We start from the raw sequence: 288,358 nt of genomic DNA on the forward strand, positions 1-288,358 counted from the left end.
TCCTTTTTCTCTTTGGCTGAAAGAAGGTCTCGTGTAGAATTCATTCAGGCAGGACCCTTGTCCTGTCCGTATTTTGGGGTCCCGAGCACCCCTAAACCTCAACACTTGGTTAATATGCATCCTTAGATTCCAATAGAGTTGCAAACAGCCAAGAGCAAAAGCTGAGGGAAAAATGTTACAGATTTTATTTTTCACTCTGTCTCAATTTGTTTTTACCCTCCAATTTCCCAGTGAGAAAATGAGGAGCGGGGAGAACAATGTATTGTAATTTTTTAAAAGGGGTGATTTTTCACTTAATAGATCAACTGAATGATTAAAAAGAGCCAAGCTTCATAACAACCTGGAAAAACCTACACGACATAATGCTGAGTGAGTGGAGCAGAGCCAGGAGAACATTATACACAACCACAGATATGTGGATTCTGTGAGGACCAACCCTCCTGACAGACATCACTCTTCTCAGCAACACAAGGTGCAAGGACAACTCCAAAGGACTCACGATGGAGAATGCTATCTACATCCAGAGAAAGAACTATGAAGTTTGAATGCAGATTGAGGCATACTTTATGCTCCCATTTTTTTCTTTTTTGTTTTTGTTTTTGGGTTTCGTTTTTTTTTTTTTTTTTTTTGGTTCTGTTTCATCTTTCTCATGATTCATTCCATTGGTCATAATGCTTCTGCACAACTTGACTAGTGTATAAATTAATTCAATGCGAAGTTATACGTGGTAGTTATATGAGATTCCATGCCGTCTTGGGGAGGGAGGGGGGAGGGAGGGGAGAAAATCTGGAACTCAAAATTATGTAGAACAGTGTGTTGTAAACTAAAACTAAAAATGGAAAAAAAAGAACAGCAACAAAAAAAAACAAAAACAAAAACAAAACAAAAAAAAAGAGCCAAGCTTAAGAAATAATTTTAAAAAGGGAGCCCTTTAATAATTTCTGCAGCATTCATTTAAATCCCTGGGCACCATTTTTATTTGGAAAGGGTCCAAACTGTATATTTCTTTTTTATCCTGGATCTCTATAGGGGATCCTCAAAGGATTGTTTAGATATACTCAGAAGTCCCTTTCAGCTCTAGATCTTAATGGTTCCTGTGGAACAGGTGAGACGCTTATAAAAGGTGAGCAGCTTCCTGGGCAGGTGGACGAATGGGAGACATTGGGGCGGGGCCAGGAATTTGTAAAGGAAGAACTTGAGTTACTCGCTCTGGAACGTTCTTGCAGTTTCAAGGATTGCTGGCTCCAGTGTAAGCAGCACTTTGGCGACTCAAATAGACCGGATCCTTCGCCCTCCCTTGGCTGGCTGCTATTTCCGAAAAAAGAGAGAAAGGTAGAAACTGGGAAAGAGTGGTGGGGAACCCTGCCCTGTAGCAGTGGAGGACGAAAGTGAACTTGAAAGCTGTAGCCTGGAAGCAGGCGTGACAACTGCGGTAGCTGTATACAGCTGCTGCAGAAGGAGTTCAGAGCCAAAGTTAGGCTGCTGCAGCGTCTGGCTCCAGGAGCTTCCTGCACTCTCCCAAAGAAGAAGAAAAGAGGGAGGGAGGGATTGTACAGATAAGGCAGGGAATACGGAGGGTCTGACTCGAAGTAGGAGTCAGGGGTCCGGTCCTTATATGTAGTAGTACGCGTTATGAGATAAACAGTCTTCATAGCTGGCAAGAAAATTAAGGAAGTCTCAGCCTGTAACGAGTCGGAAAGGGCAGCATGTAGCGAGAGACTAGGGTAGGGACGCAGCAGAGAAGAAACAAGGAAAGGAGAGCAAATCCAAACGGGAGTAAGATGAGCGCGGAAGGCAGCAGTAACTTCAGACGGATGGCATTTCGGCGGAAGTCCAACCAGTCCTGCCTCCTGGCCGGGACTCCCCGCCCCTGGAGCCCCCCTAGTGCCCAGTCAAGGCAGCCTGACTCGGTTGCCTGCGAAAACGTGCCCGAGGACGCAACAGGTAAGCTTAGCGTGTGTGTGTGTGTGTGTGTGTGTGTGTGTGTGTGTGTGTGTGTCTGTGTCTGTGTGCGTGCGTGCGTGTGTGTGTGTTAAGCCTTTCCCATGCTTTCTTCGCTCTGAGGGTGTCCTCGCCTCCATACCTGTTCCAGGCTTTTTGACCTTTTCCGCAGAGGGCCTTGAGTAGAACACTGCCCCAGCGCCTCCCTGGGAAGGTCATTTACAAATTCCGGCCCGGAAGTATACCGTATAACTTGAGGTAAAAAAAAATTTATAGTGAAAAACATAATGTAATGGAGGAGAATATTGTCTGTTTCTAGGCCTGGTCCTTCTCTGAAGGCGTTAGATTGCGGTGGGCAAGGTGTTTCTGGTTATTCTCGATTTTTTGATCCCCGTCCGGCATGCTTAATGGTTAGCATATGTGGAAAACTGAGTCCTTCAAAAGGATTACAGGATTTAAAACTTAAAGGGACCCACAGGACTGTTTAGTTCAACACCCTTATTTTACAGGATGGGAAGACTGAGAATCTGAGAGATGAAATGATTTACCCAAGGTCATAACAGGTAGAGTAATTTCCAGATCCAGGATTTGCCCCGATTTGAAAAAAAAATTCTGATAATTTAATATTACAGTTTTTCTGATTTACCATATCACTTTGGACTTCTTATTCCCATTAGAGCCTACTTTTTCAGTGCTGGTCTTGATGATTAATGCTTTGATGCAATTGCATGGTATTTTTTCTTAAAAATCATTGTTAACATTAGGCCTTTTGGTTTTTAAAAAAACTGGTAGTAGTAAAGGTGAGGTATTCTTGTAGAACAACTTTATAGGGCCATCTCTTGTTTCAGGAGAAGAACATTCATAAATTTAGCAAATCTGTTGTAACATGATAGAATAAATGTTGGAGCCTTTTTAATCTTCCTCTTTGTTTTCATATTCTAGTCTTTGTCCTAAATTTAGGGCACAGAGAAGACAGAAAGTAGGACTTACCTTATTCACAGTAGCAGAAGAGTTTAGGGTGTGAAAATACAAGAAAAAGATTAAGGAGGTGTAATTTCCGTTTCTGGTTTCTGTAAAATGTAGGGGTTGGAGGTGATTTTTTAATTTTTAATTGTTTTTAATTTAATATTTTTAGTTTTCAACATTGATTTCCAAAAGATTTAAATTTTCTCCCCATTTCTACCCTCCTCCCCATCCCAAGATGGCATATAATTCTGATCGCCCCTTTTCCCCAGTCTGCCTTCCTTTGTATCACCAGACTTCCCGCCCCTTCCCCCGCCCCATCCCTTTTCCCTTTACTTTCTTGTGGTGCAAGACAGATTTCTATACCCTGTATATCTTATTTCCCACTTGCATGTAAAAGCAACTTCTTTTTTAAACATTTGTTTTTAGAACTTTGAGTTCCAAATTCTCTCCCTTTTTCACTCCCCACCCACTCTCCCTAAGAAGTCAAGCAATTCGACATAGGCCACATGTGTATCTTTATGCAAAACACTTCCATAATAGTCATGTTGTGAAAGACTAACTATATTTCCCTCCATTCTATCATATCCCCCTTTATTCACTTTTTTCCCTTGACCCTGCCCCTTTTCAAAGTGTTTGCTTTTGACTACCACCTCCCTCAAACTGCCCTCCCTGCTATCATCCCCCACTCTTATCCCCTTCACTCCTACTTTCCTGTAGGGTAAGATACCCAGTGGAGTGTGTTTGTTTTTCACTCATTCCCTTTCACCTACCCCCTCTTCCCTTCCATTACAATAGTTTTTTCTTGCCACATTTATGTGATATAATTTACCTCATTCTATCTTTCCCTTTCTCCTTCTCCCAATATATTCCTCTCTCACACCTTAATTTTATTTATTTTTTAGATATCATCCCTTCATATTCAACTCACCCTGTGCCCTCTGTCTCTATATCTATATCTATATATCTATATATATCTATATCTATCTATCTATCTATGTATATATATATATATATATTCCTTTCAACTACCCTAATCCCGAGAAAGGTCTCATGAGTTACAAATATCATCTTTCCATGTAGGAATGTAAACAAAACAGTTCAACTTTAGTAAGTTTCTTATGATTTCTCTGTCTTGTTCACCTTCGCATGCTTCTCTTGATTCCTGCATTTGAAAGTAAAATTTTCTATTCAGCTCTGGTCTTTTCATTGAGAATGCTTGAAAGTCCTCTATTTTATTCAAAGTCCATATTTTGCCCTGGAGTATTATACTCTGTTTTGCTGGGTAGGTGATTCTTGGTTAAAATCCTAGCTTCTCTAACCTCCGGAATATCATATTCCAAGCCCTTCGATCCCTTAGTGTAGAAGCTGCTAGATTAGTATGTTGATTTAAAATTATTTTTGACTATATAGTTATCCAGTTTTCCTGTTTTTATGGCATTCTACTCCCCGGTGTGTTTTTTGGAGAAGGAAGTTTGGAAGAGGGATGGGTTTAGGGGGAAAAGGTGAATATAAAAGCCACTTGCCACAATATTATAAAATGTGCAAGCATTTATTTTTCGCTAGTAACACCAGATGTGTACGTTGATTCCTTCACGAAACCCACATCATCGACAATGATATACAAACATATTGATGAGAAAACAAATTACATCATATTCTTGCACAGCTAGATTTTTCTTCCCCTTTTTCACTAGAGTGATATTTTCTTGCGATAGAACCAGTATCTACCAGGGCTAACAACACACACAGACACAGACACACACACACACATACAGTTCCCAATACAGATTAGAAAAATGTGACAAAGCTGAGCTTGACTAGGAATGGAGTAATTCTGTTTTTGCCCTATTTTTAGGATATTGCTGGGATATTTGTTTGAAATAGCTAATAGATGGTGGGTTCTGGAAATTGGGAGAACTATGGGGGATGGAAATATGCATTTAGGAGTCTTTAGCATTGAGATGATAAACCCATGAGAACTGATGGGGGTGGGTGAGAGTGTAGAGCGGCAGTTCTTAAAGTTTTTGGTCTCAGGACCCTCTCAATACTCTAAAAATTTGTTATTGAGGACCCCAGAGGGCTTTTGCTTATGTGGGCTATATCTGTTGATATTTACCATATCAGAAATTAAAACTGATAAGTTTTAAAAATACATACTCATTAAAATAACAAAACCATTATAGGTTAACATAACTAACATTTTTTCATGAAAAAACTATTTTCTAAAACAAAAATTAGTAAGAAAATTGCATTCGTTTTACATTTTTGCAAATTTCTTTAATGCCTGGCTTAATAGAAGGCATTTAGAATTAATTAGTGTATGGAGAGCCCCGTTAGGAATTGATCGTATTAGTCCAGAGAGAAGATAGCAAACTAAACTAGAGTTGTAGTAGCAGTGATTAAAAGGAGGTCAGACACAAGAGTTATATAGGCAGAATCAACAGGGCTTAGTGATTTTAGGACATATTGAAGAGAAAAGGATTGGGAGTTAAAGTCAAAGGTGATAGTAGCTTACATTTATGTCACTTTAAAGCTAATCACTTTTCCTCACAACCACAATTATATAGATAGGGCTGGTATCATTATGGAGATTTTACAGATAAAGCAACTGTTGATTCTGTTGCTTGTCTGTAGGCTCAGAAGTAATATTTGAATCCAGGTCTCTCCTTGAACACCTTTTCCACAATACCATATTGCCCATTGCCTTCGAAGTTTTGGGTGTAGTTCTAGGAAGGATGATGGTATCATCAACAGAATTAGTGAAGCTGGGAAGAGGAGCAGGTTGTGGGAAAAAGATAATTTGTTCAGTGTTTGAAATACTAGGTTTGAGGTGTCAATTGTATATATTGATACATAGGTATCCAGTAGGTAGGAATTGGAGATGGAGATTTAGGAGTCATTGCCAAGAATGGGAAATGGAGATTTAGGAGTCATTGCCAAGAAGTGAGTTGTTTTTTTTTTTTTTTTTTTTTACTGTGGAAGTAGATGAGTGCTCCAAGAAAGAAAGTTTAAGAAGTATCAAAGGAAGTGCTTATTTGAAATCCCATTCATTATTCTCTTTAGAGTACCATTGCCTGTCAGAGTGTCTCAATTGTTTCTCTCCTTTCTGTTATGTCTCTCTGTATGTGTGTATAAACTGTATTTGTATAGTTTGAGAGTATATGTATATTTATATTTTACCCCCTCTGGGGCTATTCAGAATCAGATTGGGTCTCCAGAGGGTGGCTGCCATTCTCAGGTTCTAGGGGTAACCATTATGAATCTTAGTATCATTTCTGTTAATAATCAGCCAGTAGGCTTAATTAGTTTTTGGTAATGGCATTTACTAAGATGGTATAGCAAGAACAGTTGCCACAAAACATGAGCCCCAGAAGCCTGTGTGTACTCTGCCATTGTACACGCAAGCATGGAAAGAGTAGCTTCGAACAGTAGTGATGGTACAGTACAGTAAGGCACATGTGTAGGGAGATGACTAGATGGGGCAGTGAGTAGAATGTTGGGCTTGGAGTAAGGGAGACCCTAATTCTAATCTTACCACAGACACTTCTTGACTTTGTGATCCCTCACAGGTCACAACCTCTCTGTGCCTCTGTTTTCTCTTACTCAGAATGAGAGGGTTGGTCTTAATGACCTCTAAGGTTCATTCTAACTTTATATAGATGATCCTTTGATTCTGGAAGGTGTGGCCAAAAGGTAACACAATTCTTGGTACTGGAAGTGTATTCTTGAGACTCCAGCTCAATGAAGGGTTACACCAGGGGTGGGAACCTGTGGCCTTCTAGGTCCTTGGGTGCAGCCTTTTGACTGAATCCCAAGTTTTACCAAACAAATCCTTTCATTAAGGGAATTTTTTCCATGAAGTTTGGATTCAGTTAAAGGGTCACACTTGAGGACCTAGAGGGTCCCATGTGGTCACAGGTTCCCCACCCTTGGGTTATAGTCTCTAAAATTGCCGCCTCTCTTGGGTAACTTTCTCTGTAATAGCACCTATTCTCCACATGTCTCCTTCCAAAAGGGGTCTTATATCTGTCTATTTTCTATGTGTCTGCTTATTGCTGGATGTATTATCTCCTGGTCAAGTCTCTACAATGATATGTATGGTGAATAGGAGGGAGAAGGAGAAAAATCTCTTGATTGAAACACGTTGTGTACGTTCTGGGTTGTGGGTGATTACATCAATGAGATGGGCCATGTGGTGGTGGTGGTGGACGTGGTGGAACAGGAACATCTATATTTATGGGACATAGGAGAGTAACATAAAGGAAATATTAGCAGACTATCAAAGAATTACCTTTGACTCAAGCTTTTAGGTTTTTAATTAAAAATGAAGTGTCTATAAATATTTAATTTTTTTGACTTAGAACAGGGATTCTTAATTTTTTTGTGTCATGGACTCCCTTGGCAATCTCTTCAGAATCATGTTTTTAAATGCATAAAATGAAATAGGTAGAATTACAGAGGATACCAGTTATATTGAAATAATAATTTTCCAAAAGTTAAAAAAGGAAGTTCAAAGACCATCTGGAATCTATGTGTGGGCTCTTAAGAACCCTTGATCTTGAATATCTTCTAGTTTTTTTTTGATATTATTTTGAAATAGGGAGTTGTACTTTTTATTCCTGAAAAATTTTTGTCCCTTTAAGAAACAATCTTATGGATCTATTTTCTTAAAGTGTTAGGTATCAGTGAGTTGAACTTACTATCAGTGGTGAATGATTTCAAAGATACTTATATTCTAATGTGATACTTTTTTCCTAAGGTCTTAGAAATATTCAGGGAGTGTTGGGGTAAACTTGACACCAGCATCCTGTTTAGGTTTGATGTTGGAATGAAATGAAACACTTATATGTCAATTGACCAAAAAAGGTTCACCTAGTCTTAATATAGACAACAAGGATACAGTGACCCCAGGGTTTCCACGTGGAAATGTGTCTGGTCAGCAAGTATGGTGACTCTCATGGTTTTCAGGCATTGTCATGTCAGAGGAGCCCTGACCCCACATTGGTGGTGTGTGGGACAACAGACCACTGACTCAAATAAAAAAACAGAGGTGTCTTGGTTTTCTCAAGGTAGAAACAAAACAGAAGCTTTATTTGATGAAGTCTCGTGAGAATTGGGCATCTCCCACTACCAGGGCGGAGAGGGTAGTGAAGAGAGGCAAGGGGATATATAACCTTGTACAAACAATTCTAAGAAATCCCACCCCCAGAGGCTGGACCCCTGTCCCTATTTGCGGGGACAGGTGGCCTCACAATCTAACCCAGAATAAGTTTACCCAATACCAGCACAAAAACTACAGAATTACCTTATAGGGAAATTTTAATGTTAAGATGACAGTTTGTGAGTAGGCTAGGGGAGGGGGAGAGGGGGATACCACCTGATTTCCCCGAAATCATATGATTTACAGGAAAACGAAACTTAGGCCTAGTGAGGTCCACATCCTAACTAAATTTGTACTATTTGAGTATCATCTTGCCTGAGTTATTCATAGGGAAGCTTTCACAATCTTGTATTCCATTCACAGCTGAGGTGACATCTACAAATCTAAAGAAGAAGGGGGAGAAAGACATTCCTAAAGGCTAAATAATCAGATTCCCACAGACTCAAATTTATCCCATTTCCCTTTTCTCTAAATATTGATTCTTAAACATTAATAATACATACATACATATATATGTGTATATATATATATGTGTGTGTATATACACACACACACACACACACACACACCCTGTGAAGTCTTCACACTTTATTCTCTCACTACCTCACACAGTGGGACTTTTGTATCTCTAGGTAAAGTCAAGTCAGCAAATATTTATTAACTACCCACTATATGCCAGGCACTGTGCTAAGCCCTATTTCACCTAAGGTGACCAGGAAGCCACATCAATATGGCCAGAGGCCACTAAAAAGCTGTATCTGGAGAGGCACAGCTTGAACCTTACCCCATTCCTAGTCAAGTTCAGCTTTGTCACATTTTTCTAATCTGTATTGGGAACTGTATGTGTGTGTGTCTGTGGATGTCTGTGGGTATGTGTTGTTAGCCCTGGTAGATACTGGTTCTGTCGCAAGAAAATATCACTCTAGTGAAAAAGGGGAAGAAAAATCTAGCTGTGTAAGAATATGATGTAATTTGTTTTCTCATCAATATGTTTGTATATCATTGTCAATGATGTGGATTTCATGAAGGAATCAATGTACACATCTGGTGTTACTAGGGAAAAATAAATGCTTGCACATTTTATAATATTGTGGCAAGTGAGGATTTCGAGTAGCTAGCTATAACATTCACATTCAGTGCTTTTATATTTTAAATTATGTCATAGTAAAAGGAAAATAGATTTGAATTATTTAGTCTTATTGTCTAATTGAGCAAGAGGGTAATCAGTGCATTTAAATGACTCATTTCATTCAAGGTCACACTGAAGGCCATTGAGAGACCTAATTAATGGGGCCAAATTATGATCCACTGCTTGTTCTAAAGCTATTCTACTATATTAAAAAAAAACAATTTTATTTTTAGTTTATGAGCTAAAACAAGCATTTCTATAAAATAGCATAATGAAAAACGATTGTACATAAAACCGCAAATCTATTATGTAAAACTTGCTATTCGGTTACATAACAAAGTTATGTAAATTTTTTTCCTTTTTTTTCCTTTCCCTCCACCCCCTACTCTAGAGATGGCTACCGTTAGACACAAGTAAGTGTGTATATGCAAAATCATACATATACTTCTATTTATCAGTCCTTTCTGTGTATGCAGATAGTGTCTTCCTTCATATGTCTTTTGTAATTAATTTGGGTATTTATAATAGTCAAAATGACTTAGTCACTCAGAGTTGTTCTTAAAACAATATGTTACTGTATACAATATTCTCTTAGTTCTACTCATTTTGCTCTTCATTATTTGGTGCAAATCTGTCCATGTTTTTTTCTAAGACCGTTGAGCTCATTTCTTTTAGTATATTAATATACTATCACAAACATATACCACGATTTGTTTAACCATCCCCGACTGATGGGCATCCCTGCAGTTTCTAGTTCTTTGCCACTTACAAAGAGAGCTGTTATAAATATTTTGGAACGTATAGATTCTTTTACTTTTTCCCTAATCGTCTTTGGATAGACCTAGTAGTGGTATTGCTAGGTCAAAGCGCATAGGCAGTTTAATTAACTCTTTGGGCATAATTCCAGATTGCTCTCCCAAATGCTTGGATCAGTTCACAATTCCACCAACAGTGAATTAGTGTCCCAGTTTTCCCACATCCCCTCCCATGTTTGTCACTTTCCCCTTCAATCATTTTAGCCAGTCTAATAAGTGTAAAATGATATCTCAAGGTTTTAATTTGCATTTCTCTAATCAGTAATGATTTAGAGTATTTTTTTCCGCATGACTAAATTGTTTTGATTTCTTTAAAAATTGCCTATTTATCAAAATTGCCTTTGATCATTTATTAATTGGGAAATGACTCGCCTTCTTATAGATTTTACAAAGTTCTCTATATATTCTAAATAGGAAAACTGTCTATAAAATTTCCAAATTTTCTGATTTCTTTCTGATCTTAACTGCATTTATTTTATTTGTATAATTGAAATTATCCATTTCAGACCTTGCTCTGCTCTCTAGTTCTTGTTTATTCATAAATTGTTCACCTATCCATAAGTCTGATAAGCAATATGTTCCAAGTTCTTCCAGTTTTCTTACTTTCAGTAGTATTCTGCTTTATTTTTAAAGGGCACAGGAAAACAATTTTTTCTTTCAAATTCCAATTTCATAATTCCATATAGAAATTTCCCCTTGGAAAAGCAAATGAAGTAACCATTCTGTCTTTCAGAAGAATATATACTTTGAAAATCAAACAATATTTTCTCAATTAGAAAAACTTAAAAACAGCAAAGAATTCATATTGGGCTACCATCTATGTAATGCCTTTTCGTAATTACCAGCTTACCTATAGCTCTATTCAAAATGTGCTTTCTTGTTAGTCATCAGATGGCCCAATTCTTTGTATTTGACAAAGTCTCTTCTGCTATTCTTATAGAAAGATGGAGAGGTATGGGCTAGACTGGCCTAGGGTGTGGCCTTTTGACTTGAGAACAAGTTTTACAGAACAAATCCTTTTAAGGGGATTTGTTCCATGAAGTTTGGATTCAGTCAAAGGGCCGAATTTGACCTAAAGAGCCCCAGGTTCCCCTGGGCTAGGCAATAATATAGTTTGTTTCAGAACTTAATTGAATGAGTGGACTGAATGAATGGACCCAAAGGTTAATACATTAATAATCCCATGTCAACTCCCAAGAATGTCTCCTCTCACAGATCCAGGGCTTGGCTCTGTCAATCAACAAGCCTTTATTAAATGTTTACTGTATGCCTGTGACTACTTAGGATTAGGGATACAGAGAGAGGCAAAAACACAATTCTTGCCCTCAAAGAGTTGAAATTCTAATGGAGGAGACGAGATGTAAATAAATAACTAAGGTACATACAACATATATATAGAATAGATTGGCAACTGGGGAGACTAGGAAAAACTTCCTGTAGAAGGTGGACTTTGAACTGAGTCTTAAAGGAATCCAAAGGAATCCAGGGCAGGGGTGAGGAGGGAGAGTAAACTACCAAAAATTATTTTATAGAACATTTTTTTTTGAGGGGGAAGGCAGGGTAATTGGGGTTAAGTGACTTGTCCAAGGTCACACAGTAAGTGGCAAGTGTCTGAGGCCGGATTTGAACTCAGGTCCTCCTGACTCCAGGGCCAGTGCTCTACTCACTGTGCCACCTAGCTGCCCCTGCCACTTTATTTATTAGTACCAAATAGCTTTGATGATTGCTGCTTTAGGTCTGGTATAACTAGACCACCTTCCCTTGCATTTCTTTTCTTTAATTCTCTTGGTATTCTTTACCTTTTGTTCTTCCAGATGAATTTTGCTATTCTAGTTCTATAAAATAATTTTTGGTAGTTTGATTGGTATGGCCCTGAATAAGTAAATTAATTTAGGTAGAATTGTCATTTTTATTGTATTAGGTTGGCCTAGCCATGAACTACTGATATTTTTCTGATTGTTTAGATCTGACTTTATTTGTGGCAGGTAGATTCCCAAATATTTTATATTGTCCACAGTTATTTTAAATGCAATTTCTCTTTCTATCTCTTGCTACTGGGCTTTGTTAGTAATATATAAAAATGCTGATGATTCATATGGGTTTAATTCATATCCTGCAACTTTGGTAAAGCTGTTAATTCAAGTAGTTTTTTTGTTGATTCTCTAGGATCCTGTAAGTATAGTATCATATCTGAAAAGAGTGATAGCTTTGTTTCTTCTTTGCCTCTTCTAATTCCTTTAATTCTTTTTATTTTATTGCTAAAGCTAATATTTCTAGTATAATATTGAATAACAGTGGGGATAATAGGCATCCTTGTTTCATCCCTGATTTTTCTGGGAATGCTTCATCCTTATTCTCATTACATATAATGCTTGCTGATGGTTTTAGATAGATGGCACTGGTCATTTTTTTTTTTTGCAGGGGCCAAGGCAGGGCAGCTAGTAAATGTATCAAGTGTCTGAGGCCAAATTTGAACTCAGGTCCTCCTGACTCCAGGGCCAGTGCTGTACTCATTGCACCACCTAGCTGCCCTGGCACTTATCATTTTAAGGAAAACTCCATTTACTCTTATGTTCTCTAAGTGTTTTTAATAGGAATGGGTGTTTTGTCAGAAGTTTTTTCTACATCTATTAAGATGCAGAATCATAACGATTAACATTATTTAATTCTGGAAACCAGTTGTTGCGGGGTGGAAGGGAGACCCTGCACCCAAGTCAGCCCCAGGGGCTGCACCTCATCTTTGTTGGTTATTAATCGTAATGATTTCTGTTAGTTTTGTTACTGTTATGTTCAATTATGCTGATAGTTTTCCTAATATTGAACAGAGAATATACATGGATATATAGACCTGGGAATCAGCTGCATAGAGATGATAGCTGAATCCATGAGAGCTGATAGAAAAAACTGTGGAGATATAATATGGGCACCTACTGTTAGTATTAGTGACCTGGATGAAGATCCAGCAAAGGAGTCTGAGAAGAAGCAGTCCAACAGGTAGGAGGAGAACCAGAATAGAGTAGAAGGTAGAGAAGAGAATAAATATTTAGGTGGAGGGATCAACAGTGTGCGAGCCTGCGGAGAGGCTGAGAAGAATGAGGCTGTTAGATTTACTTTAGAGAGCAGTTTCATTTGAAAGGTGAGGAAGTGAGGTGAAAGGATAGGAAATACAGGCACATAGGAGTTTGGCCAAGAAGAGGAGAGATGTATAGGATAAGACTGGGAATGATTGGATCAAGTGAAGACTTTTTAAGGATGGGGGAACATGTGTGGTTGCAGGCATCAAGGGAGGAACCAGTTGATAGGGAAAGATTGAAGATTAGATAAAGTAGGAATGATAGTGGGGGTACTGGAAAAGACAGCTAGTGGTAAGATGAAATGTATATGTATTGCAGTTTATCTTAGTAATGAGAAAGAGATAGTAGGGAAAAAAGATGAGTAATTAAAAAAAAAAGGAGTGGAAAAGAGGGAGGTCTTTGTGAATGGCCTCAATTTTTTAAAGCTGAAATATGAGATGAAGATTGAGTTGGGGGGGAGGGAAAGAGGGATGTCATGATATTAAGGGTAGGCCTGATTCAGGCCAGTTTCCTGGAAGTAAAAGGTTTTTTGTTGGGAATGAAATGAGATACTAGTAGGTCATTCAACAGTTATCAGCAGGAGGCATTCCTAGCCCTAATATAGAAAATTTACTTATGACTCCGTGTCTTCATATGGAAAAAAATCTGGTCAGCCAGTGGGTTGTGATGTTTCATTGGTCTTGGGACATCCACCAATTCTGAAGGGCCTGATTCAACATGGATGGGCCTTTTTATGTCCTACATGACTGGGATTACAGTGGTGGGAGTCAGCTGGTTCCCACAAAACCAGTACCTAATTTTAGGTTTAATTCCAGAAACTGGTTGTTGGGGGCCTGCCCCCAAGTCAGCCTCAGGGGTTGTGCCTCATCTTGGTCGTTTGTTAATTCATTTGAGTCTCACCACTGATTAGGAAGTTATGTTAATAGGTCCAAAGAAGCTACATTAAGGTAGCTGACATTTGAACCTTAGCACCCTGGGTCAGTGAAGTCCTGGAGATAGTTTTGTTGACTTGTGGATTGGGGGGAGGGGGGAAGAATATTGCATTCTCCATCGCGAGTCCTTTGGAGTTGTCTTTGCACGTTGTGTTGATGAGAAGAGCAAACTCTGTCAGGGTTGGTCCTCACAGAATCCATATATTTGTGGTTGTGTATAATGTACTCCTGGCCCTGCTCTGCTCGCTCAGCATTATGTCATGTACGTTTTTCCAGGTTGTTGTGAAGTCCGTATCATCTCCATTTCTTATAGCACAATAGTATTCCATTACCTTCATATACCACAGCTTGTTCAGCCATTCCCCAATTGATTTCCAATTCTTAGCCACCACAAAAAGAGCCGCTATAAGTATTTTTTGTACATATGGGTCCTTTTCCCACTTGTGTGATCTCTTTGGGATACAACCCTAGAAGTGGTATTACTGGGTCAAAGGGTATGAACATTTTTATAGCCTTTTGGGCATACTTCCAAATTGCTCTCAAATGGCTGGATCATTTCACAACTCCACCAGCAATGTAACAATGTTCCAATTTTCCCACATCCTCTCCAGCATTTATCATTTTCCTGTTTTGTTATTTTAGCCAATCTGACAGGAGAGATGTGGTATCTAAGAGTTGTTTTGATTTGCATTTCTCTAATCAGTAGTGATTTCAAGCATTTTTTCATATGCCTATAGATATCTTTAATTTCTTCCTCTGAAAACAGTCTGTTCATATCCTTTGACCATTTCTCAATTGGGGAATGACTTGTATTCCTATATATTTGGCTCAGTTCCCTGTATATTTTAGAAATGAGGCCTTTATCAGAGACACTAGTTGTAAAGATTTTCTCCCAATTTTCTGCTTCCCTCCTAATCTTTGTTGCATTGGCTTTTTTTTGTACAAAAACATTTCAATTTAACATAATCAAAATTATCCATTTTGCATTTTGTAATGCTCTCTATCTCTTGTTGTGAATTCTTTTCTTTTCCACAAATCTGGTAGGTAAACTATTCTTTGCTCTCCAAAATTGCTTCTAGTTTCAGCCTTTATTCCTAAATCATGAGCCCATTTTGACTTTATTTTGGTATATGGTGTAAGATATTGGTCTATGCCCAGTTTCTGCCCTACCATTTTCCAATTTTCCCAGCAGTTTTTGTGAAATAGTGAATTCTTAGCCCAGAAGCTGAATTCTTTGGGTTTATCAAAGAGTAGATTGCTATAGTTGTTGACTTCTCCATCTTGTGTACCTATCCTATTCCACTCATCCACAACTCTGTTTCTTAGCCAGTACCAGGTAGTTTTGATAGTACAGTATGGTATCTGGTATGGCTAGGCATTTCTTTTCATTAATACCCTAGATATTCTAGACCTCTTGTTCTTCCAGATGAATTTTGTTTGTATTTTATACCGCTCTGTAAAATAATTTTTTGGTACTTCAGTTGGTATGGCACTGAATAGATAGATTAATTTAGATAAAATTGTCATTTTTATTATATTAGCTCGGCCTCTAACCATGAGCAACTGATATTTTTCCATTTATTTAGACCTGACTTTATTTGCATTAAAAGTGTTTCATAATTGTGTTCATATAGGCCCTAGGTTTGTTTTGGCAGATAGACTCCCAAATATTTTATAGTGTCTACTGTAACTTTGAATGGAATCTCTCTTTCTATCTCTTGCTCTTGGGCTTTGTTAGTAATGTATAGGAATGCTGAGGATTTATGTGGGTTTATTTTATATCCTGCAACTTTGCTAAAGTTTATTATTTCAAGTAGTTTTTTACTTGATTCTCTAGGATTCTCTAAGTAAATCATCGTATCATCTGCAAAAAGTGATAGTTTAGCTTCTTCTTTGCCTATTCTAATTCCTTCAATTTCTTTTTCTTCTTTTATTGCTACAGCTAACATTTCTAGTACCAAATTGAATAGTAGGGGTGATAATGGACATCCTTGTTTCACCCCTGATCTTATTGGGAATGCATCTAGCTTATCCCCATTACAAATAATGCTTGTTGATGGTTTTAGGTAGATGCTATTTATAATTTTAAGGGAGGTTCCATTTATTCCTATGCCTTCTAGTGTTTTTAATAGGAATGGATGTTGTATTTTGTCAAAGGCTTTTTCTGCATCTATTGAGATGATCATATGGTTTCTGCTAGTTTAGTTGTTGATATGGTCAGTTATGCTAATTATTTTGCTAATATTGAACCAGCCTTGCATTCCTGGAATAAATCCTACCTGGTCATAGTGTACTATTCTCATGATAAGTTGCTGCAATCTTTTTGCTAATATTTTATTTAAAGTTTTTGCATCAATATTCATTAGGGAAATTGGCCTATAATTTTCTTTCTCTGTTTTGACTCTACCTCGTTTGGGTATTAGTACCATATTTGTGTCATAAAAAGAATTTAGTAGGACTCCTTCTTCACCTATTTTCCCAAATAGTCTACAAAGTATAGGAATTAATTGTTCTTTAAATGTTTGATAGAATTCATGTGTAAAACCATCTGGCCCTGGAGATTTTTTTCTGTCCATTGATGGCTTGCTCAGTTTCTTTTTCTGAGATGGAGTTATTTAGAAATTTTACTTCCTTTTCTGTTACCCTGGGCAATTTATGTTTTTGTAGATATTCATTCATATCTCTAAGGTTGTCAAATTTATGGGCATACAATTGGGCAAAATAATTCCTAATTATTGTTTTGATTTCCTCTTCATTAGAGGTGAACTCACCCTTTTCATTTTTGATACTGGTAATTTGATTTTCTTCTTTTTTTTAATCAAATTGACCAAAGGTTTATCAATTTTATTGTTTTTTTTCATAAAACCAGCTCTTTGTTTTATTTATTAATTCAATAGTTTTCTTGGTTTCAATTTTATTAATCTCTCCTTTGATTTTCAGTATTTTTAATTTGGTATTTAATTGGGATTTTCAGTTTGTTCTATTTCTAGCTTTTTCAGCTGTGTGCCCAGATCATTGATCTCCTTTTTTCCATATTTTATTCATGTAAGCATTTAGGGATATAAAACTTCCCCAAAGAACTGCTTTTGCTGCATCCCATAAGTTTTGGTATGTTGTCTCTCGTTATTGTCATTCTCTTGAATGAAGTTATTAATTGTTTCTCTGATTTGTTCTTTGGCCCACTCATTCTTTAGAATTAGATTATTTAGTTTCCAATTAATTTTTAGCTTATTTTACCATGGTTCTTTGTTACAAATAATTCTTATTGCATCATGATCTGAAAAGTATGTTTTGACTACTTCTGCCTTTCTGCACCGGATTGTGAGGTTTTTATGCCCTAGTACATGGTCAGTTTTTGAGTATGTGCCATGTACTGCTGAGAAGAAAGTATATTCCTTTTTATCCCCATTCAGTTTTCGTCTATCATATCTGCCTTTTCTAAAATTCTGTTCACTTCCTTAACTTCTTTTTTATTTATTTTGAGATTAGATTTATCAAGTTCAGAAAGGGGAAGGTTGAGGTCTCCCAGTATTATAGTTTTGCTATCTATTTCTTCCTGTAACTCCCTTAACCTCTCCTCCAAGAATTTGTATGTCATACCACTTGGTGCATATATGTTAAACAATGATATTGTTTCATTGTTTATGGTGCCTTTTAGCAGGAAGTAGTGTCCTTCCTTATCTCTTTAAATCTATCTTTACTTTTTCTTTGTCTGAGATTAGGATTACTACACCTGCTTTTTTTACTTTAGCTGAGGTGCAATATATTTTACTCCAGCCTTTTACCTTTACCCTGTGTGTATCCCCCTGTTTCAAATGTGTTTCTTGTAAACAGCATATTGTAGGATTATGGTTTCTAATCCATTCTGCTATCTGCTTCCGTTTTATGGGAGAGTTCATCCCATTCACATTCACAGTTATGATTTCTATGTGTCTGTGTCTTTTTCTCCATCTTATTTCCCCCTGTTTATGCTTTTATTTCTCCCTTTCCCCTTCTCCTCCTCAACAAAGTTTTGCTTTTGACCGCCGCTTTCCTCAGTTAACCCTCCCTCTTTATTCCCCTCCCTTGTCGTACCGTTTCCCACTTGCTACTTCTCTCCTCCCTTCTGACCACCCCCCTCCCTTTTTTCCCCCTTTCCCCTCCTACTTCCTGTAGGACAAGTTAGATTTCTATACTTATCAGGGTATGTTATTCTCTTCTTGAACCAGATCAGCTGACAGTAAAGATCAAATACTGCTCTTCTCCCTCCCTTCTTTCCCTCTACTAAAATGTGTTTTTGTGCCTTTTCATTTGGTGTAATTTACCCTTTTCTGCTACCTCCTTACCTCTTCTCTCAAAGTCCTCTCTTTGTATCTCTTAATTATGTTTTTTATCCTTATATCAGTTATTTTATACATACATTCAACAGTCTATGTGTATCCCTTTCAATTGTCATAATAGCTGTACTATTCTCAAGATTGACATATATATGTATATATATATATATATATATATAAAGCATACACAAGATGATATAATTCTATATAAAGATGCAAATAATTTGCCATTATTGATTAATAAGGTTTGTGGGGTTTTTTCCCCCTGTTTACCTTTTCATGTCTCTCTTGAGTTTTGTATTTGGAGATCAAATTTTCCATTGAGTTGTGGCTTTTTCATCAGGAAAGTCTGGAATTCCCTTATTTAGTTGAATGTCCATCTCCTTGCCTGAAAAATTATGCTTAATTTTACTGGGTAGTTGATCCTTGATTGTAGTCCCAGCTCCTTTGCCCTTCGGAATATCATATTCCAATTTCTCCTGGCTTTTAATGTAGCAGCTGAGAGATCCTGTGTGATCCTGACTGTAGTTCCACGATATTTGAATTGTTTCTTTTTGGCTGCTTGCAGTATTTTCTCCTTGACTTTGTAATAATGAAATTTGGCTATAATATTTCTTGGTGTTTTCAGTTTGGGATCTCTTTCGGGGGGTGATTGGTGGATTCTTTCAATGACTATTTTGCCCTCTGGTTCTAGGACCTACGGGCAGTTATCTTTGATAATTTCTTTGAAGATACTGTCAGGGTTTTTTTTTTTCATCGTGGATTTCCGGTAGACCAATAACTCCTAAATTGTCTCTCCTGGATCTATTTTCTAGGTCAGTTGTTTTCCCAATCAGATATTTCACATTTTTTTCTATTTTTTTCATTCTTTACATTTTGTTTTACTACTTCTTGGTGCCTCATAGATCCATTAACTTCCACTTGCTCAACTCTAATTTTTAATGAGTTACTGTGTTCATTTTGCTTTTGAGACTCTTTTTCCAATTGGTTGATTTTACCTCTCAGGGTGTCATTTTCTCTATTTAGATTCTGAATCTCCATAGCCATTTCGCCAGTCTTATTCTTTAGGGACTTGATTTTGTCAGTGGATTTTTTTTTCCATTTTTTCCATTTTTTTTTCCATTTTTTCTTTTACCTCCCTAATTTGGTTTTTCAAATCCTCCTTTAGCTCTTCCAGTAATGCTTTTTGGGCTTGAGATCAGTTCATACTACCTTTTGAGGTATCAGATGTGGGTATAGTGTCATTGCTATCCTCTTCCAAATTGGTATTTTGATCATGCCTGTCTCCATAAAAAGAATCAATGGTTCTCGGTTTTTTTGTGTTCTTCATGTTGGTTAGCCTTTTCCTGGCTTAAAATAAACTTGTGCTTTTGGGGCTCAGGGCTCTCTGTCCCAGCTTTCTTATTATGGGGATTGTCAGTCTAGTTGTTGGCTTTTTGAATTATAGCCTTCAGTTTCCTGAGGTGTGGGGGAGGGGTCTGGCAGCCTGAGGTCTCTTCCCCTAGGGTTTCTCTCCAGCACTGTTGCTCTTCAGCAAAGGTCTCAGCTTTTTTGTTTGAGCTGGTGTCTGGCACTTCCCCTGGGGGAGCAAGATTACATCTGGGCTCCTGGTGTTGACCCCTGCTGGCTCCGCTCCTCTGGGACTCAGGAACTCCCACTACTCGGCCACCGAAGCCCCACTTCTGTCTTCTCTATTCCAGCGTTTTTTTCTGAGGAATTCTCTGGGTGGGGAGGGGAGGGATTCGAGCCATTTACCTGGCCATTATGTCTCCCAGGAGTTCAAGAAGCTGAGTTTCATACCTTTGGGCTGCAAGTTTCAGGAGTTAATGTCTCATGGCTGGTGGCATTGCACTGCCTCTTGTCGCTTCCACAGACTGCTGTCCTGTGTTGGGAGGCCTGGGGATCTCCACTGGTTTCGGGCACGGAGCTTTCTCCCAGCCTGTCTCCCACGTGGGTTTTCCTGGCCGCTTCCGCTTTGGTGCTGTCTGGAACAGCTCCGCACACCGAGCGCTCTCCAAGCCTACAGATTTGTTCCTTCAGCTTTTCAGACTCTCCTGGCTTGGAAATTTGCCCCACTCAGATTGCTCGCGGTTTCTAACTCTCTCAAATCTGCTGAAATTCACTTTTTTGTAGGAATCTGACAGAATGTGTGAGAGAGCTGTGGTAAGATGCTGTTTTAATGTGGCCATCTTGGCTCCACCCCAATCTTTTTCTTTTTTTTAAGAGATCACATACTAAACTTAAGGCTTTACCAATCTTAAAGACATATGTCTGTCTAGAAATGCTTTGGAAATGTTGGTTGGTTGATTGTTTTCCTTTGTGCTCAAAGAAGGCCAAAATGACATCACTGTGTCAGACCAATATCAGCTCAAAAGGCTATACCTCAAGATTGGTAACAAATAGTTCATATGAACATTTGGAGTGGAGATGTCTCTAAATTTGCACCTCTCTTGTATTTTTTTAGCTATTGCAATTCTGCTTTGCTCAGAGCACAGCACCATCTTTGATGCAGGCATGCCGTCCTGGGTGGTCTTGTGCCAGTGTCTCCCATGTCTCACAATTGATTCCAAAGTTCTGAGAGACCTTGAGAGTGTCCTTATATTGCTTCTTCTGACCTCCATGTGAGTGCTTGCCTTGTGTGAGTTCCCTGTAAAATAGTCTTTTAGATAAACATACATTTGGCATTTGAACAGTGTGGTACCCATGAGAATTGTGCTCTCTGCAGTAGTTTGAATGTTTGGCAGCTCAGCTTGAGAAAGGACCTCAGTGTTCTGGTACCTTTCTTTCAAAAGGAAAACGATTCAGTTTCCTGGCATGGAGCTCTCTCATATGCTCTCTAGGCTTCACTGGCATATAACAATGAGGTCAGCAGAGAGTTAGGATTCATGAGTGATCTTCTTATAGGAGGGCCCTAGCATTGAGTGGAAGCACAAGTATGGCTTGGTTTCCTCCTATAATATTTGTTTAATCTCCTTGTTACTATAGTGAGGTGAGCTTATCGGTTTTGGAATATTATTGCCACAGTATAAAATTGAGGATATTGTCCTTGAGTCAGAGCCTTTGGAGTCTAAATAAATGTTATACTTTCTCTGTCTTGTACCTAGAGAATTCCTTATACTTTGAGGTTCTGCATGCCCAGGGTCCTCTCAGAGGTCATGAATTTTGCCTTACTGACATAGTGTATCAAGAACTCTTCATGTCCCTGACCCTTTTTGTACTCGGGCAAGAAGCACCAGCTTTAGTTCCTTAGCCCATTAAATCTTGGGGACAGTTCCAGTGCCTTTTAAGGGAAAACTAGCCTAGTCTTTGACCTGTGTGTCACAGCAGGCCTTACAATTCTTAAGGATCTTCCTTTTTGGCTAATCCTTCTCAGGCTCCTTTACTAGGATATCTATCATCCCATCTCTCTCAGTGACCTTCCCTCCCTCCTTACAATGGATGTATACTAAAACTTTATCTAGTACCATTATCTTCCCTCTCTACCATCTAGGCTGCCTCAACAACTCCCTTGGATTCTTCCAGAGTTATATCCAGCCTTAGTTTTTCTCCTGAATGCTTAATCAACAAGTGGTTCTTGGGTATCTTCAATATGATATCTTATAGTTTCTCACATTCAACACATTCAAAGCAGAATTCATTTCTTTTTCTCCATGACTGAAGGTGACTCCATTATCCTTCCAGTCATCCAGGTTTAAAATCTCAGGGTCCTCTTTAAAATCAGTTGCCAAATCTTTTTGATCATATTTCCATAGCATCATCTTTTTTCTCCACTCATATGGCCATCCTTCGTAGATTATGTTGACCTGAAAGTTTGGTTAAAGGAGGCAAACAGAGTTACGTGATATAAAAATTTGTATAGTTTATTCCCTTTTAGCTAGCAGATACGTACATGTATGGAGCCAGACAAAATCTGACTGCCTGGACAAAGAAATGAGAAGGTTTAAATACATTTTTTAGTCCCAACTCAGCATGCCTGTGTTACTCAATTTTATGGTCCCCATGTATGTTTACAAGAATTGAAACTACAACCCAGTGTTTCTGTGTTTAATTTACCATTAACATTCCATAACATAGTATATGCCCATAAAATATTAAGCAAGATAGTTTCTTGGGTTAAGGATCTCATTCTTAATGGCTGATAGAGGAAAGAATGTTCTTAAGTCAGCCTGAGCTGGCCTTGTTGACATAGGAAGAGGCATTCTCTAAGTTTACTCAGAGAACAAAGAAGCTTAGGTCCAGGCTCTTCTTCTAACTGATCATTAGTTCAGGCTCTGGCCCTTACTGAAGTTACAAAAATGATATTAAATGATTATCAATTAGGTCCTTATCACATTTTACCTGAGCTTTGGAATAGCCTCATAATTGTCATCCCTACCTCCATTCTTCCCCCTCTCAAATTCATTTTCTTTGAAGTTTCTACTTTGATATTCCTAAAGCACAGGTCTGATTATGTCTTTCCCTTGCTCAGAAAACTCCAGTGGTTTTCCATGCCTCTGGGATAAGCCACAGACCATTCTGTCTAGCATTTAAAGTTCTTCTCAGTCTGGCTCCAGCATACCTTTCCAGGCTTATTACACATTAATCCTATTCATGCACTATATATTCCAACAAAATTGACCTACTTGCTGTTGTTTTCTCTATGCAGCATTCCATCTCTGTCTTTCTTTGCACATTCTTCCCCCTTTCATGCCTTGAATACTGTCCTTCCTCACCTTTGTCTTTTGAAATTTTTATCCCTTTAAGCCTCAATGCAAGAGTTGCCTACTTTAAGGGCTCATCTTCCATTTTATTTTGTATGTTTTGTTTTAGCATGTTTTGCCCCTTCATCATCCCTCAATATGTCCTTGAGGGAAAAGGCTCTTCTGTTTTTGTGTACAGTGCTTGGCACAGTGCCTTGCATATAGTAAACACTTAAAAGCTTTTTGAATTAAGTCATCTACTAAGGAGTAGCAATGTATGTGGTTGTAAGGGGTGTGCCCACACTGAAATAATGGATTTGGGTGCTGAAGTCACCTGTAGCATTTGAACTTAAGCATGCAGTTTAAAAGAATTATTACTGCTATGTTTTTTCCTCTCTGAACTGGTTACTTATGATTGAAAAAGAAAAGTTATTAGTTTTCACCAGCATTAATGTTATTTAATTGGTAGTGAAACCTATAATCTCTGTTTAGATTGTCTTTTTAACAGATTGGTCTTTTTTTCTCCATTTTTTCTTTTGGTATTTTATATGAAAACTGTTCACATAGAAATGAGAATGACTCCTTTAACTGTTATTTGTGACCATAGTTAAGACCTGAAACCAGATAAGGTAATTCACAGGAAAGGTCAAAGTGCCTTAATCTATTTTTAGACGCTAGGAGGCGGCATGTTCCTGATTATAAAATAATGAAAGCTAAGTCAGAAAAATGTATATTTGATACTCAGTCTTTGTCAAGAAATGCACAGGAAAGTTGGGTTTATTACTGGAGAAGTGAACATGCATGTGGAATGCAAAGAGTTCACAATCCATATAGAAGTTTACATTTTTATAAGGAGAAAGGAAGGAGGAAGAAACAAAATCTCCATCTAAAGGGGTGTGGCATGGGAGGGAGGAAGAAAGGTGCTGTATAGGTGGGAAAAGCACAACCCCAACCCCACCCCCAAGGGCAGGAGGGAAGACTAAGGCAAAGCTTTATGCTTTTTCCTTGGGAACTAGTCTATGAAGATTGGTTGGCCAGGTCCCTGCTGTACAAGCAGTTCCTCAGCCTAGCACAGAGTGACTGACGCCTATCTTGGACTCCCAAGGACACACAGAGAGTTCAGTTTGGTATGCAAACAACAAATTATATCAGCTGCTGGGAGGGGAGGTTGTCCTTGACACATTTAGGGCCTACTACATGCTCTGGGTTCAGTGTTTCTGGAAAATATAGCAACTCTAAAAGTCGAGTTTACTCTTGGTAAAATGGAGATACTTGTCTCTTTCTGTATAGACCCAAGGGAACTTAATAAGGTGTTTTACAAGTGTCTTAAGATCTTGGAATAAAAATGTTTTATACAGAATTCACCAGAAATATTTATAGATGACAAGGAATTGTCAGCCTGCTACCAAAGTAGCAAAAACTAGGATCTTCAACGGGAGCAAAGGAATTGCAATTAGGGGTCATCACATAGCACCAGGGTACAGGAATGCCTAAGAGGGGCAGAGGGAGGCAAGGGTAAATATATTTCAGTAGGGAGAGAGTCTCATGGGAAGCACATCCTGGAGAAGCTTTTAGATAAGTTGTTTTGCGTACCAACTGAAAGTCCACTGAGAGGGCTAGGGAGGATTGGTGTAGTGTGCTGGATGGTGTGGCATATGGTCAGAACAGCAGGCTTGGGCTCCAGGTGCAGCAGCAGGGCAACTGGTTTGGACCTTCCCTATTATATATTATATATATTATATTCCCTATTGTAGAGTCAGTTGAGATCAAAATCAGGTAACCTCTTCTAATGTCTGCATTCAACAGTCTTTTTCTAAAAACTCTTTTTAATAGGCCTCTTTTAACTGGTTTTGATCAACTTCAGGCAATTTGTAGCTTCATTCAACTGAATTAATATTGTGACAAATAGTACTTATTTAATATTCAGTAAGAGTTCTAATATCTGCATATTGCATGTTGTAAGGTCTAGCTCATCTCCCCAGGCTGGAAAGGCTTTGAGTATGGGCATAGTTCTTAGCACATAATGAGCACTAAAATGCTTGCTGTTGACTGAGTGATTGGACTGAGTAACAAACTGCATTTGTGTTGTCATCTCTTCACTAGAGCCTAGCCAAGTTTGGAGAGGCTTAACCAGGTGGTCATAATTGTCTTCCTGTGTCTGAAAAGTATTTGGCAAAGGAATTGTATTAGATTTGTTCTTCTTGTGTGGGGTGAGACCACCCGCCAGCAATTAATTTAAAAATCAGAGGTCTCTCAAATTTAGAAACAGAAAAAACTTTATTATGGTCCCACGAGAAAGAGTGCTTTCCAAACCGTTAGACAATTAGTAGGGAGAGACGTGGCCCAGAGACCTTTTACTCTGATTGGTGGAGTCCAGGCTCACAATTTTGTGAGAAATCTAACCCAGGTGCAAGGGACAAGGAAACACTAATTGAGTCAATAACAATTCTTAAGAACACTTTTATCCTTATTTGGCAAGGACACGGTTCAGGTGATTTTTGTAACTCGAAACTTAGGCCTAGCTGTCAATCAGAAGCCCTGAGCCATGCTGAAAGGTCCCCACCCCCATTCATCCCACTTAACTCACAGTAAGACCGAGATCCAGATTCCATGAGAGGGCTTCACCATCCCACTCATTCTTGACCTTAGAGAGTAGAACTAGTCATGAGTAGGAGTTACAGATAAGTGGATTTCTGTTTGCTATAAGGAAAAACTTCCCAAAATAGAATGGGCTGCCTCAGGAAATAGGGAATTCCCTCATCATCACTGGCGCTCTTTAAGGAAAGGTTGGATGACCACTTTGTAGTTCTGTTGGAGAGCCTGGTATTTAAATCTATTCATTTTTCTGAATATGTCTTTTTTAGTGAGGATAGAATTCTATTTAGTCTCCCCAAATTCAATTCCTTCTGGCTGCTTTGGATGTAAACTGAGTTCTAATGAGAATTTAAAGTAGTCTTGAATACCAAGGTATTTACCAAAGCTGGAGGATTTTTAAAAACTCTTTACCATAATAATGTTCAAAGTACAATTCCTAAGGACACAGGATGCTCACAGTTTTCTCCTTGCTGAATGGCCATAGGCAGATAAGTAACCACAGTCTTTACAGCCATTAACCAAAAGCTCCACCATTAGGGCTCACCCTCCTTTGCACTGCAAACTTCAAAGAGCTTAATATGTTTCCATCCTGCAACACTTCACCAGTTATACTGTTCTGGGCCTACTTCAAGTCATTGCCCTGGTAGTTTTAAGTTCAGTACTAGAACAAAAATGAGACACTTACAGGTGATTCAACCGTTAAAAAGGAGATTTACTTAGCCATAGTAGGAATAGGATATTCAGCAAGGATAGTCAATAAACAAATCAATAAAGCATTTATGAACTGCTTGCTAATGCCAAGTACTGTGCTAAGTGCTGGAAATATAAATACAAGCAAAAAGAAAGACGGCCCCTGTCCTCAAGGACGCTGCATTCTAGTGGGGAAAGATTAACACTGAAGAGTTATTGAAAAAGGGTAGAGGGAAGGCATAGTGGGCATGGGGAATTCTGGAAAGTCCTTGAGCTGGGAGAGGTGTGAAGGAGTGAGTATGGCTCTCCTGGGCACTTCTTTCAAAGTGAAGGTTCTGGAAGGAATAGGCCTTCAGCTCAGAGGGATGTTCCATCATGAAAAGACAAGGAAATAGAGATACTTTCCAGGGGGAAAAGACTTAGGAAACATGTCATGTAGAGGAGGTTCTCATTTATAGGCTAGAATAATTGGTGGCTCAACTTTCAGGTTTCCTGTAATGGTTCAAAAAACATTTCAGAGTCCTCCTTAAATTCCATGTCACATGAACTGTTTGATTTCTCCATGCTTTGAGTTACTGCCTATCATAATTACTGGTGTCTCCTTTAAAAGTTTTCTTCTTAAAATAAGTGTTTATTGATGTCTTCTATTTCTTACATCATAATTGTTTCCAGTATCATCCCTGGACCAAGCCATCCTGTATAACAAATAATATTTTTTAAGGAGGAAAAAAAATTGGCATAGTGTATTGATACATTGAAAAAGTCCAAAAATGTTCAATGTGTAACATCTATAGACCTCCGCATTCATTAAGGGATGTGTTGGTGATGTCTTTTAATGTCTCTTCATTTGAGTCATGCTTGATCCTTATAATCTTGTTACATTTTTTTGTGTGTGTGTGTGAGAATCTGCTTTCCATTAACATTGTAGTTATCATTGACTCTGCTTACTTCATGCTGAGGCAATTCATAGCTTTTTCCTTGTTTCTCTGCATTTATCACACGTTATTTATGTAGTATAGTAATATTCTATTGCATTCATGTACCACAGTTTGTTCAGCCATTCCCAATCAATTGGTTTCTACTTCTTTGTGATAACAAAAGGTGCCATTTAAATATTTTGGTGTATGTGGGGATTTTGTTCTCATTAGTAGCTTCTTTGGGGTATTACTGTAGTAGTGGAGTCTCTAGTTAAAAGGGTATGTATTTTTTTTCTCGGGAATTCCAAATTGCTTTCTAAAGTGGTTGTACTATCTCACAGTATTAGTGTGCCTGTCATTCTACAAATCCTTCCACATTGACTATTGCCATATTTTTTCCAATTTGTGGAGTGTGAGGTGGAACATCAGAGTTATTTTAATTTGCATTTTTCTTGTTATTAGTAATTTGTAGCATTCTTTCATGTGGTTGTGAATACTTCGTGATTCTTCTATTGAGAAATGTTTATTCATATCAATTAGCCACTTTTCTATTGGAGGGTTTCTATTAGTCATATATTTAATAATTGGTTGTTTATATTGGGTATCAAACTATTATTGGGGAACTTGGATACAAAAATTTTTTTTCCTATTCACCTTCTTATCTTGGTGCATTTATATTATGTATACAGACGCTTTTCAGTTCCATGTAATCAAAGTTACCTATTTTATCTTTTATAATTATCTCTAGCTCTTGTTTGTCTAAGAATACATTGATTGCTTATAACTGTGAGGACAGAGGAAAATAAATAGAAAGCTCTCATGTAGAAGGTTGTGCGAGAGCGGAAGTAGGGCATTATAAGGGGTGACGAGGAAGAGAATTCTAGGTATAAGGGACTGACAGACAGCCTATGCAAAGGTGACAGGTGTTTTGTAGGTAAAATGAAGAAGATATGGCAAATAATTGTAGGTAGTAGGCTAGAGAGAGAAGAGTAGAGGATGAGTCTAGGGTTTTAAATCTGGGTGACTAGTAGGATGTTGATAACCTTGTATTTTGTTAGAGACTACTACTGATATAGCCACTTTCACTACTTGGAGCTCACTGGCCTTATTTTGGCCACTGGAAGGAGTTACCTGGTTCAGACCCCAGCCCTGGTGAGGACAAGACTTGTCCCTGAAGGTAGAGCAGCTGGAGGTCCTAGTTTTAAAGCCTTAGTCAACATTCATATAGCTGCGGGGAAAAAAGAGTCTCTTTTTGTTAAAAGTGTGAAGTTGAGAACCCCAGCCCTTGAGATGGAGTCCTGAGTCAGACCTTTCTCATCAGGATTTTGGGGGAGCTGTGAAGGGTCCCAGTCTCAGCCTGCGTCAGTAATTTATGGATCTAAGAGGAGACCATTGAGTGACAAAATTCTTCAGCCATGCCCTTGAATTTGAGTTATTTGAATCCTGAATGACAGTACTGTGCTCTTTGGGATATGGTGATTACTTGGCTAAATGATCCCTGTTTGGAACAATGGTGTGTGGGACAGTTGACAAATTAAAAATCAGAGACCTCTCAAGGTAGGAAGTAGAAAGGATTTTAGTACGATTGCATGGGAAAGGGCCACTCACACTGAAAGGTCTCTCAAGTTCTCGCAGTGTTAGAGGGCGCCAAATACAGAAAATGTAGGTTTTTTATAGGCCCTAACTCCGATTCCCCCTCCCAACCTTCCTTTCCTCTTGGCTCAGAATCAAAAACCTTGAGGGTACAATCTGGAACGTGGTAAATCTACCCCAATGACAGTGACAAAGAACAAAGAGTTTGGTTAACTTGACAAGCGAAAACCAGTTGGCTTGTCACCTCGTCCCCCAAAATTCTCACACTTGTGACAAACTGTCTTTCCCACCATTCTGCAAGGGATGTCTCCACCATTCTCACATCTTAGCGCCCCTCTGACTAGGTTTACATAACAAAGTTCAGACCTGGCTTTCTGGCTTTTATCCTTTCTTTATGCTGATGTGAGCATCCTGTGCCCTATTCTTATTTCCAGGGGATCTCAAGGTCACTAATTTGTCTTCCCAAGGTTACCAACCTGACTTGCAGAAAAACTGAGATTTAGATTCCATAAGAGATTTTACTATCCCACTTACTTTATTTGTCTCTTTTATGAGAAGTCTTCACTTATTCCACTCAGTGGTCCATGAGCTATGGGGAGGGGATATAGAGGTCCCTACCACTAGAGCACAAGGTTCAGTGGCCTGACTCTTGCTCTCTCTAGGAAGTACGGGAAGTAGGGTGAGGCTGCCTTTTCTTCTCCTTGGAGGTGTGGTGATCAGGGCACTTAGTCACAGCTCTGGTCAGTGATTCATGAATTGAAGGGCCGAGGTTTGACCCCATTGCCAATCCCGCTGGTTCATTTGAATTTTGGAAAAAAAAAAAAAGGAATGATTCCAAGGGTCACTTTAGGAGGCTTTATTTGCAGTGTATTGACTTCTCAATGGAGGCAGTTGGTGGGTAGACAGCAGTGGCTCCAGGAAGTTGGTGTGTGGCGTAGCACTGGTGAAACTAATTGGGGAACAGGGAGTGAAACAAGGGCAGAGCTTAGGGCAGCTCTCTGCAGGGGTTTAGGTGATTCCTAAGGGACAGGGATGGAGGTTTCTGGGCATTAGCCAAGAATATGACAAAATCAAGCATTCCAGGGAATGTCTGCTGGCTGGTGTTTCAGTGTAGGGTTTATTTCTGGGATGTTTCCCCTTTTGACTATATGGATGGGAAGTGGGGCATTCCTCCTTGCTTCCAGGTGAGGAGAGGGGCATTTCTCCTCAAAGTAAGGATGAGACATTTTCCTCCTGAACATCTGAGTGACTATCAACCTTATTTCCAGACTCAAGGTAGTGAAAGGCTGCCTAATATCCCAGGGTGGGTAGCCTATCAGAGTACACAAGAGAGGCCAAGGCATGGGGGATGTCAACAAGCCTGCTGGTAAATTTTCACAGCAAGGTTTTTAAAACTGTATCACAAGCCAGAGTTACAATGCAGGTCCCAAATTGTGATATAAGGTTTAGGGGACATTGGAAAACCAGCTAGTTTAAAAGCATCAAGGGATCATATAGGGAAACATCTGTACTGCACCTTGGCAGAGTAAGGAGCGAAGAGGAAAGCCAGGTTTAGGGGGAAAAAGATGAGTCCCATTTTTGACATACTATTTTGATGTCTATAGATCTACATACTGGTAGAGATAGATGTCTAGTAGGAAGTTTTTCTTTTAGCCGCTCACATGTCTATTGCTGTATGGCTCTTAATCTTACATATTTATATGAATTCCCTTTAGATTTTTAGATCATCAGACTTTTTATCGATAATTTTTTTCTTGAGTTCCTGTAGCAACAATCTTGCTAGCAGCTTCTGTGGGGGTGTAAGATCCACCAACAACCAGCACCCAGAAAGCTGCCAACACAGGTTCTTTGATCTGCTTAACTAAGGAAAGTAACTTTAAGGGGTTAACAATCCCAGTTTAATCAAACATACAAATATCATTCACAGTTCAGGGGGAAAGATCAGCCCCCTGAACTTCAAGGCAAATACAAACATAACAGACAGACCTTGTCTGGTTCAAATCACAATACATAGTTACCAGTGCCAACTTCTGGGTTGCAAAGCTGGAGGGCAGTTTGCAGCTTGCCCAGAGTCTCAACACTCCTTCCATGAGTGTGCCCCAAAAGTCAAATGCCAAACTCTCCTCAATTGTATCCTGTTCAGAGCCCTGAGGGCTCTGACCTCACCTAGGTTGACTGTGGGAAAGTTCCCCATCTCCAGTATCACATCATATACAAATCAATGACTCCCAGTTGTCTCAGTGCTGAGAAATACTCCAAGACAAAAAGATCCCACTTTATCTGTCCCATTTAAACAAAGGCCAAAATCATTAAAGGTACTTAAGAGAACAGCAAAAAGTCCCACCTTAATTACTATTACAGTTCCAAATTTTCTCTGGTCCCTACCCCACCCACTGAGAAGTCAAGCAATATGATACCCTTTATGCATGTGATGTCATGTAAAACACATCAGACTTTTATCAGAGCTATTTAATGGGAAGATTTACCTTGATTTTTTTTTTCCCTATTACAATGTTTTTATTTGTGGTGGAAAAAACTTTTTATATTGTCAAGATTTCTCCCCCTTTTTTCTCTGTAATAATCTCCTTAATTTCATGTTTGTTTATTCAGTTTTCTTTTAACCATAATAATGAATGATATATAGTATAAACTTTCAGTGTTCTAAGATGCCCACTTCTTTACAGCTTATTTTTTCCTGAATAAAACAGTCTCTTCTCCAGTGGTTTGTGTTCTTGCATTTATCAGATATTAGACTGTTGGGCACATCCGCTTCTAGGTCTTGCTTATCTAATAGTTCCACTAAAGTATTTGTCAATTTTTTTCATTTATAAATTATTTTAGTAATAAAGGTTCTGTAGTATAGTTTATGCTCTAGTAACACTGAACACCTTTTTCCTTCTATTTTTTTTTTTATGGTAGTACCTCTTTATGTTCTTAATCTTCTCCAAGTTAATGTTGTTATTCTTGAATTTTTAAGTGCATTCTCTTTAGTAATTTGCCAGATAGAACCTAATATCTAAAGCAATTTAGGTATAGGTAATAATGTCTATTGGATAGAGAGACTTGGGTCAGGAACATATGGGTTCAGATGTTGCCTCCGATGCATACTCATTGTGTGACCGTGGGCAAGTCCCAAATGTTGTGAAGCCTCATGGCAATTTATTTTACTACTACTACTGTTAGAAAGGGATAAAATTTGGCCTCCACAAAAAGAAAAGTTCTGGGAGTCACGTGATTAGAAGGGAGTGTTGAGAAAAGAAACAATTCTCAGAAGTAGGTCTGTAATCAAAAGTAGGGCAAAGGGTAAGCTAGACCTGTAGCACACATACTTAATAGCTTCATGCATAGTAGCCAACACACCCCTCATAAAATTAGAGCCTCATTATCTATACATGCCTCACATAATTGGGAGGGAGATCATGTCAAGGAGCAATACATAATGGCAATATATAGGAGATTGTGACCCGGAAGAGCTGGGACCAATTCCAGCTCTGAAGGGATGGACCAGGAATGATTAACCTTATAAAAGCCTTCTTTGTTTCTGTATCTGGGCCCCTGGTGCATTCTAGCCCAGGTGGCTTGCTGATCCAGAATCTCATTAAATCTTTCTTTCACTCAGGCCTGTGTAAAAATTTTATATATGGACATTTCCAACAATACTGATCTGTTAGATTTCTTTATAAAACTACCACAATGATAACTTTTGTCCCCGAAAGCTCCAAATTAAAATTTACATTATATAATTAGAAAATATAAATTTATATTATGTCTATAGTTATAGAAACTCCAAATTTAAAATTATAAAATTCTAATTCGAAATTGTTACAGATATTTTATGGGGGACATTCTGTAAGAGTTTAAAAAAGTAATCTAGTAAGATTAAGTATACTTATAGTATACTTATAAGTATACTATACAGAGTAAGTAAGATACGCTTACCTATCAGTAAGACTTCATATTAAATTTCTTTATTTTTCAGACTTTCAGACTTTGTTGAATATAAATAACATTTTAAATGAAGTATGTTGCACCTTGTCCCAGGCAGTTAAGACTGTACAACTTGAAGTGCAAGTGTTGATCTGCCTTGATGGGGTACAGTTTACCCCCTATGAAATCACAAGTTTGGGGGTCTTACCTCCCCATCTCCCCAAAAGAGCATAGTACTGATAGTTTTGCATGTACATTGAACCCCTCTCTAGTGATTTAGGTCTTTTATTTCTGTAAAAAGTATTTTGTAGCTGCTATTATATAAGCTGCAGGCATCTTAGTAGTTTAGTGTCAGTCTATAATTTATTGATTTCTGATCTGTTTTCAATATTAGCCTTTGTGACTTCTGTGAGTTAGCCTTTGTGACTTCTGTGACACTCATTTTATGTGCAGTGCAGTAACGAAGGGTTTTCAAGTAATTTTTCTAGGATAATACAGCTTACATCTTGAAAAATGTGGCAAGTTCAAGAAGTTTTTACCTGATAAGCTTAGTAGCAGTATTTTTAATCCTTTGTCTGTTTCCCTGTATCCTCCCGTCATTATCTAGTGACCTGATTTCTAGTTTGGGGTAGTTACAGGATGTGGAACTTTGATCCTGTTATTCCAACGAGCTCTGAGCTCTTTTAGCTAACAGGGAAAATTTACATTGTTAGAATATTATATTATCTTCAAACTGAGGTGTCTCTGCTGTTTTGTCTTTCCATTAAGGATTTATTATTCTTTCCTGTCATTTCATTTCTTCTCATATTTAGATTATGAATTGATTAGATATGTATTTTGTCGATTTTCTTCATGTTAATTGACATGGTACTATAGAGAAGGGTTAGAGCTCTTCCATTATATGGATATGGTGGTTATATTTCCTTGCTGAAAATAGCACTTCAGGAATATTTTAACTAGGATTCTATACATCTTTTTTACTCTTGCTATTGCCTAACACCCTTTTCTGCTTTAAGGAGAGTAATTTACTTAAAGTGATTGCCAACATTTTCTTCCTCAAGTGTTGCCTTCAACTAGCTTTTCTTATGTCTGGATAAGCAGTTGTCAGAAAGCTACTGCACAATTCATTTAAAAATTCAGCCCTGTTTTGTTCAGATGTGTTTTTAGATGTTCAGAAAAAGACTGCTCCCTTTGAGACTGATGCAGAGGTTTCCGTTAACTTGAAAAAACTGTTTAATCATGGAAAATTGTTTTAAATGACAAAAAAAACTATACATGTGGTTGCCAGAGTAACCTTTTTCTGATTGGGAGAAAAAAAAAAAGCAGTCCTGGGGAAAGGAAGCAAAGTATATGACACTTCCTGGCCACCAAACACATGAGAAGAGAACACCGGGATTTTTTTCTTTTGAGACAGAAGCATAGTTGTTGTTAGAAGTTGTTTTCTGAACAAGTAAATAATTTTTCAAAGGAATTTATTTAGTCCAGCTTTTCATATTCTTTATACTCCATGCTGTGCCTGTTATTTAGACTTGTCTAAAGAGGTTTTAGAATGAGGAGTTGAGTGGATATAGCCCAGATAAACTCCTGTGTGGGATATTTGACCCTCACCAAATAATGCTAATAAGAAGTCATCTCAGGGTGGGAACAGAAATAAATTTTATTCAGTTCTCACGAGAATAGGGCATCCTCTGCCAGCACAGAACAGAACCAGCAAGGGAGGCAGAGTATAAGGGGCAAAGCACCAACAATTATACCTAAGGGAAGAGAATTCCCACCCACCTCTGACCTTTCTCACCATTGGCTGGGAGGCAGGCTTACAATCTGAGCACGAAAAATTAGACAAAGAACTGGGAAATCAAGGCACAGAAACTCCAGTTCCCATTCCCTTAGTTAATTACAACTGCGGTGACATCTGTAAATCTGAAGAAGGAGAATAGGATAAGGGGAGGGGGAGACCCTCTCCATTCTTCTACAGTACTTTTACAGTAAAGGAAAGCAGGTTACAGTGATCTATTCTTACTGAGCAAATCTTTAAACCAGAACCATAAGAAAGAACAAAAAGTTTCAGGGTAAACTTTCCCAGAGGCTGAGCAATCAGACTCTCACAGCCTCAGCAGAATTTTTCCACTTCCCTATTTCTTGATTTTTAAATGTTTCTAAGTATAGATATGAATAGATATAGATATACATTTATACATATCTTTCCTGTGAAGTCTTCACATTTTATTTACCTCACACACTTCCCCTTAGGTTACAGAGGCAGTTTAGGGAATAAGATTAATATCCTTTAAAAATCAATATATATGATACCTTGACTTAAAAATTATTGTCCACAGTGATACCATAATTAACAAGTCTTCTAGAATCAAAGCTCTCTTGAGAGGAACATTATGTAGTTGTAGAATATAAATTTGTAACCTACTTATAATTATTGAAAGTCTAAATTTAAAATGATAAAATTCATTCTAGAATATTTATAAATATTTTGTGCTTACATTCTGTAACAATGAAAAGAAAGTCCAGCAAAACCTCATGTATTTAATTGTTACCTGCAAGACTTCACATTGTTTCTTTATTTTGCACACTTGAACATAAATAATATTTTAAGTATATTATAACTTGGAAGATGTTTAACCTAATATAATAATCATATATAAACTTAAAAATTTTGGAATTTTTAAAGTTTGTAATATTTGACTCCACACCATGTGTACCACCTTAAATCTGGTTCCACATGGATTTATTTAGATATTTTAATTTAAAATAAGAAAAAAAGTGAAAATGTCCACACAAATATGTAGTGGAGAAATGGCAGAATTTTACAAGTTATTTATTTATTTTTAACCACCTAATCACTTGACAAAAAAAGTGAATAGTTTAAGATATTAAATATTTACTTTTCTATTAGTGACAAGTGCCATATTAAATTATAAATGTTCTTAATGTTCAATTGCATAGATTACTTTTTAAATAAAATTTGTATGTAAACTAGCTTTTATAAGGAGAAATTGTCTTCAAATAAGATTTTCTTTTCTACCCTTTCACGCTATCCACATTTTCCCAGAAGCTTTACTGAGCAGCTGACCAGTGTTACCATTCATTTCATCTGAATATCCACTGGAGTGTTAAGTTTAAATTGGAAAACACTTTAATGAGAATAAAGTTTCTTTTTGCACAACATTTGTATTTGTAATGCCCATGCCTGATTATCATAATTTTCAAACAACCAGGCATTTGTGAGCAAGAACCCAAATGTTCATTGCCTCTTGATCATGTGATCACACAGTTGGTGAGGTACAACTACAGGGCAACCAAGGGAAATGAAGAAGCTACTCTGGTGCAATGTTCAGATTGCAAAGAGGAAATGTGTATGCATATGGTGATCAACTGGGGATTGGTTGAAATTTGAAAATTTAAAATTTTCTTTATTGTTGCTATATGTAAATAAATGAATGAATAAATATTATGAAGTAGTGCGTAGAGAGCTTGTCTACAGTAAGGCAGACCCTTTGTTCAAATCCTCCCAACAACATATCCTGGCTGTATGATCCTTAACTTCTCAGTTGTGTCAGGAAACTGACTTTGAGCTGCAGAATAGGGTGCTGTTCTGCAGAAAACTACTCACTGATTACTCTTTATAATGATGAGATCACAAATCTGCACCAAAAAACCAAAGCTTATTTTGTTTGTTTTTTTAGTGAGAGTAGTTTAATGGAATATGGTTCATTCATGAAAATCTTGATTTTCTATTTTGAGATACAGCAATTTGAAGGTCTGGTTCTAAGTTTAGCATATCAATATTTGTAGCTGAAAAAGATACCTTGCAAAGATTTATAGGTCTAGATAGGAGAAGAATACTACTGGCTGTGCTTATTATATCATGATCCTTAATTTCAAAACTAATCACCTGTTAGGCAAAGGTTTCTGTTGAAATTCAGCTAATAAATTTCCATCTTCCTTGATGTCATTCAGTTGTTTCTGTTAACTAATAGGAAAATTTGTGTTTTATGCTTTTAACAAATTGGTTCCAAATTCACTGAAATCTTCATTTGTAAAATATTTACCAAGTTAGAAATTTTTTAAAATGTATTTTAAAGTGTACAGATGAGAATTTGTTTGACACTTTTTGGCAGGAAGAACTAAGTTTTCAAATCATAATGGCTTCATAGCATTATTGGCTAACCTTTTCAGGCTAACATTTAGGACAAGGTGCATCATTAACACTAGTGGATATAAATCCATATTTTCAGTAATTCTTTTGATAATTTCATTGGGTAGAGGGTGGCAACTTGTCAAATGTGATTATATTGTTGTTACTTTTAGCTTGTAATTTGGCTTTGAAAAACTTATCCTAGTAAAAATGTCAGCTCTGCCATTTTCTTACTATTTCTCTGTTTCTTGCATTATTAGTTATATCTTCAATCTGTGGCTTCTTTGACAGAATCTTTTAAAGCTATTTTTTTACATTTTGTGAGAGTTACTTCTACAAATCCAATTAACCAGCACACACAAACTTCAACAGGATGCATTGTGCTGAAAGTGAATGAATGAGAATTCTACTGTCAAGCTGTGTTGTGGAATTTCCACATTTAGGAAGAATGTAATACTAAATATTAGTAAAGCTTATTTCCTTTTTTTGTTTAGATCTTGGTGTTTTTTTCTTTTGGACTTTATGGAGTACATGTTTAGTATCTCTCTGTGTGGGACAGTAATCCCCCCAAATGATATAACAATCAAAGGTTTCTCAAGGTAAAGACAGAGGCTTTATTTGCAAGTCTCCCGCGAGAATTGGGCATTGCCCACTCCAGAATGGTCTGGGGTGGGGAGCCAAGTTTCAGAAGGCAGACAGTCAGTTTATATACCCCTTAAAGGGTCCCCCAAAACCCCCTTACAAAAACAATTCTAAGAAGCCCCCAAGCCCCCTTACAAAAACAATTCTAAGAAGCCCCAAACCCCCTTACAAAAACAATTCTAAGAAGCCCCAACCCCCCTTACAAAAACAATTCTAACAAGCCCCCAAAACCCCCTGGACCTCTATCCCCATCCGTGGGGGGGTAGTTGGCCTCACATTCTTGAAACAAGGAAAGATTCTTAATCTAATACCTTAACCTCAAACTAGCAGACGACCGTTACAAGCATGCTCACCCTATGTGTATGCAGAGTGTGAATATATGTGGTGTATGTGCAAGTTTAAGCCAGGGAAAGGGGGGGTTTAATTCTTAAACTTAAAGATATAGTTCAGGCGTTGTGGAAGCTAAAATATTAAGTATCCTTTTCCTTAAATGAGAGACTTTCATTCATCCCACTCATCTTGAAACCAAGCCTTGATTTGGTTTCAATGACAAAATATTGGGAGAGGGTACAAGGTAGGTTCTTCAGTCCACAAAGAGAAAGCTAGAGATTTTTTCCCCCTTATATAAGAAAATACGTAGACCGTCTCAATCAACCCTATAAATCTATTTTCCTAACTCTTTAAATTATCACTGTACCAAATACTTTTCATTTAAAGAGATTTTTATGTTTCAAAAAAGTTTCATAGAATATATTGATTCATTGATGTTCTCAAGTTCTTAAAAAATTGATGAGAATAGACATCATTGCTTCACCCTATCTTATTGGAAAGGTTGTAATATTTGCCCATTATATAGAATGCTGACTCTTGGTTTTAGGTAGGTTTTAATTATATTAAGGAAAAACCAATTTTTTCCCTATGCTTTCTAGTAATTTTTAACAGGAATACATAGTGTGTCTTCTCAAGCCTTTTCTGTATCTTCATATTATAATATCATTTGTGTTGTTGGAGCAGCATCTATTTTACATAATCAGGGTTATTCCTTTAAGATGAAAGGGAGGCTGGGGCAGCTAGGTGGCACAGTGAGTAGAGCACCGGCCCTGGAGTCAGGAGGACCTGAGTTTAAATCCAGCCTCAAACACTTGACACACTTACTAGCTGTGTGACATTGGTCAAGTTACTTAACCCCAACTGCCCTGCCTCCCCCCTCCCAAAAAAAAAAAAATGAAAGGGAGGCCATTTTGTTGATGCATGAAGTATAAAAAGCTAACCCCAGGGTAATTGGTATTAAAAGCTTCACCTTGTTCTCTGGGTTATATTTATGTGGTTATACTGATTCTACATCAGGATGTCACACATATCCCCTTAAATCTTTGTCTAATGTGTTTTTAATTGCAATTTTTATCATCCTGGAAAACTCATTAACCAGCTTCAGTAATATCTCCTTAAACAATGGATGTTTTTAATGTAACTTTTGAGAGTGAATGAGATTTTATGGAGTTACAACTTCTCATCAGAGTAAGGCAACCACTATGGAGTGAGTCAGGATGGAAGTGAAAACATTTGATTCTAAGTATAATCAAAGATTTTGTCAGAAATTGGGTAGTAAAAGTATTGCCAAGGTTCAAGTAAGGTGGTGTACTAGATTAATTTTTTTTCCTGTTACATTTGTCCATTTAAAAATTTTTTCGTTCCCAAATTCTCTCTTCCTGCCCCTTTCCCCCTCCCATTGAGAAGAGAAGAAAAACAGTATATTACAAATGTGTATAGTCAGGCAAAGCAAATCTCTGCACTATTCATTTCCAAAAAACAAAAAATAAAGAGAGAAGGAAAAAGAGAATATGTTTCAATCTGTACTCTTATTTGTTCTCTTAACTGGAGATAGGTACCATGATTTATCATAAATCATCAGGAACCGTTGTTGGTCACTGTGTTAATCAGTTACTATTTTCTCAAAGTTAATTATCTTGAAAATATTGCTGTTATTGTATGAATTGTTTTACTAGTTCTAGTCTATTTGCTTTTTATCAGTTCATGTACACTTTCCCAGGTATTTCTGAAACTATCTTCATAATTTCTTAGAGAACAATAGTGTTCTGTTGCTTTCATATACCATCACTTGTTTAGCCATTCCTCAGTTGATGGATTTCTCCTCAGTTTCCAATTCTTTACCACTACAAGAAAAGTTGCTATAAAATTTTTTGTATATATGTGTACATTCTTTTTTCTTTGATTTCTGTGGGGGTACAGACCTAGTACAGTATCAAGTGGTCAAAGGGTATGCTAGTACAGACCTAGTACAGTATCAAATGGTCAAAGGGTATGCAAGTATAGACCTAGTACAGTATCAAGTGGTCAAAGGGTATGCACAGTTTAATAGCCTTTTGGGCATAGTTCCAAATTGCTTTTCAGAATTGTTGAACTAGTTCACAGCTCTACCAACAGAGTATTAATAAACCTGTTGTCCCATGTCCCCTCTAGTATTTGTCATTTTCTTTTTTGACATCTTAACTAATCTGATGGATGTGAGGTGGTTCAGAGTTGTTACAATTTGCTTTTGTCTAATTATTAGTGGTTTAGAGCATTTTTTTTTCCATATGGCTCTTGATTACTTGTATTTCTTCCTCTGAAAATATCACTTGACCATCTCTCAATTGGGGAATTATTCTTATCACTGTTAACTTCTTCTTACAAATTTTACTCAATTCTTGTTTCTTCGAAATGAGAGCTTGCTCAGAGAAATTTGCTGGAAAGAGTTATTCCCAGTGTCCTGATTTCTTCTGATTTTAGCTGTGTTGGTTTTGTTGGTGCAGAATTTTTAAATTGCAGTCAGAATTTTCCATTTACCTCCTATGAAATTCTCTTCCCCTGTGTATCCCAGAGCACAAGGGGTCGAGTGTAACCGGAGTGGCCTTTGTTTTCCTTGAGTGACTCAGCTTACCTCATTGAGCCTCTGGACGCTGTGGCTTGCTCTCCTGGGGCAGGAAGTCCAGCGACCATACCAGGAATCAATTTCCTGTGTGATGAGTCATGGGGCTGGCTGAGGGGAGGTGTTAGCTCCAGAACCCGGTCTACACTAGGGGGAGGGGCCAAGTCAAGAACCAATCGGCCCTGGTCATTCAGGCGGCGCTTGATGATGTCAAAAAACTCTATAAGAGGGGAGAGGACAGCTTGAAGCGCTCTCTTTCCTCTTCCGGTTGGTGTGGGAAGCAGCAGCAAGCAAGCGTGACTCTGGGCCAGCCCTTGCTCTCGGACCGAGCCCAGATGTTGGTAACTATGAATTGTACTGGGTCTGTCTGTTGATATTTGTAATTTGTTTGTATTTTGGTTTTGAGGTTCGAGGTCCTGGTTTGTTTTTTCCCCCCAACTAAATGAATGTTTTGAACCTCAGGGTGCTGGTTTTTCCCCTGAAGTAAGTCAATGAATCTGTATTTGGTCTGTCTCTTGATGCTTGTCTGTATGCTCCCCTGAACTAACTGAATGCTGGCGTTTTCCCCTGAACTAAATGAATGTTGTCTGTATGCTAAGTGAATGCTGGATTAAAGTAAGCTGGTCAACCCCTTCACCGTGCTTTCCTTGTTTAAGCAGATAAAAAGAACCTGTGCTTTCCCGGCAGCCCCTTGGGTGCCGGCTGTGGGGGAGGGATCTTACAGCCCCACTGAAGCTGCTAGCTGGGTTGTTAAGACACCCTGTGCCAGTTTCTGGTAAGCTACTTTACTATTATCACAGCAGTGAGTTCTTACCCCAGTAGCTGATATCTTTGGATTTATTAAACACTAGATTACTATGCTCATTTGCTATTTAATCTGTTGCACTGATCAGACTCTATGAGCCAGATCATATTTTTTTTTTGACAATTACAGCTTTGTGTTTTATTTTGACATCTGGTATTATTAGGCCCCCCCTCCTCTACATTTTTCTTTCTGTTGATTCCCATTGATTCTGACCTTTTGTATGGCCTGATGAATTTCATTGTTTTCCCTAGCCCTGTTAAGTAGTTCGTTGGTAGTTTTATTGGGACAACACTGAATAAATTAATTAAGTAACATTGTAATTTTTATTATATTGGCTTAAACTACCTAAAAGCAATTACTATTTTTCCAGATATAGATCTGTTTTCATTTGTGTGAAGAATGTTTTGTAATTGTGTTCATATAGTTCCAAAGTGTGTTTTGGCAGATATACTGTCTGTGGCCATTTTAAATGCAGTTTCTCTATCTTTTCCTGCTAGATTTTGTTGGTAATATATGAAGATTATGATGATTCGTGTGGATTTATTTTATATCCTGCAACTTTGCCAAAATTGTTACTTATTTAAGTTAACTATCATATCATTTGCAAAAAGGGATGCTTTTTTCTTAATTGCCTATGCTTAATATTTCAATATCTTTATCTTGTCTTATCGCTATAGCTAGCATTTGTTGTTCAATATGGAATAGTAATAGTGAATAGTGGGCATCCTAGATTCATCCCTGATCTTGATAGACAGGGTTCTAGCTTATCCCTATTACAAATAATGCTCATTCTTGCTTTTGGAAAGATACTCTCTATCATTTTAAGGAAAATCTTTTATTCCTAAGCTTTTCATAGTGTTTTTAACATGACTAGTTGTTTTATTTTTCCAAAAACTTTTCCAGCATCTTTTGAAATAATCATGATTTTTGTTGTTTTAAAATTTGTTATTTGTATAGATGATCAATTTTATTTGTAATTTTCTTAGTATTGAATGAGCCCTGTATAAATCCATCCTGGTCATAATATATTTTCTATGCGATACTGCTGTAATCTTCCTAATATTTTTTTTAATTTGCTTCAAAATTCATTAGGAAAATTGGTCAGTAGTTTTCTTTCTCTGTTCTGACTTTCCCTCATTTAAGTGTCAAGATCATTTTTGTGTCATAAAAGAAATTTGGTAGGATTTTTCATTACTCAGTTGTTCTTTACATGTTTGGTGGTATTTACTTGTAAATCTATCTGGATCTGGAGTTCTGGATCATTTATAGCTTGTTAAATTTCAATTTTTAGGGGAGTTATTTAAGTATTTCTCATTCTTTTAAAATGGGCATTTTATATTTAAAGTTTCATATTTTATATTTATATTAAATTTATACAAATTCTATATAATTATTTATTATTTATAATTAAATAAGTTATACTTATATTTATTAAGTATAATGCAATTTTATTTAGATTTCTACTTTGTTCTCTGGTTTAATGGTATCAGGAGAATTTTCTTTTATAATTTTTTGAAATATAAAGTCTAGGTTATTTTGGAAGGGTGGACGGAGTACATGGCTTTCTAGTAGACTGATTCTTAAATTAACTGTCCTGTTCTTCAGGTCAGTTCTTTTTCTAATGAGATATTTCACATTTTTTCCTTCTGTTTTTTCTAGTCTTTTGATTTTGTTTTATTATTTCATAATGTTTCATGGAATCATTAGTTTGTATTTGGCCAATTCTAATTTTCAAGGAGTTATTTTCTTCAGTAAAGTTTTGTACCTCTTTTACCAAGCTGATCTCTTTACATCTCTTTTCTTGCATAACTCTTATTTCTTTCCCCTTTTTCATTTTAAATTTTTTTTTTTGTTCTTAACTCTGTTTAACTCTTGTAGAAATTTATGTTGGACTGGTGTGCAAGCTACTTTTTCCTTTGAGGCTTTGCTTGTAGATGTTTTGAAGTCATTGCCCTTTTTTTTTTTAGTATCTTATTTCTCCCCAGTTATATATAAAAGCAATTTTTAACATTCATTTTTAAAACTTTGAGTTCCAAATTCCCTCCTTTCCTCTCTCCCCACCCTCTCATTGAGCAATTTGATATAGGTTATATGTGTAGTCATGCAAAACATCTATAATAGTCATGTTGTTAAAGAAAAGTTAAAAAAGTATGCTTCAATCAGTATTCAGACACCATCAGTTCTTTCTCTGGAGATGGATAGCATTTTTCAGAAGTCCTTCAGAATTGTCTTGGATTGTTGTATTGCTGAGGGATAGCTAAGTCATTCAAAGCTGATAATTTTACAATATTGCTGGATTACTTTGTGTATAGTACATTTCACTTTGCATCAGCCCATGCAAGTCTTTCCAGTTTTTTCTGAGAGCATCCTGCTCATTATTTTGTATAGTACAATAGTATTCCATCATAATCATATACCTCAACTTGTTTGGCCATCCCCTCAATTTCTAATTCTTTGCCCACAGACAAGAGCTGCTGTAAATACTTTTGTATGTATAGGTCTTTTTCCTTTTTATTTTTTTTTTATCTCTTTTGGGATACAGACCTGCTAGGTTTGATAGCTTGGATCTTTTGGCATAGTTCCAAACTGCTCTAGAGAATGGTTGAATCAGTTCACAACATTGATAGTGCATTAATGTCTGATTTTTCCCACATCCTCTCCAACATTTGTCATTTACCTTTTCTGTCCTATTAGTGAATCTAATGAGTATGAGGTAGTACCTCAGAATTGTTTAAATTTACATTTCTTCAATGATTTAGTGAGTTGGAATATTTTTTCATATGCCTATAAGTGGGGTTGATTATTTCATCTGACAATTGAGCTGCAAGCTCTGGTGTGCTAATCCTGCAGAACTGTGACCCAGATCCAAATATGGGCAAAGCAACAGAGTCCTGCCTCAATGCTAGCAAAGAGACCTCTGTAATCTCCTTCTGAGCAGTTGTTCAACCCCCTTACCATCTGTATGCTGACAGCTCTGGAAGTAGCTGCTGCCACTGCTGCTGGTGATCAGTCACTCACAAGGCCTCCTTTTGGTTTGCCGTGGCCTGGGCTGTGCTGGATTGCACTCCGCTATTAACCAGGTCCAACAGACCTTTCTGCTGACCTTCTAAGTTGTCTTTGGGGTTTGTGGGTTGAGAATTCTGGAAACTGCCACAGCTGCCAGTGATTTAGTTCCCTAAGGCCTGCTCCAGGTTTGCCGTGGTACTGTTGGCCTGTGATGGACTATGTTCCTTTCTCAGTCTGGTGCAACAGACCTTTCCCATCAACCTTCCAGGGCTGGAAATTTGTTTCACTCTGTCTTTTTGTGGGTTCTGTTGCTCTAGAATTTAAACATTTTTTATAGGTGTTTGGGGGACAGCTTAGTCAGGTGAATCCTTTCCTCCACCCTCTTAGTGCCTCCCCCCACCCCTTCTTGACTTTCTTGATTATAATTTTGTCTGGCGCATTTGCTAGGTTATTGTAGAGGAGATGTGCTGGATGGGTTTGGCAGAAATATTTCCTCTCACCTCACTATTCTGACTCTTTTGTACTAGATTGTACTAGATTTTATACTAGATTTATAATCAAAATCAGTGTTACTAAGTATACTAGTAAAAGAAAAAAAAAGAATTTGGTGCTACATAATTAAATTATTTCTAAAAATCTTTTCAAGATTTGTTAACATGATGTGATTATTATTGGTTTAAGGATTGCAAGGAATTGAGAATGATCTGTAAAGAACAAGAATGTGAACATGACTAATGGGGAAATATGGTTAATATGATTGTACATTTATGGCCTATAAAAGGTTGCATGCTGTCAACTCCCCTGTGGGGAGGGGGAGGGGTAAAATTTAGAACTCAGAATCATAAAAAAGTGAATGTTGCAAACCACAAATAAATAAACATATTTATTTAAAATTAAAAAAGAATGAGAATGTGAGCAGGTAAACATTTTAGCAGATATTAGAACTGATTGATACCATGGTTGTTATACTCATCAGCTATAATGTTATGACACTATTGAATGTAGGATAAGATGGTAAACATTTTTAGGTGATAAAATACTTTATAAGTTAAAAGATTTATTGAATCTATTGTTGAATTATAGAATCCATCCAAGAGGCGTTCTTACTAGTTTGAGCAATGATTATGTCTTCAGCAATTATAAAAAAAATTGTTCTTATTTTGTCATTTTTAGCTGTCAAGGAATAATTCTTTATCTCTGTAGTTTACTTGCTTTCCACTCTTCTAGAGCTATCAAGAAAGGCACAACTCTTTCAGTTTCCATAGCAATATTTTTTTAAGCCATTAAGAAGGTAAGGAAAATATGAGCAAATTAAAAGACTTAACTGCTAAGGGATATGGTCTTTTTTTTTTTTTAAGCCCTTTGACCATTTAGGTACTACTGCCTTCCAACTCATCACTGATAACTAAAGCCAAGTTTGTAATGCCATTTTAAGAAAAGAAGAGGTGAGTATAGAAGTACATATAAAAGATTAAAATGGTTAAAAAGATTAAAATACTTAGTTTCCATAGGGTGATTGAGACTATAGGATTCACAGGTGGAAAACTAAATCCTTGCCCTCTTAAAACTTATAATTTAACTAAAAAAAGCCAGAAGGAACCAGAAAACCCCCAGAAAAATAGCTTTAAAAGATACATACATACATTCCTAGAGAAGTGATTGGACAGTAAAAATAAGCAGTAACAGCTGTGGTAGAGTAGAAAGAATGCTGGATTTGACATCGAAAGACCAAGTTCCAAACCAGCCACTTAACTGCCCTTAAGACATTCATGCAATTGCTTTCAAAAGTTGTGTGGCCGCTTGTCTTGTATTCTGAAGAGGAATTTTTGTTCAGGTATAGGAGAGTGATGGATTTGTGTTCTTAGTGGTAAAAGAAATACTCTTGTAGTTATGATCCCAGGTCCACCAAAGTGAGTTACATATATTTCTTGACCCCTCAACTATGGATAAAAGGTTAAACATTTTGTAGAGGCTGTGAAAAACATTTACTGTCAGAGCTTATAGGGGTGGTTCTAATAGAAACTGGTTATTTCCCTTTTTTGGCTTTATCTGAAATTGCATTATCTTCCACCATTATAAACCATGGATTCTCTTGTTGTGTAGACCCACATACTTGAGCACCTTGCAATAAGTAGTAGTTTGTTATTTTCAAATAGCTTCAAAACTCTCCACCAAAATAGAAATCATGTGCAAGAGATGAAGCAATTTCTACTGTCTCCACTCTGTAGGATGCCAAAAATGTAGTTAATGGTCTAACAATGGGCTACTTACTAAACAGAACACATTGGCAACAGGGCTGCACATGCTGATTCCCAGGTTTAAAACAACACAATTCTACATCTTGCCCCGCCTTCTCCATGTGCCTAAGAAATCCAAAATGCAGAAACTTTCTTAGGCTGCAATAAGGAATGGCAACACAGCAGCTCTCTGTGCCATAACAAAACCCAGTCAGGTAACTGAGGAATAGAAGGACCTTGGAAAGGACAAGTGTGTGACTGGGGTATGCCACTAAGCGTGAGGGAAAAAACCCTACATCCAGCTAGGGCCATTTCTATTCCCCCAGAAGCCCCTTGGGACAGAAACTGAGACTAGTGAACCATGAATTGCCCTGTGTGGGAGGAGGCTAAGATGGCTTTGATGTCTAGCTGCCGTGGAAACCATACTTAAAGGAGAGGAAGTCGGAAAGTCAGTAATAGGGAAGTATAAGAAAAAAAGAACTGATATCATCCAAGATATCAGGAGGAAGAAAATTCATTTAACCTCAAGCATAAACAGATAAACCAACAGGATTGTTTATTAATAACAAAACAGAATATGATCCCTAGATCAAATTTAAAAGTCCAGACATCTATGAAAGAATATTGCAAGACAAAAGGAGAACAATCAATACCTGATGAGGCAGAAGACCTTGTGGATTATCAAAAAAGTATGGAACCCCACAGTAAGATGGTCCTGAATGGTTTAAAAGAGAAATAAGAACTGTGAGGGCAGAATTGATAACATTTGTAAGCAGAAATAATAAGTAGAATAAATCTCACCAAAGAATCAAAAGACAATAACTGATTGGGAATACAAATACATGGAAGTTAATGAAAATCTGTAAGAGAAGCGAAAAGCAATAACACTAAAAGAAAACATGGTCTTCTAGTGAGCAAAACATTGATTTTATAGAGACAGCTTAAGGACTATAGATCTTCCAGAAGAATATGACAAGTTAAAAATCTAAACCAGATAATTCAAAAAATAAGAGAAAACTGCTTAGAACTTCCAAGTAGATAGAAAATCAAGTACTAGTTAAAGAATCCGTAGGTCACCTCCAGAAAATCCAACAGAACCCTATATTTTTTTTTTTTAACCTTGGAGGCACAAGGAAACCACTGGAGTTCATTGAATAGGGAGCTGACGTGGTCAAATTGGATTTTAGAAAGATCAGTTTGACAGCCGAGCAGCATTGAAAGTTATATAGTGAGCTTATTATAAACTTTCTTTTTTTAAATTTTATCATTTTTGTTTAATATTTTAGTTTTCAACATTGATTTCCACAAGATTTTGAGTTACAAATTTTCTCCCCATTTCTGTCCTCCCCCCCATTCCAAGATGGCATAAACAAACAGAATTCTTTTGGGGAGGTCTCCTTCCACCCAAACTGCCGTTGCAGGCTTCCACTTGGCGCCCAAAGTCCCAGTTCAAAGAAAAAGTCCAAGTAAAGTTCTGTTGTGAGTCTGTTCTCCCATGCTATTCCAGTTACCCCTTCCAAGTCCTGAGGGGTGGCTGGGCAATAAAGCCAACAAGGTGGGGTCCCCTGGGAATCCAAGGCACTTCCCCCACCCCACCATAAAAAAATCTACCTCTCTCTCCTGGGTCCCAAACAGGCCTGGGGGAAGCCACAAAAAAGCACACCTATCTCCTTGCTGCAAAATTTCCATCTTGCCCCAGGGCTGAATTCCAAGCTCCTGGGTTACCTAACTCAGGCTGGCCACTCCTAGCTTCTGCCTGGCCTCTCCTAGCCTCTGCTGTAATGTAGGTGATTCTCCACCTTTTCACTCATCTCACCAAAGTCAGCTCCAAGGCAGCTCAGCGCTTTCAGCTTTCCTAAGTTCCCATGCAAGCAGTCCTCCACTCCATCTGGGTTAATATGTAGATAGCCACGTCAGCTTTTTCTTACAGCAAATCTGCATGAAGGCCATTCTCTGCTTTTTCTCTGAAGTATGTATGAAGGCAGGTGCTTGCTCCTCTTTTAAAACTCCGCATACAATATAGTCTCAAAACATTCACCCTTTCAGCATAGTCCTCCGGCCATCCAACACTCCCCCATGCCTGGGCTTTTTCTCCCACAGGCTTTGCTCCTGCCTGTCTCTTCTGGAGTGCTAGTATCCTGGGGAGAGGGAAGGAGGGATTATCTCCCAGATTATCTCCACTTCCACCGGCATGTTTTGCTTCAGGCTTTTGTTGCTCCTGGGGCTTCATAGAACCATAGCCACCCCAATACCAAGAGCAATCCAAAAACTGGGAAACATTCAGCCACCCCAGTACCCAAAACAACGTACTTTCCTTTTAAGATGCAGATCCTGCCGACTTAGGCCATTTGTTACAACAATTCGGCTAGTAGGAGCTCTGAGCTGCAGCAGTACTGACCCGTGACTCTGAGCCAGCCATTGTCGAGCTCCTGGCTGAACTCAGATGTTGGTAACTATGAAATGTATTTGGTCTGTTTATAAATGTATGTTTGTAATTTGTTTGTATTTGCTCTGAAGTTCAGGGTGCTGGCTTTTTCCCCTGAACTGAGTGAATGATGTTTGTATGCTGGATTAAAGTAAGATTGTCAACCCCTTAATGTTGCTTTCCTTAATAAAGCAGATCAAAAGAACCCGGGCTTGCAGCGTTCTGTGAGGTGGTTGTTGTTGGTTTTACACCCCCCATAGCAGCTGCTAGCTGGATTGTTGAAATAAAAATTCTCTCCCCTCATCCTTCCCAACCACCCTCCCTGGGAAGGGAAGCAATTTAACATAGATCACACATATAAAACACTTCCACAATGCTCATGTTGTGAAAGGCTAACTATATTTCCTTCCATCTTATCCTGTCCCCCTTTATTCACTTTCTCCCTTGAGCCTGTCCCTTTTGAAAAGTGTTTGCTTTTGATTACCTCCTCCCCCTATCTGCCCTCCCTTCTATCATCCCCCCTTTTGTATCCCCTTCCCCTTACTTTTCTGTGGGGTAAGATACACAATTGAGTGTATATGTTATTCCTTCCTCAGGTTGAATCCGATGAGAGCAAGATTTACTCATTCCCCCTCACCTACCCCCCTTCCCTTCTAACAGAACTGCTTTTTCTTGCCACTTTTGTGTGAGATAATTTACCCCATTCTATCTCACCCTTTCTCCTTCTCTCAATATATTCCTCTCTCACCCCTTAAATTTATTTCATTTTTTTTTAGATATCATCCCTTCATATTCAACTCACCCTGTGCCCTCTGTCTATATTCCCTATGCTGAGAAAGGTCTCATGAGTTACAAATATCATCTTTCCATGTAGGAATGTAAACAAAACAGTTCAACTTTAGTAAGTCCCTCATGAATTCTCTTTCTTGTTTACCTTTTCATGCTTCTCTTGATTCTTGTATTTGAAAGTCAAATTTTCTATTCAGATCTGGTCTTTCATTGAGAAAGCTTGAAAATCCTCTATTTTATTGAAAGTCCATATTTTGCCTTGGAGCATTATACTCAGTTTTGCTGGGTGGGTAATTCTTGCTTTTAGTCCTAACTCCTTTGACCTCCAGAATATCATATTCCAAGCCCTTGAGTCCCTTAATGTAGAAGCTGCTAGATCTTGTGTTACTCTGATTGTGTTTCCACAGTATTCAAATTGTTTCTTTGTGGCTGCTTGCATTATTTTCTCTTTGACCTGGAAACTCTGGAATTTGGTGACAATATTCCTAGGAGTTTTCTTTTGGGGATTTTTTCTTTTTAAAATTTATTTATTTAATTTACTTAATATATTTAGTTTTCAGCATTGATTTTCACAAGAGTTTGAATTACAAATTTTCTCCTCATTTCCACCCTCCTGCCTACTCCAAGATGGTGTATATTCTGGTTGCCTGGTTCCCCAGTCAGCCCTCCCTTCTGTCACCCCACTCCCCTCCCATCCCCTTTTCCTTCCTTTCCTGTAGGGCAAGACAAATTTCTATGCTCCGTTGCCTGTGTATCTTACTTCCTAGTTGCATGCAAAAATTTTTATTTTTTGTTTTTGAACAACTGTTTTTAAAACTTCGAGTTCCACCTTCTCTCCACTCTTCCCTCCCCACCCACCCTCCCTAAGAAGGCAAGAAATTCAACAAAGGCCACATGCATATCATTATGTAAAACCCTGCCACAATATTCATGTTGTGAAAGACTAACTATGTTTTGCTCCTTCTTAACCTATCCCCCTTTATTGAATTTTCTCCCTTGACCCTGTCCCTTTTTGAAAGTGTTTGTTTTTGACTACTTCCTCCTCCTATCTGCCCTCCCTTCTATTGTCCCCCTTTTTTTATCTTCTTCCTCCTTCTTTCCTGTGGGGTAAGATACCCAATTGAGTGTGTATGGTATTCCCTCCTCTGGTCAAATCTGATGAGAGCAAGATTCATTCATTCCCACTCACCTGCCCCGTCTTCCCTTCCTAGAGAACTGCTTTTTTTTTGCCACTTTTATGGGAGATAATTTACCCCATTCTATCCTCTCCCTTTCTCCCTCTCTCAATATATTCCTCTCTCATCCCTTAATTTGGTTTTATTCTTTTAGATATCATTCCTTCATATTCAACTCACCCTGTGCCCTCTGTCTATATATATATGTGTGTGTATATATATATATATATACACACATACACACACACACACACACACACACACACATATATATATATATATATACACATACACACACACATATATACATATATATGAAGTCCTCTATTTTGTTGAAAATCCATATTTTGCCTTGGAGCATTGTACTCAGTTTGACTGGGTAGGTGATTCTTGGTTTTATTCCTAGCTCCATTGACCTCCAGAATATTGTATTCTAAGCCCTTTAGTCCCTTAATGTAGACGCTGCTAGATCTTTTGTTATCCTGATTGTGTTTCCACAATACTCAAATTGTTTCTTTTTGGCTGCTTGCAGTATTTTCTCCTTGATCTAGGAGCTCTGGAATTTGGTGACAATATTCCTTGGGGTTTTCTTTTTGGGATCTATTTGAGGAGGCGATCGTTGGATTCTTTCAATTTCTAGTTTATCCTCTGGCTCTAGAATATCAGGGTAATTCCCCTTGATAATTTCTTGAAAGATGATATCTAGGATCTTTTTTTTGATCATGGCTTTCAGGTAGTCCAGTAATTTTTAAATTATCTCTCCTGGATCTATTTTCCAGGTCAGTGGTTTTTCCAATGAGATATTTGACATTGTCTTCCAATTTTCATTCCTTTGGTTCTGTTTTATAATATCTTGATTTCTCATAAAGTCACTAGCTTCCACTTGCTCCAGTCTAATTTTTGAGATAGTATTTTCTTCAGTGATCTTTTGGACCTCCTTTTCCATTTGGCTAATTCTACCTTTCTTCTTTTCATTGGTGTTTTGGACCTCTTTTGCCACTTGAGTTAGTCTATTTTTTAAGGTGTTATTTTCTTCAGTATTGTTTTCCATTTTTGGGGGGTCTCCTTTAGCAAGTCATTGACTTGTTTTTCATGCTTTTCTTGCATCCTTCTCATTTCTCTTCCCAATTTTTCCTCTGCTTCTCTAACTTGCTTTTCCAAATGCTTTTTCAGCTCTTCCATGGCCTGAGACCAGTTCATGTTTTTCTTGGAGGCTTTTGATTTAGGCTCTTTGATTTTGTTGACTTCTTCTTTACGTATGTTTTGGTCTTCTTTGTCACCAAAGAAAGATTCCAAAGTCTGAGAATGAATCTGAGTCCATTTTTGCTGCCTGGCCATGTTCCCAGCCCACCTACTTGACTTGAGCTTTTTGTTGGGGTATGACTGCTTGTAGAGTAAAGAATACTTTGTTCCAAGCTTGAGGGGATGTGCTGTCGTTTTCAGAGCTATTACTGTACAGCCAGCTCTGCCACACCAGCACTTCTCCTTCCGCAAGAACCACCAACCTGGATCTGACTCAAATGTTAGGCAGACTCTGCACTCCTTCTCTGATCCACCACTTAATTCCTCCCACCAGGTGGACCTCGGGCTGGAAGCAACTGCAGCTATAGTTCTGCAGCTCCACCTCCCCCGCTGCCCTGGGGTGGTGGCTTAACCGTGAACTCCTGTCATTCTGTCCCCCGCAGCTTTTCCCACTAACCTTCTCTGTTTTCTTTGGTGTTTGTGGGTTGAGAAGTCTGGTAACTGCCACAGCTCACTGATCAGGGTACCAGGGCTGTTCCGCCCAGTTCCTGGTCTGGTTGGTCCACGCAGCCCACGCTGGGCTCCGCTTCCCTCTGCTCCCAGCTCCATGTGCGATAGACCTGACCCAGCTACCATCTGGGCTGTCCTGGGATGGAGCCCTGCTTCCCTTTGCTATTTTGTGGGTTCTGCAGTTCTAGAATTTGTTCAGAGCCATTTTTCATAGGTTTTTGGAGGGACCTGGAGGGGAGCTCACGCAAGTCCCTGCTTTCCAGCTGCCATCTTGGCTCCACCCCCGGGAATCTTTTTCAAGAGGCGATTAGTAGATTCTTTCTATTTCTGTTTTACCCTCTGGGTCTAGAATATCAGGGAAGTTTTCCTTGATAATTTCTTTAAAGATGATATCTAGGCACATTTTTTGATCATGGCTTTTAGGTAGTCCAGTAATTTTTAAGTTACCTCTCCTGGATCTGTTTTCCAGGTCAGTGGTTTTTCCAGTGTGATATTTCACATTGCCTTCCAAATTTTCATTCCTTTGGTTCTGTTTTATAATATTTTGATTTCTCATCAAGTCACTAGCTTCCACTTGCTCCAATCTAATTTTTAAGGTGGTATTTTCTGCAGTGGTCTTTTGGACCTCCTTTTCCATTTGGCTAATTCTGCCTTTCAAGGCATTCTTTTCCTCATTGGCTTTTTGGAGCTCTTTTGCCATTTGGGTTAGTCTATTCTTTTAAGGTGTAATTTTCTTCAGTATTTTTTTTGGGGTCTCCTTTAGGAAGTCATTGACTTGTTTTTATGGTTTTCTTGCATCTCTCTCATTTCTCTTCTCAATTTTTCCTCTAGTTCTCTTACTTGCTTTTCACAATCCTTTTTGAGTTCTTCCATGGCCTGAGACCAATTCATATTCTTCTCAGAGGCTTTTGATGTAGGCTCTTTGACTTTTTTGACTTCTTCTGGTTGTATGTTTTGGTCTTCTTTGTCACCAGAGAGAGATTCCAAAGTCTGTGTCTGAATCTGAGTCGGTTTTTGTTGCTTGGCCATGTTCCCAGCCAACTACTTGACCCTTGAGCTTTTTGTCAGGATATGACTGCTTGTAGAGAGTACTTTTTCCCAAGCTTTGGGTCCAAGCACTGCTGTTTTCAGAGCTACCTCTTCTCCACTATCACCCCCGGCTCTGTCACTGCAGCAATCCTCCTCCCCCAAGAACCACCAACCAGGACTCCCATACGGATCCAGGTAGGGCACAGCAAGGGAATCTGCATTTGGGCCCACAAAGTGTTCCTTGTACTCTCACTCTGATCCGCTGCTAGATTCCCCCCACTGTGTGAGGCAGGGACTGGGGAAGCTGCTGATGCTGTAGCTCTGGAAGCAGCTGCAGGAGTTTCCTGCTGCTGCCACCACCACTGCTGCACCACCTCCCCCACCCCCAGGGCTGGTAATTGGACCACTCTGAACTCTATTCTGCAATTTCCCCCTAACTTGTTCTTTGGCGTTTATGGGTTGAGAAGTCAGGTAACTGCCCCAAAGCCTGTTCTGGCTGGCTGACTCCAGGTCTGGTCTGTCCCAGCGCAGCCCACACTGGGCTGCCCTGTGCTCTCAGCACAGTGCAATAGACCCTTCTCTGCAGGCTCTCCTGGGCTGGAGGTCTGCTATTTCATGGATTCTGCAGCTCTAGAATTTGTTCAGTGCCACTTTTTACAGGAGTGATCTGGGGGAGAGCTTAAGGAAGTCTCTGCTTTCCAGCCACCATCTTGGTTCCACCCCACTCCCCCAAACCCTATATTGTATTCTCCAAGATATACAGAGGTTAAGGTTAGCAATTGGACTGACAGAAACAAAATAAAATAAATTCTGAAAGTGAATGGGAGAAAGACCTTTAATACAAAGGAAAAGAAATTTGACTAACAGACTGTTCTATAGCTGCCAAAAGCTGAAGGAGGAAATTGAATACGTTCCATAGAGTTACGGAGCTCAAGATGACATGCCTCTGTGAATCTCAGCCTAATCATAGATGAAAAGATGAACTTTCAGTCAGTAAGAGGTCCTGGAAACATTTCTAAAAAGAAAACTAGACCTGAAGAAATTAATTGCTTATTAAATACCCCAGACAACAAGTACAAGACGTATAAAGAAATATAACAACCAAGACCAAAGACAACCAAAATAACATTAGAGACTATTAAAAAACTTTTTTCTAAATGCACCTGTGGAGAAAGGGTGAGAGGAAAAGTTAAATAGAAGGGATTATGGAGAAACGTGGTTGAAACCATAGGCTAAAGCTTAGAAAATCCTGCCTTTAGATAAATCAAAATTTGGTTGTTGTTGTTGCATAGGGGAGAAAGAAGCTAGACATGAGTGTGAGATGTATCCTAATCAAGTCAAAGTGACCCCACAGGAGAATGGTCAGGAAAGCAAAGGAATTGAAAAAGGGGGAAAGAAAGGAGGAAATCTTGGAAACCTTTGGCAAGGGATACCATTGATTAATGTTCCCATGGGAGAAGTGATATAAAATAAAGAGGATTGTAATAATGGGTATTATCTGCAGAGATTTGGTGCTTAGAGAAACCGCTTTTCCTGACTCAGAAGAAAGGGAATCGAGCTCATGGGAACAGAAGAGCGGGTAGACATAAACCCAGAGAAGAGATTTCAAGGGAAAAGGAAAAAAATTATGCACAGTAGGAATTGGTGTTTCTGAAAAAGAAGCACAACAGAAAAATTCAGAGTAGAGGGCAAGACATAGAAGGAAACCAAATAGGAGCAATACTGAAACTAAAAAGGATTATTTATGTATAAGGTCTATGAATCAAATGGTAAAAGAAAAAGGAATTAGTTAATTCTAAAACTAGGCATAAGGCAAAGGGGTAACAAATGAAAGGGGTAGGGAGAGTTGAGAATGAGAAGAAGAGACGGTAGGTAACTTTAAAGAAATTGCCAAAGGAAAAAAACTTTTGATCCTGCTGAGTTCACAGAATTCAGTCAAACTTTTAAGGAACAATTATTAGTATGAATAGATTGTGATTGAATAAAGGAATTTCAGAGTTTATGATTACGGAAGTAGAATATTTGCGAGTGGTAACAAGATCCCAGAATGTAACCACCCTAGCTGAGGTGGGATGTGAGTAAGTTGAGGAATTGGAAAGTTAGGGTATTTTGAGGGAGTTATCAGTACATATGCTGAAAGTCCCCTAGTATGTGGGCAAGAGTCCAAAAGGAGAAAAAGACTGTGTGTGGGCCAGGCACTGAACTTGTTAAATAAAAAAGAGTGTCCTAGAGGTCCATAGATAATGGTAAAAACTATAGTAACAACACCTTGCATTTATTAGCACCTACTATTTGCCAGGCTGAGTCCTTTACAAATATTAACTAAGCAAATGATTCAAGTATTTGCCAAGTGCTTTCTAAAGTGTTATTTAAGACTCACAATGATCCTCTTTGATAGGTGCTATTATCATCTCCTTTTTACAGTTGAGGAAACTGAGGCAGAGAGATTAAGTGATCTGAAGTATCTGAAGCTGGATTTGAACCCAGGTCTTCCTGACTCCAGGCCCAGTCCTGGAGGATATATCTATAAATCTATGTACCTATGATTTAGTTACAGAATTCTGACTGAGGGATAAATGAGTTGAATGAGCTTCAAAGGAGTATAGGTTACTGGATAGTAGTTCTAGAGTGAGAAGGTGGAAGCAGCAGTGGGGAATAAGGAGTACCCCAACTCTCCCACCAGGACCAATGAATCAAGGGCTTAGGGGAGATGGCAGTGAAAGTGTAAACAGTGCCAGAAAGGTTGTCCAGGGAATCTGTGTCATCAGGACAGATCTAGGTCTCAATGAGTGCCAGAAGAAGGCAAAAGTGAGAAAGGAAAAGGTTTACCACACTAGTTTCTTGCCCATTGAGCAGGCATTCCAGAGAGCACAGTGGGGGGTAGGGGAGGAGAGAAGAGTTTTTTAGTGGAATGAGGGGGATTGAGATAAGGGATTGCTCAGTGAAGTACAGTGTAAACTGGTTTAGAATCACTGGGTTATAAAGTGAATGATGATGTGGGAGTATTTTAATCACAAGGAATAGTTTCAGTAAGGTTGTCATTTGCCCTTGGAGCTCTGCCTCTGGGCTGAGTTGTCTTAGGACTTTAAGGAGCAGAGTTGTGTAGCTAGAAAGGGGGGAAGTTTGTGGAGAAGGGAAGGCAACTACTGTATTTCCCCATGTATTACCCTTACCCTTACTTACTTACCCTTTCCCGAAAAATTTGGGGTCTAAAAACTGGGTGGGTCTTATATAGTGGTTATAGATTTTTTTACTTGCATTTCCTGCTTTTTTGGCACTTGTTGTCCTTGCACTCATTGTTTTGCAAGTTTGGTCCTCCTCCAACTGAGAAAACAATCTGAGACTGGCTATGGGAAGAAGAAACCCTACTGAAAACGCCATGCGGCAGAAGAAGCCCATGAGAGGCAAGTCAGCAAAATGGCCTGATTTAGAGAGGGAATTGAAGATATGGATTGAAGAGCACTTGAGGAAGTAGAGGGTCACATGTGGCCTCAAGGCCAGGATTTGTTCTGTGAAGTTTGGATTCAGTCAAAGGGCTATACTTGGGGACCTAGAGGGGCACAGCCATTGAGGCTTCAGATTCCCCACCCCAGGTAGAGAGTGGAGGGAAGTGGTGGCATGTAAAGCTCAAGAAGAGATGAGAAAGTTTGAAACCACTGCAACGTGGTTAGTGTTGTATATTAAATTCATTAAGTAGAAATAGAATGTTTGCCTTGCTGCAATAGCTAGGTGGGACAGTTGGATAGAGTGCTGGCTCTGGAGTCAGGAAGACTTATCTTCATGAGTTTAAATCCTGCCTTGCACAGTTACTAGTTGGTGTGACTTTGGGCAAGTCGCTTAAGGGTTTTTCCCTTGGTTTCCTTATCTGCAAAATGAGCTGGAGAAGGAAATGGCAAACCACTCAAATCTTTGCCAAGAAAACCCCAATTAAGATCACAAAGAGTTGGACACAAGTGAAACAATGACGACTACGAGGATCTAGCAGAGCTATTAAAGAACATAAATTCGTCGCATGCCCAGTCAGTACAGTTTCATTATTTTCTACGGCTTCATTCAGCAGCACATGACCAGAGGAGGGGAGTAGGTACATGGTAGGAGTGATCCAAGTAATTAGGGTTTGGCAAAGTGTCATCAGCAATAGGACAATTAGGCAAGGGATAGTGAGGAAAGAATAGTGTAGAGTTGATACGATTCATTAAGAAGTCAAAAGAGTGATGTAGTGATGATGGTCTGGGAAAGAAGAGAGGTAGAAAGAATATAGGTCAAAGGATGAAGAACAAGACTTAGAGGGCTTAAAACATAGGGAAAGATGGAATGCTAAAACATCAAGTTCTTTTAAGAAAATTTTAGAATTCACAAACAAGGAAGTAGAACAATCAATATATATGTTGAAGACATATGTTGAGGTATGAGGGCAGGATATTAGGAAGGGGGGACAATATGAATTTACTGAGAAAGAAAGAATGTTTTGGGGGCCTGTAATTATCATTACCAGGATCTGGATAGAAATGAATTTCAATAGCCTAAACCTCAGTGAAGGAGAGAGGTTGGTTCCTGAAGGTGGTAGAGGTAGAGTCTGGAAGTGGCAATGGGGAACAATATATTGCCAGTACAATACCCACAGGGGCTACTGTGAATATGCTGGTATATTCCCAAGTTTGAATGGCAAGATAACTCTCTTCATTGAAGATGAAACCAAAACATTTATTCAAACACTAGAAAGCCAAATCCATCATAGTAACAAAGAAATCTATACACATTATCGATACAGGGAGCACTGCCATCCCCAAGCCTTCCCTCTGTCAGGTCTCCCCACAGACAACCTTAAGCAAAATCACTCCCTTCCTCTCTACCTCTGGTCTCTCTCCAAACTTCAACTCACTTCCAACTTCCCCCTCCACTCTTTCTGCAGACTCTTCACACCATAGGCTCCATGTGACTCAAGCTTCCATGTGACTCAGGCAGGCAGCAGGTCACATGGGCCTATTACTGGACTGGAAAGATCTTACCATTTCATTAACATCACAAACAAAGAGTGTTCTGATTTTCCCACTGGGACTATTGAGTCAGGGCGTATAAGAAAAAAAAATAGGCTTAAAGGATGACAAGGGAAATGGTGTCATCAGGAGGGAGCCATATCTTAGTGAGGATCAAAAGATTGGAGGGAGTGAGAATTGAGATTTAAGATGAAAGGCAGTTTATACATTATTGAGTAGGCATTCCAGAGGGCATAGTAGAAGGGTTGGGCAGAAATGGGGTATTTCTGGGTATTACTGAGATACATAGGCATGAGGCAGTTTGTAAGGTGGGAATGATAAACAGGGTTTTTATATTGGCAATTTTCATGGGGCCAGTTTAAGGTTATAGATGTGTGCTAATCATTGAATGTATCCAGACAGAGTATCATTGGTTGGAGATAGTTTTTTTTCAGCTAAGCTTGAAATTAGGCTCCATAGATACTTCCTTGAGGCTCATCTTGGTGTATGTCTTGTGAAACCCTAAGATAGACAGGAACAAGCAACAGCAGGGTGGCCTGGTCAGGAGGCCAGAGTGATTACTTGTCCTTGATGCCAAGATAGGGAATAGATTTTGTTCCCAGGATTCATTGGGGTGCTAGAGATGGCCTATTGCAATGGGAGGTGGGAATGAATTCCTGTGTACTGTCTGACAGATTAGTACTATGTGTATGTAATCTATAAATATATATGTCAGAGGTATAGGTTTAAACCTTTTTTTACTGATAGTGGTAAGCTACTCAAAAATGTGGGGAATGCTGCTCTCTAAAAAATTCTTGGAAACTCTTCTTTCTAGATTGCACCCTCTTTATGACTTATGTCATCTCATAATTTCTCCACAGAGAGTTTTTATATTTGCTAGGGACCTTCCTCTAGATCTCTTGACATTGTGTGGGTACCAGGGAAGTATGTGGCCTATTCATTTATAATCCTTCAGTCTTGCTATTTCATTGACTGACTTCTTAATGAAATATATCTCTTAAGCCATTTTTGGTGTATAATTCTTAGTACTCCTTCATTGTATTCACATGCACCACACATGTCTGGGTTTTTTTTTGTTTTGTTTTTGAGTAACGCACAGATTTGATTCTTCAGAGACTATTTTTTCTATTGCTTGCAGCTATATAGCCTTATAACATCTATGGGGGAACATTGGTGTTAAAAACTTAAGATGGGATCTTTGTTTCAAGGAGAAGTTTGAGATGGCTAAAAACACTATTGTCTGTTGCCCATTTGCATTATATGTATAGGCAAATATTCACTCCACTAAGTACCTCATGCAATTATATGACATAGACTGCACACTGGGCAGGCTTCACTCCTTTGATATTTTCTGATGATAATAGTTCTAGATTTGATGCAATTATTACAGTGTCATTTGCAAACAAAAACATCTGGGAGATCAGACATTTCAGAAGTGGAAAGGACCTCAATAGTCATCTATTCAAACCTGAACCTGAAAAAGAATCACTTTGATACAAAATTTGTAGTATGTTTAATTTGAGAATTTGCTGATCATCCTCTTATCACAGGGCCAGACATCTTTGGTGAGCTACTATTTCCCTGTTTTATGCTTCACTTGATAATAATAACTGGAGGCTTGTGGAACACATTCTTATATTTCAAGGAATCTTGGATGATTTTAACCTCTGAGAAATACTTCATTATAGGAACATTTTTAATAATAATAACAATAGCATATATAGCACACATGTATATTTATACCATGGACTACTATGATTTTAGACTGACTCTTAAAGCTCGACATACTGTTGCTGTTCTTATTTTCTTGTTTTTTTATTCAGATTTACTAAGTTAATTTTAGTTTTTTATCCTCCAAAGAATCCAGTTTTAGAGATTTATCTGAGAGTTGTTCTCTCTCACCCTTACATTTCAGTTTAAAGCCCTCTTGGGCTTTAAAAAGCCTTCGATGCTTATTTTTTGTCATTGTTTGATGCCTTTTGTCTGTGGCTCAGAAAAACAAAACGTGTACTCTGACATCATCTGTGTAGCTGTAGAGAGAGAGTGTGTGTGTGTGTGTGTGTGTGTATGTATAGAGATATCTATCTATATTTGTTTTCTGAAGTTATAACCTTCAACTTGAGGAGATGAAAACACCACCCATCAGTAATTTACCCAGGGTTCAACATTGACTAGAAATACATTCTAAGTATCATTTTACTCTCTAACATGAATCAGTAGACTAGAATAGCAATTGGTGGGTTTGAGTCTTTCCAGGCTTTCCTTTTTTGTTTTTAGAGTTTTTTTTAACTTATCAAACATCAACAGACTGGAGCATTTACTTTACATGAAATTGTGAACTTCTCTTAAAGTACAGTATTTTATAAGGTATATGTTAAATTTAACACAATAACAATTGCCCTATTTGTCTCTTTGTGAACTTTTTTCTACTCTCTTAAGTGTATTTTAAAAATGTTTAATTGGATCTGTTTTTTCCCCCTACCATTCTTGTTACCCATCACTTCCTTTACTTTCCTTTACTTTTAATTTCCTATCCTTATCCTGTCAGGTGGCTATGTGGCTGTCTTCATGCTCCTCAGTAAAGAGTCACTGGGGCATATTTTCCTTTGGGGGTCAGTAAACAGCATTGTTCTTTAATATTAGTGCCAGTATCTGTGTTTAGTGTCTGTTGAGTGTGGGTTGCCACTACTTTTTCGCAGAGGCTGGAATTACTATCCATGGGAAGAACATCTTAATTTTGTAGTTCTGATGGCCTTAACAAGGAGAAAGTTACAATAAGTTGAAGGCAACATTTTTTTTTTTATCCTGGAAAAACCATGTTGGGCCCTACATACTTTGGACTCACTTTGGGCTTGATATTTGATAAATAGAATATTGGGGAAAAGGTGCTTTCTGTGCATTTCCTTAAATCTTGCTCTAATCAGGTTTGCCATAAATGAATAATAATGGGGATTAATTTTTGGACTGAACTCTTTTAATATTCAGTAAGCTCATTTGAAGAGGCAGCCTGAGTAGAGAGAGTATATTATTCCCTTAGTTAAGGAGAAAAGCCAAAAACCTGACCTTCAGAGCAAATACAAACAGGAATTACAAACATACACTATATAAACAGAGCGAATAAACATGAATCAATCTATCCATAGCAATACATAGTTACAAGAGAAATACCAACATCTGGGTCTTCAAAGAGGGGTGGGGGAGGGCTCCTTAACAACAGCTACCCACAGTTTTCTCTGGTCAAATCATACAACACTCCCAAACAAAATGGTAACCTCTGAGTTTATATAACCTGTTCATGGTCACAGGGCATCACAACCATGCAACTAAAAACCATGTAACTTCTTCAGGCCTCACAACCATGTGACTCCAACCTTTGTGAACTGGGCTTTCTCTTGACTTAAGCAGGTCATCAAAGACTCCCAATTTAATCAAAAAAACAAAGGCCAAACTCATAAAAGGCAATTGATTATCTAAGTGCTCCAAAAGAGAAAACGCCTCAATTATCATTACAGAGGGAATGCCCCTGACTGGAGAAATCAATGTGATTGGTGAATAGTTAATGAGGGGGTAGACTTTTAAATGGGCTGAAAGCACCTCTAGCTAAGAAGCTTGATCATGAGACTCAGCTACCTTCTGTGATCTGGACTAAGGAATCTACCTCTACCTCGACTACTCTGGTTCGTCTTCGTCATGAGCAGTGTTACATGAGCTTTTATGCAAGGATATGGGCTTAATGCTTTGGGGCTGGAATTCACCTAGATTATAGAAGTGATATATAGAAGTAACCCTACTGGGGTGGTATGCCGCCCAATGATAAGGCCAATCTTATCAGCCTTGTCCTTCAGAGACTGGTTGACCTGTGGAGGCTAGTCCCTGAATGAGGAAATAAAAACCTGGATCCTAACCAATAATTAGTTATTAATATAGCAGAAAATAATCACTTCTCTTACTTGGGCTCAAGACTGGCCCCTGACCCATATTGGTTGTATGACCCTACTTAATTTTTGTGTACCTCCTTAGGATTATAGATTTGGGTTGCATTATGTCTTCTGTAGAGGGGTATCCCAAACAGGCAAATCCTTACACTGACAAAATGTTAATGATAATAACAATAGCTATATATAACAATATTATATATAACAATAATTTTTCAGTTGTTTTTAAGTCATATCCCACTCTTTGTGACTCCCTTTGGGGTTTTCTTGTCACATTGGTTTTTGCCATTTCCTGCAAAGGTTGGAAAGTGCTAGATTATGAAGGGCTGTGAACACCAGAGTATTTTGTATTTTGACTTGGAGGTGATAGGGAGCCAGTGGAATTTATTGAGTGGGAGGGCGAAATGTTTGGACATGTCCTTTAAGAAAATCACTTTGGCTGCTGAATGGAGGTTGAATTGGAGTGGGGAGCCACTTGAAGCAGCAACCCGACTAGAAGGTTATATTAGAACTCTTTAGAGTTGATAAGGATTATTGCCTATCATGATGCAAAGGTGTAGAGTTCAGAATATTCCAAGATGTGAAGTTTAATTGGATTGATTTATGTATCTATATATACATCCGTATATAAATGTGTATACACACACATACATACACACACACACACTCACACACGGGTGTGTGTTCAGAGAAGCCTAGTACCCTTAGTGTGAGGGCTGCTGAGGCTTTCTCAGGGCTGCTTTCTAGCTTTGGTGTCTACCTTTGGTGTCCACCTGATTCACCTGTAGCACATATAGTGCCCAAACCCCAGTAAATTGTTTCAGCAACCAGGTTGAGGGTAACTGACTGGCTTCCAACTTGTTAGTGAGTTAGGGGGACATCTACCCCAAGCATGTGGAGGCCTCCCCCTGGCAGAATGGGCAGATGAGAACAAATTGTTCAGTGTCCATGAAAATGACTAAAGTAGGTGCTATGTTAGACATCAAATATACCAAGGTTATCCATGACAACCTGAGCCATCACCACTGTTCTTGACTTTGTCTTGTCGCAGACTCTGATGAATCTGGGAGAGTTAGGCATGTGACTTTATGTAACTCTGCCTAACTTAAATCCAATTTACGTGTGAATTAAAAGATATCACCCATACCATTTTTTACATTTTTACCTACCTCAAAGTCCTTTGGCAACAGACAAGTGTGATGAATCAGCAGACGCGGATATACTGGGAGCTGTAGTCAGACCCTGCACACAGGTGGCCCCGGCCATAGGGTTGGTTATCTCCCCACTGGACTGGAGGAGCAGTGGAAGCCCCCTGGATATCTAAGCAGCCCTTGTATTTTTATTTTTTGCACTGAATGTGGTGACTTTTTTGATGGTACACAATACAGGACTTCTCACCCTTACTACAAGGGTTGCTTTGTGACAAGGATGTGAACGGGACATGGGATCACCAGTATAGGAATATAGGCTCCCCAGTGGTCGATCTCCTTTTTTTCTCTGATGATGAAGGCCCATGGCTTTCCACTTTACTCCTCGGAGGCCATGTAGGCCATGAGGTCTATTACACGATTGCTATAACCATACTCAATTGTCATACCAGGAAATGCGCTTGATAAAATGGTCTTTAAGGACAATTCCAGTGCCAGCATCAAAGGTAGAAAAGTGGGTGGTGCTGTGAAAGTCACAGGATACAGCCTGGTCCTCTCTGTAGCCCAAGGTGCCCTCCAGGGTTGCTCTGATGCTTCCTTGCATTTTCTTGATATCATCATATTTGGCAGCTTTCTCCAGGTGGCAGGTCAGAACCACAACAGATAAATTGGGAGTAAGAAGATGGAAGGCCATTCCTGTGAGCTTCCCATTCAGCTCAGTTATGACCTTGTCTACAGCCTTAGCAACACCAGTGGAAGCAGGAATGATATCTTGGGCAGCACCATGCCCATCATGCTACAGCTTACCAGAGGAGCCATCTACTGTCTTCTGGGTAGCAGTAATGGCATGGATTGTAGTCATGAATCGTTCCACAATGCCAAAGTTGTCATGAATGAGCTTGGCCAAGGGAGCCAAGCAGGCAGTGCAGGAGGCATTATTTAAGGGAATTATCATGGTCCACTCCTATCATGAACATTGGGGCATCAGTAGAAGGGGCAGAGATGATGACTCTTTTGCTCCACTCTTCAAGTGAGCCCCAGTTTTTTCCATGGTGGTAAACGCTGTAGTGGACTTTACGACATACTTGGCTCTAGCATCTCACCATTTAATATTGGTGAGTTCCTGCTCCTGGAAGATTGTATTGGCTTCAGTAGCCAGTAGCCAGCTTCCCATTCTCATCCTTGACAGTGAACTTGCCAAGGATGAAATCATATTGAAACATGTAAACTATGTAATTGAGGTAAATGAAGAGGTCATTGATGGCCATGATGTCTACTCCACCGGAGGTGAATGCAGCTCTGGTCACCAGGCACCTGGTGGAGCCAAAGCTGTTTACTCTGGCCTTCACCTTCTTGTTTTAGGGATGCAGTTGAAGCAATAGAACCTGGCACTGAGCTTGGGAGAAAAGCCCCTGAGCAACCTTTTCAAAGGACTGACCTGTTCACCTCCTTACATGAGGAAAAGGCTAGAAAATGTGCCCTAAAAAATGTTAGCTTCATTCAACCCAGGCCTGCTTACTTCAGCAGACATGTATCCCACCCTATGGTCAAAACACAAAAACTTTTGCAAAAAATGATTCCACTTATGCATGGAATGTGCGCATGCTTCTGGACAACACAAAACCCAATAGAACTCAAAGATGGATAGCTCTTGTTACCAGAGAACTTGGGAGGTATTGAATTCTAAAAGCAGCACTGAGTGAAACAAAGCTGGCAAATGAAGGCCAGCTTAGCAGAGTCAGAGCAGGATAAGTGTTTTTCCGGAGTGCACAGAGTGAAGGGGAGTGCTGTGAAGCTGGCATTGGTTTTGATATCAAAATAAATCTAGTCAACAAGCATGTATGTCTGCCAAAAGAAGTGAATGACAGGCTTGTGAAAATGTGATTGCCGCTTGTAGGAAAACACCAGGCTACCATCATCAGTGTAGATGCTACCACCACAATGAAACCCAATGAACCTAGAGACCCTCATTATCAATGTGTAAGAAGTGTTTAAACTTAAAATTCTGGGTGACTTTAAAGAGTAGGCATAGATTACCAGATGTGACAGAGAGTCCGTGGGAGGAATTGAACTGGAAACAGCAACAGCAAGAGTCACTTGCTACTGGACTTGTGCTTCACTTGACCGTCTCATCACCAAAACTGTCTTTAGTTTCCCTAAATGCAATAAAACTTTATGGATGCACCCTTATTGCAAACAGTGACTCTCTCATTTTAAGGAGAAGGTACAGCATGTGAGAATGATGAAGAGAGATGTGTGGCTCTGAGTGCTGCATTGATCATAGACTTATCCTCTCCAAGCTCAATATACTCATTCAACAAAAGTGGTGACCCCAAGGTAAGATGGCTACCAGAAAACAATGTCAACAGATTAGAGCACTTCTCCAAGGGGGAACGGTTTGTTGCTAACTTGGAGGGGGAGTGGGCAACTTGCAGAGATTTGTTGTATAGCACTATGTTTATTCATCTGGGCCAGAACACTCAAGATTGGTTTGATGAAAATGATGGGGAAATTTAGAAGCTTATGCTAAAAGAAAAATAAAAACTCCACAGGGTTTACCAGGAGGGTAGTTTGTCCATCTCTAATTCCATCAAAAGGAAAGTGCAAGCAAAGCTTAGACAGGTATAGGATTCTTGGGTCAGTTAAGAAGGCAGATGAAATTCAGTTTTATGCTGATAGTAATTACCCAAAGCATTTTTATGATGCCCTGAAGGCTATTTATGGGCCAGAGACCTATGGTGCATCTCAACTACTTAATGCTGATGGAGCATTGATTAGCGATGAAGACAGATGGGCTGAACACTTCATAGTGTTCCCAACAGACCATCACCAATCAACACTGAAGCCATTGACTATATACCTCATGTTGAAGCTGATGCCTCTCTAGCCAAACTTCTAACAGAAGAGGTTTTCAACTCCATTAGGTTCCATTCATGTGATAAAGTGCCTGGTGCTGATTGTGTTCCACCTGAGCTTTGCAAGGTAGAGGGTCCACTGCTTATACAAAAAGCAGACTGTAATTTTTCAGATTATATAGCAGGAGGAGCTGTATGCAAGATGTATAGGGAATGCAAGGGAATACAATGCTGTATGCAAGATGAAAAGGGAATAGATTGTCCTTTGATAATCACAGGAGGGTCTCTTTCTTACTAATTGCTGGCAAGATTCTTGCTAGAGTCTTTCTTCATAGGCTAATCCTTCACCTGAAAGATGGTCATCTATCTGAGAGCCAGGGTGGCTTCTGAAAGGGGTGTGGAACAGTCTAGGGTGTTTGCTGTCCAGTAACTTCAAGACAAATTCTTGGAGCAGAAGACATGTTTATTGATCTGACCTAGGCCTTTGATACTGTTGGTTGTGAGGACTTGTGGAAAATCATGTTAAAATGTCCAGAAAAGCTCATCGGTATCGTCTGTCAGTTTCATGATGACGTGCATGCTTTCTTTCTGGATAATGGACAGTGCTCTCAACCATTGCCGCTCACCAATGGAATGTAGCAAGGCTGTGTGCTTGCCCCCATGCTTTCTAACGTGACATTTTCAGCGATCTTGTCAGTGTATGACTATGAACATGGCATCCAGGTGAGCTACTGCACTGATTATAAATCATTCAACTTGAAAAAAACTATAACCCAAGAACAAAGTAGAAAGACAGAGTTGGTGTGCTCCCTTTTCTTCATGGAGGGTTGTGTACTTAATGCAGCCTGTGAGGCTGATCCGCAACAAAGTATGGATCGGTTCTCTGTTGCTTGTGTTAATTTTGGCTTAAGAATTAACATCAAGAAAACACAGGTCTCCACCAGCCAGTACCACACCATCTAAACACGCAACCATGCAACATGGAACAGTAAATGGAGAAGTTTTGAATACTGTGGATAAGTTCACTTACCTTGGCAGCGTACTTTCCAGGGATGTACACATCCTGGATGTGGTATAAGGTTGGTGAACATTGCTGAAGGTAGCTCAGTGTTTGGGAGATTCTGAAGGAAAGTGTGGAAGAGAAGAGTTATTAGGCTGCCTACCAGACTGAAAGTCTACAGAGCAGTTTTCCTGACCTCATTGTTGGCCTGTGAAACCTGGACAGTATAGCCCAGCCATGGCAGAAAAACAGAATTCATTCCATTTGAATTGTCTTAGGGAGATGCTGAACATTGCCTGGCAAGCTGAAGCCCTGGACACTGAGATCGTTTCTGGATCAGAACTGCCAAGCATTCACACTCTACTTCAGAGAATTCAACTCTCATGGGCTGGCTACAGTGTTTGAATGCATAAAAGACTTATTTTTTGGAGATTTCACACAAGGCAAGTGCTTACAGAGAGGTCAGAAGAAGTGATACAGTGACACTCTCAAGGTCTCTCAGAAGAACTTTGGAATTGATTGAATAGGAGACGCTGGCAGAGGACTACCCCGCGTATGTGCCTTCATCAATGATGGGTACACTCTTTGTGAGTGAAGCAAAATTGAAGTAATACAAAAGAAACGTGAGAGGTGCAAATTTAAAGACATCTCCACTGCAGATGTTTATGTATCCCTATGTATCCCTAACCTGTGGTAGAGCCTTCCGAGCCAGTACTGATCTGCTCAGCCACAGTTTGGTGGTCTTTGAGAATGAAGGACAGTGGCCAACAAACTATGCAAACACACAGACACAGACACAAACACACACACACATACATATATACATGCATGTACACATAACAGTATATATATAATATATATATACACACACATATATACACACATATATACATATACACATACACGTATACACACCCCTATTTATGCCTTGTCTGACCCTAAATATTTAATCATTTGGCCACATTTTGTCACTTCTGTCTTTACATTTGTACAAAGTTACTCATTCTCCTATTCATTTGGTATTTTTCCCTCATGGGAAACTATACTTAATTTAGAGATTACACCAGGAAAAGGAAATGAAACTTCTGCTTCAGATTCAAAATAGTAATAAGGTTTTATCCTTACTTGGAAAAGCAGTTGTATTTATGTACACCATCAAGGGATTAAAGGTAAATTCCTAAAATGTCGCTTTTTGACTCCTATGTAGTAGGGAGATGAGAGGAGAAAAAAAAATCAGTGTCAAAGTCATTTAAATATTCTTCATCTCCTATTTTGTCTGCTGTTCCTTAGTTAATACAGCCATTCTAGGTGGCTTTTCTCATTGCTTTAACTTGCTATTGCAAAGGAAATGTTTTCTAGTTATGAGGACTTGGACCAGTAGGTTGACAGGCAGAATTCTATTTCTAGCTCTGAGTGACCTTGAGGAAGTGGTAAGCTTGCTCTTGACAGTTCCTTCTCCCTATAGCATGCAAAGAGAGATAACAAAAGCTTTGAAACATTTCTGAGATGAAGGTGCCTTTAATTTCTTCCAGTATCCTACACATAGAGGTGCATTATATACCAGCAATCTAATTAGAAGAATTAATATAAAACTTGAAGATTGTTAAATACCAAATCATGAGAAGATATGAGGATGTTTAATTTCCTAGTCAGAAGTTTAAAACTAGTTTTGGGGAAAGCTTGAAGAAGTGAACAGAGTATAAAAATTTTTATTTCTTTCATCACTCACTGAGCAGTTAAAGAAAAAAAAAATCCATAGTCTTTTAGGGACTGACTTGATTAGAATATCTTGTTTATAAGCAGTTTAGTCCTGCTGTACATATCTACTCTGCCTTTCTTCAGCTACATCAATTCTAAAGTTTTGCGGTAAGTTCTGGGAACCATATTTTAGGAAGAGGATATTGACAAATGGATTAACTTCTAGTGGTGGGTGATCCAGGGATTAGAAATTGGTCTTCGTGAAGATCAGCTTAATAAGGTCCACTTTTCAAAAAAGGAAAGTTAATGGTTAAAAGAGCTGAGAAGGGTTTTTTTTTTTTTTGTTCTGGTAAAAGGAAAGATTCATACTAAGAATTAAAAGATGTATGAAATTGTCACAGTTACAGAAGGCACTGTTATATTTTAATACCTAGTAACTGTTAATATGTCTGTAGGAAAAACACAACTTCTTTATGAGATTTGAGCAGTTTTAGAGAGAAAATGAATTGTGGTATACATACAAAGTCTGAAATCAACTTGTGCATGATGTGGCATAAGATGCCTCAGTTGTGTGTGGATAATTTCGTATTTTAAGGAGGTAGAGAAAGAACTTTTATTAAAAACTGGAGAAATATGAGTGGAATGAAACAGTTAGATATTGAAAGAAATATAGAACTGTGTTGCAGATTTATAGTTGTAGAGCATTATGGTACTTTGGCTAATTCGTATATAACTTATGACCAAAGAGGATAAAACTAAAAAAAACTTTGATAAGATTTTGAGTTACAAGTTTTTTTCTTCCTCTTTTTTTTCTCCCCCTTCCCAAAGATACTGTGCAATCTGATGTAGGTTATACATGTACAATCATATTAAACATTTCCACATTAGTCATGTTGTGAAAGAAGATTCAGAATAAAAAGGAAGAACTACAAGATAAAAAGACAAAACAAAATAAAATAGCATGCTTCCATCTGCATTCACACTCCATAGTTCTTTCTCTGGGTGAGGATACCATTTTCCATCATGAGTCTTTTGGAAGTGTCGTAGATCATTGTATTGCTGAGAAGAGCTGTATCTTATCAAAGCTGATCATCACAGAATGTTGCTGTTACTGTATATAATGTTCACCTGGTTCTTTTTACTTCACTCATATCAGTTTGTGTAAATCTTTCAAGGTTTTTCTGAAATCCACCTGCTCATCATTTTTTATATCTCTACAGTATTCCATTACATTCATATACCACAAGTTGTTCAGTCATTCCCCAATTGATGGACATCTCGAATTCCACTTCTTTGCCATTTGGTGGAAATCTTTAGAAGATTTATCATTTGACGGGACATTTGTGAAGTTTGAACTTTTAAAGTGAAAAATGACATGCTGGGTATCAAGTAACTCTCATTTAAGCCAGAGTTAAAGTTAGGAACCTGAAGCTGAAACTTGACGTAGAAACCTGAGGAGAATCAACCACAATAAGGGTTAGGAGGGAGTGAAGTAACGCTTCTTTGTTTGAAATCTCAGGGTTAGAAGCAGTCAGCTGACAGAAGGCTTTAGCTGAGAAGTCATTCCTGATTGGTGGATGATGTCTATTGCCTTTCAATGACACCTAAAGTTGGAGCAAGACAATCTCATAATGATCTGTTGCTTTTCTCTGGCCACTTATAACTTGATAAAGAAAACCCTGGGGGCTTGTAGTTTTTCTTTTTCTTTTTTTTTTCCCAGCATCCTGGTAAGCTGGCTAGGTTTGTTTACCCGGTTTCAGGAGTTAACTTTTGAGTTATATTGCTATGAGCTCCATTTTCATTGGACAACCTTCTGTTAGTTAGGTGACTAATTGCCTCATCCCTTCTCTGTAGCCCAGAGACAGTTGAATGAGCTTTGCAGTTCTTTGCTTCATAGAGAACTGTTATTCACATTAAGAGGTAACACTTTTTTTTCCATTCAATTCAGCATTTATTTTTTTATTTATTCAATTTATTTAATATATTTAGTTTTCAGCATTGATTTTCACAAGAGTTTGAATTACAACTTTTCTCCCCATTTCTACCCTCCCACCCACTCCAAGATGGCATATATTCTGGTTACCCCATTCCCCAGTCAGCCTTCCCTTCTGTCACCCCACTCCCCTCTCATCCCGTTTTCCCTTCCTTTCTTGTAGGGCAAGATAAATTTCTATGCCCCATTGCCTGTGTATCATATTTCCTAATTGCATGCAAAAATTTTTATTTTTTTTTTGAACAATTGTTTTTAAAACAATTGTGTGTAAGGTATTCCCTCCTCAGGTCAAATCCAATGAGAGCAAGATTTACTCATTCTTCCTCACCTGCCCCCTCTTCCCTTCCTACATAACTGCTTTTTCTTGCCACTGTTATCTTTTATCTCTCAATATATTCCTCTCTTATATTCATCCCTTAATTTGATTTTTTTAGATATCATCCCTTCATATTAAACTCACCATGTGCCCTCTGTCTATATATACACAATATGTATGCATACACACACACACACACACACACACACACACACACACACACATATATATATATATACACATGTATATTCCCTTCAGCTACTCTAATACTGAGGTCTCATGAATCATACACATCATCTTTCCATGTAGTAAGCCCCTTGTGATTTCTCTTTCTTGTTTACCTTTTCATGCTTCTCTTGATTCTTGTGTTTGAAAGTCAGATTTTCTATTCAGCTCTGGTCTTTTCACTGAGAAAACTTGAAAGTCCTCTATTTTATTAAAAGTCCATATTTTGCCTTGGAGCATGATACTCAGTTTTGCTGGGTAGGTGATTCTTGGTTTTAATCCTACCTCCATGGACCTCCAGAATATTGTATTCCAAGCCCTTTGATCCCTTAATGTAGAAGCTGCTGGATCTTGTATTATCCTGATTATGTTTCCACAACACTCAAATTGTTTCTTTCTGGCTGCTTGCAGTATTTTCTCCTTGATCTGGGAGCTCTGGAATTTGGTGACAATATTCCTAGGGGTTTTCTTTTTGGGATCTATTTGAGGAGGCTATCATTGGATTCTTTCAATTTCTATTTTACCCTCCGGCTCTAGAATATCAGGGTAGTTCCCCTTGATAATTTCTTGAAAGATGATATCTAGGCTCTTTTTTTGATCATGGCTTTCAGGTAGTCCAGTAATTTTTAAATCATTTCTACTGGATCTGTTTTCCAGGTCGGTGGTGTTTCCATTGAGATATTTCACATTGTCTTCCACTTTTTCATTCCTTTGGTTCTGTTCCATAATATCTTGATTTCTCATCAAGTCACTAGCTTCCACTTGCTCCAATCTAATTTTTAAGATAGTATTTTCTTCAGTGGTCTTTTGGACCTCCTTTTCCATTTGGCTAATTCTGCCTTTCAAGGCATTCTTCTCTTCATTGCCTTTTTGGAGCTCTTTTGCCATTTGAGTTGTCTATTTTTTTAAGGTGTTGTTTTCTTCACTATTTTTTGGGTCTCCTTTAGCAAGTCATTGACTTGTTTTTCATGGTTTTTTCACATCCTTCTCATTTCTCTTCCCAATTTTTCCTCTACTTCCCTAACTTGCTTTTCCAAATCCTTTTTGAGCTCTTCCATGGCCTGAGACCAGTTCATGTTTTTCTTGGAGGCTTTTGATGTAGGCTCTTTGACTTTGTTGACTTCTGGCTGTATATTTTGGTCTTCTTTGTCACCAAAAAACGATTCCAAAGTATGAGTCTGAATCTGATTGCATTTTCCCTGCCTGGCCGTGTTCCCAGCCAACTACTTGACCCTTGAGTTTTTCGTTGGGGTGTGACTGCTTGTAGAGTAGAGAGTACTTTGTTCCAAGGTTGAGGGGTTGCGCTGTTGTTTTCAGAGCTATTTCTGTACAGCCAGCTCTGCCCCACCAGCACTCCTCCTCCCCCAACAACCACCAAGCTGGACTGCGACTCAGATCTTAAGCTGGCTCTGGACTCCTGCTCTGATCCGCCACTTAATTCCTCCCACCAGATGGTCCTGGGGCCAGAAACAACTGTAGCTGTAGTTCTGTAGCTGCACCACCCCCGCTTCTCCCAGGGGTGGTGGCCAAACCGGGAACTCCTATCACTCTTCACCCTGCAGCTTTTCCCACTAACCTTCTCTGTTGTCTTTGGTGTTTGTGGGTTTAGAAGTCTGGTAACTGCCACAACTCACTGATTCAGGGCTCTAGGGCCTCTTCTGCCCGGCTCCTGGTCTGGTTGGTCCTGCTGCTGCCCATGCTGGGCTCTGCTCCCCTCCGCTCCCAGCTCCGTGCATGATAAACCTCACCCAGTGACCATCCAGGCTGTCCTGGGCTGGATCCCTGTTTCCCTCTTCTATTTTGTGGGTTCTGCAGTTCTAGAATTTGTTCAGAGCCATTTTTATAGGTTTTTGGAGGGACCTGGAGGGGAGTTTACGCAAGTCCCTGCTTTCCAGCCGCCATCTTGGCTCTGCCCCACATTTGACTCTTTTGTGACTCTATTTGTACTTTTCTTAAAGATAGTGGAGTGGTTTGCCATTTCCTCCAGCTTATTTTATGAACGAGGAAACTGAGGATTCAGTTTGGATGGAGAGAAGTGTGTAGTGTGTGTGTAGGTTAGGTTGGAAGTAATATGAAAGGGGGTGGAGCCAAGATGGTGATGTAAAAGCAGGGACTTGCTTGAGTTCCCCCAACCTCCTACAAATGTAACAATGACTCTAAACAAATTCTGGAGCAGTAGAACCCACAAAATAAGAAGAGTGATACAATTTTCCATTCCAAGACAACCTGGAAGGTCAACAGAAAAGGTTTGTTGCAATCCTTGAAAAGAAGCATAGTCCATTGCAAAATGTGTCAGCGCAGGCTGTGCCGTAGGAAACCTAGAGCAGGCCTCATGGGACTGAATCACTGGCAGCTGTGGGCGTTTCCACACTTCTCAACCCACAAACACCAAAGACAATTTGAATGGATAGTAGGAAAGGTCTGTAAGACCTGTGTGACAGAGGAGCTGGGGCTGGCCCCAGCCCTGGGCTGACAGGGGCAGCTGCTTGCTTGCTTCTGGAGCTCGTAGCCCACAGAAGGTAGGGGATCAAGCGGCTGATCAGAGGGGACTTGGAGGGATCTCTTTGCTGGGGCTGAGGCAGGATTCTCTTGCTTTGCCTATACTTGCATCTGGGTCACAATCCTGGGTGGTGGTCCTGGGGTGAGGACAAGAGCTGGCTTAGTGGAGCTTGTGGTGCCCGAAGAAGGAATCCTTCTCAGAGTTCCAAGTCAGAAAAGAGTGCTTGTGGTCACTCACAGATTAGAGCACAGGCCAGGAGAGTAGTAAACACTTCTCCTTTGATCATATCACCTTGGAAGAACGGAAAATCCCTAGAGCCACACAAAACCCCTGAAGCTTGGGATAGTATACCCTCCACACTGGAAACAGAGCCCTACCTTAACAAAGAGTTAAAAAGTCAAGTAATTGTCTGGGAAAATGAAGAAACAGCAGGAAAAAAAAATCAGACTATAGAATTTTACTTTGGTGACGAAGATCAAAACATATAGCCAGAAGAAGACAACAAAGTCAAAGATCCTACATCAAAAGCTTCCAACAAAAATATGAATTGCTTCTCAGTCCATGGAAGAGATCAAAAAGGATTTGAAAGTCAAGTTAATAGAAGTAGAGCAAAAATTGGGAAGAAAAATGAGTGATGCAAGAAAATCATGAAAGACAGTCACTAGCATGCTAAAGGACACCCAAAAAATACCGAAGAAATTAACACCTTAAAAAATAGACTAACTCAAATGGCAAAAGAGGTCCAAAAAGCAGAGGAGAAGAATGTCTTGAAAAGGAAGTAATATGATAGAAGCTTGGAAAGTTGGTGCCAGTTTTTTCAAAGGTTTTTGAACTTTACTTTGTAGAGAAAAAGGAGCCACTAGAGCTTTTTTTCACTGAGAAGTGGTATGACCAGATCTATGAAGAAGGATGATTATTCTGGCAGTTGTAAGGAATGGAGAGGGTGAGAGGAAAAAGTAGAGGCAGTCAGACTTATTAGTTTCTGTTATAATATTCAAGAAGAATGGTAATAAAATCATGTTCCAGGGTAGTGGAAGTGGAAAGAGAGTAGATGAATGCAAGTGATATTGGGAGAGTAGAAGCAACAGGGCTTGATACCTGATTGAAAAAGACAGGTTAGGGAGCATAGAACTAAAGATAATGAAAAGATTTCAAACATAGAAAGATGAATAAATGGTAGTGGCTCTGATGGTGCAGTGGTGTGTAATAATAGCATTGTTTTGGCCAAGTTTAATTTGAGGTGCTAGTGAGACATTCAGATTGAAATGTCCTGCAGAAAGTTGGAGTTTGAGGTCTGATCCTCAGAAGAAATGTCAGAACTGGAGAAAAAGAATTGAGTATTATCTTCATAGAGGTTTGAGTCATGAAAGTGTAGAGCCAAAGTAATGATAGTGAATAAGGATAACATAGGATAACATGGAATAGTGAATAAGGATAACATAGAAAAGATGAAAAATCTTGGGGAGAATGCATCTCTAGTGGTGGGAAAAAAGTTGAAAAGCCAAAGGGAGAAATTGAAAGGGTAATTAAAGAGACAGAGAGAGAATCAAATTGTGATAGTGTCTTTGAAGTGGTCAACAGTGTCAAATGCTGCAGATAAATCAAAGTAAGGTGATGACTAAAAATGCTAATGGATTTGGTGCTTCATAGTGTTTTAACAACCCAGCTAGCAGCTTTGGTGGGGCTGTAAGATCCCTCCCCCACAGCCGGCACCCAGGAAGCTGCCGGGAAAGCACAGGTTCTTTTTATCTGCTTAAACAAGGAAAGCATGGTGAAGGGGTTGACCAGCTTACTTTAATCCAGCATTCAGTTAGCATACAGACAACAATCGTTTAGTTCAGGGGAAAACGCCAGCATTCAGTTAGCATTCAGTTAGTTCAGGGGAGCATACAGACAAGCATCAAGAGACAGACCAAATACAGATTCATTGACTTACTTCAGGGGAAAAACCAGCACCCTGAGGTTCAAAACATTCATTTAGTTGGGGGGAAAAAACAAACCAGGACCTCGAACCTCAAAACCAAAATACAAACAAATTACAAATATCAACAGACAGACACAATACAATTCATAGTTACCAACATCTGGGCTCGGCCTGAGAGCAAGGGCTGGCCCAGAGTCACGCTTGCTTGCCGCTGCTTCGCACACCAACCAGAAGAGGAAAGAGAGAGCTTCAAGCTGTCCTCTCCCCTCTTATAGGGTTTTTGACATCATCAAGCGCCGCCTGAATGACCAGGGCCGATTGGTTCTTGACTTGGCCCCTCCCCCTAGCGTAGACATTAACACCTCCCCTCAGCCAGCCCCATGACTCATCACACAGGAAGTTTTCTGCTTCCTAACATGCTCTCTAGGCTTCCTGTCCCGGAAGAGCAAGCCACAGCGTCCAGAGGCTCAATGAGGTAAGCTGAGTCATTCAAAGAAAACAAAGGCCATTCTGGTTACACATAGGTCGGCTGTTGATGACTACCATGAAAGTAGTTTCACTAAAATGGTTGAGTGAAAGGCTAGTTCAAAGTCAGTGAGACGAGAATAGAGAATGCATCGTATGACAGAAGCTCAGATATAATTCACATTTTCTGGATGTCTCACAGTGACAGGGAAAGAGGAGATGGGATGGAAGGGTCAAAGAAAGTCTTTGTTAGAATTGGGAAGACATTTTTGAAGGTAGATGGAAAGGAGGCAGTAGAAAAGACGAAAGTGAAAATGCATGAGGGAGAAGGGTTGATTATAACAGCAGATAGTAGAAACTGACACAGATGTGGCTATATAGCCAAGAAGACTTGATTTGTAGAAAGAATTATGGTAGCTGACCTTAGTAATTATGCGTATCATATCTATGAAGAAACTTACTAAAGCCTTTCTTGTTTCAGAAGGACTTGTAAAATTGGAGAAGCAGCATTTAAAGCAACAAATGAATCTGGAAAAGAAAAGCCATTTAGGAATGTGCCAAAGAGAAAGTAGAACAGCTTCAAAAAAGAACTTCTCAATTCTCAATTGAATCAGAGTTCTAATATGAAAACACTAGTCTGAGCCAGCTGCACAGTAGAGGATTTCTTCCCTCTGAAGCCAGGGCATGGTTTATAAAAGGTGTCCCAACAGTCTTAGTGTAGTTTTAAGGTTTACTATCCTAAAACCACACTAAGACCTTTGGCTGGAGCAGTAGAAATAGGGTAGTAGGACCCTTTGACCATTGTGGGTTTGGTGTCATACCTTATACAAGTGTGGGAGTAAACTCGGTCACCTTATCCCACTTAAAGAAACTAATAAGTTGGTCTATTCTGTATTGAATAAAACAATGAAAGGTATTAAGGCAGGTGGAGAAAATCCTTAATCAGTCTGGAAGGAATGAAAGGTATTCCATGAAAGGACTTTGAGAAAGGTTTCTGTAAGATGGAGGAGTAAGTCAGAAAATGCCAAGCCCTTTAGATTTCCCCTGTCAAATAGCATGTCCAGGGGAGCATAGAGTGGTAAAAATCAGTTAAGAGTAGAGGCAGAACAGTGGTCCTCCTGGGACAACTGGATAAGATCTGAGGAAAAACCCTAAGCTGTGGCTTGGTTCCTGTGAAGTGTAAACACCTCCAGGCTAGATCCACTTAAACAACAAGCTTCCAGCCCTGTCCTCACCTGGGTTGGGCAGCTGCCTCCAGGGAGCCTCTAGGACTTTGAGCCCTGTTACAGTGAAGGTTTTTGGATGTCTGAGCTGGGGAAGATGAGGGGAATCTATGCTGAAAAGGAATGCCAGATCTAGCTGCTTTGCAGAGATGTGGCCCTTGGCCAGAAGGAACTGGCACAGGCCTGTTGAGTGTAGAAGCAGTGAGACAGGGACACCTCTGACTGTGTCAGTACTTAGAGGACTCTGGATGTCTTGGTTTTGGTTCCAGGCCAGAGGGGAGAACTGAAGGAAGATCAGAGGCCAGAGGCACCATCCTCTATCCCCTAGGACTAGAACAAAAGCTAAGTTGCTACAAATTTTAAAAATGAACAGGGCAAGAACAATCCAAGAGTATTTACTATAGGAATAGAGAAGACTGGGGTTTATATTCAGAGGGGGATACTGAAGCAAAGAAATCTTCTGCTACCCTAAAGAGTCAAAAGGTCACCTGCCCAAAAAGAATAAAATAAACCCACATAAATCCTCAGCATTCCTGTACGTTACTGACAAAGTCCAACAGCAAGAAATAGAAAGAGAAATTCCATTCAAAGTTACTGCAGACACTATAAAATATTTGGGAGTCTATTTGCCAAGACAAACCCAGGGCCTATATGAACATAACTACGAAACAGTTTTCACGCGAATAAAGTCATATCTGAATAAATGGAAAAATATCAGTTGCTCATGGTTAGGCCAAGCTAATATAATAAAAATGTCAATTTTACCTAAATTAATCTATCTATTCAGTGCCATACCAATCAAACTACCAAAAAATTATTTTACTGAGCTGGACAAAATTATAACAAAATTCATCTGGAAAAACAAGAGGTCTAGAATATCTAGGGTATTAATGAAAAGACATGCTAGAGAAGGTGGCCTAGCCATACCAGATATTAAACTGTACTACAGAGCAGCAGTCATGAAAACTACCTGGTACTGGCTAAGAAACAGAGGTGTGGATCAGTGGAATAGGATAGGAATACAAGATGGAGAAGTCAACAACTATAGCAATCTACTCTTTGATAAACCCAAAGAGGCCAGCTTCTGGGCTAATAATTCACTATTTCACAAAAACTGTTGGGAAAATTGGAAAATGGTAGGACAGAAACTGGGCATAGACCAATATCTTACACCATATACAAAATAAAGTCAAAATGGGTTCATGAATTAGGAGTAAAGGCTGATACTATAAATAATTTGGGAGAGCAAGGAATAGTTTACTTATCAGATTTATGAAAAAGAAAAGAATTCATGACCCAACAAGAGATAGAGAGCATTACAAAATGCAAAATGGATAATTTTGATTATGTTAAATTGAAATGTTTTTGTACAAAATGCCAATGCAACAAAAATTAGGAGGGAAGCAGAAAATTGGGAGAAAATCTTTACAACTAGTATCTCTGATAAAGAATTCACAGAACTTTAAAAGACTTTAAAAATCAAATTAGAGAGACTGAGGAAAAACTTAAAACAAATGAGAAGAAAAATCCAAGAAAAATAAGAAGATTCTGAAAAGAAAGTCAACCAATTAACAAAGGAGATCCAGAATATCAAGGAAGAAAACTTCTCCTTGAAAATCAGAATTGGGCAAGGGGAAGCTGGCAAAGTCATCAGAGATCAAGAAGCAATAAAACAAAATATAAAGAATGAAAAAATAGAAGAGAATGTGAAACATCTCATAAGGGAAAAAAAAAACTTCTGGAGAAAGATCAAGAAGAGGAAAACATAATAATTGGACTACTTGAAAGCTATGATCAAAAAAGCATCTTGATACGATAATACAAGAAATAATGAAATTCGGTTGTCCTGAAGCATTATTAGAACCAGAGAGGAAAATAGAAATAGAAAAAAATCCAACGATCAGCACCTGAAAGAGATCCTACAAGAGAAAACCTACTAGAATATCATAGTCAAATTCTGAAACCCCCAGATAAATTATTACGAGCAACAAGGGAAAAAAACAATTTAAATATGGTGGTATCACAACTATAATTACAGAAATCCTAACAGTGATATCTTCTTACATAGATGCATATAAGTATATATGTCTATATATGACTGGGATTATTGATATCTAAGTGCACGTATACAACTAGGTATATGTATGTATGGGCATATATGCATATGTGTGTATGTATTTTATATATATATATACACACACATATACACACACACACACACACACACACACACACACACACATATATATATATACACATACACACATCTATATCTATAAAATCTGCACTTAATTGTAGCCTTGGGGCAGAAGGAGGTGGAGAAAAGAATAAAGTAAAAACTACACAGTAAAGAACAAAAGAAAACTCACAATGAAACAAAGAAAACATGAATAGCTCTCAATGCAGTGTGTAGTATTTATTATATAGGATTTCTTGAAATGGCAATTTATTGCTGTGTATTTTGAAACCTCACGTTCTGCTGTGGACATGGCAATGCTTTTTTTTTTCTTATTCTGTATTTTAGTTTTAGTATTTAAAAAAGAAATGAAATGATGTTAAATAGGAAATGTATTTGGATACGCTTAAGAGACTTTGTAACATCCTCTGAGTCGTGGATAAAATAGCAAGCCATTTCAAAACCCAGCCTTTCACTTTAAAGATTTTTAATTAAACCTCGAGTTTGAGTTTAAAACATTTGAATGTGGAGCATTTCCAGTGGTAGAAGCTGCTTCAGCCAGATCCTTGAAAGGCAATTGCTTGGTGGGGACCAAGGTGGAGGCAGGTAGAAGGAAAGAAGTGTATCTGTTTCTTTCAACTTCTACCCCTGACTTAGGCTGACCATAAGAACTTTTAAAAGATCAGATTTTGGATTTCCCATTGGCATTCCAGCAGTGTCTCCCAAACAATCATGTCTGATAGCAGTGTCTATGTTGTCAGCCCAAGGACAAACAAGGCAGCTTCAGGACTCTACAAGAACACCAGTAGAAAACTATGTTTCATAGCTAAGGGGACCTTCATGAGGACCACACAAAGGAGAGAGAATTTTCTAGCGCCCAGGATTTGTAAGTTGTCCCTTTCACATGTGTAGTCTTTAAACTTGAGCCCACTTTCCCCCTTGGCTCTGTATGTACTTGTGGGAGAGAGGAACTAAATATTTTTACTACATTCAGACTCATTTCTCAATGAAGCCTGCCTGTCCAAATGAGGTCAATTGACAATCAATGTTGGAAGCATGCTAGTAGATTTCATAGTACTAGAAAAGTATCCATGACAGGGAGCAGTAGTCAGTTGTCCGTCTGCCATCAGACGACACAGACTGCTAGGGTTCTGAACTTACGTGTAGTTAGCCTGAGAGCATGTGGTATACTTACATGAAAGATAGAGGACCTGGTTTGAAATTTGGGCTCTACTGTTTAACCAAATGTGTGACCTTGAGCAAATCAGTTAACCTCCCTGTACTTCATTACTTTAATCTGTAATATGACACTAGGTAAGAATTCCTTTATATAGCACTTTAAAGTTGGGAAAATATTTGGGTACATAGTTGTTTAAGGCTCCTTCTAGCTCTAAGACCACTGATTGTGACTAACTGCATCCATATCACAGGTATTTTTTCCTCAACACTCCATACCCACCCACAGCTTTCTAGATACTTCACTTCAATTTCAAATATCTTAATTGAGTTTAGAAATGTGTTGCGTAGTTCCTTTGAGCTGCACCAGCGCTAGAAGTGCTGTTATGAAACATACTTCCTAATTTTTTAGTTCTTTTTATTTAGTGATTTTAAGATGCTTCTTTATTTGGTGTCCAAGTCATGAATGTTCGTAGTTTTTTTTTCCTACTAATTTGACTCTAAATCCTTTGTCTCCTGGTGAAAATTCAGTTTAAGTAACAAGGAATAAAGATAACATTGGATATTATTTGGAAGGAATAATTCATGGGAGGAGGTAAGTATTTTTGTGTTGTCTTACAGTTTCATCTTAGTGCCAGTTTCTAAGAGTACATGACATCTCATTTTTGAAATGAAGTGATATTATTGTCAGCAGAAATTATATGTCTTTTTTAAAAAAAAAATCACTGTATCTTGTGGGTCATCAGTTTGGAAAAATTACTATTGTTGGGGGAAGTTTACACAAAAGATTTTTTTCCAGCATGAAATACATTTAAGATGTATGCATTTCTTGGTATGTCTTCTGAATATCTTAAGTCTTCACCAAGATTATTACTCAGACTTAATCTGATTTTCTCTCTTTTTCCTTTCATTCAGCTGCATTAGGTAAAAATCATTAGTTAAACCTCTTGATAATTGTGTTTTATTTGTGTGCAAGATATACTACAAAAATGTTTAATGTTCTACTTTGATTTTGAAAAAAATGGCAAAACCTTGTAAAATTACACTTCATGATTTATCTAAAAATATTTATAGTTGTGTTTTAATAGTGCATTTCTATATTTATTTTGATTATTATTTTGATCTCATAATACTTTCCTAAGTTTGGCATGTATAGGTTTTACAAGTTTATTGCTACAGCTTCCTAGTTGTGTGTTGGAATTTAAAAATTTCACAAAAAGCTTGATTAAACTTAGATTGATAGTTTAACAAATGTAGATTTAGTTCAACTTTGGTAACTAAGGATATCAAAACAAAACAAAGAAAAGCAAGTCATTGGAGAATGCTTTATAGTCTTAGATTTGTATTTTTTGAAATCAGAACAAAGTACTGAAACTTAAGCACCTTCTCTGCCTCTTTATAGTCTTAGAGAGTTTCCTAGAACAAGTAGTTAAGTGATTTGCCCAGTGCCACATAGCAGCAAGCAACTTGATCCCAGGTCAACCTGTTGCTGAAGCCAGCTTTCTACCATCCCTTGTTGTTTCCCGTTACTATGCATGGGACATAACATTGATATTGACATCACATTTACATAAATATAGTTATGTAGTCAAATCAGCTGAATTACATAAAACACTTTGCAAACCTTAAAGTACTATAGAGATTTTACCTTTTATTGTTTTTGTTGTTGCTCTGTTGTCTATGTCAATGAATTTTAGTCTTTTAAAAAGAATTATTCTTTGTTAGTAGAATTACTTTATAGATAGCAAACTCAAGGCTTTCTCCAGATCAGTAAAATGGGCATGGGAAAGAAAACAAGAGTACAGGAAGATCCAGTTATTTGTTATGATTACATCATAAAAGGACATGGAATCATGAATAGTGGGATAGGAATGATATTTTCTTTTCCTAGAGTTGGACAGAAAGAATGCATCTCTTACTTCAGGTCATAAAGTAGTCATCTTCTTTCTCTGGGCAGAATTAGGAATCACAAATGAATGAAATTTAAAAAAAGCAAACCCAAGGTAATAATTGGAGTCCTAAAGACTCCTGCATTCTATTCAGCATTGTCTTAAAAAATATTTGGTCATTAGTGCTGGCCACTGGCTGCCACAAATAACATGGAACATTAAGGAAACTTGGAAAAGCTGTTACATGAAAGCCTGAAATTTAGAAAGAATATGGAAAATATACCTGACCTAAATGCGGTAAGGAAGTAGAAATATGGAGCTAGTAAATTCATAAGTATTTTGATAAGAGTTAAAGTTAAGTGGATTAGATATGACCCAATGAAAGGCACGTAATAGGTACTGAATGAATGAATGAATGAAAAAGCATTTATTAAGCATTTACTGTGCCAGACTTTGTCAATTTCCAGGCCTGTGTCTAGTCAGAATTATGATGGTATTTCTTAAAGATACTCTACCTATATTGTTTTGTAATTACATTAATACTGAACTTTTCATTTTATACAGCATTCATCTTACAAGACTCAAACATGAAAGGTATAGGCATCATCATTTCTATTTTATAGATGTAGCACCCCTTCTAGGGATAACTGTCCAACTCCCTCTAGCATTGGTAGGCCCTGTCCTATGAGGGCAGTTATTACTACTAGTCTCAGGCTTCTAGGGGCTAGGTTTCTAGTACTATTTCTCCCAAAACTCTACTGGAGTGCTTTGCATTAACAGTCCTGCAGCCATACTTAATTAGCTTTTATAAAAGATATTTACTAAAGTTATACAGTAAGAGTAGTTGATAGAAATATTTTCTCCCCAAACCTGGAGCGCATTCTCCCACAAATACACATGGGCCAATAAGAAGAGTGGGCTGTAACTTAAGAGTTATGGTGGTAGTGAGGCATATCTGTAGGAATTGAGTATCTCCAATAATTTGGTCATTGTGGGGTCGGGCAATGAGTTTCCTCCAGTCATTGTAGAGTTCTCCAACTCACTCCTTTACTGTGCTTAGAAATAGGTCAGTTATTTTTAAGCACCTCCTATGGACCTGGCACTGTGCTAAGCTCTGGGGATAGAAAGAAAGATGAAACTAGCTGCTGGTCTCAAGGAGTTCACAGTCTGATGGACTGGCTGCCATTTTATACATAGGTCAAATAGTGACCCTTTCACACAATCACATTACTTTTTCTTGACCACATCAAATATAAGAGATCATTTTGTTTACACATTTAAAACTTTATGACATCTGCTGATTGTTGGAGTAAAGGTTAAAAGACACTCTTACACAGATAAGGAAACTGAAGATCACAGAGATTTGATCATGGAATTACATTGACTAAGCTTGGCCCCCTAAAAAGATGTGTGAAATCACTTCTATTCCATTGAATCAATCCATTGACCAAGAATGTGGATAATATCAGACTTTAAAAAACATTTCGTTTAGTTTTACAGAACTTGTTTTTTCTTCCTTTTTCATATTTAATTATAAAGAATGATTCTGCAGGCTAGGGTAGAAGAGGAATGCAGTGAAAAATATAGCTGATAATAAAAAGACAAGATATATATCTTGAAAAACTTGACCAATGCCACATAATGAGTAAATTTGCAAATTCAGGAATAGAACCCTGGTATTATAATTCTAAGTACAAGGATCTTTATGTTATAACATGCTTCCTTCCACATGCTTCAGCATTGCCCTCTCATGAATGATCTTGAGTTTATACTATTTACAATTACTGTGTAAGATATGACCAAAATATATGCGTATTTTTCAGTTTAAAATTCTAACAATATAAAAAGGTATTTACAGAACAAAAGAAGCCAGCCAACTTTGGAGTTAAGTATACTATTCAGAATACCCAGTAATCTGGCATCTCCATTCTGATTTCATGCAATTCTTCCTGAAGATAAATAATAATAAGGTGTTCAGTGGGTCAAATTATCAGGGGCTACAAACTTTAGGAAATTTTGTTTCCTTCTTTTCTTGAGATCTTTTAGGCATTTTAATGAAACTTCTTTTAAATTGTATGTCTCTTTTCGACTACAAGAATGGATAGATTAGGTTGTACCAAATCACTCTATTGAGACCTTTATATTTTACTATAACTTCTAAAATCAACATTTTTTTGCAGCTTCTTTTAAGGTTTTTTTCTCTTTCGAGAAATTCATTACTGAATGAAAATGCTTTCATTTGGTGATAGTAGATAGTTTAAAAAATGTTGCTTTGTAAGTAATGGTTTTCAAATTTATTTTGCTCATGGCAAAGTATTCTTCATAGTGAGTAATTTCATCATTTGGAACATTTAAGTTGGCAACAAAGAAGAGTTCCCAGCAGTTTGGCATCTGGACACATTACTCAAGGCTTGAGATTTCTTGAACTCTCATTTCCTAACCTTTTGTACTTCCTTCAGATAAACCTGATATTATGACCTTCCTAACATCAAGACTTGTACAGGAGGATGCAAACTAAAGTTGGGGGCCAAATCTGGGGCAAATGGAAATCTCTTGGCTTGGAGAGTATTTTGTGAGAAACCTAACAACATCTTTTGAGAACCACTGATTTATAAGTATGAGAAGAGCACTAGTTACGTTCAGAAGACTTGGATTCAAATTTTAGTTCTGCTACTTAGTAGTGGTATGAATTTGTACAAATCATTTTATTTTTCTGAGCCTTAATTTTATTAATCTGTAAAAATAAGGTTATTCAGTTAGTCAATAAGCATTAACAAATTAAATGCTTAATATATATGAAGAACTATAGTAAGATCTGGTGATGCAAAGAAAGGGAAATATTATCCCTGCTCTGTACTGCTTACATTCTAGCAGGGAAAACAACATGAAAATAAATAGGGCATATAAGAGATGTATTCTGAGTAGCTAGAAGATAATCTGAGAGGGGCAGGAACTAGCAGCCAATATAATTTGAAAGGGCCTTAAGCAGAAGATAAGATTTAAGCTATGCCTTGAAGGAATCCAGGGAAACTGAGGTGATGTGGTGGGGGCATTCCAAGCATGGGGAGGCATGGAAGGGGGAGAAGGCAGCTAGTGCAAAAGAATGTAGATAGAGCTTCATATGTGAGAAACAGCAAGTAGGCCAACATGTGGAGGGGAGAAAAGTGTACGAAGACTGGCAAGGTAGGAAGGGGCCAGGTTCTGGTGAGCATTAAACTCCACATAGAGTTTATATTTCATGCAGGACATAATAGAGAGCTACTGGAGCTCATTGGGGTTGGGGGAGAGGAGGATACATAGTCAAACATTGCAGGTGAATGAAGGATAAATTAGAGTCAACAAGAGACTTGGGACAGGGATACCAGTTAGAAGGCTGTTTGTAATAGTACATGTGAGAACTGATGGGGACTTGAGCTTGGGTGGTGGCTGTTTTGGTGGAGAGAAGGGGGTCTGTACAAGATATGTTGTAAAAGTACACACAATAAGATTTGACAATGAACTAGATAATATAGAGTTGAAGATTTCACTGAGGTTTCAAGACAGAATAGGATGGTAGTGCCCTCAACAATGAGAGAAATTTGAATTAAAGAAGGGAGAAGAGTTTTGGGGGAAAGATAATGATTTCTGTTTTGAATTATTGAATTTGAGTTGTCTAAGGCACAGTTGGTGATGAATGACTGTAGGTCGAGAGAGACTAGGTCTGGTTACATAGATCTGGGATTCTTCTAGGAGATAGTGGGGGCAGAGAGAAGTAAGCCCAGGATAGAACTTTGGGGGGGAATACCCATGATTAATGAGCATGACATAGATGAAGATACAGCAAAATAGACTGAGAAGGAGAAGTTGGATAACACCATGAAAAATGAAAGAGAAAAGTATCCAGGAATTGAAGGTGATAAAGTGTCAGATACTTCAGAAGAGTGAAGAACTATTAGGATTGAGATATAGTATATCTGGATTTGTATATGAATATTTATGTGTACGCACACACATACACAGCCATAGGCAGTTAAGTAATAAGTGGCAGCTTTGGAGAGGACCGTTTCAGTTAAATGATGAGATCAGGAGATAGAGTAGAACAGGACTGGGAACCTGTGGCCAAGAGGCCACATGTTGCCCTCCAGGTACTCAGGTTTGGCCCTTCGACTGAATCCAAACTTCACAGAAAAAAAATCCCCTTAATAAAAGGATTCTTCTGTAAAACTTAGATTCAGTCAAAAGGCTGCACCCAAGGACATGGAAGGCACCAGCCCCGGAGTCAGGAGGACCTGAGTTCAAATAAGGGCTCAGACCCTTGCCACATTTATTAGCTGTGTGACCTTGGGCAAGTCACTTAACCCCAATTGCCCTGCCCACCCCCCCCCCCCCAAAAAAAAACAAACTTGAATATTAGAGGGACTATCCTTGGAGAGAAGGGATACCTCTTCATATGAAACTGGAGTAAAGGAGGAGGTAATGGTGGAAGATACCTGAATAATACGAGATGTCCAGAAGTGATAATATTTATGCAAAAAAGACTTTTCCTCTAATAAAAGCTATCATTATCAAAATAATAATAAAAGATATCATTTATCATTAAGGGCATGGTAAAAGGGATATTTAGTAACATTATGGTGGTATCTGTATGCATTCTTTCATTAAACATTCAGAAACATTGTTCAAATGCAAGATTTTTTTATAACTTTCCTATAACAGAGCGTATAACAATGGGTTTTAGTGATGTACAGGTATGTTGGTTTCAGAAATCAATCTTCAGACAAGTACTAATATTGTATAAATGTTAGTTATATTTCAGATAAGCATATATTGTGTTTTGGATTGAAATGAAAGCCATTTGCATTAGATACAAGCTTATGAGGTTGTGGCAAAGGTCAGTTTTGACTTGGTGTCAGGAAAAACTTCCTAACTATTAAAGCTATCCAAAAGTGGAATGGTTTCTTTTGATGGATTCCTTTTCCTTGCAAGTCTTGAGAGTCTTCAAGCAAAAGCTGCATACCACTTGTTAGATATGTTATAGTTAAGGCATCCTTTTTGTATAGGTTAGATTAGATGCCTGTTGAGGTTCCTTCTAAATTCAAAATTCTTTTGTTTAATGACTGGACTTGTATTCTTTTCGTATAGAAACCCAATAGAAATGACTTTAAGTTGACTGGCATTCTCTTAAAGTTAGCCTAAAGTTAAAGGCAGAGATTGGAGAAAAGATCCTGTCTTAAAATTAGTAGTATTTTAGTAGTGAACTAAGTTTACTTCTTCAGTTACCATATATTCAAGTTGGAGTTTCTATATTAATAAAATTATCTACCCAATATAAACAATTGCTCAGTTGATAAATCGTCTTCTGAAAGTTTATTTGAAAGTTAGTTGTTGATTTTTGGCCAATATGCCTACATTTAGGAAGCACATTGTCCTGCTCCCATGTATTAATTTCAATGGTCCTACCACCTCTGCAGAAACAGTTAATATCAGGTCCCACCCTCTGCAGAAATCTGCTGGTGGCTCAACTTACGTTTAAGTCTTGAATCCTTCTATGTTTCTTTTTTCTTTGCATTTGATTTTAGAAGTTATAGGGAGCTACTAGATTTGATTGAAGATGAAAGTGAAATGGTCCAACTTGTGGTTTAGTTATGTCACTTTGACAGCTTTGTGGAGGATGGATTGATTAGAGATGGGAGAGACTTGAAGCAGTGAGTCTTAATTAGAAGCTTGTTGCAGTAGTTCAGGAGATAAGGGCCTGACCTGGTATACTGGTTGTGTGAGTAGTAAAAAGGTGATGGATTTTGGAGATGTGTGGACAACATTGCCTAGACTTGGCAACTGATTGGATGTAAAGGGATGAGGGAAATTAAGGAGTTGAGGATGACTTTAAGGTAACATACCAGGTAGTCAGTACTGTCAAAAGCTTTTGAGAGAGGATAGGATTCGGGGGAAATGGCTTAATAAGGCAGGAAATTACCTGGCTATCCTAAATCTCCCCCCGCCACCACCCCCACCCCCCCAAATTAAAATCATGCCTCAAAAGTGAATTGTAGTGGCAGAAATAATTAAAAGTTGGGGTAAAGCTGTTGTCGAGCCTAAGATAACTCCAGGGATGATGGGCTGGCCTCATTGAAGTGCAGATACCTCCAGCAGATACTGCTAAGTCAATAAACAATAAGCCCTGAAGGAGCATTGTAGGAGGCAGCCTTAACTTTACAAACTTTTACCCCAGGACAGTTTGGACCTCAGGCAGCTGATGAAGGGAAAATTACAGGACCCTCTGTTGACTGGCACTAGACTTGGGGCCCAGACATAGTCTAGGCTGTGGCTGTGGGCTAGAAGAAGCAAATACATGCCGGTTAGTGTGGTCACAGAGAGGTGGAGGCCCTGTAGGAAAGCAGAGTCCATGGTTTGCAGCCATAGGAGAGATGATAGCAGAGCATTTGTATAACAACTTGCTAGGTGCTCTGGTCAAGGCTCAGCGGTGGGGAGGAGTACCTGAGGTGAGGCCTCCATATAGAGTTTAGAAAACAACAGCAAGAAAAACCTGAAGCCTGTCCCACCTCGAGACTAGAGCTCTATTCTAACATAAATTTAGCAGACAGGAAATACACTGCTAAAAAAATGAGCAAGCAAAAGAGAAAGATCTCACCATGTATAGCTACTATGTTGGTAAAAGTCAGAGATCAAAATCAGGAGACAGTGAAGTCAAAACGCATTCTTCTAAAAGCTTCAAAGAAAAATGCAAATTAGTCACAAGCTGAAAAGTAATCTTGGAAGAGCTTAAAACTGACTTTATTTTTTTTAAGTTAGCACTATCCTTTTAATGCCTACTACTCAAGCGTGTCTGCTCCCTTGCCCACTTCATTACTGGCAGTGCCACAGGTATGTCTGAATAGAGTATGCAGGTGCCAAGGTCTGCATGAAGCCCCTAGCAAGATCAGCAATGGTAAGAGATTTGTCCTGGAAAGAGCTGTTGAGTACTATTAAGACAACAGCACCACTGTCTCCAGGCTGGTGTTCTGGTTGGCATCCATTCCTATCCTCTGGAAACCCTCAGGAATGAACTTGCTGAAGTGTCCAAGATGGTAGAACATAGGCTGTTTGTAAAATCTGTCCTTGCCTATATCCACAGTGATGGGACTGTCAACAAAGTTGTGCACCCAGTTGGGCTCCCCCGTCAGGATTCAGGGCAAGGTTCTAGTCTGTCCATTCTACCACATGGTGGATAAGATTAGTGATAATGCTATGGATGTATTGTGTCTCTCGGCTCCAGGAACGTAGCTGCACACTCTGTTCCCAAAACTTGGAACCCACACAGGCCTCAAAAGCAAAGAGCATCATATCAGGAACACCCGGTGTATTTTCCCCAGCATGGCACTGTCTGGGGCCAAGAAGTCCAGGTAACAGTGCACAGCTATCCCAGAAACATACTGAGCTACCGTAGGGTTCTTCAGCACCACCTGTTCCTAGGGGGCAGTAGAAGGTGTTGCTCATCCAGTATTAGTAGTTTGGTGTCATGGTAAGCACTTTGACCAAGGGCAGGGCCTAGGTCAAGGGCAGCAAAATCTCACTGGAGTTCTGCCCAGGTATTGGAAAGGATACTCACTTATCATTCCTGCTGAGGGTTCATTCTCTGCTGTCACTGCCCAAAACCTCAACTTATGTTTTGGGTAAGCATCCAGGAACTTGCTAAAGTAGTTGGTTCAAGTTTGATGAAACTTGTCCCCTGGTTTTCCATCGAGTGATCCTTTCCCATTCACTGACCTATTGGTCTTAAGCTAAGTAGGTGATGTCCAGGGGCTGGCAAAGAGTGAGGTAGGCCATTGGGCTAGGGCCAGAGCTTGGTGAATAAGGGTAATTTTGAGATTGGTTTCCTCCTTAAAGAGGCTGAAATTGCTCAACTGGAAGTCTTCAGGATGGTCGGCATAGTTATAGACATGGATAGAGAAGTCATAGCTCACCATGGGCACTTGGATGATGTTATATTCAATGCCTTCTGAAGAAAAGTATGACTTCAGAAGCAAGTCCTAGGCAGGAGGTGACAGGGCTAGAATGTTGAGGGCAGTAGCATCAGTCATAGCCCTTCTAAAGCCTGTTATCTTTTGGAACTATTGGTCTGGTCAGAGGATTGGAAGCCTGTCTGGTTGCTCCGGATGGACTCAGTGCTCATTTCTAACCTCTGGACACTTCGGGTACTCTCCTAGCAGCTAAAAGTACCAGATTTAGGAGGTGTTACAGGATCAAGTGAGTTACAGCATTGCAGACACAGATGACAGAGCTATAGCTGAAGCTTTGGGGGATACAGGGACTGGCACTCAATGTGTAGAAGATCATCTGAAGATGTTCCTCTCTCCAGCACTTCAGTGGTCCCATCTTCGGTGGGGGCTCAGGAGGCCATTCTGGCTCCCCAGCTCCTGGGAGGGAGGGTGTGCAGGTTGCCAGAGAGCACCCAGCATTCTGCTAGTGCTGGGACACTGTTAAAAGAACTTTAAAAATCAAATGAGAGAGGTTGAAAATAATTAGGAAAAAAAATAAGAGTAATGCAGGAAAATCAAGAAAATTATGGAAAGAAAGTAACCAATTGGAAAGAAAAGATCCAAAGATTTACAGAAGAAAATAGCTCCTTAAAAATTAGAATTGGGCAAGAGGAAGCTAATGACTTTATAAGTCACCAAAAATAACAAATCTAAATGAAAAAATAGAAGAGATTGTGAAATATCTCATTATAAAAACAACTGACCTGGAAAACAGAATGAGCAAAGATAATATAAGAATTGTTGGCCTGCCTGAAGTTATGATTAAAAAAAGTATAGATAAGAAATTATTAAGGAATTGCCCTGAAGTTTTAGAACTAGAGGGTAAAATAAAAATTGTAAAAATCCACCCATTACCACATGAAAGATCCCAAAATCAAAATTCAGAGGCAAAGTATAACTAAGTTTCAGAGTTCTAAGGTCAAGGAGAGAATACTACAAGCAACTAGAATGAAACAATTTAAACATTGTGGAGCTATAGTAAAGATAACCCAAGACTTAGCAGCTTCTATATTGAAAGACTTAATATGATATTGAGAAGAACAAAGGAGCTGGATTGGTAACTAAGAGAAGTTTGCCCACCAAAGCTGAATGTAATTCTGAAATGAAAAGGTCAATATTTAATGAAATAAAGGACTTTTAGGTATTCTTGAGGATAAGACCAGAAATGAACAGAAAATTTGATCTATAAGAATCAGGAGAAACATAAGAAGGTAAACATGAAAGGCTAATTATAAGGGACTTAATAAGGTCAAGCTGTTTATTTCTTGTATCTGAAAATGTTATCTGTTAAGTCTTTAAGAGTGTTATCATTACTAGGGGAATTTGAAAGAGCAAGCACACTTACAAAGAAGATTTGGGGTTGAATTAAGTGTGATGGGATGATTATAAAAAATAAAATTGGGTAGGGAGAAGTAAAATGGAGCAGTTATCTCATAAACAAGGTATAGATGGAAGAACTGTTAAAGTGGAGGGCCAGAGTGAGTGGAGAGCTGGTAGTTCTAGAAACTATTTTTCTCTTCAGAACTATGTTAAAGAGAGAATAACATATACATTTAGAAAGGTATAAAACTTCTTAACTTACAGAGAAATAGGAGGACAAGGGGATAGGACAAGGGAGAGACTCTTAGAAGGGTGTGGGGATCAACAAATACCAGGGCAAAGGGTAAGGATAAGGGAGGGATTCTTAGAAGGCGTGTGGATTAGGGAGGCAGTGGTTAGAAGTAAATTACACCTGTGAATTGAGAGAGGGTGAAGGAGACAAGGGAGACAAGTATAAACAGTGAGGAAAAATAGGTTGGAGGGGAATACACAACTCATAATTGTTTCTGAGTATGAATGGGATGAACTCACCCATCAAATGGAACTAATAAAATGGATTAAGAAGAGAATCCAACAACATGGATAAGAAACACATTTAAAATTGAGACATATACTTTATAAAAATAAAGTGCTGGAGTAGAATTTATTATGATTCAGCTGATGCAAAGAAAAGGCAGAGGTAGCAATCAATCTCATTTGATCATTGGACAGTGTTGCTGTTACTGTGTACAGTGTTCTCGTGGTTCTGCTCACACTTCACTCAGCATCAATTCCTGTAAGTCTTTACAGTATTAAGTATATTTATATACCTCAACCTTTCCTTAATTGATGGGTATCCCCTCAAATTCCAGTTCTTTGCCACCACAAAAAGAGTGGCTATAAACATTTTTGTCCATATATGTCCTTTTTCCTTTTTTATGATCTCTTTGGTATAAAGATCTAATTGCTGGATGAAAGGATATGCACAGTTGCCCTTTGGGCATAGCTCTAAATTGCTCTCCAGGATCAATTCACAACTCCACACAATGCATTAGTGTCTCAATTTTCTCACATCTTATCTAACATTTATCATTTTCCTTTTCTGTCATATTAGCCAATCTGATGAGGTAGTACAGCAGAGTTGTTTTAATTTGCATTTCTCTAATCAGCAGTGATTTAGAACATTTTTTTCATGTGGCTATAGATAGTTTAGTTTCTTCATCTGAAAGCTGCCTGTTCATATCCTTTTACCCTTTATCAGTTGGGAGATGACTTGTATATATAGATTTGACTCAGTTTTCTATATATTTGAGAAATGAGACCTTCATCAGAAGTAGTGGCTGTAAAAATTGTTTTCCATCTTTCTGCTTTCCTTCTAGTTTTGGTTGCATTGGTTTTGTTTATGCAGAACTTTTTTAATTTAATGCAATTGTGTAGTGGTAATCAGGGCAGGGCTTTTTTCTGTTCTTCTCTTAAGTGCCTTTAATGAATGATTCTGGCCTTTGTTTGAATGGGTCTGGTAAAGTGGGATCTTGTCCTTGGACTGTTTCTCAGCACTAAGACAATGTAATGCAGGACTTTTTGTTGTCTTTCCCTTTGGAATGCTGAGGTAATTAAGTATCTTTGATGTGTCTTGCCTTTCAAATGTAATGGTCAGCAAAATGGGATTTTTCACTGTTCTTTGTTTGAGTGTTTCTCAGCACTCAAGTGCCCCAGGGCCCTGAGCCCTTATATATCCAGAGGTATATAAGATCCAAGGTTGATGTTTGACTTTTGGGGCTCACTCATGGAAGGAGTGTTGAGACTCTGGTCAAGCTGTTGTAACTGCTTTGCTAACCCAGACCCATTGGTTCTTCTGTGGTAACTGAATTGTGATTTGATCTGTTTATATGGTCTCTGTTTGTAATTTATTTGTATTTGCTCTGAAGTTCAGATTGCTGGCTTTTCCTCCTGAACTAGGTGAGATATATATGTATGTTTGATTAAAGTGAGATTGTTAACCCCTTACAGTTGCTTTCCTTAGTAAAGCAGATCAAAGAACATGTGCTGGCAGCTTTTGTTGCTGGTCTTACACCTCAATGGCTCCTGCTAGCCACATTGTTACTACAAATTGAAATTATCCATTTATCATTTCATAATGTTCTCTATCCCTCATTTGGCCATAAATTCTTCCCTTCTCCATAGATCTGACAGGAAAACTAGATAACGAAGTAATATCAATACTAAACCTCTATAGACCAAGTGCTTTATCATCCAAAAATTTTAAGGAAAAGGTAAATAAATTACAAGTAGCAATAGATAATAATGGGGGGACAGTGATGACGCCAACCTTCCTTTCTCAGAACTAGATAGATAAATCTAACCAAAAATAAATAAGAAAGTCAAGGAGATGAATAAAATCTTTGATAAGCTACATGTAGTAGATACTTGGATAGAATTGAATGGGAATAGAAAGGTATATACCTTTTTCTTAGCAGTACATGATTGAGGGAAGTATAGAAAGAATAAGGAGTAGGTTAAGGACCCCAGCAATTTTCCTAACCCTTTCTTAAATTGCTCCTTCTCATTGATTGTAGTAGCAAAAGGAAATTTAGAGGACCAGAGAAAAGGAAATAAGAATTAATGCCCATCTTCCTCTTATCTTCTTTCTTTATGAACTTGACATGGATTTTTGGAATCTGGAAAGATGAAAAAAGGATGGATGGAAGAGGAGCAAAGAATTGGTGTGGCACCTCCATTAGTTTTATAAATACAAAAAAAAATGGGTTATGATATTTTATGTCTTTTAGTATAGTACTTGACCCATAACAATGTATATCAACTATCCACCTGGTATCCTTTGAGAGATTATAGGTTCCTTATCCCTGGAAGTTGAATGATGATGATGATAAAGATCATTATCATCCTCATAACTACCATTTATATAGTACTTTTAAGATTGTAAAAAGCTTTATAAATGACTGATTAGTAATGTTGTTGAAGCAGATTCCAGGTACAGCAAGGACTAGTTGAGGTATGAGGCCCTTTCCAACTATGTGGTTTTATAAATCTGGATGAAACTCAGCACTTTTCTTTTCATCCTAGAAATACGAATCAGTCTCTTGCATTTTTCCTCCACAAAATCAGTTAACTCTAATATTGTATTCCATTAGAGTCAGTTCTGACTTGACAGATGAAAAAGCAGATCCACTGAATGAGTAAAAAAAAATTTTTTAAGTGATTAGTAGTTTGTAGTAGACCATTTGGGTTGATGGGCCTCAGTGGACTTTTGCCTCACTTCTATTTTAGTAGAATTGCTAGCATGTTCATTTAGTTCAGTGAACAAAATGGTTCTTTCATCTCTTCTCTCCACCCCACCCCACCCAATCTCATTCCCCCATGCCGTCTTCCAGGGTGGCATGCGTGGTACTTATTTGGTAGGTTCCACCTAGACTAGATTATTGAATGTCACAGACCCAGCCACATTAGAAGGAACATTTGTTCAAACAATGTATGCAGACAATGATAGCCACTCAATACTTCAGCCCCATAGGGTATAATACAAAAGATATCAGTTCTTATTTTTGAGAAGTTTAAAACCTTTGACCTTTAAAAGTACCCTCTCACCTCACCTCCAATCTGCTGTGGTAGTTTATTTTTGAAATTCAGGTGTCGAACTTTGCATTTATTCTGATTAAATTTCATCTTATTGTTGTGATCCGTTATTCTAGCTTGTCAGGATCTTTTTTGGATCCCAGTGATAGTATCTAAAATGTTAGTAGCTACTCATCTAGCATTTGTTGTGTGCTAATGTAGTCAGCAATCTATTTATACCTTTGTCCATATGATTAAGAAAAGTGCTACAAATAACACAGCCGAGGACAGAACCCTAAGGTACACCTCTGAAGACCTCTCAAATGGATGATAAAATGTCAGACTGTAGTTCTCTTCCTGCCAACAGCATTTTCTCATGAGATTTTTTTTTAAATTAAGATTTTTATTTTTAGTGTACAACACTTAATTCCACATGATTTTGAGTTCCAGATTTTCTTCCTCCCCCAGATGGCATGTAATCTGATATAGTTTCTACATATACCTTTGCATTAAACTTATTTACACAATAGTCAAGTTGTAAAGAAGAATTATGACCAATGGAATGAATCATGAGAAAGAAGAAACAAAAGCAAAAAAAAAAAAAGAGAAAGGAAAAAAAAGAAAAAAAAGGAGAGCAAATAGTTTGCCTCAATCTGTTTTCAGACTCCATAGTTCTTTCTCTGCATGTAGATAGCTCTCTCCATCTAGTTGTCTTTGAACCTTGTATTGCTGAGAAGAACGAATTCTATCAAGGTTAGTCATCACACAATTAATCTATCTGTGGTTGTGTATAATGTTCTCCTGGTTCTGCTCTGCTCACTCAGCATTATATCATGTAGGTTTTTTCTGGTTATTATGAAGTCTGTATCTTCCCCATTTCTTATTACATTCATATACCACAACTTGTTCAGCCATTCCCTTGATTTCCAATTCTTTGCTACTACAAAAAGAACTGCTATCAATATTTCTGTACATACGGGTTCTTTTCCCACTTGTGTGATCTCTTTGGGATACAGCCCTAGAAGTGGTATTGCTGGGTCAAAGGGTATGAACATTTTTATAGCCCTTTGGGCTTCTCATGAGATTTTTGTGGTGTATAAGTTATAACGAGCACTCTTAAGCTACCCTGCCTTTTATGGTAAAGTATTATTGCCATAACTAGGTGTGAAAGTCTAAAAGTATTATTTTATAGTAAAGTACTATTGCAAAAACCAGGTGCCAAGTTTGGACTAATATTAGAAAATAGAAAATTATATCTGGGCCAGAATCAGGGTTTTGGTGAGACATTAAGTACCCAACTTTAGAAATGAATCTGATTCCATTAGTCATGCATTCAAAGCAATTTCATTAGTTTATAGTTCTACCCAGTGGTTTTTCTTTTTCCTTAGTTCAAAAAATTGAATACTTTAGTATTTACTCATTAATATTCCTAACTGGTATGGCTCGAGCTCACTTGCAATTGGCAGATCTGCTGTGGTGTATCTGAGTTTAAGCTATTTTATCATTTTAAAAGATTTTCTGGCTCCTGGGTCAATGTACAACAATGTGCATTCATCCCTAGACAATACATTTAACCTTCATGGATGCAAAAACAGATTAAATCTAGAAGACATACTTAGAAAATCAGAGATGAAGTTCCTAAGTCTTAGCCCAAGAAAAGTTAATAAATGTAGTTAAAAATCTGAATCTTTAAATGTTTTCCTCATAACCTGTTTATTTTGTAAAAATGGCTTAACTTGATTTTAAAACTTGAATATAATTTGGGAAACAAAATCCTGTTCTTTAATATTTTTAGTTTGGATTTCTCTTTCAGTGTAGCAAGAAATCTGTAATTTCATCTATGTGAATTGATCACTTAATTATTGCAAATCACAATCCAATCATGTCTTTTTTCCTGTTAACACAGGGTCATAGATTTAAAGCTAGAGCATATTTTACGTCCTCTAGAGATCAGCCTTATTGTTTTACGGGTGAGAAAATTGAGGCCAGCAAAGGCGGTCTTGGTCTTGTAGTGTTCCAAAAGAGGATATAATCAATTAACAAAAAATATTGCCATCAAACCAAAAGAAAGCTTAAAAAAAAAACCCTGCCGCAATTAATAAAAGCAGTATCATTGCTTGTTGGTTGTCTAACAGTGACTCTATGACAGATATATGGAACCCCTCAAGGTGAATGTTACCAGCAAGACACAATTATGTTCATGCAAGAGTTAAAAAAAAAAAAGAGATAATTTACTTTGTATCCACCAAGTTAAGTTTTTGTGACCTTCTTCCTGCCTGAGTGAGCACTGTGTCATACTATTTGAAATACTAGGACTTTGTACTTAAATAAGTTCCTTCCACCGGAAGAATTTTGCTTGTAGTACATTGCCTTGTTTAAATAGTAAAACACCTGCTAGGCACGCCATAGTACTTATGAGTGCCTGGCTATATGTGCCTGTATTTAAGGATTTATGGGACTGAAGTACAAAGAGCCATTGTTACCCAATAAGCAGTAGTCACACAGTTCTACCAATAGCCTCTGGAGGCCTGGTTACCATGGAATCCACCATCTGTTCACTCCTCACTGGAATGTGATTATCCTTGCTGTGTTGGGAACTGGGGAAAGCAGGATATAGTGTGCTGTGTGAAATTATCTGCAATGGTGTGTGTTAATGAAAGATTCATTTTGGCTTACTGGAGGAACAAATGAAGGGATTTTTACCTCATTTATTTGTGATTCTTAACCAAGAGGAGCAAATGCAGCTTTTATAAGGCAAGTAGCAGGAGCACAACATATCTAGATTTTTTACTATATTGATCGGCTATATTTATATTGCCTTATGTTCCAAGGCAAATAAATAGACACCATTCTAACAATGCTTTAAGTCAGCAAGCTTGGGGAACAGGGGAAGATTCCCCTTTATTGTTCATTTTAAGGGGTTAAAATATATTTGAATACTTATATGTTTAGATCTGTACTATATATTAGATTTAATTTTGATTATTGGCGGTTTTTCTACCCTTATTAAATATCTAGGTAAGTCAAGACAAACATTGTTGCTCAGTTTCAGTTATGATAATTTTCTTCCTTGGAGTGGATCATGTCAGTATTCTTTGAAGTAACTTAACTGTTTTATATTTCATAATTATTTCATTAAATGGAAATCTTATATTAAGAATCCACAGGCTTTCTCTTCTGCTTGACTAATTCTTAGTTTTTACCTTCTATTTTGAAATGTGCTGTTTATGAAGTTGTATTTTGCAATGCTTTTGCACAAGTTTCAGAGGTCTGAGCATGTGGAAACAATGTGACTGTGCTGTAACTGCAAGCAGAAAGGCTTTCTGATAAAGGAAGAGGAAAATTAGGAAGATTTGTTTCTATTTCAAGGGCTTCCTTTGTTTTTTTATGTCTCAGCAGCCCTTTAAAATGTGTTTTATATTGTAGGAGGTGGTAGGAGATTTTGGTTTAACAAATGGATGACTAACATTTTTCTGTGTTGTTAAGGCTGCTGGTTGATTTAACAAGGGACTTTTATGCCCTTTGTAAAGCAGCATTGTATCTTCCACAAAACAATGCCCTTGAAATATAATAATGATCATAATAATGCATATTTTTAAAATGTTCCATGTATATTTCTTTTCTGTACATTGTTTGTTTCCTTTAAACATAGCTCCAAGGGCATCTGTGTCTGAGTCTGCCATTTTTATGTGATAGTAAAGGGAAGGTGGTAAAGGAAGGGTTTGCTTAGTGCAACCTTAGTCTTCCTAATTGTATTGGTCTGCTGTCATCTTGTGAAATCCTGTCATTAGGCCAGAGATTATAGAATAATCCATGGACAAATAAGGCTCCATGTTGTAAATTTTTAAAAAATCTCAAAATTTGTCATGAATTTAATAAAATGCTTGCATGCCTCTAAGAGCAGATCTTAGGACACAACTTCTAGCTATGTTTTCTTAGCCTTTATTATTTAGTAGATTTTGAAGAAAAATTCCTTTAAAGGCAGCATGGGAATCTACATATAGTTATTTGAAAGGTTTTTGTTTGTACTGGGAAAAAAAAATAAGGTTGTATGGTGCCATTAAAGGTTAGAGTTAAGATACCCCTTTGAAATAAAAATTGGATCATCACAGAAAAGCTACTTCTTTGTCATTGCACCTCAGTGGTCTCTTGAAAAACAATTAAAGTTTATCATTTACTACTGAATGTGAGTCCTGGTAATTCAGAATATTCTTAAACTTGTAACTAATATTTTCTTTGTCTTTGAAGTATTGAAAAGCTGGTGAGAACAGGGTGTGAGTTTAATTTGGAGGTGCCCTCTGGATTCTCAGAGAGGATACAGTGGAACTGGAAAATGGCTATTTGTGATGTATTTATCTGTCTGATTAATTTGTATTCTCTAAGCCCTCCAAATATTGTTATGTTGATTTTTATCTTGTTATTGAGTGATAGGATTAGTAATTTAATTTTTAAAATGGGTTTTCTGGTCATACAATCATCACAGTTAATTGTATCAGCACTGACTCTTGATTATTTATATGTCTTCTTGGGAGTCACTTAATATGTTCCTGATTTTAATCTCGAGAAGTCTCACTAAGTAATAAAGCTAAGATGACTTTCTAAAATATATTGAAAATAGTTGTTATCCATCAACTGTAGACATGAAATTTTATTTAAGCTTTGCATTGAATTTGAGGGGAGTTTGGAGTAGCTTCAGTGGTACAGTTGGCCTTCCAATACGTCCTCTTATAGTTTCTGGAACCATTGTGGAGTCCGCTATTGAGGTACAAGACTGCACAATGGCATGTTATATATGCATCCTAATCTCAGTGAGGTGATTGGGTCCATTATTACTTTTTAATGACAATTAACAGTTTCTTGATATAGTCTATTAAAGTAACATACCTTATCAGAAAAAGACATGTCTACAGCTTCCTCCAATAATAAAATTTAAGATAAATTGAACCTTTATGCCATATAATGAAGGGTTGCTCTCTGAACCTCAGTTTCTTTGTCTGAAAAATAAGGGTTTGGTGGTAGGGGATGGGGGCCAGTAAGATGATCTCTAGGTTCTTTCCAATTCTAAAATGGTATAACTATGATCATATGTTAATTGTCAGAAAAATTATTTGATGTACACTTATACAAGTACTTGTTTCTGTGTTGGAATATGTTTACTCAGACTAAGAATTGTTTCATTCTTTGAATTTGTTATCTCCCAGCGCCTAGCATGATGGGGGGCTTAATAAAAGCTTATTGATTGTTTACTATAAGTTGAGTGAAAATGTATCCCAAATAATATCCCTCAAGATTCCATTCAGAATTTTCCTGATATAATTTTTAGAGAAAAATAGCATCTTATCTGACATGTTTTATTGTTTGTATTGAGTATTTTAATATGAATATTTATGATTAATCTTTAGTAATTCAAGTTCCAAGTTAATTATAAAAAAATGTTGCGTGTGATTCAAGTCCTTAAGAGTCTGAGTGGATAACAAATAAACCCAGCAATTGTTCAGCATAAACAGTCAATTCTTTCTGCTTTTTGACTTTGACACATTATTCTGGAATGCTTTCTGACTTGACTCTTGCCTGATGCATTTAGTCAACTGGGATTCAGAACTTGTACATAGATAATGACTTTTGTTATGTTTTTTTCCCTATTTCTGGACACATTCTGAAATGAGAAAGATTTATATGCAACGTTTTACTGGTGCTCCTTGGTTTAGGGAGTTAAAATTGTTAATCTTCTTTTCAGAAGTTTAGTTCAATTTGCAAGTGTTATTCTCAGAGTTCATTGAATACTGGGCATATGAATGTGGGAGGAAAACCTGCTGATAGTGTTGTTCCTCATGTTCATATATTTGCAAGTCTCTGCTTTTGGATTTTGCTTGCATTTTTCATGCTGTTTAAAAATGAAAATGTTTAAGCTTTCCTTTTGCTTACTCTCACAATCCTATTTTGTTATGGCTTTTGAAATAGCTTACTTCCATATGGCAATGAAATTTTGTGTAATCATAAATAATATCTAAATATCATGAATAGTCTTCTAAATGTACAATATAAATTGTTAAGAACTGTGTGAAAACTGTGATTAGTCAAGTATTTGTCAGGTGCTTATTAATGTGCTTAATGTCGGGCATTATGCTAAGCAGTGAGGATATAGAACGTAAAGGAAAAATAATCCTGGGTACATGTAAGATGTAATTAGAATAGATGGAAAGTAATCTCAGAAGGGTGAAGGAAGGAAAGGGAATAGGCTACTATGTGCCAGGTTCTATGTTAAGCCATTTTACAAATATTATTTCATTTAATCCTCAAAATAATCCTGGTAGGTGCTACCATTAAGTCCATTTTACACTTGAAAAAACTGAGGCAAACAGAAGTTAAATGAGGGTCATGCAGCTCAGACACATGTCTGATATTTGAACTGAGGTCTTCTTGACTCCAGGCCTTTGCTTCTGTCCACTGGAAAACCTAAGCCACTAGGAGTTGGGGTAACTGGGAAAAGCTTCTTGTATGAGGTGGAATTTTAACTGAATCTTGAAGCCATGAAATCTAAGAAGTATGGTTGAAGAGCTTCCTCTTCAACATTCTAGCTGTGAGGACAACCAATTGAAAGCATGGAGTTGGGAGGGAGGGAGGGAGGGAGAGAGAGAGAGAGGGAGAGAGAGAGAGAGAGAGAGAGAGAGAAGCAGCAAATGGACGAGTATAATTTGGATTGTGGTGTCTGAGTGACAGTGACAACAGTAGTGTCCTTGACCGTAAGGAAGGATAGAAGGATGTGGCTAATGATAAACTTCCTGTCTCAGAGTTGTAAAAAAAAAAGTGTTTTTTTTTTTAAATTTTAGAGTAGTAGTAAAAAGATAATGTTAATATATGTGTGATATTCAGCTTTCAGAGCTGATGCTTTTTATGAGTCGCATGTTCTTTTAAAAATAACAGTGATTTCTCCTTGGGCTAGTTGTCTAAAGAGTTCCTGAGTCTGGCATTAACTATTTTCTTTTTAACTTGGACAAATCACTTAATTTCTCTGAGCCTCAGTTTCCTCATCTGTTAAACAAAATAAGGATTATAATGCACTATTTTCCTCAGGATTGTTATGAGGAAAGCACTCTGTAAACTTTAAACAGATAATGCAACATCCTTTCCTTGTCTCTTTGTCATTCTGAATTCCCACTGCTTTGGTGGGATGTATGTGGGTTAGACACCACTACTCACATTAAAAATGTACAGAGATCGTTCTTGAGAAAAGGTGAAACGGAGTTTATTACTTTCTCATAAGAAAGGACACACCCCAGCATGGCCCAAGATGATGCCAGCACATGTGTTTGTGTGGCATACAGCTCAGAGCAAGTTATATAGACCCTAAGGCAGAGTTCCCCCACCCCCTACTGGCTCCTCTTCCCATTGACTGGATTTGGAACTCATATTCTAAACGCAGACTCTTTTCCCAGGAACAGAGAACAAGGAACAACAACAAAAAAAAACCCAAAAAACCAAAACAGGCGTGAGACCAGGGAAAAGGGAATAAAAGCTAGGTAAAACAGGACCTTGCAGGTATCTGTCTACTGATATAATTTCTTATCTCTGCTTTCTCAGCAGAGCAGTTTCTAAAAATATAGCAGGGGTGCAGGGTCAGGGGTGGTGGTAGGTGAGACAAGGTCTTTTCCCATGCTGGGGGGAGGGGTCCTTCACTATTTCATTGTTCCATTCAATACCATACTGAGGGGCCGTCACTATTTCAGTATTCCACTCAGATGTGAGACCACATTTAATTTAATTTAATTTAACCACCTGTTGTTTTTTTTCCCCATTGTATTCATTTCTGGGTATCCCCAGTCTACCTGCAGAACTGAACCTTTCCCTTGAAACAACAAAATAAAAGAAAAATTTTAGATAGAAATAACCAGTCAACAATCCGGCTAGCAGCTGCTGTGGGGGTGTAAAACCAACAACAACCAGCTCACAGAACGCCGCAAGCCCAGGTTATTTTGACCTGCTTTACTAAGGAAAGCAACATTAAGGGGTTAACAAGCTCACTTTAATCCAGCATACAAATATCATTCACTCAGTTTGGGGGAAAAAGCCAGCACCCTGAACTTCAGAGTAAATACAATCAAATTGCAGACAGACCCAATACATAGTTACCAGAGAGTTTAACAAAGTCCCAACATTCAGGTTACTAGCTGGAGGGCTCTTAGCTACAGCTGCCCAGTCTCCACATCAGCTTGCCACCAAGAGTGAGAGCCCTCAGCAAATAGCTGTGTCTTCCCTTTTTATACAGTTTCAGACTCAACCATCATCTGAGCGACCAGAACTTAGGCTCCTTCGATTGGCTCTGGTGTTAGCACCTCCCTTCATTGGCCCCACCTGGGGCCCCACCTTAGTTATCAATTCACACATGTAATAGATAGGGGTTCGGGCCTGGGGCTTAGCATCTAATAAGACTCAATCAAAGACACTGAATTAATCAAAGGAAACAAAGGCCAAACTCTTCAAGGATCCCCAATACACCAGTTGAGTGACAATGTAGTCAAATTCTGCCCTTATAGTCTTCCACATATGCTAGGAGGAGGGAAATTATGTTGCATTATCTGTTTTCTGGGATCAAGATAGTTTATTACAGTTATTCAGAGTTTGACTTCCTTTTTCTTTACCTTCTTTCCTTTTTTTTTTTTGAGGATTTTATCTTTTATTTATTTATTTTATTTATTTATTTTACCTTTTCATTTACATTATGGTAGTCATGTATATTGTTGTGGTTGTGCTTACTTTGCTTATCATTTTTACATCATTTCACAAATCTTCCTGTTTTTTTGAATTCCTCATATGTGTTCTCTTTACCACACAGTAATATTATATTACATGAAAGTATCCCACTTCATGTATTTCCGGTTTTTTGCTAGCCCTAGATGGTATCATTAGGGATATTTTGATATATGTCACATTTTGTCTCTGCTGTTGACATCTTGGGGTAAACGTCTTTATTCTTAGGAATGTTTCAAATTGCCCAGCCAGGGGTGGGAACCTGAGGCTATGAGGCCACATGTGGCTTTCTAGGGCCTTGAGTGTGGCCTTTTGACTGAATCAGTACTTCATAGAAATCCTCTTAAAAGGAATTCTTCTGTGAAGTTTGGATTCAGTCAAAGGGCTGTACTTGAGGGCCTGGAGGGTCACATGTGGCCTGAGGCTGCAAGTTCCCTACTCCTGACCCAGACCATGAAGCAAGATGTTTAACTTTTGTATTGCATTATTAGTTTACCGTACAGATACTATCATTCAGTGACAGTGTCATGTTTTCAATATTGCTCTTTGTTGCCTTTGGGGGTAGAATTGTTAATGAAACTAGAAAGTTGGATAAGGAAGGACAGTGTTTAACATAAGTATATCTAACTTCCCTCCTTTGTTTCTGTTTTCTTACTTTAGGTTTTTTTTTTTTTTTTTGTTAAGGTTGGTAGTTGATTGAATTGATCAGGTTGTTCAGATTTGTGAATTTGCTTTTTAAAAATATTTCAACTATATTTCAATATTATTTGCAGATTTTGTATTTTATTTTATGCAATTAAAAATCTTATTCCAAATAAGGGTCCAAAAGCTTTATCAGACTGCCAAAGAATTGCATGACACAAAAGAGGTTAAGCACCCCATTCTGTATTCTGATGCCTTTGCCTCAGGAATCCTAGTAGTTTTTTCAGAATAGCAGTGGCATATTTGAGAGCTATAAACAAACTAGACACACTAAAGGAATGCAGCTTCAAGACTTTACAGTGAACCTAACAAAAAATTGTACCATACCCAGCAGAGTCTAGACAGGGCTCCCGCCAAAGGCCTTCCCTCAACCAGAAGCTATAATTTAACTCTTTGACATGTGTACTTTCTAAACTTGAACCCACTTTTGTATGAGCTCTGTATATTTTTCTAATAAAGTGGGTCCCAGACTTGGAGGGAATGTTTTATGCAAATTGTTCTTATTCTACCTCTTTAGTAAATGCTCTTTTCTAAAAGCTATTTGTCTGGCTTGCTAATTTATGTTAGCTGTTAGTTGAAAATACATTAATGGGGGCTTATGCATAATAGCTTGAAAAAGAAACCCTCAGCCCTTCAGTTTTTCCCATAACACATTGAGTGGAGAAGTAGCCAGCTATCTTATAGCATTTGAGAGAGTGAGTCTAGAACCTGTGGTTTTTTTTCATAGAATTTTAAGGTGCAAGGAAATCATCTAGACCAGCATTTTAGTGTTATAGAGGAGACAGAGCTTTGACCTTGGAATCAAAATGACATGGCTTGAAGTTTTGCCCCTGACATTTACTAGCTATGCGACCATCTCTCCCAGTTTCTATTTTATCACGTGTAAAAGAGGGTAATTATACCACCTTATTGGTCTATTGTCAGGATCCAATGAGGTAATTAATATACAGTGCTTTGCAAACTTTAAAGTTCTATATAAATGTCAATTGTTATAAGAATGAACTGAGACCCAGAGTAGTTAAGTCCTTCCAGCTAGTCATTGGCAGAACTAAGACCACAGCTGAGATATCTCTCAGTCTTCTATATTTTTCATTATGTAAAATCATGACTATAGAAATATGTTATTTGTTATAGAAAACCATGCTGCCAGATACCTTCAAATTAGTCAGTGTGACATTGGGACTCTGTAATACTCTTTTAATCATTCTAGGCTAGGATTTTTATGGCTAGTGCTGTTATTTCAAGGTTTAATCCTGGATACTTTCTTTTTCACAAGGTCAGATTCTGACACCATAACATAAGAGGTATCAGCCTTGAAAATCTGGACCACTCTTGTTTAGGGTAATTGATACCAAGGCAGGTCTACCCTGGTAGGGCCCCTTAGCTTTGGTCATTGCATTATAGACATTATAGTATTCTTTTTAATTGTTATATTCTCTCCCCATACCCATGTCTTCCTTTTTACCTATTCTAATCCCACTTTTCCTTCAAGATTCAGTTCAAATACCACTTTTTCTATGAATTATTCACTGATCATCCTTGTGATTAATCTCTTCCTGATGTTTAATAGTGTTGGTTTCCTGATTTTAATCATATACGATTCGGAACTATAGTAATTATATAATTATTGTGTAGTATTGCATATCTGTATATGCATGATATTCTTCTTGTTAGCTAGTAAATTTATGCACGGACCATATTTTAATTATTATTGTAATATACTATTAAGATATTTTGATCATATTAAATCCTTCATACAGGATGATTGAATGAATGAATGCTGTCTTTGTAAGATTATCACTACCTAGTACAGGGAAGTACCTGTAGTAGCAATTTAGATTTGAAGATCTTTCCTACCCATTAATAGGCCAGTTGAACTGCTTACATCACAGGAAGCCTAAGTCACATGTGGTAGGAGGAACTTCCTGATACGAAAAGGATGTTATGTCACAGAAAATGTAGAGAGAGAGAGACAGAGAGAGAGAGAGAGAGAGAGAGAGAGAGCGCGCAAGCGAGCAGTTATAGCTGCTAATGGCCACCCTCGTGATTGTTAGAACTGAACGGGCTGACTTAGCTGTACTCTGAGTTTGTTTTGGGGAAGACCCCAGCAGGGGGTTGGAGAGGTTTGGGGATGGCGAGGTTCTAGGCTGTTATATGGTGTTCTCAGTTCCTTGCTCTTATGATAAAGTGGGCTGACTGGGTGTGGGAGCTGAATATTTTGTTATAGGATATGATTTTCTGGTGTCTTAAAAAATGTTATACTTCTTTTACCTTCTTTATGGAGAGTCTCTCATACCTTATGATACAGAACTACATAGGCATATTCACGATTATTGTTGAAGTTGTGTTTATTGCCTTACTATTACAGTACCTCAATGGTAGTTGAATGGATGAATGAATTCTGGCAGGAGTAAAGGAGGGTAGGATTTGCTAGTGAGAGGTTTGATCTAAATTTGGCAGTTCCTGTGACCTAAGAGGATGAAAACTAAGTACCTGAAATAAAAACTCTGTCCATTTGTCTTCATGGTATGGCAACCCTAAAGCTTGGTTTTAGGATTATTATATCAGATTTAAGTCTGAAAGGGATCTTTATTTATTTTAGCTTTTATTTAGTATTTTATTTTTCCCCAGTTACGTGCAAAGACAATCTTCAACATTCTCCCCCTCTTCCTTCCCCTCCTCATTCAGAAGGCAAGCAATTTGATATAGGTTATACATGTACAATACTCCTGTTGTGAAAGAAAAAGACAAACTTAAGAAAAATATCTGTATTCAGACACCATTAATTTTTTCTCTGTAGATGAATACCATTTATCACAAAAGACACTTTTAGAAGCCATTAAGTCTAACCTCCTCCTTTTACAGATGATGAAACCAAGTCATAGAAATTAAAGTGACTTACCAAGGTTCATATAGCTGGTTACTTTTGGAGATTTGAACTCAGATCTTCCTGATTCAAGTACCTTATTTGCTGCACTGTGTTGCCTCTTATGATCATCTACATTGTTTCTGCCTTTTTAGCAGTTCAGGGATAATTATCCTTAGCTTTAGGTACCAACTTTTTTGTACATCAGGAGCCTGTCACCCAAAAAAACTTCTACTGTTACTTCAGAAGGATTTTTGTTTGTTCAGTCAATCAATTGGTTGAAGGTTAGGTTAGAATTGGTGTCTGACAAAGATGTCATTCATTTATCTCTCTGATCATTAAGTTAGAACTGATAGCAATATATTGGTAAGGTTATAGCCTAATCTGAAGTTAGACTGTGAATCTGAGCGTAAGCCCCCTTGGATGATTGAGTCTGATTAGTTAAGCCTTACAAAATACTTACTGTATTGAATTCTGTATTAGTTTGAAAGGAATAAAGCAGGAACCTCTCCTTAAAAAATATCGTGGGAAGATACAACATACATATATGAAATGTCCTGGGATCAATTGCAAAGCAGTCATTTGATGCAAACAATATATGCTATAGTGAAATTGACATTGGAATTTGGAGGAGGGAAAGTCATCAGACTGGAGAAATTCTATGTGTTTAAACTAGAAGAGGTCAGATAAAATTTGAGCCAGGTTTTGAAAGAGGTATTATAACTTAGGTTTAAGGAAAGAAGGAAGACGGCATTCCAAAAAGAGCAAAACTGCATTTGTAAAGGCTCAGTGAGGAATTAGCAAGTTGTGTGTGGAAGAAAGCACCAAGTAGGTTGTTTTATCAGATGGTCGTGCTGTGACATTAACAAGAAATGTGAGGTTGGAGGTAGACACCAAGCTGAGAGGATTTTGGATTGAATCCAGTAGATAGTAGGCAACTGATATCCCAACATTAAGCTATGTGGTTTAGTACATTTCAGAATATTCTTTGCAAAGAAAACCTTATATTGATCTAGGATTTTTAAATGTTTTATATAAATAGCTATATAGGTGTGTGTGTGTGTGTGTGTGTGTGTGTGTGTGTGTGTGTGTATAAGTATATATGCATGTGTATACACATACATGTATTTTTTAATTAGCAGAAATTCATTTTCTTCTCCTTAAGCCTCTCCCAATTCAGAATGAATGAAAAACAAAAAACTTTGTTATAATAGTTATGGTCAAGCAAAACACATTCCACATTGGTTGCGTCCAAAAATATATATTATTCTGTACTGGGTTCACTTTTGAAGAGGTGGGTAGCATTTTTGATCATTAGTCCTCTGGAATCATGGTTGGTCATTACATTGATCAGAGTTCTTATTTATCTTTACCATATTTTTTTAAAAAATTATTTTCCTGGTTTTGTTTACTTCACTCTAAATCAGTTTATACAGATCTTTCCAGTTTTCTCTAAAATCATCCCTTCATCATTTCTTATAGCACAATCTATCTACTATAGCAATCTATATATTTATAGCATCTATATACTATAACTTGTTTAACCTTTCCCCAGTGGATGGGTACCTTCTCAGATTCTTATTCTTTGATACCTCAAAAAAGAGCCAAAAATTATTTTTGTACATCCTTATATTTCCCTATTAAGTGAAATGTATTTTTGTACCCAACTTTTGTGTGTGTATTCTTACCTTGTTTGACCAGCGCACGTAAGTTTGAGATTCAAGTGTCCACCGTTTCCCTTCCTCCTTCTTATTTGTATTGATATCTACTTGCACATCCTAATTTTGATGTAATTTTTTAAATAAACTTCCTTTCCCTTCTCCCTACCTTCAGTGTATTGCTCTTTTCCTTTTTCTTTTTTTCTCTTAAGATTGTCTAGGCATAATGGACCCACTCCCAGGACTTGTCTAATTAGATTCCCTCCATAACCCTTGATGATGATAGGGTTCAGAGGGGATATAAATATATTGTCTCCATATGGAAACATATCTAGTCAGCAGTGCAGGATGTGGTGACTGAAATATTCACCAAGTTGGAGAGTCCCCAATTTCATCTGAATGGGACATTTTATTCCCTGAAGTAACTAGAAAGCTGTGTCAAGGGAGATAGGGGCCGATCAGGTATTGGAGACAGCTTTGTTGTCTTTTAGGAAGAACTAATCCTGTCGCATCTCTTGTTTCCTGAAGAGGGATGGAAATTAGTCCTCTTACACCTTCTTTGCAGAGATGGTGAATATGATTGTGGAACACTGTATATAGTGGTGTTTAGTTTGGTAGCACTGCTTTCTCCCCCTACCCATTTTTTTTCCTGTTAGAAAGGATAGCTTTCTGATGAAGGAAGGAAAAGGGATAGGGAATTTTTAAATTAATCATTGGGCATGTGTATGTATATATACATGACAGCCAGATTTTATAGTGGTTAGAGTACTGGGCCTGGACCTGAGAGGACCTGAGTTCAAATCCAGCCTTAGGTGCTTGGGAGTTATGTGTAATCCTGGGCAAGTTATAACCCTATTTGCCTCAGTTTCCTCATCCTTAAAATGAGCTGGAGAAGGAAATGGCAAGCCATTATAGTATCTTTGCCAAGTAAACCCCAAATGAGATCACAAAGAGTTGGATATAACTGAACAACAACAAAATGTATTTGTGTGTGTATGCTACATATTCATAAATACATACATATATAAGCATGCAGAAAAGATGAAGGAATATAGGGAGGAAGAACTCCTTTTACCTATGTAGGGTGAAAAAGGAAGGTGCCTATCTTTCATTGGAGTAGTAGAGAGACTTTGTGTGTGAAATATCACATGTGTTGTCAGACTGTGTTTATGTTTGGGTTGGTTTTGCCTAATTGTTTTTCATAGTTATAAGTGAAAGTTATCTAGGGGAAGAGCAATAGGGAATTATATAAATAAATAGACAGCAGTGTATTTAAAATACACACACACACCAACACACATCCATGAGATAGGGGCTATAACCAGAGATAAAGAGGAAATTCTAGTTTTACTTTATTTACATACCCCAATATCCAACCTGTCCACAATTTAAAATCAATTAGTGAGTTCAACAACATGGTCCATGTTGTGTTTTTGTTGTAAAAAGATACCAGAGAAATAAGAAAAGATTGCTGCCCTTATAAATGAAAAATCAAACAGATTACTGAAAATGTATACATGAAAAATATTAAATGTTTTCCCAAGGATGAAGGTTAAGGCTTCTACCACCAGTCTAATATAAGCCCCAGTTACTTGATTGAATAAATTAATAAAAAATGTAAACTAGATATATAAAAAAGCCCCAATAAGTTTGAGAGGAATGAAATATTTTGATCATTGGATAAAGACAGGTGATACCACATAGCAAATATACTGTAATTTTTTGAAAGAATCACATACACCGCTCTGAGATTGTGTATAAAATATCAAACTAATTCAGAACATGAAGCCAGCAGCAGGCCAGTTTAATGATGAAAGCACTTCAGCTGAGCCCTTGGGAGAAAATCACTTGTTGGGGGAGAGAGTAATTCAGGGGAGTTTCTCTTTCCTCCCCTCCCCAAAAAGATCATAGGAGTTTGAGAGATCATAAAATTCTATCAGAATTCCCACCATTAACCAGAGATAGTAACAGAGCCAAATGGAGGTTGTAGTGGTGACTGGAGGAGTCTGGATGTGATGAAGCAGAGGCAGTTGGTAGTGCAGTGGATAAAGCCCTGGTCCTGGAGTCAGAAAGACTTGAGTACAAATCTTGCTTGAAACACTGACCAGTTATATGACCCTAGGCAAATCACTTAATCTATGTTTGTCTCAGTTTCCTCAACTAAAAATGGGGGTAATAACAGTAGCTACCTCTTAGGGTTCTTGTGAGGATCAGATGAGTTATTTGCAGAGTGCTTATCTTGGTGCCTGGATACCAGTTGGTGCTGTTGGTTCTTCATTTTTGTAGACATCACAATGTTGGGGTCAGGGTACAGGGTCCTCAGCTGTGGCTGATCAGTCTCATATGAGTTTTGAAGGCATCACCACAGATTGGACACAAGTGGTCCATTAGAACATTTAGGATCCAAGTGACTCTGGAATTGTGCAGCTTGTGCTTCCTTTCTGCTTTTACAGTTCTGCTTTGCTTATGGAGTACCATGCCTTCTTTGGTTTGGGCAAGCCATGCTTGGCAGCCTGTGCCAGTTTCCCATTTCCCACAGTCATTTTATTTTTAATTTAATTTTATTATATAATATAATTTCATAATAATATAATTTAATTTTAATTTATGAAATAAAACAGCATTTCCATGACTTAGTAGAAAAATGTAGCTTTTGGTCTGAGCTGTAGCAAGCAGCTGTGCAAGCAGCGACGAGGGTTCCCCAGCTTTTGGCCCTCTCTCACCAGCTTTCCTCCTCCTGCTCCAATACCTTCCCCCTGTGTAACCATGACAGAACAGGCCATCTCCTTCTCCAAGGACTTCCTGGCTGGGGGCATCGCCGCTGCCATCTCCAAGACTGCAGTGGCCGCCGTCCAGAGAGTTAAGCTACTATTGCAGGTGCAGCATGCAAGTAAACAAATTGCTGCAGATAAGCAGTACAAAGGCATAGTGGATTGTATAATCCGAATTCCAGAGGAACAAGGGGTACTTTCCTTCTGGCAGGTTAACTTAGCAAATGTCATCAGGTATTTCCCCACCCAGGCTCTTAACTTTGTCTTTAAGTATAAGTATAAGCAGGTGTCTTTGGGAGGAGTGGACAAGCACACACAGTTTTGGAGGTATTTTGCTGGCAATCTTGCCTCTGGTGGTGCATCTGGAGCCACCTGCTTTGTCTTCCCTCTTGGATTTTGCGAGACCTGGCTTGGCAGCTGATGTTGGGAAATCTGGCACTGAGAATTCAAAGGCCTGGGAGACTGCCTTGTGAAAATGACCAAGTTTGAAGGAATTCGTGGCTTGTGTCAAGTTTTCAGTGTCTCAGTGCAGCTTACTTTGGAATCTATGATAGAGCAAAAGGCATGCTCCCAGATCTGAAGAACACTCAGGTGGTCTCCTATCCTTTTGATACAGTAAGGAGGCAAATGAGGCAAATGATGATGCAGTCTGGGCACAAAGGAGCTGATATCATGTACACTGGGACAATTGGCTGCTGGAAGAAGATTGCTAAAGATGAGGGTAGCAGAGCTTTCTTCAGGGCTGCCTGGTCCAATGTTCTTAGAGGCATGGGTGGAGCTTTCCTGCTTGTCCTGTATGATGAATTGAAGAAATTGAAGCAAGTCATCTGAGTACATCCTAACTAAAAAAGGAACCAGTGAGTGTAGATCATGTAGAATTTTAGACCATTGACCTTCAAGAAATTCCTGTTGTCTTTTTATGCAGGTCAGATCATGTATGGGAACCAGGAAAAGCTCTTAGAAAAAAGAACTCATTTATTGTGATCCATTATTCGCACAGTGGAACTGATGATGATTCTGCATATTGATTCCATATATTGAGGAGGTGGGCTGGAAGTCTTTAGCTCCTCCTGCTGAGAATATGACTTGAATATAAGACTCAGTAGGATGAGCAATCTGGACTACAGGAATCCATTCCCCCCAGATCATTCTGTTGGTTTTCTTCTTCAGGATTTGGGTCATCCTAAATTCTAATGGAGTGTTACAAGGGTAGGAGCTCATTTCCTCAGGGCAAGGAACCCACCCAGACTGATTTGTTTACATTGTAAACTGAAGCATGGTCTTGTAGTTGAGTGGTGTCCTGCCCAAGATGGATGAGTATGTTCCCTGAAGGTTAGGGACATCTCATCAATCAGCCATGTCCTTCAGAGACTGAACTGACCTTCTACAGGGGCTGGGGCCTAAATGAGGAAATAAAACGGCTGGATCTTACTTTAACAATGGGTTATCAACATAATAGAAAATAATAATTTCAGCCACGGGATGCTGTGTGAGAAACAGCAAAGAAAGCACTGAATCCAAGAATACATAAAAAGGAGTAAGGTGTACGTACTTAGAAAAGGAGGAAGAACACAGGATTAAAAGCCAAACAAGAGGATTTTATATTTGATTATGGAACCAATAGAGGCCCAGTGTATTTTATTGAATGAGGGAGGTGTGATCTTTTAAGACAAAATCAAATTCAGTACACTTTTATTACACACTTGCTGTGTGTAACACATTGTGCTAGACACCAGAGGAGACATAAGGTTGAGTTAAAATACTATGTCCCAATTCCTAATCAGACCAACATCCAGTAAGCACATTTATTGCTGCATGGGCAAGCATTGTATTTATTAAGTACCATGTACTAGGCATTATGCTAAGTCTTCAGAAACATAGAAAAACAAAAGCACAAAAATAATTGGGCTTCTCAAGAACATTACATTCTAACAAGGGAGAGTAGTGATTGAGATAGTGATTGAGCCTGTGATTTGGGTGATACAGGGAACTCAACTTGGAAACTCTCTCTACCAGTGTAGTTTTTAGTTTTGCTTTTATTTAGCAATAGGCATTTCAAAGGATGCAGTGCAAGGGGTAGGCAAACTTGGAGTGGATCATGGGTAGTATCTGGTTGAGGGTGATAGGATTATTGAGCATGAGGCAATTCCTTAATAATCAAAGATAGGGAGAGAAACAGGGGAAGCTGCAGAGATAATAGTGAATGGCAGATGGGAAAAGAAACTTACAGTCTCCAACTGATTTTGTTGAGAGTTGAGTTGGTCGTGGGTCTATTCCTATATGGTTTCTACTATAGGAATATTAGTTATTGTTACTGAGTTATTATAAGTGAACCGAATGTACAAAGATTGCCACAGCCCCATTCAGCAAGATAAGGGTCTCCCAGATTACTTTGTTATAGAGGAGGAATGAGAGTGATTGATTCTCTCTGGACTACTAATGGCAGTATATCCTCACCTGCAACCCATTTATATAGAAATCTTCTGTTTTATATTTATTTTGCTTTTTTTTTTATCATTAATATATATGGGTTGTGAAAGGAAAAGAAAATGCAAAAAAGACATCACAAAATTAAATTGTATAACAGCAAAGTTGGTGAGGAAATAATTTTGGATCAGAGCAAGCCTTAGTAATAGATCATTGGAATACAGTCATAATTTATATCTATATATCTTTCTAATCTTATCTAATAGGGACCAAATCTGTGATTTCATTGGCAAGCCAATACCATCTCAACAACTTAGTTTCCTGGAACACTATGTGTCCGATTCACGCTTGAATTCATGTCTTTCTGGCTCCACTATATGTTCTTTTCTCAGTATACTGATGAGGTTCAGATTGTGGGAGTCCCCTTAAAATCATCTTGAATCTTCCCACTAGATGAGGCATTTGCCTGAGGCTATAAGCCTTTCATTATTGCTAGGCCCAAATCTTTAGATTTAAGAGTTACCTAGCCTACCCCTACATTGTCTGGCTAGTTTCCACCCTTGAACTTGTCAAAGTGTCTATGCCCAAATCTGTTACCCTTAAACTAGCCTAGCCCTACATTGTCTGTTATCTCCAGGTAGCTGTCAGCTACTTTCCACCCTAAATCCATTCTGGTTCCTTTAGTCTGACCTCATCCCAGTCCCGTCAAGATCCTCCTTAGACTCCTCCTCAAGACCCTCCCTAAACTCCTCCTCCCATCACCCCAGGACCACCCTAGATTCCTCCCACAATCTTCCTGTATATAAGTTTCATTTTGCCTCCATGAAGGTGCTCAGATTCCAAGATGGAATCTGGCTTACTTGTGAAAACAAGCATCACAAAGGGTGAGATTTCTTAAGACAACCCAATATGGCGAATCTTTAATAAACTTTGTTTCTCTTTGGCTGTGAGAAGGCTTGAGTAAAATTCATTCGAGCAGGATCCGGCATGTTGGTATTTTGGGGTCTCGAGCACCCCTAAAAACATATAGTCCCTTGACCTCTTCAATACCACAGTACCTTTTGTGTATGTATATAAGAAAAAAGTCAGAATGAAATGATATTAGTCTAATTCCTGTATTTTGCAGATGAGTTAACCAAGGTCCTAAGAAGTTAAGTGATTTGCCTAAGGTCACACAGTGACAGTTAATTAAATTAAAATCCAAGTCTGTTAACTCCCAGCTGAGTCCCCTTTTTGCTATAACATGTTTAATGATTATGTATTTTATTGAGAAACATTTAAGAGGAATGCTAAAAATGACAATCTGATGTAGTAACTTCAGTTTGTGGCAAATTAAATTAATCTCTTCCAGCCTCTGATTGTTTTATAGATCTCTCAAACTCTCCCCTACAGAGATTTTTAAACTTTCTTCATGGACTTTTGTTCATTATACAAAACAACTTACTTTGTGAAACTGAGATTCCTAACCTCTCTTACCTACAGCCTCATCATTCCTTCTGCCTTATTACCTATATAAACCCTGTTCCCAGCCCTCTACTGGGGTACCCTGGTACTTCCTATGTGGTATCCTGAGCTGCAACTCCCATGCCCTGATTAAAGGCCTCAATTTTGTTGTGTTGACCATTTTCATTTAAAAGTCACGTTGACAGAAGTTATAGAGCATTTCAGTTCAGATTTTCTCCAATGGGGACGAAATTCTGCTCATACCTTCTCTTTTACTACTTAGATCTAATAGGCAAAATTTTTGTAGGAGCTAAAGAAGGAGTGATATTTGAGAAAATAAAATTCATCAACATTTCAAAAGAAAAGCATAACTAGAGTAGTCTAGTTCGAAAGTCTAGAGTAGACTTTCCCCCTTGTACCTTGACCTGTATCTCCTCCCAGTGCCTCAGGAGTAAAAATTCCTTGTTATGGCTAGTCAGAGCCATAACTAGATTAGTCAAGAATATGTTTTGGACAATATTGTTATGTGTGTGGGCCAAAAATCGGCCCCCCCCCCAAACCAGGACTATATTTGTGACTGATTGTATAACAGGTTATTTTAGTTTTATGTTCTGTGGAAATTGTAATGCATTCCAAAAAAGGACTTTAATGAACAAAGGGTTCCACAGGGAACCCTTTCGGGAAAAGCTGAAAGAGGTTTTTCTTAGATTTCCGGGGGGAGGAAACTCTCCCTAGGACAACATGAAGTTTTTATGTTTCTGAAAGACTAGATGCTGCTAGAGCAAGGTGAGAAGAAATAGAAGTAAGACTGTATCCCAAAGGAATTTCCGTTCTACTGGGGACAGTGTGTACATATATATGTAAATCCAAGACTGAGCAATAATATAAAGTGGCTACCAACAAGTTGGGAAATTGGGAAAGGTCTCTTGAAGGTGATGGCACTTGAATGACCTAGGGAGAGGCATTCTAAGCATGAAGTACAGACTGAAAAGTCATGGTGACTGGAGATGGAATGTGCTCTATTCCTATGTGAAGAGGCAGTTATGTACAAGCATCTTGGAAAAACAGGATACCAAAGAGAGAAGCAGCAACAGTTAAGCAAGATTCCCACAGGATTAAAGGTCTCTAGGGAAAAGAAAGAATAGCTCTATTTATACTGGAGTACATGGCTAATTAGACTCTTGTCAACCTCAGGTGTCTTCTCTCATTAAATAACTATTGTCCAAAGGTTCTGTTCATCTAGAAGTACTTGGGTGTTGGGGGTAAGAAGGGAATGGGCTTCATTCCCTTTTGTCTAAAGTCTCATGATACCCATTAGGTTTTATGGGGCCAACAGGCTGCTGAGTTTCTGTCCATCACAGGAACTAGATAGATAGTTTGTTCCTCTTAAGGTAGGATTTCTCTGTAGTTTCCTGAGGATCCTACTTGTGATATAGAACTGCAAAGGGATACAGCACAATGGCTGCACCTTCTGCGGGGGTGACAGGGAAATTTTGGTCTTTTGAATACATATCCTTTTTCCTGCTCTTCAGTTTCCCCAGGCAGTGGCAGGTCAGGAGAGAGTGACTTGGGGAAGATATCATCCAGGTACGAATTAGTGTGACTTAAAATATCAACATATTTTAGTCTTCTAGAAAAGCATGTTGTGTTCAGGAAAGCAAGAGTGGCCAAGTTATGGGCAATGTTGATTGATGTGGAACAAGTTGTCCTGCTTCTCTGACCCCTGTTTTAAAAATTTGATCTTTTTCCTTTTTCTTTGGTTTGTTTCAGGGAATAGGTCTATTAGTGGTGATGGGGTGCTTGTGCTTGGACCCTAATTCTAACAGCCTCTGCTTGGGTACCCATGCCAGAATCCCAATTCCAAAACACATCCAGTTCTCAAAACATATTCTCTCTCAGGCAGTCTCTCTCTAGCTAAAGGGCAGCATCCCCCAACTAACTTATCTCTGCTTCTTCCTCAGTAAGCAGCTATGCCCAATTATAGATTGATTTCCAGATGCTGATAATTGACTGTACACTGAGTCATAACCATATTTACTATTCACTGACCTTTCTAACATGTATCTTAGACATAGTATTTTGTTTAACAAGACACTAGATGAGAAACTATATAGAGATTCCCTTTGGCCCCTACCAGTAGTGAACTCAGTGAAGTTTCACAGTAAAAACCACACCCCTAGTAACCCCACTGTGAGTAATATACCTGCGCAGTAGATACTAAATGTGCATGTTCCTTTAAGAACCAACCACTCCCTAACCACACCTTAACCACTCCCTAATCCCACCCCCAAACACCTAACTGACATTTCCCCCCCCTTTAGTCCCCTAGAAGCTTCTATAAAAATTCCCCCTGCACCTCTTTAGGGTTGCAGATTCCCTAAGAACCCTTGTCCACTGTAAAGCATAATAAATCTTTGCCTCATTGACTTAAAGAATGTTTGGATCCATGAATTCATTCCAGGCAGCCTCACCCTGGGAACTTTGGTTTGGGATCCCTGCATCCCTGGGTTTCTTTTCCCCCTCAACAGTGGTATAGCTGTGTCAAAGGGTGTGCAATGTTTGATAGTTTTCTGGGCATAATATCAAATTGCTTCCCAGAATGGCTGGGCCAAGTTATAGCTGTTTTATCAGTTCATAGTGTGCCTGTTTTCCCACAGATTTGCCAACATTATCATTTTCCTTTTCAATCATCTCTCCCGGTCAAATAGGTAAGAGGTTGAACGTCAAAGTTGCTTTAATTTGTATTTTTCTAATTATTAGTGATTTAGAGCATTTCCATGTGATTGTTGGCAGCTTTGATTTCTTCCTTTGAAAAATACTTGATCATATCCTTGACCGTTTATCTATTGGAGAATGACTCTTAATCTTATAATTTAAATCAGTTCCATATGTATCTTGGACTGAAGGGAAGAGAGAGTTGGTGCATGATTTTTTTCTTTGTAGATGATTGTGCACTCAGTGCAGCCTCTGAAGGTGAGATGCAACCAAGTGTGGATTGATTTTTTGCTGCAAGTCCTAATTTTGGCCTGACAGTTAACACCAAGCAAACACAGATGTTCCACCAGCAACACCATGCCATCCATACATGGAACCATCAGTTATAGCAAATGGAAAAGTTTTGAATACTGTGAATAAGTTCACTTGCGTTGGCAGTATCTTTTCCAGAGATGTATAAATCGATAATGAGTTGATGCACACATTGCTAGAGCTAGCTCAGTGTTTGGGAGGCTCCGAAGGAAGGTGTGGGAGAGGAATAAAACGTGACTACCTTCCTGATTGACTGCCACACTGATGGTCTATATACTTGTTGTGCTGTCTTTATTGTTTTATGCCAGTGAAGCCTAGGGCCATCTCAGGAAACTAAATTGCTTTTATTTAATTGTGTTGGGAAGATTGTGTCGATGACCTGACAGGATAAGGTACTAGATACTGAGATCCTTTCTTGACCTAAACTGCTGAACATTCAAACTTTGCTGAAGAGAGTACAACTCTCGTGGGCCAGCCATGATGTTTGAATGCCAAATGTATACTCACCTAAAAGATTATTTTATGGAGAACTCTCACAAGACAAGTGCTCACATGATGGACAGAAGAAATGATACAAGGACACTCTCAAGATCTCTATGAAGAACTTTGAAATTGATTGCGTGACATGGAAGACACTGGTAAAGGGGACTGCCCAGCATACATACCCACATAGGTGTTGTGTTCTATGCACAAAGCACAATTGCAGTAGCTCAAAATAAGTATAAGACACTCAAATTTAGAGAATCTACCTCAAATGTTCACATAGACTATTTGTGCCCTAACTGTGCTAGAGACTTCTAAGCTCGTCTGATGAGCCACAGTTAAAACACACTGTAACTTGAATATAACATGGTGATGTCATTTTGGTCCTCTTTGAGAACAAAGCTATGTATCTTTTAAATGAGATCTTTATTAGAATAATTTGTTGCAAAGATTTATTTTCCCAAGTTATCTCTAATCATTCCTTCAGCTACTAAAGTGATTTTCCTGAATGCTCAGATCTGATCATATCACCCTGTAATTCAGTAAACACCAGTGGCTTCCTGGTCATATATACATTTTGACCATATCTTGGTATTTTAAAATTTTGGTCTATTCCTAGTTTCTGCCAAATGGCTTTTTAGTTTTCCCGGTAGTTTTTGTCAAATAGTGAGTTTTTATCCTGGAAGCTGAAGTCTTTGAGTTTATCAAGCATTAGATTACTATGGTTATTTAGTACTGTGTATTGTGAACCTAATACATTCCCCTGATCCACCTCTCTGTTTCTTAGCCGATGCCAGATTGTTTTGATGATTAACGCTGTATAATATAGTTTGACAACTGGTGTGGCTAGGCCACCTTCTTTCACATTTGTTTTCATTAATTCCCTTGAATAGTCCTGACCTTTTGTTCTTGCAGATGAATTTTATTATTTTTTCTAGCTCTATAAAGTAAATTTTTGGTAGTTTGGTTGGCATAGCACTGAATAAGCAAATTAATTTAGGTTGAATTGTCATTTTTATTATTTCGGCTTTGCCATAAGTATATGATATTTTTTCCAGATGTTTAGATCAGACTTTATGTCTGTTTTGTAATTGTGTTTGTATAGTTCCATGGTTTATCTTGGCAGGTAGATTCTGAAGTATTTTATATTGTCTACAGTTATTTTAAATGGAATTTCTGTTTTCATCTCTTGTTGGTGGACTTTGTTAGTAATATGTAGAAATGCTGATGCTTTATGTGGTTTTATTTTATATCTCTCAACTTTGCTATAGTTGTTAATTATTTCAACTAGTTTTGTCTGGCCTTAGACACTTTGTAGCTATGTCACCTGGGAAGTCACTTAATCCTGTTTGCTTCAGTTCTTCTTTTATAAAATGAGCTGGAGAAGGAAATGGCAGACTACTCCAGTATCTTTGCCAGGAAAACCCTAAATGGGGTCATAAAGAGTCAGACACGACTGAAACGACTGAACAACACCAACACGTATATATCTATCTACATTATTAATGTATATATTTGCATTCATGAGCATATGCACATACATAATGGTTCTTTATGTTTGCATTTTGTTTATTTTTGCTTCTAGAGAAGTCAGAGTAGTAGTGTTGTAAGTAGTCATGAACCAACCTTCTAAGTAAATTTCTTCTCATGGAAGTTGCCTGAGAGAATGCCAGACACATTGGTGTGTTGATCAGAATAGAGCAGGTATTCATCTTAATCTTTTTGTTCCTAATTAAAATCAATATGTGTGCATTAAGCGTCGAAAAACAAAAAACATAGTCTAGTGCAGTGGAAAATGTACTAGGTTTGGAGTCATAGACTTGGCCCTGAATCCTGGCTCTGTCACTTATTTCCTTCGTGACACTGGGCAAATGAAATGACCACATGCCTGTCAGTTTCTTTATGTGTAAAAGGAGAAGACTGGATTAGATAAGTGATGTCAAACTCAAATCTAACCATCAGCTCCATCTTAAAATTTATTTGTTTCGTTAAACATTTCCCAGTTATGTTTTATTTTGGTTCTGGTTGGGAGTTTGATACATCTTGATTAGATAATCTCTAAGTTCTCTTCCAGGCTGGATATAATATTCTCTGATTGAAGGTAGTTATGAGAGGCAGTGTGAAAATGAAAATGAATGAAAATTACAATGAAAAAGAGTTCTTATCTGGAGTTGAGGATATTGGTTCAAATCTGCCGGTTATTCCCTGTATTATGGTGGGCAGTTTATTTAAACAGGTCTGTGCCTCAGGTTCCTCATCTATAAAATGATGGGGTCAGACTGGATAGCTTCAAAGTCCCTCCTAGATCTATAACTGAAATACTATCTGAATAATAAAATGTTTTTCAAAACTAAGGTAACATTGTGTCAATTCTTGATATCCACACATAGATCAAAAATTCTGCATTATTATGAAGCAGTAATGTTCCTCAGAACACCAAATGTTTAAAAAAAATTTTAGGATGAAAAGTAACTCTCATGGGCAACATGTGCAAAGCTCATCAGACTGTGGCACATTTCTAAGAAATATGTTCTTGGGAAGTTGTGAGTAATAACAGTAGAATTTTATTATCCTGCTTTTTGCCACGAGGAGAAATCAACTAAGGAATTACTGAGTATATTACCAGAGAAGAAGAAAAAACCTTTTTTGCCATGAAATATAATCATTACTACATTTCTGCTGTCAACTGGACAAAGAATCTCTTGGCCTGGAGAGGCTGGAGCCAAACAGACAGAGTAGGCAAGAATAACTTTGCAGACACTAAGACAGAAGTTTATTTTCTATGGTGAGCGAAACGGCTTGCAAGCAAGGAGGGAAACTGGACACATTTGCCAGCCTCCCCTATGGGGGTAACCCAAAGCAGTAGGGGTAAATCTCGGTACTTAAGCAGATGACTATGCAGTGAGATGTAAATCCTGACAATGTAATATCAACAATGAAACAAGTTTCACGAAGCCAGGCTTCATGGCTGGAACATGGATGCAGGAGGTGCTTGTCCGCGGTCAGAGAATACCTGGTGTTGGTCAAAGCAATACAGTGATTCTATGAAACAATGTTGGGATTTTGCTATCCCTGAGATCATCCAGAGGGTAAGCAAAAAGGATTGTTGTTATGCCAAGCTCATGGCCCACCTTGCTGGGAGCCTTAGCTCTAGAAAACAGGATGTCTCATGATAATATCTTGACACTACCATGGCTATATGATTATTTTTATTTTGGTTGGAATAGAAGAAAAGTACTGTAAGAATGAGGTATGTTGCTGAAATGATTTACAACCCATTTTTTCTGTACTTCCTCAGCCAGCAGTTCCTGTCCAAGGATCATTATAGTTTCATCACCTTGCCCATCCAGCAAGACAGACATACCAGTTAATCAGAATGTATGTGATGAGGCTCAGGGAATAAATGGAAAAGCACCAATCAAAGTGTTCCCATATTCAGCTGCAAGTCCAAAGCCACAAGGTAAGTTCACGTATGGGTTGCACTTGGGTTAGGTAAGTTTGTTTTGGGATCTGAACCTATTTCTCATTTAATATGGGTAACTCCCAGTGAAGAAACTCCCTCTACCAATGTAAACTGGAAACTTATCTATAACTTTCAGCCTTTTTCTTTTAGTAGACTATTTTATTTTTTCCCCAGTTACGTGTAAAGACAATTTTTAACATCAGTTTTTTATATAAAATTTTGAGTTCTAGATTTTCTCTCTACTTCCTTTTTCCCTAAGGCTGTAAGCAATTTGATATAGTACACACATACACACACAATCATGTTAAACATATATCCATATTAGTCATGTTGTGAAAGAAGAAACAGAATAAAAGGCAAAAAAAGTGAAAATAGTGTGATTTGATCTATATTCAGACTCCATCAGTTCTTTCTCTGGATGTGGATAGCATTTTCCATCATGAGTCTTTTAGACTTGTCTTGGTTTGTATTTCTGAGAAAAACTAAGTCAATCTTAATTGATTGTTGTAGAGAATTGTTGTTACTATGTACAATGTTCTCCTGGTTCTGTTCACTTCACTTTGCATCAGTGCATATGTTTCAACAGTCCGGCTAGCAGCTTCTGTGGGGGTGTAAGATCCACCAACAACCAGCACCCAGAAAGCTGCCAACATGCTGTAAAAGCACAGGTTCTTTTGATCTGCTTCACTAAGGAAAGCAACGTTAAGGGGTTGACAAGCTTAGTTTAATCCAGCATACAAATATCATTCACTTAGTTCGGGGGAAAAAACCAGCACCCTGAACTTCAGAGCAAAATACAAACAAAGTACAAACATCGACAGACAGACCTTGTCTGATTCAAATCCCAATACATAGTTACCAGAGTTCAACAAAGTCTCAGTGTCTGGCTTACAATCTGGAGGGCTCTTTGCTACAGCTGCCTGGAGTCTCTGCATCAGCACCACCGAGAGTGAGAGCCCTGCGCAAATGACTCTGTCTTCTCTTCTTAAAGCATTTCAGACAGCATCAAACTTCATCTGAATGACCAGAACTTAGGCTCCTCTGATTGGTGCTGGAGTTAGCACTTCCCCTCAGTTAGCCCCACCTTGGGCCCCACCGCAGTTACCAATCCATACCCACATAGGTTTTACACCTCATAGGGGTTTGGGCCTGGGGCTTAGCACCTAGTAAGATGCAATGAAATACACTGAATTACTCAAAGGAAACAAAAGCCAAACTCTTCAAGGGCACTTGGTTGAACTAAGTGCTAAGAGCCCATTTTGCTTACCAACACACATGCCCATGCTTCAGGGTACTGGGAAAAAGCCTGCAATGGCAGGGTGATGCTCAAGAAGTACTTTATGAGCTAAAGAGGTTAACTTGCTTTGACCTAGGGGTGGACATTTGAATTTTAAACAAGTATTTTGGGAATGATTGATTGAAGAGATTATCTTGCTGGGACCTAGGGGTGGGTCATGTTTGTATTGTAAACAAATATTTGGGAATGTCACTGAATGATATGTTTTGCTTTGTTGTGAATATGTTTTAGTTTCCTGCATAATTGGATCACAGTGTATATTCCAGGATACATGGCTGATTAGATTATGTATCCTGGAACAAGGGGTGGAGTGTGTTGGTAAGCAAAATGGGCTCTTAGCACTTAGTTCAAGTGCTTAGCCCTTGAAGAGTTTGGCCTTTGTTTCCTTGATTAGATTTGGGAGTCCTTGGTGGCCTCCTTGCCTCAGGGGAGGGCCTAATTTACACATGAGTTTGAGTGATATGTTTGGGACATCAGAGGCTTTTAGACCACGTGGGTTTAAGTCGCCTCTTTGTGACAATTCTAGGTCATGTGGGTGAGTCACACATTTGGACCCTGAAAAAGATATAAAACCAGGGGTTGACTTTCTCGTTTTTGGAGCTCTTACCCACAGCAGTGGTGGCGAGAGTGATTCTGGGCCAGCCCTCGTTATGAGCTCCTGGGCTGTACCTAGATGTTGGTAACTATAAATCTGTATTTGGTCTGTCTGTTGATGTTTGTAATTTGTTTAGGGGCTCTCATTTGTGGTGGTGCTGATGCAGAGACTCCAGGCAGCTGTAGCAAAGAGCCCTCCAGATTGTAACCCGGATGCTGAGACTTTGTTAAATTCTGGTAACTATGTATTGGGATTTGAATCAGACAAGGTCTGTCTGTCGATGTTTGTACTTTGTTTGTATTTTGCTCTGAAGTTCAGGGTGCTGGTTTTTTCCCTTAAATAAGTGAATGATATTTGTATGCTGGATTAAAGTAAGCTTGTCAACCTCTTAATGTTGCTTTCCTTAGTGAAGCAGATCAAAAGAACCTGTGCTTTTACAGCATGTTGGCAGCTTTCTGGGTGCTGGTTGTTGATGGATCTTACACCCCCACAGAAGCTGCTAGCCAGATTGTTGAAACAGCATACAAGTTTAGATTTTTCTGAGATCGTCCTGCTTGTTATTTCTTATAGCCCAATTCCATCACAATCATAGCCCAAAACTTCTTCAGCCATTCCACGGTTGATGAACATTCACTCAATTTCCAATTCTTTGCCACCACAGAAAGAGTTGCTGTTAGTATTTTTGTACGTGAAGGTCCTTTTCCCTTTTTTATATTGTTTTTGGGGATATAGACCTAGTCTAGTAGTGGTATGGTTGGATCATAGGGTATGTACAGTTTGATTGCTCTTTCGGTACAATTCCAAATTGCTCTCCAACAGTGCATCAGTGTCCCAATTTTCCCATATCTTCTCCAGCATTCATCATTTGCCTTTTCTGTCATATTAGCCAATCTGATAAGTATGAGGTGGTACACACAGGGTTGTTCTCATTAGCATTTCTCAGTGATTTAGAGCATTTTTTCATAGGACTATAGATATATTTGATTGCTTCAGCTCAAAACTGACTATTCATAACTTTTGGCCATTTATCAATTGGAGAACGACTAGTATTCTTTTAAATTTGACTCATTTCTCTATGTATTTGAGAAATGAGACCTTTATTGGAGACACTTGCTGTAAAAATTGTTTCCTAGCTTTCTGTTTTCCTTCTATCTTGATTGCATTGGGTTTTTTTGGTGCAAAACCTTTTTAAATTTAATTTGGAAATATCACTGAATAATTCATTTTATATTTTGTAATGCTTTCTCTGTCTCTTGTTTGGAGGAAAATTATTCCTTGCTTTCCTAATTTGCTTATGTGATACCACCCTATATGTGTAAATAATGTACCTATCATGGTATAGGGTGTAAGATATACAACTTATAGTCTTAAACAGCTGCCTGGGGCACTAAGACTAAGTCACATACCCAGTATTTGTTAGACTTAAACCCAGGTCTTACAAACTCTTAGGCTGGTTCTCTACTATACCATACTGCCTAGGCAGACTTACTTGGTAAAAAGAGATAGAAGCACTGCTACAGAAATGAAGTTCATTGAATTGTAAAATAGTTTTTTAAGTATTTTGTAAGGTAGGAAAGAGATGTCTGTGTTTAGCATATATCAGTTTTTGTGTTACAGAGTTTTGATTTGCAAGTCCTTAGGTGGTCTATAAAAATGATCATTCTGAGAAAGCCTAAGTAGGTCTGTTTATTAGATCTATTAACTTTGTATGGGGTCTCTCTTTTGGGGGGATGAAAGACAATGAAAGGATAATAGATATTTTTGTTGTCTAAAGTTCAGAGAGAGGAGAGTGTGTGTGTGTATGTGTGCACATGTGTGTATGTTTGTGTTTTTTAGATTAATATCAAGTACCATGGAGCTTTAAGTACAAACCTAAGAAGTACAAAATTAGTATTGATTTAAATATTTAGAATTTGAGGTGAGGAGGGTAGTAAGAAAATAGTTAATCTTTTTTGAAATTATAACACAGAAATAAATCTGGCTTTGTTTAGTTTACTCTTTGCAAGAAAATATTTTTATTTCTAGTAATGTTGACTATCAAAGATTAAACTACTGTGCATTCTCAGAATTTCTTGTTAGTGTTAGAAAAATCAAATTCTGATTATTTTGCTTTGGATTTATTCTTATTTTTCTCCTAATCCTTTAAAGTCAAAGAAAACAGTCAAGAGCAAGTAATATTAGAGTATTATATTAATAACTAATTGTTAATGTATGATTTTCATTTTTCTTTTTATTTCTCTTAAAACCCAACTCCTTGAAAAGGTCAATTAGTCTCTGAAGGACATGGCTGAGTGGTGAGATTTTCCTAGACCTTAAGGCATCTGCTCTTAAGGTAGGCTGGACATTCACTGCTCCCCGAAAAAATCTGAGAGACCTAATTTCTGTTTTATAGTATAAACAGAATCCAATCTAGTTGAGCATTTGCCCCCATCCTTGATCCCCTCCATTAGAGAGTGGGGCATCCCAGCTCATGAAGGAGAAAAGTAGCTGGAGAGGTCTGGATGGAAATGGCACCCGCTGCCCAGATGCCTTGAGGCTGCTGAGTCTCATGATCAAGCCACTCTCTCAGCACAAGATAAGAAGTTTAGCCCACCTCCTCCTTAAATGTCTACTAATCAGGGTTGATTTTCAGTTGTCAGGGGAGTTCTATTTCAGAAGAGATTTAATGCATTTAAGGGACTCCCTTGGCATTTTTGGTTACTGACCATCAATTTATTGATTGTTATCTATCCTAAATTGATTATTTATTATGCAGAAATGCTGTCCCTTAGGGTTTTCTTTCATCTCAACAATTTGTTACACTTTTCAAAATTTTAGAATTTGAAGGTCTCTGGAAGGAAGGTTTAAAATAAAATACTCTCAGTTATGTGAATTATGAAGCCATTTTCTTTTTTTTCTATTAACATTTTCCCAATTATATGTAAAAACAATTTTTAACATTCTTTTTTTAGTTTTGAGGTCCAAATTCTCTCCCACCATGTTAGTCACATTGTAAAAGAAAACACAGAATCCCACCTTACCCTCAAAATAAAAAAAATAAAGTTTAAAAAAGTATTTTTCAATCTATATTCAGACTCCATTAGCTCTTTCTCTGAAAGTGGATAGCATTTTTCATCATTAGTCCTTCTGCATTGTCTTGGATCATTGTCTTGCCGAAAATAGCTGTTATTTGAAGTCAATCATTGTACAACATTGCTGTTTCTGTGTACGATGTTTTCCTGGTTTTGCTCATTTCATTTCACACTAAGTTCATGTATGTCTTTCCTGGTTTCTTAGTAGCACAATGGTATTCTATCACAATCATTTGGCGATTCCCCAATTGATGGGCATCCCCTCAATTTCCAATTCTTTGCCATGACAAAAAGAGTTGCTAAAAATATTTTTTACATATAAGACCACTTCCTTTTTTTTTTAAATCTCTTTGGATTACAGATCTAGTAGTGGTATTGCTGTGTCAGAGGGTTTGCTTGGGTTTATAGCCCTTTGGCATTAGTTCCAAATTACTTTCCAGAGTGGTTGGATCAGTTCACAATTCCATCAACAATGCATTAGTGTCCCAGTTTTCCCACATCCTCTCCAACATTTGTCATTTTCCTTTTCTGTTATGTTAATCAATCTGATCAGTTGTCTTGATCTGTGTCTTGCCATTGGACCCAGATGGCTCTGGAGCAGAGTGAGGCTGGTGACTGTGAATAGCCTTGTAAGTAGTCTAATTTACTTACAAGTCAAGACATCACTGATGTCATTGATCCTCTTTGAGAACAAAGGACAAACAATAAGTCAGTTTGATAAGTGTGGGATGATACCTCAGTGTTCTTTTAGTTTGCATTTCTCTAATGAATAGTGATTTAGAGCATTTTTTCTTATGATTATAGACAGCTTTGATGTGTTTGTCTGAAAACTGCTTGTTGATAGCCTTTGACCCCTGTCTGCTATTATTTAAATGCAAAATATGTACAAAGTAATTCACTCTGATTTCAGGGATTGAATGTTACCAGCTGGAGAAAATTGGAAAGGCTTTATATAGGAGGTGACCTTTGAACTGATCTTTGAAGGAAACTAGAGATTCTAATTCTAAGGAAGTATGTCTAAAAGTTGCATGTGACATATATTTGTACGAACTTAACAATTATCAATAAAATGTCTTTTAAGACTTAGATTTTTAAGGATTTCTTTTTTTATTAACATTTTAAAACTTAAACACACAATGAGAAAAAAGAAACATATTACAAACTTAAATATTAAAACTTAAATACAAAATAAGAAAAAAAGCATTGCTACTATGTGCACAACAGGATGTAAGAGAGGATTCAAAATATATGGCAATAAACTTCCATTTCAGGAAAGCCTATATAACAAATACTACACATTGTGTTCAGAGCTATCCATCTTTGCTTCCTTATAAGTTTTCTTTTGGTCTCTGCTGTGCACTTTTCACTTTGTTCTTTCTGCCCCTTCCCTGCCCAAGAAGGCTACAATTAATCATGGACACACATACACACACGCACACACAAACACACACTCACACATACCCACCCACACCCCTATGTTCACATACAAACAAGCCTATATACACAGACATATAAAGATATATACATGCATATACACATACATATATACTTGCCAACCTATACATAGATATCTATAAACATACTCATATATAGACATACACATTCATATGTATTCTATATGCTTCTATAAAAGATTATACTATTCTTATTTGTCATCTGGTTCTTTGAGGGTAGATAACCTCTTCCTTCCTAAGTCCAAGTCTTTTCATGTTTTTTGAAGTCTACCAGCTTATCATAGCATAGCAATATTCCGGCCTTATATTGTCTAGTTATTTTAAATAATCTAAAACAATATTGATTAATATGGCTGACATATAATGTAGTTTCTCTAATTTTCTCTTTTGATTAAATCTATTTTAACTTTAATTTTGCCTGAGATCATGATTGCTACCCCTGCTTTTTTTTCCTCTAATAATACTCCTGAACTTAATTTTTGTTTGTGTGTGTATCTCTTATTTCCTATTCCTCTGGACTCCTCTACTTTACTTCTGTTTGCTACCTTGACTCCCTCCTATTACATAACCTACCCCGCCTCCAAGGATCCCTCTCTTATCCTCCCATTCCTGTTAATATCTTAACACTCTTCTATTACCTCCCCCCGCATCCTTGCCTTCTATTACCTCCCCTCTAAAAATCTCTCTCTTATCCTCTCTGTCTCCCTTAGCCTTTTATTTCTTTCTCAATTTAGAAGGTTTTTATACCTTTCCAGATCTGTATGGATTGTTCCCTCTTAAACCCCTTCCTGATTAAAGTAGTGTTCCAGAACTACCAGCCTTCTTTCCCCATCTAATTCCTCTATATCAGTTCTTGCTCTTGCACTGCATTTGTTCAAAATAATGTTCTTAACCTGTTCTAAATGGTGTCACTTTTTAAGATCGTATTCTACTCAGTTTTACCACAATCTTATGAACTACTCAGCTACTAATAACAATCTTAGACATACAACTAACATTTCCTCATATAAAAGTTAAAGATTCTGTCTTTGAGTACCTTGTAATTAGTCATTCATATGTATCTTATATTTCCCTTGGATTTTATATGTTAAATCCACTAAATTCAGGTGTTTTGTTTGTTTTTTGTTCTCACAAAATCCTGAAAGTCTGGCAGTTCATTAAATGCGAATTTTTTTTTCATTCAGGATTTTGCTTAACTTTGCTGCGTATGATAGTTTTTTTTTTTTTGCCATAACCCCAGTCATTTTTGGCTCTTTGTTATATAGTGTTCTAAGATATGCAGTCTTTTAATGTTGCTGCTTGTAGGTCAATGTGATTCTAATTCTGACACTGCCATATTTAAATAGTTTTTTTTTGGTTGCTTGTAATATTTTATCCTTGAGCTGGAAATTTCAGAATTTTAACACGATATGCCTATTGGTTTTCCTCATAGAATCTCATTCAGGAAGTGATCCGTGGATTTTTTTTTTAATTTCTTTATTTATTTTTAGTTTACCACACACGGTTCTACATAGTTTTGAGTTCCAGTTTTTCTCCCCTCCCTCCCCAAGACAGCCTGGAATCTCATATAACTGTCATGTATAACTTCGCATTGAATTAATTTATGCACTAGTCAAGTCGTGAAGAAGAATTTTGACCAATGGAATGAATCATGAGAAAGAAGAAACAGAACCAAAAAAAAAAAAACCCAAAAACAAAAACAAAAAAGAAGCAAAAAAGGTTAGCATGTAGTGCGCCTCGATCTATATTCAAATTTCACAGTTCTTTCTCTGGATGAAGATAGCATTCTCCATCGTGAGTCCCCTGGAGTTATCCTTGCCCCTTAGGTTGCTGAGAAAAGCGCAGTATGTCAGGGTTGGTCCTCACGGAATCCGTATATCTGTGGCTGTGCACAACGTTCTCCTGGCTCTGCTCCGCTCACTCAGCATTATGTCATGTAGGTTTTTCCAGGTTGTTATGAAGTCTGCATCATCCCATTTCTTATGGCACAATAGTATTCCATCACCTTCATATACCACAGCTTGTTCAGCCATTCCCCAATTGATGGGCATCCCTTTGATTTCCAATTCTTAGCTACCACAAAAAGAGCTGCTATAAATATTTTTGTACATATGGGTCCTTTTCCCGCTTGCGTGATTTCTTTGGGATACAACCCTAGAAGTGGTATTGCTGGGTCAAAGGGTATGAACATTTCTATAGCCCTTTGGGCATAGTTCCAAACTGCTCTCCAAAATGACTGGATCAGCTCACAACTCCACCAGCAATGCAACAATGTTCCAATTTCCCCACATCCTTTCCAGCATTTATCATTTTCCTGTTTTGTTATATTAGCCAATCTGACAGGAGAGATGTGGTATCTAAGAGTTGTTTTGATTTGCATTTCTCTAATCAGTAGTGATCCAGAGCATTTTTTGATATGCCTATAGATAGCTTTAATTTCTTCCTCTGAAAACTGCCTGTTCATATCCTTTGACCATTTCTCAATTGGGGAATGGCTTGTGTTCCTATATATTTGGCTCACTGATGAAATCAAGTCCCTAAAGAATAAGATTGGCGAAAAGGATACGGAGATTCAGAATCTAGAGAGAGAAAAGGACACCCTGAGAGGCGAAATCAACCAATGGAAAATGGAGACTCAAAAGCAAAATGTAAACACTAACTCATTCAAAATTAGACTTGAGCAAGTGGAAGCTAATGAATCTATGAGGCATCAAGAAGTAATAAAACAAAACGTAAAGAATGAAAAAATAGAAAAAAAATGTGAAATATCTGATTGGCAAAACAACTGACCTGGAAAATAGATCCAGGAGAGACAATTTGAGAGTTATTGGTCTACCAGAAATCCACGATGAAAAAAGGAGCCTTGACAGTATCTTCGAAGAAATTATCAAAGACAACTGCCCAGAGGTCCTAGAACCAGAGGGCAAAATAGTCATTGAAAGAATTCACCGATCACCCCCTGAAAGAGATCCCAAACTGAAAACACCAAGAAATATTATAGCCAAATTTCAGAGCTATAAACTCAAGGAGAAAGTACTGCAAGCAGCCAAAAAGAAGCAATTCAAATATCGTGGAACTACAGTCAGGATCACGCAGGATCTCTCAGCTTCCACATTAAAAGACAGGAGAAATTGGAATATGATATTCCGAAGGGCAAAGGAGCTGGAACTACAACCAAGGATCAACTACCCAGCAAAACTAAGCATAATTTTCCAGGCAAGGCGATGGACATTCAGTGAAATAAGGGAATTCCAGACCTTCCTGATGAAAAGGCCAGAACTCAATGGAAAATTTGATCTCCAAATACAAAACTCAAGAGAGACATAAAAAGGTAACCAGGGGGAAAAACCCCACAAACCTTATTAACCAATAAGGGCAGGTTGTTTACATCTTTATGTGGGATTATATCAGCTTATGTATGTTTTTTATGTACATATGTATGTATATATATATGTATGTGTACATATATATATATACACACACACATATACATATATAAGTCATTCTTGTGAATGGTACAACTATTATGACAAATGAAAGGGATATACATAGGTTTTGAATGCCTGTATAAATTAACTGATGTAAAGATATAAAATATAAATAAGAGATATAAAGGGAGGGCTATGAGGGAAGTGGTAAGGAGGTAGTAGAAAAGGTTAAATTACACCAAAGGAAGTGGCACAAAAACATATTATAGTAAAGGGAAAGAAGGGAGGGAGAAGAGCAGTATTTGAGCTTTACTGTCATCTGATCTAGTTCAAGAAGGGAATAACATACTCTGATAAGTTTAGAAATCTAACTTGTCCTACGGGAAGTGGGAGGGTAAGGGGGGAAAAAGGGAGGGGGGTGAGCAGAAGGGGGAGGAGAAGTAGCAAGTGGGTAACGGTAAGACAAGGGAGGGGAATAAAGAGGGAGGGTTAACTGAGGAAAGTGGTGGTCAAAAGCAAAACTTTGTTGAGGAGGAGAAGGGGAAAGAGAGAAATAAAAGCATAAACAGGGGGAATTAGGATGGAGAAAAAGACACAGATAGAAATCATAACCCTGAACGTGCAGGGGATGAACATCCTCACAAAACAGAAGCAGATAGCAGAATGGATTAAAAACCATAATCCTACAATATGCTGTTTACAAGAAACGCATCTGAAACAGGGGGATACACATAGGGTTAAGGTAAAAGGCTGGAGTAAAATATATTGTGCCTCAGCTAAAGTAAAAAAAGCAGGTGTAGCAATCCTAATCTCAGACAAAGCAAAAGTAAAGATAGATCTAATTAAAAGAGATAAGGAAGGACATTATATCCTGCTAAAAGGCACCATAAACAATGAAGCAATATCATTGCTTAACATATATGCACCAAGTGGTAAGGCATACAAATTCTTAGAGGAGAGGTTAAGCGAGTTACAGGAAGAAATAGACAGGATTTTTTTTTTCTACTTTCCCCTCTTGTTCTAATGCCTCAGGACAATTTTCTTTAATTATGTCCCATATTATTCTATCAATATTCTTTTTTTGATCATAGCTTTTAGGTGGTCCTGATTATTCTTATGTTTTCTCTTCTTGACTCTCCATATCAGTTTTTCTTCTGACATGTTTTATTTTCTTTTCTATTTTTTCTTTCTTTATAATTTGTTTTGTTATTTCTTGGTTTCTTATAACTTTGCTGGCTTCCTCCTTGCCCAATTCTAATTTTGAAGGTGTCATTTTCTTAAGATTCTGGATCTCCTTTTCTAATGGTTGAGTTTCTTTTCATAATCTTCTTGTTTTTCTTCGATTGTTTTTTTTTTTAATTTTTCCTTGTCTTTTTTAAGTTCTTCTATGAATTCTTTTTGGGCAGGTGACCATTTGACATTACTCTTTAGAGTAGGAGAGACTTTTTCTTGCTTCACTTTCCTCTGAAATAAACCTCAGTCTTCTGTGTTTCCATAGTAACTTTCTGTGGTTGGATTCTTTCTCATTTGCCTGTTCTTTTTCTTTTTTTTCTTTTTTATTATTATTAATTTAATATTTTTAGTTTTCAGCATTGATTTCCCCAAGAGTTTGAATCACAAATTTTCTCCCCATTTCTACCCTCCCCCTCACTCCAAGATGGCATATATTCTGATTGCCCCATTCCCCGGTCAGCCCTCCCTTCTGTCACCCCACTCCCTCCCCCATCCCCTTTTTCCTTACTTTCTTGTAGGGCAACACAGATTTCTATGCCCCATTGCTTGTATGTCTTATTTCACAGTTGCATGCAAAAACTATTTTTTTTTGAACATCTGCTTTAAAACTTTGAGTTTCAAATTCTCTCCCCTCTACCCTCCCCACCCACCCTCCCTAATATGGCAAACAATTAAACATAGGCCACACATGTATCATTATGTAAAACCCTTCCACAATACTCATGTTGTAAAAGACTAACTATATTTTGCTCCTTCCTGTCATTCCCCCCTTTATTCAATTTTCTCCCTTGACCCTGTCCCTTTTTGAAAGTGTTTGCTATTCATCACCTCCTCCCCCATCTGCCCTCCTTTCTATCATCCCCTCTTTTTTTATACCCTTCCTCCTTCTTTCCTGTGGAGTAAGATACCAAATTGAGTGTGTATGTTATGCCCTCCTTAAATCAAATCCGATGAGAGCAAGATTCACTCATTCCTCCCCACCTGCCCGCTCTTCCTTCCAAAGAACTGCTTTTTCTTGCCATTTTTATGTGAGATAATTTACAGCATTCTGTCTCTCCCTCGATATATTCCTCTCTCATCCCTTCATTTTATTTTTTTTAGATGTCATCCCTTCATATTCAAATCACATTGTGGCCTATCTATCTATCTATATCTATCTGTCTATGTGTATGTATGTTCCCTTAAGCTACCCTAATGCTGAGGTCTCATGAATTACACACATCATCTTTCCATGTAGGAATGTAAACAAAACAGTTCCACTTTAGTAAGTCCCTTGTGATTTCTTTTTCTTGTTTACCTTTTCATGTTTTTCTTGATTCTTGTGTTTGAAAGTCAGATTTTCTATTCAACTCTGGTCCTTTCATTGAGAAAACTTGAAAAGCCTCTATTTTATTGAAAGTCCATATTTTGCCTTGGAGCATGATACTCAGTTTTGCTGGGTAGGTGATTCTTGGTTTTAACCCAGCTCCATGGACCTCCAGAATATCATATTCCAAGTCCTTCGGTCCCGTCATGTAGAAGCTGCTAGATCTTGTGTTATCCTGATTGTGTTGCCACAGTATTGAAATTGATTCTTTCTGGCTGCTTGCTACAGAATTTTCTCCTTGATCTATGCTGTTGCCTCTGTTGTCTTTGGTGAGAAGTCTGGTAACTGCCACAGCTCACTGATTCAGGGCACTACACCTGTTCCGCCCGACTCCCGGTCTGGTCGGCTTGGGTGCGGCCCACACTGGGCTGTGCTCCACTCTGCTCCTGGCTCCATGCAATAGACCCTTCCCAGCAACCATCCAGGCTGTGCTGGGCTGAAGCCCTGCTTCCCTTTGCTATTTCATGGGTTCTGTAGCTCTATAATTTGTTCAGAGCCATTTTTTATAGGTGTTTGTAGGGACCGGGAGGGGGGGGGAGGTTAAGCAAGTCCCTGCTTTCCAGCTGCCATCTTGGCCTTGCCTGTTCATTTTAAAAGAAAATTGTAGGAGCTTATTTTTTGTAATGACCTCTCATTCTGGGGTATCAGGAATAGTGCTCCTGGCCTCATATCTTCCTTCAGTTCTTCCCTCTAGACTAGACCATAAATGAAGAACTCTACCATCCTGTAAGTGCCCACAGCCAGTGGTGTTCCTGCCCCATTGCATTTGTATTCACCGGGTGTGTATTGGTTTCTTCTCACCCAGGACCTTGCCCCTCTTGTTAGCATGTCTGGATCAGTTGTTCCTTGTCAGCAGAGGTTCAGTCGATCTTTCCTGATTCAGGGCTCCAGGTAGCTGACTTCCCATGCAGTCCAGGAGGTGAAAGTTTCTGTGTTGGGGTGGAGGGAGCCTCCCGACCTAGGTAACCCCAGAGCTTGCTGGCTTGTTCTTTCAGCAGAACTATCCTAGGGGTGTTTACTCTTCACAGGGACCAAATCTCTGTACTGAGATTTTTCTTCAGATCTGTGATTGTTCTGTCCCAACTCTTGTTTTTTTATATTGCTCTGTGTTCACTGTGAGAGATTGGTAAAAGTTAGGGAAAGTTAGGTTTCCACAAAAGAGTTAATTAAGTTCCGCAGAATAATTAATGAAGTGTCAGGTTGAAGAAAGAAGGGTATAAAAATTAACTAAGGTAGATGGACTCAGCCAATGTTAGAATAGGTAATGGCTTTCTGAAAACCACAAACTCAGGATATAAGCAAAACTGCTCTACACTGGCCAGATAACATTCAGGGTTAAAGAGAAAACTGGGTCAAATGGATACCACGCATGCTTAATTGGCTAATTGAATATTACCTTACACACCCACCTGGAGGAGTTTTCTGCCATTTTTCTTTTTCTTTCTTTCTTTCTTTCTTCTTTTCTTTCTTCTTTCTTCTTTTCTTTTCTTTATTTTTAGTTTGCAACACACGGTTCTACATAATTTTGAGTTCCAGATTTTCTTCCCTCCCTCCCCCACTCCTTCCCCAAGACAGCATGGAATCCCCTACAACTTCCATGTATAACTTCGCATTGAATTAATTTGCACACTAGTCAAGTTGTGGAGAAGAATTATGACCAATGGAATGAGTCATGAGAAAGAAGAAACAGAACCAAAAAAAAAAAACAAAAGCAAAAACACAACCCAACAACAAATACAAAAGAGAGAAAAAGAAGGGGGGGAGGGGAGAAAAAGGCAAGCATGAAGTGTGCCTTGATCTGCATTCATACTTCATAGTTCTTTCTCTGGATGTAGATAGCACTCTCCATCGTGAGTCCTTTGGAACTGTCTCTGCATATTGTGTTGCTGAGAACAGCAAAGTCTGTCAGGGTTAGTCATCACAGAATACATATATCTGTGGTTGTGTATAATGTTCTCCTGGCTCTGGTCTGCTCACTCAACATTATGTTGTGTAGGTTTTTCCAGGTTGTTCTGAAGTCCGTATCATCTCCATTTCTTATAGCACAATAGTATTCCATTACCTTCATATAGCACAGCTTGTTCAGCCATTCCCCAATTGATGGGCATCCCTTTGATTTCCAGTTCTTAGCTACCACAAAAAGAGCCGCTATAAATATTTTTGTACATATGGGTCCTTTTCCCGCTTGTGTGATCTCTTTGGGATACAACCCTAGAAGTGGTATTGCTGGGTCAGAGGGTATGAACATTTTTATAGCCCTTTGGGCATAGTTCCAAATTGCTCTCCAAAATGGCTGGATCAGTTCACAACCCCACCAGCAATGTAACAATGTTCCAATTTTCCCACATCCTCTCCAGCATTTATCATTTTCCTGAATTGTCATTTTAGCCAATCTGACAAGAGAGATGTGGTACCTAAGAGTTGTTTTGACTTGCATTTCTCTAATCAGTAGTGACTTTGAGCATTTTTTCATATGCCTATAGATATCTTTAATTTCTTCCTCTGAAAACTATCTGTTCATATCCTTTGACCATTTCTCAATTGGGGAATGACTTGTCTTCCTATATATTTGGCTCAGTTCCCTGTATATTTTAGAAATGAGGCCTTTATCAGAGACACTAGTTGTAAAGATTTTCTCCCAATTTTCTGCTTCCCTCCTAATCTTTGTTGCATTGGCTCTTTTTGTACAAAAACATTTCGATTTAACATAATCAAAATTATCCATTTTGCATTTTGTAATGCTCTCTATCTCTCGTTTTCTGCCAGTTTTTCAACATGAGATGTTTGATGAGGGGAGGGGGACATGCTTACACATATCAAAGAGAAAATATGTGAAGAGGTATATCAGGAAGGGTGGAGCAGACCAATCTGTTCTCTGAGGGTAGGTACTGAATTGATGGTTCATCAGTCTGTGTCAGTCTAATACTATAGAGCTGATCTCATTTTTGTAAGCAGCACTCCCTCTTCCTAAAGAAGGGTGGATTCCGCTCCTGGCCAGGAATGTTTACCAACTCCTTTCAATTCCTCAATAATAATAAATTGCCCTTGATGCCTTAATTTCAGTGTCAAGTGTATTTCTAACATTCACCCTAACAGTTAATTTAAAAATTACTGCATAAAACCTTTTGCATAGAATTTTTTAATATATTTTCTGATTTCCTGCGGTATTAGAAGGAAACACAAAAAGCTGCCTAAACTATTAAAACTGTTGTATTATTTTTTTCTTTTTCATATTTTTATTTTTAAAGAGACCCACATTTCATAGTTATGTACTGTGTTTTATTAAAGTTCATGTCCTATTGTGGTACTGGAAAAATCAGTTATTGCTAAGGAGACCCCTGAGAAACCCCAGTTTGTATAATAAAGAATGGACTCAGACCTTTTGAGGGTTAGCAAATGTCCCTGGGGCTCCGTGACTCCACCAAGGAATGTCAATAAGATTATCCTACTTAACAATAACCTATCAGAATCTTTGATCTGTCAGGACCTTTGTTCCTGTTCCCCCAGACCACCCTGTGACCTGGCCCGTAAATTTCAAGAGATAATTAACCACTGCCACTGCACCCTGTATTTTCTATAAATATTATGTCTTCACCCCAGGGCCATTTGATTTGGGTGGAACACCGAATGGACACCGCCTAATAAATTTTCCACTTAAAACTTATACTCTGTGGCGTGTCTCACTCGCTCTTGGTATAACATTTTGGAGGCCCCAGCGAGATGAGGCGGTATTTCATGTTACCACCTCGGAGACACACATAGGATTTTGGACCTCATCAGGGAGTCTCTGCTCCGATCCACCTTCTCTCACTTCGGAGGGCCGGCTCCTGGGGATTTCTTTTCCTAGGACTCTGATGTGGGGTGACGGTCTCGGAGAATGGGCTCTTTGCTGACTTGTACCTTTTTGGCCTATGGAGAATTCCGGTTTTCAGACATCTAGAGGTAAGATTTCTTTTCTGGGCTAGCCATCTGGTCTCTGTTAACACGATAACCTAGACGCAGGGATGTGTACAGAGTGGGGAAAGTACAGGAGGCTGTCTTCTCCCTGTTGGGGTGTGGAAAGATTGGAGGTCGTTATCCCTAAGGAGGAAATCTGGTGTATTTTTTCTTTCCTCTGAGGGGACTTGGTTTAGCTTTCAATTCGACTCACACTGTGGTTCTGTTATGTTTTGAGTTTGTCTGTGTTCGTGTGTCTGTGTCAAAATTGTGAAATGTCTATATTTTGTTTAAAATCTGAAATGCAGGCAGCTAGAGATTTCAGGCTGCAAGTAGGGAAACAAAGATTCTTTTTCTTGTGGTTCCTTGTCTGGTCAACTTGGAATTACAACGGAAATAGGGTTAAAATTTTGGCAAATTCTGGGTTTTCAATTGTTAAAGGTTTGGAAATTGGTTAATTGGATTTTGGGAGACTCCTGAAACTGTAAGATCACTCCAGGAGCTTACTCTTGCTGAAACACCTCCTCCCAATGAATGCCTTCTGGCTAAAAAACCTCTGTTTATCCGTAAATACGGAGTCTGGTAAAAGGTTTTCAGTTGGACTCTTGCATTTGTCTTTGTCCCCAAAGTTAGGAGGGAATCTTTTCCCTTAGATTTAAATGCAAAAAGGTTTTTAAGGAGTGAGCAAAAGGTGAAGTTTGCTTGAATTACAATCATTGAGATCTTTCACCATTGTTGTCCTGTCTTTGACAGAGCCAGGGCTGCAGTAAAAGTTAGAGCAGATAAAACAAACTCCTCTCCTCCCAGATCAGATTAGAAGAAAATGCAGGGGAACTGTAGGGAAAACTTAAATCACCCTTCCCCATCTGGCAAAAGGAGGAGAAGGACAGAAATTTACAGACTGACAGTCAGTCCTGTGCCCCTGGGTACCTTTGTAGCCCATCCTTTTTGGCAAAGTTTGGAAAAGACACCCTGGTCCTATGCATTCTGCCCACCCTGTCCCCAGCAGCTGCAAACTGCCCTAGGCTCAGTAACTTCTGCAGTTGTGGGGGAAGGGAAAGATGAATGGATTGGGCCTGTGAATAGCATTTTCCTGATTTGTAAAGGGAAATAATAATGATGGTTGTTTATATTTTTGACACAACATTATTACTATGTCTCTGATTTAATGTAATTGTTAACCTTTGAAGTGGTTTTTGAATGCCAAAAATAATAAGTTGAATAATTTCTATATGTGATAAAATTTGGAACTGTTATTTGTGGTTGTAACAAGTGAATAATTAATAATACTGATATTTAACCATGAGAACAGACTTTCCATGTGAAAAAGTTTTTATTATGAGAATAGCCTTTGAGTTTTAAGGTAAAAAGAAAGCAGCTGGGTGAGTATGTAATTATTCACTTAAAAGTTTGAGTCATTTTGGGTCAAGATTAGGGAAGAAAGATTCAAATTGGAATGCAGAGGCTAAAAGTTAAAGTAAATTTGGGAAAGAAAGAGAAACTTGTATAAAGGAATTTAGGTGGGGGGGGGATGCTGCTCTTAGCTGCCATGTGCTCCTGGCCACAGCCTTCCCCTACCCTCCACATTGAAAGACTATGGGAAGCTGAAGCTAAAAGAAACTTGTAACTTGATTGGGAAATAGGACTGATTAGTTAGTGATGAAAGGTTTTATTGAATCTGGGTACTGAAGAATATACAGCTAAATAAATACAGTGTATTAAAGAGATTAATGTATTGATATATGTTTTGCATGTATTTCTATATTAATGTGTTAATATAGAAATACCAGAAGTAATAGGATCAACAATTCCCATATGTGATAATCTGGAAAAGCAATTGATGTCATCTGAAATCTATTGTTTCTGTGTTTCTAAAATTATATTGTATTTCTGAAATTCTCTTAGATTGTGTAATTTGAGAAGACCATTATGTGATTTTAATCTGAGTTCGATGTATGTGAATTGGATGCTTTTAAAGGATGTGATGAAAATTTGGTAATTTTAAACTGTCATATTTGGTTGAGACATGTATTTACCTAGACTGAAATGAGTAGTTCAAATTTTACATACATAATAATGTTTAGGACATTATTACATTTCTATAGTATAAATATTGTTAGAGTTGCATTACATTAAGAAGTTGGACAATTGCTGTAACCTAAGCAATTATGACTTCCAAGTTTTGTCTGAAAGTTCAATTGAAATTGTTTTTGCTATAAGTCAGGTATTTGTGCAGAGGCCTTTTTGGGTTCTCTTGTGATCTCTGTCAGTTCAGGATACATTGCGAACTGTTAAAATGTGGTTTTGTAGACAATGATCAGTTCTTTTACAATGCTAAGTTTTGGGCCTTAGAAATTAAAAGAAACTAGACAGAGAACTAGGAAAAACCAGGTAGATTTGGTCAGTTCATGCTTTCCTCAAGTGGTGTCCAAAAGTCTAGGGGGAGGCTTGGAGAGAGGAGGAAGGGGCCAATTCTTTCATCCTTGTTAAATGCAAATCACGGCGATCCTTCCCTTGAGTTATCATGCTAATTCTGAGGAGGCTGCAGGAAGGAGACTGGTAGTAATTTGGCCCTTACATTTCACACAGATCCCAATATCTTATCTATAATCCCTTAGCCTTTTCAAATTCATTTGGGAAGGGAAGAAATTATTGATGTGTTTCTTCCTTTCTGCTAAGTCTTCACCTACCATCTCTCATCTGTCCTATTCAAGAGGAATTCCTATGAAAAAGTTTTTTTTTTTTAAAGTCCTGGTAAACTTTGTTATTGTGATAAAGCTAATTTAATTGGGTATGTAATGTATAGAAACTAAGTGTTATCCCCATTACAACACCTTTTTGACTAAAGAATTTTGTGATATCTAGAAATTCTGTAATAATAAAGAATTGAGTTGTTATAATACTTTGGAAAATATAGGGGTATGATTTTCAAGCCTGTATCATCTAGAGATGTATTTATGTATGTTAATATGGAGGTTTATGGACTAATTTGTGATGGCACTTTGGGAATTTGTGAATGAATCCCAATGTTTAAAGGTTATTTTGCTTTAAGAAGGAGAGAGATATCTCATTTTAGAGCTGTCCAAATAATTTTCCTTCAGAAAACTACATCTTCACCCCAATCCAGGGCCATTTGATTTGGGTGGAACCCCGAATGGACGCCGGCTTATAAATTCTCCACTTAAAACTTATACTCTGTGGTGTGTCTCACTTGCTCTTGCTATAACACTATCATTTGTCAAAATTTTTTCCCCATTTAAGGAATTTTCTTATTTTAAAGAGCAAGTAATTGGAATTGAACAATATATTCACATACATGTATATCTTATGCCAAAGGTAAACAGTATTTTATTCTTAAAGCATTCTACTTATTGAAATTTTAATGTGGAGTTTATTACAAGTATAATTTTAAGAGAGGATTCTGGGAAGATGGTGGAGTAGTTTAGACAATTCCAAGGTCTCAAGGTTTTCCCTCACAAAAGCATTAAAATAGCACCTTAGGGCAAACAAAGTGTGGGTGGAGACAAAAAAAAAAGAATAGGGGCAGAACCAGGATCTTCCTTGGACAGTTTGAGAAGATGTGAAGAAAAGCCCCAGGACCAGGTTTGGTCTCTGTCAGGAAGTGGCAAGCCGCTTAAATAACTAGCAGCAAGCCCCAGGGTTAGTTGGTTTGAGAGGCTGCCTTGGCCCCAGCCACTGCAGCTTTTCACCCCGGAATGGTAGGGATGGTAAGGAGAGTCGTGTGTTTGAGCCCAGGAAGATTGTGGGAACATCTGCTGACGCAGAATGCCAGACACAGCTGTGCTCTGAAGAGCAGTGAGGGTGAGAAGGAACCAGCATATGCCCAGTGTAGCAGGTAGAAGTAAAGTGGAGGAGGCAGGAGGGATAGGAAACAAAAGTTATGTACAGATATAAAAAAAACAACAAAGAGCCAAGTAGAGCATGTTTGGGAAAGTATATGTCTATATATGTATGTATATGTCTGTATGTGTATGTATATATCAAGAAACATATCTAAATTATATTGTAGCCACCTGGGGGTAGGGGGGAGGGGAAAAAAGAACAAAGTTAAAAAGTGCACAGCAGAGAACAAAAGAAAACACAAGGAAGCAAAGAAAAGATGGACAAATCTCAACACAAGTTGTATTTATCATACAGGTTTTCTTGAAATGAAAATTTATTGTTACATATTTTGAATCCCCTCCTATGTTCTGCTATGCACATGACATGCTTTTTTTTCTTTCTTACTTCATATTTAAGTTTTAATATTTAAGTTTATGATATGTTTTTGTCTCTTTTTTCTATTTTGTATTTGTGTTCTGATAATATAAAAAACTGTCAAAAAAAAGTAATTCAGATTAATTTTCAATATTCATTTATGGTCACAACCTATAATTAAAATTCACTGATGATCCTTAGCCTAACCTGGCCATTTAATTTCTTACATAAGATGTAAAAAGTTGATGGTATGGTGTGAAAAGAGGCACAATGCTATAGGGGAAAGAACACACTGGATGTAATCAGAAAATATGTTCATATTCTTGGTTTTGCACTAGCTTATATGGGCAAATCTTCATCTCTAAAATAGGAATAGTAATGCTTAAACTCCTCAGGGTTTTGTGAATAAAATGCTATACAAATAAGAGATGACAGTATGACAGTCTTTTAACTTACATTATGATTTAGCAAACCTCACAGTTTCTTTTTGTGTGTGTGTGTTTACTATCTGAAATGATTTATAACCATGGAGTTGTAAATGCTAGCAATTGTAAGGTAAAAGGATAATCTAACAAGTTGGCAATAATAAAGTACATTTTATCATAGCAAGATTTAATCTAGTGTATTTTTTTAAGGTTTACAAAATTCTTTACAAATTTTATCTCATTTTGTACTCACAACAGCTTTGGGAGGTAGGTATAAAATCACTAGTTTACAGATGAGGAAACTGAGACTGAAATGGGATAAGTGACTATCTCCAGCAACTCATATGAAAGAGGGTTTATATTTCTTTTGCTGGGCCCCAGAGGTAAAAATTAGGTGCAAATGGTAAAAAGCATAAAGGCAGATTTAGACTTGGCATACTGGAAAAAATTCTAAGCCATTATGACTTTCCCAAGTGAAATGGGGGTAGAATGGGTGGCAAGGTACCTTGGGAGAAATTAGCTTCTTCCTGACTGGAAGTTTTAAAACAAATCCTAAGTAAAGATTTGTTGGGAATGTTGTAAAAGACTTTCTTGTTTAAGTAGAGTTGTACTAGGTAGCATCTTAGCTCTCATCCTGCTAAGAATCTTTGAATAGAAGCAACTGGACACCACAGTTGTTAGTGTATGGGACCTGGAATTAGGCAGATCAGAGTTTATATTTTGCTTCAGACACTTACTAGCTATGTGACCTTGGACAAGTCACTTGATCTTTTTCAGCCTTAGTTTCTTCATCTACAAAATGAGGATAATAATAGCACTTACCTCATTGGATTGTTAGGAGCACCAAATGAGTTAATATATAAGAAGCACTTTGCAAACTTTAAAATGCTATGCAGATATAACTATGATTATTATAGGAAGTAATAGTGCTATTATATTGTGCCTTATTCAGACCACATCTAATGTTTCATTTACCTGAGTTTCTTCCGCGCACCACATTTGAAGAAAAATAGAAACTGGAGTGCATCCAAAAGACAGTAAAAGGATGATGAAAGGACTAGAGAAAGTGCCATTTAAGTTTTAAGAAATGGAAGAATTTATGTGGAAGAAAAGTCTGGGAAACATAATGTCTTTCAGTATTCCAGACGTCCTCAGGGAAGGGAATAAAACCTGCTATGTGCAAAGCACCTTACTAAGCTCTTAACAAGTGCTTGACAAATATTATATAATTTGAGCCTCACAATAACTCTGTAATATAGTTGCAGTTATTATCCCTACATTATAGTTAACGGTGTAACAACAGTCCCACCTTTATTACTGGTACATATGGTAACTGAGGCAGGCAACCAACTTGCCCATGGTCACATACCTAGTAAATATTTGAGGTGAGATTTGAACTCTGGTCTGACTCCAGCCTACTGTGTCACCTAGCTGCCTCTACCTAACTACTTACGTAGCAGAAAAATCATATTTATTCTACTTGACCGTAATATGGTGGTAGGGAGAAGGTCTGGGATAAATTGTTGGAAGTTTAAAGAGAAGATTTAGGCTTTGTATAAGGGAAACCTAATTGAAATTAGAGCTATATCAAAGTTGAATAGACTGCTTCAGGAGGTATAGTTTTATAATCTTAAAAAAAAAAGATTGAGCGCTTGTCAGGATGTTGTAGAAGAGATTTTGGTCAGAGCTGGATGGGTTAGAGAGTGGATGTCATTTAAGAACCTTCCTACTGTTTTGGATTATGAGATAATGTAGCCTATAACTGTTCAAATATGGCCTCAGACATTAGCTGTGTAACACTGGGCAATTCACCTTCCTTTGCCTTAATTCACTGGAGAAGAAAATGGCAAACCGCTGCAGCATCTTTTCTAAGAAAGCTCCATTTCAGTATGGTACACAGGGTCATGAAGAGTTGGTCATGATCGAATGACTGAACAAACAAAACACCTGATTGTATTACCTTATTTTTTGGTCACCATAATAACATTCTGTTGTCCCAATGTTGAGGTTTCAATATATTAAAAACCCCAGATTTTATCCACATGAATTGTTTTCTAGTGACATCTTATTTATCCTTATCTTTCATAATTTATCTACATATTATCCCTTTCTGCTTCCTTCAAAAAAAAGCAAACTTAAGAACAAGCATCTATTTTCTCTCCCTCACACCTGCATTTCTCTGTTGATAAAAGATAAAACCAAAATATAATTCCTCCATCAAGATCTAGGAAATTCACCAGACCCAATTCTGAGTCGATGTTTAAAGAAAAAAATTCAGTGAGTCATTTTTTCAGCCCAGATAAGAATAGAGAAACAGACAAGATTCTGGGGTCTGGCCAGGAGTATTCTCACGCTCAAGGACTGAAAAAGGACCAGATTTTGCACTAGGTAGGAGGTACCCGAGGAAGAAAATTTCCCAGGGGGTTCCTGAACTAGTACAGTATGTGGGAATGGGTGCCATCTGTCACCTGGCAGGTCTGTCATTCACTAAGCAATTCTAGGTCCAGGTCCATGGTGGACTGAGGAGAGAACCTACACCAAGGGATGGCAGAAAGGAGTAGTCTGGGGACCTTAGCTATGTGATGAGTGAGGAATAAGTTCAGAGTCAAACAACAGTCATGTAACTTTGATCCTAGGAGCAAAACAGGGACTCAGTTTTAACCACTAGTCTAGGATGAAGCCTGCAATAGAATAACTAGGAAAGAAATCTCAGACTAAAGGAGAGACTGCAGTTCAGGCACTGTGAACTTGCAGAGCCTCCCATATAGTTCCTGGCTGTGTTGTGGTAGATAGACTCCCAAATTTTTTATAATGTCTACGTTAACTTTAAATGGAATTTCTCTTTCTATCTCTTGCTGCTGGGCTTTGTAAGTAATATATAGAAATGCTGATGACTTATGTGGTGTTGTTTTATATCTTGCAACTTTGCTAAAGTTTATTTTTTCAAGTAGTCTTTTAGTTGCTTCTCTAGGATTCTGTAAGGTATACCATCATATTATCTGAAGAGCTTTGTTTCTTCTTTGCCTGTTCTAATTCCTTCAATTGCTTTTTCTTTCCTTATTACTAAAGCTAATATCTCTAGTACCATATTGAATAACATTGGTGATAATGGATATCTTTGTTTCACCCCCGACCTTATTGGAAATGCATCTAGCTTATCCCTATTACATATAAAACTTCTTGATGTTTTTTAGATAGAAGTTACTTACCATTTTAGGGAAGACTATTCTTATGCTCTCTAATGTTTTTAATAGGAATGGGTGTCGTATTTTGTCAAAAGCTTTTTCTGCATCTACTGACATAATCATGATTTCTGTTAGTTTTTTGGTTGATATGGTCAATTATGCCAATAGTTTTCTTAATGTGGAACCATCCCTTAATTTCTAGTATAAATCTCACCTGGTCATAGTATATTATCTTCATGATAAGTTGCTGTAATCTTTTTGCTTAACATTTTATTTAAAATGTTTTCATCTATGTTCATTAGGGAAATTGGTCTATAATTTTCTTTCTCTGTTTTGGCTCTTCCCAGTTTTAAGTTTCAGCACCATATTTGTACCATAAAAAGAATTTGGTAGAACTCCTTCTTTGCCTTTTTTCCCAAATAATTTATACAATATTGGAATTAATTGTTCTTTAAATTTTTGGTAGAACTCAGTTGTAAATCCATCTTGCCCTGAAGGTTTTTTTCTTGGGGAGTTCATTGATGGTTTGTTCAATTTCTTTTTCTAAAATGGGGTGATTTAAATATTTTATTTCCTCTTCAGCCGAAGCATGAAATATTCTCCTCCAGCCTTTTATACTCTTTGTGTATCCTTCTGCTTCAAATGTGTATCCTGTAAACAACATATTCTAGTATTTTCCTTTTTTAGTTTTTGATCCATTCTGCTGTCTCCTTCTGTTTTATGGGAGAGTTCATCACATTCACAGTAATGAGTACTATCTATCTTTCTCTCCATCCTATCTCCTCTCCCCGCCTTCCCCTACTTTACACTTTTGACTCTCTTTTGTCCCTTTCCCTCCTCACTAGAGTTTTGGTTTTTACCACTTGACTCCCTCAATCTGCCCTCCCTTCTATCAACCCCCTTCCTTTTCTTTTCTTTTTCCCCTACTACTTCTTCCTTCCCTTTCATTTACCCTCTTCCCTTTTCTTTCCCCTTTCCCCTCCTACTTCCTATAGGATAAGTTAGATTTCTATACCTGAGTATAGTATTCCCTTTTTTTGCCCCACCTCTGCTGCCCCTGGGGTGGTGGCTGAACCGCAAACTCCAACCCCCTATCCCCAGCAGCTTTTCCCACTAACCTTCTCTGTTGTCTTTGGTGTTTGTGGGTTGAGAAGTCTGGTAACTGCTGTAGCTCACTGATTCAGTGCGCTAGGGCCCGCTCTGCCCAGATCCTGGTCTGGTTGTCCGCGCCGCCCACACTGGGCTCTGCTCTGCTCCGCTCCCAGCTCTGTGAGGGATAGACCTTACCCAGAGACCATCCAGGCTGTCCTGGGCTAGAGCCCTGCTTCCCTCCACCATTTTGTGGGTTCTTGCAGTTCTTCTCTGTTGTCTTTGGTGTTTGTGGGTTGAGAAGTCTGGCAACTGCCACAGCTCACTGATTCAGGGTGCTAGGGCCCGCTCCTCTGCTCCGCTCTGCTCTGTGCTCGAAAGACCTCACCCAGCAACCATCTAGGCTGACCTGGGCTGGAGCCCTGCTTCCCTCTGCTATTTTGTGGGTTCTGCAGTTCTGGAATTTGTTCAGAGCCATTTTTTATAGGTTTTTGGAGGGACTTGGCAGGGAGCTCATGCTAGTCCATGCTTTGCAGCTGCCAACTTCACTCCGACCCCACTCAAATTGTTTCTTTCTGGCTGCTTGCAATATTTTCTCCTTGACCTGGGAACTCTGGAATTTGGCTACAATATTACTAAGAATTTTCTTATTGGGATCTTTTTCAAGAGGCAATCAGTAGATTCTGATTGTGTTTCCACAATACTCAAATTGCTTCTTTCTGGCTGCTTGCAGTATTTTCTCCTTGATCTGGGAGCTCTGGAATTTGGCAACAGTATTCCTAAGAGTTTTCTTTTTGGGATCTTTTTCAGGAGGTGATTGTTGGATTCTTTCAATTTCTATTTTACCCTCTGGCTCTAGAATATCAGGGCAGTTTTCCTTGATAATTTCTTGAAAGATGATGTTGAGGCTCTTTTTTTGATCATTGCTTTTAGGTAGTCCAGTAATTTTCAGATTTTCTCTCCTGGATCTATTTTTCCAGGTCAGTGGTTTTTCCAATGAGATATTTCACATCGTCTTCCATTTTTCATTCTTTTGGTTCTGTTTTATAATATCTTGATTTCTCATAAAGTTATCAGCTTCCAATTGCTCCATTCTACTTTTTAAGGAATTATTTTCTTTAGTGAGCTTTTGGACTTCTTTTCCATTTGGCCAATTCTGCTTTTTATGGCATTCTACTCCTCATTGGCTTTTTGGACTTCATTTGCCCTTTGTGTTAGTCTATCTGTTAAGGTGTTATTCAGTATTTTTTTGGGTCTCCTATAGCAAGGTGTTGACTCTTTTTTCATGATTTTCTTGCATCACTCTCATTTCCCTTCCCAATTTTTCCTCTACTTCTCTTACTTGATTTTCCATATCCTTTGTGAGCTCTGAGACCATGGCCTGAGACCAATTCATATTTTTCTTGGAGGCTTTAGATGTTGGAGCTTTGACTATTGTCTTCTTCTGATTGTATGTTTTGATCTTCTCTGTCACCAAAGCAAGATTCTATAGTCTTGAATGTTTTTTAGCTATTTGTGCATTTTCCCTGCCAATTACTTGACTTTTGAGCTCTTTAGCAAGGTATGACTCTGTTTCCAGAGTGGAAAGTGCTCTGTCCCAGGCTTCAGGAGTTTTGTGCAGCTGTTTTCAGAGCTACTTGTAGGTACCTGTACATTTTCAGTTCTTCTAAGGTGGTGTTATCCAAGAAGAGGGTGTTTACTCCTCTCCTGGCCTATACTCTGGTCTGTGAGTGACATCAAGCACTGTTTTCTACCTTGGAATTGTAAGGAGGATTCCCTGTCTAAAGTTGCCACAAGCCGTGCCTCAGCAATGCTCCTCCTTAGCCCAGGCCTGCCACCCACGACTGCGACCCAAATCCAAGCAGGGCCAAGCAAGAAAATCCTGCCTCTCCACCAGCAGAGAGATCCCTGCAATCCCCTTCTGATCAACTGCTCAATCCCCTCCACAGGTTGTTGGTACTGTAGCTCTGGAAGAAAATGCCAATCCCACTGTTATAGCCACTTCCTCTGTTGTCCCGGGACTAGGACATGACCACACTGTTCTCTCATCCAGTTCTGACAGAGTTTTCCCCCAACCTTCTACGTTGTCTTTGTCGTTGGTGGGTTGAGAAGTCTGGAAAGCGGCACAGCTGCCAGTGATTCAGTACCTGAGAACTGCTCCAGCCCTGTCTGTGCTGGCACTGCCCAGGCTGGACTGTGCTCCGCTCCCAGCCTAGTGTGATAGACATTTCCTGTCCATCTTCGAGGTTGTCTTGGGCTGGTGATTTGTTTCACTATGTCATTTTGTGGGTTATGTAGGTCTAGAATTTGTTTAAAGTCATTTTTTACAGATATTTGGAGAGTTTTGGGGGGAGAAGTCAAGCAAGTCACTCCTTTTACTCTGCCATCTTGGCCCTGTCCCCCTGATTATCCTCTTCTTAAACATATCTGATGTGTTAGAGCCCCAGTATAAAATAACCTACCAGCATGAAATCAGATACTTTAATCTGTCTTTCTAATGAACTCATTACTATAAGCACCAGAAAAACCACTTTATTGTTATGGCTTCACCCAAAGCCCTGGGTGTTTAATCAAAGTAAAGGCCCAGACATATTAAAAAAGACATTTTCTACACTAAATTCATGGTCATATTAGGTGCAGTTGTCCAGCTGAAAAAATTGCTGATAAAAGTCTGAGTACCTGCCTTTGACTGCCACTTTTCTGTTTACTACCTTCTGACTTAGGGCAAATAATTTAAATTTTCTGGGTACTACTCCTCATATTTAACGTAAGTTCTCGTTGCAGCTCTGAAACTATGATCCTGTGATCTATAGATTTAGATTTTCTTGTCAACTCATTTGACTTCTGCAGCAATCTACTGAAGTAGTTGGCACTTGTATTTCACAACATAGCAAAAAATCATCTATAAAGTTTTGTGTGTTGTTCTATGGGCCATAAGATCATAGACTTGGAGCTAGAGGTTGTTTTATTACCACAAAAACATAAAGGAAAACAAAGACCACAATTCAATATGCCATTTTTTGGGAATCCTTATTTCAATATAGTATCATATAAAATGCTTATATCCTTATAAAGGTTGTCAAAATTTTTCATGTTTTGGTAATGCAAATGATTAGTTACCACATAGTTCCTGGTTCTTTCTCCTCTTTTAATTTAGTGCATGCTTTTTGATAAGCTAATTACTAACAATGCATTAATTTAAGCACTGCCCTTAAATATTATAATTATAGTTCGAATTGTGGTTGCATTTGTTAGTATTTGTGTGTACATGTACACATACTCTTAAGAGTCCTTCCATTTGCTTAGAGAGTTATGCTAACACCCTCATCATAGAAAATCTGTTTATAAAAGAGTTAGTAGCAAAAGGTTGTGCCTTTCACTTACTAATGATAGTAGTTTACAGGGCTTACAAGGAGTTTCTTACAACACCTCCCAAAGCTAAAACACATTCTATAAATAACAAACTTATGATTCATCCTGGATCTCTTCTTACATTCCAATGTCTTGAGCTTACAATAATCTAGCTCTCTCTACAAGACCCTGTATTTCTACCCTCTTTAGTACCAAGGGTACCTTCTCTCACGCCCATTACACTAGTTTATGAGAAGTATGTATAGTCTTGTTCTTCCCTATGACATCTAGAATTTCACTCTGCCACCATTGCTCAACAGCTTCTCTCTTTAAGCTTCACGTTGTCCACCTATATCATCAAGTCTAGATCCTTGTTGCAGTATTCCAGCTCAGGCACAACTTCCTATATGATGCCTTTCCAGAACCCTCTTTATCTTCCTCCCGGCAACTGTCTGTCTCCTGAAATTACCTTATAAATGTTAGTTCCTTGAGATCAGGAACTGCTTTGTTTGTCTCTGTATCCTCAGCACTCAGGATGGTAGGTGCTTAATAAATTTTGGAGGAATTGAATTGTATCCCCAGAACATTTTTAACTGAATGAATGAATAAGCTAGCATTGCAAGTGTTATGCTGTTTTGTAATGAAAGAAATCTACTATCATTTAAGATCATTCTTCCTCTTTCCTCAAGGAGCTCACTGCCTAGGTCACAGTCTTCCTTTCCACAGTGCCTGCCACCACATTAATTGATATTCCTTCAAATACCCTGATGTCTCAGTTCATTATGCTTCTCACTCCCGTGACTTTTATCTTTATTCCACATTAATCACCCAGAAGGATAGCCATACCTTTGTCTTACAATCACTCGTTACTGTGCTACCTCCAGGATCCTAAACTCAGAAATCCTTTTCTGATATTATTTTCCCATACTTAAGTTTCCCCTATATGTCTCATACCTTTTAACCGAGCAATTCATTTTGTTTCCCCTTCTTCTCCTAGCCTCCTGCTTTAGTCTTACTTTCCTGTTAACAGTCTTAGCTCAATGGATAACTCATTAAAATTGTTTTTTACATTCAAATCCTTTTATGCTGTGCATTGCATGTCTATGCAATTTCCTTTTCAGTTGTTTGTTAAATCTTACTGATTCAATCTTCTATAACTTATTTTTCCTTCATTCTCCTCTTTCTACTTGCATGACCACAGTAATAATCCAAGCACTACTCTGCTGGATAGTCTCAGTTGATCTCTTTGATTCCAGGAACTTCCCTCTCCATGCTCTTGTCTTTTTTTTTTTTCATTATGTGTCCAGGTTTTTTAAGTTACCTTCTGAAAGGCCAATAATTTTAAATTTTCTTCTCACAGGCCAGTAATCTGTAAATTGTCTGTTTTGCTTATTATAGAGATCCCTTTAATGTTAGTAATCTTTGTAATCTTTGTTTTACTTCAGTGTATTTGTAGTCCTATTCTTTTCTCTCTTTAAATACATGTTGCAAAACAAAGGATATTGAAACAACACTTCATGAAAGAGGGAAACCTGTTCCTGCGAGAGCATAGAACTGCCATAAGATGTTCCAGAAAGGTTCAAGAGTGAAATTAAAATCTTGAGAGAGAACAGATAGTAGAATTTGTGACCTGCTTAGCAGAAATCAGCAGAATAAAAAAACTTGACTCCATGGTGACATTTCTCAAACGAGAGAACAGAATGGGATCCTGAAGGTTGCCTTTGGCTGGAATTTATTCCCTACTTACCTGGTCCTCTCAAAAGTCTTAGCTTCCTTCAGGGTTCAGGTCACAATTACTATTATTTGAAGCCTTCCCTGATTGCCCCAATTGATGCTATCTCCTTCATATTATCTTGTATTTAATTATTGCTTATGTCTCCTTATCCTCTAAGTAGTATATAAGTTCCTTGTGTGGTAAGACCGTTTGAGTTTTGTCTTTGTATCATGTACGTAAGTGCTTTGTTCTGTGCTGTGTGCAAGAATTTATATATGGTAGGCAGTTGACCATTTTTTGTTGAATTGAATGAGTTTGGCAGTACAAGTATTATGCCCATTGTACAAAGAAGGGACACTATATTCCCAACAACATATTGCCATGTACAAACCAATTTAAATCCTGATTATTAGCTTCTGAGTTCAGAAACGGTCATATATATTGTAGGTAGAATGACTATGGTCAACAGTTATGAAAATTTTATACTTATGGTACAGATCTCTAACAATGAAATTTAAATTTACAGTACTGTATTTTGAATAAATTAATATCTACCAAGCCACTTAAAAATTATTATTGGATATCTCCATTAACAAAAAGTAGAAGTTTAAAGTCCATTTGTCAAGGTCTCACACAAGGGAGAAAGCAAATACTAATGTTCGAAGAATCTAAAAGTTCTCATTCTTTGTCCTTGGATTCACTGCTGTTCTTAAAAGAGCAAGTCATTGAAATAGTGTAATTCTTTCATTTTTTTCTACAGTGCCTCCAAAACCATTACATCTGCAGAACTCACCTTCATCCAATAAATACCAGACACCCAAGCATAAATCTATACCTAGTATAAAACCAAGGATGGAGGAAGTTAAGCCTGCCCCTGCTTCTTTTATCTCAAAAGAAAAACCCAGTAAGGTATCAGATCTCATCAGTCACTTTGAAGGAGGCAGGTAAGTAATTTATATTCGAAAGCAGAGGGGAGGGAAAAAGAAATCTGATACTTAAAAAGATATCATAGACATGTATTTACAAATCTAATAAAGTTATCATACCACTAGGTGATATAGACCTGTAGAAGTAGTCACTTATGTTTTTCAATGCTTAAGCTTAGCCTCATTCTTGTATTGTTGGCATTCTAAGACATTGCCCATCTATAGTACATTATTATAGTATATTTTTGTCTAATATCCTTTACAGTTGATAATTCTGGTTTCTTTGAAATCACTTATGACTGAGTTTATATTGTGGGCATAATTGTATTAGTAAGATATCCCTTACAGATCTGTTTTTGGTATTTAGTAGGGTTTCAGTGGGTCTCATTAGGTAGTCTATGTACGTGTCAATCATATAACAACTACACCAACTCCCCACCCTCTCAGACTACTATTTGACTCATTACCTTATTCATTCTCTCCAGATTCTAAAACAAGGTATATATTCTGATAAAGGCTGATAAATTACTTAAATTATAATAGCTGTTATTGTTAGTAAAATAATATCTCTTATATAGCTTTAAAAATAGTAAGTAACCTTGAGCAACCCCTTTCCCTATAAGCTTTTATTCATGTTGCTCTTTATATAGCAAACTTTTAATCTATTTGGCTTAAACAAAGTGGCTATCCACTTTATTAACAGTGCAACAAACGATAAAACAGAGATATGGCTATTTACAATATATCAGCAGTGAAAAAGATCATAGGCAGAGTATCCTCTAACTCTGGAAACACAATCCGACCATTCATCTCTCTTACAATGGTAGGCAAAATTTCTCTTCATGCTGTTTCTTCATGATATATGAGTCCAACTTATCCTTTTCAGGAAATGCTTCTTCAGACTCTTTCTTATGAACAGTTATTCAATCTTTCTGAAGAGTTCTCTTTGTCCTTTATCTCTTTGCTTGACCTAGTTTCCCAATTAACAGCTTTCTGATTGATAGCTAAACTGTAACTCCCCAAAGAATCCATTCCTTCTTAAAGATATAGTAATATTAGCAGTGAAAAACACTGTTCAAGCTGAACTTTCACTTCAATTTTTTTGTGTTTTAAAAATTCTAAATTTAAAATTTTCCAGCAATGTGATTCCCACTGTTTTTTAAAAGAAGATTTATTTTTATTCAATAAATTTAAATCTGTCTTTTCTCACACTCAACCATTTGAGAAAGAAAGGGGGGAAAAGCCCTTGTGATGAATATGGCCATCAAGCTAAACAAATTGCCACATTGGCCAAATAATTCTATCACCACCCCTACCACCCACAAATCTAAAGCCACACTCTTGAGTCTATCACTTCTCTATAATGGGGTCTGTAGCATATTTTGGCATGAGTCTTCTGGAATCATAGGTGGTCATTTTTTTGCTCAGAGTTCTTAAACCTTTCAAAGTTGGGTTTTTTTAAATAATACTGTTATTATATAAATTGTTCTGGTTCTCCCCACTTCACTGTGTACCAGTTAACATAAGTCTTCCTAAGTTTCTCTGAAACCATCCCTTTCATAATTTCCTACAGTGTTCCATCACATTCATATAGCATTAATTGGTTCAAGACAGTCCCCTTCAGTTCTTTTTCTTGGCCACCAAATAAAATTGCTACATGTGTGGGTTTTTTACTTCTTTATTGATCTCTTTGGGATAGAGACCTAGTAAGTAGTATTGCTGAATAAAAAGGCAATGCACAATTTAAAAATTTTGGGGGGCATAGTTCCCACTTACTTTAAAGAATTTCTAGACTAGCTCACAGCTCCACCAGAAATAGTGCATTTCTGTACCTGTTTTCCCTCAGGTAGGAGCCACAGTTGCCTTTTTTTTTAACTTTGACAATGTGATAGATATGAGATAGCACCTCAGAGTTGTTTTAATTTCCATTTCTCTCATTATTGACTTACAATGTTTTTTAATGTGTCTTCTGATAGTTTGTTTTTCTTCCTTATAAAACCGCCCGTTTTTGTATCTTTTGACCATTCATCAGTTGGGCAATGGCTCTTCTTATTATAAGTTTAAATGTATTCCCCATATATCTTAGAAATGAAACCATTGTCAGAGAAATTTATTACAAAGTTTACATCCCATTTGCTTGTTTCTCTTATTTTTTACTACATTGGTTTTCTTTGCCTAAAAACTTTTAGAACTTATTAGTTATCCCCTTTTTTTCTTATGTTTCTTTGTGAACTCCTCGCCCCATCCATGGACCTGTCAGGGATTTTTTTTCCTTGATCCTGTGATTTGTTTGTGAAGTCACCTTTTATTTCTAAGTCATGTTCCCATTTGTAGCTTATCATGAAAAACAATGTGAGATCATGGTCCCTACCAGTCTATCAAATTATAAGTATCTCAAGACCAGAAACTGTCTTTTTTGTGTCTTTGTCTTCCCAGAGTTTAGCAAAGAATAAAAAGTGTTGTGCTGTATACCATAGTTCCTTCTTCCATTCCCAGTTGATGGACATCCACTCAATTTCCAATTGTTAACCATCACAAAAAGAGCTGTTATAAATATTTTTGTGTAAAAAGGTCTGTTTCCTTTTTCCTTCATCTTTTTGGGATACAAACCTAGTAGTGGTATATTGGGTCAAAGAGAATGCACAGTTTTGCAGCCAGCATATTTACAAATTCTTCTCCAGAATGGTTATACTATTTTCACTGCTCCACATGTCATGAATTAGTGTATCAATTTTTTTCATATCCCCTCCAGCATTTATCATTTTCCTTTTCTGTCTTGTTAGCCAATCTAGCATTTCTCTAATCATTAGCATTTTAGAGAATTTTTATGTGACCGTAGTAAGCTTGATATCTTAATCTGAAAACTGCCTTGTTCACATTCTTTGACCATTACTCAATTGGGGAATGACTCCTATTTTTAAAACTTAGACTCAGTTCTATACATATTTAAGAAAATAGAGGATTCTGGTTAGATTGTGGAGTAGGTCAGAAAACTCCAGTCTCCCCAAATTTTCCCCCCAAAAACCACAGAACATCACCTCAAAGTGAATGCAGACTGGCAGAAATAATTCTAAGTTGGGGTAAAATAGTGGTCCTTCTAAGACAATTTGAGAGGACCTCAGGAAAGAATTGACATTCAGATGCAGAGGTTCTCCTCCAGTGAAGATTAAATGTCTCCAGGTAGACTCCTGAAACAACAAATAAGCCCTAGGCAGAATCAAGATGACAGCTGGAAAGTGGGACTTGCCTAAAGCTCACCCCCAGGATAACACAAGGTCTAGCAGCTTCTACACGACGGGATTGAAGGGCTTGGAATATGATATTCCAGAGGTCCTTGGAGCTAGGATTAAAACCAAGAATCATCTACCCAGCAAAACTAAGTATTATGCTCCAAGGAAAAATATGGATTTTCAATTAAATAGAGGATTTTCAAGCTTTTTCAGAGAAAGGACCAGAGCTGAATAGAAAATTTAACTTTCAAACACAAGCATCAAGAGAAGCATGAAAAAGTAAACAAGAAAGAGAAATCGCAAGGGACTTACTAAAGTAGAACTGTTTTGTTTACAATCCTACATGGAAAGACAATGTGTGTAATTCATGAGACCTCAGCATTAGGGTAGTTTAAGGGAATATACATACATATAGATGGATAGATAGATAATAGATAGAGGGCACAGTGTGAGTTGAATATGAAGGGATGATATCTAAAAAAAATGAAATTAAGGGATAAGAGAGGAATATATTGAGAGAGGGAGAAAGGGAGAGATATAACAGGATAAACTATCTCACATAAAAGTGACAAGAAAAAGCAGTTTTGTTGGAAGGGAAGAGGGGGCAGGTGAGGGGGAGTGAGTGAATCTTGCTCTCATCGGATTTGACTTGAGGAAATAACATACACACTCAATTGGGTATCTTACCCCATAAGAAGGAAGAAAAAAGGGGGGAAGATAGAAGGGAGGGCAGATAGGAGGAGGAGGTAATCAAAAGCAAACAGTTGCGTAAAGGGACAGGGTCAAGAGAGAAAATTGAATAAAGCGGGACAGGATACGAAGGAGCAAAATATAGTTAGTTTTTCACAACATGAGTATTGTGGAAGGGTTTTGCATAATAATACACATGTTGCCTATGTTGATTTGCTTGCCTTCTTAGGGAGGGTGGGTGGGGAGGGAAGAGGAGAGAGAATTTGGAACTCAAAGTTTTAAAGGCAGATGTTCAAAAAAATAGTTGTCTTTGCATGCAACTGGGAAATAAGATATACAGGCAATGGGGCATAGAAATCTGTCTTGCCCTACAAGAGAGTAAGGGAAAAGGGGATGGGGGGGAGTGGGGTGACAGAAGGGAGGGCTGATTGGGAAATGAGGCAATCAGAATATATGCCATCTTGGAGTGGGGGGGAGGGTAGAAATGGGGAGAAAATTTGCAACTCAAAATCTTGTGGAAATTAATACTGAAAACTGAAAAAAATTTTAATAAAATATGGATTTTGGAAAGCCCTGCTGCATACCAAGATATCCTCAAAATGAGTACATGCTTTAGAAGTAGAGGGTGATACCATAAGCAAATAAGGAGAGCAGGATTAATTTAGCTGTCATGTCTATGGTGAAGGGAAAAATTTGTAACCAAGATATAGAGAATATTATGAAATGCAAAATGGATAATTTTGATTACATTAAACTTAAAAAGTCTTACACAAAGAAAACCAATGCAACCAAGATTAGAAGGAAAGTATAAAGTAGAAAACATCTTTTACAGCCAGTTTTTCTAATAAATGCCTCATTCTCCATTTGATAAATCGTCAAAGGGTATGAATAGGCATTTTTCGGAGGTAGAAAATTAAAGCTATCTAAAATATGAAAAAATGCTCTAAATCACTCCTCATTAGAGAAATGTCCATGAAAATAACTCTGAGGTCCCCCCTCACACCTACTAGATTGGCTAATATGACAAAAAAAGAAAAAAGAAAAATATTGGAGGGGATTTGAGAAAACTGAGACTGTTAGTTAAGTTGTGAACTGATCCAGTCATTCTGGAGAATAATTTACAACTATCCCATAAGGTCTATAAAATTGTGCATACAGGGCATCTAGGTAGCACAGTGAGTGCTGACCCTGGAGTCAGGAGAACCTGAGTTCAAATCCATCCTCAGACACTTGACACACTTACTAGCTGTGGGACCATGGGCAAGTCACTTAACCCCACAATAACCTGCCTTCCCCCCTCCAAAAAAAAAAAAAGAAAAAAAGAAATAGCAATTTGAGGCAGCTAGTTGGTGCAGTGAGTAGAGCACCCACCTTGGTGTCAGGAATGAACTCAGGAGGACCTGAGTTCAAATCTGGCCTCAGTCACTTGACATACTTACTAGCTGTGTGACCTTGGGCAAGTCACTTAACCCCAATTGCCCTACCTTCCCCCCTCCAAAAAACAAAACAATCCAAAAAACCCTTGCATACCCTTTGATCCAGAAATATCAGTGCTACTCCTGTATCCCAAAGATATCCAAAAAATGCAGAAATGACCTATTTATACAAAAATATTTATAGCATCTCTCTTTGTGGTGGTAAAGAATTGGAAATTATTGGGATGTCCATCAATTGGGGAATGACTTAAGAAGCTGTGGTTTATGGTTGTAGTGGTATATTATTGTGGTATTAGAAATGGCAAGAAAAAAAAGAAATGGCAAGCAGGATGATTTCAGAAAAAACCTGGTAAGATTTATATGAACTGGGGGGCAGAGCCAAGATGGCGGCTGGAAAGCAGGGTGAGCTCCTGCCAAGTCCCTCCAAAAACCTATAAAAAATGGCTCTGAACAAATTCTAAAACTGCAGAACCCACAGAATAGCAGAGGGAAGCAGGACTACATCCCAGGACATCCTGGATGGTTGCTGGATAAGGTCTATCGCGCATGGAGCTGGGAGGAGAGAGGAGTGGAGCAGAGCCCAGCATTGGCCACGTGGACCAACCAGACCAGGAGCCAGATGGAGTGGGCCTAGCGCCCTGAATCAGTGAGCTGTGGCAGTTGCCAGACTTCTCAAACCACAAACACCAAAGACAACAGAGAACTGCAGAACCCATGAAATAGCAGAGAGAAGCAGGGCTCCAGCCCAGGACAACCTGGATGGTCTCTGGGTAAGGTCTATCCCGCACTGAGCTGGGAGTAGAGTGGAGTGGAGCAGAGCCCAGTGTGGGCCGCATGGACCAACCAGACAAGGGGCTGGGCGGAGCAGCCCCTAGCACCCTGAATCAGTGAGCTGTGGCAGTTGGCAGACTTCTCAACCCACAAACACCAAAGACAATAGAGAAGGTTAGTGGGAAAAACTGCTGGGGGCAGAGCGAAAGAAGGAGTTTGCGGTTCAGGGGCAGTGGAGGTAGGGCAGCTACAGAAGTACAGCTGCAATTGCTTCTGGCCCCAGGCCCACCTGGTGGGAGGAATTAAGTGGCAGATCAGAGCAGGAGTGCAGAGCCTGCTGAAGATCAGGGTCCAGTCTGGGATGGGGGTTCTTGGGGAGGGAGGAGTGCTGGTGCGGCAGAGCTGGCTATAATAGCTCTGAAAACAACAGCACATCCCCTCAAGCTTGGAACACAGGACTCTTTACAAGCTGTCATACCCTGCTGAAAAACTCAAGGGTCAAGTAAGATGGCTGGGAACATGGCTAGGCAGCGAAAATGCACCAAGATTCAGTCTCAGACGTTGGAATCCTTCTTTGGTGACAAACAAGACCATAACATACAGCCAGAAGAAGTCAACAAAGTCAAAGAGCCTACAACAAAAGCCTCCAAGAAAAACGTGAACTGGTCTCAGGCCATGGAAGAGCTCAAAAAGGATTTGGAAAAGCAAGTTAGAAAAGTAGAGGACAAATTGGGAAGAGAAATGAGAATGATGCAAGAAAACCATGAAAAACAAGTCAATGACTTGCTAAAGGAGACCCCAAAAAATACTGAGGAAAACAACACCTTAAAAAATGTACTAAGTCAAATGGCAAAAGAGCTCCAAAAAGCCAATGAAGAGAAGAATGCCTTGAAAGGCAGAATTACCCAAATGGAAAAGGAGGTCCAAAAGACCACTGAAGAAAATACTACCTTAAAAATTAGATTGGAGCAAGTGGAAGCTAGTGACTTTTAAAAACAGATGTTCAAAAGCAGAAACAAAAAAATTTTGCATGCAACTAGAATATATGGGGCATAAAATGGGGCATAGAAATTTATCTTGCCCTACAAGAAAGGAAGGGAAAAGGGGATGGGAGGGGAGTGGGGTGACAGAAGGGAGGGCTGACTGGGGAATGGGGCAACCAGAATATATGCCATCTTGGAGTGGGGGGGGGAGGGTAGAAATGGGGAGAAAATTTGTAATTCAAACTCTTCTGAAAATCAATGCTGAAAACTAAATATATTTAATAAATTAAATTATATTTTAAAAAAAAAAAAAAGATTTTTGTGACCTGATGCATAGTGAAGTGAACAGAGAAGCAGCAGAACTTTGTACACAGTAACCGCAATATTGGTCATTGAAGACCTGTGATTGACTTAGCAGTTCTCAGTGATACAATGATCCAAGTCAATCCCAGGGGTGTAATGATGAAGTAGAGTCTCTGTCTCCCCAGAGATAACCGATATTGTTTGAATACAGACTGATGCATTCTATTTTTCACTTTCTTTTTTTGAGTCTTTTTGTATAAAATGACTAATATGGAAATGTTTTTCCCAATTGCACATGTACAACTTATATCTGATTGCTTACCATCTTGGGGAGGGGAGGAGGGAAGGGAATGGATGGAGGGATAAAATTTAGAACTCAAAACGTTAAATAAAAATTTTGCAGTGTAGAGTTTTCTATCTCTATGGGTACCTCTGTGCATTGATTTCTCTGAGAACCTGTATTGTGTCGCTCTGTGTTTATAAGAGAAAAAAACAGAGATAAAAGAGAAGAATTTGTTGCTATCATAAGTGATATTTTTTCTTTTAATGTATGTTCCTTTATGTGATTTTTGGCTATGATGTTCCTAGAAATTTTTGTTCTGTGTTTTCTTTTAGGAAGTGATGATGGATTCTTTCTATTTTCACTTTGCTTTCTGATTCTGGAAGACCTAGACAGTTTTCTTTTATGATTATTTGGAATATAAGGTCTAGAATCATTTGAAGTCATGACTTTCTCCTAGTTCAATGATAGGTCAATTTGTTTTAATAAAAAGTATCTAATGCTTTTTTCTATTTTTTTTAAAGTCTTATACTTTGTTTTAATATGTCTCATTGTCTCAAGTCATTAACTTCTATTTGGTCCATTCTAATTTTCCAGAAATGTGTTGCTTTGGCAAAGTTTTTAAAGTTTTGTTCCAAGCTTTTTCCAGTTTTTTGTTCCTTGGTTCTCATTTTTTTTCCAGTTGTTTCTTTTTGTGCTCTTTTTCATTTAATTATTTTTAGCTTTTTCTTTAATCTTCATTTTTCCCCAGGAATTCTAGTTGAACTTACATCCAAGCTTTGTTTTCTTTTCTTCTTTACTTGTAGATGTTTTGTTCTCTTCGAGTTTGTATTTGTGTCACCAGTTGAGTTTGGTGAAGGAAATGGAATTGTCTTTGCCAAGAAAACCCTGAATCAGATCAGAAAGAGTGAGACATGACTGAAACATGTGAACGCTACCATCATAATCTCTTTTTATGGTGGGATTCTTTTTTGTTTGCTTGCTTGCTTTCTCATTTTTCCAGCCTTTCTTCCTGGTTTTTGACTCTGTATCAAGGCTAGTATCAGGGTCAGTGCAAGAGCCACACAGCCGCTGCTTGCTTTGGAACTTCCTCCATCCTTGGTATACAACCAAGGGCCCATGAGCATTCCTAAAATGTAATACTAGATCAGAATACAGTAAAATGATCACTTTATTTACTGTCAAACCAATATTTCTATTAATTTATCCTAAGAATACCTTAACTTTTTTGGCTACCACATCATGGTTCTGATGCATAGTGTATGAAAAGCCTGCAAAAATTTCACATAAACTACTTTCTGTCTGTATCTTACCTCTTCTTGAGCTGTTGATTTTTTAACCCAACTGCAGTGCTTTATATTTATTCATATTTAATTGTATTATACAACTTTAGAGGCAGCTAGGTAGTCCAGTGAAATGAGTATTGGGCATGGACATAGGGAACCTGATTTCCTTTTTTGGGCAAGTCACTTTAACCCTCTATCTGCCACAGTTTTCTCCACTATAAAATCAGGATAATAATAGCAACTACCTCATAGGGTTCTGGAATCAAATAAAATATTTCTAAAGTTATTTGCATAGTACCTGACATGTAGTAGACTCTTAGTAAATGCTTGTTCCCTTTTCTTTTCCCCATTTCAGCCCAGTCTTGTAGATTTTCATGGCTGTTTATAGATTCATTAAGTGAATTAATGACTTCATCCAGGGTATTTTTATTTATTTATTTTGATATATCTCCTAGCACTGTGTCTTGCATTTGGTGGTAATAAACATTAATAAATGTTTATTGACTAGTTGATTGGTTAAATATGCATGTATTATATACACGCACAGGTACATACATACATATTTTTCATTCATATATGTATTTAGCATTTAGTATATACAAAACTGTGTAAGTACTGAATAAATATGAATCAAATTTAATCCTAGACCTTAATCACTTAAATTGTCAAGAGCTTTTAGGTAACTTTGGAGAAAGCAATTTCAGTTGAGTGATGAAGAGTGAAGCTAGAATACAAAGGGCTAAGGAATGAGTGAGTGAAAAGGAAATGCAGGCGATGAGTGCAGACATTTTTTTAGGAGTTTGACTAAGGAAGGGATGAGAGACATAGACCAGTGGCTTGAAGGGATGGCAAAATCTAGTGAAGGTTTATTAAGGATAGGTAAGACTAGAACAGGGCCCACCTAGGTGGTGCAGTCCATAAAAGAGCACCAGGCCTGGAATCAGGGAGATATGAGTTCAATGCCAGACTCAGACACTTGATAGTGACTCTTGAGCAAGTCATGTAAAACCTATTTTTGCCTCAGTTCCTCTTCTGTGAGATGGAGATACATTGTAGAAGGAAATGGTATATTACTCCAGGGTCTTTAGCAAGAAAACTCCACAAATTTGTCCATGGGTGACACAGAGTCAATCACAACTGAACAACAGTGTAGCAACAGTGTGACTGGCAGCTACTATAGCTGTGTAAGACCAACAACAACCAGCACAGAAAGGGCTGCCAACAAGAGAAGAACAGCAAAAAGCCCCACCATGATTACCACTACAAACAACAAAGACTAAAGCATCTTTAATACAAGATGGAAAGAACCAGGAGATAGGGAGAGATGGAAGATTAAAAGGGAAAGCGGGCAAATTACTGGAACAGTAGGAGTGGATAGAATTAAGGACATGTAGAGGTATTGGCCTTGCCAAGGAGAAATGCTTCCCTGTCAGAAACTGAGAATGGGGGATGATATCAGGAGGTTTTGAGATAAAGAGGAAGGGAGGAATCCAGATTGAATGACCTCAGTTTTCACAGTAAAGTGAGAGATCCTCAACTGAAAGAGAAAGGGGAGAGAGAGATATGAGAGGCTTGAACAGAGAAGAGTTTTAGAATAACTTCTCTGAGGAGTAAGATAGGGAACTAAATGTGTTTTTTAAATTTATTTTTAGTTTAGAACACTCAGTTCCATAAGTTTTTGAGTTCCAAATTTTCTTCCCCTCCTTATCCTCCCCCCTCCTCCCCAAAACAGCATGTAATCTGATATAGGTTCTACATATACCTTCACATTGAACTTATTGACATAATAGTCAATTTGTAAAGAAGAATTAGAACCAATGGAATGGACCATAAGAAAGAAGAAACAAAACCAAAAAAAGAAGGAAAAAAAAACAGAGCAAATATTTTGCCTCAATCTGCATTCAGACTTTATAATTCTTTTTCTGTATGTGGATGGCTTTTTCCATGAGTCTTTTGGAGCTGTCTTAGAACCTTGTATTGCTGAGAAGATCCAAGTCTATTTAGTTATCACAGATACGGTGTGTCTGTAAACTGTATTATAAAGCAGCAATCATCAAAACTACTTGGTACTGGCGATGAAATAGAGTGGTGGATCAGTGGAATACATTAGGCACACAGGATGTAGTAGTCAATGGCTATAGTAATCTACTCTTTGATAAACCCAGAGAGTGTAGCTTCTGGGTTAAAAATTCACTGTTTCAGAAAAACTGTTGGGAAAACTGTAAAATTGTATGGTAGAAACTGGGCATAGACCAATATTTTACACCATATACCAAAATAAAGTCAAAATGGTTTCACAATTTAGAAAAAAAAAAACTGTGAGCAGTTTGAAAGAGCAAGGAATAGTTTACCTGTCAGAGTTATGGAAAGTTTTGTACAAACAAAGCCAATGCAACCAACATTAGGAGGGAAGCAGAAAATTGGGTAAGGATTTTTATAACCAGTGTCCCTGTAACCAGAATGGCCTTTGTTTTCTTTGAATGACTCAGCTTACCTCATTGAGCCTCTGGACACTGTGGCTTGCTCTTCCGGGGCAGGAGGCCCGGGGAGCATGCCGGGAAGCAGACAACTTCCTGTGTGATGAGTCATGGGGCTGGCTGAGGGGAGGTGTTAACCTCTACCCTAGGGGGAGGGGCCAACTCGGGAACCAATCAGCCCTGGTCATTCAGGCGGAGCTTGATGATGTCAAAAGCCCTATAAGAGGGGAGAGGACAGCTTGAAGAGCTCTCTTTCCTTTTTCGGTTGGAGCCAGCGACAGTTACATCGTCAGTTACAGCGACAGTTACATCGTCAGTTACAGTTGCAGCTTCAGTTACAGACACAGACACAGCTGAGGCAGGAGCTGCCAGTAGCAGAGCTGATCTACGGGAGGAAGCTGAACAAAGACTTCAGGCCAGTGGGTAATCTTATTACCATCGAGGGGGAAGCATGATTTTGCTTTACGCAATCATGCTTCTCTGTAGCCTCCTGGTTACTCTTGCAAGGCGTACTTATTGGGCCTGGAAGCTTTTGATCAACATATCAAAATGGGGCTTCTGGTTCATGGGTTGGTTACTGTGGAGCCTAAATAAATGTTTTGATTCTTCTGCCTTCTACTTTGAGAGTTTCTTATATCCGGCGGTTCCGAACCTTTCAGACATGTTTATGATCCTCTTTGAGATTATAAACTCTGCCCTCCTGATACAGTCCCTGATAAAGGTCTCATCTCTAAAATATACAGGGAACTGAGTCAAATTTATAGGAATACCAATCATTCCCCAGTTGATAAATGGTCAATGGATATGAACAGGCAGTTTTTTAATTAAAGAAATTAAATAAATCTGTAGTCACATGAAAAAGTGCTCTAAATCACTATTGACTAGAGAAATGCAAATCAGAACAACTTTTAGGTACCACATCTCTCCTGTCAGATTGGCTAACATGACAAAATGGGAAAATGGTGTTCTTTAAAAATACTCAAAAGACAGGTCCAATAACAAGGAATTGTATGTAATTTTGCTAAATAGCTCCCTAGAAACCAGCATTGATGCATCAAGCCGTATACTCCTTTGGTCTGCTTGGTCATAGGTTAAAAATACACCTAAGTGTAATATCATCTAATTCACACCTCTTTACTTTGCTCAGAAATCATGAGATCTATTGTCTTGCTGAATTCCAGATATACTATGCGTTTAGCATTTTCTTTATCTATGAATACTCTCTCTCCCCAATACACATACACCCTCTGGATAATGTGATAGACCATGATTACCAGTGTGAGTTATACTTTCACCTGTGTAAACTGAATCCCTTCCATCCCACCTTAGTATTGTATCATTCTGGTCTCTTAAATATTTCTAAAAATTGTACTGTGACTCATAGCACTGCCTGCCACTACCATGCCTTTTTCTAATACTCCACCATCAGTAGTATCCAAGTATTCTAAGGACCTTTTTGTATTTTCATCCAATTAATTGGTCAGTGTGGACAAAAAACTTAATTGATTGCTGCTCAGCCTTTCTATGAGAAACATTACCTCTCTGTACTTATTTACATCACCAGTAGGAAAAAATATCTGTCACTATTCCATCTTGTGTAACCTACAAGGACTTATACTGAATTAGTGTAAGCTTCATTAATTTTAAGTTGCTTCCTCAGTGTAATGAAATATCAAGATTAGGCCTTTTGGACATAGTCATGCACATTTGAAAATTTATATAGATATATCTACAGAGAGTACAGGAACTTCCTCTGAAAACTCTGGGCTGATTAGGTGAATGTTTGATGAAGTAAACATGAAAGAGTTGTATAAGCACCTTACTAAATGAGAAACAGATCCTTCATATGTTTTGTTGTATAAATTTCAGCTTTTTAATGGTGTCATGGGAGCTAACAATAGCCACTTGTAGTGTTTGTTGGAGGAGGTAAGCCAGACCATGTCTTACCACGGAAAGTTGGACAAGAAGAACTTCCCCTCAAAACTGCATACATCATTCTTAGATTTTTCTCTCCAGTTTGGGAGATGGTCTCTACCAGTTTGTGTCAAGATATCTTTTATGATTTTACATTGTTGTTTCCTTTGTATTTTTCAAGGTAGCTAGGTGGTATGTAAGTGGATAGAGCACTGGACCTGGAGTCAGTAAGATGTCAATTCATATCCAACCTCAGATATTTAATAGTTGTGTGAGTCTGGGCAATCCATTTAAAACTATCTGCCTCTATCTCATCATCTGTAAAAATAGGGATTATAAATTGCACCTATTTTCCAAGATTGTTGTGAGGATCAAATAAAATAGTGTTTTTTAGTGTAAAGTGTTTTACTGACTATATAGCGCTATATAAATGCTAGCTATTGCTGTTCTTATATATAAATGTTGAAGTGAGGGAATTTATTTTTAAAACTATGCCTGTTTCTTATCATTATGAGACTGACACTATAGTGTCAGTGGTTTTTAGATTTGGCTATTAGATTTTTCCAGTAGAGATAGGGGCTACTTTTTTTCATAGTTTCAAACTCAGGCTGCAGGGTGCTATATATTTCCTGCCCATGGGCAGCAGTATCTATGGTAGAAAGACTACTTAACTTGGGTGTCAAAAGACTGGAAGTAGACTGTACCACTTGAGTAAGGTCCTCTAATAGCTAGGACCAACCACTTGCCTTCCCTGACCCTCAGTTCATAGGTAAAATACATAAATACTTGTTCTGCCTTCTTCAGAGTTCTTTAAGAATCATATTACTTACATTTCTGAAGTTAAAAACCTTCCTGGACTTACAATAGACTTCATTAACTCAGGGTTCTTTCTGTTCGAGAATAAAGTCCTTAAGTCCTTTTTGACATATGTATAGTTGTAGGCAGCTTACTAAAACAGGAAACTAACATGAAATTTATTCCCTTCCCCCTGCCAATGTGTTCAGCTTTTTATAGTAGTCATGGTACCTAAAAAAATATAGCTGAGGAGGTAAGTCAGTAAACTTTTTTTTAAGGGACTCTGATATGCTAGGCAGTGTGTTAAGCTCCAGGCTAATGAGAGGGAAAATATGTGAACAATAATGTAAAAAAAGCTATATCTTGGATAAATTGAAAGTAATCAACAGAGGGAAAGCTCTAGAATTAAGGGAGACCAGGAAAGGTTTTCTGTTTGAGATGTGATATGAAGGAAACTAGAGAAATTAGAAGGAAGAGGAGTATTCTAGTCATGGTGGACAGCCAGTGAAAATGCCCAGTGGTCAACCAGGCCCCATGTTACCATTAGGATTTGGGTAGGAAGTATCACCTTCCCATCAGTACTGAAAAGCTGCCCGAATCATATGCAGAATTACTTTAAAAATTCTAAGATACTATGTAAATATAAAGTATTGGTATAGTAGCAATTATTATAGGACATAGCCTACCCTCAACTCAGAACACAGAGGTATCTTCCCCAAAACCTAATGTGTTCTTAGAACTTGACCAGAGAAGCCTTTGAATAACACAGAAGAGAGAAGGTAGTTTGGTTCAAATTTCCAGGAACTACCTAAGAGCTTGTATAGCCCCAAGGAGTAACCACTGAAACAGTCAAGTGCCAAACCTGGTTCTCTAGGCCAGTTCTTAATCTAGTTTTGAGATAAACCAAGAGCTTTCTACGATGAGCTAGAGCTCTTTAGGGTGTGATAATGAATAGAATTGATGAAGAACTGTGGCCTGGGTAGTCTGTAAGGAGGCACACTTTTGTTAGATTACGGGTCTATCTGCATGAAATTTTTTCTATTTCTTATTGATTGAAGGGGAAAAAAAGGAAGTCCCTATTTAAATAAATCACATTTATTCATGTAGACCTTAATTTATGCCACAGGTGTATGCACCAGAGTAATTCCGTTTTCTCTATGTCTTACACACACAACTGTTGCTTAACACCATTGCCACCCTCAACCCCTAGCCATGGTTCTTTTTTTCACTTTATCCTATTTCTGAAATTGGACCTAAGCAGTGGCAGGGCAGATCTTGTCTTGTCCATATCACTAAATCTATGGGTCCCTCCTCACTCACTCACTCCCTTACTCCCTTTATCCTTTTTGTTTCCCCATCCTTCCCAGGTTCCCATCCCAGGATGCGCCTCATCTCTTCATTTCCTTTAGACTTCCCCTAATCCTGCCCCTTTTATCCATTCTGGGTTATTAAACTCACCACTACTGGTTTGAATTATGAGATTTAAAAATTTGAGAGACATAATTTCTGGGTAATTAATCATTTTATTAATCATGCTAGCATATAATTAATAAAAGGAGATCAGTGACACTCTTGAATGCCAAAGACCCCTCATAAAACCCAATCAGTGCTTATGTGCCCTTGGAAAAGTAGGTGTTCCTAAAGGTGGCAATGACTTTTTTGGTTAACAAGTAATAAAAAGAATGAATCTTATGATGAGAGGTGGACCTCTCCTAATGATGGGGATATGGGATGTGACATTAATCTGGTCATTTACTTCCCAATCACCTCTAGCTTGGGCAATCTAATCAATGAATATATCCCCACTGAAACCTGAGTAAAACACAGTGGACTTAGCTCTTACCTGGGTAAGGTCTGAAAAGATTGATCCAGTGTCATTATCTGAAATGTCTTACAAATGGTGGCTTGGCCTAGTAGAGAATAAGGTTTCAGAAAGGGATAAATGCTGTGTCTCCCCAATATTAACAATCAGTTATTTAATAATCATTTCTCAGAATTTGGGACCTTTCTTTGCTGCCAGTTGTGAAAATTATCACATAGTAAGAGTTGACATTCACATAGTACTGTAGAATTGTGAATGCACATAGGAACATTGTTACACGTGCTGCAACATGATGCTTGGAATTGATAAATTCTATAGTACAGTATTACATTCAAGGACATTATGGGTTAAATATGTTTTGTGGTCTGGCCTGGGAAGCTTAATTATCATGTATAAGGTTGTTTTAGATGAGAGAATGGGTTCTGAGTTCCAAAGTAACTCAAAAAGAAATTTCTGGGACACAGTATCTGAGAATTGGGGATTAACTGCTCTGTTCCATAGTCTTGAAGTAAAGAAATGTTATCTTTTCTAATTACTTTTATACTTAAACTTTATATATTTTTTTCTCATTTAGATTTCATTTCACTTCACTAGAAGATTTTACTAATTAGAACTGGAATTTACAATTCAAAGAAATGGTTCCTAGTTCATTTTTAGGGAATCATTCTGGACATATGTTAGATGCACAGCCACGCCAGGTGTTCTAGCACAGATAGGAACAGTCATAGTGAGGTGTTAAATAAGCTTTCTTTATTCTAATCTAGTCTTCTCAAAGTGAGTTTGTTGATAATGGGAGCACCAGCTCTTACAGAATTCCCTATAATTCTTCTCACAGGGGCGAGTGAAAGTATAGTAGGAGCTACAATTCCTACCGATCCCCTAAGCCTCAGTGGGGGCCTATTAAGGCAGGTACATGCATTCCTCTATGTAATACCCAAATTACCCCAAGTCTTCATGGGGACCAATCAAGGTAACCACAGCATTATACTGTGATATTCCCCTGCGGGTTCCACTGTAGCCTTAAGGGGGGCCAGTTGAGGCAGGTACATGCATTAGTCCGTGCATTCCCCAAATCCCCACTGACTGACCATTGCCCACTTGATTCGTAGGGTAAAAGAAGACATTTTGGCAGCAATAGCCTCACGAGTTTACTTTAACTCATTGTTATATCTCACTGCACATTTGCAGTGGGTATTTGCTAGCTAATCTCAAATGTTTTTATTATTTATTATTATATAATACTGTGCAAGCATGGTAGAAATGTTGACAAGTCATGAGCCTTGGAACTAGAGATTGTTATGGCCATGGATCCTGGGAACTAGTATCTTTGAAAGAATAACAAAAATCCACCTTACACACACTAAAAAATCCGCCTTACATACACTCAAATACACATACAACTGAGAAGTTTAAGTGTTTATTTAAGTATGGCATGAGGCTTTGGTACTCTGTCAATTTGCTCTGATTAATGTGTGAGATTAGAAAGAACAAAAAAAAATGTTCTCATGAAGGAAGGTTGTATAAATATCCATTTGTAACTAAAACAAGCATTCATTTATGCTAGAGTTTTCCCATTCCCAAGTTTTCATGCCTCCCTTTTATTCTGTCTTTTAGCACATCATCCATTTCTACTGATTTGAAGAAAGAACCTTCTGTTAGTCAAACTGTTTCTAGAGCTCAAGGAAGACATGGGTTGACAACAGCCCTTCAGCCCAAACTCCTATCTCAACATCCACTACAGAAACTGGAAACCGATGCAGACCAAACTCAGGATGTACAGAAACACACAGCCAATGGTGTGATTGGAGCACAAAAACAGATGGAATGTGAAGACAATAAATTCCCCACTGTCAGACCCGATGCTGCTAATCAGACTTTGGAACCAGCATCCTCTTTACCCAAAACAAATATCCGCAGAGAAAGTACTGTAAATAGTTGTTGCAGGACTTCAAGTAGGAACCCCTTGCTTTTGTTGGAAGAAGAACATATAGAAATGAAAGCCACTCTGGAAGAGAAAAAAGATGAAGAAATCTCACTTGAACTTGAGAAGCAGAATCAATCCATAGAAACCAAGGTAATTAGCATTGTACACACGGGGAACATCCTACTAAAGAATGATTTCAAGATTCTTTTTAAAAAGGTTTATTTCAGTGTATCCAATATAATTGTCATTACTATATTCACTAATGAATATTAATCAAAGTAGGATTGCCAGTGAATGCCTAACATATGTAAACTTCTGTCCCTTAAAGAGAAATTAAAATTCTCAGCTTATGAAACTGACCCTGCTAGTTTCCACTTTGATTCCGGGAACTAGAACTTTGAGCTAGGCTGTGCTGCCTGAAGGTTATACATAGCAGACAAGAAGAAAATGTGATTGTTTGGCCTAGATGTTGATTTAATAGGTAGGACTTCTTGAGTACTCATTCCGCGTGCAATAAGGTGATAAGCACTTAGGAGTTATATGATTTCTTCTGTCAAAGAATTTATAATGCATTGAGGGGAGACAGCATTGATGAAAAAAAAATCAAATACCACTATTAGACTCTGCTCATGTCCAGTTCCAATGCCTCCTGTCATCAAAGTAATCCATATGTGTTCTTAAGGATTGGGCTAGAGGAACATAAGGTGTATTAAAACTGAAAGTTTGTGTACCAACTGAAAAGGCTTTATTTGTGGACTTCGTAACTAATTGTACCCCTGCTATCTGAGGAACAGAATAACTCAGGAAGAGTTATTACTCAGTTGGCCATGGGATTTTTATACATAGTAATTAATATACTGAGTCTGTTAAGGCATAGAAAGTTTTAGTACAGATTTACCTTGGAGATAGTGCAGATTCAATTCAAGACCACTGCAATAAAGCAAATGTTGCAATAAAGCAAGTCACATGAATTTTTTGGTTTCTGTGCATATAAAATTATGTTTATACCGTATTGTAATCTGTTAAGTGTTCAGTAGTATTATGTCTAAAAAAATGTACCTACCTTAGTGAGAAATAGTTTATTGCTAAAAAAAAAAAAATAGCCATCATCTGAGCCTTCAGGTAGTCATAATCTTTTTGCTATTGGAGGGGCTTGCCTTGAGGTTGATGACTGCTGTCTAATCAGGAGGATGGCTTATCAGTAAGGCAATAAACACAACATAAATGATAATCATGAATATGCCTATGTATTTCTGTATCGCAAAGTATGAGAGACTCTCCATATAGAAGGTAGAAGAAATAAAACACATATTCATACACCAGATAACCATATCCCATAACCAAACGTTCAGCTCCCACAACCAGTTAGCCCACTTTATCATAACAGCAAGGAACTTAAAACACAATATCACAACATGGAGCCTCGCCATCCCAAAACTCCTCCAACCCCCTGCTTGGGATCTTCCCAAAAACAAACTCACTGTACAGCTATCACAGTCTGCTCAGCTATCATAGATGGACTTTCTTTACCTCAGCTTTAACTATCACTATGGCGATTAACAGTTGCCATAAAAGCTCTCTGTCAGCATTTCCTATGACACAATTTCCTTTTCCTCTCAGCAGGCTCCTCCCACCACATGTGACTTAGGTGTCCTGTGATGTAAGCAGGTCACATGGCCTATTAATAGGTGGAAAAGATCTTCAAATCTAAATTGCTATTACAGACGGCTGTGGCAATTTCCTAAAATAAGACAACAATGAAGTTTGCCACATCTTTTATCTATGCCATTGTAAGGTTATTAACTGTCCTAATTTCAATATTGTTTTCTCTCAGGGATTTGGGAGGCCCAAGGAGAGAAGGGAGAGTGGCTGTGGGTGGAATTGTCAGAACACATACTACATTTATCAAAGTTCACTCTCTTATATGGGTGTAGTTTTGGTGCCCCAAACAATTACAATCATAATATCAAAGATCACTGATCACAGATTACTATATGGATGTAATAATAATGAACAAGTTTCAAATATTGTGAGAATTACCAAAATGTGACACAAAGACATGAAGTGAGCACATTGCTTTTGGGAAAATGGCATTGACTGACTTGCTTCGATGCAAGGATTTGCCCCAAATATTCAATTTGAAAAGAAAAGAAAACAATGTAGTTTCTGTGAAGTGCAGTAAAGTGAAGGGCAACAAAATGAGGTATGCTTGTATTTTTCAATGAAAATACTTACCCTGATGAAATCACAAATCTTTGAAATACTCTTGTGGGTATGTGTCCAACATTTTAATGTATAAAAAAAATCTTTTTTTTTTTTTTGCTTAATATTTAAATTTTTAAATTTTTTTTATTAAATAAATTTTTTATTTTTAGTTTACAACACTGAGTTCCACAAGTTTTTGAGTTCCAAATTTTCTCCTCCCCTCCCGCCTGAGATGGCATGGAACCTGAAATATGTTCTACGTATACTTTTGCGTTAAACTTATTTACACAATTGTCAAGTTGTAAAGAAGAATTATAACCAATGGAATGAATCATCAGAAAGAAGAAACAAAACCAAAAAAGAGGAGAAAAAAAAAAGAGAGCAAATAGTTTGCCTCAATCTGCATTCAGATTCTGTAATTTTTTCTCTGGATATGGATAGCTCTTTCCGTCATGAGTCCTTTGAAGCTGTCTTTGAACCTTGTATTGCTGAGAAGAGCAAAGTCTATTAAAGTTGGTCCTTACAGATACCATGTGTCTGTAATTTTGTATAGTGATCTTCTGGTTCTGCTCCCCTCACTCAGCATCAGATCATGCAGGCCTTTCCAGGTTATTATGAAGTCCATATCTTCCTTATTTATTACAGCACAATAGTATTCCATTACATTCATATACCACAACTTGTTTGGCCATTCCCCAAATGATAGGCATCCCTTTGATTTCCAATTCTTTGCTACCACAAAAAGAGCTGCTACAAATATTTTTGTATATATTGGTCCCTTTCTCGCTTTTGTGGTCTCTTTGGGATACAGCCCTAGAAGTGGTATTGCTGGGTCAAAGGGTATGCACATTTTTATAGCCCTTTGGGCATAGTTCCAAATTGCTCTCGAGAATGGCTGGATCAGTTCACAACTTCACCAGCTAGTGTAACAATGTTCCAATTTTCTCACATCCTCTCCAGCATATATCATTTTCCTGTTTTCATGTTAACCAATCTGACATGAGAGATATGATACCTAAGAGTTGTTTTGATTTGCATTTCTCTAATCAATAGCGATTTCCAGCTTTTTTTCATATGCCTATATATATCTTTAATTTCTTCCTCTGAAAACTGCCTGTTCATATCCTTTGACCATTTTTCAGTTGAGAAATGACTTGTATTCCTGTAAATTTGGCTCAGTTCCCTGTATATTTTAGAGATGAGGCCTTTATCAGAGATACTGATTGTAAAGATTTTCTCCCAGTTTTCTGCTTCCCTTGTAACCTTTGTTGCATTGGCTTTGTTTATACAAAAACTTTTCAGTGTAACATAATCAAAAGTATCCATTTTGCATTTTGTAATACTCTCTATCTCTTGTTGTGTCATGAATTCTTCCCTTTCTTATAAACTATTCCTTGCTCTCCCAAATTCCTTATAGTATCAGCCTGTATTCCTAAATCATGAACCCATTTTGATTTTATTTTAGTATATGGTGTAAGATATTGGTCTATGCCCAGTTTCTGCCATACCATTTTCCAATTTTCCCAGCAATTCTTGTGGAATAATGAATTTTTAGCCCAGAAGCTGGATTCTTTGGGTTTATCAAAGAGTAGATTGTTATAGTTGTTGACTACTGCGTCTTATGTACCTAACCTATTCCACTGATCCACCACTCTGTTTCTTAGCCAGTACCAAGTAGTTTTGATGACTGCTGCTTTATAGTACAGTTTAGTATCTGGTATGGCTAGGCCACCTTCCCTAGCACTTCTTTTCATTAATTCCCTTGATATTCTGGACCTTTTGTTCTTCCAGATGAATTTGGTTATTATTTTATCCAGTTATGTAAAATAATTTTTTGGTAGTTTGATTGGTATGGCACTGAATAAATAAATTAATTTAGGTAAAATTGTCATTTTTATTATATTAGCTTGGCCTAACTACAAGCAACTGATGTTTTGCCATTTATTTAGATCTGACTTTATTTGTGTGAAAAGTATTTTGTAATTGTGTTCATATAAGGCCCTGGGTTTGTCTTGGCAGGTAGACTCCCAAATATTTTATAGTGTCTACAGTAACTTTAAATGGAATTTCTCTTTCTGTCTCTTGCTGGTGGGCTTTGTTAGTGCTGAGGATTTATGTGGGTTTATTTTATATCCTGCAACTTTGCTAAAGTTGTTTATTATTTCAAGTAGTTTTTTACTTGATTCTCTAGGATTCTCTAAGTAAATCATCATATCATCTGCAAAAAGTGAAAACTTAGTTTCTTCTTCCCCTGTTCTAATTCCTTCAATTTCTTTTTCTTCTCTTATTGCTAAAGCTAACATTTCTAGTACCAAATTGAATAGTAGGGGTGATAATGGACATCCTTGTTTCACCCCTGGTCTTATTGGAAATGGATCTAGCTTATCCCCGTTATACATAATGCTTGCTGTTGGTTTTACTTAGATGCTACTTATAATTTTAAGGAAGACTCCATTTATTCCTTTGCTTTCTAGTATTTTTAATGGGAATGGGTGTTGTATTTTGTCAAAGGCTTTTTCTGTATCTATTGAGATGATCATGATTTTTCTAGTTTTGTTGTTGATATGATAGATTATGCTGTTAGTTTTCCTAATATTGAATCAGCCTTGCATTACTGGAATAAATCCTACTTGGTCAAAATGTATTATTCTTGTGATAAGTTGTTGCAGTCTTTTTGCCAATATTTTTTAAAAATTTTGCATCAATATTCATTAGGGAAATTGGTCTATAATTTTCTTTTTCTGTTTTGACTCTTCCTGGTTTAGCCATTAGTACCCTAAAAAGAATTTCCCAAATAGTCTATAAAGTATGGGAATTTTTTGTTCTTTAAATGTTTGATAGAATTCACATGTAAAACCATCTGGACCTGGAGATTTTTTTCCTAGGGAGTTCATCGATGGCTTGCTCAATTTCTTTTCCTGAGATAGGGTTATTTAGGTATTTTACTTCCTGTTCTGTTGATCTGGGCAGTTTATATTTTTGTGAATATTCTTCCATTTCCCTCAGGTTGTCACATTTATGGGCATAGAATTGGGCAAAATAATTCCTAATTATTATTTTAATTTCTTCATCCTTGGAGGTGAATTCGCCTTTTTCATTTTCGATACTGGGAATTTGATTTTCTTCTTTTTTTTAATCAAATTGACCAAAGGTTTATCAATTTTATTGTTTTTTGTTTCATAAAACTAGCTCTTATTTTTAGTTACTAATTCAATAGTTTTCCTGATTTAAATTTTATTAATCTCTCCTTTGGTTTTCAGTATTTCTAATTTGGTATTTAATTGAGGATTTTCAATTTGTTCTTTTTCTAGCTTTTTCAGTTGCATGTCCAATTCATTGATCTCCATTTTCTCTATTTTATTCATGTAAGCATTTAGAGATAGAAAACTTCCGCTAAGAACTGCCTTTCCTGCATCGCATTAAGTTTTGGTATGTTGTCTCATTATTGTCATTCTTTTGAATGAGATTATTAATTGTTTTTATAATTTCTTATTTGACCCACTTATCCTTTAGGATTAGATTATCTAGTTTCTAAATTAATTTTTAGTTTATCTTTCCATAGTACTTTATTACAAATAAGTTTAATTGCATCATGATCTGAGAAGGATGCATTGACTACTTCTGCCTTTCTGCACTGGATTGAGAGATTTTTATGCCCTAGTACATGGTCAGTTTTTGAGTATGTGCCATGTACCACTGAGAAAAAGGTATATTCCTTTTTATCTCTTTTCAGTTTTCTGCAGAGGTCTATCATATCTATCTTTTCTAAAATTCTATTCACCTCTTTAACTTCTTTCTTGTTTATTTTGAGGTTATGTTTATCAAGTTCAGAGAGGGTGAGGTTGAAGTGCCCTACTAGTATAGTTTTGATGTCTAGTTCTTCTTGTAACTCCCTTAAGTACTCCTCTAAAAATGTGGATGCTATACTACTTGGGGCATATATGTTAAACAATGATATTGCTTCATTGTCAATGGTGCCTTTTAGCAGGATATAGTGTCCTTCCTTATCTCTTTTAATTAGATCTATCTTTGCTTTGGCTTTGGCTGAGATTAGGATTGCTACCCCTGTTCTTTTTACTTTAGCTGAAGCATAATATATTCTATTTCAGCCTTTTACCTTTACTCCATTTGTATCCTTCTATTTCAGATGTATTTCTTGTAAACAACATACTGTAGGATTATGATTTTTAATCCATTCTGCTATCTGCCTCTGTTTATCAGAGAATCCATCCCATTCGTATTCACAGTTATGATTACTATCTCTTTTTCTCCATGCTATTTCCCCTCCTGTGCTTTTATTTTCCCTTCTCCCTTCCACTCCTCAAAAGAATTTTTCTTTTGACCACCATCTTCCTCAATTTTCCCTCCCTAATGACACCCCTCCCTCCCTTATCTTACCCTTTTCCCCTTGCTACTTCTTCCCTCCCTTCTATCCCTCCCACCTTTTCTCTCCCCTTTCCCCTTCTACTGCCTGTAGGACAAATTTGATTTCTGTACTTACCAGAGTATGTTATTCCTTCCTAGAACCAAATCCAATTAAAGTAAAGCTGAAACACTGCTTGTCTCCCTCCCTTCTTTCCCTCTATGTTTTTGTGCCTTTTCATGTGGCATAATTTAACCTTTTCTACCTCCTCCTTACCTCTTCTCCCAGAACAATTCCTTTGCACCCCTTAATTATGTTTTTTATCATCACATCATTTACTTTATACTGACACCCTCAGTCTCTCTCTCTCTCTCTCTCTCTCTCTCTCTCTCTCTCTCTCTCTGTGTATATATATATATATATATATATATATATATATATATATATACACACATATATATATATACACACACACCTTTCAATTGTCATAACAGTACCATTCTCAAGATTGACATATTGTTGTATATATATGTATTATATATATATATGTATGTGTGTATATAATATATACAAACATATATATTATATATATAGTATATACATATATATAAATCAATGTAATCCTATATAAGTATATAAACAGTTTTCTTTTACTGAATAACAGGTTTTTTCCCATGTTTACCTTTTTATGTCTCTCTTTGGTTTTGTATTTGAAGATCACATTTTCCATTCAGCTCTGGTCTTTTCATCTGGAGGGTGTGGAATTCCCTTATTTCATTGAACATCCATCTCCTTGCCTGAAAAATTATGCTCAGTTTGCCTGGATAGTTGATCCAAGTTCTTTTGCCTTTCAGAGTATCATATTCCAATTCCTCCTTTCTTTTGTTGTAGAAGCTGCAAGATCCTGCATGATGCTGACTGTAGTTCCGTGATTTTGAATTATTTTGTACTGGCTACCTGCAGTACTTTCTCCTTGACCTGATAATTCTGGAATTTGGCCACAGTATTCCTTGGAGTTTTCCATTTGGGATCTTTTTTAGGGGGTGATTGGTGGATTCTTTCGATGACTATTTTACCCTTTGGTTCTAGGACCTTGCATCAGTTTTCCTTGAGGATTTCTTAGAAGATACTGTCCAGGTGCTTTTTTTCATCATGGCTTTCTGGTAGACCAGTGATTTCTTAGATTATCTTCTGGATCTACATTCCAGGACAGTTGTTTTTTTCAATCAGATATTTCACATTATCTACTACTACTATCTCATTCTTTAGATTTTATTTGAATCTTGATGTCTCATAGAGTCATTAGCTCCTACTTGCTCAATTTTTATTGCCTAATTTTTAATGAATTGTTGTCTTCATTTAGCTCCTATACCTCCTTTTTCATTTGGTTAATTTTACTTTTCAATGAGACATTCTCTCCATTTATATTCTGAACCATTTCGCCAATTTTACTTATTAAAGATTTGTTCTCATCCGTGAATTTTTTTTTCCATTTTTTTTCTTTTACCTCTCTAATTTGATTTTTAAAGTCCTCCTTGAGTTCTTCCAGGAATGCTTTTTGGGATGGAGACCAGTTTACATTCCCTTTTTGGTTTTCAGATGTGGGTGTAGTATTAGTGCTGTCCTCTTCTGAATTGGTGTTTTGATCTTCTCTGTCTCCATAATAGGAATCAATATTCTTTGGTTTTCTGGTCTGTTTTTTCATGGTGTTTGTTTTTGTTTTTTTTCCCGGCATCTAAAATGGATCTGTGCTTCTGGGGCTCAGGGAGCTCTGTACCAAGTTTCTTGTGCTGAGAACTGTGGGCCTGCTTACAGGCTTTGTGTGCTATGGTGTTTGGTTTGGTGAGGTGTGGAGGAGGGGTGGTCTGGCTGCTGGAAGTCTCCTCTTCCTCTAGGGCTGGCTATAGCATCGGTGGTGTTCACTTTTGCCTGTGCTGGTGTCTGCCACTTCCCTGGCTGTGCAAAGGCACATCTGGGGTACTGGGGCTGCCATTTACTGGCTCCACTCCCATGGGGCTCAAGAGCTCCTGCTATTGTGCTGAGGTGGGGCCTGCTGGGACACCTCTATCCCTGCATTTGTCTCCTTCCGCCACCACAAGAAGGGCCTTCTCCCCAACTTCCTGAGCTAAAAGGCTACTGAAGCCCCACTTCTGGCTCCTCTGTTTCAGGGTTTCTCCCCAGGGAGAATTAAGTGGGTAAGGAAGGGAGGGATGAGAGCCGTTTTACCTGGTCACCATGCCTCCCGGGAGTTCAAGAAGACGAGTTTCAAACCTTTAGATGGTGGGCTGGTGCATTGGTCAATAAGAAGCGTTTTTAGTACTTATTCAGTCAATTGCCCTTGAAGAGTCTGGCCTGTGTTTCCTTTATTAAATTAGGAGTCCTTGATGACCCCTTTGCCTCAAGGGAAAGCCTAGTTTACATGGGTTCGAGTGCCATGTTTGTGACATCAGGGGCTTTTAGACCACGTGGGTTTAAGTCCCATTTTTGTGATGCTTTTAGGTCAAGTGGGTGAGTTGCATGTGTGCCTCATCTTTCACCCTGAACAAGATATATAAACCCAGATGTTGGCAATCTCCCTTGGGGCTCTCACTCATTGGAAGAGTGTTCATGTGGAGATTCTGTGTAGCTGTCAAAGAGCCCCCCGACTATGAAAACCCAGATGTTAGGGTTTCTCTGGTAACTACGTATATTGGGATTTGGTTAGACAGAAATGTTGATGTGTTTATATTGTCTATAATTTCTGTCTGTATTTGCTCTGAAGTTCAGGGTACTCATTTTCATCCCCTCAACTAAGCGAATGATTATTTATATGTTGGATTGAAATATGATTGTTAACCCCTTAATGTTCCTTTCCTTAGTAAAGCAGATCAAAAGAATCTGTGCTCATAGCATTCTTGTTGTTGGGCTTGTGTTGGTCTTTCACCCCCATAAGAGCTGCTAGCCAAATTGTTGCAACAGCTGGAGACCTCACGAGTAGCTAGACATGGGGCTGCTCTAACAGACTTGCATCATAGGCTGAGAGGCCTGGGGGTCACTGCCACAGCCGTACTTTACCCTGGGACTGTTGCTGCTCCTGCATTTCACATGCACAGCATTCTTCCAGCCCTGCTTGCTGGCTGGGTTCTTCTGCTGCTCCTGTTTGATGTGATCTGTTACTGTTTTGCATGCACGGCATTCCTGCCCCATTCTGTCTGCTAGTGGCTTCTAACTCTCTCAAATATGCTCAGATCCACTTTTTTTTTTAGAGGTTTCTGACAGGATTTGTGAGAGAGCTCCAGTAGTTCTGTCCTTCCACATTACCATCCCCTTTATTAAAAATCTTAGAGGAGGGCGGGGTAGAACCAAGATGGTGGCTTAAAAACAGAGACTCACTTAAAGCTGTCCCCCACACCCTTCCAAACACCTGTAAAAAATGACTCCAAGGAGGTGGAGCCAAGATGGCAGCTGGAAAGCAGGGACTTGCCTAAATCTCTCCCCCAGGTCCCTCCAAACACCTATAAAAATGGCTCTGAACAAATTCTAGAACTGCAGAAGCCACAAAATAGTAGAGGGAATCAGGGCTCTAGCCCAGGACAGCCTGGATGGTTGCTGGGTAAGGTCTATCGCGCACAGAGTTGGGAGAAAAGTGGAGCAGAGCCCAGCATGGGTTGTGCCCGGACCAACCAGATGTAGAGCCGGGCTGAAGAGGCCCTGGTGCACTGAATCAGTGAGCTGTGGGAGTTACCAGACTTCTCAACCCACAAACACCAAAGGCAACAGAAAAGGTTAATGGGAAAAGCTACTGGGACAGAATGAAAGGAGTTTGCAGAGGTGGTGCAGCTACAGAAGTACAGCTGCAGTTGCTTCTGGCCCCAGGGCCACCTGGTAGGAGGAATGAAGTGGCAGATCAGAGCAGGAGTGCAGAGCCTGCTTAGATCTGTGCCGTGGTCTGGGTTGGCGGTTCTTGGGGGAGGAGGAGCACTGGTGTGGCAGAGCTTGCTGTGTAGAAATAGCTCTGAAAACAACAGCACATCCTCTCAAGCATGGGAGAAAGTACTCTCTACTCAACAAGCAGTCATACCCCAACAAAAAACTCAGGGGTCAAGTAGTTGACTGGGAACATGGCCAGGCAGCAAAAATGGACTCAGATTCAGACTCAGACTTTGGAATCTTTTCTTTGGTGACAAAGAAGACCAAAACATACAGCCAGAAGAAGTCAACAAAGTGAAAGAGTCTACATCAAAAGCCTCCAAGAAAAACATGAACTGGTCTCAGGCCATGGAAGAGCTCAAAAAGGATTTGGAAAAGCAAGTTAGAGAAGTAGAGGAAAAAACTGGGAAGAGAAATGAGAGTGATGCAAGAAAATCATGAAAAACAAGTCAATGACTTGCTAAAGGAGACCCAAAAAAATACTAAAGAAAATGACCCCTGACAAAATAGACTCACTCAAATGGCAAAAGAGCTCCAAAAAGCCAATGAGGAGAAGAATGCCTTGAAAGGCAGAATTAGCCAAATGGAAAAGGAGGTCCAAAAGACCACTGAAGAAAATACTACCTTAAAAATTAGATTAGAAACAGTTGAAGCTAATGACCTTATGAGAAATCAAGATATTATAAAACAGAACCAAAGGAATGAAAAAATGAAAGACAATGTGAAATATCTCATTGGAAAAACCCCTGACCTGGAAAATAGATCTGGGAGAGATAATTTAAAAATTATTGGACTACCTGAAAGTCATGATCAAAAAAAGAGCCTATGGGTTTATCAAAGAGAAGCCAGTTTCTGGGCTAATAATTCACTATTTCACAAAAACTGTTGGGAAAATTGGAAAAAGGTAGGGCAAAAACTGGGCATAGACCAATATCTTACACCATATACCAAAATAAAGTCAAAATGGGTTCATGATTTAGGAGTAAAAGTTGATACTCTAAGTAATTTGGGAAAGCAAGGAATAGTTTACTTATCAGATTTGTGGAAAAGTAAAGAATTCATGACCCAACAAGAGATAGAGAGCATTACAAAATGCAAAATGGATAATTTTGATTATGTCAAATTGAAATGTTTTTGTACAAAAAAAGCCAATGCAACAAGAATTAGGAGGGAAGCAGAAAATTGGGAGAAAATCTTTGCAACTAGTATCTCTGATAAAGGCCTCATCTCTAAAATATACAGGGAGCTAAGCCAAATATATAGGAATACAAGCCATTCCCCAATTGAGAAATGGTCAAAGGATATGAACAGGCAGTTTTCAGAGGAAGAAATTAAAGCTATCTACAGGCATATGGAAAAATGCTCTGGATCGCTGCTGATTAGAGAAATGCAAATCAAAACAACTCTTAGATACCACATCTCTCCTGTCAGATTGGCTAAAATAACAAATCAGGAGAATGATAAATGCTGGAAAGGATGTGGGGAAATTGGAACATTGTTGCATTGCTGGTGGAGTTGTGAGCTGATCCAGCCATTTTGGAGGGCGGTGTGGAACTATGCCCAAAGGGCTATAGAAATGTTCATACCCTTTGACCCAGTAATACCACTTCTAGGGTTGTATCCCAAAGAAATCACGCAAGCGGGAAAAGGACCCATATGTACAAGAATATTTATAGCAGCTCTCTTTGTGGTAGCCAAGAACTGGAAAGCAAAGGGATGCCCATCAATTGGGGAATGGCTGAACAAGCTGTGGTATATTAAGGTGATGGAATACTATTGTGCCATAAGAAATGGGGATGATGCAGACTACATAACAACCTGGAAAAACCTACACGACATAATGCTGAGTGAGCGGAGCAGAGCCAGGAGAACGTTGTGCACAGCCACAGATATGTGGATTCCGTGAGGACCAACCCTGACATACTGCGCTTTTCTCAGCAACCTAAAGGGCAAGGACAACTCCAGGGGACTCACGATGGAGAATGCTATCTTCATTCAGAGAAAGAACTGCGAAGTTTGAATACAGACTGAGGCACACTACATGCTCGCCTTTTCTGCTTCTCTTTTGTTTTTGTTTTTGGGTTTTTTTTTTTTTTTGGTTCTGTTTCTTCTTTCTCATGATTCATTCCATTGGTCAAAATTCTTCTCCACGACCTGACTAGAGCATAAATTAATTCAATGCGAAGTTATACATGACAGTTATATGGGACTTCATGCCGTCTTGGGGAGGGAGGGGGGAGGGAGGGGAGAAAAAGTGGAACTCAAAACTATGTAGAACCGTGTGTGGTAAACTAAAAATAAATAAAGAAATTAAAAAAAAAAAAGAGCCTAGATATCATCCTTCAAGAAATTATCAAGGAAAACTTCCCTGATATTCTAGAGCCAGAGGGTGAAATAGAAATTGAAAGACTCCACCAATCGCCTCCTGAAAAAGATCCCCAAAAGAAGGCTCTTAGGAACATTGTTGCCAAATTCCAGAGCTCCCAGATCAAGGAGAAAATCACCTACCCAGCAAAACTGAGTATCATGCTCCAAAGCAAAATATGGATTTGCAATAAAATAGAAGACTTTCAAGCTTTCTCAGTGAAAAGATCAGAGCTTAATAGAAAATTTGACTTTCAAACACAAGAATCAAGAGAAGCATGAAACGGTAAGCAAGAAAGAGAACTCAGAAGGGAATTAACTAAAATTGAACTGTTTTGTTTACATACCTACTTAGAAAGATGATGTGTATAATTCGTGAGACCTCAGTGTTAGGGTAGCTGAAGGGAAACATATAGACAGAGGGCATAGGGTGAGTTGAATATGAAGGGATGATATCTAAAAAATAAAATCAAATTAAGGGATGAGAGAGGAATATATTGAGAAGGAGAAAATAGAATGGGGTAAATTATGTCACATAAAAGTGGCAAGAAAAAGTAGTTCTGTAGGAAGGGAAGAGGGGGCAGGTGAGGGGGAATGAGTGAATCTTGTTCTCATTGGATTTGGCCTGAGGAGGGAATAACATACACACTCAATTGAGCATCAGGAAAGAAGGAGGAAGGAGATAAAAAAGGGAGGGCAGATAGGGGAAGGAGGTAATCAAAAGCAAACACTTCTGAAAAGGGACAGGGTCAAGGGAGCAAATTCAATAAAGGGGGATAGGATAGGAAGGAGCAAAATATAGTTAGTCTTTTACAACATGAGTATTATGGAAGGGTTTTGCATAATGATACACATGTGGTCTATGTTGAATTGCTTGCCTTCTTAGGGAGTGTGGATGGGGAGGGAAGAGGGGACAGAATTTGGAACTCAAAGTTTTAAAAGCAGAAGTTCAAAAAAAGTTCTTGCATGCAAGTAGGAAATAAGATATACAGGCAATGGGGCATAGAAATCTATCTTGCCCTACAAGAAAGTTAGGGAAAAGGGGATGGGGGAGGAGTGGGGTGACAGAAGGGAGGGCTGACTGGGGAATGGGGCAATCAGAATATATACCATCTTGGAGTAGGGGGGTAGAAATGGGGAGAAAATTTGTAATTCAAACTCTTGTGAAAATCAATGCCGAAAACTAAAAATATTAAGTAAATGAGCAAAATTTGCCTTTGGAAAAAAAAGAAAAATAAGAATTGGAAATTGAAGGAATGCTCATCATTTGAGGAATGGCTGAACAAGTTGTTGTATCTCATTTTAACAGAATACTTTTGTGCTATAAGAAATAATGAGTAGGCAAATTTTAGAAAAACCTGGAAAGACTTACATGAACTGATGCTAATTGAAATGAGCAGAAAGAAGAGAACACTATATATAGTAAGAGCCACATTGTGTGTAAGTTTGATAGTCTTATCTCTTCTCAGCAGGGCAAGGATCTAAGATAACTCCAAGTGACTAATGGTGGAAAATGCTATCCACATCCAGAGAAGGAACTATGGAGTCTGAATGCAGATTGAAGCATACTACTTGCTCTTTTTTTGTTTGCTTTTTCTTTATTTTGGCTCCTCCCATTCATTCTACTACTTCTTTATAACATGACTAATATGTTTAATAAGAATATATATGTAGTGCCTTTATCAGATTGCACAGTCTTGGGAAGGGAGGAGGGGAAGGAAGTGGAGAAAATTTAAAACTCACAAGCTTATGGAAGTGAATATTGAAAAATTAAATAAATTAATTTAAAGGAAAAAAAAATAAAAAGGTTCAGGTTTCAGAAACCTTGTTAAGGGAGTACTAGTTGAATTTAGTGACTAATTAGATGGAGGATAAAAAGAGGAAGCTTAAGAATACTCTCAGACTTCAAGCTTACATGACTCAGAAAATGAAGGGAGCAATAACAAAAATTGGGAATTCTATCAGAAGAAATTGGTTTGTTGGCTTCAGGGTAAAGATAACTTTTAAACTCAATTGCATTTAGACCTGTTACTGGCAATATATGTAGGACTGAAGTTCAGGATGTGGCTAGAGATATTAGCTATGTATTTGTGTGTGTGGACTTACATATGTGTATAAAGTACTTTAAATTTGCAAAGCTTTGTTATCTCATATGATCCTCATGACAACACTGTGTCATAGGTATTATTATTCCATTTTACACATGATAAAACTGAGGCACAGAGAGGTTAAGTTGGTTGGCCAGGATTACACAGTTTTACAAATTGTAAGATGCAAGTATTGGAGGCAAGATTTGAAATGCTCTTCTTTCCCCTTCCCACCTTTCCTGTCTTCTCATAAATTTCACTCTTCTCTGTACTCTAAAATCCTGTGATACTTGTTATACCTCTCATACCTCAGCACCTTCTTACTGGCTCTCTCCTATGCCTAGAATACACTACCTCCTCACCTCTACTTCTGACTTCTTTTGAAACTCAACTGAGACTTCACTTGTAGGAGGCCTTCCTCATTCCAAATCCAGCACTCCTTCCTCGGTGCCACATATCTATGGAATGGGATTGCTTTCTCCAACTCAGTTGATTTGGTCAGATGGCCCAGAATTGTATTGCAAGATGCTAATGAAGTGTTATATTGACTCTAGTTGAATAGATGCCCTGAGTCCTTTATGAGCACAAACACCCTTCTAATTTAAGAAAGTAAGTCAATTCAGTAGGTGGAGAACACAAATTATTAGCCACTGGTCTAGGAACCTAAAATATCTCAAGCCCTGAGGCACTTAAGGCTCTCCACAGTAAAAGCTGCTTCAAAAGGAGATGGCTGCAGGGGGTGTTAAGGGAATTTCTCTGACCCTCCCTTCCCATCCACCATGCAGTTATGAAGGGGAGTTCCTGGAACCAGAATCAGAGACATATTTCAGTCATATACAAATAGGTGGAAACATCCAGTAAAAAAGTTGATTTAAGGACCGTGACCACTGACAGTAGGGCTGTGAAGAGGAGCAGATCCCAAAAATTCTTCATAAAAGGCTTTACAAAGTGAGAAAGGCCATTCAGGTCCTGTAGTATGAGGAGTTGTGAGCCTCACTGTCCTTGTATTCCTAAGTTTGAGTGCATTCTTCCACAGACACTGTGTATATATGTGAGAGCATGTAAGATGTTTTGCAACTACTCTTCTTTTTTTGTAAAGAGCTAATTGTCTGTTTGCCCATTGTTAATGGGAAGCATTTTGATAAGGGTCTCATTGAGACTAAAGTGTTTTGAGTTCAGATTCACAGGGTAGCCCTCTAACCTAAGGTAAAAGATAGCCTTCAGGGGAATATGTGTGTGTATATATATATATATATATTTATATATTTATATATGTGTGTGTGTTTATGTGAATGTGTATGTATGTGTATATGTATATGTGTATGTATGTATATGTATATACATATATAGATATAGATATACACAGAGAGAGAGAGAGAGGACACAGGGTGAGTTGAAGATGAAGGGAAGGTATCTAAAAGAAATAAAATCAAATTAAGGGATGAGAGAGGAATATATTGAGAGAGGGAGATAGGGAGAGAATGGGGTGGATTATCTCCCATAAAGGTGGTAAGAGGAAGCACTTCTGTGGGAGGAGGGGAGAGGGCAGGTGAGGGGGGGAATGAGTGAACCTTGCTCTCATCAAATTTGGCCTGAGGAGGGAATACCATACATACTCAATTGGGTATCTTACCCCACAGGGAAGAAGAGGGAAGAAGATAAAAAAAGGGGGGGGGGATGATGGAGGGGAGGGCAGATGGGGGTGCAGGTAATCAAAAACAAACACTTTGGAAAGGGGACAGGGTCAAGGGAGAAAATTCAATAAAGGGGGATGGGTTAGGAAGGAGCAAAATATAGTTAGTCTTTCACAACATGAGTATTGTGGAAGGATTATACATAATGATACACATGTGGCCTATGTTGAATTGCGTGACTTCTTGGGGGGGTGGGTGGGAAGGGAAGAGGGGAGAGAATTTGGAACTCAAAGTTTTAAAAACAGATGTTCAAAAACAAAAAAAAAAGTTTTTGCATGCAACTAGAAAATAAGATACACAGGCAATGGGGCGTAGAAATTTATCTTGCCCTACAAGAAAGGAAGGGAAAAGGGGATGGGAGGAGAGTGGGGTGACAGAAGGGAGGGCTGACTGGGGAACAGGGCAACCAGAATATATGCCATCTTGGAGTGGGGGGGAGGGTAGAAATGGGGAGAAAATTTGTAATTCAAACTCTTGTGAAAATCAATGCTGAAAACTAAATATGTTAAATAAATAAGTTTAAAAGAAAAAAAAAAGATAGCCTTCAGGAACCCAACCTACACACTAAAATGCAAGTTGAAGGAGTATTCTGTAGCGGTAGCTATGTACACATATACGTGTGTGTGTATGTGTGTGTGTGCGTGTGTGGTTTTTGTGTGAGCATACACATGGGAATGTGTATATATACTATACATACACACATGCATATAAAATTTGGGAGCCTTCATATCTATAGAGGTGAGAAAATGTAGAACTGGGGAAAGCCTGGGGTTAGACTACAAATATTCCCTCATTTAGGGAATCAAGAGGAAGAATTATAGCCAGTGATAGAGACAAGGCAGTGGTGACATCAAAAATAATAAGAATCAGGACATGTCACTTAAGCCAAGGGAGGGGGAAGGGGGGGTAGAGTCAATTTTATCTGATAGTGAAGAGAGATCAAGGAGAAGAATTATTTGAATTTGACAAACTCGTCATCTTTATATTTGGCTTTATTCAGATTTCTGATCAAATTTTCCTTGATGATTAAAAAGAATTTGATATGTAGCTAAAAAATAACAAGTTGTTTTTATGGGATAGACACTTTTCTTGATTATTCAGTGAGAAAAAGTATGAATGTTTAAGCCGATATAAATATTTTCCATACTGATCTATTCTTTAGGAGACAGATGAGCAGAAACTTCACAAAATTGCCACTGAACTCTTGCTTACAGAAAGAGCCTATGTTAATCGACTTGACCTTTTAGACAAGGTAAGGTTTTCCTTTTCTGGAAAAAATTTGTTTTTTGTTATCTGTGTTATTTGTATTCTGTTATTTGACATTGTAAATAATGTAAAATTCAGAATATTAAGCTTTTTTTCTGTTACTAATAATTGCCTCAAATAAATGTTTAATACAGTCTTTTTTGTGTGTGGACTTGCTAGGTTTAAATATTTCTTCTTGACAAACATAGAAGTAATAAGGTCCTGGAGCTAATCATAGCAAAACAAGTGACACTGTAAACTGTTTGCTTCAGTTTTTCATCTAGTGGCAGTAGGTAGAAGAAACAAAACTTCAGCTAAAGACTAAAAGTTTAGTTGAAACATCCAAAAGAGGAAGGACAGGTCACGATAGTATAAGGGATAGAAAGTGTTGCCTATGTTTGCAAACGTACATCTAAGAAACAATAACCATTAAGATCTCTAAGAGAGTGAAAGAAGCAACCACCAAGGTGAAGAAAAAAGCCTGAAGCCCAAGGTGTTCAGATGCCAAGTAAGAATGGTCTTCATCTACTCTCATAGTGAGAAGGTAAGAATGTCAACAGGCTCATAGCCAGATTAAGACCATGTACACTTAGATACAGCACTAGATTACCAATTTTCATTTGTTGGATATTTAATGCTCTGATTCACAACCTTTCCCATTCCTACCTTTCCTAACTTCTCATATTTTACTCTTCTCTGCATACTCTAAGACCCAGTTATACTTCCTATTCCTCCCATCTCTGTATCTTCTTACTGGCCTTCTCATGTGTCTAGTATATTTTACCTCTTTATATTTCTGGCTTCTTTCAAAACTTAGTTAAGACCTCACCTTCTGTATGAAGCCTTCCTGCTTTTTCTCCCCAATCTCCCAACCACTTGAGCCTTCCTTTCTAAGTTATCTTCCATCTGCTCTTTACCTTGTACATATCTTTTAATTTATGTGTTTTCTTCCATATTAATATGTAAGCTTCTTGAAGGCAGGAACTTTTTCCATTTTTTCTTTTTGTATCTTCAGCATATAGCACTGTGTCTGGCGCGTGGTAACCATTTAATGAATGTTTGTTGCTTCATGGGTTTTTTCCCAATGTATTATTTTAATCCTCAAATAGTAGACACTAAAAAAAAAAACCTTAAAAAAGGTCGTATTAACGTTTCAAGAAGAAAACTAGAGAAAGCCAAAATTCTCTCTCATTGGTAAAGATTGGCAAGGAACCCAAGCCAAGAGATGGGGTACTAGCATCTTGAAAAATATATTTTGATAATAAACCAAACCTTGGTGGTTGCTAGTAATGAAAAGTGGGAATTGTAAGGTTCGGTGGACCTATAGCTTCATGTATTTCTGATGTCTGTCTGCTTTCAAAGTAGCTTTTTCAGATAGAAATTAAAGTATTTCAATAAGTAAAACAAGAATATCAAAAAATTTTCAGGGTACTTTGAAGATTTTTTTGATGATAAATGTCAGCATAGAATCCTAGATTTAGGCTTAGAGAAAACCTTTAAAACACATCTCCACTAACTCCCTCATTTCGCATATAAGGAAACTGAGGCTCAAAGCAGTTTAGTGAGTTACCTCAGAACTTTGATAGTAGAAAAGAATATTGTTATTTCTATATTCACTGTCCTCTGGAAACTAACATCTCTGGAGATGTGTAGATAAATCTCATTTCCTTAATATGTCTTTTTTCCTTGAAGTAAGCCATATTTCTGTTAGACTGGCAAGATAAAGACTTTTTAAAATTATCTCTCCTGGATCTATTTTCCAGGTCAGTGGTTTTTCCAATGAGATATTTCATATTATCTTCCATTTTTTCATTCCTTTGGTTCTGTTTTATAATATCTTGATTTCTCATAAAGTCACTAGCTTCTACTTGCTCCAATCTACTTTTTAAGTTAGTATTTTCTTCAGTGGTCTTTTGGATCTCCTTGTCCATTTGGCTAATTCTGACTTTCAAAGCATTCCCTCATTGACTTTTTGGAGCTCTTTTGCCATTTGAGTTAGTCAATTTTTTAAGGTGTTATTTTCTTCAGTATTTTTTGGGTCTCCTTTAGCAAGTCATTACTTATTTTTCATGGTTTTCTCACATCACTCTTATTTCTCTTCCAAATTTTTCTTCTACTTCTGTTCCTTGGTATTCCAAATCCTTTTTGAGCTCTTCCATGACCTGAGACTAATTCATATTTTTCTTGGAGGCTTTTGATGTAGGCTCTTTGAGGTTTTTTTTTTTTTTTTTAAATAAACCATTATTTATTTATTTAACATATTTAGTTTTCAGCATTGATTTTCACAAGAGTTTGAATTACAAATTTTCTCCCCATTTCTACCCTCCCCACCTCCAAGATGGCATATATTCTGATTGCCTCATTCGCCAATCAACGCTCCCTTCTTTCACCCCACTCTCCGCCCCCCTCCCCACCATCCCCTTCTCCCTTACTTTCTTTTAAGGGCAAGATAGATTTCTATGCCCCATTGCCTGTATATCTTATTTCCTACTTGCATGCAAAAACTTTTTTTTTGAACATCTCCTTTTAAAACTTTGAGTTCCAAATTCTCTCCACTCTTCTCTTCCCACCCACCCTCCCTAAGAAAACAAACAATTCAACATAGGCCACATGTATATCATTATAAAAAACCCTTCCACAATACTCATGTTGTGAAAGACTAACTATATTTTGCTCCTTCCTATCCTATCCCCCTTTATCCAAATTTTTCCCTTGACCCTGTCCCTTTTCAAAAGTGTTTACTTTTGATTACCTCCTCCTATCTGCCCTCCCTTCCATTGTCCCCCCTTTTTTATCTCCTTCCTCCTTCTTTCCTGTGGGGTAAGATACCCAGTGGAGTGTGTATGTTATTCCTTCCTCAGGCCAAATCCAATGAGAGCAAGATTAACTCATTCCCCTTCACCTGCCCCCTCTTCCCGTCCTACAGAACTGCTTTTTCTTTCCATTTCTATGTGAGATAACTTAGCCCATTCTATCTCTCCCTTTCTTCCTCTGTCAATATATTCCTTTCTCGTCCCTTAATTTGATTTCATTTGTTTTAGATATCATCCCTTCATATTCAACTCACCCTGTGCTCGCTCTCTCTCTCTCTCCCTCTCTCTCTCTCTCTCCCTCTCTCTCTCTATATATATATGTATATATACATATATATTTATATGTATGTGTATGTATATGTGTGTATATATATACATAAATGTATATATATACATGCATGCACACATGTATGTATATATATACATGCATGCACACATGTATGTATATTCCCTTCAGCTACACTAATACTGATGTCTCATGAATACACATCATCTTTCTATGTAGGAATGTGAACAAAACAGTTCAACTTTAGTAAAGCCCTTATGATTTCTCTTTCTTCTTTACCTTTTCATGCTTCTCTTGATTCTTGTGTTTGAAAGTCAGATTTTCTATTCAGCTCTGGTCTTTTCACTGAGAAAGCTTGAAAGGCCTCTATTTTATTGAAAGTCCATATTTTGTCTTGGAGCATTATACTCAGTTTTGCTTGGTAGGTAATTCTTGGTTTTAATCTTAGTTCCAATGACCTCCAAAATGTCATATTCCAAGACTTTTGATCCCTTAACGTAGAACCTGCTAGATCTTGTGTTATCCTAGTTATGTTTCCACAATACTCAAATTGTTTCTTTCTGGCTGCTTGTAGTATTTTCTCCTTGATCTGCAAACTCTGGAATTTGGCAACAATGTTCCTAGGAGTCTTCTTTTTGGGATCTTTTTCAGGAGGCATTCAGTGTCACCAAAGAAAGATTCCAAAGTCTGAGTCTGAATCTGAGATCATTTTCGCTGCCTGGCCATGTTCCCAGCCAACTACTTGACCCTTGAGTTTTTTGGGGGGTATGACTGCTTGTAGAGTAGAGAGTAATTTGTTCAAAGCTTGAGGGGCTGTGCGGTTGTTTTCAGAGCTGTTTCTACACAGCTAGCTCTGCCACACCAGCACTCCTCCCCCTCCCCCAAGAACCGCCAACCTGGACTGCGACTCAGATCTATAGCTCTGGAAGCAGCCTCAGAGCTGCACCATCTCTGCTGCCCCCAGGTGGTGGTCAAATGTGAACTCTTTGTACTCTCTCCCAGCAGTTTTTCCCACTTACCTTCTCTGTTGTCTTTGGTGTTTGTGGCTTGAGAAGTCTGGTAACTGCCACAGCTCAATGATTTAGGACCCTACCCCCTGTTCCGCCCAGCTCCTTGTGTGGTTGGTCCTGGTGCAGCCCATGCTGGGCTCTGCTCCACTCTACTCCCACCTTCATGTGATAGACCCTTCCTAGAGGCCATCCAGGCTTTCCTGGGCTGGAGCCCTGCTTTTCTCTGCTCTTTTGTGGGTTCTGCAGCTCTAGAATTTTTTCAGATCCATTTTTATAGGTGTTTGGAGGGCCCTGGGGGAGAGCTTAAGCAAGTCCTGATTTCCAGCCGCCATCTTGGCTCTGCCCCTGATAAGGGCTTTTTTATGATTATGGTCCTCAAATAGCATTGCCTTGTACATAGCAGAACATAGGAGAAGATTCCAAACATACAACAATGAAGTTCTGTTTCATGAAAGCCTATATAACAAATACTGTGCATTGTGTTCAGATCTGTCCCATCTTTTCTTTGCTTCCTTGTAAGTTTTCTTTTGTTCTCTGCTATGCCCTTTTTCCTTTTATTCCCCCTTCCTCCTGCCCCCTCATCAAAGAACGCTACTATTAAGCACAGATATATTATTATATATATATATATATATATATATATATATATATATATATATATATATATATATATGTCTCTGTCGTGTGTGTGTATTTGTGTGTACACATATATACAAATGTACACACATATACAAAGATATATATTTATATGCACACATACTTAGACATCTATAATTATACATATATCTATACACATTCATTGCATCTTTGTAAGACCGTGCTATACTTAATTGTCCTCTGTTTCTCTGAAGGTAGATACCCTTTTCCTTTTGCTCATGGTTTTTGCCTATTTCCTGGGAAGTTGAGCTCTCCTGCTGGAGCACAGGGGGCACTGACCCAAGCTTCTTGTGCTGGGAGCCCAGGACCTGGTCATTGGCTTTGTGTGTTGGAGCCTTAGGTGCTGGCAGTTGTGGCTGTGGTGATCTGGCAGCTTAGCTGTTGATGGACTGATATCAGCAACACTGGAGCTCTTGGGATGGGGGTAGGGGCCTGGCCCCTGGAGAATGCCTGCTCACCCAGACTTTTGCCCACTGGCACTTGGTAGTTTTCTAAGCTGTTATCTACAGGTTCTCCTGCCTGTGCTGAGGCAGGTCCTGGTGTGGGCATTTGTGTGCTTCACCACCCTAGAGCTCAAGAACTCCCCTGGTTTGCTGACTTGGAGGTTGCCACTGGCTTGCTGGGACACCTCCTGCCCTGTACTGCTCCCACTGCCCCAGAGTGAGAGAGGCCTTTCTGGTTAATCCCCTAGGCTCTTAAGCTACAAGGCTGATGCACCCTGTCTTTCTGCTGGCTCAGCTGTTCGAGGATTTTTCCTAGAGCAATATTTTCTAGGTTTTCAGAAGTCAATAAGGTAGAGTGAGAGCCACTTACTTCTTACTCCACCATTTTGGCTTCCGGAAGGCCTTGGATAACCTCTTCCTTTATAAGTCCGAGTCTTTCCATATTTTTCTAAATCCACTTACTCATCATTTTCCTACACCATAGCAGTAGTCCAATCTTATACTGCCTAGTTATTTTAAATAGTCTAAAATGATATTGATTAATATAGCTGACAAGTAGTGTAGTTTTCTTATTTTTTCTCTTTTGATTAAATCTATTTTAGCTTTAACTGTGTCTTAGACCATGATCACTACCCCTGCTTTTTGTCCCTAACAAATTTTAACTCCTCATCATTATTTTATGATTTTATGTATCTATTATTTCCTATCCCACCTGATTCCTCTAATTTACTTCTACCGGGTACTTTGCCCTCTTTTATTACTTAACCTACCCTCCCACCGTGCATATCTCCTGTATCCTCTCATTCCCATTAATCTAAATACCTTTCTATTACCCTTGTCCTTATCCTATTTCCTCCCCCTCTCCTCAAAAAATCCCTTCTTTATCCTCTCTCCCCTCCCTTTCCCCTTAGCCTTTTATTTCTTTCTAAATTTAGAAGACTTTTATATCTATATATATGTTATATGTATATATATGTACATATATATGTATCATATATGTGTGTATATATACATATATATGTATCATATTTATGTATATATGTATTGTTCTTTCTTAAACTCATTCCTAATGAAAGTAGGGTTCCAGAACTACCAGCCCTCCTCCTCCATCTAATTCCTCAGTGTCAGTTCTTCCTTTGCACCTCATTTATATAAGATAATTACTATTTTTACCTTTTCCTAGATGGTTTTACTTTCTAGAATTATATACTCAGGTCTATCCCCATCTTTCTTTCAAACTACCCAATCACTAATAGCAATCTTAGGCATGCATATTACATTTCCTCATATAAAAAGTAAATAGTTTGTCCATACTGATTCCTGTGTAATTAGGCCGTGATATGTAACTTATATTTTTCTTAGATATTATATGTCAAATCTTCTCTGAAGTTCAGTTGTTTGGTTTTTTTTGTTTTAACAAAATCCTGAAAGTCTGGCAATTCATTAAATGTCTATTTTTTTTTCCATTCAGGATTATGCTTAACTTTGCTGGGTACGATATTTTCGGCCACAACCCCTGTTCTTTTGCTCTTTGCTATTTAATGTTCTAAGACCTGCAGTCTTTTAGTATCACTGCTACTAGGTCTTTTGTGATTCCAATTGTGACATTTAATTTTCTTTCTTGTTTTTCATATTTTGCCTTGAACTGTGATTTTGGAATATTCCTGTAGATTTTCCTCACAGTGTCTCTTCCAGGTGGTTATCAGTGGATCTTTTGTATTTCTACTTTCTCTTCTTGTTCTAACATTTCTGTACAGTTTCCTTTAATTATTTCTTGTATTATTGTATCAATATTCTTTTTTTTATTGTAGATTTCAGGTAGTCCAGTTATTCTTATCTTTTCTCTTCTTGGTCTGTTCTACCAATGTTTTTCTTATGAGATGTTTCACATTGACTTCTATTTTTTTCATTCTTTATATTTTGTTTTATTAGTTCTTGGTCTCTTATACCTTCACTGGCTTCCTCTTGCCCATTTCAAATTTTTAAGGAATCATTTTCTTCCTTAAGGTTATGAATTTCTTTTTCCAGTTGGTTGACTTTCTTTTCATAATCTTACTGTTTTTCTTATATTGTTGTTATTTTTAAGAAAAATTTTTCCTCAATCTCTCTCATTTGAAGTCTTTTCTAAGTTCTTTTATGAAATTTTTTGCAACAGGTGACCATTTGGCATTACTCTTTTGAGCAGAGGAGACTTTTTGCTTCAATGTCTTCCTCTGAAGACTAACCCCAGCCTTCTTTTCCCATAGTAACTTTCTGTAGTTGGATTCTTTCTCCTTTGTCTGCTCATTTTTAAAAACTTGTAGCGTCTTTTTTTTTTGTAATCACCTCTAGTCCTAGGATATGGGGGATGGTGTCCCTGGCCCAGGTCCTCCTTCAGTTCTCCCCTCTGGCCTGGAACTGAAACCAAGAACTCTTCCCTCCTGTAAGTGCCCACAACCAGTAGAGTCCCTGCCTCACTGCTTCTGCATTCACTCGGCAAGTGCTGGTTCCTTCTTGCCCAGAGCTGTGTCTCAGCAGCACAGCTAGGTCTGTCATTCCTTATTAGCAGAGGTTCCTTCAGTCTTCCCTGGCTCAGAAGCCCAACTCTCCACACTGCCTGGGAGGTTAATGTTCCTGTGGCTGGGGCCAAGGCTACCTCCTAACCCAGCTAGCTCCTGGGCTTGCCTATTGCTGTTTCAGTGGAAGGAGCCTGGAGTTGTTTACACTTCACAGGGACCAACTCTAGGTCCTGGGATTTTCCTTGAGATCTTATCTGGTTTTCCCAATAGGACTGCTCTGTGTTCACTCTCAAGTGCTATTTTATCTTGTTTGTGAGGGAAATCTAGAGAGCTTGGAATTTTCTGACCTACTTCACCACCTTCCCAGAATCCTCTCTTTATATGCCATTTACTTGAAGAATTTTAACCAAAAAAAAAATCGTTCTTTGGATAGCATTTAAAAATCATTTTCACTCAGTTTACTCTCAAGTGTTCTTTGACATTTGGACTTTTCCCCTGTGACTACAAATTGCATATTTAGATACTTAGCTATAATAATGAGCCTGATTTTGTTGCTGTCTTTATTATTTTTTTGATTTTTTTTTTATGTCTGTCCTGCTAATACCTACTACGAAGCTTTTTGCCATACATTTCCCTTCCTTTGAACTAGAAAGTCCTAATTGCTATATTATCCAACTGCTACCTATGTGTTAGAATAATCATTTTTTGTCTCCCTAGAAAATGCAAAGGTGGTGAATTTACATATTTAGCAACCATCTGGATACTTGTCAATGAATAGATCTCCTATGTATATTCATCATAATAAATAATTATGAAATTCAATAACCTTAGTGAAGCACATCAATGATTGTTCATTTTTAAAATACAGTTATTACCTGTATATATGTAGGAATATTTTTATCTTATATTACCTTGTTAGATTGTCCATTAATTGGATATTATTTGTTACTGAGCATTTAAAATTCCAAGTACTGAAAATTCATTATAAAAGTATTAACACTGTCTCTGTAAAAGACATTGTGCAGAATACAAAGATATGTAAAATATGTTCTCTTCCCTAAGAGAATTTATAACCCAGTAGGAGAGCAGAACAGATGTACAAATTATTACATTAAAAAAGTATGCAGTAAGCTCCATATTAGGACATATAGTGTTCTATAGGAAAAGTGAATGGAAAAAGACTCATAAGTACAATTCAGTTAATCAAGCATTTATTAAGTTCCCACTGTGGACAAGGCACTGTTTTGAGACTGAGGTAGGTTAAGTGATTGCCCAAGGTCATCCAGATTTTTAGTCATTCATAACAAGTTTGATCCCATATCTTTTCACTACTAAGCATGGACTATCCCCATTATAGTAGACCAAAGTATATACTCCTAAACATAAAATCATAATGAATTTCTTTAATCATGTTTTTAAAGTTTTTTTATCATTCAAAAATACTCATTCTGTTCTTTTGCTTCAGGTATTTTATTGCAAACTATTGGAAGAAGCTAATCGAGGCTCATTTCCAGCAGAGATGGTGAACAAGATATTTTCTAATATTTCATCAATAAATGCATTCCACAGTAAATTCCTTTTGCCTGAGCTGGAGAAACGAATGCAGGAATGGTAAGAAAAAATGATTTTTAAATGATGGGTTTAAGTGATAAGAATACTGCCTATGCTACTAAGATATAGGTTGCTTGGTTGTTGTTGTTATTGTTGTGTTTGTTTGTTTTTTTAACCAAATCTCAGACACCAAAACCAGCCAATAGTGTGTATTTTATGGGGCAAGGTTCTAGGGCCTGCTATCCTTATTTATAGGTCAGTCTCTCTCAGTCTGCCACTTGATTCATTCCCATATTTAATTATCTCAAATTCTAGGGTGATTTAGGAATATGTTTGCATTTTTCCTTATTGATAAAATTTCAACAGATCTCTCATGTTGCCTAAGATCAGACTCCCAACTCGGTTCAGCAAAAATTATTTGATAAACTAGAGAAATCTCTTTCTCCTTTAACAGATGCTCATACCTATCTCTGTTACATCTCCCCACCCCCACCACCCATTGAATCTCCTAGTATTGATTACTTACTGGATGTATTAACAATATAATCAGTCATGTCACAAATGCATCAATAATTCTTTACACTTCTTTAAATGTGAAGAAAAAAAATCACACCCAGAGTCACCTGAAACCATCACTGTTGATTGCTGGTGGTTTTTTCTTTTGAAAACCCAGCCCCACCACTTAACTCTCAAGATTAAGAACCTTCAAGATTCACAGATGTCTCATCCCAGTTATTCTCTTCAACTTCCCTGCTAGATAAAGGTCAAAGCAGTCTGTAAAGAAGGAATCCTGGTTTTCTCAGTCTCTCTCTAGCCAAGAAGTCCATTGCACTTCTATTACCTCTCGTACCACTTCTATTACCTCTTCTGTTATCACTCTTAACAGTCTCTTCAGATTTATAAGTGTTTCTTTGTCTTTCCATAGAACAACTTTTTTGATCGTTAGAACAAGAAAGAACTTTTGCCTATTCTTCATTTTTGTCTTTTCCCCTAGTTTATGTTATACAGCCTTATGGATCAGAGTTATGTTACTAAATGTTTAACAACCAGCTACCACCCCCTCCCCCAAAAAAGAATGCACAAGACATACTTTTAAGTTTCATGTGCATTATTAGCATTTTTTTCATCACTTTAAGTTATAGATAATTAACAAGATGATAAATCAAGCCCTGATTTGTAGGGTTTGCTGATTTCCTAGGGATAGCTGAAGGAAAAGGGAAGGGAACAAGCATTTACATAGTGCCTACTAGCTGGCTCCAACATACTCCTGTTTATGGTTCAGCAATAAAAATACACGCTACCCTTGACTCCATAGTGAGTTTGTAAGCACCTCAGACTAAAGGTTAGAATTGTGCCTCATGGCACCGATGATCTTAAAAAGACAGTAATAGTTTCTATAGCCTCTGTGGGAGGGACCTTTGAAATAAGGCATTACAGATATGTATTTTTACCCAGAAAGTACTGGTAAATAACATACTGCATTTGTACCCTAAAAAATTATAATTGGGGTATTTATTGAAGGTGCTGCTGCCTCTAGTCTCCAGCTGCTTTTAGATGTGAAGAGACAAGGCTGATCAGGATTTTAAGCTCTAGGGGAGAACTTTATACCTTTGACTCATGGGCACAGGACTTTCTACTCCCTAAGATTCAATAGTTTTGATATGGAGAAGACAAGGTTGACTTCTCTATAATTTTGTTAATTTACTCAAAGTATAAGAGACCTTAACAATCTATTTACTTGCTTTATTCTACAGGGAAACAACTCCTAGAATTGGAGACATCCTACAGAAGTTGGCTCCTTTCCTCAAAATGTATGGAGAATATGTGAAAGGCTTTGATAATGCAATGGAATTAGTTAAAACCATGACTGAACGCATAGCTCAATTTAAATCGGTGATTGAAGAAATTCAGGTAATAGGACTGTCACATCTATAAATATTTTTCTTTGTAATAGTGGGTTGTTAAAAAATGAAAGATCTCTTTTATAAGCCTTTTCCCATTCTCTGAAGGGTATGGGGTCCAAAATTGTCCAATCTGCAAGCAAAACCACTGAGGTAAAGCTCTAAGCCAGTAGAGTTTTAGTCCATGGCTCTCTCTAATGAAGTGGACCTCAGGTCTTCCTCATGATCTGCGATGCCTCCTTTCCCCAGAGCCTGCAAAAGACGCATGAATGAGCCTCTAGAAGTATCTTCTTAAGTCTGTTCCTGAAGTTGAAATAATAAAAGTTTGAGCCTAACACTGCTCAGGGACAGTAGGAGAAAGGAAGGGATGAGAGACTTGGAATCTGTATTGTAAAGAAATAGTGGCCATAGGCAAGAAAGAAGGGAAATCTTAGATGTAAATATATTTTTAAAATCTTTATTACATGTCCCAAAAAGTACTTTGTTAACGAATGGATGAATGAAAAAAACACTTATTAAATTTTTACTAAGTGCAAAGCACTTTGCTAAGTACTAAGGAATACTAAGAAATATAAGATAGTTTTGATCTCTAGGAGTTCATATTCCAAAGGGGGAGACAATATGTACATAGCAATACTTATGTATTGAATGTGTTATATATGTGTGTGTGTGTGTGTGTGTGTGTGTGTGTGTGTGTGTGTGTATACTTGGTTTACATTAACCTGACTTTACTTATGTGCACTGAAATTCCTTTCTGTTTTACCTTAGAAACACCATTGTGAATACCAGCAACATCCTTATGTATATCCAAGAATGATTAAGAATACTTTCTCTTGTTGACTCTTAGTACACATTTCTACTAGGCACAAGTAGTTAAATAGAATCTACAACCAAATTAATAGAACTAATTCTTAATATAATTTACCGGTTGTAATAATCCTAAATTTTTATATCATCTTAAATCTTTTGTGCCATTTAAACTTTTAAAAAATTTCCACTAGTAGTAAAAGTGAAAAAAATAAATTAAAAAGCATTGATTGGTATTCCAAGGAGCTAGTTACAAATCCTATCTCCTCCCCTTATTTACCTGACTCACTTTGGGCAAGTCATTTAAACTTCTTTGTTACTCACTTTCCTCAGTTGTATAATGAGAAGCTTGGATTAAATAATCTCTAAAATCCCTCCTAGTCTACAATCTTATGACCTCCTTTGTTGTTCATGTGGATGTGGGAAAACTTTGGGATTATCTGAGGGAAATCTTTTTCTTCATTGCTAACTACAAACTGGAAAAAAAAAAGATATTGTCAACATTGTTCTTCCTTAAAAAAGGGTAATAAATTTTCATCTTTTAGTTTCTAGGAAGCATAAAGGGCTTATCTAAAATAAGTATCTTGTCAAATGATTTTTGTATTCATATGTAACAGTACAGGTATTGAGAGAATGGTTTAAGTTCAAAGGCACTGACATTGGAGTAATTGTAAAATTGTTTCTCCTCAGTTCAACAGAAAAAGAGTTAGCGTGAAGGTATACTATGACTCTCATGAATGAGATGTTCCTTGCTAAAAAGATCTAGAAAATTATTTAATGATTTGCCTTTACCAAGCCTTTGAGCTGAAGTAGTGAATGGTTCGTACTCACCAGGAATTCTAATGTTGCAAATCCCACTTTGTCTTCCCTTCTGCCTATGTTAGTGCTGTTACTCCAAATAAAAACCTTTCGTATGGTGGCTTACTTTACATTAAATGAATAAAAATAAATGTTTTCTTTAAAATATTTTTTCTCCCTCCAGAAACAAAAGATCTGTGGGAATTTAACACTGCAGCATCACATGCTAGAGCCTGTGCAGCGAATACCTCGATATGAGATGCTCCTTAAAGACTATCTAAGGAAATTGCCTCCTGATTCCTTAGACTGGAATGATGCTAAAAGTTAGTAACTTTTTGTTTTTTGCATGGTAGGATGACCATTTAGCCCAATCTAACAATAGCCTCCAATATATAACATTTAGATAGCAGAGAACAGGATCAATGGAAATTATTTCACCAAAACTTGAATTAAAATATAATTTTTTGCTAAGATCACAAGCTTGAGAAGAGGAAAAACTGTACAGTTTGTGCTAATTTCATAGTTTATGATTCACTATAAATCTAAAACCATAAGTCCTCCCCCACTCCCATTTTTAAAGAAATTACTATTAGAACTTGATTCCCAATTAAGTAAAGCCTGTGATCTAGTAACTTTAAACCAGGGAACTTCATATTTGAATTTTATCCCAAATTTCTAACTTTTTCTGTTGGATTTTATGTACTAGTCAGCAATGTAACCAGAGGAAGAACAAAACGTTTATTTGCTTTTCTGATTTTCTTTCCACATAGAATCGCTAGAAATTATCTCTACTGCAGCAAGTCATTCCAATAGTGCAATACGGAAAATGGTAGGTGGTTTTGAGAAGAGAGAGAAAGCCTGGTTAGTGAATTACTTGTACTTTAGCTATCAGTAGGGTTAGGACGTTGTTATCCAGCCCCCGCAAAATTAACGCAGTTTATCAAACAAATAGAAAAACATTGGCCACATTTCTCATTATTGCATTCTGCTATATGTTTTGTCATAGATAAATTTAATTCTTCTTTTTTTTGGATAATAGAACTTGAGCTGGAAGGAATCTCAGAGGCTAATTTCCTTATTTTTAAGATGAGGAAACTGAGCCCCTGGGGGGGTTAAATGACGTGTACCAAGGTCCTCTGACTCCAGAGCTAGTATACTTTTTTATTGTACCCAACCAGCTCTCCCCATCCTCCCAAGGTTAAACTCTAGGTTTTGTTTGTTTGCTTGTTTCTCAGTCTTTTATTTACCTAAAAATATTCTTGAGTTATTTGAATACCAGCTAAACTAAATAATGAATTGTGATTTTTTTTAAAGCTTTCATTTGTTCTTTGACTTCACTAGGAGAATCTTAAAAAGCTGTTAGAGGTTTATGAGATGTTGGGAGAAGAGGAAGACATTGTTAATCCCTCAAATGAGCTCATACGTGAAGGACAAATCCTTAAGCTTGCTGCTCGAAACACATCAGCTCAAGAACGTTATCTTTTCCTTGTAAGTATCATGATGTTTATGGAGCATTAAGGAGCACCAAAATTCTCAGGCACATATTGGGAAATTAGAATTCTTACTTTCAAAAAATATATATATTAATATGTTCCTTGTATTACATTTTGGGGAAATCAAGTGGTCTAAATAAGAACTTTGCTAGGAAACTGGAGCCCCTTTATCATAGAAACTTTACCAAAACTTTGCTTCTTTTTTTTTTAAGCATTTTTTATGACAAATCTTTCTAAAATGGATGATTCACTTCCTTGTTTGACAACCTACTGAAAATAATTTAACCTTCACTTGAGGATTCATTTGCATGATTATAAATATCAGTTATATGTATGGGCTGCCTTCTGATTTTGGTTTTAATAATTTTATTTGTGTAAAAGATTTTAAAATTTTAAGTATTATCTTTTATAATGTCATCTATCCATTGTCTGGATATGAATTTTTTCTACCCAAAATTATGTTTACATTTATATTTAGTTTTTTAATGCATTTTGAATTTGTGGTAGAATATATAAATTTCTAATCTCTGAACCTATTTTTCACCAAACTTCATCTGAATTTTTCCAGCAGTCCTTTTCAAATAAATACTCCTTTCCCCAGTAGTTTGCGATATTGAGCTTATCAAATGCTAGGCTTTTATGTGCATTTATTTCTAAGTCTTATTTAATCTATTCCATTGATTTGTTTCTGACAATTGCTGATTTCTTAGTTTGAGATATAGCAGTCTGAGTCTACTTTTCCTTCCTTTCCAGTTTTTTCTTTAATATCTCCTGTATTCTGGACCATATATAGCTATAGCTTAGGCCAATCCATTAACTCCTGCTCAGCATTAGAATACCATGAGACACTCATGGATCATAAAATTCAATTAAAACAACTTTACTTAAGTAAGGAAAGATAAGTTATGTAAAGAAGATCAAGTTAAGAAGGAAGTCATTTAAGTAAAACAACTTCTCTCTGCCTGTAGCACCCATTAGGGCTGTGGAAATTCCATTCAGACTTCCAGCATTAACTCACCATTGTTGTTGTTTAGTTGTGTCCAACTCTTTGTGACCCCATGTAACATACTGTCCATAGAGTTTTCTTGGCAAAGATAATGGAATGGTTTGTCATTTTTTTTCTCTAGTAAATTAAGGTAAACAGAAGTTAAGTGACTTGCCCAAGGTCATACAGCTAGTAAGTATCTGAGACCAGACTTGAACTCAGGTCTTCCTAATTCCTGGCCCAGCTCTCTATCCACTTAGCCACCTAGCTACCTCCTAGGCAAACAGAGGTAAGTGACTTACCCAAAGTCACACAGCTAGTAAATATCTGAGGCCAGATTTTAAATCATGTCTTCCTGACTCCACACCAACATTCTGTCCACTGAGTGAAACAGCTGCCTCTTCAACTCACAATAGGCTGAGCCTTTTATTCCCAAGGTAGCAATGAAGCCAAACTAGTGATAATCCAGTAATGGCCTTCTTATCTCCTTATAGTGAGACTGGATAAGCTTACTTCTGCCATACTTTGATATTCTTGACCTTTTATTCCTTAGTGTGATATAATTTTTGTCTAAATCTATGCAGCTTCCTTTTAGTCATTTGATCAGTAGAGCAGTGTAGATTATACTGTCATTTTTACTACATTGATAATATTCAGCCATGAACATTGATTATCTCTCTAATTATTTACGGCTTACATTTTCATAAAAATTTTGTTTTATGTATGTCCTTATATACATGTGTCTTGATAGGTTAAGAAATAGAGGTTGGGTTGGATCTTTGATTTCATTGATATTCCTGAATGAGGCAAATTCTCAGGTGGTCAATGCATTTTATTACTTTAAATGGATTTTCTCTACCTCTTTTGTTACTAGTATTCAAAAAGGCTGATAATTTGGGGAGACTTTATTTTGTATCCTGCTACTTTACTAAAACTCCTAATTATCTTAATTTTTTCCTTGATTCTCTAAGTAAAACTTCACATTGTTAGTTGACTTTTATCTCCTCTCACTATATTTAGTAGTATCAGTAATAATAATAGTTACATTTAGACACTATTTTCTATGTACCAGACACTTCGCTAAATCCCTTGAATTTATCTCATTTTATTCTTACCATAACCCAGGGTAGGAGGGGCTGTGATGAAACTCATCAGACAGAGGTTAAGTGACTTGCCCAGGGTAATACAGCTAATAAGTGTCTAATTTGAACTCAGCAATTCCTGACTCCCTGCTTGGCACTCTATCCACCCTCCAGCTAGCTGCCTATTTATTTCTTCAACTTCTTTTACTATTATTGCCATAGGTTATATTTCTAGCACAGTCAAACAGTAACAAAGATAGGAATCTAAGACCCCAGTTTGTTTCAAATACTGCTCATTCCTAGTTTTAGATACATTTTAAGGAAAGGTCATCCTTTTATGTTTCTACTTTTAAACTTGTTTTAAGAGGGCAGCATGCTCTCCCGCCCCCCGCCCCAGTAGAGCAGAGCCAAGATGGTGGAGAAAACGCAGGGACTCACCTGACATCTCCAAATTCCCCTCCAAACAATGCCTCAGAACAAATTCTGGAGCTGCAAAACCCATAAAAGGATGGGATGAAACATTTTTCCAGCTGAAGACCACTTAGAAGGCTGGCAAGAAAGGTCTAGTGCACCAGGGTAAGGGTAGAGTTCAGACTGCACCAGCTCAGGCCAAGCCCCAGAGAACCAGCAGCAGGCCTCCAAACTGTTCAAGGATCCCCAATACAATATTATAGCCAAATTCCACAGTTCCCTCATTTAGAAGGCAAGCAATTTGATAAAAGTTATAAATTTGCAGTTATGCACAGTATATTTCCATATTAGTCATGTTCTGAAAGGAAACAGTTTAAAGAAAACCAAGAAAAATAAAGTTTTTTAAAAAGCATTCTTCTGTCTGCATTCAAATTCCATCAATTCTTTCTCTGGAGATGGATTTTTCATCATAAGTCCTTCAAAATTGTCTTAGATCATTGTATTGGTGGGAAGTTATTATCATACTATATTGCTGTTACTGTGACACTGTTCCATTGGTTCTATTCACTTCACCTTGCATCAGTTCATGTAAATCTTTCCAGATTTTCCTGAGAGTAACCTGCTAATAATTTCTTTTTTTTTAAATAGTTTTTTATTTTGTTTTACTGAAACACAAATACAAAATAGAGAAAAGAAACAAAAACATATTATAAACTTAAATAAAGTAAGAAAGGAAAAAAGCATGTCACGTGCATAGCTGAACATAGGAGAGGATTCAAAATATGTAAAAATAAGTTTTCATTTCAAGAAAGCCTGTATGATAAATAATACACCTTGTGTTTGAGAATTGTTCATCTTTTCTTTGCTTCCTTGTGTTTTGTTCTCTGCTGTGTACTTTTTAACTTTGTTCTTTTTCCCCCACCCCCACCCCCACCTCCCAAAGGCTATAATATAACTTAGCTATTTCTTGACATATGCATACACTTATACGTATATACATGCATATATAGACATATACTTTCCCAGACATATTCTATTCCTGATCTTTGTTTTTTATGTTTGTTCATATTTTTGTTTCCTATCCTTTCTCCTGCCTCCACTTGACTTCTACCCGCTACATCACCTTCCTATTACTTGCCTACCCCACTCCTCCACCAACCACCCTGCCCTCCTGTTACTTGCCAAGGATCCCTCCCCTATCCTCCAATTCCTGTTAATCTGAACACCTTTTACCTGTTCCCTCATTCTCACCTCTAAAAATCCCTCCCCTGTCCTAATCCCTCCCTTGTCCTCTCCCCCCACACTAAACCCCTACCATTTTATTTCTTCTAAATTTAGAAGATTTTTATACGCTTCTAAATATGTATGTATTGTTGCTTCTTAAACCCATTCCTGATGAAAGTAGGTTACCAGAACTACCAGCCCTCCTCCCCCATCTAAATCCTTTGTATCCTTTCTTCTTCTTGCACCTCTTTTGTATAAAATAGTTACTGGTTTTAGTTGTTTCTAAATGGTTTTACTTTTTAAATTCATATCATAGTCAGGTTTATCCCCCTCTTTCTTATGAGCTCGACAATTATTAATAAGAACGTTAGACATACATTTTACATTTTATGTTATATGAAAGGTAAGCAGTCTGTTCTTATGAATCCCTTATAGTCAGTCTTTGGTGTGTACCTTATGTTTCTCTTGGTTCTTGTATGTCGAATCTTCTATTAAGTTGAGGATTTTTTTTAACAAAGTTTTGAATTTCTTTGAATTTCAAAGTTTAATTTCTTATAATAGCACAACACTATGCCATCATGATCATATACCATAACTTGATAAGTAATTCCCCAGTTGATGGGCATCCCTATAACAACAGTGTTGCTTGCAGCTGCTGTGGAGCTATAAGGCCAATAACACCAGCACACAGGAAGGCTGCTAGGATAGGTTCTTTGATCTGCTTTTCTGAGGAAAACGACTTTAAAACCTCACTTTAATTAAACATACTTATGCCATTCACTTAGTTCATGGGGGAAAACCAGCACCCTGAACTTCAGAGAGAATGCAAACAGAAATTACAAGCAGAAATTATAGAAACAGCAAATGACACAAACCAGTCTATCCATAGCAATATATACATATTTAACAGATAGAGAAGCAAAATCTAGGTTTTTAAAAGCCAGGGCTCAGTGACAGCTACCCAGAGTCTCATCTGGTCAAATCACAAGACACTGTTCCAGTGAGTGAGAGCCCCCAAACAAAAGGCCAACCTCAGATCATATGTACCCTTCTCAGGGTCCTGCGGCTTATAACCTACTTAGCCAAAGGGTCTAGGGCCTGGGGCTTTTCTTGTTTCTTAAGCCGATCATCAAAGACTCTTGATTCAGTCAAAGACTCTGATTGCAACAAAGGCAAGACTCATAAAAGGCACTTGAGTACCTCATTGTTGAGAAGGTCTCAAACAAAAAACAGCAAATGCCCCACTTTGCTTGCCATTCCATGTGAAAGGCAAGACTCATCAAAGGTACTTGATTGCCTTAGCATTCCAAAAGAGAAAACAGTTAAAAAAAAAAAAAGTCCCACCCTGCTTAACATAATAATCCCCTCAGTTTCCTATCTTTTGCCACCCCTAATAAAGCTGCTACTTACTAAACAAGACTTTTTAGATCTTTGTATTCCACCCATGTCCTCCCAATCCCTACTTATTTTTTCTCTCTTAAAATAATATTACTTTTTAGATATTTTTGACTTATTAATTCAATTCAATTAAGTACTTAATATGTGTCAGGCACTATGTTAAGTACTAGGGATACAAAGACAAAAAATGAAATATAGTCCCTAATCTGAAGGAGCTAAATTCTCTTAGTCTAGATAGTATGTACATATATAAAATATTCAAAATAAAAATCACTTGAAGAGGGCGTTAGAAGCCTGGGGTACCAGAAACCCTTAATGTAGGAGGAGTATTTGAGCAGAATTTTGAAGGAAACAAGGTATTCTGAGACATTGGTGTCAAACTCCAAATAGAAATGGATCATCCTTGTGGACTGACTTAAAAAAACAGAGATTAACATTATATTGTATTTTATTTGTATTAATTAAACATTTTCCAATGTGGTTCAGGTTGTACTTGTTAGTTTTCTAGTTACTAGCAGCTAGCAAGTGTGATACCTTTGTTCTAAGAAACTAAGGTGAGAAGTGAGTGCATTCTAGGCATGGAGGAAAGGCTGTGTATAGGTACAAAGTGCTTTATATAAAGTATCTTACGTGAAGAATAGCAATGAGGGCAGTTTAGCTGGAGTAACAAGGGTAGAAAAGTTGGTTGGGAGCAGGTCATGAAGGGGAAAGGGAGGGGAGGCTCCCTAACCTCCATATCAAATCTATGATGAGAGTCTGATAGCCAGGATTGTTATGGAGCAAACAGTTCTCAAAAGCATTTACGCGATTAACCAAATGAAAGAATTTTCTATATTGGTGTATCAGTAAGGCAATAAACACAACATCAATGATAATCATGAATTATGCCTATGTAGTTCTGTATCGCAAAGTATTAGAGACTCTCCATAAAGAAGACAAAAGAAATACATTTATTCAGACACCAGACAATCATATCCTATAACCCAATATTCAGCTCCCACAGCCAGTGAGCCCAGTTTATCATAACAGCAAGGAACTTAAAACACCATATTATGGCATTGAGCCTTATCATCCCAAAACCTCTGACTCCCTGCTGGGATCTTCCCCAAAACAAACTCACAGTACAGCTTAGTCAGCCTGTTCAATTCTAACCATCACGAGAGCAGCCAGTAGCAGCCATAACTGCTTTCTTTCTTTCTCTCTCTCCCTCTCTCAATTCTCTCTCTCTCTCTGCATTTCCTGTGACATAACTACCTTTTCCTGTCAGGAAGCTCCTCCTACCACATGTGACTTAGGCTTCCCGTGATGTAAGCAGGTCACGTGCCTGTTGATGGGAGGAAATGATCTTCAGCAACATAACAGGGATAACACAAGAAGTATATAAAACAATGTCATCGTTCCCCCTCTAATGGGGCTCAAAATCTTAGGGTAAGGAACGGAGGTCTCATCCTCCAAAGTTTCTTCCTGCTGTAACTTGATGTAGAGCTGACCCTACTCCAAGAGGTAAAGAGTCCTATTTGAGAGGTCAGTTCTTTAGCAAGCTGGCATCTGGAACTCACTTGACGCCAGGTCGTGGACAGGTCCAGAGGTGACATTTGAACACATCAGAGGGTGACATCTGACTTAAGTGATCAGGCATCTGCAGGTGGATGGTACTAAACCTGCAGGAAACAAATCTCACCAATAAATTTAGCAGACAGAAGCCAAAAATAAACAAAAGAGACTGTCATAGCCTCATTCATGGTAGAATACATGAGTCAAGGGTACAATTTCATAATTATTTTCTGTTGGGTAAACTACTGTTACAGTATAGTCTTTCTCCTGTGCTATGATTTCTGCAGACCTTTGAAACATCATCCAGCTTCCATTTTACCCATACTTTAGCTCCCAATTTTATTCTTTCAGTAGAACCAAATCCTTCCTTCCCTCTGATAATTATTTTGGAAGGAGGGTCAGTTTTCACGAGAGGTACTGTTTCACAAAGAATAATTCTCAATTGAACTATACTATCATTTTTACACAACTGTATAGGTTCTTCACCCAAATTCCTGGAGTGTCACAATAATTTCTCCTTGATAACTGGAATTTATCACTCCATCCAATATACGTATTCCCTGGTTTAGGTAACATCGATCCAAAATGATTCTTAGGGATTCTCATACAATATCCCAGTAGAGATTTTTCTTATCTCTAAACAACGTAAATCATATCCTGCCAAACTAGGTATTCCTGGATACAGTGGTGGGACATCTTCCCTCACAGTCCAGTTTTCAATATTTTGAATCTTATGTGCCTGATGTTTTCTAATTTGCAGATTTGGCGTCATCATTCTTGGCTAGAGGTGTACTTTCTCCTAATGGTCTATTATTCAAATTACATAAAGCAGTGAACAAATTATCCTTCCAATGTTGATACAAATTATTAGAACTTAACTTTCTTAACTGTTCTTTTAACAATCCATTCATTCTTTCTGTCACTCCAGATGCTTGTGGATAATATGGAATATGATATATCCACTCTACATTGTACAATACACAATATCTCTTCATCTCATTACCCTTGAAATGTGACCCATTGTCACTTTGAATCTGCATTGGGGTTCTATAATATAGACTTATAATATCTAGAGTTTTACGGGTGTTTTTCTGGGTTGCATTTTTATAAGGACAAGCCATTAATACACCTGAATAGGTATCAACACATGTATATTTAAATTTGCATCCTTTATCTTGGGGTAGTGGTCCAATATAATCTATCTACCAGATCTGGGCTAGAACTTTTCCCCTTGCTATTTCCCCAAGTACTACCCGAGGAACAGTTCATTCCTTTTACAATTGACATATGTGACATTCCTCTGCTATTTGCTTTAACAGTGATTGAGAGATACTAATACCTCAGTCTTGTGCTTACCGGTGTGTGGCCTGGACCCCTAAATGGCTGGCTGTTGGGTGGACCCATTCTGCTAGTACTGGATCATCAGTTGGTGTCAAAGTAGGGACAGTATGTTCAGTAGCAATCTTTGCTAGTTGATCAGCATGTGCATTGTACTCACATTCTGGCGTAGTCAGGGGCACATGAGCATCTACATGAAAAACTGACAAATTAGTAACCAAACATGCGCCATACATCTTCCAATAGTTCTTTGCCCCAAACCTGTTTACCATGAATTTCCCAATTTTGGTTTTTCTGCTTTAGCATCCATGTATCTAACCCATTAGCCCACAAATCAGTGAATATATGACCCTCTCCTTCTTTCTCTGTTTTAATAGCTTGATGTATTGCCGTAAGTTCAGTATATTGATCTCTTCCAGCTATCCCAGCACTTTCTAAAGTTCTCTTAGTGCATGGGTTATAGGCTACTGCTTTCCAATGTCATTTATGGCCCAAATATTTTGCTGTCCCATCAGTAAACCATGCATGTTTCTTCTGTTCTTCAGTCAATCCATCATATCTGTCACTCTATTTTACCAAGGATTGTACCAACTTTTGCTTTGGTTTAGAGGGTTTGTTATTCCCATCAATGTCAGTGCTTGTAATAGATTCATGTAGAGCAGAAACTCCACTTTTGCCTGTTTTTGATCTATTCTGAATATAGCATTTCCATTTAATTATGCCGGCCTCTTGCGCATGTCCACTGTCAATTACCCAAGTCATAATCAGAATTCCAGGCCTCAATATCACTTTATGGCCCAGAGTCAGTTGTTCAGTCTCTACCAAAGGCCAATATTCAGCTAAGAACTGCCTTTCATTAGGTGTATATTGTAATACGGATGAAGGTAGTTTCTTCAACCAAAATCCTAACATACATGGCCTATTAATGGGTGGGAAAGATCTCCAAATGTAAAAAGCTATTACAATTGGAAATAATGAAAAGCAAATTAGAACAACTAAATTTTCATTTTGCCTAGAAAATTGGCAAAAATGACAAAAGATAGAAATAATTGGTGTTGGGGGGAGTACAGCAAGATAATCATACTGTTGATGGGCATATGAGTTGGTCTGACTACTCTGGAAAGCATTTTAGAGTTTTACTTAGAACATGACTAAAATGCCTATATCCTTTGACCTGAACATTCCACTTACTAACCATATACCCCAAGAAGATCAGTGAAAAACAAAAGCCTCATGTACACCAATTTATATATAATTGCACTCATTTTTGAGTAGCAAAGAACTAGAAACAGAGCCCATCAGCTCGTGAATGACCAAGCAAGTTGTGGTATATGGATATAATGGAATATTACTATGGTTTAGAAACATGGGAAAACTTATGTTAACTGATGCAGAGTGAAGTAATCCATGCCAGGAAAACAATATCCACAGTAACTACAAGAATGCAAATAGAGCATAATCAAAACATTTGAAACCGAATGCTCTGATATGGCTAATATGGGAATATAATTTTTACATAACTTCACATGTATAATTGATGCCATAGTGCTTGCCTTTTCAGTGGGTGGGAAGGGGCTGGAGAAGGGGAGAGAGTCTGGGAACTCAACATTTTTAGAAATAGAATCATAAATAAATTTTCAAAAGGAAATCAAATGCTGTGAGTTATTGTCAAGTTTTATTCCAGAGAAGACCCTACCCCCACATCCTTGTTTGCAAAAGAGAATTTTTGCTTAGAAAGCAATATATAATGTCAGAATTTTTCAATATGTTGTATACCTTTATGAATTGTCTCTTTTTGTATTCTTTGTTATAAGTGATTGCTCTGTGGGAGGAGGGATACCTTGTTAGGTTATATAAAAATAAAAAGGAAAATACATAGGTTATATAAAAACAAAAAAATATCAATTCAAATTTCATATTTTCAAAAAAAATGCTATTAGAATAGGCTAGGTGGTGAACACGGTGAGGCCTGAATTTGGTGATGGCCATGGGAATGGAGAAAAGAAAAGAAATGTTAGAGTACGACTTAGAAACTTAATGATTTTCTGGAGAGAAAGTAGGTTCCCTTTCCTAGGAAGTCTTCAGTTTGTTTCTTTGCAAATTCTACCCATTGTTCCTGATTGTGACCTCTAGGGAGAAACAGAACAAATTTCATTCTTCTTTCACATGACAACTCTTCATAACTAAAGTAGCCCTCCTGCTTCAAGAGGTGAGGGAAAGAACCTCATTATAATAAGAGGTGAGGGAAAGGAAAGATTTGAAAGTGATGCTGAAGTTTTATTACTCAGAAAAAGATGGGGTGTTTTCAAAGTCTTGAGTCATATTTAGTGAGTTTGTCTATGTGGCAAAGTATCATATTCTCTGTGGGTTTTGCCCAAGTATAGTTTTTTAAATCAGTCTTGGAGTTAATACTATGTTTTTACTAATATGTTTCTCTCATTTATTTCTCTATACTTCAACGTTTTACAGTTTAACAACATGTTGCTGTACTGTGTACCAAAATTCAGCTTGGTGGGATCTAAATACTCAGTTCGAACTAGAGTTGGTATTGATGGGATGAAAATTGTAGAAACACACAATGAAGAATATCCACACACATTTCAGGTTTCTGGAAAAGAACGAACACTGGAATTACAGGCCAGGTAAATCAACTATTCCTTTTTGGCAAAAGTCAAAACGTGCCTGCATAAATCACAAGATTGAATGGTTGAAGAAAATATTTCCCAAGTACATTCTACAGATCTTTTGGAGTCTGCTGGAATGCCCATAGCAAATTCTCCAGGGTTAGAAGATTTTTAAAGAACAACAAATTTAGCGGATAAGCTAGAAAATTAATGATTGATTGAGGGTAGCAGTAAACTTAAGCAACTTTGCAAACTATTCTAAAAGGAAGAGTCAGAGTTGCTTAAAGAATGATAAGGTAATATTACATTCCAACTGTGTGATGAGAGAGGAAACATGATTCATACATGAACATGATTCAGATCAATCTGTAAATCTTAAGTCAAGATGCAAATAGATCAGTATTACAGATATGAAATTATGTAGTCAGTACATTTCTGAGGAAGATTTTAAGAATTGTGGGTCTGGGATGTCCTACCTGGAAGGAAAAAAAATGGATTTTTACTCTACAATTTTGAGTGTAGAACAAGATCTTACTCAATTTGGTAAGGACTTCCAAGGAGGTATTGTCCCATTAGCTACATTTTTTGTTATTTTCTAACTTAGGGAACAAAGAAATAAATCTTCCTTCCCTTACTGTTTATTTAAATATAGGTATTTGTGTTTTTCTTTGGTTATCAACTTTATGTTGAAAGCAAGATAAGAACTAAATTTAAAATATTTTTGGAGTCAGAAAATAAGTTGTTGAAAGGCTTTTTAAAAAAGGGATGTTTTTGCCTCAATCAGAGCAGACTTGAAAGAATTTATAATGGGCTTCCAATGTAGGCATTTTCTTATATCTCAGCAATTAGAATAAGATAGATCTGAAGTGGCCCATATGGAATTCAGGTTAGATTCAAAGAGGATTTGCCTGAAGTAATTATTATTTTATGTTTGAATCATCTGATTTAATATCTCCTTTCTGGAAGCACTTAACAATAGCAAACATTTTCATTTCTTCATGTTAGTCTTGATGTTTGCCTTAAAAACAGAATATTAGTTACATATTCCAACAAAGGAAATATTATAAAGAGCTCCCTAAAATGCCTGTATAAATAAACTATGGCTTTATTTTATGTTTTCCTTGAGAATTTTTTTTCAATAAATGTTCTTGGGCTGGTTTGTCACTGTAGACTTTATCATTCCCAGTATTGAATGGGTAGATGGATCTTGGTTTCTTAGATTTAGAGCTACTCTTATATACCATGTATATAAGGGCACTTAGGGGAGATTATTTGATGGCAATTTCATTTTGTAGGAGTGTTGCGAGTCCCCAGCCTTGCAACAAACTTGGGGATCCCCCCAAGACCCAGGCCTTTGCTTAACAAAAGGCCTGATCTCTCGGACAATGTATGGGGCGGGAGCCGAAAGGTGGTGAATGACTCTGTTTATTATTTCAGCAAGCAGCATTTTTATATCTTTAGTGACATAGGTACATTCTTTGATTACGTGGGTGAAAGAAAGGTAAAATCAAGACACCTGGGTACTAGGACCGCCCTGACTCCACCTACTCTCCTCCCCTTCTCTTCCCGAGCTAACCTGAAGCTCCCTGGGGTCAGGCAGTCCAGGCAACGAACCGGAAGTTCCATGTGCTCTAGCAAGCCCAGACAGAGAGCCGGAAGTTCTATGTGCTCAAGCAGGTGCTCAAGCAGGTCCCGGCAAAGACCTGGAATTGCTAGGGAGGCAACAAAGGCGAGACCCCTCCTCCTGGCTCCACCCATAACTCAGAGCCCTGAGTTTATCTCAGCCGGCCCCTGGGCCTGGAGGTCCAAGGAGGGCAGGGCTTGGCTCTAACTTGGCCCGTAACATAGGAGTAGAAGCCAGACAAAAATTCACTGTACAATCCCCTTCCTCCCACCCTCAGGACTATCCATACTAAGTGAGTAGGTTGAAATTCTTTTAAAAATTTTTCTTTGTTGAATCACAAGAGATATGTTAAATTTTTATTATGACTCTTTGCCATGCGTCACTAAATTTTCCGGAAATTTGGGAATAGGATCAATGTATCTCAGTATGTTTAGTTGCATTCACCAGTTGTAACTCATTTATATGTAATGCATTTATTTTAAACTTTGCCGATTTATTTTTTAGTTCTGAGCAAGACAAAGAGGAATGGATCAAGGTAAACATAATTCCTTATCTTCATTTTGCTTTTTATATATTCACTATATATGTCTAGGTAATAAATATTTATTATGTATGATTTGGCCATTGGAAATAATTCATTTAATGGTGGGGGGGGAGGGCATTACTATACCAGATTTTGTTGTTATCGTCTTTTCATCAGCATTGCATAATATTCATAATGTCCATTTTGAATTTTTTACATTTTTAGGCACTTCAAAACACTATTGAAGCTTTCCATCAAAGGCATGAAACTTTTAGAAATGCTATAGCAAAAGATAATGATATGCACTTGGAGGTTTCCGTAAGTTCTTAACATGTTTTTTTTTTGTTGGTGCTATTGCAAATGATTATTGTTAAGGGCTAGCTTCATATGCTTTCTTTGGATTCCTAGGGCATTGGAATTATGAAGTAAGGTGGGTTTTTTTTATTTTTAATTTTTTTTTTTAGCGAATTCTTTTCCTATACAGTGTCAGAAGAGGCTTTTGTTCAGGATCTAATTTTTAAATAATTGCTATAATGAGTGATCTTCCCATATATTTTTTAGCTGAAGTCTTTAGAATATCTCTTTACATAGGATTTCAGAACTGTGGTGTGAACAGTGCAACAGTGTTGTTAATGGAACTGTCCTTTGGGAGGGCATAGTAATTTTCTCCACTAAAATATTGCACATTTGGGTCCCTTGACTTTTTAGACTGCTGAACTTGGGAAAAGGGCCCCAAGATGGATTCGAGACAATGAAGTAACAATGTGTATGAAATGCAAAGAATCTTTTAATGCACTGACAAGGAGGAGACATCATTGCCGAGCATGTGGACATGTAAGTATCAGTTTGTCACTTGATTGTCATCTTATTACTGGTAATCTCCAATCATTCTGGACCCAGATGGTTCTAGAGGAAAGAGATGGAACCAATAAGTCTACTTTATCATAACAGCAAGGAATCTAAAACACAGCATGGAGCCAAGCCATCCCATAACTGTCCTACCTCCTGCTGGGGCCTTGCCACCAATAGTCACTCACAGTATAGCTACCACACAAATGCTCTGTCCCCCACCTCTGACTGCTCTCTCTGCATTTCCTGTGACACCCTTTCCTTTTCCTCTCAGCAAGCTTCTCCCACCACACATGTGACTTAGGCTTCCTGTGATGGAAGCAGGTCACATGACCTATTAATGGGTGGGAAAAATCTTCAAATATAAATTGTTGTTACACTTGGTGACAGGTGTATCTGTTCCCTTCACCAAAACTCAAATATTTCCTGTGCAACATCATTGATTTTCATGGAATGATCAGAGCACATCATTCCTCTCAAATTGATTAAGAATTTTTTTGCACTAATTTATATCTCTTTATTGATTCAATACAGCTATCCAGGGATTGGGTCAAAACCCCGACCTTTATTATAAAAATAAAAATTTTTTTTGATTGAGTAGAACAAATTTTAATCTTAAAGGCTGTCTATCAAGGTGTCTCTTATGCATGTGTTAAGAACATGCAAGATTTCCTACTAAATATAACAACCGAACTTTTAACAATAATCCCCTGATCCTTGGTCTAAAAGAGATGGCCAAATGACCATCCTTTTATCAAAATGCTGGCCTTATTAATAAAATGATTAAGTTATAGAGAAAAAAGTAATACGCTAATTATCAGTATCAACTAAGGCAAAAGACAGGGAAACAGAAGTTTAACAAAACTGTTTAGAGGATATGTTAATGTAATGTGAAGTGGAATTCTTAATGGTTATGAGGTCCTCCATATGTTCTTGTTTGTAGATGGCATTCTATTAATTGTAATAAAGTCTGGAATACTATACAGCCACTCCAATTTGGCTCAGTAGTCTACACAAGAAAAACCAGCTGGGTGAAGAAAAGCCATTGTCCATTTCCATATTAACTGTGCTAAAACAGTTAGGTAACAAACACTGCAGATAATCAGTGAGCTAGAGGTGTATAATTGAACAGGAGAAGATAGACTAGATAACTTTGTGGAAATTAGGTAGCACTTTCAGCAATACCAGCCTCCTTTTTGAAACCAAAACCTGTGTTTTGAAAAAATACCAGTTTTGTTTCAACCAAGATTTCTAAAACACCATAGTCTCAAGAATCAAAATTTCAGGTGGCCGAAGAGAGACATATATAGAGTGTATTAAATTTTTATAAAATTTGGATATATTGTGTCATTTTGTCCTCACCACAGTCCTGTGAAGTAGATATTGCAGAAAATATTATCCCCATTCCATAGGAAACTGAGGGTTGAAATTTCTCACACAACTCTTAAGCTAGATTTGAACCCAGGTGTTTCCTGAACCCAAGCATAGTACCTTTTCCACTAAAGCATTTGGTGTCAGCCAATATGGTTCTTGTTTTCCTTCGATGTGGACCTTCACCCTCCCCATTGTCCTAGTGTTGAGTTGTTGTTGTTGAGGCATCATTTTCAGTCATATCTGAAACTCCATTTGGAGTTTTCTTGGCAAAAATAATGGACCTGCTTGCCATTTCCTTCTTGAGATTTCTTTGCCAAAACTTAGGGTCAAAAGAAAGATAATCCTTCTTCCTTTAATGAGCCCTGTCCCAAGAATTGTTAAAATTATCCAGTACAATTCTCACTGGATCTCCCAGAGAGGGGAGAAAATAAGGTCAGTAGAAATTTGAAGCTTTTTCCCAGTTTCTTGAGATTTCCCATAATTCACAGTGCCAGTAAAGACAAATTCTGGGCTTTTTCTTCCACTTTTTGGGTCACTTTTTTGCTATTTGATTACTCTCTTTCCCCTACTATTTCCATCTCCTACCCCTCCACCTTAGTATCCAGAGTTCCAGCTACTGCTTGGTCCTGGAAATTGGCATGTTGAGGATCTCTTCTCCTTGATTCTGTCAACCTTTCTGCTATTCTATCTCAAGAGCACATATATTTACTTCCAGCTTTACCACTGTGGCTTCCTAAAAGAAGAACGCATTTGAGACCATTATCCAAGAAATCATCTATAATACTCCACTGCTATATCTCAGACCATTTAATTCCCTCCTCTCTTCTGGGCTACATGGTTCCTTGGAAGTTCTTTGGAGGTTCAGTGTGATGCACTAATTCAAGCTTCTGTGCATGTTCAATTTTTCAGTTCCAGTTCTTTGTGACCTTATTTGAAATTTTCTTGGCAAAGATACTGGAGTGGTTTGCTGTTTCCTTCTCCAGCTCATTTTACAGATGAGGAAACTGAGGCAAAGAGACTTGCCCAGGGTCACATAAGTGTCTGGGGCCAGATTTGAATTTAAGAAGATGAGCCTCCTTACTCCAGGTCTAGTGCTCTGTCCTGTGTGCCACCTAGTTGCCTAAGCTCTGGTTCTTTCCATCTCTGGCTGTGTCTGTTCTCCCTGTTAAAGTTCAAGTCCTACAGCATAGATCAGGTATAAGACTAGTTATGACTCCATCAGTCCTCCTCTGGTGTCAATGGGTATTCTTCTACCTTGTATAGGATGACATGTTTAGTACTAGAAGAAAGGTTTCATTATGGATGGCATTGAGTACTCAGGAAAATGTCTGGGTGCATACCTCTGATACTATATATGGACATACAAGGTGTTCATGAATAATGATTGATTATATTCAGTTTTCATTAAACAAATAGCACTACAAAATATTTTAAGGTCAATTCTTATATGTATAATGTAAAAAAAAAAAAGGTAGTCGATCATTGCCCACCTTTTTCAAGAAATGCTCAATACAGCAGAATTCTAGTGCAGCAAATAGATTTGGCCTGTTGAAGTTAATTATAATAGGATATCATGAACAAAACCCTAGTCTCTATGTTAATGTTAATTTAAAGACATTTAGTTAAAGAATAGCATTTAGCTGTAATTACAAAGTTTAAAAAAATAAAAAATAAAAAAGTCCACTATCAAAGTTTCTTCCAAATTGATCTCCATCAATCTCATATAGTAAATGCTTAATAAATGCTTGTTGACTGACTGACAGATCATAATCTTTCAAGCAACAAATATTTATGGATTATTTGAGAAATTTATGTGATAGATTTCTTTTTCCTGTCTACATACCAAGCTTTAGTTTTGACTCAACTTGTAAATGTTATGGTAATTAGGGTGGGAATTTTTACTGTTTTCTCTTTTGGAATGCTGAGGTAATCAAGTACCTTTGATGAGTTTTGCTTTTCAAATGTAATGGCAAGCAAAGTGGACTTTTGTTGTCTTTGTTTTGGAATGCTTCTAAGCACTAAGGAATCATTGATTGAATAGGGAGTCTTTGATGACCTACTTATGTCAAGGGAAGGCCTAGTTCTCCCCTCTGACCCTCCCCGTTTCTACCGTTCCCCCCACTCCAAGATGGCATATATTCTGGTTGCCCTGTTCCCCAGTCAGCCCTCCCTTCTGTCACCCCACTCCCCTCCCATCTCCTTTTCCCTTTCTTTCCTGTAGGGCAAGATTAATTTCTATGTCCCATTGCCTGTGTATCTTAGTTTCTAGTTGCATGCAAAAACTTTTTTTTGTTGTTTTTGAACATCTGTTTTTAAAACTTTGAGTTCCAAATTCTCTTCCCTCTTCCCTTCCCACCAATCCTCCCTAAGAAGTCAAGCAATTCAACATAGGCCACATGTGTATCATTATGTATAACCCTTCCACAATATTCATGTTGTGAAAGACTAACTATATTTTGCTCCTTCCTAACCTATCCCCTTTATCCAATTTTCTCCCTTGACCCTGTCCCTTTTCGAAAGTGTTTGTTTTTGATTACTTCCTCCCCCATCTCCCCTCCCTTCTATCATCCCCCCTTTTTTATCTTCTTCCTCTTTCTTTCCTGTGGGGTAAGATACTCAACTGAGTGTGTATGGTATTCCCTCCTCAGGTCAAATCTGATGAGAGCAAGATTCACTCATTCCCCCCTCACCTGCCTTCTCTTCTCTTCCTACAGAACTGCTTTTTCTTGCCACTTTTATGCAAGATAATTTACCCCATTCTATCTCTCCCTTTCTCCCTCTCTCAATATATTCCTCTCTCATCCCTTAATTTGATTTTATTTCTTTTAGATATTATCCCTTCATCTTCAACTCACCCTGTGCTTGATCTCTCTCTCTCTCTATACACACACACACACACACACACACATATACACACATACATCCACATATATACATACACACACACACACACACACACACATATGCATATTCCCTTCAGCTACTCTAATACTGAGGTCTCATGAATCATACACATCATCTTTCCATGTAGGAATGTAAACAAAACAGTTCAACTTTAGTAAGTCCCTTGTGATTTCTTTTTCTTGATTACCTTTTCATGCTTCTCTTGATTCTTGTGTTTGAAAGTCAAATTTTCTGTTCAGCTCTGGTCTTTTCACTGAGAAAACTTGAAAGTCCTCTATTTTATTGAAAGTCCGTATTTTGCCTTGGAGCATGATACTCAGTTTTGCTGGGTAGGTGATTCTTGGTTTTAATCCTAGCTCCATTGACCTCCAGAATATCGTATTCCAAGCCCTTCGATATCTTAATGTAGAAGCTGCTAGATCTTGAATTATTCTGATTGTGTTTCCACAATACTCAAATTGTTTCTTTCTGGCTGCTTGCAGTATTTTCTCCTTGATCTGGGAGCTCTGGAATTTGGCGACAATATTCCTAGGAGATTTATTTTTGGGATCTATTTGAGGAGGCGATCAGTGGATTCTTTCAATTTCTATTTTGCCCTGTGGCTCTAGAATATCAAGGCAGCCTCCTTAATAATTTCTTGAAAGATGATATCTAAGCTCTTTTTTTGATCATGGCTTTCAGGTAGTCCAATAATTTTTAAATTATCTCTCCTGGATCTATTTTCCAGGTCAGTGGTTTTTCCAGTGAGATATTTCACATTGTCTTCCACTTTTTCATTCCTTTGGTTCTGTTTTTATAATATCTTGATTTCTCAAAAAGTTAGTAGCTTCCACTTGCTCCAATCTAATTTTTAAGGTAGTATTTTCTTCAGTGGTCTTTTGGACCTCCTTTTCCATTTGGCTAATTCTGCCTTTCAGGGCATTCTTCTCCTCATTGGCTTTTTGGAGCTCTTTTGCCATTTGAGTTAGTCTATTTTTTAAGGTGTTGTTTTCTTCAGTATATTTTTCAGTATTTTTTTGGGTCTCCTTTAGCAAGTCATTGACTTGTTTTTCATGGTTTTCTCTCATCCTTCTCATTTCTCTTCCCAATTTTTCCTCTACTTCTCTAACTTGCTTTTCCAAATCCTTTTTGAGGTCTTCCATGGCCTGAGACCAGTTCATGTTTTTCTTGGAGGCTTTTGTTGTAGGCTCTTTGATTTTGTTGACTTCTTTTGGCTGTATGTTTTGGTCTTCTTTGTTCCCACAGAAAGATTCCAAAGTCTGAGACTGAATCTGGGTGTGTTTTCGCTGCCTGGCCATGTTCCCAGCCAACTTACTTGACCCTTGAGTTTTTCAGTGGGGTATGACTGCTTGTAGAGTAAAGAGTATGATGTTCCAAGCTCTAGGGTATGTGCTGCAACACCAGCACTCCTTCCCCAAGAACCCCGAATCCGGACTGGACTTAGATCTTCAGCACGCTCTTCACTCCTGCTCTAATCTGCCACTTAATTCTTCCCACCAGGTGGGCCTGGGGCCTGAAGCAACTGCAGGTGCAGTTCTGTAGCTGCCCCACCTCCGCTGCCCCTGGGGCGGTGGCCAAACTGCGAGCTCCTTCTTTCATTCTGTCCCCAGCAGCTTTTCCCACTAACCTTCTCTGTTGTCTTTGGTGTTTGTGTGTTGAGAAGTATGGTAACTGCCGCAGCTCACTGATTCAGGGCGCTAGGGCCTGCTTCACCCGGCTCCTGATCTGGTTGGTCCACGTGGCCCACGCTGGGCTCTGCTCTGCTCCAGTCCCAGCTCCATGCGTGATAGACCTTACCCAGAGACCATCCAGGCTGTCCTGGGCTAGAGCCCTGCTTTCCTCTGCTATTTCGTGGGTTCTGCAGTTCTAGAATTGGTTCAGAGTCTTTTTTTATAGGTTTTTGGAGGGACTGAGTGTGGAGCTCACACTAGTCCCTGCTTTCCTGCTGCCATCTTGGCTCTGCCCCCCCGTAAAGGAAGTTTTGTTAGGAAAATGTTGGCCCTATCACAAAAGCCATCTTACCTGTCTGATCGTGCCAGGTAGAAACTGCATTTCAAGAAACATATAGTTCCATTACTCAATACTTGGGGTATTCAGGGAGAACTAGCACCTCTAGTGTGAGGGCTTGCTAAGGCTTTTTCAGGGTTGCTCATCCACTTTTGGGTGTTTGCCTTTCACCTGTGGCTCCAAGAAGTTGGAGCGTGCACAGCAGCCACACCCCAGCAAAACTGTCTCAGCAGACAGGCTAAAGTTAAGGTTAACCAGGTTGAGAGTAACTGTTAGGCCCCAAACCTATCAGAGTTGGGGCATGTCTACCCCAAGCATATGAAGACTTCACCTGGCAGAATGGGCAGATGAGAACAGTTTGTTCCAACAGCCACAAAGGCAGCTGAAGCAGGTACTGTGAAGTGCTTAGGGTTGGTCTGACATCAAAGACACCAAGGTAGTCCACTGCATCCCAGGCCACTGCCAGTCATCTTGACTTTTGTCTTGCCACTGGACTTCGACGACTCTGAGAGAGTGGGTGAAACTGATGACTTGGTGCAACTCTGTCCTCATTTAAATCCACTTCTGTTGGTTCAACTCTGTCCTCTTTTAAATCCACTTCTATTGCAAGTCAAGACATCACCCTGTGATGTTATTGGTCCTCTTAGAAAAAGAAGGATGAACAACAAGATCCATTGCTGAAGTAATAGGATTTTGTTATAATTTTTCTTATAAACTGTAAGAGAAGCAATACCTTTTACACAGAGTAAGCACTTGGAATATATTAATCTATCTTTGCTTAAGTTAGATGAACTTTCATTAGAAAATTAGGGTATCTGTCACATAAAAACTAATTTTTCACATTATGAAACAAAATCAATTGGTTTTTCAATGAGGATTGTTTTGCAGCAAATATTTATATTTTTCTTCACGGCTACTATTAGATGTAGTGGAATTCTGCTTAAGAAATAGCAGTAGTCTGTGAATATGATTGCTATTCCTTTTTTTCCTTGTTTTTAAGGTGGTCTGTTGGAAATGTTCTGACTATAAAGCTCAACTTGAATATGATGGTGGTAAATGGAGCAAGGTTTGTAAAGACTGCTATCAAATAATAACTGGATGCACAGACAGTGAAGAAAAGAAAAGGAGGGGAATCTTAGAGGTATGATAAAAAAATGGGAGTCTTGTCCTTATATATTATTTAAACTTTTTAATGACAAGTAGTATTTTATTCCATCACAATCATATACTACAATTTGGTCAGACATTCCCCAGTTGATGGGTGTCTCCTCAATTTCCAGTTGTATGTCTCCGCAAAAAGAGCTACTACAAATATTTTTGTACAAATAGGCCCTTTTCCATTTTCCTTGATCTCTTTGGGATACAGACCTAGTAGTGGTATTGTTAGGTCATTTACCTTTTCTAAGACTCAGGCAACAGTTTAAGCAACTTAACTACTAAATTATAGTTATGTCAATGGAAAGAGTCACTTCCAACTTAATCACTGATAACTTACCTTATTGATGCGTATTTGGGTGTTTAGAAGAATTGCTTTCATTTGGGGATAGGTATAGAGAAGTTTTAAAATAATTTCATTCATTAGCAGATTTATTTTGTAAGTTATTAATTTTCTAAGGATTTTAATTTATATTTTTTCAAGTTGTTTCTCTATGGTAGTGTCTTTATCTGTAATTAAAGGATAATACGTCTCTATCTCCTTTTGTTGTCTTTGCTACATATTCACAGATTGAATCAGCAGAGGTTTCTGGAAATAGTGTAATATGCAGCTTTCTTCAGTATATGGAAAAGTCCAAGCCCTGGCAAAAAGCTTGGTGTGTGATCCCTAAACAAGAAGCTCTTGTACTCTACATGTATGGTGCCCCACAGGTACATCATAATATTTGCCTTCTATTGAGCATGCTAGTCAGGAATAAATGGAGAGGACAAGGGAAGTAATTCTAGAAACCCTCAGTCCCTTTTCTTTAAAATCAAGCATTCAATAACTTAAGCTTCGGCTCACTAAAATTACAAATATCCATCATGTATCCCCCAAATTCCCGAGTTTTCTTACTCTAAAATGTTTCGTTCTTTTTTATTTACCTTGAAAATTTTTCCCTCCCCTACATGAATAAGATTTTCCTATTTTTATCTTTTTTCCTATCAAATGAGTTTGACAAAGATTGAGTTGAATTTGGGATTAAAATAGGGCATTAAAGAAATTTAGCAAGGGGGGCATCAAGGAAAATAATTGCTTCCTTTAGATGTAAAAATAAATGTACCTAGATGTACATAAATATACTTTAGATGTCAAAATAAATGTTCACCAAAGTGAACATCTGAAATTTTGAGGGAAAAGACATTTAAATAAATCTAATTTAACATCATTATATAACAGCCATTGAGAAGAAGATATAGGTGTGTTTTGAACTACTTTGGAAAGTCAACCCCTTGACTTCTAAGTGCCAAATTTCTAGATATGAGATGTCCACAGATGCATTGCTTCCAACAAATCAGAAATGCATTTTTTAAAATAAATTGAGGGGGAGAAGGCATCTCCTTTAAAAATATACATATAAAATATATTTGTAATATTGGTTATTAAAATGCTTTAGTGAGGTGACACCAACCAAAATACTAGAATAACAGGAAGTAATACAGCCCACCTCCCACAGAGTGGTGATTGAAAGATCAGTGATTGAAAAATCTGTGGAAAGTCCTAGTAGGATATCTTTCCAGCCCAACATCACAAGTTTGACCCACCAGCAAGTAACTAGAATAGGACCTGTGAAACAAGGGTGGGCCAAGATCAATATCTCAATTCCTAGGGCACCAAACAGGTAGTGGGGTAGTATCTCTCAGAACAAATTGCATACTCAGCCCCATGCCTAGGCCAGCAAGTAATAAGGTCCCCAAAAGAGGCCAAAATGAGTACTTGAGTCCCAGGGCTCTAAATAGGAGCCAGCAGTGCAGCAAAAGTCACCCTAATGTGGGTTGTTGACTTTACCTTTTACCCAGGCCAACAAAAAAGGGTCTCCCAGAAAGGCCCAATCCAAGATTCAGCAGACTGAGGTCTTCCAGAGTATATCACAAATTTTTTCCAGGATGCAGAACAGGGATAGGCCAGCAATCCAGTCACTCTGAGCCTGCTGAGTCTGATGGAAGCTGAGGTAAATTACTATTTATCGGAGCACTGCCCTGGGACAAGTCTGTAGCTGCCTTGCCTGGACATGAACCAGAGTCTGGAACTAAAAAAGCCCAGGAGGGAAGCAGTCATGCCATGCTCTTGATCTGACCACATAGCGCTCACTGAAAGGCTGCAGCTTCCCACTTCAAACAGTTTCTATTATCCTTCAAGAACACTGCACTCAGTAATCAAGGAACACAGTGACAGGACCCCAGGAAAGAGAGGCCAAGATCATTCAATGTCATAACAGTCCTGACAGAAGCTCAGTGAACCTGATTCTAATACATAGACCTAATAAAAGAAGTAAAGAAGTTGGAAGAAAGAATAAACAACAACAAAAGATAAAGAACTGACTTCTAACAGAATATATCCAAAACACTTACAAGTAAAGCATTTAATAAAAACACAGCTTGATCCCAAGATAAATTAGGATGTCTACAAGAAATGAAGCAAGAGGGAGTTTTTTTTAAGTTTAGAAATTATATTATAAATGAAATTTGTGTGATAGAGGAAAGAACTGGGAGAAAAGACAGCTTTGGAAGACTGACTAAAAAGAGAATTAATAACTGAGCACAAGAGTTACAAAACCTTATCAAATTCATTGAAAGTATAACAAACAAAACAAAACTTAATGGAATTAAAGGAAAATAAAAGATGTCTCATATTTTTTTAAAAAAACTAACCTACAAAACAGATAAGGAATTTAAGAATTTAAGAATCATTTGATGAGCAGCATGGGTACCCATCAACTGGGGAACAGTTAATCATAGTACATGAATATAATGGAATATTACTATGCATAAGGAACCGTGAATATGATGAATATAGAGAGTAATGGAAAAATTTGTATGATCTGATGCTGAACTGAGTAAATAGAACCAAGAGAACTACAAATACACACACATACATGTGTAGTTTTCTTGGCTCTGCTTACTCAGTATATATGTGTGTGTATGTGCATGTATACATGTGTGTATATGCATACATACACATTCATGCAGTGGCTACAGCCACATAAATGGAAAGAAAAACTGTAAGATAAACAAAATTAAATTTTACAATAATTATAAAAAGCAAAGATGACTTCAAAGAAATGCTGTGAGAAGACATCCCCACCTCTCTTTGCAGAGGTGAGAGGTCCATAGGTGTGATACAAACTTTTTCAATGTATCTATCAGTTTGGGGGGGAGGTTCTTTTAAAAATATGAGTTATATTGGGTACCTCTCGGGGAGGAAGAAGAGGAAAGATACTGGGGAAAAATCTGGTAATTTATCAATAAATATTTATTTTAAAAATAGGGAAAACAATATTGGATTACCTGAAAGCCATGACCAAAATAAGAGCCTAGATATCACATTTCACGAAAGAAAGATGCTAACATATCTTGGAATGAGAAGGGATAGTGACAGAATCCATCACTCTCCTCCTGAAAGAAACCCCCATTAGGAATGTTATAGGCAAAATATAGAGCTTCCACATCCAAGAAAAATACTGAAAACTGCCAAAAAGAAAGAGTTTGAGTACATCGGTACCATATTCAGGATCATACAAGATTTAGCAGCCACAACTTTCAAGGTGTGGAGAGTTTAGATTATGCTATTCCAGAAGACAAAGGACTTAGGTTTATAACTAAGAATAACTTAGTGAAATTGAATATAATCAATCAAAAGGAGAGGGGGGATGGACCTTTATTGAAATGAAGGACTATTAAGCCTTCCTGATGAAAATATTAGAGTTGAGTAGAAACTTTGAAACATAAACATGGGAATAAAGAAAAATGTAGAAAATTAAATATAACCAATCAATCTGAAGTGACTTCATAAAGATAAAGTGCTTATATTCAATAGAAGGGATGAAATAAGTATACCCTCAGAGGCTTAATGTCATCAGGGGACATAGAAGGAATCAAAGAAGGCAGAAGGCCTTGAAGCTGTTTTGTAATGTTTTGATGATTGTTTTAAAAAATTTTTTTTTAAAGGAAAGGAAAAAGCAAGGGGAAATAATACACCAGAAGATAAAAAAGGAGGGAGTGGGGGGAGGGGAGACTTAGTATCTCATATAATTAGATTCTGCTGGTAGAAGTCTATACAGAGGCATGCAAGAAATTTCATTTGTCATTAAAATCTCACTTTCATCTGAACTGGACAAAGGAAGATAAAACACTGACATACATACAAAGTTTGGTGTAACAATACATTTAACTCAACAGGAAAAAAGATGAGAACAGCAGAGACTGGGGAAAGGAACAATTAAGAAGGGTATGTTTAGAGAAGGAGCTTGAAAGGAAAAAAAAGAAAGGGTAAGAACCTGAAATGGGTTTTTGCATAAGTGGAGAAAAGGGGTAGGGAGGAAAGAAACTGGTTGGTTTAAGTCCACTGATGTGGACCATGTTCCTCCTGTTCCACAACCCTCTCCTTCTTTGTAAAGAAGGAGCAGGAAATAAAGAGAGAGAAAAGTATAAGAAAATAACAGAGGGAAATGCAAAATTAATTATTATAACTGTTTGTGGAAATGGAACGAACTTTCCCATAAAATGGAAGAGGATGGTAAAATGGTTTAGAAATTAGAGTCAAATAATATGATGTTTATAAGAAACACAACTGAAACATAAAGATTAATAAGAGGCTGAAGCAAAATCTACTGTGCTTCAGCTGACTCAAAATAAAGATAGTCAATCAGACAAGGCAACACCAAAAATAGATTTATGTAAGAGATAAACAGGTAAATTACAATTTGCTGAAAGGTACCATAGACAATTAATTTCAGTACTTTACATATGTATCCCTAATGACATAACATCTAAATATTTAGAGGAGTTTAGTGAATTACAGGGAGAACTAGACAATAAAAATATGAGTGCAGGGGTTGGCGGGACCAGCTATGGTGTTTGACCCTTAGTCAAATCTATTATCAACAATAGTAAAAACAAGAAAGAAGTTAAAGACCTGAATAGTATTTTAGAAATATTAAATAAGATCGATCTTAGGCAGTGGGGGTGTGTGTGTGTGTGTGTGTGTGTGTTCGTGTACTCATACATACATATACATGTATAATATACACACACACACACACACACACACATATATATATATATATATATACATAGAGCATATAGAAATGTGTGTGTGTGTGTGTATGCCTGTATATAAACATATGGATGTTTGTGTGTTTTAATGGCATCTTTACAAAAACTGACAAAACATTATGGTATAAACACCCCAAAACAAATGCAAAAACACAGAAATATTAAACACATCCCTTATTCACCATAAAACAATAAGAATTATAGTCAATGAAATGCCACTGAAGAAAGTTTAAAAATTAATTGGAGACTCAGTCAATAAACATTAAACATTTACTGTATACCAGGCACTGTGTTAAGTGCTAGAGATACAAAAAGAGGCAAAAGATAATTCCTGCCCTCAAGGAGCCCACATTCTAACGGAGGAAACAAGCAAATATATTTGTACAAACAAGCTATATTCAGTATGTATAGAAAATGATTAACAGAGGGAAGGCATTAAAAGTAAAAGGCATTGGGAAAATGCTTCCTATAGAAGATGGGATTGTAGTTGGGACTTAAAGGAATTCAGAAGAAAGCATTTAGAAGGGAAAGCCTTCCAGGCATGGGGAAAGCCAGAGAAAATGCCTAGACCTGAGAGGTGGAGTGGCTTGTTCATGGAGCAGTAAGAAAAACAGTGTCAATGATAGAGTACATGGTAGAGTATAATATATAAGAAGACTGGAAAGGTAGGAAGGGGCCAGATCCTGAAGGGCTTTAAGTGCCAAACAGAGGATTCTGGAATTAATCCTGGAAGTAATAGGAAGCCACTGGAGTTTATTGAGTAAGAGGGTGCCATAGTTGTACTGTCAGGAAAATCACTTTGGCATTTAAGTGGCAGTGAAAAGAAACTGAAGGTAGGCAGACCTACCAGCAGGCTTTTGCAGTAATTCAAATGAGAGCTGATGAGGGCCTGCATCAGAATGATGGCAGTATCATGAAAGAAGGGGGTGTATTTGGTAAATGTTGCACAGGTGAAGTTGACAGTCCTTGGCTACAGATTGGATGTGAGGCTGGAGTGGGTGAAAAATATTGAGGAGTTAAGGATGACACTGAGGTTATGAGCCTAAGGTTTTGGGAGGATATTGTTGCCCTTTACAGTAATAGAGAAGGTAGGAGTGGAGGGATTTGCTTAGAAGGAAAGATAATGAATTCTGTTTGGGGCATGTTGAGTTTGAGATGTTTAAGATGTCTACTGGACATCCATCCATGAAAGTAGTGGATAGCTTGAGTAATCTGTGGCTGAAGCTTGCTGCAGGGCTTTATTAGATATATAAGGGGGTCAAGAATAGGATAGTATAGAATTCAACTGGTTCATCAAGTGTTGTGTGGTTTGTCCTTTGTTCTTGAAGAGGACCATGTCATCAGGAAGATGATGATATGACTTAGAATTGACTTTGATATGAGTGAGGGAGGGCTGTGTGAAGTCACCAGCCTTACTTTCTCCTCCTGAGCCATCTGGGTCCAGTGGCCAGATATTGATCAGGGCGACTGGAGGTGGCCCAGGATGTAGTGTAAGACCTTTGTCCTTTTAAGCCAAGGTCTTTTCACGTCCTCACTTTGAGTGAGGCAACACTCATTCAATTGGTGAATAGTGCCTCTTTAAGAAGTGATTCAAGGGATGGCCCCTTTAATAAAAAAAAAAATCAAACTGGGAGGGGAAGACCCGGGATCAAGATGGAGAAAGGAAGATTAAATGATTAGTGTAAGAGAGATGACTTGGGGGACAAGGGATTGGAGTTTATAATGTGGACAATGAGAAGCATTAAGGGAAGGCAGAAGGAGGGATGGTAAACCAATAGATACTCATCAGATAAAAAGATTAGTTGAACATGGACATGGTGCATTTATGGGTGATGGCAAGATCAAGGGAATGACCATCTTTGTGAGTGGCTGAGGTGGGGTAGAGGAGTAAGTCATGGAAAGTGAGTAGGTTGAAAGCCTGAGTGGTTAGGGTATTTGAGGGAGAGTCAGTATGAATGTTGAAGTCCTTTAGTTATAAGGGCAGAAGCTGGGGAAGAGAAAAGTTGTGAACTCATTGAGGTATTGAAGTCATTGGGGAAGGAAGGAGAGTGAACCAGAAGTCTGTAGACAGCAGCTACCAGAAATTTGATTGAATGGAAGATGGCTCTCAAAGGAGAGGTGATAAAGGTGAGGAGAAAACTTGGAAGTGACAATAGAGAGCAAAGAGTTTTCCAACTCCCTCTTCTTGACAGTAGCCAAGGGTAATGAGTGACAGTGCAGCCAGTACTTCAAAGGGTGGCACCAAGAAAGCTGTGCTATCTTGGGAGAGATAGGTTTTAGTGATTTCTAGAAGACAGAAGGAGTAGGAGAGAGAAAGAATTAGGACAAAAGGATATTTAATTCTAAAAAATTGGTGGGTCAGAAAACAAATTATGGAAACAATAGATAATTTCATTAAAGTTGATGACAACATAAAATTTGAGGATGCACCTAAAGCAGTCTGTAGGGGAAATTTTATGTCTCTTTACTCTTTCATCAAGCAAAAAAAAAAAAAATCAGACCAATGAATTGGGAACATAATAAAAAATCTCGAAAACCAACAACTTTTGAAATCCTAAATTAAACAACAAAATAGAAATTCCAAATAATGAAGACATTCACAAAAATAAAAGGTTGTAAATAAATGAATTGATAAATCTAGGAGCTTTTTAAAAACAATAAACATAAATGTTAGGTTATTTAATTATAAGAGAGAGGAAAATTAAATCACCAAAATAAAAAGTGATGAAAAGGTACAAATTACAACAAATGATAAATTGTATCATTAGAAACTACTTTGTTATACTAAATCCTAACAAAACTAACAGCTTAACTGAAATGGATATTTACAAAAATGTAACATATACACATTAACAGAACAAGAAATAGATAATTTAAATAAACCAGTCTTAGAAAAAAAGTGAACAAACCATAAATGAACTTCCAAAGAACATAAATTCCAAGACCATATTCATAAGCATAAACAGGGGGAATTAGGATGGAGACCATATTCATTTTCAGGTGAATTCTACTTAAATATTCAAAGAACAATTCTAATATAAACTGTTAGGGAAAATAGGAGAAGCAATCTTAAAAAATCCATTTTATGATACATACAAAAATAGAGAAGGAAGCTCTGTCCTGAGTCCTCTTCTCTTCTTTTCTCTTTACTAATTTCTTTGGTGATTTAGCTTAGCTCCCATGTATTCAATTACCATTTCTATGGAGATGATTCTCAGATCTAAATATCTAACCTTAAAGTTTGCCTGAGCCCCAGTCCCATATCAACAACTGATTTTGGATACTTCAAAATCAACATCTCATAGGCATCTTTAAGTAAATATGACCCTAACAAAATTAATCTTTCCCCTAATACTGTTTGATTACTCTGTCATCCAGACTTTGGATCTTTGAAATCATCTTTGATTCCTTTCATGTACCACAGATATCCAATCTGTTGTCACATTTTGTCATTTCTACCTTCTCTCCAGTCTTATAGTCACCTCCCTATTATATTATCACCTCATGCTTGGACTACTGTAATAGCCTAATTGGACTCCCTCTTTCAAGTTATCTTCCCATCTAATCCAGACAAAAATTTATTTTCTTTCCCTCCTATTCCTATCGTTAAAAGTAAAAAAACATAATAACAAATATTCATAGACAGGCAAATTCCCATAGTGGTCATGTCCAAAAAATATATGCCTTGCGTCCTGAGGCTATCCCTACTTTGTCTGGAGATACTGCTTCATCATTTGTCCCTGGGAATCATGTTCGATCATTGTGTTGATCAGAGTTTTTATGGTTTGTTTTTGTTTTTAACTGTGTCATTGTTATTGTATAAACTGTTCCCCTAGTTTTTTTCACCTAAATTTATATCTGTCCATACAAGTCTTTCCCAGGTTTCTCAAATCTTTCTATTTTAAAATTCTTAAAGCATAATAGTATTTCAGTAAATGCATATGCCATACTTATTCAACCATTCTGTTAGTACTTCGTGGGTACTGCAAAAAAAGCTGCTATAAAAATTTTTTAATGTATATTGGGTCTTATTCCTCATCTCTTTGGGTTGTAGACTTAATAGTTGCTCTACAGTGATAAGGATATAGTTTATCAGTTTTTTAAAGCATGGTTTCAAATTTGTTTTCAGAATGGCTGGACCAAATCTCAGCTCTAACAACAATGTTAAAGAGTATTTGAGGACTATCAATATGTACATATGTTTAAAGTCCTCTAGTATGAGGGCAAGAGAGAAAGACTTCTGAACCAGGCACTGAATTCAATGAGGAAGGAAGGAGAGTGTCCTGAAGGTCTGTAGAAAGTAGCCACCAGAATTTTGATTGGGTGATAGATAATAGATAGAGGAGGAGAGATTACTGAGAGACGGCAGCAAAGGGTACATCCAAAAGTGTCAACAGTTACATGATTATATATGTATGCATATTGCATATCACATGTTACACAAACACATATTAAATGTATATATTGCATTTTCTTTCCATTCATAAAACAGATCTGTTGAGGGGGTAGGATTTGGCTCTTTTCTTTATGATATTCTCTTCTAAATCATAATGGCATTTTGTTCTTAGGATGTCAGAGCTCAAGCAACCATTCCACTCCTAGGATACACAGTGGATGACACACCAGGGAGTGCTGATCCTCCTCACAGTTTCAAACTGACCCAGTCTAAGTCTGTGCACAGCTTTTCTGCAGATAGTGAGGAACTGAAACAGAAATGGTTGAAAATCATCCACTTAGCTGTCAAAGGTGAGACGCCAGAGTATCCAAATGAACTACAAGTGACAGTAAATGATCATCCTGGACTAAAAAGAAAGCCAGAGTGCTGAGTTACAGTTGTCCTATTGTTGTGGGTGTAAGGGGAAGGTGGGGTGAAGCTATGCGATGAAGCAAATGAAGGAAAAAAAACCCCAGAAAATAAGACATTCCCAAAAACCCTACACCTTTTAGCACTTTATGTTAAAAATACAGGTTCATAAGCAAATTTTGGGGTGGGAGAGGAGGGGTGCAGTAAAAACAGACTATTTTCTTAAACTTATATATCATTAATGAAGTTGCTGTATAGTCATTTCGCTGATAATTTTTTTTTAAATGTGAACAGTGAAACATCTTTAAGAACTTTGCCTTGAGCATTTACTACTTGTGTTTGTCTTAAAGAAAATGGCATTTGATTCTCTTGCTATTAGCTTAAAACGCGCACAGAGTCTTTGTTATATTCTTTGCTTATGTAGGACTTCTGACAATTTGAAAGATATACCTCCATATTGCCAAAATAGATATGTAGTGAAAAATACAGGGAAAGTTTAGTTTAATGCATTCACTTTATTGAAGTTAGTATCTAAAGCTATTTACACACGTTGTGTATGTTATAATGTATTTTCTTATAGAAAAAAATCAAAAAGACAAATTACATTGACTTTTAGACTTCCAGTTTACCAAGAATAAAGGTAATTGTTTTTCTTTTTAAAAAAAAGTATTATTCAAATAAGAAAAAGAAACAGAAGTATAAGGATTTATGTATATATTATATCAAATAGATTGTACTTTGACTCCATGGTTCTAGGATCATGTTTGTCTATTATTTATATTAAAAAGAAAAAAACAAAGCATGTTTTATCTTGGTATTAAGCAAAGTATTCTAAGATTGTTTTTGACAGTTTAATAAGTTGATACCTAATGGTCTTGATATTTTTGTAAGCTTAAAAATATAGCAGTTTATATGGCATGTAACAAATTAGTGAATTCCAACTCTATTTTAAGATCATTAATTTTTCTTTTATGTCTGAGCCTATTTAAAATAGTACCTCTATTTGAAGGTGCTCATATTACATATTTAAATATAAGGTGTAGATTTGATTAGTAATGTTTTTGTCTTCGTTATTTTGAGATGAGATAAATTAACATTTTGATCACTGGGACACTCAGAGCATTTAGAATATTTCATTTTTATAATCATATAAATGTTGAAGTAAGTAATAACATCAGTTATTTGTAAGGATTCGCTTTCCTTTCACTGATATCTGAAAACATTCTCTGTGTTGGAAACCTGAGTTAAGACTTGGGGACACTACTTGGTAAACTTTATCTTTGTAGAAAAAAATTTTCAATAAGATTTTTCACTTATTTCCTATAGGCACATTTAAATGTAGAATATATGATACATAGATATGATATATTCATGTATCAATCTATTTATCCCATCTCAACTACTATTTACTAAGTACCTATTATGTATAAATCACTGTGTATGGTAGCACAATTTGACTTGAATTTCCTAGTGTTAAATAAGTTTTAGACAACTAATACAGTTTCAATTATCAGGAAAAGTAGTTTTTTAAATTAAATTAAAACCTATATTAAAATATGTCAATGAAAACCTTTATTGTCCAAAATCTATAAAGCTAATTTCTTGCTGAGATCAATATTCCAAGAAAGAAAGAGAAAACTTCATTTTTGAAAAGATTTTATTTTAGTTTACAGATTTGGGGAAGGTTAGAAAGGGATATGACACAATCTTTTGGTGGCTTTTTTTTTTTAATGGAGATTTTAATTTTTTAAAATCATGTCTCTGCTTAGACACTGCTCTTTTGTTTGTCTTCCTCAAAAGACAAAAAACTCAGCTCTCACTTTTTGACTCAATATAATTCTTGTGACTAAAATGTCATTATCGGGGCAGCTACGTGGCACATTGAGTAGAGCACTGGCCCTGGAGTCAGGAGGACCTGAGTTCAGAACTGGCCTCAGACATTTGACACACTTACTAGCTGTGTGACCTTGGGTAAGTCACTTAACCCCAATTGCCCTGCCTTCCCCCCTCCAAAAAACAAACAAACATCTCATTATCTTCTCAAGTTGAGCCATTTCTCAAGTTATATTTATTTCCTTGATTGTCTGTTTATTCCTAATATGTGACTGCTGAAAGACTTATAGGCCTGCCTAGACTTAATATAACCATGGATGATTACAAATGAAGAGGATGACAAAACCTTTATTCAAAATTTTTAGACAATTAGAGCTGGAATTCAGGCCCATTTTATTAGGACATTTAGCCTATCCTATTTATTTCTCCAAAAAGGAGCAGGCAGATATTATGATTCTGAAACATGAGTGTCAGAGTTGTTTTTTTTTTCCTTTTGACATGTAATGCAAACCAGCCATGAAAATCAAATACTCAGGGCCAAAAAGCATCACAGGAAATCATCAAACCCTATAAAAATCAGAGAGCAAACTGAAGAAAAATTTGACGTTGCCTTTCTATTGTGGTACCTTTTTAAATGTTTTTTGTAGGCAAGAATGATATGAGCAGTAAGAAATATTTAGTGCTGATGAATTTTTGTCTCAAAATGAAGGAAATGATATAAAAAATGGGAATGGTTCTAAGAGGGGAGGTAAGATGGTATGTGTGTGGGTCCCTGAAGATTCTGTGGTTCAAATACAACTCTATGGACTTGATGGATTTTGAAAAGTATTTGAAAGGCACTTCTATAATATTATTTCTTCCAAAGACAAAACCAAAAGCCCAACTGTCTCACTTTTTGACTCAGTACCTTGGTAGTAGAAAAAATAAAACATCTTTTTTAAAAATAAGTGTTATTTATACAGTATGCTACGCATTTTAAAAGTATGATGCTATTTTCATTTTTATAAATCAGAAGTGACCTTGTGTGTAAGAATTACTTCCTTCTCCCTCCTCTGTCTTTAGAAAAGAAAGCACCATTATCTGTTTCTTTCTCCTTTTAGGAAAGAATACATCAACCATCTTATTTAATCAATGAATCTGAGCTCTTTTAGATAGTTTTATATGTAGCAAAGCCTCTACAATTGTGTTGCGTTTTAAGTATTATTACTGACTTCTGGTGTTTATATAAACTAGCAGTGATCAATGGCTGTCCTTTTAGAAGCAGTATCCTGTCTCAGGCTTAATCAAATCCTTTCTCTTCCTTGTTGCTTTCTAAATTATCTCTGTCTTTTAAGTCCGTTATCTCCCAGAAACCAAAAAAAAATGACTGAAATCTACTCTTCACAACAGTAAAACATTCCAGTTCCTTTTTTTTTTTTTCTACTTTTGGTTTTCTTCTTGAGATTTATTTGAAGTTTTAAACATAGTATGTAGTGCACATTTTTATATTCAGCTTTTTAACAGAGCTTACTCATGGACATGCCAGCAGTCACTTTCAACACCACAGGTATGGTTTGCAAGTAATCTCATTCTTCAGACAAGGCATTTACAGTGAAGACTTAAATATGAAAGTATCTGCCCAAAAGGGGTGTGTGTATCTCCATTCTCTCTTGAGCTTAGAGTTAATGTGGCACTTCAAATTACTGTTTTTATATTCCATTAATGAAATAAATTATTCAAACAATTTTAAAGGCTACAGATAATTAGATGCTTTATTTTTTAAAATATGTCTTGCTATTGTTTCTAATCATATTTCTTAATTTGAAAATTAGAATGGGAAAAAGATGTAAACTTCTTATAGAAGCAAAGCATTAAAAGAAATCCTATCTGCCCCTAAGTAGATTAGTTCAAAGATACATATAAGGTGATAAAGAATACCTGTTTATTTACATATTTTAAAGAAACTACAGACTTTCTGGTACTGCAGGGTTTTTGAAGAATCATTGATGCCTTTTGAAAAACTTTTAAATGTTAAAATAATTCTGCCAATACAATATTCTGTTGTTTTCTTGCTGCTGTCTTGGTCTGAGAATTTATGTAGAAAAGTGGTTTGTTTTTTTAACCTTAGGATGTTCAGTTCCTTCTATTTTGCATATTCTCAGCTTGCTCTCTGGTAGTCTTCATGAATTCTTTTACAATGTTACTGTCTAGATTTTATCTTATGTTGGGGATAGGCAGAACTGAAGATAAGTATTTAGGTGGAGGCAAGACCCTGGTTTCTATAAAAATTCTTGCTTATATAACACTGAAGAAAATAAATGGAAACAAAAGTTGTTACATGAGGCATTTTCATGACATGTTAACAGATCTGAGATTATACATAAATATTATATATAAAGTATAAATATGCAATGACATGTATAGTCAGTTAAAATGAATTAAGAGAATGTCTAAATTTTTCCTAATTTTTGTATTCTTCATGACTGTATTCAAATTAGTAAGGGTAATTTGACATATATTCTTATCCTTGGGTCTTTGATGGATGGCAATGTGTAATGTTTCTTCTTCATTTTTGCTCCATAGAATCATTTCATGAACTCAAGTTAATTTTTATCTTTCAGAATGTTTATATCAATTCTACACTAATATAAGTATTTTTAAAATTCCTTAAGTGAATTTATTTTTGTGTGTATTAAAACATTCATGCTATCTTCCACAGATGAAAATTAATTTATTTACCATGGGAACATTTCTCTCACACTGTTAAACATGCTGCATAATTGTTTACATGAATTTTTAAAATAACTCATTCTTTTGTATTCATTTTACATCTATAGTGTCAATATCATTTTGCACTCGATAACAAAATGGTCGGAGAGAACAGGGAGACTGAGAGAGATAAGAATAGATCAGAATATGGACAGAGGAAAAGTGCTCATCCCAAGATCAAAGCAATCTTTAGCTTTATATTATTGCTACAAAATTTGGGTCAATGGGTAATACACAAAGTATTAAAGTGGAAAAATGTAAATGCATATACTTACCAAAGGAACAAAGTCTGGGTGCTTTTGGTAAGATCAGCATGCAAATTCTTAACACACACACACACACACACACACACACCACAGTTTACACTAGGTGTCTTCTTTTTATGCTATTTTTTAATTGATGTTCTCCTGAAGAATTTCACCCCCTTGGGACATTCTGTTCACCTTACTGTGATGGAAGTCAACTAACATCAGTACATTTCCATTATTTTCCTTGACTAAAGGTTTGGTGAAGTAAACCATTCTCATAAACTCTCTTGTGCACTTGCTTTCTCTCACCTCATGCACAGAATGGCACAGTTTCTATGAAGTATTTTTTATTTATTAGTAAACAATAATTGTAGTCTTGTTTGTAAAATGTGAAATTAGCAAATGCCATGATTGCATCATTTAAATAATGATACCAAAAAATACATGTTTGGGGATGGGAGGAATCAGAATCTCCTCATCTGCAAAGGATCATTTACTGTGAAGGAATTGTAGCTATCATATACATTATACAAGTATACAAAAAGGTATCATTTGGGAACCACCATTCATTGTCAAAACAATCGTGTCTTTAGATAAATCACCTTTTTACCAAATTAGCATTTCATGCTTTGTGTGAGTAAGGTATTGATCGATACTCTTGAAAAAGGTATGTTCTCAAATTCCACATTTAATTCAGATGTTTCAAAGTGTATGTGAAAAATAAATTTTAAGATCTATGAATGTAAAATACTGGCAAATATTGTATATAATCTGTAACATATGTATATTTGGTCATAAATAATGAGAATTAGAAACATTGTAAAATTAAGCACTTTAATTCCTGTTCAATATTAAAAGTTTATATCCTGTAAATAAAGTCATCATTTAATCACTACTGCTGAGTATAATGTAATTTCATCCTTGATTTTATATTCTTTTTTTTTGTTGTTTCCCCATAAAGTAGTATGGTAATGAAACTCAGGTACAGATGGTTTTCGTTATTCTTGTACTTAGGAAAACTGAATGTTTTCTGTAAACACCATTACCTCTAGTCCCTTCTTCACAGCAAGTATCTGAGAGTCCAGAGATCCAGGTTTTGCTGTTGTATACTTTGTGGAGTTCCTGGGCTTCCACACAATGTGTGCTTATCTTAAACACAGCAACCTTTTTGGAATATTTTATCCTGAAGCCTTAGCAATTTTAGGTATGTATTCTAAAATTTAAAGAAGATTATAGTATAGAGTATGGTGACTTTCAGGATGATTTCATGAGTAGTATTTGATTATCAGGCCTTTTGGAAATGTATTAACTTTCTCAGACCATAGGGTGCTAATTATTAATTTACTATTTGATAACTATATCTAAGTTGAATCCCACAGGATAAGCAGGCACCATAATTGACTGTCATCTTGGCTGTCATTTTGACACTGGCAATATGACTTGTTTGGCTATACCTAAAGGGAATGTTCTTTAGTTCTATTTCCTTTCACACCAAAGTATAAATGCGTTTGAAAATATTTGTGATATCACTAATGTTTGCCTCTCACTTAGATGATGCTTGATCTAATAATTCATTTTTACAGTGCCTTTAAACCATTTTTCTTAGAATTTTTATGATATATTTAGTACATAGATTATTAACCCCATTTTGCAGAATTCAGCAAACCAAAGTTTATTAAGTATATACTATGTTCTAGGCACTAGAAATACAAAAGATGAAATGTTACCACTCTCAAGGACCTCATATTCTATTGGAAACATACATTTATACCAAAACAAATCTGGGGAAAACACTAACATATCAGGAAAGGCCTTTTGTAGAAGGTGGAACTTAACCTGAGCCTTAGAGGGAGCTGGAGTTCCAAAAGAAGCAAGAAAGCAGAAAATTCCAGGCATGAGCAAAAGCACAATGGTAAAAAAAAAAAAAATGCAGTGTCATGTTGAATAGTTTTTATTTGATCCTAAAGGCAATGGAAAACCACCAAAGCTTTCCAAAGGAGAGTGCCTTTGTCAATCTTTTGCTTTAGGAATGTCAATTTGGCAGTTGTATGTAGAGAGCTGATTAAAATGGAGGGAAGCTGGATGCAGGGAGATCAGTTGCTAAGCTCTTGTAGTAGCCTATAGAAGAGCCTGGATGAGGATGGGTTGTGGTGTTAGTAGAGAGAAGAGGACAAATGTAAAAAATCTTATGGAGATAGAATCACCAAGTTGGAAATCGGTTAGATACGGAGTGTGAGTGAGAATCAAGGATCAAGGATGAGTGGATTGTGAACCTGGCTTAACAATGGTAGAACTCTCAACAGAAATAAGGAAATTAGGAAGATTTTTTTAAGGGAAAAATTAATGAAGTCTGTTTTAGACTTGTTGAGTTTGCTATATCTATGGGATATCCAGATGGAAATGTCTAGCAGGCAGTTAAAGATGTGGCACTGCAGCTAAGGAGAAATTTGAGGTAGCTATGTAGAGTCAGAAGTCATCTGCATTCATGTACTAGTTCAACTTGTGAGAGTGCAGTGAGAGAAAAGAAGGCCTGGATAAGATCCCTTCTGTATCCACACATAGTGAGCGGGACATGGATGATGATCCTGGAAAGAACACTAAGAAGGCTTGGTCAGGCAAGAAGGAGGCAAACAAGAATGAAGAGTATCACAGAAAAACAGGAAAGAAGTCTAGAAAGTATCAAGAAGTGTCTAGAAGGAAAAAAGTGATCAACAGTGTCGTGGTGCAAAGGTAAAGAATGATGAAGCCCTTTAGATTCAGTAATTTAGAAATCACTGGTGACTTTAGAATAGTTTCACAAATTACGAGAGGCTGACAAATGAGTAGGAGGTAAGAAAGAAGAGAAAGCAAATGCAAACAGCTTTTTCTAGTAGCCTAGCTCTGAAAGAGGGGACAATATCAAATATGAGATAATATCGCTAATAAGATAATATCTAATCTTTGTTTTCAAAGTTTTAACAAATGTATTTTGTTTTTGTTTTTATAAAGGATATTGTTAGATCGGGCCATATTGCTAAGTAGCAGGAAAGGAGCCAGAGCATTTAAGAGAGATTGAAAATTGTGAGAGGGGAAGGAGAGAAGAACTGATTGAAAGAGTAATCTGTCAAAGCACTGGGAAGAAGTAATACCTCTTCAATATTGGAGCCATCCAAGAGGGGAATAAAGGAGGATTTGCAAGAAGATACAGTGCAATAGGAAGGGATGTAATATGAAAGTCTATTTAAATTATAGAAGCCCCCACTCTAATCACATGGATCACATAGATCACAATAGAAGGCAAGGGGAAGAGAGGAGGGAGTGGAGGACAGGATAAGGACCCTGGAGGTATAACAATGAGATGGATATATGTGAGTACAGAACAACAGCACAAGAAGGAAGTTTTGGTTTAGGCAGCCCAAACAGCAATTCCGAGTAGAGGAGAAAGTTTGCTAGATAGTAGATTATTATATTCTCTCCAATAGTATTGAAAATCCCTCAAAAAAAAAGTTGAAAAGGAAAGAAAGATGGTATACATGGGCAGCCCTAGGGCAAATGATTAGATAACTATGTCATTTCAACCTGTCAGAAGTCCTGGCCTTGTCACAGGCAGTGGCCAAAGACTTGGTGAGAAGAAGGCTGAATTTGTCATTTGCCTGGTTATAGAGGGCCAAGTCAAGGGTTTATTTACTCCCCAGTCATGAAACTATCAGAACCAGATTTTGAATCCAGGTTTCCAAACCAGGGTTCTCTCCACAGTACCTCTATAGAGATCTGATGTTCCTCATCTGTATTACTGGTAGCTAGGGCCAGAAAAACAGGAAATAAATAAAGGTGAAAAAATATAATCAGAAATTTAAAGCTGAAAGGGATTATAGAAATAACCTAGTACAACTTTGTCATTTTACACATGAGAAAATGCAGTCTCAGAGAAGTTAAGTGGCTTAATTGCCCAAGAGCACACAGGAAGTGGCAGAAGTGATATTCATACCCAGATGTTCTGTTTACAGATTCACTGCTGTTGCTTCCCAGGCAGGGTTGGAAAAGGAAGAATGTACTTTTATTTTCTCCTAATGTAGTGTATATTCTTTCCCAATATGAGAGGCTAGTAAATAGTGTCACAATACAAATATTTCTGCTTGCCTATTCTTGCCTTAAAAACCATGACTGTCATTGATTCATTTACATATTTGTCCAGGGGAAGCTTTTTTAAAACTCAGAAAACAAATGTTTTCTTTAATTGCTGACATTACTGCTGATTGATGGTTCAAAAGTTATGCAACCTGTATCAAAAAAAGTTTTATGTATGTTCAGCCACTGGTTACAGTGGAATCTTGGTTTAAGGGGAAAAAAAATACTACACAGATAAATATATAATACCTGAGGTCTCGGGGAACTTAGAGACCTTTGGCCCCTACTGTCTTTATTGCAGAAAAGTAATGAATTCTGCTATAGTCTTCAACAGGTCTCAAAAACTCATGTTTTGAGGAATGGAGACCAAGTCAAGTGTGACATAAATCCAGGAAATTGGACTTAATCTAGAGATATTCTATAGCCCAGGATCTGATTTCAGTGAGTTGTTTTAGTTGTTAGTTTAGCAAATAGGAAGGGTTTTTTTTTTTAATTGCTTATAGAACAGAGATGAACTACAATATTCCTTTGAGGGTGAGATATTTTAGAATAATAAGTAAAACTTAAATATGTTATCATTATTATAACATTTAGTTAAGTAACAAGAATAATATACTGTAATGTCCTGTGAAATGTGTATATTTGAAATTCTCTGTTTCCAGATTATACATACTTAGGTCTCAATGACCTTTGCCTGATTGTCATCCATAATCTTCCCCCAATTGTGGGTGTTACCCCAAGGCTGTGTCCTGAATCCTCTTCTATCCTCTCTTTACATTCTCCCTGACCTCATCAGCTCCCACAGGTTTAAATTCCACCTCTATATACACAGCTGCTAAAACTACATATGTAACTCTTTTTTCTCTGGAGTTCAAATCTCATATTAGAAATTACCTGTTGGACATTTTAAACTAAATGTCCCAAAGGCATGTTAAATACATTCAAAACAATATCCAGTGTCCCTGGGAGTTCCTACCAAAAAAAATCAGTCTTTATCACATTCACCAGGGTCTTTGGGTTTCTCAAACACTATGCTATTGTATTTTATTTTGTTTCTGTATGTTTTGTACCTAATCTCTCATTGGGCCATCTCCAGTCGTCTTGACTTTTGTCTTCCCACTGGATGCCAATCACTCTGGAGGAGAAAGTGAGACTGATGACTTTGCCAGCTCTGCTGTCCTTAAATCTAATTCACTTGCAAGTGAAGACATCACTCTTGTGATATCATTGGTCCTCTTCAAGAAGGAACAAGCAAAAATCTGTAAGTAGTAGTAGCTGCCCTCTGGAGAGTTTTTGATTGATTTTATAATTGATTTGAGCAATGCTGCTTCTTTCTCCCTCTTCCTCCTTCCCCCTTCCCCTCCCCTTTTCCCCCCTTCTTCTTCATCCTTCTTCTTCCTCCTCATCCTCTTGCTGCTCCTCCTGACCTCCTTGTCCTCCTCCTCCTCCTTCTCCTCTCCTTCTTCTCTTCCTCCTTCTAATTTTTCTTTCCCTCTGTCCATGTGGTAAGTCATACCCTTATATGTGGGTACTCTGTTCAAAGGAACATAATTTTTGATACCTTATATTTTGTAAGATATCTTGGGGTTAAAGGGCTAGATAATTTTTTTCCAATTTCCCACTAATTTATTTTATATTTTTTGTTCAAAAAGCTGGGAAAATTAACTCTTTGTCTTGCACAATTTTCATTTTTGATTTCTCAAAATATAGCTCTGGAAAAACAGGCATGGAAGAAGCCCATTATGATTCAAATGGAGCTAGTTAAACCCAAATCGCTGTGGCTTCCATTGAATGATCAATAATAGGTCCTAGCCCAAGCCTCTCTTACTCATTGTTTGAGTTTTCATGGCTCAGAGTGAGTGTAAATAGCACTTGTTTTCTGTTCTGGCCTGAAAGTCTAAGGGTCTTACCCTTCCAATGATGATAAAGTAGGCCATCTTTTGTCTCAGTTCTTACCTAGCCCTTAATCTTGAATGGGTGTTGCCTCAGACAAACTGAGACCTGGCAAAGACCTTAATTTTAAAAGGCCAAGGTCATCCACTCCATCCTGGGCCATTGCCAATCATCTTGACTTTTGTCTTACCAATGGACTTAGATCACTCTGGAGGAGAGAGTGAGGCTAATGACTTTTCACAACTCTGCCTCACTTAAATCCAGTTCACACACAAGCCAAGACATCACCCTTGGGATATCATTGATCTTCTTTGAGAATAAAGGATGAACAATAGCAACAACCACCACCACCTAATCTGTTCCACTTACTGACCTCGGTTTTAACCAGTAACAAATCATTTTAATGATTACTCTTTTGTAATAAAATTAGGGATGTAGTATTGCTATGTTTCTTTATTTCCTACTTTTTAAAGTTTATGTTGGTTTGACCTACTCATGATTAATATTTCTTCGCTCTATTAGGACCATCTCTATTTCAGTAGAGTATTTTATAGTTGGAGTCATTTAGTTCCTACATGTGATTTGGTAGGTATGTTCCAAATATTTTATAATTTCTGTAGTTATTTTAAATGGATTTTCTCTTTCTAGCTCTTACTCCTGGGATTTGTTGGTAGTATACAGAAATGCTGATAATTTATGTGGATTTATTTTGTATCCTACAACTTTGCTGAACTTGTTTCAATTAATTCTTGGTTGGCTCTTTAGGGTTTTCTAAATAAACCATCCTATTATTTGCAGTAGGAGATCATTTTGTTTCCTCTTTCCCTATATGTATCCCCTTGATTTCTTTCTTGTGTTATTGTGATAGGTAGCATTTATACGATTTTATTAAACAAATAGGCAGCCTGTTCTTACTGTAGTCTTCTAACTTATCTCCATTACGTATAATGTTTGTTCCTATATTTGGCTAGATATTATTTACTCTGTCTATAAAGGATAGTTCCATTTTTTCTCATGCTTCTTTGCTAACAGGTAGGGGGAGATGGATTTTGTTAAAAAAAAACCTTTTCTGTATCTATTGATATCATGTAGTTTTAAAAATTATTCATATAATTAATTTGATTTATAAAAAAATATTTATAGTCTTCCTTATGTGGAACCAACTCTGAAGTTTTGGTTCAAATCCAACCTTGTTATAGATTGTAATTTTTCTCTGACTTTGTAGCCTGTTCGCTAATATTTTATGTAAAATTTTCAGGTCAATATTGATTAGGGATACTAAGCAATGGTTTGTATTTTTCAAAGGTTTACCTCATTTCCTCTAATCAATTTTGCTAATGCATGATTGGGGAAAATAATTTCTAATAATTTCCTTTTTTTCCTTTTCAAGTGCTATAAATTTGTTTTTATTTTTTTTTCCCGTGTGAACAATCTAAAGACAGATTGAGAACAAAAGAAAAACAAACCCCTTGTTACAAACATGTATTGTCAGGCTTTACAAATAGCTGAAGAAAGACAGAAAGAAAAAGGGAAAGGAGAAAGGAAAAGATATACCCAACTGAATACAGAATTCCAGAGAATAGCAAGGAGAGAAAGAAAGGTTTTCTCAAATGAGCAATACAAAGAAAAAGAATAAAACCATAGAATGGGAAAAGATGAGATCTCTTCAAGAAAATTAGAGGTATCAAAGGAAGGTTTCATGCAAAAAATGGGCATGATAAAAGACCCATGATAAAAATCCCTAGCATTTTTGGTACTGATTCAGCAGAAGCAGAAAAGATTAAGAAAGAGGTGGCAAGAATACACAAAAGAAAGATCTTAACATCACAAATAACCACTATGGTGTGAGCTAGAGCAGACATTCTAGAGAATGAAGTCAAATGGGCTTTAGGAAGCATTGCTAACAATAAGGCCAGTGGAAGTGATGGGATTGTAGCTGAGCTATTTAAAGCCCTAAAAGATGATGCAAAATTGGAAAACACAACAGTAGGCACTGGATTGGAAAAGATCAGTTTATGTTCTAGCCCTTAAGAAGGGCAAGGCCAAGGAATGTTTAAATTACTAAACAATTGCATTCATTTTACATGCCAGCAATGTTATACTTAAGATTCTGCAAGCTAGGCTTCAGCAATATGTGAACTAAGAATTATCAGAAGAGCAGGCTGGTTTTCAAAGAGGCAAAGGAACTTGGCACCAAATTGGCAACATTCACTGGATTATGGATAAACCAAGGGAGTTTCAGGGGAAAAAAAAATCTGCTTCATTGACTATACCAGGGGTGGGCAACCGGCAGCCTTGAGGCCACATGTGGCCCTCTAGGTCCTCAAGTGCAGCCCTTTGACTGAATCTAAACTTCATAAAACAAATCCTGTTCTGTGAAGTTTGGATTCAAAGGGTCGCACTTGAGGACCTAGAGGGCCACATGTGGCCTCAAAGCAATAAGTTCCCCACCCCTGGACCACACTAAAGCCTTTGACTGTGTGGATCAAAACAAAATGTGTCAGTTCTTCAAAGAGATGGGAGTACCAGATCATCTTGTCTCCTGAGGAATCTGTATGCAGACCAAGAAGCAACAGTTAGCACTGAACGCAGAACAACTGATTGGTTCAAGATTGGAAAAGGAGTATGACGACGATGTGTATTGTCACCTTGTTTATTTAACTCAGGGCTTCTTAAACTTTTTCCACTCATGACCCCCTTTAACCGGAAAAATTTTTACATGACCCTGGACATATAGGTATATAAAATAGGCATATAAATCAAACATTTACTGATAATAAATCATAAAGAAATTTATTTTAAAACATTTCTTTGGTATGCTTTTAGTTTTATCATTTATTAAATATTAAGGTAAATTTGGATACTAATGAGATGGATATGCTTGTTTATTTTTACATAAAGAATTAAATCTTGGTGGAACATTTGATACTGCAGGATGTAGAGCATCCTCAATGTTTTTCAGATTTCATCAATATTTTGATTTTATAATTGTCAGTGCTGAAAATGCCACTTCACATAAATACGTAGTAAAACACATGTAAGGCCATTTCAGAAATTGTTGGAAATTCTGTCCTAAACTCAAATTTTAAACCTGTATCACTTGATAACTTGCCAAATTCATTTTTGAACTTTTAATGGCAGATGACTAATGTTTTTATTTCAATTGAGTATGGTTTATGAACCCAACTTAGTTTTTTAGAATCAAAATTTGAAGGGAAGTATTTCTGAAACTGTGTCTCCAGGCATTTCAGATGATCATAACTCTTACAATTAAATCTTTGGGAAGGTTATTTTCAATTATAAAATCATCTGTATTGTAAACATTTCTAAAGAACCATTTTCCAACCTATTCTTTCATATATTAACATTTTTAGTAAAGCTTTCAATTTTATCTTTTAACATAAATTTTGTTAAGATTTTTTCCTTGAAGCAACATGTTTAAATAATTGTTTTTTTAAATTATTTATTTTTAGTTTTCAGCATTCATTTTCACAAGATTTAGAGTTACAAATTTTCTCCCCATCTCTACCCTCTCCCCCACCCAAGGTGGCATGTATTCTGATTGCCGCTTTCTCCAGTCTGCCCTCCCTCCTATCACCCCACTCCCCCCTATCCACTTCTCCCTTTTTTGTGGAGCCAGATAGATTTCTATACCCTATTGCCTGCATATCTTATTGCCCAGTTACATGTAAAAACAATATTTTTTAACATTTGCTTTTAAAACTTTGAGTTCCAAATTCTCTCCCTTCTTCACTCCCCGCCTTGAGAAGGCAAGTAATTCAGTATAGGTTATACATGTATTGTTAGGCAAAATGCTTCCATAATAGTCATGTTGTGAAAGACTAACTATATTTCCCTCCATCCTATCCTGTCCCCCATTTATTCATTTTTCTCCTTTGACCCTTTTCAAAAGTGTTTGCTTTTGACTACCTTCCCCACTCTGTCCTCCCTTCTTTCCCCCTCCCTCCACCCTTATATCCCCTTTCCCTTTACTTTCCTGTAGGGTAAGATACCCAATTGAGTGTGTATGTTATTTCCTCCTAAAGCCAAATCTGATGAGAATAAGGTTCACTCATTCCCTTTCATCTCCCATCCATTATCACTGCTTTTTCTTGCCACTTTTCTGTGAGACAATTTACCCCATTCTATCTCTGCCTTTCTCCTTTGTCCAATATATTCCTCTCACCCCTTAATTTTATTTTTTAAGGTATCATCCCTTCATATTCTACTCACCCTGTGCCCTCATCTTTCCATGTAGGAATGTAAACAGTTAAACTAAAATAAGTCCCTTATAATTTCTCTTTTCCGTTTACCTTTTCATGCTTCTTTTGAGTCTTGTATTTGAAAGTCAAAATTTCTGTTCAGCTCTGGTCTTTTCATTGAAAATGCTTGAAAGTCCTCTATTTTATTGAAAGTACATATTTTGCTCTGAAGTGTTATACTGAGTTTTGCTGGGTAGGTGATTCTTGGTTTTAATCCTAGTTCCTTTGACCTCTGCAATATCATATTCCAAGCCCTTCAGTCCCTTAATGTAGAAGCTGCTAGATCCTGTGGGATGCTGATTGTATTTCCACAATACTCAAATTGCTTTTTTCTGGCTGCTTGCAATATTTTCTCCTTGACCTGGGAACTATGGAATTTGGCTACAATATTCTTAGTTTACCTTTTGGGATCCTTTTTAAGAGGTGATCAGTGGATTCTTTCAATTTCTATTTTACCCTCTGGTGCTAGAATATCAGGGCAGTTTTCCTTGATAGTATTTTGAAAGATGATGTCTAGGTTCTTTTTTTGATCATGGCTTTCAGGTAGTCCAATAATTTTTAAGTTCTCTCTCCTGGATCTGTTCTCCAGATTAGTGGTTTTTCCAATGAGATATTTCACATTGTCTTCCATTTTTTCATTCTCTTGGTCCTGTTTTATAATTTCTTGATTTCTGATAAAGTCATTAGCTTACATTTTCTCCACTCTAAATTTTAAGGCATTATTTTCTTCAGTGATCTTTTGGACCTCCTTTCCCATTTTGCCAATTCTGCTTTTTTACAGCGTTGTTCTCCTCATTGACTTTTTGGACCTCTTTTGACATTTGGGTTAGTCTATTTTTTAAGGTATTATTTTCTTCAGCATTGTTTAGGGTCTCCTTTAGCAAGCTGTTGACTCTTTTTTCATGATTTTCGTGCATGACTCTCATTTATCTTCCCAATTTTTCTTCTGCTTCTCTTATTGATTTTCCAAATTCTTTTTGAGCTCTTCCATGGCCTGAGATTAATTCATATTTTTCTTGGAAGCTTTTGATGTAGGATCTTTAACTTTGTTGTCTTCTGGCTGTGTATTTTGATCTTCTTTGTCACCAAAGTGAGATTTTATAGTCTGAGTTTTTTTCACTGTCTGCTCATTTTCCCAGCCAGTTACTTGACTTTTGAGCTCTTTGTACAGGTATGATTGCTTCCAGAGTGGAGAGTGCTCTGTTCCAAGCTTCAGGGCTTTTGTGCTGCTGTTTCAAGAGCTACTTCTAGGCACCTGTAAAATTTTCAGTTTTTCTCAGACAGTATGATCCAATGAGAGGTGTTTACTCGTCTCCTGGCCTATGCTCTGGTCTGTGAGTGACTTCAAGCACTCTTTTCTGCCTTGTAACTGCCAGGAGGACTCCCTCTCCACAGTCACCACCAGCTCTGCCACACCAGCATTCCTCCTCCCCCCAGGACCACCAACCACAACTGCAACCCCAATCTAAGCAGAGTGAAGCAAGAGACTCAGCGCCAGCAAAGAGATCCCTGCACTCCTGCTCTGATCAGCTGCTTGCTTCCCCCTACTCTCTGTGGGCCTGGGGCTGGGAAGCAGCCACTGCTGCTGTGCTGCAGCACAGAGGGGCCACCTCTGCCCCTGTGGGGTTGGGGCCAGACAGCGCCCTTTTCTCACTCAGGACCAATAGAGTTTTCCCACTGACCTGCTAAGTTGTCTTTGGCATTTGTGGGTTGAGAAGTTTGAAACTGCCATAGCTCAGTGATTCAGTGCCCTGAAGCCTGCTCTACCCAGTCTTCTGCAGCCTGGTCTGTGCCAGCACGCTGAGCTGCGCTCTGTTCCCTGCATGGTGTGACAGATCCAGCTCCAGTCTGGCGTGGTCTGGAGACTCTGTCATTTTATGGGTTCTGTAGCTCTAAAATTTGTTTTGAGTCATTTTTTACAGGTGTTTGGCAGGATTTGGGGGCGTGCTTAAGCAGGTCCCTGCTTTCACTTGGCCATCTTGACTCCACCCCCAGTAATTGAGTTTTTAAAAAATATCTGCCAAGTCACATAGTTTTGAAAGCAATAAGTCATTATGAAAAAAAATTAACAAAATCGGATTTCTCCTCAGTCAAAAATATAACAACCTCATCTTTCAATTTCAATAATCTGTTAAAACTTCACCCTCTTGAGAGCCACCTTACCTCTGCTTGTAGTTGGTTGGTTGGTTGTTGTCCTTCATTCTAGAAGAGGACCAACATGGCATCACAGTGCTTGAGTCAACACTCACCATGTCTGACTGTGGCTGATCAGGCCAATACAAGCTTGGAATGCTCTACCACAGGTCTGGCACAAATAGTCCATGTGAACATTTGGGGTGGATACTCCAAACTTGCGCATCCTGCATTTCCTTTGAGCTGTTTCAATTCTGCTTTGCTCATAGAGCATAGCACCTTCTCTGATATGGGAATGCCATGCTGAACATTCCAGTGACAATGTCTCCCATGTCACACAGTCAATTCCAAAGTTCTTGAGAGAGACTTTGAGAGTGTCCTTGTATTGTTTCTTCTGACCACCATGTAAACGTTTTGTGAGTTCTCTGTAAAATAGTCTTTTTGGCAAGTGTACATTTTGCATTCGATCAACATGGCCAGCCCATTGGAGTTGCACTCTCTGAAGCAGAGTTTGAATGCTTGGCAGTTTAGTTCAAGTAAGGATCTCAGTGTCTCCAAGATCACTGCAGATGGTTACTTCAGCCATGAAACTAAAAGACACTTGCTCCTTGAAAGGAAAGCTATGACAAGTCTGGACAGCATACTGAAAAGCAGAGACATCTCCTTGCCAACAAAGGTCTGTATAGGGAAAGCTATGTTTTTCCCAGTAGCAATGTATAGCTATGAGAGTTGGAATATAAGGAAAGCTGAGTGCCACAGAATTGATGCTTTTGAATTGTATTGCTGGGGAAGACTTTTGAGTCCCTTGGACAGCAAAGAGATTAAATCAATCAATACTTAAAGAAATTAATTCAGGCTATTCACTGGAAAGTCAAATACTGAACCTTCAGCTTAAATGCTTTGGCCACATAATGAGAAGATGGGACTCATTGGAAAAGACTCTGATGTTCAAAAAGAGTGAAGGCAAAAGAAAAAGGAGATGACAGATTGATAGATAGTATCATGAAAACAATGAACATGAACTTGTACAGACTTTGAGAGGTAATGGAGAATAGAAGGGCCTGGCATGCTATAGTACATGGGGTCATGAAGAGTCAGACCTGACTGAACAACAACAACATAGGCAAATCAAATGTCTACATTGGCCGTGTACAAACACACACACACATACATACATATATATGTTTGTGTGTATGCATATATGTAGTGTGTGTATATACATACATATATATGTATGTGTGTATATACATACATATATATGTATGTGTGTATACACCTACATATATGATTCTGCACAATATTCCTTCACCTCTCTATCAAGAGGCAGGTAGCATATTTTGTCATTAATCCTCTGGAATTGTGATCAGTCATTATGCTAATTAGAGTTCCTAATTATTTCAAAGTTGTTTGTTTTGCCATATTGTTACAATTATATAAAATTTTCCTCCTAGTTCTATTCACTTCACTCTATATCAGTTCATTAAAAGTCTTCCCAGGTTTCTTTATAATCATACCTTTCTTTTCTTACATTACAATAGTATTCCATTACAGTTACATATCATAATTGTTTGTCCACTTATCAGTTTATGGATATCTTCTCCGATTCCCATTCTTTGCTACCTCAAAAAGTGCTATATTTTTGCACATTGTTAGTAAGAATTTACTTTCTTTTGACTAATTCCTCAATCTATCCTTCCTCTAAGTCTCCATCTCTCCTCCCCCTTCTCTCCTATTTCCCTGTTAAGTAACAGTGTATATTTGTACCCAACTTTGTGTGTGTATGTGTGTGTGTGTGTGTGTATTTTTTCCTTCTTTGACATGTTTAGAAGTGGATGAGGCTGAAGGGTAAGCTGCTTCCCCACCTCTTCTTTGTTTATATAGATAGATGTCTACTTGTGTACTGTGATGAGATGATTTCTTCCATAATTGCTTTCCTTTCTTCCCCAGTGTATTCCTCTTCAACTCTCTTTATAATCATCATTTAAGATCATCGAGAAATAACAGTAATACTGCCAGGCTTTATCTAATTAGTCTCCCTTTGTGACTCCTGATGATGATAGGATTCAGAATTGACAGGTGACATGTAAGTACTTTATCCTTGTGTAGTCCCTTATTGTGGATGATTCATGTTTATCTTTTTATAAAATTTTCCTAAACTTCTGTGTATGAACCTCAAAGTTTCTATGCAGCTTTGGGTTTTTTTTTAAATCAGGAATACTGGGAAGTCCTCTGTTTCATTAATATCAATTTTTCTATAAGTATTTTGATACTCAATTTTGCTAGGTAAGTTATTCTTTCTCTAGAAATTTGCTCAGTTCTATATGTTACTTTTTTGCGTTTCATCTTTGTTAGACTTATCCAAAACTAAAAAGGGAATATTGAAATTTCCTGTCATTATTGTAAAATCTATATATTTTTGTGGTTCAGTTAATATTTCCTTTATGAATTTGGATGGAAAGGCATTAGGAGCACATAAGTATAATATAATATAATATAATATAATATAATATAATATAATATAATATAATATAATATAATATAATATAATATATATAATTGGTTTGTTGTCTGTGGTTCCTTTCAGAATAACGTAGGTTCCATGTTTGCCTATTAGAGGCAGTTGGTAGTACATGTTGGCCTGTACTCAGGAAGACCTGAGTTTAAATTTGGCCTTAAAAATTTACTAGCTATGTGACCTTGGGCAAATCACTTAACCTATGCTTGCCTTAGTGTCCTTAACTGTAAAATGAGAATAATAATACCAAATAACTCTCAGGGTAGTTGTAAGGATCAAATGAGATATAATATTTGTTAAAAAATGTTTGACACAGTACCTGGCACAGAGTAGGTGCTATATAAATGTTTGTTCCTTCCATTTCCTCTTGCTATTTATCCTTTTTTTTATTTTTTGAATCTTTGATTTTGCTTTGTGGGATAATATGATTGCAAATTATTGTAAATGATTTTTTGGATTCATCACATAAATAAATTTTTTATCTCCTCAGTTTTATTTTGTATGTCTGTTTTTTGCTTCTCTTCTTCAAGACTGAATTTCACCTTCTTTGTTTGCATTCCCAGTCTTTCTCTCCTTTGTTTCTTTGGTGAGACTTGCCCTGGCACATTCCAGTTTTTCTATTCTGCTAATTGTTCTTGCTGTGTAAGATATACATTCTGCTCTCCTAATTCTCATTTCTCTTTTAAACTACTTAGGGATAGCATGTTTTGTTTCCATGATCTCAGCAAAATCCACAAGGGTCCTCTACCTCGTTTCATTGCTGAATCATTTTCTTTGTTTTGCGGTATTTATTCCTAGTTCCTGAACTCATTTACTAGATCTGGAAGCCATATTTCCTTCTGCTTTTAAATTTTTTTTGTGGCTTTATCTGCTTATGCTCAAAGTTTTTTCATTTTCTTCCTCCCAAGATCTTTGGTAATTTCAGCTTGTTTTCCCCCAATTTTCTCCTAATGCTCACTTTAAAAAAAAAAAAAGGAATAGGTCATTTTATTCTTTTTAACGTTTTTATTCAAAGTTTTGAGTTCCAGATTCTATCCCTCCCCACCTCCTGTCTCCCTGAGACAGTAAGCAATCAGATATAGGCTATACATGTGTAATTATGTAAAACATTTCTTTGTTAGTCATTTTGTACAAGAAGATTCAGATAAAAGTTAAAAAAATGAAAGAAAGTGAAAATAGCATTTTTCAGTCTGTATTCAAACAATATCAGTTCTTTGGGGAGGGATAGTATGCTTCAGCATTAGTTCTTTGGGATTGTCTTGCTGAGAATAGCTAAATCATTCACAGTTCTTCATCAAATAATATTGGTACTACTCTGTACAACATTCTTCTGGTTCTATTCATGTTACTATGTGCTAGTTCATGTAAATCTTTCCAGGTTTTCTGAAACCCCCTTGATTGTCATCTGTTTTTTTGTTTGTTTGTTTGTTTGTTTTGGAGAGGGGAAGGCAGGGTAATTGGGGTTAAGCGACTTGCCCAAGGTCACACAGCTAAGAAGTGTGTCAAGTGTCTGAGGTCAGATTTGAACTCAGGTCCTCCTGACTCCAGGGCAGTGCTGTATTCACTGTGCCACCTAGCTGCCCCTGCTTATCATTTCTTATACCATAATAGTATTGTATCATAATCATATCCACAACTTGTTTAGCCATTCCTCAAATGATGAACATGCCCTTAATTTCCAATTCTTAGCAAACACAAAAAGAGGTGCTATAAATATTTTTATACCAATAGGTCTTTCCTTTTTTTTTTTACTTTATATCTTTGGAATATAGACTTAGCATTGGAATTGCTGGATCCTCTTTAGGGATAGTTCCAAATTGCTTCAAATTATGATCAGTTCACATCTCTATCACCAGTATTTACTGCTCACTTTCTAACAACTTTCCTCTCAGCTTTTTCCCACCCTGGATAATTCCTGGTTCACTAGGCTAGGATTCTGCCCCAAATAACTTTGGGAAATAGAACTTGCCCCCACCTAGATGGACTCTTCCTCAAGCTTATTATAGTGCCACACACGTATACCCCATTTCCTTCCCCATTTCCCCTGTTCCTTAGTTTTCCAGCCCAATGGTACAGAGCATTGCCATCCTGCTATTATTGAAGCCTAGGCAGATTCTTGCCATTTGGGGTTTGGATCTCTGTGGGACTGACTAGAAGGAGGTAGGAGGTAGAGTATAGAATTGAGCAAGCCCAGACATATGTCAGTTTCCTTCCATTCCTTTTCTCTCCTGCAGAGTTCTGTGGCTTTTGCAACCTCAGAAAATTTCTGCAGTTTAGAGTTTGGATTTCATGACATTGCAAAGGGGGTGAGGGGGAGGTTGCCATAAGGGTGTGGAGAGCTACATTCTTTTGTAAGCCTATGGATCAGGTCAGTTTGTGGAACCCTGCTTCTGGGAGGGGAGGCAGGAGTGGCAAATGGGAGGCTAAGGGAGTGTGAGTTTGGCATTAATTCATGGAGTTTTTATCTTTGGGTTCTTGGTTACGTAGACCATCTGGTGCACAATTTCTGTTGTGGGTAAGGTTGAAAGCTCATCAGGATCAGAGCAAACATTTAGTCCTCCATCTTTGTCATATGGCCCAGCTCACATTATCTTCATTTTCAAATGTTTGGTAAGTTATTCTTAGTTTGTAAACCTATATTGTTTGCTTCTGTAACGCTGTATTCTAAGCTCTCTATTCTAGTATAGTGGTGGCTGCTAAATCATGTGTGATTCTGACTGTGGTGTCCCAGCACTTAAATTCTTTCTCTTTGACTGCTTGTAGTATTTTTTCTTTGTCTCAGAAGCTATACCTTTTGTCTATGATACTCTGTTTTTTGGTTTCTTTCAGGAGATTATTGATAAGATTCTTTGTATTTCCACTCTAACCTCTGGTTATAAGAGATATGTGAAGTTTTCTTTTATGATTTCTTGAAATATGATATCTGGGTTCTTTTTTTCATTATAGACTTCAAGTAGTTCAAGGATTCTTAAATTATTTCACTTTCATATGTTTTCTAGGACAGCTATTTTTGCTATGAGACATCTTACCTTTTTTACTATTTTTTCAGTCCTTTGATTTTGCTTTAATATTTCTTACTGTCTCATAGAGTCATTGGCTTCTATTTGGTCCATTCTAATTTTCAGAAAGTTTGTTGCTTGAACAAGGTTTTGTACCTCTTGTGCCAGGTTATTAATTCTTTTCTAATTCTGTCTTCCATCACTCTCATTTATTTTCCATTTTTTTTCTAGTGTTGTCATTTTGTTTATAAAACATTGTTAACTCCTTAAAAACAATCTCTTCCTTCATCTTTTCCAAGAATTCTAGTTGCATCAGTGTCCAAGCTCTGGTTTTCTTTGAAGTTTTGCTTGTAAGTGTTTGGCATCATATTATTCCTCTTGATTTGTTTCTTGAGGATCCCTATCACCATAAAAGCTCTTTTTGTTTGCTCATTCTTCCAGCCTATTCCAGACTTTGGAATTTAGGTCTAGTTTTTGTGCACTTCTGGAGGGAATGTCTGCATTAGTCCTGCTGCTGGGTTGGTTTTTTTTTGGGGGGGGGGGCGAATATCAAGTGATGTGTTATTCTAGGCTATTAGGGATAGTTCACACTTGGGACTCAAAGATTTCAGTGCTCCCCAAGGGGTCTGATCCAGAGTAAAGTCTTACTATTGCCCTCTAGTCTGAGTATTGCAATCCCTGACCTATATTTGGGTCTGAGAAACAGTATACTGCTGCTGGATTCAGCCCCTGTCAGTCAGCTTGGAAGCTCTTTCCTTCAGCCTAGGATTCCTGCCATGATTATTCCTCCACAGACTTCAGACTGGTCTAGATTCTAGAACCCAGACCTGCTTTTTGTATCTGTGCCACAGTGCTGCTCCTTGCCTCTGAACTTGCTTCTCTTTCCATACAATACAGTCCCCCCTGAATCTGTGACCTAGAATTAGGTTGTTGTTGCACTGTCATTTCAGTCACATTGGACTCTTTGTGACCCCGTTTGGGGTTTTCTTGGCAAAGATACCAGAGTGGTTTTCCATTTCTTTCTCCAGCTCATTTTACAAACGAGGAAACTGAGACAAACAGGATTAAGTGACTTGTCTAGGGTCACACAGCTAGTAAGGCCAGATTTGAACTTAAGTTTTCCTGACTCCAGGCCTGACACTCTATCCCCTGTGCCACTTAGCTGCCCAGTAAAATTAGGTAGTGAGCATAAAGTTGCTAGTTGTCACCTTTTCCTGCACCTAATATATGATACTGTGAGAGATTAGTAAAAGTTAGGGAAAGTTAGGTTTCCACAGAAAAATTGTCAGTTTGAACAAAAAAGAGAATAAAAATTAACTAGGGCAAGTGGCCCAAGCAATCTGAATAAAGCTAGTGGTTTTGCAAAAACTAGAAACCCAGAATGTTAGGAAAACTGGCTTAAACCAGTCAGATAATAGTCAGGGTTGAACAGAGAACTGGGTCAATTTGCTATTAAGCATGCCTAATTGGCTAATTGAATATTACCTTACACACCCTCAGGGAGGAGTTTTCCACCAGTTTTGAACATGGGACATATGTTGGGGGGAGTAATATACCAAGGAGTAGCATGTAAGGGGGCATATAGGGAAGATTGTAACCAGAAGAGGAATGGACCAATCCATTCTCTAAAGGGAGGTACTGAGTTGATGCTGCATCAGTCTGCATCAGTCTAACAGAATAAAGCTGGTCTTGCTCCTGTATTCCCCACTTCTTCCTCCCAGAGAAGAGTGAAGCCTACTCCTGGCCAGGAATGTAAGCCCAACTCCCTCGGATTCCTCAATAATTATTGTTGCCCTTGATACCTAAATCTCTGTGCCAAGCGTATTTCTAACAATACCACAGTATGAGTCAAGGATCTCATTTGGCTTTGGGGCACTCTCGTGGGACACTGAGGTGGTCCATCTGGGCTCTAGGCTTCTGGTCAGCCCTATCCCCAGTGTCCCTAGATCTCTTTGTTTCCTTATGCCAACCTGGGCTAGAAAATTACTCATTTTGACTTTTTCAAGGTCTTTGTGGCAAAGTCTTTGAAAAAGTCACAGTGAGTTATTGTCCAGCCACTGGGCTAGGGCTCTCCCACTAACCTTTGCCCTCTCACATACTGAGTTCCATTTGAAAGCCCACTCTAGTCATGCTGGGGCTGCTTTGAGCCACATTCGACACCTAATTCTAGCTTCTCTATTTCAGTCTTCCAGCAGACTTTTTGTGCCTCCTTGTGCTGGGTGGAAGAGTTTACAGGTTAGTCTCCTTTTTCTGAGCTTGTACATTCTTAAGTTTTAATGGGGTATTTGCAGGAAATCTGAGTTCTTCTACGTCCTAGAATACTACCCTCTTAATCTTGAACTCATCATCTTTCCCCAAAAACCCATTCTTCTTCTCAGCTTCCTTATCTCTGTCAAGGGCTCCACCATTCTTTTGGTCACCTAAGTTTATAACCTCAAAATTATCCTCAACTTTTCACCCCAAAATGGAAAATCATAGCAAAAATCCAGAGCTTTCAGGACAAAGAAAAAATACTATAAGCAGTAGAAAAGAATTCAATTACTGGGAAACAGAATCATACATGATTTAGAGAGCTTGGAATACAGTGTTCCAGAAGCAAATTATAGAGGTTGACAGCTAAGAATAACTTGCCAAATATTTGAAAATGAAAGTAATATGAGCTAGGTTGTATAACAAAGATGAAATTTAGACGTTTTCTCTGATCCTGATGTCTTAATGATCTTAAAAGAATAAAAAGAGAAAAGAAGATTACACGGTGAGGGGGAGTGAAAGGAAAGCTAGGGAAAATTATCTCAAATCAGGGTATGCAATTAAAAGTTTGTTACAAATAAGGATGGATACTTGAGAGAAACAGCTATCACTTAAACTCCACTCCCATCTGAACTAGTCGAAGGAGAGAAGAATGTACATACAGTTGGGTAGAGAATTGCAACAGGAAAATAAGTGGGAAAGGGGAGAAAGAAGAGGGAATATGAGGAATGGTATATTAAGGGATGAATTGGTCGTAGGCAAAACAAACTCTAAGGACATACAAAAATATAGCACTTTTTTAGGTGGCTAAGAACTTGATTCTCAGAGTGTGTCCATCAATTGGGAAATAGCTGAACAGACAGGTTATGGTATATAAATGTAGTGTAATATTATTGTGCTGTAAAAAAAATGATAGTTTCAGAGAAACCTATGAAGACTTATATGAACTGATACAAAATGAAGCAAGCTGAATTGGAAAAATTTATATGACAACAATATTGTAAAGACAAACAACTTTAAAAACACTTAGGAACTCTGACCAGTCAACCACAACTCCAGGGGACTATTGATGAAATATGCAATCTACTTCCTGACATAGACATATATTGTTATATATTTATTATTTGATATATACACGTGTGATTTAATATATATTATTTATATGTTAAAAATCTCACTCAGCATTTTTCACACCTATGTATGTACATATGTATGTATGTATATATAGACAAGTCTTGAGAGATTTTTCATTATGGGTTGGATACATGGCTGGGGATAGAAGATCTTTCAGTTGTTGTCTGCAGAGGTAATAGCTGCTTCTGTGCCCAAGGAAGGCACCATTACCTTTCTACTTTTCCTCTGACCCTTACAGTATGATTTCAATCAGATACTTCCTTTTTAGCATTTCTTCCCCTCCTTCTCCTCTCTCTGTCTGTGTCTCTCTCTCCACGCATACATACGTATTTATGTATGATGTATGTATGATGTATGTGTCTGTGTGTTGTGTGTGTATATACTTTCTGGTATTTGAACTCTTTCTTTCTGATTACTTGCATGGAGGATGGAAGTATAGTTAGAGACTTGAGGGAGAAGCTTCTTTCTTTTTGAAACAAGATTTTATTTTTATCAACCAGCAAAAATCCATCCAATTGCAAATGAATGAAAAACAAAACTCCCGTTACAAAATTGGTCATGTCCAAATAACATGTACATACATGTGCATACATACATAGTCCTACAATATATGTATAGGAATATACGTACATGTATATTCCTATATATGCCTTTCTTTATACATACACACATGCGTATATATGTACATATATAGGGAGAGATGCATATCTCTATACATATAAGAATGAAAGAGGAAAGGAAGGAAGGAAGGAATTATATTGAGGCAATTAGAACTGAGATGATTTTAGCTCTGCAAAAGTTAATGCTTCTCTCTCTCATCTCTAACTACCATCCCTGTGCAAGCATCCAGAAAGAGTTCAACTACCAGCAAGCCACAGTCAGGATCATATAAGACTTGGCAGCTAGCACTACAAATAAAGTGAAATTTTGCAATATAGTATTCTGGAAGGCAAAAGGCTTACAACTAAAAATATTTTACCTGGCAAAGCTGAGTATTATACTTAGAGTTTTTAAAAAAAGTTCTTTTGATGAAACTTCCTGGTCTCATTCATTGTAATGCAGGGGAGTTCAAATGAAGAGTGACAGTGTCACACAGAAATAGCTTTTAACAAAAACTATATTGCTGTTTAAAAGGGAAGGAAGAGGACAGATGCCAGAAGGGACAATTTGACTGTGCAACCTCCATGCCCACAACACTACATGGAGGAGGAAAAGGAGAAGAGAGGGATGTCCACACTCTGGTTGAAGGCCCAGAGTCTCTCAAAGTTCTGTGGAGTTTTAGGCAAATACCAACAGGAAACTGCACTGTTATCCTGTTCAATAAAATGAGGGTATTTTTTTAATTGCCTAATAAGGAGTAAGGAATGAAAAACAGAGTCATAGGGAATTTAAAGGTGCCAATCCAGCAAGAGTTTGGGGAGTGGGAATAATGTCCAAACTCGAGGCTTATGATTTCAAGAGTCATTGAAGGAGTAAATAAACATTTATTAAGCACCTACTATGTGCCAGGCACTGTGCTAAGTGCTGGGAAAACAAGGCAGATGATCTGGAAGAAATTTTATTATGTGTTAAAGATCTTAAAAGAGAAGGGAAAAGGAAGAAGTTGGAATTTACCTGACATAATCAATGTGCTCCAGAAATAGGCTATGCAAACAAGGAGGAAAGATAGGAGAAGTGGACTTTAACATAGCTTAAATACAGCCTCACCTGCCAAGGCAGCTAGGTGGCTGCAGTAGATAAAGTGTTTGGCCTGTGGTCAGGAAGGTCTGTATTTATACTTACTAGCTATTTGATCCTGGCAAGTCATTTAATTTCTGTTTGCTCCAGTTGGTTCCTCTGTAAAAGGTAAAATAGAAATTGAAAGAATCCACCGATCGCCTCCTGAAAAAGATTCCAAGAAGAAAACTCCTAGGAATATTGTCACCAAATTCCAGAATTCCCAGGTCAAGGAGAATATACTGCAAGCAGCCAAAAAGAAACAATTTGAGTATTGTGGAAACACAATCGGGATAACGCAAGATCTAGCAGCTTCCACATTAAGGGATTGAAGGGCTTGGAATATGATATTCCAGAGGACAGAGGAGTTAGAATTAGAACGAAGAATCACCTACCCAGCAAAACTGAGTATAATCCTCCAAGGCAAAATGTGGATTTTCAATAAAATAGAGGACTTTCAAGCTTTCTCAGTGAAAAGACCAGAGCTGAATAGAAAATTTGGCTTTCAGACACAAGAATCAAGAGAAGCATGAAAAGGTAAACAAGAAAGAGAAATCATAAGGGACTTAATAAAGTGGAACTGTTTTGCTTACATTCCTACATGGAAAAATGATGTGTGTAATTCATAAGACCTTTCTCATTATTAGGGTAGTTAAAGGGAATATACATAGACAGAGGGCACAGGATGAGTTAAATATGAAAGGATGATATTTAAAAAAGATAAAATTAAGGGATGAGAGAGGAATATATTGAGAAAGGGAGAGATAGAGTGGTGTAAATTATCTCACATAAAAGTGGCAAGAAAAAGCAGTTCTGTTAGAAGGAAAGAGAAGGCAGGTGAGGGGGAATGAGTGGATCTTGTTCTCATTGTCTTTGACTTGAGGAGGGAATAACATACACACTCAAATGGGTATCTTACCACATGAAAATAGGGGGAATGGGATAAAAAAAAGGGGACAATAGAAGGGAGGGCAGATGGGGGAAGAAGTAATCAAAGGCAAACTCTTTTGTAAAGGAACAGGATCAAGGGAGAAAATTGAATAAAGGGGGACAGGATAGGATGGAGGGAAATATAACTAGTCTTTCACAACATGAGGATTTATGGGAGTGATTTGCATAATGATACATGTGTGGCCTATGTTGAATTGCTTGCCCTCTTAGGGAGAGTGAGTGGAGTGGGAAGAGGGGAGAGAATTTGGAACTCAAAGTTTTAAAAGCAGATGCTCAAAAAAAAGTTGTTTTTGCATGCAACTGGGAAATAAGATATTACAGGCAATGGGGCATAGAAATCTGTCTTGCCCTACAAGAATGTAAGGCGAAAAGGGATGGGGGTAGGGGGAGTGGGGTGATAGGAGGAGGGCTGACTGGGGAACAGGGCAATCAGAATATATGCCATCTCGGAGTGGGGGGGAGGGTAGAAATAGGGAGAAAATTTGTAACTCAAAATCTTGTGGGAATCAATGCTAAAAACAAAAAATATAAAAAAATCATTAAATCTAAAAAAACCCAATAATTAGTAACTATTTTACCTTACTGTATGCCAATGAATTTGATAATCTTAGTGAAATGGATGAATATTTACAAAAATACAAATTGCCCAGATTAATGGAAGAGGAAGTAAAATGCTTAAATAATCTCATTTCAGAAAAAGAAATTGAAGAAGCCATCGATGAACTCCCTAAGAAAAAATCTCCAGGGCCAGATGGATTTACAAGTGAATTCTACCAAATATTTAAAGAACAATTAATTGCGTTACTATATTGACCATTTGGGAAAATAGGCTGTAAAGTTAATGGAATATGAAGATCTTCCCTGTACGGACTTCATAATAACCTAGAAAAACCTACATGATCTGATGCTAAGAGAAGGGAGCCGAACCAGGAGAACATTGTACACAATCACTGTTATATTGCTTCTGTGATGACTAACTTTGGTAGACTTGACTCTTCTCAGCAATAGACAGCTCCAAAGGACTCATGATGGAAAGAGATATCTACATCCAGAGAAAGAACTATGGAGTCTGAAGGCAGATTGAGGCAAACTATTTGGTCTCTTTGTTTTCCTCCTCTTTTTTGGTTTTGTTTCTTCTTTCTCATGATTCATTCCATTGGTCATAATTCTTTACAACTTGACTATTGTGTAAATAAGTTTAATGCGAAGGTGTATATAGAACATATATTGGATTCCATTCCATCTTGCGGGGCAGGAGGGAGAAGAGGGAGGGGGAGAAAATTTGGAACTAAAAAATTTATGGAACTGAGTGTTGTAAACTAAAGATAAAAAAACTAATAAAAAAAATACTTGAAAAAAAAAGATCTTCCCTGTACATTTATAGGCCTATGTGACTACATATGTTCCATTTTTCTCCTTGGAACAGGATCCTAGGACTCAAAAGGTAAGAGCATATATCACTGGTTCCTCTTCCTTGAAATGTTGGCCACCCTTCTAGGAACATACAGAATTAGTTCTGTGTCCTTTACAACACAAGACATTTTTGCCTTATCAATCACTGATGCCTTACTCCTTTGAACTCTGGCCCAGTTCACAACTGTAATACATCCTGCACTGAGTCACATAGAGACTTGGTGCTGAGCCAATCACATAGGCTTTCATACCTTTCAGCACTAAGCCAATTAGCTTTCACACTTTTTTGCACTGAGCCAATCAGGTGCTGAGTCTTTGTTTGAAACCTGTATACATTCTGGGAAATTGATATTTTGCCTGGGGGCTCACTCATGGAAAGGTTGATTTCCCAGAAGGGACTCTGAGTTATTAAGGGGCCCCTTGCTACTCAGATGTAAGTGTTCTCCTCATCTGGTGATATATGTAAATATTTCTATTACTCTGTTAAGCTTTATCTTATATTGTCTTTATGTGCAGAATAAATGTTACACTGATTTAGTTTTGAGTGAAGAGTCCTTATACTATGTGATTTGATCCTTAAAATATCTCATTAATGCTACATAGGCAAAGAACGTGTCCTACCAAATTCTTTTTATGATACAGATATGGTACTGAAAACTAAACTGGAAAGAGTCAAAACAGAGAAAGAAAATTAATAGGCCAATTTCTCTAATGAATATAGATACAAAAATTTCAAATAAAATATCAGCAAAAAGATTACAGCAATTTACCATGAGAATTATATATTATGACTGGGTAGGATTTATACCAGGAATGCAGGGATGGTTTAATATTAGGAAAACTATCAGCATAATTGACCATATCAACAAGACTAACACAAAATGATATGACTATCTCAATAGATGCAGAAAAAGCTTTTGACAAAATACAACATCCATCCCTATTAAAAACACTAGGGCACATAGGAATAAATGGAGTCTTTCTTAAAATGATAAGTAGCATCTACCTAAAACCATCAGCAATGCAGATAAACTAGAAACATTTCCAATAAGATCCTGGTTGAAACAAGGATATCCGCTATCACCACTGTTATTCAATATGGTACAAGAAATGTTAGCTTTAGCAATAAGAGAAGAAAAATAAATTGAAGGAATTAGAATAGGTAAAGAAGAAACAAAGCGAGAATACTTGAGAATCAAGTAAAAAATTACTTGAAATAATTTTATGGCTTTAGCAAAGTTGCAAGATATAAAACAAACCCACATGTATCATCAGCATTTCTATATATTATTGACAAAGCCCAATAGAAAGACATAGAAAGAGAAATTTCATTTAAAGTTACTGTAGATATAAAATATTTGGGAGTCTACCTTCTACCTGCCAAGACAAACCCAGGAACTATATGAACACGATTACAAAACACTTTTGATACAAAGTCAGATCTAAATGGAAAAATATCAGTTGCTCACGGGTAGGCTGAGCTAATATAATAAAAAATGACAATTATCCCTAAATTAATGTACTTAAATTCAGTGCCATACCAATTAAACTACCAAAAAAATATGGAGCTAGAAAAAATAACAACAAAATTCATCTGGAAGAACAAAAGGTCCAGAATTTCAAGGTAATTAATGAAAAGAAATGCAAGAAAAGGTGGCCTAGGCATACCACATCATAAATTGTATTATAAAGAACTAGAATATATCACTTCAGCCAATACATGTATTCCCTGAGCTGCTAATCCAGATTTAGGTAATATCCATCCAAAATGATTCTTAGGGGTTCTCATACATATCCCAGTAGAGATTTTTCTTATCTCTTTTCTATCCAACCAGAAGTTCTCTAAACCATGTAAATCATATCCTGCCAAAGCAGGTGTTCCTGGATGTGGTGGGACATCTTCCCTCACCGTCCAATGCTCAATATTTTGGATCTTATTTGTTTGCTATTTTATAATTTGCATAATTTGGGATCATCTTTCTGGCTTCCTCCTACTGATCTATTATTCAAATTACATAAAGCAGTGAACAAATTATCCTTCTAATGTTGGTACTAATTATTAGAACTTAACTTTCTTAACTGTTCTTTTAACAATCCATTCATTCTTTCTATCACTCCAGATGCTTGTGGATAATGTGGAATATGATGTATCCACTCTATGTTGTTCAATACACAATATCTCTTAATCTCATTACCAAATGTGACTCTGTCACTTTGAATCTGCATTGGGATTCCATAACATAGACTCATAATATCTAGGGTTTTACAGGTGTTTTTCTGGGTTGCATTCTTATAAAGATGAGCCACTAGTACACCTGAATAGGTGTCAACAGAAGTACATATAAATTTGCATCCTTTATCTTGGGGTAGTGGTCCAATATAATCTATCTGCCAGATCTGGGCTGGAACTTTTCCCCTTGCTATTTCTCCAGTTATTACTCAAGGAACAGTTCGTTCTTTTTCCAGTTGACATATATGACATTCCTCTGTTACTTGCTTTAACATTGAATAAGAGATTCTGATAGCTCAATCTTGTGCCCACCAGTGTTTGGCCTGGACCCATAAATGGCTGGCTGTTTGGTGGACCCATTTTGCTCGTACTGGATCATCAGTTGGCGTCGAAGTAGGGACAGTATGTTCAGTAGCAATCTTTGCTAGTCAATCAGCATATGCATTGTACTCACATTCTGGCGTAGTCAGGGGCACATGAGCATCTACATGAAAAACTGACAAATTAGTAACCAAAGACATGTCCCATATTTCTTCCCATAATTCTTTGCCCCAAACATGTTTACCATGAATTTCCCAATTTTGATTTTTCCACATTGGCATCCATGTATCTAACCCATTGGCTACTACCCATGAATCAGTGAATATATGACACTGTCCTGCTTTCTCTGTTTTAATAGCTTGATGTACTCCCATAAGTTCAGCATATTGACTACTTCCACCTATCCCAGTAATTTCCAACGTCCTCTTAGTACATGGTTTATAGGCTACTGCTTTCCAATGTCTTTTATGGCCCAAATATTTTGCTGTCCCATCAGTAAACCATGCATGTTTCTTCTGTTCTTCAGTCAGTCCATTATATCTGTCACTCCATTTTACCAAGGATTGTACCAACTGTTACCTTGATTCAGAAGGTTTGTCATTTCCATCAATGTCGATGCTTGCAATACATTCATGTAGAGCAGAAACTCCACTTTTGCCTGTTTTTGATCTATTCTGAATATACCATTTCCATTTAATTATGCTAGCCTCTTGTGGATGTCCAATTCTGTGAGATGCTGGGGTACTCATTACTCAAGTCATAATCGGGATTCCAGGCCTTAATATCACTTCATGGCCCAAAGTCAGTCTTTCAATCTCTACCAAAGGCCAATATGCAGCTAATAACTGCTTTTCAGGGGCAGCTAGGTGGCACAGTGAGTAGAGCACCGGCCCTGGACCCAGGAGGACCTGAGTTCAAATCCAGCCCCAGACACGACACAATTACTAGCTGTGTGACCTTGGGCAAGTCACTTAACCCCAATTGCCCTACCTTCCTCTCTCAAAAAACAAACAAAAAAAAAAACACAACTGCTTTTCAAAAGGTGTATATTATAATCCAGATGAAGGTAGTTTCCTTGACCAAAATCCTAAGGCTACATTACTGCTTTGTTGTTTCTACCATAAACTCCAATTCACATAGTCAGCTTGTGCAGACACTTGTAATTCCACTGGTCCATTTTGCATAGGCCATAAATCCAGAGCCAGTTGTATAGCAGCTTTAGCTTCTTCATTACTCTGTTCAAGTCCCCAGTCAAATTCATATTTTTTTCCTGGTAACTTTATATAAGGGTTTCAAAATCTGTCCAAGATGTGGAATGTGGTGCCTCCAATATCCAAACAGTCCTATGAACTTTTGCGCCTCCTTATTAGTGGGGATAGTAAAATCTTGAATCTTCTGTTGAGCTTGTGGGAGAATTTCTCACAGTCTACTCTATACCCAAAAACTTTACAATTTCAGCTGGTCCTTGAATCTTTGCAGGGTTATTTCCCATCCTTTGCTTTTCATATGCTCAATTAAAAGTATCAAACTCTTCTCCATTTCTTTTACATTTTCTCCCTGTATCATAATATCATCTATGTAGTAGGTAAGCTGTACACCAGGTAGCTTCAATTCATCCAAATATTCAGCCACAATTCTATAACAAATAGTTGGCCTATGCAGATATCCTTGTGGCAATTGGGTAAAAGTACATTGTTGGCCCTGCCATGTGAAAGCAAATTGGTCCTATTGTTTGGAGTCTATTGGAATTGTAAAGAAAGCATTGGCTAAATCAATAACTGTGTACCAAGTCCCATCATATTTATGGATCCCTTCTATTAAAGTAATAGTATCTGGAACAGCAGCATGCAAGGGTGGAGTCGCTTTATTCAATTGTCTACAATCCGCTGTCATTCTCCAAGTTCCATCTGACTTTCGTACTGGCTGTACAGGATTATTTCAATGAGTGGTTGTAGGGACTACCACTCCTGCTTCAACATATTCCTTTATAGCACTGGCAATTTCATCTTGCCCACCTGGCACACAATACTACTTCAAAGTCATTATTTAGAAAGTTCAGGTAAAGTGTTTGGATCCATCTTTACTTCTCCTACTAAAACTGTATTAATTCCTGTCTTCCTTACTGCAAATTGATATCTCCCCTCAGGCAAATTCAAAGTCTTGCCTTTCAATATATCTGTTCCAATGATGTATTCAGGAATGGGTACAATGACCACAGTATATTCTTTCTTAGGCAGTTGTCCAATGTTCATCATCAGTTTGGCTGATATTTCAGCTCCTCCTAGTCCTGTGATGGTAATGGGGGTTCCATGCTTAAATTTGTCAGGGTTTCCATAAATCAAGCTGGCTTCTGCCCCAGTGTCTATCAATGCCCTACTTACAGTATTTGATCCATTTTTCCAATATACAGTCAGATTAACATGGGGTCTGTAATCCTGTCTGTGTGTTTCTTTAATCTAAGTTGGGGCTTGGCCTATTCCTTAGTCTCCTTGAAGGTGTGACTCACTTGGATACAAAGGTTCAAGATCTGTAGGATTTGTAGGAGCAGTTCTTACTTCTCTATTCTGTTTGCTATTAAGCCCCTTGGCACATTTTGTATAGCTTATCAGTTGGAATACCACCTATTCTTCTAAAATCTAGCCCTGCTTTTAATAGAGCAGTAAACTTTTGTCTTCTTGTCACTCCATGCTGAATCTGCTGGCTATGTACCATCTTCTCCTGAAGAAATTTATCTCTTCCCCAGTCTCCTAAGTCACTTAACTGTGAAATGCTTATCCAGCACCTCTCAAAGAGGGTTACCTATTTCTACAATCAGCAGAGTCAGAATTACATGTTTATAAGTGGGGGTGCTGTCTTAATTATCAAATTCCTATAAGAGACTCCCAAGGGAGTTTCATAATAAACTTAGACATTCCCTAACATAATAGCAGTCTTTATCACCTCCTCCTTCAACTTTCCCATACAGTCCCTAATTGAATACCAGGGTCTATCTGCAGTGGGCCACATAGAATCAGCAGGGTGTTCTGCATTACAACCTGTTGCAGCCAAAGCCAACAAATTGGTCATTTGGTTAGCTCTTTGCAAATGATAATCCCTAAAAGCTTGCTGTACAAAAGAATTCTGACTAATACTTATGAATCTCATACAATCAACAGTATCTACAGATACTCATGTGGCCCCTTCATCACTGATTCTCACCACCCAATATATTAATGATTCTCCTGTTCTCTGGGTGAACCTACTCAAGATATCTGTGATTTACTGCTGTGTAAAATGTTCTGAAATCTCCCTGAAACACAGTATTGTGATCCTGTGTTTCTTAGTCTGGCGTGATACTGTAACACTCAATGGTGGCTCAAAAGTAGTATCATAGAATGTATCATCTTGTGCCTCAGCTTCTCACATTGTATCCTCCTGTCTAGATTCTCTTCCCCTGTTACCATGGTAACCAGACTGACTGCTAGGCTCGACATGGGCTGAGCTAAGATGCATTCTTGAACTTCTTGGCTCCCTCTGCCTTCTAGCTGAATTTACAACAAAGCTGTTAGGTTCCTGTTGTTCTACCACCTGAGGTTCTCCATCTTGCTGTGGTATAGACTGAATCTGAGTTCTCTCGTGATGGTCTGTCCCTGTTTTCACATACAATATGATAGGCTGTGAGTGAAATCCAGCCTTGTCTAGGGATCTGTGTTGGCACAGAAGTTCCTGGCTCAACATAGCTCCAAATCTCTAGGTCCTCCACTGCGTAGCTTATGTTTCCAGTCTTCATAGAGACCAGGCCTTTAGACCATTCCCTTGCTAGGGAGCAATAAGTTATATCCTCCCATCCTGGGACAACCATTTCTATCTCTAGAGATTTTATATCTTACAATCCCATCCTCGATGCCAAATAATGTATCAGCAAAGCAATAATAGCAATGTAGATGATAATCATCAAAATGCCTATGTAGTTCTGTATCACAAAGTATATGAGACTCTCCTCATAGAAGGGAAAAGTAAAACATTTATTCAGACACCAAAGAATCATATCCCATAACCAAATGTTCAGCTCCCACAGCCAGTTAGCCCACTTTATCATAACAGCAAGGAACCTAAAACATGATATCCCCACATGGAGCCTCACCATCCCAAAACCTCTCCAACCCCCTGCAGTGGTCTTCCCCAAAAACAAACTCACAGTACAGCCAAGTCAGCCTGTTCAGTCCTAACCATCAGCATTGCCAGCCATTAGCAGCCATAACTGTGTGCTTTCCCTCCCTCCTCCTGCCCCTTTCTCTCTCTCTCTCTCTCTCTCTCTCTGCATTTCCTGTGACATAACTTCCTTTTCCTGTCAGGAAGCTCCTCCTACTACATGTGACTTAAGCTTCCTGTGATGTAAGCAGGTCACATGGCCTATTGATGGGTGGGAAAGATCTTCAAATCTAAATTGCTGCTACAGATAAGAACTCACTACTTGACAAAAACTGCTGGGAAAACTGGAATATACTATGGGAGAAACTAGGTGTAGACCAACATCTTACACCCTATACCAAGATAAAGTCAAAATGGGTACATGATTTAGATTATGCTATAAGCAATGTGGGAGATCAAGGAATAGTTTACCTGTTATATTTATGGAGAATGGAAGAATTTATGACCAAACAAGAGATAGAGAACATTATGAAATGCACAATTGATCATTTTGATTACATTAAATTGAAAAGTTTTTGCTCAAACAAAGCCAATGCAACCAAGATTAGGAGGGAAGCAGAAAAGTGGGAAAGAATTTTTAGAAACCGTGTCTCTGATAAAGGCCTCATTTCTAAAATGTATAGAGAACTGAGTCAAATATATAAGAATACAAGTCATTCCCCGACTGATAAATAGTCAAAGGACATGAACAGGCAGTTTTCAGAGGAAGAAATTAAAGATATATATAGTCATATGAAAAACTGATCTAAATCACTATTGATTAAACAAATGCAAATCAAAACAACTCTGAGGTACCACATCACACCTATCAGATTGGCTAACATGACAAAACAGGAAAACGATAAATGTTGAAGAAGATATGGGAAAATTGGAACAATAATTCATAGACAAAATAAAACCACTTCTAGGCCCTCTGTCTTATTAGACTCCTGCTGTCACCCCTGATAATGACAGAGGTCTGACGGGATACATGTATCATCACCCTAAATTTAAATGTAAGGAATTTATCCTTGCTTAGTTTCTTTATTTTTGCTTACTCATGTTTGCCTTTTTATGTTTCTCTTGACTCAACTCTTACATTTGAACTTAGCTCTGGTCTTTTTATCAGGAATACTTAGAAGTCCTCTATTTCATTAAAGTTCCATTCTCTCTATCCCCAACCCCTTCATCCCCTGTTATTATGCTTAGTTTTGCTGGGTAAGTTATAGGCCATAAGTGTATATCTTTTGTCTTCTGATCATTTCAGGGACTCCACTCCTTTATAGTAGTGGCAGCTAAATCAGGTGTCATCCTGACTATGACTCCTCAGTATTGGAATTCTTGGCTGCTTATAGTATTATTTTTTAAGCAGGAAATTCTAGATTTTGGCTATGATGTTTTGGCTATTTTTTATTTTGGAGTTATTTTATGAGATGAGCAATGTACTATTTCTGTTTTTACTTTGCCTTCTGGTTCTAACAGATTAAGGTAGTTTTATGATTTCTTGAAATATGATGTGTAGGCTCCTTTTTAAAATTCATAGCTTTCAAGTACTGTGATTATTTCTCCTCAGTTGGTCTTCCAGGTCAGTTGTTTTAATTATGAAATACTTTGCATTTTCTTCTTTCTTTTAGGTTTTTTTTTAACTTTTTAAATATTTCTTGTTGCCTAATTGAGTCTTTAGCTTCTATTTGGTCCATTCTAATTTTCATTTAGTTGTGGGGGTTTTTCTGCTTTGAAAAAGTTTGTACCTCTTGTGCCAAATTGTTTATTATATTTCCAATTTTTCTTCCATAGCTTCATTTCTATTCCCATTTTTCTCTAGCCCTCTCATTTTATTTATAAAAACATTTGTTAACTCTTTTTAAAAGTTTTTTTCATCACTGCCAAGACTTGTAGTTGAACTTATACACAAGCTGTAGTTTTTTTGAGCCTTTGCCTATAGATCTTTTGCAATCATTCTTTCCACTTTTTCTAGAAATGCAAGATTTCACCTTTTATGTGAATGAATGAATGAACAAAATATTTGTTAAGCACTAACAATGTGTGAAGCACTGTGCTAATTGCTGGAGATATAAAAACATTAGTAAGATGTTTCCTGCTCTCAAAGAGCTCATATTCCAATACAGAAATTACCACATATGCATGAAGTTTCAGCTAAAAGTCAGATGGAAAGTCCATCTAGTCATTTAAAAAAATATTTTTTTTTCCAATTAAGAAACTTTTTTCTTCCCTTCCACCAGTACCCCTTCTATTGGGGGGGAAAGTAAACCAATACCTTCCTAATAAATATACATTATGAAATAAAACTAATTCCTACATTAGCCATGAGTTTTAGAAAAAGGTATAGGAAAATTTAAAAACCTAAGAAGTAAAATATTTTGAAGGTGAGGAAAGGAAGGAGGGGTTTTACTTTACTACTTACCTGAGAGAGAAAAAAGAGGGGAATATTTAGATAATTAGTTCAGAGAAAGATGAAAGAAGAAGTTAAAATAATCCCCAAACTAGGGAAAGGTGTAAGAAATGGTACGGGTAAAGATAAGTTAGGGGAAGAGATCTGTAGCAATATGGTTGCCTTAAACTAGATTTAGTCAGGTTGAAGCAAGATGGCGGATTAGAGGCAGTAACCTTGGTTAAGTCTCTCAACATTCCCCTGCAAACAACTTTAAAATAATGCCTCCAATCAAATTTTGAAGTTGTAGAACCAACAAAAGGTCAGGGTGAGACTTTTTCCTGATTTAAGAAGCCTTAGGAGGTCCAAAAAAGAAGTCTGTGACACCAGGGTGGAGGCCTCTGTTGAGTGCACACACAGAATGGCAGTAACAGCAGCTACAGCAGTAGCACCTTTGGGAGCTCTCAGCCCAGAAATGGTAAGGGGCTTTGACAACTTCTCAGAAACAGATTACAGGGGACCTGTTGCTGCCCTAGGTATGGCTGGCTCTGAGTGGCAACTAAATTGCCCATACATAGTTCTGGGGCACAGTTGCAGGTCAGTCATAAGGGAGCAGGGACCCTGGTCGTAGTTCCAGGGCCAAGAGGAGTGTTAGTACTTGCAACTGCAGGGGGAACATAGGCCCTTTCTGGGTAGACACCAGAATGCAGACAGGGAGAGCCGTGATTATATCTCTTCCCAAATCATGCCACCTTGGAAGGACTAAAAACTTGCAGACTCCTAGAACTATCCCTGAAAATAGCAGCAAAACTTGAATATTGGCACAACCCCAGATGAGCAGAACCCAACTTTAACATAAAATTCAAGAAACAGGATGGAAAAATGAGCAAACAGGTTAAAAAAAAAGAGAGAGAACTTAACCATATAAAGCTATTATAGTAGAAGGGAAGACCAAGACAGAAATTCAGAGGAAGACAGTAATGCAAAAACAGTTACAACCAAAGCCTCAAAGACAATGCTAATTGGTCAACAAGAATTCCTGGAAGAGTTAAAGAGAGATATGTGTGGGTAAAGGAAAAACTGGAAAAAGAAATGAGTGTGATGCAAGAAAATGATGAAAAGAGAATTAACAGCTTGGCAAAAGAGGCACAAAAACTACTGAAGAAAGTAACACCTTGGAGTTGTGAACTGATCCAGCCATTCTGGAGAGCAGTTTGGAACTATGCCCAAAGGGCTATTAAAAATTGCCTACTTTTGACCCAGCAATACCACTTCTAGGGCTGTATCCCAAAGAGATCATATAAGTGGGAAAAGGACTCGTACATACAAAAATATTTATAGCAGCTCTGTTTGTGGTGGCAAAGAATTGGAACTCAAGGGGATGCCCATCAATTGGGCAATGGTTAAACAAGTTGTGGTATATGAATGTAATGGAATACCATTGTGCTATAAGAAATGAAGAGCAGACCGACTTCATAATCACCTGGAAAGACTTACACGATCTGATGCTCAGTGAGGGGAGCAGAACCAGGAAACATTATACTTATACTCTCCACATGCCTTAGCATTCAAATTCATAAAGGAGACATTATCTGAGCTTCAAAAAGACACAGAGTAAAACAATAGTGATAAAAGACTTCATTATTCCTCTAACAGTTTTAGATAAGTTTAACAGGAAGATAAACAAAAGGGAAAATAAAATATTGAGCAAATTTCTGGAGAAATTAGAATTAAAATGTCATCTTTTAAATAGTGTGTTGGTAAGCAAAATGGCCTTTATTTTCTTTGAGTAACTCAGTGTATTTCATTAAGCCTTATTAGGTTCTGGGCCCTAGGCCCAGAGTCCTATTAGGTGTGGAACCTATGCAGGTGCGGATTGGTGACTGGGGTGGGGCCCAAGATGGGGCTGGCTAAGGGGAGGTGTTAATTCCAGAGCCATGCCCTATTGGGTGTTAACCTAATCTATGTGGATGTGAACTTCCCAGGGTCCTAAGGGGAGGGGCCAACTCAAGAACCAATCACCAGAGCCTGGGCTCTGGTCATTCAGATGATGCTTGATGATGTCAAAAACTCTATAAGAGGAGAGACGACAGCTTGAAGATCCTTTTCTGTTGGAGCTCTACCTGCAGCACTGGTGGCGGGCGTGACACTGGGCCAGCCCTTGTTCTGAGCTCCTGGGCTGAACCTAGATGTTGGTAACTATGAATTGTATTGGGTCTGTCTGTTGATGTTTGTAATTTGTTTGTATTTTGTTCTGAAGTTCAGGGTGCTGGCTTTTTCCCCTGAACTAAGTGAATGATATTTGTATGCTGAATTAAGGTAAGCTTGTCATTGGAGCTCCTCCTTACAGCAGTTGTGGCACGTGACTCTGGGTCAGACCTTGTTCTGAGCTCCCGGGCTGAACCTAGATGTTGGTAACTATGAATTGTATTGGGTCTGTCTGTTGATATTTGTAATTTGTTTGTATTGTGTTCTGAAGTTCAGGGTGCTGGCTTTTTCCCCTGAACTAAGTGAATGCTGTCTGTATGCTGGATTAAAGTAAACTTGTCAACCCCTTCACCTTGCTTTCCTTAGTTAAAGCAGATCAAAAGAACCTGTGCTTTTCCAGTGTGCCAGCAGCTTTCTGGGTGCTGGCTGTGGGTGGATCTTACACCCCCACAGAAGCTGCTAGCCAGATTGTTGAAACAATGGACACCAAAAATTATACATATTTCACTGCACCAGTGATACTTTTATAAAAATTGACCATATCCTATGGCTCAGAGACATTGCAAACAAATGTAAAATGGTAGAAATAGTTACTACAGTACTTACAGATCATAATGGAATAAAAATAAAAATTGGTTCAGGGATCACAAAAAAAAGATACAGATCAAAATGACAGTTAACATTGAAATCTTAAATAATGAGTGGGTCAAGGAACAAATCATAAAACAATAACTATGTAAAATAAAATATCAATGATTAAACAACATATCGAAATGTCTGGGATGTAATTAAAGAAAGGCTCATACATTTACAATCATACTTTACCAAAACAGAAAAAGAACAGGTTAGTGAACTGAATGTGCACTTTAAAATTAGAAAATCAACACAAACACCTAAAATAAGCACGAAAGAGAAGATATTAGAGGGGAAATAGATAAACCAGAAACTAGAAAAAATAGAAATGATAACTAAAACTAAAAACTAGTTATTTGAAAAGACTAATGAAATTGACAAACTTAGTTAATTAAACTGATTTAAATGATTAAAGAGAAGAGAGCAGAAAATTAAATCAGTAAAATGGCAAATGATTAAGGTGAAGTCACAGTAAACCCAGAAGAAATAAAAGTATAATCAGAACGCAATATATAGTTACATGCTATGAGCACAAAATAAATGCTGAAAACATAAAAGATATACAAGAATACCATTAAAATTATGAAATATCCAAACTCTCTTAAGTTGATTACAAAAAAGGAAATAGATCAAGCCGGAAAAGAACTACCAAAGAGGTGGAGAGAGGGGAAACTCCTGGTCTTAATGGATTCAAAAGAGAAATTCTACCAAATTTTTAAAGAACAATTAGCAGACATACTTCACAAATTATTTTCTAAAGTTAAGAAAGCATTCTATATAATCCTTTTATGAAACAAATATTGTCCTAAGCCTACAAAAGGGAATGATAAAATAGGGAAAGAAAACTATAGGCCAATATCATTAATGAATACTGACTCAAAAATTTCAAACAAAATCCTATCAAATAGTCTACAGTAGTAGTCTAAGAAAGAATGAGTTATCTTTTTTGAAAACGTGAAATTGATGGTCTGGATTTCTCTGTCTCTCTCTCATCTGAGAAATTATTCATTATGATCAAGTAGAATTTATACCAGGGATGCAAGAATGGTTTAACATTAGGAAAACAGTATAATTAGTATTACTAAGCACCAAAACATGTAAAACCACAGCGTCATCTCAGTAGATGCAGAAAAAGCCTTTGACATGGTACAACACTCTTTTATGCTAAAAACCCTGGAAAGCATAAGCATAAAGAGACATTTTTTTTAATATCACTGAATGCTTTTCTCTAAAATCAAAAGCAAGCATCATAGATAATGGGGAACCTTTTCCAATAAATATAGGAGGGAAGCAAGGATGCCTGCTTTCCACCCTATTATTTGACATAATTCTGGAGACTCTAAATAGCAATAATACAAAAGAAAGGAACTGATAGAATAAAGATAGTTAAAGAGGAGATAAAACTGTCTCAGTTTGCTGATGATATGATGGTTTACTTGGAAAATTCTAGGAAATCAGCAAAGATAGTAGTTGGGAAAAATAATAGCTTCAGTAACGTTGCAAGCGACAAAACAAATCCTCAAAAACCAAAAATATTTTTATATAATAACAACAAAATGCAAAAGGCAATAATAGGTAAATCATATTCTTAATAACTACAAAATGCATAAAATTTCTAGGAATTCACCTACCAAAGCATAATAAAGAGTTGTATAGATTCAATTACAAAATGTTCCTTAAAAAAATAAAGAAGAACTTAAATAGTTGGAGGAATATTCAGTGCTCATGGCAAGATAGTGCAAGATAGTGCCAATTTAGTAAAAATGACAAAACTACAAAGCTAATTCTTACTTTTAACACTAATTTACCAAAGGGAGACTTTATAGAGCTTGATAAAATAATAGCAACCATGGACTGCATGTAACATAACTCTGTTTGCCTCAGTTTCCTCATCTGTAAAATGACCTGGAGAAAGAAATGACAAACTACTCAAACATCTTTGCCAAGAAAACCACTGCTGGGGTCCCAAAGGCACAACTGACTGAACAACAGTGAAATTAAGTTTAACAAAAATGACAAAAAAGAAAGATGACAATTGAAGGAGAAGTCGCAGGGGAACTGCTATACTGATGCACTGTTGGTGGAGCTGTTAAGTATTCCAGCCATTCCATAAAACAAACAAACAAACAAAAAAAAAACAACCCTGGAACTATTCCCCCAAATCACTAAACTGTTTATACTCTTTGACCTAGTGATCATTAAGGAGTATTGAAACACCTCTGTACAATCCCAGTCACTCCCTTTCTTGTACTCCCTTCCCTTGAGTCAAGAGGGGATCAAAAAGTCCAGGGTTTTCCTGTTAACCTGAGCAGATCAAGGGAAGAGAGTGCTGGTAAGGAATTTAGGTTGCCTTCAAATTCACCCTCCCCCACCAGAAAAGGAAGGAGGGGGGAGGGGCAGTAGCTATAGTGGGGTCCCACTAGCACTGTCCCTGGCCCCTGGGTATCCTGTAGCCCACCCAGAAAGCCTGGAAGTATCATTCAGGTTCTGTGAATCCTGCTCACTGAGCCCCCCACACCCCCAAAAGCTGTGGGGAGAGAGTAAAGTGTCATGGCTCAAGGTAGAGTGAGGTAAGAAGTCAGCTAGCCTATGCACTAACCCACTCTTTTAAAGTTGTGGTTTTAACATGTTAATGATGAGATGCTGATTCTCTGTGTAAAGTAATTTGGAAATGCATTCAACAAGACTGAAGTCACCTTATTGGTAATAGGTTTGTTTCAAGTTTCAAACTGGTAAGCTTTTGTACGTCAGGCAACTTTTCATAACTTGGATGTTTTAGAGTATGAAATGAAAGAAACTAAAAAAAACTAAAAAATGGAAAAAATTGTTTCCCTGCTAATCCTGTCTAATTATGTTTTGTAACTGCCACTTAGAGAGCAGTCTTCAGGGTAGTCAAAAGCCTCAGCCCACAGCAGCTCTAAGGGTAGATGGGATGATTAGGAAGGGGTCCCTGTCAATCCCCCTCATTTTGTAAACTGCAAAAAAGAGTTTGTTTGAGTGATGGAGTTCCTAAACAAGGAACTTGGCTTGTTGAGAACTTGTAAGTATATAAAAATGATCTCTAACGATTAGCTTTTACACCAGGACAAATTTTAAATTTGAGATGTAAGTCCTGGTAAATTTTTCCCCAAGCTGTGATTAGTGAAACTTGCTGTTTGAGGTAAAAGCCCTTGGGACCATAACTAATTTTGAGTTGTCTGATAGATCATTGTAATACAAGGAAAATTAGGAACCCCTGAGAAACCCCTAGCTACTGACAAGCACCCTCAGAAAGAATGGACTCAGATATCTTTGGCATTTAGCAAATCCCCTGGGACTCCATGACTCCACCAAGGAATCTCAATAGATAGGACCATCCCACTGTAGGATAACCTGGCAGACCCTTTCTAGCAGATATCCCTGGGGCTCCGTGACTCCACCAAGGAATGTAAATGAGATTATCATAACCTGACTGAATCTTTTGATCAGTCAGGACCTTTGTTCCTGTTCCCCCCTGCCCTGTACCCCCATATCCTATATAAGCCAAGCCATCACCCCAACACATTTGCCATTAATTTGTGGTGCCGTACCCCAATGGCCGCCGGCTAATAAATTCTCCACTTAAAACTTATACTCTGTGGTGTGTCTTGCTCGCTTCTGGTACAACATCATAATAATCCATCCATAAGGAACAGACAAGCTACTCAGAGAGAATGTGATACAGGTGGATGTCTACATCTGGAAAAGCTGAGAGGACAATTTTAGCCTCAGTCTAAGATGAGATCTCCTGGCTCAGTTTCCCCATTGTGTTCCTTTGAAAAGGAATGTTACCCACCTGGTTATTCCTGAGTCTGGCTATGAAGTGGATGTGATGAATCATGCCCCTGCTTTATCCTTTCATAGCAAATTTCTATAATCAGAGCAAATGGTTAGTAAAAGATAATGAGCATATATATCAGTAAGGCAAGATTCATGACTTGGAGGATGACCATGAACATGCCTGTATGGTTCAGAATTGTAAAGTATGAAAAACTCTCTAGGTAGAAGGCAGAGGAAGTATAACATTTATTTAGGCACCAAACAATCAAATCCCAGAACCAGTAATTCCCATTCGACACAGTAGTAATTGTATTCCAGAACCAGAAAGCCCATGTCAATGTAAAACACAGTATTATAGCAAAGAGCCAAGTCATCCTGTAACCTTCCCCCCCGCCCCCAGGGCCTTCCCATAAACAATCACTCACGAATCCTGTTTACTTGCTTGTGTCCTCTCCCCCTTCAGTCCTCTGGTCTGCAGCATTCTGGTCTCCACTCTCACCTCAGCACTCTCTTCTGCAGCTTTGTGAACTCAGAGGAGGAATCCTTGGGCTGAATTCTAAAGTCTGGTTTCTCTTTTGACTTCTGAATTCTCAGTTCTCAATAGCTACTTTCTGGGTGTATATGTTCTTTTTAGGGCCAGAGGGCTTCGTGCCCAATAGGCATAAAAGTGTGGGAAAGATCTTTAATCTCTGTTTGGCATCATAAAGGTATGCCCCCCCCCTTAACTGGCCCCACCTGAGGCCTATTGAATGGGTGGCGTGTGAGGTAGTGAGAAAATAAAATGTGAAGACTTCGCAGGGAATATATATGTATAAATATATATCTATATCTATTCATATCTATACTTAGAAATGTTTAAAAATCAAGAAATAGGGAAATAGGGAGGTGGAAAATTCTGAAGCTGTGAGAGCCTGATTACTCAGCCTCTGGGAAAGTTTCTTTTTTTTTTCCACTCCTGAAACTTTTTCTTCTTTCTTCTGGTTCTGGTTTAAAGATTTACTAAGTAAGAATAGGGTCACTGTGACCTGTTTTCCTTTACTGTAAATGTACTGTAAAAGAATGGAGAGGGTCTCCACCTCCCCTTATCTTATTCTCCATCTTTAGATTTATAGATGTCACCTCAGTTGTAATCATTAACTAAGGGAATGGGAATTGGAATTTCTGTGTCTTGATTTCCCAGTTCTTTGTCTAGTTTTTCGTGCTCAGATTGTAAGCCCCGCTCCCAGCCAATGGTGAGAAGGGTCAGAGGTATAATTATTGGTGCTTTGTTCCTTGTGCTTTTGCCTCCCTTGCTAGATCTGTTCTGGCAGAGGACGCCCTATTCTCGAGAGAATCAAATAAAATTTATTTGTTTCCACCCTGAGATGTCTCCTTATTAGAAAATAATTTTCATTATTTGGTGAGGGTCTTTCATCCCACATAGGTGGGAAAGATCTTCAATCATATTATTGCCACAGCATAATGCAAGTATCTTGCAGTTTTGACCTGTATCTTCAGTTTGTTTTAGGTAAGAGAATTTCAAAGCAATCAATTTTCTTGGAGGTAACTTATTTGGCCTAGCCATTACTTTAGCATCCTCTCAAGTCTTTTGTTAAAATTGGAGTAAAAGTCAGTCTCTGGCAAATTGATTTTTGTAACTATTGAATCCAGCAATGGAAAACTTCTACCTACAAAAGTGATGTTAAATTTTCCTATATAGGACTGAATCACAATAACATTTGATCTTCCTAAAGGAACAGAATCAGATAACACTGTATGTCAAATATAAATGATTCTATTGAGGCTCTTGCTTTCTTTCTTTGTTTTCCCCCATTCTGACATCACTTTTAATTCTCTCTATATTGGGGCCCTGTGTATTGAACTTATCAGATTTGTGTCTTCCAGACTATAGGAATTCACCTACAGTTGGTAGCAAACAGTGGTTACCAGCTCATGTCCACCCATTATTCCCTCCATGCAAGGTTCCAGTCAACCCCCTTCCCTGGGAACTTGCTGGCAGGAAGCAGTTTCAGAAGCTGAGATCTTCACCCCTTACCCCAAAAGATTTTGGATCCCATTTGTTTGAGAGGAGAATGATGGGGTGATGGGACCTGGACTCCGAATTTTCACATACATTTCAGCAACTCAGTCCCTGGATTTTCCCACACAACCTATTCCCTGGTGTCTCCACCCAAGGCAACTGGCCTAGCCCAGTCCACCTAGATACTCAATAATCCTTTTAACAGCCCTTTCACTGTGGTTCTGTGACCATTTAACTCCTTTCATTGTCTGCACCTGGCCCACCCCAGGCTACTTACTTAATCCCATCAAGATCTTTTCACTGACTCCTTTCCCTTTTTTCTGTATAAAAGTATCATTCTCATCTTCATCAAGAGGCAGATTTACTAGGAATCTGCCTGCCATACTGCTGTTATAATAAACCTTGCTACTCTGACTGAAAGAAGGCTTGAGTGGTTGAATTCTTTCCAGGTAGATGGATGCAGTGGGATACCCTGGCTCTTTTAATGTAAGGTTCTTCCCAGTCCTCAGTTTGTCTGAGGCAACAAGCATTCAGTGATTAAAGGCTAGGTAAGAAATGAGGCAAAAAAAGAAGGCGGCTGGAAAGCAGGGACTAGCGTGAGCTCCCTGCAAAGTCCCTCCAAAAACCTATAAAAAGTGGCTCTGAACCAATTCTAGAACTGCAGAACCCACGAAATAGCAGAGGGAAGCAGGGCTGCAGCCCAGGACAGCCTGGATGGTTGCTGGGTGAGGTCTTTCGTGCATGGAGCTGGGAGGGGAGCGGAGCCGAGCGGAGCCCAGCGTGGGTGGCACAGACCAACTAGACCAGGAGCCAGGCTGAGCGTGCCCTAGCGCCCTGAATCAGTGAGCTGTGGCAGTTGCCAGACTTCTCAACCCACAAACACCAAAGACAACAGAGAAGAACTGCAGAACCCACAAAATAGTGGAGGGAAGCAGGGCTCTAGCCCAGGACAGCCTGGATGGTCTCTGGGTAAGGTCTATCCTGCAGGGAGCTAGGAGGGGAGCGGAGCAGAGCAGAGCCCAGCATGGGCGGCGGAGACCAACCAGACCAGGAGGCAGGCTGAGCATGCCCTAGCGCCCTGAATCAGTGAGCTGCAGCAGTTACCAGACTTCTCAACCCACAAACACAAAAGACAACAGAGAAGGTTAATGGGAAAAGCTGCTGGGGATAGGGGGATAGAGTTTGCGGTTCAGCCACCACCCTGGGGCAGTGGAGGTGGAGCAGCTACAGAACTACAGCTGCATTTGCTTCAGGCCCCAGGCCCACCTGGTGGGAGGAATTAAGTGGCTGATCAGAGCAGGAGTAAAGAGCCTGCTGAAGATCTAAGTCCAGTCCGGGTTGGGGGTTCTTGGGGAAGGAGGAGTGCTGGTGTGGCAGAGCTGGCGCATCCCCCCAAACTTGGAACATAGAACTCTTTACTCTACAAGCAGTCATACCACACTGAAAAACTCAAGGGTCAAGTAGGTTGGCTGGGAACATGGCCAGGCATTTTCCATTAGCCAAATGGAAAAGGAGCTGCAAAAGACCACTGAAGAAAATACTACCTTAAAAATTAGATTGGAGCAAGTGGAAGCTAGTGACCTTCAGTATTTCTGGCCGGAGTGGAAACAATTGCTATTTACACTCACTCTGAGCCATCAAAACTCAAACAATGAGCATGTGAGGCTTGGGTTGGGACCTACTATTGGCCAATCAGTAAAAGCCAGAGTGATTTGGGTTTAAAGGTATAGTCAAGTAGCTCCATTTAAATCCCAATGGGCTTTATCAAAGCCTGGTTTACCAGAGCTATATTTCAAGAAATCATAAATGAAAATGTGAGAGATGAGTAAAAGTTAGGGAAAGTTAGGTTTCCATAGGAGAGTTAATTGAGTTCCACAGAATAATTAATTACCTGTCAGTTGAAACAAAGAAGGAGTAAAGATTAACCAGGATGAGAGTCCTCAACCAATCCAAATCAACCTTGTGGTTTTGGTAGATGCCTCAGACCCAGGAGGTAAGGGAACTGGTCTAAACTGGCCAGATAACAATCAGGGTGAAGAGAGGACTGGGTCAAATGGCTACCACACATGCTTAATTGGCTAATTGAATATTGCCTCACATGCCCATAGGGAGGAGTTTTCTGCAATTTTTGAACATGGGACGTATGTTGAGGAGTTGCATGTTGGGAGCATATAGAGAAGATTGTGACCTAGAAGGGAGCAGACCAATCTGTTCTCTGAAGGGAGGTACTGAGCTGATGGTGCATCAATCTATGTTAGTCTAACAGAATAAAGTTGGTCTCACTCCTCTACATTCCACTCCCTCTTCCTAAAGAAAGGTGGGGTCTGCTCCTGTACAGGAATGTTTAGCAATTCCTTTGAATTCCTTGATAATAATAAATTGCCTTTGATACCTGAATTTCAGTGTCAAGCATATTTCTAACAAAAACTGCATGAGGCAAAAGAGTTAATTGTCCCAGTTTTTTGAAAAACAAAAAACAACAATAACATAAATAGGGAAGAAAAAAAAATCTAGCCACCAAACCCCAAAATATTTTCTGAAGTATAAATAATTAAAATTTATATTCTTTTGGACAGAGCACCCACATGTAAGGGTATGACTGCATATATGAGCAGAGCGAGAAAAAGAGGAGAAAGAGGAGTATGAAAAAGACTAGGAGAGGAGAGAAGGAGGAGGAGGAAGAGGAGGATATAGCAGCATTGATCAACTGGAACTGATCTGCACTACTGCTCACAGATTGTTGTTCATCCTTTGTTCTCAAAGAGGCTCAATGACATCAAGAAGGTGATACCGTGACTTGCAAGTGAATTGGATTTAGGTGAGATAGGGTTTGCAAAGTCACCGGTCTCACACTCTCCTGCAAAGTCAATGGAGTCCAGTGGCAAGACATAAGTCAGGACTTGGGAGCTAGAGGGCCACATGTGGCCTTGTGGCCACAGGTTCCCCACCATTGTAAATCTTGCCTCATATTTTAGAGCAAAAATTGAGATTATTCACTATAAGTGTCCTCTTCTCTTCCATATCTTATATTATTCAGATGACTTCTGCTCCTATCTTCTCCTTTATCTGTCTCAGATGATGAAGTAGCCTTTCTCCTCATGAAGGCTAAGTCCTCTACCTGTTCAAGCAATCCCATTCTATCCTTTCTACTCCAACAGATTGCTTCCTCTGCCATTCCTGCTCTTATCATTTATTTTTAACCTTTCCCTTTCTACTGGCTCATTTCTTACTGCCTACAAACATACCCATGTCTCCCCTTCCTCAAAAAAACTCATTTGATCCTTCATCCACACTAACTGTAATCTAATATCTCTTCTGTCTTTTATAGCTAAACTCCTTAAAAAGGCCATCTACAATAGGTGCCTCCGCTTTATCTCCTCTAACTTTCTTCTTAACCTCTTACAATATAGCTTCTGACCTTATCATTCCACCAGAAGTGCTCTCTCAAAGGTTACCAGTGATCTCATAATTGCCAGATCCAATGGCCTTTTTTCAGTCCTCATTCTCCTTGATCTCTCTGCAGTCTCTGAGACTGAGGATCACCTTCTCCTCTTTTCTCTAGGTTTTTAGAACACTACATTCTCTTGATTTTCCTCTTTCCTATCTGGCAGTTTCTTTTCATTCTCCTTCGCTGGATTCTCCTCCAGATCATGTCTTCTATCCATAGATGTCCCTTAGGGTTCTGTCCTGTGTCCTCTTCTCTCCTTCCGTACTACTTCACTTGGCAATCTCATCAGTTCCCATGGATTTAATTACCATCTCTATGTTTGATTCTCAAATCTCCTTATTCTGAATCAACCTCTCTTCTGACTTTCAACCTTTCATTTCCCACTGCCTTTCAGATATCTCAAAGTGGATGTCCAAGTAGACATCAACTAAACATATCCAAAACAGAACTCATTATCCCCTCTACCCCCTTCCCTATAACTGTAGAGGGCAATACCATTCTCTCTGCCCCTCAGGCTCACATCCAAAGAGTTAGCCCACAACTTCTATATCTCACACTCTCTATATCCATGCTATTGCCAAGGCTTATCAATTTCACTTCTTCAACATTTCTTGCACACATCCCTTCTCTCCTCTAATACTGCCATCACTATAGTATAGGCCCTCATCACCTCACACTTATATGATTACAATAGCCTGCTGGTGGACCTGTCACCAAAGACTTGTGATATATAAAAAGTTCAAGAGACATAGTTTTGGGTGATTATTTTATTAATCATGCTAACAATAATTGCTTAGGTGCATTCTTGAATGCCAAAGACCTCTCATGGAACCTACTTAATGCTTATGCTCTGGGTCTACCTGAGGGTAGCAAACAATTCTGATTTGTTAACAATATACAAAGAATGAATATTATAATGAGAGATGAATCTATTCTAATGAGCAGCTGGGACATGACTCTGATCACTCAGTCATGGACAAAGAACCTTAGATTT

The 288,358-nt window shown here is 37.8% G+C and overlaps 1 protein-coding gene and 2 pseudogenes across 3 annotated transcripts; 2 read left to right on the forward strand and 1 right to left on the reverse strand.

The window, feature by feature from the left end:
• Nucleotides 1-1,697: 1,697 nt before the first annotated feature.
• On the forward strand, nucleotides 1,698-236,066 carry FGD4 (FYVE, RhoGEF and PH domain containing 4). 3 transcript variants are annotated; one of them, XM_036759654.1, is made up of 17 exons: nucleotides 1,698-1,944; nucleotides 123,505-123,666; nucleotides 154,792-154,975; nucleotides 172,559-173,018; nucleotides 190,653-190,742; nucleotides 199,908-200,053; nucleotides 201,748-201,904; nucleotides 203,684-203,822; nucleotides 204,270-204,328; nucleotides 204,841-204,987; nucleotides 215,454-215,626; nucleotides 217,737-217,767; nucleotides 217,981-218,073; nucleotides 218,464-218,589; nucleotides 225,890-226,030; nucleotides 226,615-226,755; nucleotides 235,707-236,066. In XM_036759654.1, the coding sequence occupies exons 1-17, from the start codon at nucleotides 1,782-1,784 to the stop codon at nucleotides 235,962-235,964; spliced, it is 2,670 nt and encodes an 889-aa protein (XP_036615549.1). In that variant the 5' UTR covers nucleotides 1,698-1,781; the 3' UTR covers nucleotides 235,965-236,066. The 3 variants fall into 3 exon arrangements, with proteins under 3 accessions (XP_036615549.1, XP_036615551.1, XP_036615550.1); XM_036759655.1 differs by lacking the exons at nucleotides 1,698-1,944; nucleotides 123,505-123,666; nucleotides 154,792-154,975 and adding an exon at nucleotides 163,576-163,608; XM_036759656.1 differs by lacking the exons at nucleotides 1,698-1,944; nucleotides 123,505-123,666; nucleotides 172,559-173,018 and having other exon boundaries at nucleotides 154,941-154,975.
• Nucleotides 90,038-91,546, reverse strand: LOC118850097 (annotated as a pseudogene).
• On the forward strand, nucleotides 112,822-113,657 carry LOC118850098 (annotated as a pseudogene).
• Nucleotides 236,067-288,358: the final 52,292 nt, after the last annotated feature.

Source organism: Trichosurus vulpecula, chromosome 5 (genome assembly GCF_011100635.1).
Source record: "Trichosurus vulpecula isolate mTriVul1 chromosome 5, mTriVul1.pri, whole genome shotgun sequence".
Lineage (NCBI taxonomy): Eukaryota > Metazoa > Chordata > Mammalia > Diprotodontia > Phalangeridae > Trichosurus > Trichosurus vulpecula.

What these genes read in the sequence shown, in the direction of transcription:
- FGD4 (XM_036759654.1), top strand. Translation starts at nt 1,782, where the DNA reads ATGAGCGCGGAAGGCAGCAGTAACTTCAGACGGATGGCATTTCGGCGG. An exon ending in ACACTGGAATTACAGGCCAG is followed by an intron (nt 215,627 to 217,736) that starts GTAAATCAACTA and finishes TTTATTTTTTAG; the next exon opens with TTCTGAGCAAGACAAAGAGG. An exon ending in ATATGCACTTGGAGGTTTCC is followed by an intron (nt 218,074 to 218,463) that starts GTAAGTTCTTAA and finishes TTGACTTTTTAG; the next exon opens with ACTGCTGAACTTGGGAAAAG.